The sequence below is a fragment of the Stegostoma tigrinum genome, chromosome 39 (genome assembly GCF_030684315.1).
Source record: "Stegostoma tigrinum isolate sSteTig4 chromosome 39, sSteTig4.hap1, whole genome shotgun sequence".
Taxonomy (NCBI): domain Eukaryota; kingdom Metazoa; phylum Chordata; class Chondrichthyes; order Orectolobiformes; family Stegostomatidae; genus Stegostoma; species Stegostoma tigrinum.
The window spans coordinates 11,660,760-11,918,612 of NC_081392.1; the positions used below are offsets into that span (position 1 = coordinate 11,660,760).

General features: G+C 41.8%; 2 protein-coding genes across 3 annotated transcripts; one reads left to right on the forward strand and one right to left on the reverse strand.

The window, feature by feature from the left end:
* Positions 1–13,687: 13,687 nt before the first annotated feature.
* arhgap35a (Rho GTPase activating protein 35a) lies at positions 13,688–152,244 on the reverse strand. 2 transcript variants are annotated; one of them, XM_048522458.2, is made up of 8 exons: positions 151,642–152,244; positions 108,256–108,334; positions 101,360–105,128; positions 74,424–74,568; positions 24,741–24,818; positions 23,686–23,817; positions 21,760–21,865; positions 13,688–17,956 (listed from the first exon to the last, which is right to left on the reverse strand). In XM_048522458.2, exons 3-8 carry the CDS (start codon positions 105,068–105,070, stop codon positions 17,662–17,664), a joined length of 4,467 nt encoding a protein of 1,488 aa, XP_048378415.1. In that variant the 5' UTR covers positions 105,071–105,128; positions 108,256–108,334; positions 151,642–152,244; the 3' UTR covers positions 13,688–17,661. The 2 variants fall into 2 exon arrangements, with proteins under 2 accessions (XP_048378415.1, XP_048378414.1); XM_048522457.2 differs by having other exon boundaries at positions 101,360–105,254.
* A 603-nt stretch (positions 152,245–152,847) lies between these two features.
* On the forward strand, positions 152,848–195,494 carry ap2s1 (adaptor related protein complex 2 subunit sigma 1). The gene is made up of 5 exons (XM_048522621.2): positions 152,848–153,032; positions 168,481–168,630; positions 186,723–186,836; positions 192,169–192,228; positions 193,965–195,494. Exons 1-5 carry the CDS (start codon positions 153,030–153,032, stop codon positions 194,064–194,066), a joined length of 429 nt encoding a protein of 142 aa, XP_048378578.1. The 5' UTR covers positions 152,848–153,029; the 3' UTR covers positions 194,067–195,494.
* Positions 195,495–257,853: the final 62,359 nt, after the last annotated feature.

A 257,853-nucleotide genomic window follows, 5' to 3' on the forward strand; every position in this document is an offset into this window, starting at 1 on the left:
TCCAGCCTTATCCCATGTTCTTCTGACCTGACTTGACTTAAGCGGTACATCTTCCCACTCACCTATTCACTCCATCCTTCCAACATACCAAATCACAATTACCCCTTCTTTTATGACCATCTCACCTACCTTTCCCCAGACACATCTCAAACCCTTTATTTACTTCTGGCTCCCCTCCCCTTCCCCAGTCCTGACAATGGATTGTATCCCAAAATATTGACTTACCTGCTCCTTGGATGCTGTCTGACTGACTATGCTTTTTCAGCCTCACAGCTCTTCTAGAGGGGTGTACAGGGCAAATGACCTCCATCTGTGTTGCGACCACACTAAACAGAGACATCATCTGTCCACACCATGGGTTTGAAATACAGCCCTGATGCTTTCAATGGGTTAAAGAATATCCATGATACCAGGGATATAGGTACATCCTGAAGCAACATTAACAAACATTCTGATCATTATCATGTTAGGGCTTTATGGGAAGCAAACACATGAAAATGCTGGAAGCACCACAGCGGAACTGGCAGAATCTGGGGAGAAAAAGAGTTAAAGTTCAGAGCAGAATGATTCTTCTTTAACAGCTTTAATTGGAGCTTGCTGTGTACAGATTTGATGCCTTTATGTTCTACAATAGTATTTAATTGTCTATAAAACATTTTGTTGTATAACTCCTTTTGTAATCACAGGCTACAACTACAACGTAATGCTTTGTTTGTTTGTTTTGTTTGGAGGGGAGACGAACAGGAACGGGTGTTGCACAAGGCAATGCTTTTAACAAGGTTTCTCACCTCAAATACTAATGTGCCAAGGTCACCAAGGAATGGCCAGTCACAGGAACTCACGCTGCCCTTCCCACCTTAAAACATTATCCTTAAAACTGGGTTAAGTGGGAACTTCCATCTAAACAAACATCAGCAAATTATAGCTGGGACAGAAATGAGGAAGCTCCCTGATATGGTTTCACTTCAACAAAAAAAAGCACAGCAACTGGGAAAAGTGTCTACTCTTAAAATGACAATTTTAAATACAATGTAAAAGCAAAATCACTGTTGGTAAGAAACAAAATGTGTTAACAGCAGTTGCTGTTTTCCTGTAGGCAGTTATAAAGCAACATAAAGCAGAGAGATAGCTGAATGAGTTAATCTGTGTGCCTTCACTGTGACTGCAACAGGAGATACTGAGCAAAGGTTAGCAACTGGGAAAGCCATACACATCAGCATTCCCCAAGAAGAATATGCCCCATGAGTGGTTACAAAGCAGCATTGGCAAGGCTGTTTGATACAAGCTTAACTTGGAATGTTCAGGAAATGGCTTGATGAATGGCTAAGTTGGTGTACATTGCAAGTTGGAGATTTATGGAGATTTACCATCCTTCCTATGGTTTGGGGATGATTAATGATAGTGAGGAGAGAAGCAGTGCATGGGAAGAGGGAACACAGGCTCTTGGGACTTAAGAGCAAACCCTTCAGTCCTCAAACCTGCTTCCCCATTAAATTGGTAGAATAAACTCAATGGGCTGAAGGTCCTCTTCTCCACTGTGAGATTATATGAATGAGATCATTGACTTATCCTGTTGTGTTCTCAGCTCCACTCTCTTATCTACTCCCACAGACCTCAACTCTCTGGTAAGTCAAATACCTAAATCTGCCTTGAATAAATTCGATGACCCAGGCTCTATTACCTTCTGGAAAAGATAATTCTACTGATATTCAGAAATAAAACTTCCATCTCAATCTTGAGACGTCGTATTTTTAAAATGTCCCTTAGTCCTCGTCTCCACCACAAAAGGAAAGATCATCTGGTAGCCATCTTATCAAGTCCCCTCAGGTCTTGAATGCTCTTCAGTCAACAGGAGGCTCTAACATGCACTGAACATTTACTTATCATAATTATGGACAGTGATGGAGTGGCAGCCCAAAATTGGGGAAAAAAGGACACCTAATGCCGAGAGACAGATAGCCAGGAGCCTATTGTACCTTGTCTGAAGAAGTACTTTCTGAACAGCCAATCATTAATTTCAAAAGACTGTACGCTCATGCTTGATTCTTTAAAGAAAAATTTCTTAAAGGTATTAATAAGGATTTGATAAGATAAACACATCAATTAGATCATCCTTCAATCTCCTTTATAGAAGAGAGTACAAGGTACATTTTTGGAAAGGGATAAAAGTAGCATAGCAGTAATTTAAATAAACAATAAATCCAAAAGACTGGACAAGTGATTCAGTCATGAATTCAAATTCCACCGTAGCAGCTGGGGAATTTAAATACTGCTTTATTAAACATGCCTGGAATAAAACATTAATCGTGACCAGAAGGCAACTGGATTGCTGCTAAAACACTCAGTGGATTGACTAATGCCCCTTAGTGAAGGAAATGTCTTCTTATTGCATCTGGCCTGAACATGACTCTAGACCAACAACAGTGTAGTTGAGTCACATCAGCTCTTGGTCATAAATGACAATGCAAGCCAGTGTTATTGAAGGAGGTGATTCACCATCACCTTCTCAAGGGCAACAAACACTGGCCTGATGAGAAACACCTACATCCCTATATAATAGGCACACTTGCCCTCTTAACCAAATCCATTAAACACTGGCACCCTTCTGGTAACACGAGACTTCACCTCATATCTTTCCTGAATTGTACGCAGCACAAGGAAACCAGAAGGCCAGATTGCGTTCTAAACAGCAACTACACGTGAAAAGAAAAAAGGTACTGTATTGGATATGAAATACTTAGTGATATTTGTTCTTAGTTGCAGTGCTGGAGCCAGTGAGCAGATTACATGTCCGAGAGCAAGCTGCAGTAACAGGTACCTCAGAATCCAAACTAACCACTTTTAGTGACTTACATTTCAGGCTTTGAATAGAGATTAATTTGTGTAGGAAAGGAGGGGAATGAAAGAGCGTCCGACGCTGACTAAATTGCCTTATAAAGTACAGGGGACATGTGGGTGTTCTTAATCAGTTAAAATGCCAACTGTAAACAAGATGCAGAGTCTCCATAAAGCACAAAAATGAACAAGCAACAGGTGGGAAAATATCATTATAATAACTACTTCAATCTTGAGGATTGAAATTTAACAAAGCTCAAGAGACATCTCGAGTTGTGCACTAATCACAGACCAAATTACAAACCCTGTTGCTTGTTTACCACACTTGAATGAAGATGCTGCTCCAACAGACACATTGTTCTGGGAGGGACAGAATCAAGATAGCAGGAAGAGCCGAGATAACAAGGTGTTAATTTTCTGAAGGGTCTAGGCCTGAAACATCAGCTTTCCTGCTCAGCCTGTTGTGTTCATCCAGCTCCACACCCTGTTATATAGAATAAGGCTCCTACCTTTGGCACATAGCTTGTGACCCAGGTTGATAACAATAGAGATCAAAATCCCAGTCAGATGCCAAGGTGAGCAGAATTCTGTATGCCAATCTACAACAGTCTTAGGTGTACATAAAGGGTAAAAACTGAGCATGTGAACCAAAATTAATCACTTGTGGATGAGAATAACAGCAGGTCTTGCTCCAGAAAGTTTTCATGTCAAGAATTCCAAAAAGAGAGTATTGCAGGAAAAAAATCCCTGTAGGAAAAGAAAGATAAAGTCACCATAGCCCTGCAGGACCATAGGGGCTGCTCCTTTACTTGAAAGAGATGCCTGGTGGTGACTTAACTAAATAGAGGAGGTGGCGCCTCACAGTAACTTCAGACAGTGCAGGAATCAAACCCACACTCCAGTCACATGACTCTCTACTGCAAACCAGCCATCTAGCAAATTGAACTAATCAACCACCTTAAACCACCTAAGAAGCAACTGGATCTTGTAATAGTTCAAGTTTACTCCCTGAATAAATTAACTGAAATGATCTGAATGTCAAATCTGGATTGAGGGTCAATTATTTTAACACCATGTCCACTTGATTCTGCAAAAACATCCTGCTGTACATTTAGGGCTGCCCTTCTGAAATTGAGTTATGCCTACAGAATTTTGAGCTTCACAACAACAGGTGCATACGGATGGTAGATAGAAGCCTGCCATTGTATAACAATATGGGTGGTAAGTTGCATTTACAAAAACTGCTGTGTAATCTCAGGAAGTCCTGCTCTCTCAAACAGCATATGAACAGATTACATGTTTTTGTGATGGTACATGATAAATACTGGCTAGGACACTGTGAATAATACCCTTGCTTTTCTTCAAAATAGTATCAAGACACCTTTACAGGTCCCTTTAAAAATACAGGTTGATTCAAAACAATATGAAAGACTGCATCTTTGACAGTACTTTCAGTAATTGATAGAATATTTGTGCTGAAGGCTTTAGATAACTGAACCCTTAAGCTTCTGCCTCAGAGGCCGGTGCCTTTACAACTGACCCAAACCCAACAGATCTTGCTGAAATAAGGAATGGCCCATTTTGGACAGATATGCAGAGGAATTCCTTCATTTGGAGGGAAATTAATCTTTTGGAATTCTCTGCTCTAGAGGGCTATGGAATCTCAGTCATGCAGTATATTCAAGACAGAATTCTAGATATTGAAGTGATTGGGAATAGTTCAGAAAAATGTTGAGGTAGAACACCTACCATTAGCACATTGAATGAGACAGGAGCTCAGAGAATAGCCTATCCTGTGTCACTGCATTAATATGAAGTTACAAGTTTAACAAAGCAATAAAGTAGTGTTGGTGCAGAAATGTTGATGAATCCCAGGTAGGGCAATGCAAGGTGTGTGTCAGGTATAACGTTAGGCTTAGCGTAATTAGGTACAGGCATTAAAGCAGAGGCACAATGGAATAACATTTTCCTTCATTTGACGTTTCAATCTGTTGACCTTTGCTATACTATTTGAATCATTTTATCCCGGTCACTTCTTCTGAGTAGAAGTAACACCTGGCTAATGAAAATGCATTGTTCATTTGCACTGAAAACCATTCACTTCTCTACATTAACTTTTTCTTACTACTGTCAAGATTAAAGCATGCTTTCCCTGTTCTCAACTCATTTGCTCCTCTAGATCACAAATCTGTAATGTGAACCACTTCTTTCAGGACTTAAGCTGCAAATAACTTTTAGAACTCGAATCTCACTCCACTTAGCTTACAGCTGTTAGGCCTCCACATTCTTGCAGGCAGGCCGGCAATGCTCATTCAAGAATGAATAAACTTCCACTTTTCCCGCTTTTAACTTCTGCCACACCCTGCTCTATAGAACCTAGACCTACCAAAAGTTTCTTAAAAAAGGACAAAAGTGCACAAAAGGAATAATTTCAAACCATTTTTCTTTAAAAGAATGATTTATTAACTATGATACATAGCACATGGCTGTAAGGTGTCTTTTTACAACATTCCCATTAAGACAAATTACTTCAGCAAATACATGGTTCACGCAGGAGGGGAAATGTAAGCTCACCCTCAGCTTAATCACATGCACTCTGGGTTGAATTGGTCCAGATCACCATTCACAAACTGCTTTGTAAAAGAAAAAAAACTTTAGTTTTACAAGTATTTGTTCAATTTTACCTAAAAAGGAATTTTAGCCCATTCTAAGTTTTGGGTCTCCATTAGAAAGGAGAAGACATTTCTCTGAATCAATGCGCATGATCTTTCATTTTTTGTTTATGTGAAGTGACCTCCACTTCATGGCTTCGCAGAGACTGGAAAAAAAAAGTTCAGCAGCAATGGTGCAGGTGGAGGGAGCGAGATGTTCAAAGCAAAAGCTCCCCCTCAACAACCCCTGAAGTCCACCAACTTGCCTTTTGAAATGGTGCACAATCCAATTGCCAAAGTCACCACCAGACCACACAAAACATCAATTCAATTAAACAGATTTCAGCCTCTTTCAGATCATGATTGACATTCACACGTGCATAGCTGAAGTGCTCACAAATTTCCAAATCTGCAGCAGTCAGAAGTGGGGAGGGGAAAAAAAAGGGTCAGGTGAGGTCAGTGATTTAAGAACTGCCAATGTTGAATCACAAACTTCTATTTCTCTCTTCAGTAATTAGCCATGAGCAGTCGCGTTTTGAATGAAGTACCAGTCTCCTAGTCAACCCTGATGAAGCCCTAAAATGCTGGGAACATTTGATACTTGGTGCATCTGCATTTATGGACAAGGCCTAAAGATAGCAATGTTCACATGGTCTCTTCATTTCATCCATCGACACAGTTGGAGCTTCCATATGTAGGGCACGTAGTGCTGTAGGTCTGAAGCAGTCAAAAAGCTGCCAGGGCAGCAGAAAGCTGAAGAAATACCATGAGGCAGAGAAGAAAGACAGTGTACGCTGCCAGTTTCCAAAAAGGACCCAAAGCTTTCTGGCACAGGACTCAACATTTAAAACAACCATTTTACTTTTAATAAAATGAGAACTTGTAGTACAATTCGCTCCAAAATGAGAACTATTTGAATAAATGCAACAAAAAAAATGTTCTAGACACCAGTAATAAAGGATGTGAGCTGTTAGCCTCTTAGGTACATAACCAACCATTCTTTACATACACAGTTAATATTTGTGTAAAGAGTAACACCTACCCAAATTGTCAGACCAATATCACATTACATATTCAAAACACGGTTTATTTTTAAATTCACATAAGTGTTAATTATCATAATGAAAACATTTTACAAGTGTAGCGTACCAAATAAGATGTCGGGTGCAGCTCCATCCCCATTTATCCCCCCCCAGCTTCCTCAGTACAATCACTGAGGAGTAATTCATTGGTGTTTGACAGAGATTGGGGATACGCCTTGAACAAATTCCTTTCAAATTTAAAATTCACCAACAAGCTCTTTGCTTTAGAGTTCTAGGTTACACATTTAAACAGGTTAAAAAGATACACAGAGCAGTGATACAGATGAAACCAGGATAAACTTATGGCGAGTTCACTGCAATAAAACTCATAGTCATAAAGCAGTCTGTTTGACAACATCACTAGATACACATCATTACAGCATTTTAATGCAAATAAGCCCACATCTTTTATAAATTAATATAATTGACCTTTTCAGCATATAATTTATAAACTGAATGTAAAATACATTTGAGAGTTTGGAGCACAAGTATGTAAATTATTAAAATTCAGTGAATTGAGTCAATTTGATTATCAGTTTGAAGTTTTAAAGAACTACTGTGGCGCTTGTGAGACAGCCATTTTTCTCCACCTTCACCCTGTTCACTTGTACACCCACTACTGTTTGCATTCTGGAAACAGTTTTGTCAAATCTAGTGAAAGTTCATGAGACATCTGGGCACAGTTTATCACTTACGTATCAAGAGATAGTATACGTATTGACAAATCACTTCACTTAGTACCTCTACAGATGCAGAAGGTGGAAATCAGCATTACAGAGAACTGATGTATCCACCATCAGTACTTTTGGACAGACAATAAAACTACGTGAAGTCAAAACAGAATTTACCGCAGAAACTCAGCAAGTGGACACAGTTAATGTTGAGTCCAATATGACCCTCATTTGGAAAGAAGTCACATTGCATCCGACACACTGTTTCTTTCTCCACAGGTGTTGCCAGACCAGCTGAGTTTCTCCAGCACTTAGTTGTTAAATTTCAGATGTCTAGCAACCACCATACTTTGTTTTTATTGTAGTACCACTTGAGTTGTAAGGTTGTAAAATTAATTGTCGTGTAAGTGGTAGGAGAACAGAAAAGATACATATTTACATTATAGGGGAGGGCAATAATCTCAAGCACAGTGATGGGTCATCCGCATTTTTCAATTTCTTCTTGTGCTCCATTTTAGAAAAATGTGAAAAAAATCCTGGCAGTCAGAAGATTCAAGATGGCCTTCTCCATTCAAATCCAATTAACGCACAGCCCAATTACCCAGATATACATTCAACAGTCCACTGTTCCAGTTCAAATTACAATCAAAAGATGAGAGGAGGGGAGAATTATCTGCATAAAAACCTAGCAGACTAAAGGAAAAAAAAAATTTACATTGGGCAGGGAGTGAGCATCTTATTAAAAAAAATGGAAAGTACTGAACCGTAACTATGTTTAAAAGAACACGCACAAACCTTTTGAGTATTCTTCTGTGGAAGTGCTATGCCTTGCTAACAAAAAGATTTGGGTAGTTAACTTCCATCAGCACATAGAGTTTATTGAATGTTTCCCTATAATCATTGATAGGGAGCAATGAAACATGGAGCAGCTTACAGATAGTACGTTAGGTGGAGTAAAGGCATTGATTTCATCTGAAATGATCTGTTCAGCAAACAGAGGATGGATTACAGAAAGAATGAGACACAGATGGAACAGAGTAACTTAGGTGGAAATTAAGAAGGAACATTAACTAACTGCAGAGAAATACAATAAATGGCAATTAACCACATGCATTAAATTCAAAACTACACCTGATTTATTTGGGGCCAATGCATTGTGATCGGTGTGTCCACTTTGTATTTTTATACAGCCTTGATGAAAAACCAAATATCCCAGCCCTGTTCTATTTTCTTCCACAAAACATCTCAGTATAGCCTGTTAATGTCATTGATCATGATAGTTTAAGATTTATTTTAGATCATTTGTCAACTTGGGAAGATATTCATTTCACCCCCAACCACATCTACCTTGATTACTAAAGATAGGGTACATGATGGTGGACACAGTAATTGGGTATGCACACACCTCACTTGGGAAAGTTTCAAATAAATTAAAAACAGAAACAGTTTAGACACTTCTGGAATCATTTGCAAGCTCTGCAAATGTCTAATTTGGGAATTAGTTAACTTTCTCTTTAAATATATATTTTCCTTTGATCAATGAAGTAATTAAATTTTTTTATTCCCTCACCTCTGCAGATTTTTACTGCGTGGCAGTTCAAAGGCATTAGCTGGCCCTTCATACTTCAAATGTTAATTTTTCATCAGTGAGGATAGACAAATGGATGCTGATGGGTTCCATGTCATGGGTGGCACCACAGCTAAGCCTATTTCTACCACTGTGCCAACAGCCACACATGTAGCCTACAAGTGGAGAAAAGCAGGAACAGTGGCAAAGATGTCCTATCCTTCAGGATGGTCAATTGGCCTTATCTATTGTTTCATCTTGATTGAATCGGTTCCGATCTTGGTCTACATTTCTCAGGACTTCACACTTGATAATCAAGTGATCAACTGAGCCATTTGATAAAGGTTCCATTCAATTTCATTTCTAACAAAGGAACACTCTGAGTCTGCACTTAGCATTAATGACCCACTCCTTTCATTCATAATGCAACACCATTACTCCAGTTATTCTATGCACATTTATTTTGTAATCATTAAAATTACAGCAAATTAACAGCCATAGAAAGAATTGTTTTGGACAACGCCTGGACTTTAAATCTGTCTCAAGTATATGAAAAACCACATAAGGGTGGACAAATCCCTGAACAAACTGGCTTAAATAAATCCTCTAGTCACCCAGATCAAGATGTGAAACTGATCTTTCTTCCATGCATGGCCTGCTTTCAAAGAGAGTCACAATGAAGAAATGAAAATTGGACTGTTGTCGGAGTTGAAATGAAGGAACTAAAGGCACCACACAGGACATGAAGAGTCCCCACTGGCCTTCCTAACGTAGCTTTCTACCATTGTGGGATCACTGGCTGAGTGCTTTGGCACAAGAAATATGTAGTCCTAGGTAAGTAACAAGAAAAGAAATAGAGAGTTTCAACTCAAAGTCAAAGTCAGACAGTGCAGAATAAGAACTATATTTTTTATATGTAATCCTTCCGAATCAACAAAAGTTAGACTACCAATTCCAGGGAACAGTTCTGTATAGTAAGCTTGTGAAACCAGAAACTAGCTCAATGCTGTCCTAAGCTGAGATTTATAGGGCTTGCAGAGACACATTCATCAATGTAGCCTGGAAAAGCTGAGAGAGTGAGCAGTGTGCAAACCAGCTCGCATAATGCACATTTGTACAAACTTTCCTACTGACACCAAACAGAATATACCTCAGACTGGAGGCAAAGTGTGGTGAATGCTGCAAGATATTTTGTGGAACCCACATTATCTTTTCAGTTGAAGAGTTGGAGATGGAGGATTTGGTTATTAGTATACTACGCCTGATACTTAGACAGATGTACATAACATATAAAGGGACAAAATTATTTTATGGGAGGATGTGAACACAAATCTTGGGAGAAGAAATGAGGAAGAGGCATCTTTTAGGTTTCTCAGGAGCTAATGTGAAAATGGTACATATTTTATAATGATTTGTATTGAGTTTCAATCTCATGTTGACACAAGAGTCAGCAAGCTATAGGAACACTCAGTTATCCAGTGCATGGAGGTATTTTTTAAAATTCAATGGTCTGCATTTAAATAGGTAGAGATTTCTTCTGCTATTTTTATCCCAAAATTACAACTTTACTTCCTACACTCAGTTTCATTATCTTGGATATCATCTGTCTTGAAGCTACACATGATTATGGTGTTAGCATGCTTGTGAAATTTCTCTGCTTGCACTTATTTCCTAATATCAATCCAGTAAAAATAAAAGTTTGAAGCCTCAGTGTAAAGTGCAAAGGCATCCTGGATGAATGCATTGAGCATCTATACACAAGAGGAATAGTTTTAAGAGTGTTAAATGCTTACTTTTGAAGGGGAGGGAACAACGAAAACCACTGAATTATTTCAGGAATTGACCACATTTGGTTATCAGTTTGAAGAACAACCTCCAGGTGGGGCTAATACCACTAAAAAAAGTTAAAGTGCAAATTGATCAATAGACAATTGTGCAAAAATCCCCAAACTAGTAAAGTTTCAAACAGCTCAGATATGGTTTATTTTGACAACAATTACTGCAGAAAGCTGAATGCACTGATATACAAGGTATTGGGTACATCCTTCTTAACTGCAAACCAACTGCATTTAGTTCAGGAAGGTTTTCTTAAATCTAAGGATTATCATTACTGCTCAAATCTAGGATCATCTTGCATTTCAATTTATGTGCTTCCTCAAAACTGAGTGTATTAAAACATCTAAGACTGACTTGGTTTGGCTTGTCCTCGCTGCTGACAAACATTTCAAGCTGTGCACCCATGTCCCATCTTCTCATTCATCTGAATAGGGTTATCAGGTAATATCAAAAAACTCACTATGTTGTAAAGCCCTGATTAATTCCTTAATTCAGGACACAAGACCATGAGCTATCTCAAGACAGACAGAGGGGGGGGAGGGGGTGGGGGAGGGGGGGGGGGAGGGGGTGGGGGAGGGGGTGGGGGAGGGGGGGGAGGGGGTGGGGGAGGGGGGGGGAGGGGGTGGGGGAGGGGGGGGGAGGGGGTGGGGGAGGGGGGGGAGGGAGAGGGGGGGGAGAGGGGGGGGAGAGAGGGGGGGGAGAGGGGGGAGAGAGGGGGGGGGAGAGGGGGGAGAGAGGGGGGGGGAGAGGGGGGAGGGAGGGAGGGGGAGAGGGGGGAGGGAGGGAGGGGGGAGGGAGGGAGGGGGGAGGGAGGGAGGGGGGAGGGAGGGGGGGGGGAAGAGGGGGGAGGGAGAGGGGGGAGGGAGGGGGGGGAGAGGGGGGAGGGAGGGGGGGGGAAGAGGGGGGAGGGAGAGGGGGGAGGGGGGGGAGAGGGGGGAGGGAGGGGGGGGAGAGGGGGGAGGGAGGGGGGGGGGAGAGGGGGGAGGGAGGGGGGGGGAGAGGGGGGAGGGGGGGGGAGAGGGGGGAGGGAGGGGGGGGGGGAGAGGGGGGGGGAGGGGGTGGGGAGAGGGGGGAGGGAGGGGGGGGAGGGAGGGGGGGGGAGAGGGGGGAGGGAGAGGGGGGAGGGAGGGGAGGGGGGGGGGGAGGGGAGGGGGGGGGAGGGGGGGGAGGGGGAGGAGGGGGGGGAGAGGAGGGGGGGGAGAGGAGGGGGGGGAGAGGAGGGGGGGGAGAGGGGGGGGGGGAGGGAGGGGGGAGGAGGGGGGGGAGGGGGGGGAGAGGAGGGGGGGGAAGAAGGCGGTGGGGGGGGGAAGAAGGCGGTGGGGGGGGCGGAAGAAGGCGGGGGAGCGGAAGGAGGCGGGGGGAAGGAAGGAGGCGGGGGGAAGGAAGGAGGCGGGGGGAAGGAAGGAGGCGGGGGGAAGGAAGGAGGCGGGGGGAAGGAAGGAGGCGGGGGGAAGGAAGGAGGCGGGGGGGAAGGAGGCAGGGGGGGGAAGGAGGCGCGGGGTGGGGAGAGAAGGCGCGGGGTGGGGAGAGAAGGCGCGGGGTGGGGAGAGAAGGCGCGGGGTGGGGAGAGAAGGCGCGGGGTGGGGAGAGAAGGCGCGGGGTGGGGAGAGAAGGCGCGGGGGGGGGGAAGAGAAGGCGCGGGGGGGGGAAGAGAAGGCGCGGGGGGGGGAAGAGAAGGCGCGGGGGGGGAAGAGAAGGCGCGGGGGGGGGAAGAGAAGGCGCGGGGGGGGGAAGAGAAGGCGCGGGGGGGGAAGAGAAGGCGCGGGGGGGGAAGAGAAGGCGCGGGGGGGGAAGAGAAGGCGCGGGGGGGGAAGAGAAGGCGCGGGGGGGGGAAGAGAAGGCGCGGGGGAAGGAAGGAGGCGGGGGGAAGGAAGGAGGCGGGGGGAAGGAAGGAGGCGGGGGGAAGGAAGGAGGCGGGGGGAAGGAAGGAGGCGGGGGGAAGGAAGGAGGCGGGGGAGGAAGGAGGCGGGGGGGAAGGAGGCGGGGGGGGAAGGAGGCGGGGGGGGAAGGAGGCGGGGGGAAGGAGGCGGGGGGGGGAAGGAGGCGGGGGGGGAAGGAGGCGGGGGGGGAAAGGAGGCGGGGGGGGAAGGAGGCGGGGGGGGAAGGAGGCGCGGGGTGGGGAGAGAAGGGGTGGGGAGAGAAGGCGCGGGGGGGAAGGAGGCGCGGGGTGGGGAGAGAAGGGGTGGGGAGAGAAGGCGCGGGGGGGGAGAGAAGGCGCGGGGGGGGAGAGAAGGCGCGGGGGGGGGAGAGAAGGCGCGGGGGGGGAGAGAAGGCGCGGGGGGGGAGAGAAGGCGCGGGGGGGGGAGAGAAGGCGCGGGGGGGGGAGAGAAGGCGCGGGGGGGGGAAGAGAAGGCGCGGGGGGGGGAAGAGAAGGCGCGGGGGGGGGAAGAGAAGGCGCGGGGGGGGGGAAGAGAAGGCGCGGGGGGGGAAGAGAAGGCGCGGGGGGGGAAGAGAAGGCGCGGGGGGGGAAGAGAAGGCGCGGGGGGGGAAGAGAAGGCGCGGGGGGGGAAGAGAAGGCGCGGGGGGGGAAGAGAAGGCGCGGGGGGGGAAGAGAAGGCGCGGGGGGGGAAGAGAAGGCGCGGGGGGGGAAGAGAAGGCGCGGGGGGGGAAGAGAAGGCGCGGGGGGGGAAGAGAAGGCGCGGGGGGGGAAGAGAAGGCGCGGGGGGGGGAAGAGAAGGCGCGGGGGGGGGAAGAGAAGGCGCGGGGGGGGGAAGAGAAGGCGCGGGGGGGGGAAGAGAAGGCGCGGGGGGGGGGAAGAGAAGGCGCGGGGGGGGGGAAGAGAAGGCGCGGGGGGGGGAAGAGAAGGCGCGGGGGGGGAAGAGAAGGCGCGGGGGGGGAAGAGAAGGCGCGGGGGGGGAAGAGAAGGCGCGGGGGGGGAAGAGAAGGCGCGGGGGGGGGAGAGAAGGCGCGGGGGGGGGAAGAGAAGGCGCGGGGGGGGGAAGAGAAGGCGCGGGGGGGGGGAAGAGAAGGCGCGGGGGGGGAAGAGAAGGCGCGGGGGGGGAAGAGAAGGCGCGGGGGGGGAAGAGAAGGCGCGGGGGGGGAAGAGAAGGCGCGGGGGGGGGGGGGGGAGTGAGAGGAGGAGAAGGAGCGCGAGGGGAGGGGAGGGGAGGCTGAGACAAGAGAAGGGGAAGAGGACCGAGGAGTATGAGAAGAAACTTCTGTAGTGTTACTACCTTAGGAAGAAAAACAGACATGATGGTAATCACAACGTTTAACAGAATCTCAGAATACTGGTACCGTCACAAAGCAATTTCACCACATCTCGGTACCACAAGTTAGTAAGATGCAGTTTACTGGACAAGCAGTGCTCCATACATATGGATGTCTACAGGGTATTGGCAAGATGTGAAAAACAAAACGATAGCAACTATCCTCTGTGCATGAGTCTGCTCAGAAGCTGAGACTTTCCTTTTCTAACAGACTCTTTCCCCATAATGATCCAGTTCTGAAGTTACAGCAAGGCAAGATGTGGCAGGGTCATATTCAGGCTCAGCTTCTAGGTCAATTTCCATTCCCACCTAAAGATTGATCTGCAAAACATCACCACAGGCCAGCTATATTTGGGTTCAAACTGATTTAAACCTAAATTATTTTCAATGGCACTTTTTGCATAATGAAGCTGAATTTATAAAACCCAACATGCCAATGTATCTGTTCTTTTACTTTGATGTTTACAGCTGTTATCTAGTGCTTTGCACACCCACCCAATATCATTCCTCCAATAGTAAAGAGGGAGAAAAAATTGAAAAATAATCAATGGTTTAGTAAATCATTGGCCTCTTTCATCACTGATGCACTGGGGAATGACTTGCCATGTGTGGTGTGGTGGTGGGGTCTTGAAGAGGCATAGAACCTAAGCTATTGCTACACACCAACTCCTTTCAGTATCATCTGAATTGTGAAGACAGTTACAAAAGTTCACTGAAATATTTTATTTTCACTCATTTATTTGGATATTAATGTTTTCAGATAACAACATCGAACACAAAAAACTCAATTTTGCTTGGAGCCAATTTCATTCAATTTTTGATCCAAATTCTGCAGGAGATAAACAGAAAATTAGACAGCCTGTTAATCCTCAAAAGGATAACTTAGCTTCCTTTCCCTTGTACGGAAGCGCCACTCAATTTGAAAGGAATTAATTCCCAAATGCTGCAGACAAGACACAGTGCAAGACTAGCCACTTATTCAACATCAAATCAGATCTGTCAAATCAATCTATTTTCTGGAGGTACTTCTCCGTCTGACCATGTACATAGTGGCATGGCTTCTGCTGCTGGAAGATTTGCTGGCTATCAGTTGTCAGAAGAATTCCAATTTCAGATAAGACCACACCAATCAATTTCAGAAGTAGTCTATAATCTAAGAAAAATTTAGACTGCAGCTCCTTTTACTCATCTGCCACACCAGCTTGTAATTCAGAAATGGATGAGTTAGGGATAGAGACTCAGGCAGACAATTTGCCAGGTTTTTAAAAACATCGCTTCAAAACTAAGCCAGGCCTTCCTAATGAAGTAGAACTTTGTGAACTTTGAAAATCTGGAATCATTAATCAATCAGTAATTGCTGATGGCTATGTATGAATTATCTTTTCCCAATATCTACCAGTCATTAGGATCATTACTGGGAGGCAAGGCCAGTGTGAACCCAAAACTTTTGACATAGAATCAGAACAATCTATTATTAAAACATTCAGAAATATACATTTGCAAAAAAAAAAGTTGAATAATTGGTCAGCATATTATATGGAAACAATGGATCACTGGGATGTCCACTTCACATTTTGCCCAGTCAATACGCACAACATTGACTAGATACCAAAAAAAAATCACACACACAAACACATAACATTTTAGTGTTTGTTCTATTATCGGAGAGGCCATAACTGTACGTACCATACCCAAATTGGCAGAGCTGGATACTTAGATTAACTAAGTGTTTTAAAATTGATTTGCTGGCACAGCCCTATTGGGGTGGGGGGTGGGGGGGTGGGGAAATGCTAAGAACACACTAGCCAGGTATTGATAAATTTGCCTCCTGACCTGAAACACGATTTGTTACAAACTCTAGGTAGGAGCTTAGTAGTTCAAAGAACAAACTGCTAAAAATAATGGTAGTGTTAACGAACAATGGCATGTTTCATAGCAACTGCTGCTCAGCTCATTAAACAATTAATTCTCGCATTTACAGTGGCATGTGTAATGTAAGTTCTCAGACTTGGGGCTGTGGAATTTGAACTTTAGGATTATAAAACCTCAATATATGTATTTTAAGAGGACCCCTCATGCAGCCTTCACACCAACTTTTGACAGTGAACTGGTTCAGGACTGGCGTTGCTCAGGCATTTAGTTGTACATGTTTATATTTTTGATTCTCCTCCAGCCCCCATTCCATCTCCTTTAGGCACTGATTGGTGCTGAGGTATGATTTAGTGGGCAGTGGCCACCCTACAACATCTTGCCCATTTGGCCATTCTTCAAGCTTCAGCGGAGTGAGGCTATTCAAACACAGGATCTATCACAGCATTGCTCAATACAGTCCACGCGTATTTGCTTTTCCAGCAGACATCAGTGGGCAGAAAGGTCTTTGTAATACACATCAAAAGTGAAACACCTCAGGATGGTTATAAAACATTATGAGATAGATCATGCATGTGCTAACATGCCATTCAAGCATTATAATTATTTAATCTTTCAACAAAACAAAAAAATGCCATTTTAGAGGAAGCCACATCTAAACCACCTTAACTACTGCCTGGACTGATGCAAGGCACCAGCCAAGATACGTTTAATTTTTACGCAATTAAAAAAGGCATGGAGAACTCACAAACCATTGAAAGTGATGGGAGAGTTTGACATGAAGTTGGCTGACACTTTTAGTTGGCAACAAGTTGTCCTTTTGCGTCAAGACGCTCCTAGCTGACACTACAAAGAAGCAGGTCTGGCTAGTTAGCAAAACAGGGTAAAGATAGGGCAGCAGTAGGGCAGACAACAAATGTGGTCCTGAAGATAGGGCAAGCATGGAAGGAGGAGGAAATTCTGCCCATAAGTAATGATCCAGGACAATTTCAATCAGACTCTGGCAGAGACCAAATTAGGAATTTGCTAACCAGAACAGATCTAGCTAGTGAGAACGAGACAAAAGAGGTTCTAAAGTTCCACAGTCATCAGCCACTGAAGCTGTATTGCTAATGGGAAAACCAGCATTAAATCTCCTTTTGCACAAAGCACTTTCATGCAGCTGCTCACATCATTGTTATACAGACAAACCTCTTTACTACAAGCTCTACAGAATCTTAGGACACAGATTTTATCATAACATTAATTTAGTGTGTTTTTTCCTTAAAACAAATGTCCCAAGGTTAGAATGGCTTCCCAAATGAACCATCTTTACAGACGTACATCTACATGCTGGGCTTGGTCATTCTACCTAGGATAACTGCTCATGTTCACACCTTACTTTCACAAATATTGCCACGAGGCTGTGTCCACTGGGCACGTCTGCTGTGAATTAACACAGTCCGCTTGAAATTTGCGTTTATTTTTAATAAAAGGTTAAAATAGCAGCACGTGATCTCAAAAACAATTCTCTAAGCAAGAGTTGGCACTAACCAAAAGTAAATAAAGCAACTTTCTATATTGGCTTAGAAGAGAACAAATTTAAATTAAATAAGCAGTAGAGTTTGTCTGTATAATTAACTGTTTAAACATTGTGCATTTTGAGAAATCACTCTGTTGTGGAATCTGTGCTATTTGCGTTTCACAAAACCCACTGTGAAGTTATGGACTGTTTCTTTTTGCAGTCACTGCAGTATTTGGGTATTTAATCAATTTCCTTAGTGCCATGTCATTTGTTACAACTATGATTACACTGCTCTGTACAACAGAAAAGGGTTCCATAACCCAAGGCAGTTTTGAAAAAGAACCCAGTTATGATACCTGGCATATTTATAACCCAATTCACAGTTTACTTGGCCGTTCCGTCTGCAGTTGTGTTCACAGATGTTGCTGAAGTGGCCTCTAAGGTGTTGGGGGAGGTGACTGTGGTGGTGAAGGAATCATTGTTACAGGTGACGGGCACTGAAAGGCAGTGTTCGAGGTGGGGGAACTAGGAACAGCACTGATTAGGTCCATGATTGGCTTGTCGTAAAAGAAGAAAGGGCACTGCTGGATGAAGAGCTCGATGATAGTCTGGTATGTCCTGGTAGCTGTCAGAGCATCCATGGTCTGAAAGTCAGGCCTCATGAGCGTGGGCCAGAAACAGATGGAGAGATTCTCACTGTTCATCAGATTCAACTTGCAGTTCTGACTGACCCTGAAATGAAACAGAACCCAGTAGTCTATACAATACTTTGAATAAAGACAGCATAAACAAAACATTTGGCTGCACCCTGCTGAAAGCAGCCTCCCTACTCCTTGTGTTATCACCTACTCAAGAGTACATTTCCCTCTTTTCCTGCACCTACAAATACCCCTCTCATCTCCCAAGACCATTTGGAACAGAAATGAATCCATCAGCATCACAAGAAAAATCATTTGGTTAACAAAAAAAGTACTTTTCTCCCCCTTCCCACTGAAAACTGCCAATTAAAATAAATATTGCTGTGATTAGAAGTAACAGTTCAACCTACAGTTTTTAAGAATATAGCCAATTGTTATTTCAATGCAAAACAATGGTTATGTTCCTTCCTAACAGCACAATGGGTGTCCCTGCAGCTATTCAAGGAGGAAGCTCACTGCCACCAACTCCAGGAGCACAAAAGCTGACGTTTCGGGCCGAGACCCTTCATCAGAGAGGGGATGGGGAGAGGGCTCTGGAATAAATAGGGAGAGAGTGGGAGGCGGACCGAAGATGGAGAGAAAAGAAGATAGGTGGAGAGGAGAGTATAGGTGGGGAGGTAGGGAGGGGATAGGTCAGTCCAGGGAAGACGGACAGGTCAAGGAGGCGGGATGAGGTTAGTAGGTAGGAAATGGAGGTGCGGCTTGAGGTGGGAGATGGGGATAGGTGAGAGGAAGAACAGGTTAGGGAGGCGGGGACAAGCTGGGCTGGTTTTGGGATGCAGTGGGGGGAGGGGAGATTTTGAAGCTTGTGAAATCCACATTGATACCATTGGGCTGCAGGATTCCCAAGCGGAATATGAGTTGCTGTTCCTGCAACCTTCGGGTGGCATCATTTGTGGCACTGCAGGAGGCCCATGATGGACATGTCATCTGAGGAATGGGAGGGGGAGTTAAAATGGTTTGCGACTGGAAGGTATAGTTGTTTATTGCGAACCGAGCGGAGCTGTTCTACAAAGCGGTTCCCAAGCCTCCGCTTGGTTTCCCCAATGTAGAGGAGGCCACACCGGGTACAGTGGACACAGTATACAACATTGGCAGATGTGCAGGTGAACATTTGCTTGATGTGGAAAGTCATCTTGGGGCCTGGGACGGGGGTGAGGGAGGTGGTGTGGGGCAAGTACCGCATTTCCTGCGGTTGCAGGGGAAGGTGTTGGGTGTGGTGTGGTTGGAGGGGTGTGTGGAGCGGACAAGGGAGTCATGGAGAGAGTGGTCTCTCCAGAAGGCATGGAAAATGTCTTGGGTGGTGGAGTCGGATTGTAGATGGCGGAAGTGTCGGAGGATGATGCGTTGTATCTGGAGGTTGGCGGGGTGGTCTGTGATTCCCCTACATTGGGGACAACATGTCCACCATGGGCCTCCTGCAGTGCCACAATATTGCCACCCAAAGGTTGCAGGAACAGCAACTCATATTCTGCTTGGGAACCCTGCAGCCCAATGGTATCAATGTGGACTTCACAAGCTTCAAAATCTCCTCTTCCCCCACTGCATCCCAAAACCAGCCCAGCTCGTCCCCCCCTCCCACTGCATCTCAAAACCAGCCCAGCTTGTCCCCGCCTCCCTAACCTGTTCTTCCTCACACCTATCCCTTCCTCCTACCTCAAGCCGCACCTCCATTTCCTACCTACTAACCTCATCCCGCCTGCTTGACCTGTCTGTCTTCCCTGGACTGACCTATCTGGTCCCTACCTATACTCTCCTCTCCACCTATCTTCTTTTCCCTCCATCTTCGGTCCGCCTCCTCCTCTCTCCCTATTTATTCCAGAGCCCTCTCCTCATCCCCCTCTCTGAAGGAGGGTCTAGGCCCAAAATGTCAGCTTTTGTGCTCCCGAGATGCTGCTTCATCCAGCTTCGCAATTGGTTATCTTGGATTCTCCAGCATCTGCAGTTCCCATTATCTCCAAAGCAATTCGGGATGGGCAATAAAAAGTGGCCCAGCCACCAACATAAGCAAATTTTAAAAGAAAAACCCTGAAAGTGGGTGAGGGAGAGGAGAAAGAGTGGATGATAGTATTAAAGCCTGACTGAATCAGACTTTTTATTTGTTCCTCAGTTAGGCTGGTGCAAAGTGGTACAAGTGAGCAAAAATACAAGTAGCTGAATGAAGGATCCTAAACAGGAAACAGAATGTATTAGGGACTTGTAAAAATACTTGCAGAAGTGACACTACAGATAGTATTGCTAGAGAAGTAACAGCCAGAGAAATTTCCCAGCTCTTTAATCAGCTTAAATGACCATTAAAATGAAATAATGGAAGAGAAAATGGTGTACAAACATGGTTTACTGATCTAATAATATCAATAGGAAAAAAAAACACAGTGGTAGTAAAATCTCCATTCTGAAGGATGTGGTTGCCTAGTACTTTTGGTCCTTCCAGATTGAGTGTGGCAGGCATGTAACGGCAGGTCATCAAAAGTGAACTCAACAAATCTAGTAGCTAAAGAAGTGGCAACTAAAGCTGTCAGATTGACCTAACTGTTTATCAGCATCCTCAAAAATAGGAAACCTGCCAGACCTACCCAGTCCAGCCTTGGCTTGGTGTTCTCCGAAACAGTATAGCCAAGGAAGTACAGCGAACTTGGTCTTAACTGGTACCTTATGAACCGTCAATCTCAACAAACTGGCAAAAACTATACATCTCAAATATTGGAAGTTCACTATATTATTGCTATCTCTGATGTCAGAATAGTCAGTTGAGGGCATGAGTGAGAACGCTCTCCGCTGGTAAATTTTATTTAAGGCAAAGTCAATTATTTAAGTGATTTATGCTGTGGATAAGTTGTAACAGTGATGCATATACCCTCACATCTCTATTACTGTGTGTATTTTTTAAAAAGCATTGAGGGGTCCACAATCAAAATGAATATAAGATTGGTGAAATATTGGATCAGCTGGCACACTCCTGGTCCCATAGGTGCCGGTTAATAAGAAGTTTGCTGTATCTGATTCCTTCAACTAGAGCAAAAGAAGCAGTATCCCCACACCTGCTTCCATCCTAAAAGAAACAGTGACTTCAGATTTTTGGTCTACACCTTGGCTAGAAATGAAGAGAAAGAAGATACAAAATACTACAGCAGAGTTGACTTTCTTTAGACCATAGTGTCAATTTATATCCCTTGTGAGAATCTACCGCTTTATCCCATGAAAATTCTGGGATATAATCAAGTGCATACTTACTTGAAGTACCGATAATGAAGATTCCACAGAGTTTAAGTGAAAGATGTGGAACGAAGCTTTGGCAAAAGTCTGACCTCTTTGGACAACTCTCATTACAACACAGTAGCACGGGAATTTCAGAACATACATTGTTTCTGCACTCGGGTTTAATTAAATAAATTCCTGTGCTCACTTTCAATATAGGAATTAATACTTATTTTTAAACAGGTTAATGCCTGGATTGAAGTGCACACAAGAATTTAGTCTGACCTTGCTATAACGAGTAGAGGAAAACAAGGTCAGGAAACAATATGATAACTCCAAAAGGATTTCATCTCTATGGTGCTTTAGCTGAGAAAAACTGGAGTTGTAGCATGGACAAGCCAATGCATTTAGTAATTTTAAAATCACACAGACATGTAAGGGCAAGCATTTTAAACTTCTAAACAGATTTACTATGTTCTTTGCTTTAAATTGATCTGTATTATTAGAAGAAAAAAAAGGACAGGTCTCAGTTATTTGAAATATTGGTTTATGATATCCTCTGCACCATTAATTAGCCAGTTCAATTAAGCAAACTTTTAATGCTGATAACCTTACTGCTTGAAACAAGCAATTACTTACTTGTTTAAGTGGGTGATGACATATTTGAAGACCTCATAATTCTCTTTAGGAAACTTCTTCAACACTTCCTTAAGTGCATTCAACTTTAGCTCCTTATCAGGCTGCTCTGAGGGAAGAAAAATGAGTAGTTTAATGCAGACAGCATGTAGATCATCACAGTGATTCTGACATGAGTGCATTCGAGTGGCAGTAGCTGAATCCACATGCACTGCAACACAACGCACACCTAACAGTGGAGGGTGGTAGATGGACCTCAGTTCATTTTCCACATTTGGGGATTTGGAAGTGGCAGGGAGGGGAGCGGACTTGAAAAAGTGAGGAGAATCTCGTCGCCCTTCACTGTTCATGGGTAAAGTTGATAATCTAGTATAGTACAAAAACCACAGAAAACAGAGGAGCATGCATTAGATTCCTGGTCTGAGTTGAATTGATGGAAAAAAGCAAGCTTTATCATGGTAAAGGTTTCTTCACAAATACTGAAGTTCGCATCATCCAGACATACTGATAATTAGCTGATTACATTGCCTCAGGTAATTGTTTCTGATTTAACCATCAAACATTGTACTTATAAAATTGTAACCACAGCAAAAACAGCAAACATAACTAGTATTAGCAGGTTTCAAAACTTCAGGATTATCATAACTGAGAACCTTCCTTAACTTCTACACCTCTTCTATAAACTCTAGACAAAGCATCAGCAATTACAGTTTTCATCAGCCACATGATTAACTTTTAGTTGAGCAGTTGAAGCATCAAATTCCAGAAAAGTAGGCCAAGATTGCTCAAGCAGAACTTGTCTAAAAGCACTAGTAGATTATGATCAGTGTAAAGTTGTGGCTCTCCTTGATTATTTAAAACATATTCGTCAATTTGTTGGAGCTCTAAGTCAGGATCTAACAGTTTGTTGACAACTATGGGCTATTTGTTTGTGAGGACAGCAGAGGTAGGGGAACCGAAATGAACTATGCAGCAACAGTACAGAAGAGTGGTAGGAAATTCCGTCAGTAGCACCTCTGCTGCATTCTCCAGATTCAATAGGAGGACCAAACAAATGCTAGTGTCCTTTTTGAAGACAGCTCTACAAGAATTCAGACACATCTCATGCCGAACTAATTTCAACGCAGTGAACACTGCTTGAATGGCCAACATGTATTGAGAAAAGCATTACATATATTGCCAACATTTCAGGGGAGGTAAAAGAAAATGTGAAGAAACTCAAACTTCCCTTTAAGCATAGCTGCACTGACATTAACGAGTGGAGGACTTTGCTACCAGCCAAAGTGGCAATTGTTTGATCATCAAGCTACATCATACCTCTCAAGGAAAAATGATACAAAAGAAGGAAAGATTAAAAGAAAACAAATACTGGATCAGTTGGCTAGACAGTTGGTTTGTCAACAGTGTGGGTTCAATTCCTGTCACTAGCTGCTGTTACCACGAAGGAATCTCCTTCTCAACTCCTCCTCTTGCCCAAGGTAATACAGTTCACAGGTTAAAACACCAACACTCGTCTCCCTCTAATGAGCGAGCAGCCCTATAGTCTGGTAAAACTATGGCGAAATGACCTTGACTTCCCCCTAGACCCCATTATTACATGGGACATTCTACCTCACATACTAAAAATTTGTGGGACAAAGATAAGCACGTTCAATCACATGAAGACTCAAAAGAAACTTATGATTGGCTAAACATTATCCCCAGAGGTACAGCAAATGATAACAATGGAGGATTGCCAATGGCTGCAGATCATCTAGTTTGCCGTTTGTGAAGTGCTGTAAGGAAAGAGTGGCTAACATTCTTACCTAATTAACAAACATGCCTGTCCTTTGAAATAGACCCCTTAGCCACATCTTTGGAATATTCCGAAGGATGCTATACAAAGGCATTTTCTTTCTACCACAGACTGTGTGTCGGTTCAGTACTTACTGCTGACATCTACCAGTTCGACCTGTGCACTATATGGGACTAGTGGCTCCGGAAGCTCTGAGAAGAAACTTTTCATCGCTCCAGCTATAGTATTCACTGCAAAATCCTTCTCCTGCAGGACAATGTTGTGGTCTATAAATAGAAACAACATATTACAATCAGAAATGAGGATGATATACTTAACAATACAGCCCTAATACATTCAAATAAAGTCTTGGCCTCTTCAATCTGAATCAATATTTCAAGAGCTGATGATGCTGACCTCTTCATTTTCGATAAACATCGCCTAAGAGAGGTTTTCAAGTTGGGTTACACCATGCATTTCAATTAAAAAGACTAAGGTACTCCTGTAGTTGAAACTTGCTCATTGTTGAGCAAACTGTGAAGCCACAGAAATAACTGGGAAAGTACAATCAAGTACAATATAAAAGAAAGTGATCTTTCAGATTTGTACAGGATTGGGCTCGTTTCTGCATCCTACTTCACCAAGCTCAGGTAGCATGCCATCCATGAGACTCAAATGTCTTTGTTAACGCATAGATAGCCACAAGGAATGTATTTTCAAGAGCAAGCAGTATTCATGATTCCGTAAATTGCCAGAAGAGTGTGAAGTGGGATGGGACTACAGGAAAAATGCAAGCACAGACTTAGAATATGGCACATGAAAATCAACTTCCCTTATCCATCACAAGACAGAAAATATACATTTGTGCTCCCTCTTTTTGGAAACACACATCAGCACCCCCACGATTCAAAGCAGTCCATTGTTTATCAAAGATAAGTGATAAGTGATAAGTGATAATGGGAACTGCAGATGCTGGAGAATCCAAGATAACAAAGTGTGGAGCTGGATGAACACAGCAGGCCAAGCAGCATCTCAGGAGCACAAAAGCTGACATTTCGGGCCTAGACCCTTCATCAGAGACTCTGATGAAGGGTCTAGGCCCGAAATGTCAGCTTTTGTGCTCCTGAGATGCTGCTTGGCCTGCTGTGTTCATCCAGCTCTACACTTTGTTATCATTGTTTATCAAAGACTTCTTTCCCCTTACACTTACCTTGATCAAACTGCCTCTGGAGACTTTCCATCTCTGACTTGTTCCCACTAACACGGTAAATTCCCTCTGTGCCCAGACCTTAAAGGAGAGAGAACAATTTACTCTTTTTCATGAAGTCTGCTTGGCTCCACGTACAAAACTTACTGCACACATTTAACAACCTCCTCAACAGATATTAAAGACATCCGAGTGAACTCTGAAATCTGGCATCGCTGCAAAGATTTAAATAGAAACACTGAATAATCACAGGTTGAGGACAATTACTCATCTGAGTGTTTCTGCTTCTTTTCATTGGTTCAGAAATTTTGCTGATGGGGGCAAAAATGTGAAAAATGGAGCACAATGGATTGAGAAATTTTCATGTTGTCCACTTTGGAAGGAAGAATAGAAGCACAGAATATTACTTAAATGAAGAGATTAGATTAGATTCCCTACAGTGTGGAAAAAGGCCCTTCAGCCCAACAAGTCCACACCGCCGCTTGGAGCATCCCACCCAGACCCATCCTCCATAACCCACACACCCCTGAACACTACGGGCAATTTAGCACGGCCAATCCACCTAGCCTGCACATCTTTGGACTGTGGGAGGAAACCGGAGCACCTAGAGAAAACCCACGCAGACACGGGGAGAATGTGCAAACTCCGCACAGACAGCTACCCAAGGCTGGAATCGAATCCGGGTCCCTGGCGCTGTGAGGCAGCAGTGCTAACCACTGAGCCACCGTGCCATCCTTTTTCTGGGGACCAAAGACTGGATACTGCTGAATGCTGTGGCACAGATGTATCTGGGTGACTTTGTAAGCAAATCATGAAAAGTTGGCATGCAGATTAAGCAAGTAATTAGAAAAACAAATACAATGTTAGCCTTGGTTTTAGGGTAAATGGCATATAAAAGTAGGGAAATCTTGCCACCAAAATGCAGGGCATACGAGACAATAAGTGCAAAGTGTTTTGGTCACATGAGGAGATATGCTTACATTCAGTTTAGAGAAGATCGATTTTAAAATGAAGAAGCTACCTTATGAGGACATGTTGAGCAAATTGGGTCTATACTTAGAGATAATAGGAACTGCAGATGCTGGAGAATCCAAGATAATAAAATGTGAGGCTGGATGAACACAGCAGGCCAAGCAGCATCTCAGGAGCACAAAAGCTGACGTTTCGGGCCTTGGGTCTATACTTATTGGAGTTTTGAAACGAGGGGAGTCTGATGAAACAGAAAATTCTGAAGGAACATGACAGAATGGATGTTGAGAGTATAGCTCTCCTTGTTAAAAAATCTAAAATGAAGGGGCACTTTAAAAAATAACAGGTCTGCTATTTAATATGGAGACAAGGAAGCACATGTTAGCTCAGAGAATCAATGACTGCAATTCAAGAGCAGTGGAGGCTGGGTCATGGAATACACGCATGGCCAAACTGGGCAGACGAACCTAAGTGGTACCATTATCAAAAGATGAACCACTGAACTACAGGTCAGATAATCAAACATCTGTTGTAGGGAAACTACTGGAAAACTTCTGAGGGACAAACTAATTTCCACTCGGAGAAGTAGGAATTTATCAAGGATGATCAGCATGGCTCTGTACAGGGGAAGATCATGCCTAACAAATTTGCCTGAATTTTCAGAGGTGACAGCCAGGTGTGTAGGTTACAGCAGTTGACATACTCTTCAGGGGCTACAGTAACATTTCTGCAGTTCTTGACTAGCCTGCAAGACGTCAATGGATCCCATCTGATGTTTGTGGCGTGGGGGGGGGGGGCGGGGAAAGAGAAGAGAGCTGCACCTCGAACCTGTGTCACCTAGTAACTGACCCCTTCACCCTGGGATTAAAGCCTCATACCTCCCACTTTATCCATCCCATTTACAATCTTATAAACTTCTTTGAGATCAACAATTAACAATCTGTGTCTATCCAACCTTTCTTCAGAGCTAAAATCCTCCATACCAGGCAACATTTTGGTAAAGCTTTTTGTACTCTCTCCGAAGCTTCCATATCCTTCTGGTAGGTGTGGTGACTAGAACCATACACAACATTCCAAATATGGCCTAACTAAAGTTTTATAAAACTGCAGCATAACTTGTCTATCCTGTGACTCAAAGCTCCTTTGAATCAAGGCAAGCATGTCATAAGCCTTTTTATACTAACTTATCTACCTGCGCTGTCACCTTTAGTGATCTGTGGACCTCCACACTCAGCTCCCTCTGCGTATCAATACACCCAAAGTGTTCTGCCATTCACTGTATAATTTCCATTTGCACTTGAGCTTCCAAAATGCTTCACCTTACATTTGTCTGGATTAAACTCCGTCTGTCATTTTTCTGCCCATGCCTCCAACTAATCTATATTCTGCTGAACCCTCTGACAATCCTCCTGAGTATCCACAACATCAATTGTTATCATTTGCAAACATACAAATTAGACCAGACAAGCTTTCCTTCAAATCATTTATGTTGGCTATGAACAGCAGAAGTACCAGTACTGATCCCTGTGGATTAGCACTAGTCACAGGCCTTCATTCTGAAAAGCATTCTTCCATCAGTATCCTGTCTCTGACTAAGCCAGCTCTGTATCTATCTTGCCAGCTCACCCCTGATACCACATGACTTCATCTTTTGTACCAGTCTACCATGAGGTCCTTCTCAGGATCCACGCCTCTGGAATCCCATCCATACAGTAGTGGGACTGAATGAGATGCAAACTCATTATGTGTAGAATCATTAACACAAAAAAAATTTTAAAACATTAAAACCAAAATAGCTACGAATGCTGTGAATCAGAAACAAAAACAAATTGCTGGAAAAGCTCAGAAGGTCTGGTAGCATCTATGGAGAGAAAGCAGAGTTAATGTTTCAGGTTGAGTAGTCTGCCTCAGAATTGCTTTTTTAGAAGCCTGCAAAGTGTAAATTCTGAAACTGACAAAGCAAAGAAATCACAGGTGTATGTGGGCATGGACTGGACCAGGGGTGAGAAGACCCAGTGACAATAGGAAGAGATAGGTTCTGTGGGACAGGGGCAGGCAGAAATAATGTGTCTGCGTGCATATATGTATAAAAGGTGACAGCACCAGATAAAATGAAGTTGGTGACCATGGTTGACATAATGGACTGAAGTTCCATAGTGCATGTTTTAGTGGGCGTAGGAGGAGGTATCTGACAGCTGGGGTTCATCCTCTGCAAAGCTGAGGTCAGTCTGCCAGACAACAACAGCACCACCCTTATCAACAGGCCTAACTACAAATTCAGGGTCAGATCTGAGAGCATGAAGTGCAGTTGGTTCCTGGTAGAATAGGTTGGAATGGATAAAGGGCAGAGAATGAATGTTACATTAAGTGCACTCAATGATCAGGTCAATTGCAGGTAATAGGCCAAAGGGAAGGGTCCAAACAGGAAAGAATGTTGAAAGTCGGCAAAGTGGTCTGCAAGGAGGGGACTCTTACCTGAAGAAATGGGCATGGAGATGAAGGTGAGAAGAAGACTTCAATGACATGTTGTGTCTGGAATTTATTAAGGTGGGGATTTTGTATACAACATTCAATATCAGAGAGTGGATGGTCAGGTGTAATGGTGAATACAGGGTGGGAAATAAGGCTGGGGTGAGCGGATAGAGTCAGAGGGAAGAGATGGGAAGAAAATTTCCTGAGGGTAGTGGGTATTGCTGCATCTTGTATGCCTTGATGCCCGAGAGGGAAAGGAAAAGTTTCTCGTTGACACATCAAATGAGCTGGAGGATGAAGTGGAACTGGGGAGAGGGGCAGCCCTGGGCCAGCATAATGCAATGCTTTTGGAGAGGGAGTTTGACAGTGTGCATATGATAGTAAAACCCAGTGCCATGCACTAAAAAAAAAACTTCTGCAATTACTGCTGTGATAAGGCATGCATTAGGCTAGTCTTCGTTATTTTGGAAATCAGGTCAGATTTTCGTTCATCTGAGTCCACTCGCCAAGTGCAATTCCTAGCCCTGATAATCTTACAACTTTGTGTCATTCTGATCTGTTATTTCTAACAATTTGCACATTTGAGGTGGAGTTACATGCAAAGGCCAAGCATAATAGTGTTCCTTTCAGAAGAACTGCACTGAATAGCAACCTCAAGAACATACTTCATTAAACAAAAGCAATTTGTATTTCTTCAGAACAAATAATTTCACTTGGTGGCTTTTTGAGGAGTAAATTACAGTAGTTTAAGATTGTTGTACTGTCATCCAGAGCACAAGTTTGCAGTAAATTTAGAAGTAAATGCACCTTTTATTTCTTTGTGTTTTAAATCATGCTCTTTGAAACTGACCTCTTAGCAATACAGAACAGCACTGGCAATTGACAAATAAGTAATGAAAAAGCATCGAAAAATAGTAAAATCCAGGATGTAAACTTGGGACTGCAAACATGGGACTCTTATATGCAGCGCTGGAAGTGCAAAAGGTGATTTGTTGACCACAGATGTGTGCACTCACTATGACACCTTTACTTTAGCTTTCCAACAAAGTCTTCTGTTGTGTACAATGCATTCCCTGGTAACCCTATTTTGGCCTAAGTCAAGGTGGAAAACAGAAGAGGCTCAACAATTCACCCCAGTGACCCATACAAAAATAACAGAAAAGTCAGCTCTAACTCCTTTCCCTAATCATTTTTCAGAGTGCTTTTGGAGTTTGGTAGATTTTGCAGAAGTGGGTCAAATTTTTCCTATATTCAAATAACCTGCAAGGCTCACAGCAAAAGTGACCACCAAGCTATGATGTTAATAGGCTACTGACATAATTTAACCTCATAAATCATTACCTTTAGAACAGAAGTGCAGATAATTAGAGGTGCAATTTCTTCCAATAAGCACATACCAAAAATATTTAAAGCCTTAGCAACAGGTTACCTGAACTACACTGAAATGAGGAGAATTCAAGCTGCAACACAATATAAGGCTTTACACCAGGCAGGTCATAAATAGAGAAATGCTTGAGCCATGAAGGTACTGTTACAGCCCCCAAATGCTGTCCAAACCAGCTACAATTTTCCTAATGATGCAAATGAACAAACTTCTTGGGCTTGTTTCTTTTAGTGCAGCTGCCAAGTTGAGCAGTTGGTCTGCAGGGGCTGTCACATAAACACCCTCAGTGGGGCGGCATCACATGACACAAGGAAACTGGACCTTGCCCCATCCAGACTCTACCCCTCACCCCTTCCACTCCTAATTATCTGCAAATTATGTTCCCAGGATACTTCATCAAAATCAGCTTGCAGCAGGATTAAAAACAGAAATCCAACTGTATGACAGATTTGCTTTTCTGTTTAGATTGCAACAGAACCAGAAATGTTTCTGTGACCCACATCTCCCACTTTGTATAAGTGAAAACATACTTTTTACTTGGCTTCAGGCCACAACAGGAAGAGATGGGAAAAAAAGACTCAACCACAATTTGGCCGGTTGGATTTTACATAACAAAGTACAAGCCTGTATAATACAAACCTCAAGACATTTCAAATTTTAATAAGAATATATCTGTGCAGCATAGACAATTTACTAAAACCATCATGTAATTAAGATACTTGTGATTCAGAAACAAAAAAACTGAAACAAAGACATTTTCTCTACATTTTTATTCTGCAAGTTACTCTGGGAATTCTTACTGAACATTTCTCACTCGCCTTCAGGCCACCGAGAAAGAGAAACTATTTTTTGTTTTTAATATCACATTCGGAACAAACCAATGCACCTACTCTACACTTCTGCGCTTGATCTTAGCATTCAGGTTTCCATTTTCACCCTAAAACTGTCCCAATCAAAGCCACAAATTGATTCCTGTTACACAATACCACCGTTAAAAGTGTCCTTTCTTCCAGCTCAAAAGGAATTGTCTTCACTTACTTCTGTTATTAACTATGCAATTGTATCTAGAGAATATCCTCAGCAATAATTCTGCTCCCAGCCTTGCAGCTTTACTTTCAGAAATAAAGGATCTGCCAAGACTCATCTTCCTTATCTACAGTGAAAATTTGAAGACAAGGATCAGCTTTGACACTATGCTGTGAACACAGAGCAGCTGCACACATTGCTTCTTACAATGGAGCTAAAGACAGTGGAGCGAAGTGGGAGAGAAGGACGAGGGCAAATGCAAGAGAACTTGCAAATGAGAACTAAAATTAGAAATGGTTATGGATGTACAGTGCATTTCAACACCAAAGGGATTTATCTGTAGGAACAAGCATTGTAAATTCAAAGTCAGTGTGGCTCAAATTGAATTTTGTGTGTTTCTGCATGCAGGAAGCAGAAATAGAGATGACTTTTGTATACAAAAGGATATTATTCATAAATGCGACAAAGAAGATGCTTTTAAAGTCAAATCTGAGGTGATATCAATAACAGGTCCAGTCACAGAAAGAGTAGGTAATGTCCCTATGGTTGGAGAAAATATGAAATTTGAAGCTTTACTCTGTATCAAACGGAATATTGAGCCTAGTGCTGTCACACAAGAAGCTAATGATGGAATCAGTGGTAGGACTGGAGATTTCTGGCTGGGGTGAAAGACAATGGCCTTGGTCTTTCTGAAGGAAATTCTGACTCATTCAAAAATACGGCAGTCTGTAAGGGAAGAAATCTGGTGGTATGAAGTGCAAGCAAAAGCCAGATTCAGTTCTCACCAGCATACAAATGCAAACTAGCCCCATGCATGCATGTTTTATCACTAGGGGGCAAAGTGTAGAGAGTCACTCTCATCCCAGAGGACCATAAAGCTGCTCTCTCATTAGAGAAAGACAACTGGTGGTGAGTTGAAACTAGGGGTCACCATAGCTCAGGAAAGGCGGAGAAGGCAGGACTTTCAATGGTAACCTCAGCAGGTATGGGAACTGAACTAATACAACTAGCATGACTCCAATATCATCACAAATCAACCATCTAGTCAACTGAGCTAATAGATACCCAATAACAGCAGGAGGTGGTAAAAGATGGATATTTGGGGAATTTCAGACATAATCACATGGAGAAGTAGCCATGGAAGTTACTGGGAAAGGATGGAGCACAAGTACAAAAAGAAAGGTGCTGGCTATGTCAAACTCCAAAAAAAAAAAGAAGCAAGTATAGCAACTCAGTTACGGAAATTATTATTTGGGTATCTTGTTTTCCTTAACAGGTGTTTGGATAATCATCTGAATGGAGTCTTTCAGAATTAGGAATCCCAGACAGCGTAGAAATATGAATTGAGGTTGAAGCCTTGATATAGTAATCACACCATTAACAGCTGCCCCATCCAATATCCAATGAATGTCACCGAAGCACAACGCAATGCCCATCCCAACTCTCATGACCAACCACAATTGTCATCAAGCCAGCAGACAAAAGGAATGCCATTGTCATACAGAATAGAACAGACTACTGTAAAACAAGTATACCATCAAGTGAACAACTAGGAACACTACAGACAACTACCTGCCAAATAACACACCCGTCAACTGAGCAGACTGATCCTGACTTTTGATCCAGACCAGAGTATCCTATGCACTCTCATCCCGCATACTTCACGAATAGAAGACTTCTTCTGCCTTCTGAAGAAGCACCTGGACGTACCATTGTATCAGACAATGGTACGCTGTAAGAGAAGCTCTTCGGCTATGTTGAGGTCATCTTGAAATCCACCGTACAAGGAACCTTGAGCTTCTGTCTCGACACTACAGATTTCTTACTGAAATCCAACACCCACAGACCAGTCAAACCAGATACATTTCCCACCACAATGTACGTTTCAGCACTCTACACCAGCACCCGCATGACTACAGCATCGCTGCAACAGCCCAAGTACTCAATACCAACAACTGCCAACTTCCAGACACCATCTTACAACTCATCTGCTTCATCCTCGACCACAACGTCCTCACCTTTGACAATGAGCTCTTCATCCAGACACACAGAACAGCCATACGGACCAAATTCACACCCAAATATGCCAACATTTTCATGCACAAGTTTGAACAAGATTTCTTTGCTGTACAGGATGTCTGACCTATGCTATATACCAGCTACTTTGACAACATTCTCTTCCTTTGGGCTCATGGTGAGGAATCACTGAAACAACTACCTAACGATATCAACAAATTTCATCCCGCCATCAGTCTAACAATGGACTACTCTTCAGAATCAATCTCATTCTTTGACACATGCATCTCCAAGGACAGACACCTCTGCACCTCACTCTACTGCAAGCCCACAGATAACTGCATAATGCTGCGCTTCTCTAGCTTCCACCCTAGACATATTAGAGAAGCCACCCCCAAGGACAAGCCCTGTGCATACACAGGATCTGCTCAATGAAGAGGAATGCAATGGATGCCTACAGTTTTTGAAGGACGCCCTCCTAAGAATGGGATACGATGGGTGAATCATTGATCGCCAGTTCCAACGTCACAGGGAAAAACCGCAACAACCTTCTCAGAAGACAGACCAATAGAGAATGACCAATAGAGTATTCATTGTTGTCCAGTACTTCACCAGAAAAGAGAAACTATGCCATGTTCTTCGCAGCCCTCAACATGTCATCAATGATAACGAGCATCTTGGCAAGATTTTCCCTGTGCCTTCATTTCTCACTTTCAAACAACTGCCAAACCTTAATTATTCGTAGCAAATTACCCAGCTTTTAGGACAACATTGACCACAACACCAATGGCAACCTCTGAAGGCATGTTGGGTCATCAATATGGATACCATTACACATGGGAACACTACCCAGCACACAAACATGGCAGATACTCATGTGACTCAGCCAATGCTGTCCCTCTCATACAATGCAGGCAAGGATGCCCTAAGGCATGGAATATTGGTGAGATCATGCAGATGCAACAACAACAGTTGAATGAACATCGTGCAACAATCGCCAGACAGGAATGCTCCCTCCAAGTTGGGAAACACTTCAGTGTTCAAGGGCATTCAGCATCTAATCTTTGAGTGAGCGTCCTCCAAGGAAGACTTCGAGATGCACAGAATCACGAAGCAGAGACAGATAACCAAGTCCTGTACTCAAGAAGGTGGCCTCAACCGTAATCTTGGGTTGGTGTCGTTCTACATGTGACCCCACCACATTGTTCTGTATCTGCAAAATCTTCCTCACTGACCTGTTTTGACACCATTACCTTGATAAATTGTTATGACCTCTCTACCTTAATTAATTTGTACAGTTTTGGACTACTTATTACTTCGGTTAGATACTCAGCATGTGACTCCTGTACCTATTTAGTTTGTGTCTAACACCATCTTATTTTTAATTTTCTGTAATGATCTGTCTCCTTCAATTGAATTATAGGTCAGCCCTTCACTGGTTATTGAGCTGTTGGCACTTTACTCACTGTCTAACATTCTGGTCACCTGAAGAGACTTATTACCTGACATACTCATGCCAGTTCTATGATCTTTTGATCTCTGCCCTTGATGTCTCTGCCTATAACCTCTCCATTTGTTTGCTCTTCTCTGCATCCAATGAAGGAGATGTGCTCCGAAAGCTTGTGATTTCAAATAACATGTTGGACTATTGTGTGACTTCTGACTTTGTCCACTCCAGTCCAACGCCAACACCTCCACATCTATATCTTTATAGTTACCCGAATAGATTAATTGCTTAATAAGGGACATCTCTTACATCTAATTAACACACTGAAATAATTGAAAATGGGGAAAAAACAACAGGCATTAGTTAATGATCACAATCCAACAGAAAATACTACTTTGGACCCACTTCAACACACCTCCTTGTTCCCTGGCCAAGATCTCTGTCTGAGGCTTGCTACAGTGCTCCAGCAAAGCTCAGGGCAGGCTGGAATAACAGTACCTCATTTTCTGCTTTGTGACGCAACCTGCTGGGCTCAATATTGAGTTCAATAACTTTAGGATTTGAGCTCTCCCAAGTCCTTACCCTCACACCAGGCCTTGTTATCACATTCTGCTGTTACACGCAAGCTACTGTTAGCCACTAATGGTCCCCATTACTAGCTATTCACCCTCCTAACCAGATCGTTATCCATTCCTTTGTCTGTCCAACTGTTCTTCTCTCTCTAAAAGTTTTTGAGTAGATTTGTAGCTCGGGTTGTGGATGTTGTGACTGGTTTGCGCGCCAAGCTGGTTCATTGTTCCACAGATGTTTCATTACCCTACTGGGTAACATCAGTACAGTGTCCAATGAACAGCTGTTGTGTTTTTCCACCTGGTATTTAAACGCTGGTGTCCGTTAAGCTGGGTTAGCTCAATTCTGGTTTTCCTTCACAGTGGAGTGTATATGGGGTTGAGCTCTGTGTTTATTGATAGCCTTCTTAGTGGAGTACCAGGCCTTAGGAATTCCTGAGCTCATCTCTGCTTGGTCTGTCCCAAGATCGTGGTGTTGTCCCAATCAAACATGTGGATGGAGATGAGATGAGTGAGTATCGGTCATGTCTTTTTGTCGCTAGTTGATGTTCATGTACTCTTATGGCTTATTTTCTTCCTGTCTGTCCAATGTAATGTTTGCAGCAGTCTTCGCAAGGAATCTTATGTATGATGCTGGTCCTGTCCATAGTGGGTAATGGGTCTTTGGTTCAGGTTAGCAACTAGTGTAGGGTTGATGTGGGTTTGTGTGCTACTATAATGCCCAATGGTCGTAGGAGTCTTGCTGTCAGTTCAGAGGTGTTTTTGATATAAGGTAGTGTGATGCGTGTGTCGGGGCGTGCAGTATATTCCCGTTGTTGTTCGCGTAACAGGCATCTTCTGACCCAGCTGTTCAGGTATCCGTTGTCCTTGAATACTTGGAAGAGCTACTCTTCTTTTTGGCACAGTTCTGTGTTGCTGCAGGGTGTTGTTGCCCATTTAATTAGTTGGATGAAAACACTGTTTGTCGGTGTTAGGATGGTTGCTGTTGATATTCAGTACTTGGTCAGTGTGTGGCTTCCCTGTGTACCTTTGTTAGGAATTCCCCATTGGTCCTGCATTCCACCTGCATCAAGGAATGGGACCTGCTTGTTCTTTTCCACTTCCTTGGTGAATTTGATCCTGGTAAGAGAATGTTGCTTATTAGTTGGTGTGCTTCCTCTAGCTTGATCCATTTAATAATGATGAAGGTGTTGTCCACGTATCATATCCATAGTTTCGGTTGGATTAGCAGAACGGCTATGCTTGCGAGTCTCTGCATCACCGCTTCAGCTATTAGTCCAGAGACAGGTGATCCCATGGGTGTCCTGTTGATTTGTTCATATATTTGGCTGTTAAAGGTAAAGTGGGTCATGAGGCATAGGTCCAGTAACTTCAGCAAGTTGTCCGTTGAGATGGTGTCACTTGGGTCTTGTTCTTGTTTTAGCAATGTTGCCAGTGTTTCTCTTGCTAGCAGTATGTCTGATGTGACTAGGACAGTAACATTCTTCTCTCTCTCTCTTAGGGCTTTATCCCCAGCTATTGTTTATTCCTTACCCCTGCCCCAAACCTAACTTCTGCATATAAACCCATATTTTCCTGGCTACCAATGGTTCCGAGGAAGGGTCACTGGACCTGAAACATTAACTCTGTTTTCTCTCCACAGAGACCTGCTGAGCTTTTTCAGCAATTTCGGTTTTTGTTAACTTTGGAGGGCTGGATTCAATGAATTAAGTTGACAGGTTAAGTTTTTAAACAAATTTGAAACATGTAGGGATTCTATGACTCTAGGCCTGGATCAAAGCGTAGAATGTTGCAGTACTGAATATCCTGGATAAAACAAGTTGGTTTCAGTGCAACCCCTGTCTGGGCGGATCTAACACAAAATCGACGATAGCGCACAAACCATCAAGGCTACTTGAGAGTTCGCAAAGTGGAGGATATAGATGCAGACTGTTTGGGCAAAGAAAGTGAAGCTCAATTCTGGATCTGATCCCACTGTTCCTGACATTGTTAGGAGCTCACATATAAATAAGAGGTATAAATAAATAAAGAAATAAGTACATGGGAATCATCCAGCACTGATATTTCTCACTTCAAATTTGTGTGATTTGAATTCAAAATGTCAAGCACTATGTTGAAGGCTAATCGATAAAAGGTTTAGGCTATTCCAAGTGAAATCTTGCAAAATAACATTTCCTTTGTTACAGTTTTTGAGGTACAAGAGAATTCTGATAAATACACCTATTACTTAAAGGTAAGGATACATTTAACAACGTGTCCAAAAGTGAGGCTTCAAAAAATTGTTTAGGCTGTTCCAACAGAAGGATATTCAAATAAAATCAGTGGGCCACAGGTACTCCAGCAATCTAGCCTTCAAGGCTGATTTAACTCAGTCCTATTTATAACAATAATTTTGATCATGTTACCTAGTATAATGATAAAACACCTGTAAACAAAATTAACAACTCGGTGAGCATGTCAATAACTAATGATTCTTATTTTGTTCACCGTGAATGTTAAGAGTCCTGATATTTGAAAAGAACAGTTCTTCTGCTGACTCTGGTGGATAATTCCTCAAATCAGAACAGAAGATCTGAGCAAATCAGGATCATTAGACATAGGGAAATGCATAAGAACAGGCCTTTAAATTGACACTCCATTGATGGTGTAGTTATGGGCTGACTCAAGGTAAAACAAGAAAAGAGTCGGATAAACCAGTTCTATTATATGTCCAAGAGACAGTAGGAACTGCCGATGCTGGAGAATCTGAGATAACACGGTGCGAGGTTGGACGAACACAGCAGGCCAAGCAGCATCAGAGGAGCAGGAAAGTTTGACGTTTCGGGTCGAGATCCTTGAATCTGAAGGTATCAGCTGGAGCAGGACAACAGATACATTAGTGCAAGCAACAATTCTAGGAAGTGCTGCCTACATGGTTACAAAGGTACATAAATGGGTGCAGGAGGCAGCCATTCAGCCCTTTGAGCCTGCTCTTTCATTAACTAGGTCATGGCTTGTTTTCTACCTCAGTAATATTGCCCTGCATTAACTCCATGTCTTTGATCGCTTTTATTTTTGTTACCTGGGCAGCTGAATAAAAGCTTCTTTCATATTACCCTCAGTGTCCCAGAGGTACCAGGTCTTAGCTTTGGATCTAAAGCATCTCGTCAAAACTAAAGTAAGCACCTGAGATTCTTTAAAAGCCAATTCAGCTTTTCTAAATAAAACGGTCTTCACTGTGGTTGGCAAATGCGTCTAGTTGACAACATCATCAAGAAATGGCAGCATTTAGACCCCATGTACAAAAGAGTTGAAAGATATTGCATCTATGAAACCCGCAATTTCCAGCTTCAATAGTCTTGAAAATGCAGAGCAAAGCATAGAGTAACATCCAACACATTACTAGCATTCGAGTTGTCTGTGCTTTTATTGGTGGAATCTTAGCAGCAAACTCAATGCCAGTTTTACCTTATCTGAAAATACTTAATTGTTTAAGCACAAGTTATCTACAAAAGGCATCAAGGGATATTACAGGGAAAAGCAATATTCACTAAACCTTAATTGCTTACATGCTGTGGTGGAAACCACAACCTTGAAAACATTTACCAGAGCAACCTCCTTAAGTAATTCAAAGTGCTATTAAGAGTAATTTTTAAAAAAATGTCATGCACTAAATAATCAGTCAGCCATTAAAATTAACTCCTTGAGCAGAGTCACAGTCAAAGTGTTTAAAAATCAAACCACGTGTTTTCTTGACTGAGGTTGCTGAATCATGCTGGGATATTGCAGTAAAAGCACCAACAGAACACTGCAACCTCAACCAAGTGATCGTCCTTCATCAAAACACTAAAGGATGTTACTTAACACAGATGCACTTTGCAAAGGGGTCACCGGACATGAAGAGTGGAAGAACTGATTGACTCCTCTCACTCAATTGATTCACACAGCATAACTCCGGTCAGCCCACATAATCACCAAACCTATAGCAACTCAACTGTTGCCCCAACAGACATCAGCTATATCAGTACAGAAGTACCACCAAACCTGGAATATTCTGTTTGGCACAAATGAACAGAATGCATTGCTGTTAATAATTTGATTGTGGAAGCAGAGGATTAGTCTGATTAAAAAAAAACCACCCTCTCTCCATTCCTCTCCAATCACCTTCCCATTTTCCAATTGTGCAAAGTTTCCATATCCTGCCAATACCTGAAGTACAAAGCATTCCTCTGTGTTACAAGACTCCTCTAAGGAAGGAATCCTAAATTGATCAAGACGGAATTGTTTTGAAGAATTAACTTAGCCTATTCATGCGACAGCTGGACTGATATCAGTAGAAAGATACAGAACAAGGAGTATGGGTTGGGTGGATTTAGAGTTTGACAGTGTCACGAGCCTGGATTAATCAGCAGTATTTTGGTTACTTTCTGTTCTGCAGTGCAACCGATCTCATTTGCACTGTCAAGATTAATTACTTTTTGATCCAGTTCTTTCTTCCCATACAATTCAAATAAATGAACCAAGAAACAAAAAGAATGCAGCTAGTCTTGAGTAAATACACTTGGACAGTCAATGTAACCGTCACCGCCCCCCCGCCTTCCTGAGCAGGCGTTTTACATGAAAGTGGGTAACCCAGAAGCTGCACAAACTTGAGATTCTTCGCCCAAAAATTCAAAGGAATAAACATTTCCCTGAGAAATGGCAAGACGGAATCCAATCAGGTTAAAGAAGTTGGAATCACGTTCAAGTTCAGAATTTGAACTTGCAAACTGTGGCTGAGAGTTCACCCCTCAACCACTAGCTACTTGGCTACCTTACAAGAGTTGCAATCATCCCTCAAACCTTCTTCTCCACTACAAGAACAAATGGTTCAGACAAAACACGACGGGATGCTTATTTCACAATAGCAATTGTTGAACGTGGAAAAGCTATTGGAGACCTGACATATGTACTGTGGCTTCGATGGAGCACGCAGGAAATTAAACTCAACTATATCTGCCAACCTAATCATTTCTGCACTAGTGCTTTTCAAAAAGTCTTTTTTCATGGTCTGACTGCATATTTATTTAAGTACTGCAGTCCATCTCTGAAGCTAAGAGCTGTGTAAACAGCAACGTTTATAGATGGACGAATGATTACATTCTGCCAAAAGCCTGGGTTTCCTGTAGGACTGTCTCAAAAAAAAAGCTGCTGGGATGCACAATTTTTACATTCCAAAAAATTGCAAAAGAAAATCAAAGCTGGGATTTAAAGAAAAAAGCTTTATCGATCAGGTTTTTTGCTCCAAAATTCACTTCCGAAAGGAAGCTAAATTGGAAATATTCTTATGGTTCTTCTTGTGACAAGCTCGCTGGATTATTCAGAAGAATGAAAAGCATAATGAAAACTTGATGTCTTCACAGAATATAAAGACTCAAATTGAGCAGAGGATCAGGGATGGATCAAAAGGTTGCTTGTCTCATTTGCATTTTGTTCAATATATGCATACATAAATTTGCACAGAAATCTTCTGCAACCCCATTGTGCATTTCACACAGCATTTTTTTAAACCATCCCTTTACTTTGAATATTGGAAATCAAAAGGCTTGATCTGAGGAAAGAAGGCTTGATCTCAGTGCAGAGATGCAGAAATGCTATTTCAGAAGGCATTACTCAGCAAAGCTGTACTTAGCAAACGTCTATTTCAAATTGATATATATAAATAATACCTTTCCAACAGAAAAGTGCTTGTAGTAGAAGCATGTAAGGCACAGTAAAACAAAATCTATAAATAATTATCAATGTAATGATGTTTAGAGGGGCGTGTAACAGCAGAAAAAGAGGCACAACTCAGATGCTTAATTGTATTTTTTAAAATTATGGCATCTTAGATTGGACATTTAAGATGGTCGACCTTTCACTCGGGACTTTTACAGCATGCGAACCCTAAGTGGGCATTTCAAAGGCACTTGCTGTGGACTCTGAATGTAGTTTCCTCTTACTCTGGCACACTCTATCAACAAGGGCTCAAGGACAAGCGGGAAGTAAACCTACCAACCTCCGGATACAACGCATTATCCTCCGACACTTCCGCCATTTACAATCCGACCCCACCACCCAAGACATTTTTCCATCCCCTCCCCTGTCAGCTTTCCGGAGAGACCACTCTCTCCGTGACTCCCTTGTTCGCTCCACACTGCCCTCCAACCCCACCACACCCGGCACCTTCCCCTGCAACCGCAGGAAATGCTACACCTGTCCCCACACCTCCTCCCTCACCCCCATCCCAGGCCCCAAGATGACATTCCACATTAAGCAGAGGTTCACCTGCACATCTGCCAATGTGGTATACTGCATCCACTGTACCCGGTGCGGCTTCCTCTACATTGGGGAAACCAAGCGGAGGCTTGGGGACCGCTTTGCAGAACACCTCCGCTCAGTTCGCAACAAACAACTGCACCTCCCAGTCGCAAACCATTTCCACTCCCCCTCCCATTCTCTAGATGACATGTCCATCATGGGCCTCCTGCACTGCCACAATGATGCCACCCGAAGGTTGCAGGAACAGCAACACATATTCCGCCTGGGAACCCTGCAGCCATATGGTATCAATGTGGACTTCACCAGTTTCAAAATCTCCCCTTCCCCTACTGCATCCCAAAACCAGCCCAGTTCGTCCCCTCCCCCCATTGCACCACACAACCAGCCCAGCTCTTCCCCCCCACCCACTGCATCCCAAAACCAGTCCAACCTGTCTCTGCCTCCCCAACCGGTTCTTCCTCTCACCCATCCCTTCCTCCCACCCCAAGCCGCACCCCCAGCTACCTACTAACCTCATCCCACCTCCTTGACCTGTCCGTCTTCCCTGGACTGACCTATCCCCTCCCTACCTCCCCATCTACACTCTCTCCACTTATCTTCTTTTCTCTCCATCTTCGGTCCGCTTCCCCCTCTCTCCCTATTTATTCCAGTTCCCTCTCCCCATCCCCCTCTCTGATGAAGGGTCTAGGCCCGAAACGTCAGCTTTTGTGCTCCTGAGATGCTGCTTGGCCTGCTGTGTTCATCCAGCCTCACATTTTATTATCTTGGAATTCTCCAGCATCTGCAGTTCCCATTATCTCTCTCTCTACCAACAGGAGACTCTCTTTTGTAAATGCTGTCAGAGGATAAGTAGATACATCCGTGTATCTCATAGTCAATACAGTCTGAACCCTGCCAGGAAAAGACATATACAGGTACCAAAAATGGAAACAATCCCTCATCACTATTGAATGATTTATTATTTCAATATCTGGTCAGCTGGTGGGGCTCTCATCATCTTCAAATCACAAGATTATAAATTCATGAAAAACTTAGCTCCTTATCCAAATATAATACCAAAGGAGTACATCTATCAGACATCTCAAAACTGCATGTTACAGTCTCACGATTGCACTACTGTAGAGCAGCCTCTTTCAGTGTTCCTCACTTTCTGGCAGGTCCTTCCTTTTCCATCCTTATCTATCAGAAATGCTTTCCCCAAATACCCTTGCCTCGTAATTCCCGACATTTTAGCAACCTAATGCCCACTTCTGACTGCCTTTGAAAAAGAACACAATAAGATCCAGAGTCAGCTTCTTGGCTGAGTATGCTCCAACATAACACATAGGAGGGAAGTGGAGTTAAAGATGATCAGATCAGGCATGATCTCATTGAATGGCAGAACAGACTGGGCGGGTTAAATGTCTTTCTGCTCTCACACCACATGGCTTAACTGGGCATCTAAAGTTAAGTATCTAAAACCTCTCATGTTTGGTGCTTCAGTCTCATGAGAAGCATCTCAACGTATTTTATTATATTTAAGACAATATATGTAAATTCAATGTTTTGTGGGAAATGCTGGAATAGCAATTAAATATGGTTACACAATTGTTCATATAAAGCTTGCCTTTTTATGAGATTGAGCGAAGTATGTTTGAATTATTCAAACAGGTTTTTGCTCCAGTAAACTGCATTCAGTGTCAATCCATTTAAGACAGTGGTCTCCAACTTTAAGCACAAGATTATTTTTGATTTAAGTGCAACTCAGGATCTAACTCAAAGAAAATATAGAATAAATTTTATTTTTAATACTATATAAATCTAAAACCAAGTACACTATTCATTTTGTCCTCTACTCACTAAGTTTCAGTGCATCATCCGAGACTGCACATTATCTGCCGGGGCCTTGAAGTCTGGGTTGTAGTTTGAAACTGCTACTCGTACACAGTCTGCTGAACGGATTTCTAAGAGGCTGGTGAATTATTTGGACTTGATTATCTTCATTTGGCAGAATGCTGTCTCAGGGATGTATGGAATCAAGGTAAACTTTCACCTTCAAAAGATAGGATGACAGAAGTGGTTTTTGTATTCATTTGCATCCCCAAAAATTGCTATCCCTTGATCATTTGGCTCAGTTACATTCAAATGATATTATCTCCATATCAATATCGCTGCTTTGCAAATCAAACGCCTGATGGAATTTGGTAGCCAAACAATGTCTACCTGAAGGAATGGATGAGTTAAACATGACAATTTGTTCCATTATGTCCAATGCCTGAAATTGCCTGTTAATTCCTCCAATTTCAAGAGTTCAGAGGTTGCCTAGGAGAAAGCATTTTTGTCTGATTTTTTCTAGTATTTTCTCCACACTCAAAGTACTTGTGTTTTGTTTCATAATTGGGAAGACTGCAGACAGCATTTTGATTTGAGTGCATTCACAGCACTGATTATAAATTTTTGTCTTTTCCATGAAGTTCTCAGTTCAGCTTGTTCAGTTTTGATATATCTGTGTGGAACCGGAAATTGAATAACTGCTGCATGCTTCATTCCTTGTTTTAAGTAAAGTGACAATTTCAGGCATGGAGGATTTGTCCACTGTCGGCAGCACTGAGTTCATTAAGAGACAGTGGGAACTACTGACTCTAGGTGTGGAGCTGGATGAACACAGCAGGCCAGGCAGCCTCAAAGGAGCAGGAAAGCTGACATTTCAAGTCTGGACCCTTCTTCAGAAATTTCAAAAACTGAGGTACAACTCAGATGCTTAATTGTATTTTCTTTAAATTATGACATCGTAGATTGGACAGTTAACATGGCCTATCTTTCACTCAGGATTTTTACAGCATATGAACCCTAAGTGGGCATTTCAAAGCCACTTGCTGATGAATGTAGTTTTCTCTTACTCTGGCACACTTGATCCACAAGGTCTCAGTGACAGATGGGAAGTAAAGCTACCAGTAGGGGACTCTCTTTAGTAAACAGTATCAAAGGATAAGTAAATACATCTACGATGCAGACACATCATACCCAATACAGACATCCAGCTCCACATTGAGTTTATTGAGCAAGGATTTAACAAGTGGTGCTGTAAGAGCTCTTGTTCAGATTCCGTTTACAATTTTTACAACAGCAAGTCCATGACATTACTCGATAATACTTGCTGCTGGATCTTATAGTGTCAATCACCAAAAGAAAAAAAATCAGAATAACTTTTGCAAAATTCAACAAAGTCTACATTTGCGCAGAATATGGCTGCTGCATCCTTAGGAGTGATGGAGGCCTATATCTTGATCGGAATTCTTTTCCAAGCATGTATGTTTTGAATTTGTTGTAAAGATCCTCACCACTTGTTGTCTCTTTAAGGGGCAAAAGTATGAGAATGTCTTTACCAGATTATGCGCTTAAAAACCATGTGCGTAAAAATAATCAGCTGGGCTGTGCGGGTTACATTGACAGATTCATCGAACTGTAGTGAGAAACATTCATAGTCTTTCATATCCTGCTGTAATTGCTGAATGATATCAAACAAATATTTTACTTGTCTTACTACTGTGAAGGCCTGAGACATGCTCTGATATTGTTTTTGCTTCTTCTTTGTCCTGAAAGAGTCAGCAACCACGTCATTGCTTCCTTAAATGCTTCACCAACTTTGAATGATTTCTGGTCAAAACAGAGCCAGGTAGGGAGACCAAGCATCAGAGACTTTGCAACCTACACGTTAGAGATCACTGAATTAAGAAAACTCAATTCTGAAATAAACTTCGGCTTCTGACCATCTACATTGCACTTGGAAGCTGAACTGCACAAAGTGCTCTTTCAACCCCAGAAACTCAATGCTGGATTTGTCAGAAAACTGTCAGCACAAACAATAGAAAGAAAATCTTTCCTTGTCCCCTCTGAGTAAAATTCTTGTTTTGGAGACACAGGAACAGTTCAGAGAAGCATAACTAAGTCTTAAATAGAAGTTTCAAAGATAGCAGCTAAGCAAAGTGCCGTTTTGGACAAGGAATGCAGGAATTTATGCATGACACACTACCCATAGTACACTAAATATGTGCCATTGGTAACAGGCTTTCAGTCAAACTAAACATGCTCAAGTAATTAGGATTTAATTTTTCAACAACTTGAATGTTTTATTAGGTTTAAAACATTTGTATTATCAAAAGTAGAGAAGTATTCTTCTGGGAAAAAAAAGCACAAATCATACGTTTATACATTATGCCAAAACATTTTGGGCACGATATTGTTAAATTGCCATTTCAAATTAATCCCATTGCCATCATCAGTGACAAAGGTGTAACCATGAGAATGTGGCTGGTCTGAGAAAGTTCTTTGAAAACAAAAACAAATTTATTTGAACAGAGATAAAGACAGAAAATTACCAATGTTGAAAACATACTGTTCAATATCTACAAAATGACAAGCTAACACTTCAGGTATCCTGTAATTCAATCCATGATTGTACAGCCAGCCAGAAGCTCAAACTGAAAAAAAAATTAAAGGAACAGAACTAAAATCTTCGAAACATTGTGATTTTCATATAGCGTGAGGCAATAAGACATTTCACGAGTTTGAGAATCTCAAAGCATAATGCAGACATAGGATGCCTCTGGGGAATGTGGTGAGTTCTGGAGCCTGTTAGAAAGGGAGCACAGCTGGGGTAACTTGGTTGGAGCTCTATGATGGCTATTGTTGCCTCAGGACTCAATCCTAAAATTTCAGCTGGTCACCCCACTGCAGTCCCCAAGCCCACTTTGAGAAGCCCTGTATTAAACAAAGCTAGCACTTCAAGTGTGACACATCTGAATTACCAGTGTATCGATGTAAAAAAAATGATTTTTTTTTGTTACGGGCATGTCAGCTGTGCATCCTTGTAGTTCAAATTCCCAGTATTCACGATCTCTTTTGCTTCTCTTTCAAAGTCAAAATAAGCATGTCAAATTATTTTGTAATGAAGTAATCAACAAGAGCAAAGGGTAAGGGGCAGAAAGAAAACTCCTTAACATGTTCTTTCTAACTATTTGGACTTTCACAATTATTTAATATTCAGCTAAAAATAACTACATCCTGGAGGTAATTGGGGTTCTAGATCTCAAATTTTAGAAGGGAAAGAACGATCCAATATTGAGCACAGTACATGGATATTAAAAAAAGTGCTATTTAACCTCATCAGGAATTTCCAACTGTTTTTAGCTCATCTGAGTAACAAATATTGTTAAACATGCATCAGAATTTGATGACAGCTACAATCCAAGATTCTTAAGCAACAAAACAGAAGAACAACAACATGAGTAACCAACAATAGATGGCTTAATAAACAATGACACCTGCCCCATAAATGCAAGGAAAGTAGATACTCCAAAAGAAAACTGTGCAAGTTCTATTCCTTCCTTATCAAGGTGTTTCTCAATACTTGCAGCTCTCTAGTTTCTCACCTAGCGGCAGTTTTCCACGTGGTGTCAAGTCTACTTAAGACCTCTAAGAGGGACATGTGGTTTCACAGCTAGGAGTAATCCAGTCTTCACTACATTTGTGGCAGACTTCCCAGTACAGGATATGGACAACGATTAGATAAATAAACACTGACTGATTTTCTCTCTTAGCTAGCCTAGAAGGCAACAATACCATCCCACATGCTGCCTCCACAGCTTGGAGATGTTCAACATGGACCAATCTTCACGACTGCTGTATGGCAGGGGAATTTCTGCCTTAGCCATTAGGGGGTTAGAAGAATCACTTTTGAACATGTTTTTCAAACAGGTCTGTATATTCACTCGTATATCACTGCTGAAAAGGATCATTTCTAGAAGATTTCTGCACTTCCATTTCACAGTTATTCAGGTTGTAGGTCAACAATTGACAGCAAGAAGAACTGGTTTATTTCACATCAAACAAGAAATTATTAAACCATGAAGAAAATTTAAGCACAAGCCCTAATCTGATTAAAGTTGATTTTAGAACAGATCATGTACTCATGCACACTACTGTTCACATAACATGCCTCAGGTACAGACTCTAAGTTACAATACATTCAAACTATAATGAAAGTTTCAAATAACTCTTTAGAATCTCATGCAAGCTGGGAGTAAATAGATAATTCGATACTGTCCACTACATATGCAATTAGACAGTGCAGAAATTAATGGTGCAATTATGTTTAAGAAATTAGCTAGCCTGTTTTGAGGAACTGGCAGTGTACCAGATACAAGAGGGGGCAGTTGGGCACCATGCAATTGAAAATTCCAAGGACAACTGAGAAGACATGTTTAGTTTCAAGAGAACAGGTTTAATAGTTTAAAAAATAGCTGGAAAAATGAGACGTTAACTGTTCTTGTTGCAATAGGATGAAAACTGGGTGGTCAGAAGCAGTGAGTGATTATAAAAACAGTATTTAAAAATATTAAATTATTTAGAATTAATTTTAAAAAGCAGAGACAGTGGCCAAGTGGTTACGTCACTGGTGTAGTAGTCCAGAGCCTCAGGCTAATGTTCTGACGGACTTGCATTTAAATCCCACCATGGCAAATGGTGAAATTTTAATTCATTGATAAGAAGTTGAGTGATTAAAAAAAAACTAGCCTAATGGCAACCATGTAACCACTTTCAATTGAGAAAACCTCTCTAGTTTGTTAATGTCCTTTTGGGAAGGAAATTTGCTATCCTTACCTGATTTGGTCTAGATGTGACTGTAGATTGACAGCAATGTGGTTGGATCTTGGGATGGGCAATATATACTGGCCCAGCCAGTAAGACCACATCCAAGTATTAAAAATATATTTTCCAAATTTTAAAAATCAAGCTCACAGCAAACCAGTACCTGCAACAATTTAGTGTGACAAAGTTGCATTCAGTTCATGTAGGATTGACTTATTTTACAAGAATTCCTTGAATACCTTTTTCCCTTCCTTTATACTCACTTAGCTCCCTATGATTTATCATTCTTTTTCCACAGCCCCATGACAGCCGATATTCGTTCAAAGGATGCTAAAGGCATCCAGCACCCTAGTTTAAGTATCATGACTCACAATAACATTCTCTGATTTATTGAGCATCATCTCTGCTCTCCCACATCATGTCTTTTCTCATGTTAGATTGGCTGAGTTAATTATGCACTCACTTCCAAATCAGAGGAATTGAGCCCCATTCCAGGTCTTGAGCACATTATCTGAAGTGACAGAATTACGTGGCATTGAAGAAATGCTACTGGGGTATTACATGTTATTGGGGTAGATAACATCTGATATGACATTGCAGGTGCAATATCACCAACTGTGGACCTAACAGGAAATATGATATTGGAACATTTCACAGAGTCACTATCATGTCATTGTAATAATCAAAAGCACACATTACTTTATTCAGGACAACTAAACACTGGCGATGAAGCTATTGCTTCCTCAATTACTGAGTGTTGGTTTATCTCACCCTCCAGAGCTAATAAGGCCATACAACTCCTAATCACTTTAGGGCACCATTTTGAGAAGGCATAAAATTACACTTTCAATTCTAGGTTGCTGACTGTGAATTTAAGATGACATGCAACATAAATGTAGCCGGACCGCTAGTTCAATTAATTGGAAGCCATTTTGGATCTAAAGTGTAGATAGGTCACTTGGGCGGCAACACACAAAAGGGTGATGATGTGTGCAATTGCGGTTCACGCAGCCTCTTCATGGGAATGATCAACAGAGCAAAGCATCGTGCAGAGCGCTTAGGATTACAAAGACGACCCTGGTGTCCCTAACTCAAACGCAAGCCAACTTTTCCTTAATTCCCACCCACATCCCACTGACAGAACGCCGTTTCACTGGACTGCTGCCAGTCACAAGTGTCATGTTTTGCCTCTGCTTTAATCATAGAAGAGGGAGGAAACAATAGTTTGTTCAATACAAAACAAAGGGCTGGAATACAGCAGTTTAATTTTGCTGTTTATAGACCTTCAGGAGTAAAGTTTCCTAATAACCAAAGGAAATCCGATTATTTCTTGCAGCAATAGGACTTTATAAAAGAGGTAAATGTTCAGGAATGCACACCTTCCAATCGAAGTTTACATCAGCATTGCTGTATAATTGGAATGTAAAGCAAGTCTACATTCCTTGAATTTCATAACAGTATCTTGCACAAGCAGAACAAAGTTCAATGTTTCTTGGACTCCTGCTCTATAGTCTGCAATTCTCTTACAAAAAAAATTAAAATGTAGTCACAGCCAATAAATTCTGAGGTAGTCTTAACAGGGTTCAAAGTTACATTTACCCATCATAAATGCATTTTGCAGAACTGTTCTAACTGTACAATTATACAACTGGGTGTTTCCCTAATGTTCAAGTGGACATAGTACAAAATTATACACCCAACGCTGCTGAAACACTTGTGGTCCATTGCAATATTGTTAAAGAGCTAATCTTAGGGGTTGAGGAATCTCCATTTTGATGGGGTGGGGAATAGAAAAGCAACAAAGATAAAAGGCACAGTAGAAAAATGATCAGACCGACCGTTACAAATCAAAACCTCAGGAGAAAGTCTCTTTTGCAATATTATTAAAATTGTAGAATAAGGAAGAAAAGTCAATACCTGAAACTAATTCTGCAATGTTCAAAATATTACAGCTTCAATTGCTGGTGGGCTGAAACAGTTGCGTGAACATGTTTTACAGGCAAATGCTTGTCCAAGATCGAAATCAATCACAAAAAGGCAGCAAAGTTAGCATACTGAACACACTTGCTTATGCAGGAGAGAGTGGGTGGGTGGAGGGGAGTGAATAGAAAAAAACAAGAACTCATTTGTGCTGGTTCAAGTCTAAGACAAGTACAAGTACAGGGAGCAGAGGGAGGTCATTCAATCAACTTTTTACTGCTGCACATCAAGCTGTTCACTTCCTGTCAGCCATCAAAAATGACCAGTGCATCTAAGTTGAAGGGAAAGAACATTTTGAGGCACAGATTAGAGATAAATATGTATATTATGTGTTTATCTGTTAGTTACAAAGCAGATCCTTGGACTGGAGAGTCTGCATTTGCTGCTAACAAATTGTCTAAATCTTTAATTTGTGCAAAACCTAATTCAGATTGTAATTTGTAGATGGCGTTAAGAGTGAAATCGTAGTTTAAAATTCTGTAGTTGAGAGCTTTGAACAGGTTTATGTTCAAAGAGTGCATTGAGAAATCAGCCTAATTAAAAAGCAGCTGAAACTGGATCCTCATTACCAGACGCCCTTTACAATGGGAGCGTATACAATTAGGCCAATGCCAGAATGTGACCAACAATCAAGTGCTGGAGGACTCGTGACAGTAACCCTACTTCTGCACCAGAAGGCCTGGATTCAAGGCCAACTCCAGAGGTGTCTAATAACATTTCTGAACAGGATGTTCAGAAAATATTTAGAATAAAGAATATGAGAAGTAAGTGTCTCAAGAAAAGAAAGAGTTGTTTGGTTTCTTTTGCCTAAACAAAAGGACTAACTGCTAAGTAGGTATGGCGAATATTTAAAGTCTTCAAAATAGAAGGTATTCAAATTTGTGTTCAAGTTTCCAGTATGTTCTTCAATATAGTTTGTTTGGTATGAAATTGATATTAAATGTGCATTTAAAAAACAAACAAAAACACAGCAATAAAATCTTAAGAGTGGGAATTTTTCAAGTGCAAAAAGCAGGCATTCTAGACCTATCTAATTAACAACTTGAATAAAATACAATGGAGTTGGCAGGTCAGGCAATATGTTGCCGCTGCGACATGTCTGAGCTGCCAGATACTGAGGTGATTCTCAGTGAACACATCAAGTGTGTGCAGCTCAAGAAACCGGAGATCAAAGTTGAGGAGTTGGAGCCCAAGCTGCAGACATTGCACAAAATCAGAGAAGTGGAAAATTACCCGGACACTTTGCTCCAGGAGGCGGTCACACCTGAGATTAGGTAATTCAAACTCTGATCAAGGTCTCAAATCACAAACAGGAGGATGTGAACACAGGTGAGGCAGGTACGGAAACACAAGGGGTAGCTCTTGAGCAGTGTCTGAAATGTCCAACAGTAACAAGAGTCTTCTAAGCTGTGCAGACAAGAGTGAGGGCTGCAGGATTATTGAACTGACGGTGATGTTACGGTCCAGGGAGCCATTCAAGAGGGGGAAAGAAATAAGAATGTTGTAGTAACGGTAGTAGGGAACAGTATAATTAAGGAGTAAACATTATGGGAGAGTTCCGAAGGTTGTATTGCCTGATTGGTGCCAGGGTTAAATATATAAACTCAGGGATTAAGAAGAAGTGGAGGGATCCAATGTTATCATCCACATTGGAACCAACATTTATAATACTATAAAGATTTTTTAAAACAGCTAGAAGCTAAACTAAAGAGTAGAATTTCCAAGGAAATAACCTTAAGCTTACTGCCAGAGTCAAAGGCAGACTGGTATAGGGTAAATAAAATCAAGGAGTTAAATGCGTGACTTACCAATAGCAGTGGGAGGAACGGATTTTAGTTCATGTGGCACTGGCACTAAGGTAAAAGGGAATTGTTCCAGTCACATGAGCTTCACTTGAACTCTGCTGGGACCAGTATCCTTCCCATTCCAAAGACAATGGTTACAAGGTGGTTAAATCGCAGGGCTAAATGGGTCCCATAACAGCAACTTTATCTCTTGATATATTCTTTGTCCTACAGTATTGAGGAATGTTAAAAAAAGGGCAGTACATTCATCATGGGTGACTGGAATCTTCATGTAGATAGGAAAAAATTAAATTGCTATATGGATAATGATGGGATAGTGTAGGGGGAGGGGCTTAGATTAGTTCATAGGTCGGTGGAACATCGAGGGCCGAAGGGCCTGTTCTGCGCTGTATTGTTCTATGTTCTATGTTCTACCAGTAGCCACGAAGAAGAATTCAAAGCGTGTATTCAAACAGTTTCCCAAAATAACATTCGTGGACCCAACCAGTGATCAGTTTATTTTGCATCTAATAATGTGTGATTAAGCAGGTTCAATAAATTATCACAGAATAACCCCTAAGAAATAGTGACCATAACATGGTAGAATACAGCAGTTTAATAAGGTGCATGAGAGCGACAGAGAGCGTGCGTGAGAGCGAGCCTTAGCTTAGAGACAACTGTTGTAATCTTAAAAAGGGTAGTCACAAAAGAAGTACAGATTTGACTGAAAGGTGTTTTACCAAAAAGATGCTTATTGAACAGTAGCAGATGCTCAGGAAAATAGTTCATGACTCACAAGACACAGATCCCAGCTGGGGAAAAAGGATTTTATCAATCACAGTTAACCGAAGTAGTTAAGGGTAGAAACAAACAGAAAAAGCATATAATGTGGCAAAGTTTCGCTGTAAGCCAGAGGAATGGGAAAGTTCTAAAAAGTAAGAAGGTGATAAGAATAAAGGGGGAACATAAACTTAGAGGGCAAACTATCAGGTAATATAAAAACAGACAGTAACAGTCTCTTTAAATCATAGAAGCATCTCTCTTCATATAAAATAGGCCTCTTAGACAATGAGACTGGGGAATTAATAATGGGGAACAAAGAAAAGGCAGAGAAGTTGCATCAGTTTTCACAGTAGAGAACAGGAACAGCATTCCAAGAGCACTAAATAAATCAAGGGATGGGGAGGTGGAGAGAACAAATGATAATTATCACTACAGAAAAAGCAGAAGGGAACCTATGGGGCTAAAGATTGATTGGTTCACTGGGCCTAAATGAATTGCATCCTAGGATATCAAGGGAAATAGATACAGAAAGTGGATGCAATGGTAGAATTCTTCCAAGAATCTTTAGATTCTGGACAAGTCTCAGAGGATTGAGAAAAAAGGGATGGAGTCAATAAAACAAACAACTATCAGCCAGGTAGCTTAAAGTCAGTCATTGGGAAAATGCCTATTATAGCAGGGCATTTAGAAATACGTAATATTACTGCGCAGAGTTAGCATAGTTTCATGAAACGCAAGTCATACCTGATAAATTTATTACAATCCTGAGATAACAGGTAGGACAAATAAAAGGGAATGAGCAGACTAATATATTTGATTTTGCTTATTAAAGTACCACTCATAACGCTACCCAAATAAAATCCAATGGTTTTGGGTAGTATATTAGCACATATACTGGAATGGCTAACAAAGAAGACAGAGCTCAGATAAATGAGACATTTTCAAATTAACAACCTGAAGTTCGTAGAATGGTACACAGATCAGTGCTGGAGCCACAGTTATTTACAAAGTATATTCCTGACTTGGATGGCAGATTAAATTCAAGGATATTGGGACGAGTGCAGGAAATTGAGATCAGTGCACCTTTAGTTTATTGTTGGTGAAGATTTGGTGGGCTAAAGGACTTTTTCTGTACCTTATGAACCTATGACTCTAAGTGAATGTACGAATATATGAAGTTTGCAGATGATAAAAAATAGGTGAGAAGGCAAGTAATGAGGATGACAAGGATTCAGAAGAGGGATACAGACAGATTAAATGACTGGGCAAAATCTTGGCACATGGAATGTAGTGTTGGAAAATGTGAAGTTATGCAGAGTGGTGAATATTATTGAAATGCAGGAAGAGATTTAGGGGGCCCTCATGTATATGCCACAAAATGCTACAATCCAAGTTCAGCAAGTAATAGGGAAAGCAAATGGAATGTTGGACTTGGTTCCAAAGGGAATGGAGCTTAAAAATAAGGAGGTCTTGTCAAAATATGCAAAGGTACTTTTTAGACCACAGTTAGAATACTGTGAACAGCTTTGGTTCCCTTACAGAAGGAAATGTATGCTGCCATTGGAGGCAAACCAGAGAAAGTTCACTAGATTGATCCGAGATGTACGGGAATTTTATGAGAACAGGTTGAGTGGGATGGGCGTGTATTCGGAGTTTAGAGGGATGAGAGAAGACCTAAATGCAGAGATGCCCTTTCTCCTTGTGAGACAGTACAGAACTGAGGGCATAATCTCAGTCTAGAGTCACCCATTTGAGATAGATGAGGAAGAATTTTTTGAGGGTGGTGAAGAATTCTAACAAATTCACTGCAATTGAAGCTGGGTCATGAAGTATATTCAAGGCTGAGACTGAGAGATATTTAAGCAGTAAGTGAATCAAGGATTACGGGGTAAGGGAAGAAAGTGGAGTTTAGGATTATCAGATCAACCATGATCTCATTAAACACAAATAGAGACTTGATAAGCCAAAAAGCCTACTTCTGCTCCTACATCTTGTAGTTAAATAAGAAACCACTTTGCTTCATGAAGACACTATAAAAAGCAATTTAACATAATAAATTACCCAAAAGATGCTTCAGAAGAACAAATAAAAGTTGACATTGAGTCACATAAAGAAACATCACAAAATGTAGGAAATGGCAGGAATTTCTTGAAAACGAAAAATAATTGTTTTTAAGGCAACAGTATCAGCTGGGTCTGTAAGCTTGAATTAAATTTGGAATGCAAGTATATGGTGCTTGACCATGACATGAAACACAGGATAACACAGCATCAAACATATGTAAGGGTATTATGGGGGCGTGGGGTGTGTAGGGGGTGTTGGGATAGCGAGAAAACAGAAATGAGCATCATTGTCCCACGCTAATTTTAACAAGCCAGTGTTGGAATGATGGGCCAAATGGCCTCACTCTGTGCCACAACATACCTGTGACCCTGAACCTAAAATGACAGTAGATTAAGAGGAGGCAGCTCAACAAACAGATCAAATATACATAAAACAGAATAACAACAAACGAAAGCACACACGGACATTGAAAATACACACAGGGACAGAAAATGGACAAACATATACCTCACAAATGGTGCTGAAATAGCAATGCAATGCAATATACTGAACAGATTTAGTATCTAATACATCAGAATATGTTGGGACAGATAGAGAAAGTAAACAGGTCACTTCATCAAGCCTCTCTCAGACTGTGACTTTGTCACACAGTGGCTCCATCCATCTCTCCAGTCCCAGTCTGCTGACAGAGAAAGGAAACTCTGTGGCTAATCTAGGAGGCACAAAGTTCAGAAACCACAAAAGTTCCAGGACAGTACGGTTGCAGTACTCAATATAATCGTGGTTGATCATTCAATTCAACAGTCTGTTCCCATTTTCACCCCATGCCCTTCAACCCCTTTAAAAAGTTAAACATAGCTGTTGAGACAAAGAATCACAGAACCATACAGCACAGACTCAGACCCCCTGCCCAACTTGTCAGTACCAAGTAGACATCCCAATCTGACTTAGTCCCATTTGCCACCCTCTGGCCCATATCTCTCTAAACCCTTCCTATTCATATATCCATCCAGGTGCCTTTTAAATGTTGTAATTGTACCCACCGCCACCACTTCCTCCAGAAGCTCATGCCATACCCTGTGCATGAGAAAGTTAGCTCTTGGGTCTTTGTAAATCTTTCTCCTCTCACCTTAAACCTATGGCCTTTAGTTTTGGACTCCCTAAACCTAGGAAAAAAACCTTCACTATTCACCCTATCCATTCCCCTCATGATTTCATAAACCTCTATAAAGGTCATCCCTCAGCCTCGATGTTCTAATGAAAACCACCCCAGCCTATTTAGCCTATCACCATAACTTAAACTACCCAGTCCTTGCAACATCTTTGTAAATCTTTTTCGCACACTCTCAAGTTTAAAAACATCCTTCCTACAGAAGGGCAACTAGAATTGTACACAGTATTTCTTTTGAAAAGATTTCACTTTTTGGCCTCAACTGCTTTCTGTTGTAGCAAATTCCACAGGCTCACCACTCTCTGGCTGAAGAAATTTCTCATCTTAGTCCCAACTGCTCCAATCCCATATCCTTAAGCTGTGACCCCAGTAGTGGACTCGCTGGTCATCTGGAACATCATTTGTGTTTACCTAGCCTAATCCTGTTTGTATTTTATATATTTCTACCAGATTCAACCTCCTTTCCGTTCTTCTAAACTTCAATGGAATATAGCTGTAAGTGATCCATTCTCTTGTCATACATCGGTTCTGCTATCCAAAGAATCAGGCTGATAAACGTTTGTTGCACTCCCTCTATAGTCAGATCATCTTTCCTTCAATAAGGATGCAAATACTCCAGGCGAGGTCTCACCAAGGTTCTGCACAAGTCAAATCCTCTCACTATGAAGAAGGCCATCCTACCATTTGCTTTCCGCACCACATGCTGCACCTGCACGCATGCTTACTTTCAGCAAGCGCTGTTCAAGGATAGCCAGGTCTCACTGCACCTCCCACTTCCCAATCCATTGGGAATTAAGATAATTATCTGCCTTCCCGTTTCTGCTAATAATTATTCATATTATACTTGATCTACCATGAGTCAACTTGTCAACAGACATGACACAATAAATGCTTTGTTTTCCTTATTTGGTACTCACAAACAACCCCGATTAATCATCCTAGTGGTCCTGAAAACAGGAACTCAAACTACTCACGAGTCACTTCTTCAGCACCAGTTCTTAAAGTGTTGCATTGTATCTTACATCAACTTAGACTCGGAATCCTAATGATCAATGTTTTGCTTTTATCATTGAATGTCTCCCCTTTGAAGCAGATTGACTGGACAGCCTATGCTCTCTGTGATTACAGAAGAGATATACTGGCATTGGAGGCAGTCTGGAGATGATTCACTAAACTGATTCTGGGTTTAGGGGAAGTTGCTTACAAAAGGAGAGGTTGGGCTTGTATTCATTGGAATTTAGATGATGGAGCAGAGATCTTAGAATATTTGTAGCGGACTTGACAGGTAGCTGTGGAGAGGTTGTTTTCCCTTGTGGGACAGTCTAGGGCCAGAGAGGACATCCACTTCAGTCCAAGATGAGGAGGACATTTTATTCTGAGAGTAGTCAGATCTGTGGAATTCATTACAACAGTGTTGTCAAGGCTGTCATTTTATATATTCTAGTCTGAGACAGGTTAAAAACCTATCACCAAGGGAATTAGGAGTCATGGAAATAAGGCAGGAATGTGGAGTTAATGATCAACAGATCAGATTGAATGGTCCAGCAGACTCAATAATTCAAATTGCCTACCTCTGCTCCTCCGTCATTTGGTCTACCCATCACCCTTCTTGCCAAAGTAAAGGTAACAGGACATCCACCAGTACTTGGCATGTAATAATGTACCCAAAACACAAAGCAGCCAAACTGAAGTGCTCATTGGGAGGGGAACTTTTGCTGGTAACAATTTTTTTTTATTCATTCACGGGATGAGGGCATTGCTAACTATGTAGCATTTACTGCCCATCCCTAATTGCCCAGAGGGCAGTTAAGAGTCAACCACATTGCTGTGGGTCTGGAGTCCCATGTAGGCCAGACCACGGAAGGATGGCAGTTTCCTTCCCTAAAGGACATTTGTGAACCAGATGGGGTTGTCAGACAATCAACAATGATACATAGTTATTAGAATCTTAATTCCATCTATTTTTTGAATCGAAATTTCACCATCTGCTGTGATGGGGTTCGAACCCAGGTCTCCAGAATGCTGTCTAGATCTCTGGATTAGCAGTCCAGCAATAATACCACTAGACCATCATGTTCCCTAATTATAACGATTGACATTAGATAATTAAATAATGCCTAGATAGAAAACTCTTCAATCTCAGCCATCTCCTTACCAAAACTAAAACAGATTGCCAGAGACATACCTGATTTGCACTTTGTAAAGGACTACGGCATCATTACCCAATCTGCACCAGATTTAAAACCGATTCAGTTTACAATTCTGCACAGTAGAAACTTTACCATAAATGCTATTAGTTCAGCATAAAACCTATATGCCGCCAAGAAGCACAGAATCAATAATTATAGCACTTTCTTTCAGATTTGCCTTCATATAAAGAAGGTAGCTGTCGGCAAAAATGATGGAAAAGTTTAAGCTTATGAACCATGTTACTGCTCTGAGATCGATGCGTATTGCAGAAGACTATGCAATCTCATGGGTTCACAGAGTGCAGCATAAATCTTGTTGCAGGCCTAACACAAGGGACACAATACTGCTTTGTCAGTTAGTTATATATGCATGTATGCAAATTTTCTCTTTTGGGCATTTGGAATACTAATATTTCCAATCCACAAGTACCTACTGATTCTGCTTGCATTTGTTGCTCTCCAACATCTCCATCCTTGTTCCCAACACAAAACAGAAAATGTGTTACGCCCCAGGCCTTGCTTACAGGCAGGTCTGACACATTAGATTAAACATGTACCAACAATTATCTCACTGGTGATGGGAAAACCTTAATTCATTGTGACGAGAGATCAGGAATTTACCATGTGGACGACTGTCTAAATGTGAACCACTTATGAATTCTAACGTATCAACATACGAGGTTTAATTCAACACCTACCTGTGTATCAAATATAGAGTCCAAAATTAGTGAGTGTGAGGAAGCAGTTATAATGTAAACAATACAATATGCACAAATGTATAAACTTGGCCAACTTATCAGATGTGGAAAGGTATTTGCAGGTCAACAAGGGCAAACTAATAGGCTGTCCTTGACATTTTTAAATGACTGGTGAGGAAACTGCCTGGATAGATACAGACGAATAACTTGTTTGGCTGGTTTTTCTGTTAGAGGTAGAGGAATAAATGAAAAATAGAGCTGTATGCTTTGACCAACCATAATTTCATGGATGGTTCTTCATGATATTGGAAGTTTTCCCAAGAAAAATTAGTGCCGGTTGTAATACAAAAACAAGTATATGAACAGACCTTTCAGCTCAACATCAATTAGTGCCACTTCACCGTATGCCTCACTCTGACAGAGACCTATTGTAAAAGTCACAGGACAGGCAAGCAATTTCCCACAGAGCTAACACGTGCAGTTTGGGGGGGCAGATTATGAAGCATTTGAATTTTTCTTTACAATACAATTTTTTGATATCATAAGATATTGGAACAAGATTAATTTTTAAAAAAGATCTTTATGGGGAATCAAATTATAGCAGAAAAGTAGATGATGAACAGAAACCTCTTGTTCCAAGATTTAGTTTCAGAATTTGACAGTTTACAGAGCAGTTGAGAATTGTTGCTCAAATAGTATAAATAGATATATTCCAAAGCAATGAATTGTGACTGACTAAATTGGTGAGGCTGGGGGAGGTGGTGAGGGGTATGGATTGGACACTGCAGTGCAGAACAGTGTGTACATCAGAAACATCTCCAATCTGTCTCTCAATAGGCTGGGTAGGCTGAATAACATAGGTTAACACTTCAGAATGGAGTTTTTGTTTACTAAAAGCTTTCCTTATTCAACAACATCAAACTGGTGGAATATCAGGTTTGAATGGGAAAATCAATTCCTGCAGTGAAGTCACTCCTCATTAACAGTTTGTTATATTTTGTATTTGAGTCTTGTTAAAATTAGTCTCACCACAATACTTGTGCTCAGAAATCAAATGACAATCAATCATTAATTACGATAATCAGCTATCTTCTGCATAAAGCCTCTTGCACCCCCACTTCCAATGAATGGTATCCTCTCGCATCACCATGAATGGTGGGTGGAAAGAAGAGATTAAAAGGCACCTTTCAAATCAAGCCATCGTGGCAAATGCACAGATTAATTATACAGTTCAAAGATTAAAACTGTTTGCCATCTCTATCTCTCATTCAAAATTCAAAAATAACATTGCAATTCAAGTTTACATCTACCCAGATGGATAGTAAAGTATACCTGCACAAGTGTAAATAATCATTGTTTTTAATTGCTGCAGTCACAAATACAACACTGGAAGCAACTAAAACAACCCAGATTACAAACAGAATAAAGTGTAGAGTCCCTTTCACTTCATGTTTGTCAAGTTTGTCACATCTTCCAATACATGCCCACCGACAGCACATGTATCTTAGGTAGGCATAAATAAGTAGAGGCAGTCAAAGTTCAGATGTGTCTCCTTGTTGGGAGGCCAATGCTCCCAGAGAGTCAACACGTTGTTTCTCCCTTTATCTATTTCATCTATACAGAACCCTTCAGACAAACTATACCAATAACACAGAGAGTGATGTTTTCCAGTGCCTGAGTCAGCAGCTGTCATGAACTTCACAGAGGAAGGATCATGAATGGCTCAAGGCAATTCACTCTTTACATAAAGAAATGGTCAGCAGTGTTACTACCACATATGTTGAGTAATGTTTAGTCATCTGAGCCTCAGGCCCAAGTTTACCCCTCTGATCTGGCAAAGCTCCATGCTAGAATGCAGTCTCCTTCTTGCTGCATCTACACAGCAAATTTGTTAGAACAGATAAGCCTAACCAAAGATCTTCAAACACTTCACGATGTCCTACTACTGCAAAAACACATTCTTCACTTTATCAGGAAATTCTAAGACATAGAAAGCAACAGTTCAAATTCCAGACTTTTGATGAATTATTGGCCTGCCACAGGAACAGGAGTAAACCTTTTGGCCCTTTGACCTGATTCCACAATTCAAAGCTATCATGACTGACTTGCAACCCAACTCAAGCTACCCACCTTTGCCGGATATTCCTCAACATGCCTGGAGTATAAAAATTCATCAAAATTAAAACTGACCATTGGCATTGTCTTCAATGTGCATTGATGCTGTTGCGATCTTCCATCATTTTTGTATGGAGGTATTTCTTAATTTAATTCCCAGAAATTTGGATTTATTTTTGCCTAGTAATGCCTAGACTCCTCAACAAGCAAACAATTTCTGTCAATCGATCCAAACTTTTCCTCTTAATAACCCTGATCAAATCACAACGGCCCCAACCTTCTAAACCCCAGGGACTGCAGTCCTAATTTGTGTAATTTTGCTTTGTAATTTAATATGATGGGTGTTCGACTAGCATATAACAATTACATCTACTCATATCTCATGATTAAAACACTGAAGTAGGATTACCCTTTCTCTTTATTCTTTGAACTTTGCTTTATGAGAGGGAGCAAGACAATCTAATTAGTTTCCCCAGTCTCACTGCTTTCCTGCATGATCTTTGCCTTTCAATGTCCTGCCATGTTTGGCAAAATTCCACACTACCTGCAAGTGAATCTTCCTTTTCATTATTTGCTTCAAAAACTTACATTAACATAGCTTTGAGTGATATCAAGCCACCACAAGTAATACACTGTACGAGTAGGTCAATAGGAGTGTTAAGGATATGCAACAGAGCATGTAGATTTAAGAGACACCAAGGACCAGTAAATGCAATTCCAAAAACATGACCCTCAATAATTGATATGATTCAGATGCTGAACACATACTCCAAGATAGGATTCAGTTTCATATGCAGCAAATCTCCAGCATCTCTCAACCTCGTTGTGAGTGTGTCAACCATGGTGGTGATGACCTTATTCTTAACTGAATTAAACACAGGGAGATACAGAGTTAGGGATCATGGGTGTCATACAGAAGGAGGAACTGGTTCTTAATCTGCCTATTTAGCCTGAGAACATCGATGCAACCATTAAAAGGGAGGACAATTTGGCCCATCAAGTCATGGTGGCTCCGTGTTAGCAGTGTTGCCTCACAGCGTCAGGGACCAGAGTTAGATTCCACCCTCAGGTGACTGTCTGTGTGGAGTTTGCACATTCTCCTTGTATCTGCACGGGTTTCCTCTGGGCGGTCTGGTTTCCTCCCACACTCCAAAAATATATAGGCTAGGTGGATTGGCTATGCTGAATTGCCTGTAGTATTCAGGGATGTGTAGATTAAGTGGGTTACAGGAGGATGGGTCTGGGTGGGATGCTCTGAGGGTCAGTGTGGACTTGTTGGGCTGAACAGCCTGTTCCCACACTAAGGATTCTATGAATGAAAGTCTATTCCACCAGTGAGGATGTGGAGGTGCTGGTGTTGGACTGGAGTGGACAAAGTCAGAGGTCATATGACATCAGGTTATAGTCCAACAGATTTATTTGAAACGACAAGCTTTCAGAACATAACCCCTTTGTCAGGGAAGCACACAGAATTTTAGGCAGCTGGATCAAAAAACCATACAAATAATGTGAATGGAGTGTTGAATAATAAGTCTCTGCAGGTGTCAGGCAGTGTGCTAAAGTTAAACAGTTGAGCAACAAGTGAAGGGATAACCCATAATCCAATTCAATGAGGCAGAGAGTTAATTACCAAAAATTAAAAAGTGACGTTGAAGACAAATCAAATGACCAAAATAGCATGATAGGTCTAAGTGTCGCATGCAAGGGTCTAACCAAAGTAATAAGTAACCCAAAACTGTACAAACAAATGAAGGTAGAGCGATTTATTAAGGTTTTTACTGAAGGACATGAGGAGGATGAAAATGGGGCACAAGATAGCTTTGGCTGAGAAGATTAGGGTGAATCGCAAGAGATTCTTTAAGTTTACTAAAGGAAAAAGAATAACTAAAAAAAAAAAGGACCCCTCCAGGACCAAAGCGGACATGTATATGTGGAACTACAGGAGATGGGCAAGGTCTTCAATGAATATTTCTCCTCTGTATTTACTGTGGAGAAAGACAAGACGACTTGGGAAAGTTAGTGGCAATACCTTAGGAACAGTACGTATCACAGTAGAAGGTGTTGGAAGCGTTAGAATGTATGAAGGTGGATAAATCTCCTGGTCCTGATCAGATATATCCAAGAACCCTGCAAGAGGCTAAAGAAGAATTTTTTTTTGGGGGGGGTGGGGGTTGCGGGTACAGCTGACATGTTTGCATTATCCTTAGCCACGCGGGAGGTCCCGGAAGTCTGGAGGATATTGAATGTTGTGCCCTTATTCAAGAAAGAAGAACCTGGGAATTGTAGACCAGCAAGCTTAAGATTTTGAGGGCTAAGATATACAAGCATTTAGAAACACAGGGTTTGATTAGGAGTAGTCGACATGGGGTCATGTATAGGAGATCATGTCTGACAAATTTATTTGAGTTCTTTGGCAAAATGACCATGAAGTTTGATGAGCGCAGGCCACTAGATGTACTCTGTACATATTTTAGTAAGGTCTTTGACAAGGTTCCACATGGTAGGCTACTGTGGAAGTTGAGATTGCATAAAATTCAGGGAAAGTTGGCAAATTGGTTACACAATTGACTTGACGCTACAAAGCAAAGGATAATAGTGGAAGGATGCTTTTCAGACTGAAGACCTGTGACCAGTGGTGTACCTTAGGGGTCAGTGCTGGGCCCATTGCTGTTAGTCATCGATATCAACAATTTCGATGAGTATGTACAAGTCATGATTAGTACGTTTTCAGAAGACACTAAAATAGGCGGTATTATAGACAGAGAGAAAGGTTATTGGAAATTGCAGCAGGATCTTGATGGCCTGGGGAAGTAGGCCGAGAAATGGGAAATGGAGTTTAATATAGATACGTGAGGTGTTGCATTTTGGAAAGTCAAATCAAGGTTGGAGATTCATAGTGAACGGTTGGACCTTAAGGAGTGTAGGGGAACAGAGGGACCTTGGAGCTCAGGTGCATAGTTCTCTGAAAGTGGAGTCACAGCCAGATAGGGTAGTGAAGGCAGCTTTTATCACACTGGCATTCACTAGTCACAGCATTGAATATAGAAGTTGAGAAGTTAGTTGCAGTTGTACAGGACATTGGTGAGGCCACACTTGGGGTATTGTGTTCAGTCCTGGTCACCTTGCTATAGAAAGGATGTTATTAAACTGGAAAGTGTGCAGACGAAATTTACAAGGATGTTGCCAGGGTTCAGGGGACTGAGTTGTAGGGTGAGGTGGACAAGCTAGAACTTTTTTCAGCACAGGAGACTGAAGGGGTATCTTATAGAAGTGTATAAGATCATGAGAGGCATGGATAGGGTGAATGCAATTAGTCTTTTTCTCAGGGATGGGGAAGTGAGGACCACAGGACATCAGTTTAAACTAGGAGGGGAAAGAATACATGGGAACTTGAGGGGCAACTTTTTGTTTTACACAGCAGGTGATATACATATGAAATGAGCTGCCAGCAGAAGTGGTTAAGGCTGGTACATTAACAATATTTAAAAGGCAGTTGGACAAATACATGGATAGGAGTGAAGGATATGGGCTAAGTGCAGGGAAATGGGGTTAGCAGGGATGACATTTTGGTTGGCATGGACCAGTTTGGGCTGAAGGGCCTGTCTCAGTGCTGCAGGACTCTATGATTCTATGACTGTTGATGTCGTCACCTTGATAAATTTATGATCTCTCTACCTTAATTAGTTTGTACAGTTTTGGATTACTCATCACTTTGGTTAGACCCTTGGGATGCGACTCTTATATCTATCATGTTATTTCAGTCATTTGGTTTATCTCCAGCACCACCTGGTTTTTAATTTTTGGTAATTAACTCTCTACCTCATTGAATTGGATTACAGGTTATCCCTTCACTTGTTGCTCAGCTGTTTAACTTTAGCACACCGCCTGACACCTGCAGAGACTTATTATTCGATTATCCATTCACACTATTTGTATGATGTTTTGATCTATCTGCCTAAAATTCTGTGTCTGTGTACTTCTCTCTCACATCAACTGACAAAGGGGCTATGTTCTGAAAGCTTGTGATCTCAAATAAGCCTGTTGCGACTATGGTGTGATTTCTGACATTGGCCATTTAGTGAGATCACAGCTGCTCTGATGATCCTCAGCTCCACTTTCTTGCCTTTTCCCCATAATCCTTGATTCCCTTACTGATCAACCCTGAATATACTTAACCTAGGCTTGACAATCCTCTGCTGCAAAGAAATCCACAGACTGACCATCCCCAAAATGACCCTCCTCATCTGATTTAAATGGCTGACCTCTTACTCTGACATTATGTCATCCGGTCCTAAACTCTCCCACAATCTCTCCTCATCTACCCTAACAAGCCCCCCGAGAAAGTGATGTTTCACGAATGCCTCCCACAAATCTCTCAAACTCAAAATGAGTACAAACCTAGCCTATTCAGCTTGTTCACATAAGACAGCCCTTCCATATCCAGGATCAACCTGGTGAACTTGCTCTGGACTGCCTTCAATGCCAGTGTATCTTTCCTTAGATTAAGGGACCAAACTGTTCACAGTTTTCCACATACGGCCTGACTGCTGCCTATATAATTCTTTTCAGGTAGGCCTCCCTATGTCAAAGAGAATAGTGTGAAAAAAAAGGGTAACAGTCCATTTGCCTACCTAATTGCCCTTGGAACTCGAATGGTAGCCTTTTCAGATTGATGCACCAGGATCACCAAATCTCAATTATGCTGTAGTTTTCTGCGGTATTTCCTATTTAAGTAATGTTCAGTTCTTCCATTTCTCCTGCCAAAGCGCATAATCTCATATTTTCCTACATTGTATTCCAGGTGCCAAGTTTTTGAAACTCTAACAAAAACCCAAGAAGAGATGACCAAGGTTTGAATTTGAGACTCATTTGGCTCATTCTATTCAAGTGAAAACATGCAGAGATTTTCCCAATGATCGCTGCCTTTGACTAATACAAAATAGAATATTAACCACTTAACAAGATGATTTAACTTGACAACAGGCAACATCAATAACCATATACAAATTTCTCAGATGTGTGGACTATTATCCCTAGCTGACAGGTAGAGTGAGGTGGCACAGGAAAATAAATGGTTCCAAGTTGGTAATGACATCTTTTGCTCCACATGGCTCTAGAAAAATAAACTTTGGATCTGTGGCTTGTATACCATCATGTGAGGCAATCAAAACAAAATGATCTAGGAATGCAGTAGACTTGCTTAAATGGAGGACACCTAGACTAATCTGCGAGAAACAAAGTTAGAAATCATACAAGAAATAATTATCTCCGACTGTCTTTCACTTTATGCTGGTCTGAGAGCTTTTCAATCATAGGCAGCAACTGCAAATTAGATCTGAGAGATAAATAGTTTAGAGAGAAACAAAGGTCTATGGGGAACGTAAACAGAAATTGCTTGATCTGTGCAGAGAAAGCAGGGTTTAGAACTCTAGTTCAGAATTAGAGTTTCGAAGGAGGGTCAGTGAACCTGAAATATTAACTCTGCTTTGTTTCCACATATGCCTGTCAGACTTGCTGAATTTTTCCAGCAAGTTCTGTTTTGTTTCGGATCTCCGACATCCACAGTTCCTTTGGTTTTTTGTAAATGTCTACAGGGAGCATGTTTTATTTCAGGAACTTTAATATACATTAAAGCAAATCGTCCTTCTTTAAAATGCAATTTATTCCTCCAAAAAAACTTAGCTTTCAATTTGCATTAGGAGTATTTAGGGTCTCCCATTCGAAGGAAACATGATCCCTAAATAGTACTGTCAACAATATTGCGTGTTAAATATCACAGCCTTTTTTAAAAAAAATGCCTTTCTACACTTTACCATCCTTTTCACTGTCCTCATGTTTGGGTAAATATTGATCCTGGAGTTAACCTTTCAATGTCTCATCTAAGTGAATGCTTCAAATATTATCAATCTTGACAGCTCTTGATAAATATTTCATGTATAGAATCACAATAAGACCTGGTGAAGATCAGACTGGATCACCATATACAAGTTCACATTTGATAAATGTTTATTGGACCATGATCAAAATCAACATACTGGCTGATTTACCCCTTCCTCAACTTAGTCAGGCCAACTGCCGCACAACCTTCAGACTGAAACTTCGTGCAAGAGGTGGCTCAGTTACTCCCTAAAACAAATGGACAGAGCCAAAAAGAGAGCCTTGATAAACAAGGTAGTGATTTTAGTGTGACATGGAAAAAATTGCTCCTTCTAGACTTCCTATACTCCAACTTCAAATATTTTGTTCAAAATTGTAAATTTATCGACAAGGATTTGAATTTAATTCACAAACAAGCATGGGAATGCAAAATCAACAGACTGGTTAAGAGACGCATAAATTACAGGGGCAAGTGGCTTGCATTGCTTGCACAAGTAAGAGAACCCTCATGACTAGTTTTTACAAAATTATACTGAATCTGTCAATATTACTGAAATATTCTCTAGTCACTAGTGATAAGTGCAAGCAGTTAGATGTCAATTTTTATTTTAAAAAAAGCAAAAGAACTGGGATGCTGCAACCAGTTCTGAGGAAGGGTCACTGGACTCGAAATGTTAACTGTTTTTTCCTTCACAGATACTGCCAGACCTGTTGAGATTTTCCAGCAACTTTATTTGCGATCATTTTTTATTATTGCTATTATGCAATTCTTAGATATTGGAGTGGAACTGTGGGAGTCAATGCCTTGTTAAATTGCAAAAAATAAAGAACATAAGACTAGGCTATTTGACCCTCGCAAACCTGCCTCACCTGTCAGCAAGATCATAGCCGATCTGAATATGATCTTCAACTTCATTTTCCTGCCTACTCCTGATAATCTTCCTTAAAGATCAAAAATCTGTCTGACTCAGCCCTAAATCTATTCAGTGACCCAGCCTGCAATGTTGGATAAGCAAAAGAATTCCAAAGACAGGCAGGAGAAATTTCTCTTCATTGCTTTCCTAAATTGGAGAGACTTATTTTTAAACTTCACCCTACTCTATAAATCTCCATGAGGAAAACTTAGCAGAAAGATTCCAAATGGCAGTCACTACAGGATTTCAAAATGTTTTATTGACAGGAACTGAAACAAAGAAATGAAAAGGAAAATATCAATCTGATTCCCTTTCCAATTGCTTGCCATTCTGCGTAAAAAAAAGTTTAGTTACGCTTTCTCAGCCTAATGCAGTCAATAATCTAAATAACAAACTCAATATAAATTAAAAATAAATGGAATATGGACTAACATAGGTAATGCGCAATATTTTACTTAGTTGAGATGCCTGTTCACAGAATATTTCAATGATGTACTAGAATCACTTCTAATACAATGCTTGACAGTTCATAGAGATAATTTCAGAAAATGTTTAATATGGGGCAGATGTGCTAACACCAAAACAATTACAGGTTTGCAACACTTTTACAATGAAGGTATCTTGTTATATTAATTTGTTAGCCATTCGTTTACTGAACTAGTGAAGACTATTCAGGGATAACAATCCAATTGGGCTAAACAGTTGGCTGAACACTTAATTAAGAATTTAATGCTAAGAAAATACTCAAATCAAATACCTGACTGTCAGTTTCAGTGGAACGTACTGAGCACTTTGAACAAAACGATGATTAATGATACCATCTGAATATACGGCCCAGCAGTTGAAAAACATGATGCTTCCAAACACTACCACTCCCACTGATGTGGTTCATAGTTCATAATGTGGAGAGTAGCAGATGCGATGCTAATTCTACTGCAGTACATTAAGATTTCAAATTAAAGGTGAAACATTGTATAAAGTTTAGCAATCGAAAACTAATTATAATACTGTCTAAACTAGTCCTTTCTCAGACACATCCTGATGAATGTGTAGATTGCTGTCAAAAATAATAACACTTAATATTTGATGCCCAATTCAAAATGCCTAAGTGGGAGAAACGAAAGCTAGCTTGTTTCAACTCATTTTTTTTCTACTTTTCCTTGGTAGCATAACAAAATTGGAGGATGAGGAGGAAAATCAACCAAAGAATTGTAGATAGAGTCAAAGGATCTACTTAAGCGAAGGTTTTAGGTTACTCAGGTTAAGCAAACTGTAAACAGAGATTTCCTTTCTAATCCATCACTTCCTGCATTAAGCAAGAACTGGATCACATTTCGTTCATGTTTTTCAATAGTGTTTAGTACCAACTGATTTTGAGCCTTAAGAAACAAACAAATTTTGGAGGGAATAATGTCAAAACAGTCCAACAGACAAACGGAACAGGGGGAGAGCTTACACACTGTGATCCAATTGAAGGACTTCAAATGAAGCTGGAAATATATTGACTGAGGGATGGGAAGTATTATGCCAAAATGGAAGATTTTAGAATGAGACTTTCCAGAAAGATGGAACACAATGTAGCCTGGAGGCAACCTTTCCTGTGATATTAGATCAATAAATATCACACAGCTTTACAGAAAATGCCAGAGCAAAGTCCACCGTCAAGCATTTTATTTCTGGCTGACTGGTCTTGTAGAGAACCAGAAGCAAATGTTTTTGTACAGTACAAACTGTCAAAGCTAATTTGAAAAAGTAGAAACAGGAACTACAATAATTTGCAACATATACAGTAATGACTTGGATGAGAAAAGTGAATGTACTATAGCCAGGTTTGCAAATGATACTAAAATAGGGAAGTTGAGTACAAGGATGACAGAGTCTGCAGAGAGATAACAGACAAGTGAGTAGGCAAAAACTTGACATATGGCATGTACAATGTGGAAAAATGGGAGGTAATGCACTTTGGCAGGAAGAGGAGAGAAGCTTAATATTATTTAAATTGAGAAACGTTACAGAAACAGAGATTTGGCAGTCTTTGTCCATGAATCACAAAAGGTTAACATTCAAGTTCAATGGGATAGGGAATGGAAATGGAATGTCGATCTTTGTTTCAGAAGAAATGAAATAGAGATAGGGGAGGTTTTACTAAAACTTTACAAGGTACTAATGAAATCATAGCTAGAATACCAAGAGATATTTTGTGCCCCTTATCTAAGGATAGATACATTGGGCAGTAGAAGCAGTCAGAGAAGGTTCAACAGGCTGATACCTGGTATGAGGGACTGTCTTCTGAGAAACTGGAGTAGATTGGGCCTCCACTCATTAGAATATTGAAAAATGAGAAAAGAACTTACTTAAAAATACAATATTCTTAGGGGGCTTGACAGGGTAGATGTAGAAAACTAAGTTCCCCTTACAGTCTAGGACTGGAGGGTATAAATCACAAAATAAGGGACAGATGAGCAGGAATCTCTTTTCTCAGGGACTTATTAAATACATTCACATAGGAAAGTGGGGTTGAGCAACATCAGATCAGCTATGATCTGAGTCTACATTACAAATCAATCAGCTGAATAGCCTACATTCGCCCCTACGTCTTAATGGGGGGAGAAAAATGGTGGAAAGCCTAAACAGTGTCAAAATAAGATTGATAAACAAAACAGCAAAGCACTGCTTTGAATGGCTCAACTGATAGCAGCAAGGAACTGTTATTGGGTATTAGTTCATTATAAACATGGCATCATTCTGATTTACCATGATTAACTGGCACCACAGGAGTCCAATGATCACAGACCTAAATGCCAGGTGACTAAACTGCAAGATTGTGTTCTGTAATTTATGAAGGCATTCAACTCCCTTGAGGGGATTACCAGGCTTTAAATTGCTTCCCAATATTCATTATTTTCTATGCTCTAGGTTTCAATCAATGCATTGCAATGGTCTTAGAATTTCAGTTCAGCATTTGGGCAAATAAATAGTGATGTCTTGAAGAGAATCCACTTTACAGAAGCAGGATCTGGAAGTCTTAAAACACATTATGGTAGATAAAATCTCTGGTACCAGATGAAGTGTATCTCATGTTTTTGTGGGAGGCTAAGAAGGAAATTACAGGGGCCCCAGAACAGAAAGGTTTGTATCGTTGACAACCATGGGTGAAGTGCTCGATGACTGGAACGTAGTTAATGTTGAGCCATTATTTAAGAAAGGCCACAGGGAAATGCCTGTGAACTGTTGACTGGTGAGCCTTACGTGTATGGTGGGTCTGTTGTTAGAAGGGATTCTGATAGAGAGGATCTATCAGCATTGGGAGAGGCAAGGTTTCATTTTGGATAATCAGTAAGGTTTGGTGCATGAGACATTGTGTTTCACAAATTTGATTGAGTCTTTTTTAAAAAGAGGTGACCAAGAAAGTAGGCAAGACAGTGTGGTAGATGTTGTTTACATCGACCTTGGCAAGATGCTGCATGGTGGGTTGCTGAGTAAGGTTAAATCTCATGGGATTCAGGGGAGTACTAGCCAATTGGTTACAAAATTGATTTGAAAATCGAAGACAGAGGGTGGTGGTAGAGGGTTGTTTTTCAAACTGGAGGCCTGTGACCAGCGACGTGCCACAGGGATTGGTGCTGGGTCCACTTATGCATTATTTATGTAAATGATTTAGTTGAGAATTTAGGAGGTATGGTTACTAAGTTTGTGGATGACACAAAGATTGGTAAGATCTTGATCAACTGGGCTGAGGAATGGAAGGTGGAGTTTAATTTACATAAATGCAAGACATGGCATTTTGTAGGTCAAACCAGAGCAGGACTTGCAGCGAATTGAAGGCCCTGGGCCACGTTACAGAACAAAGTGATCGAGAGTACAGATTCATAGCTCTTGGAAAGTGGAGTCACAGGTAGACAGGGTGGTGAAGGCGGCTCTTAGCATGCTTGACACCAATCACAGAGATAGGAGTTAGAACATCTTGTTGCAGATAGGCAAGATATTGGTATTGCCACACTTGGAGTACTGCAAGCAGTTCTGGTCCCTAATGGTATCCTTTCTACAGGAGGGATAAACTAGAAAAAGTACAAAGGCTTACTCAGATGCTACCCAGAAGGTTTGAATTATGGACGAGGTTGGGTATGCTGGGACTTCTGTTCCTCGGAGCATAGGAGACTGAGGAGTGACCTTATAAAAGTTTATAAGGTCAAGAGAGGTGTGGATAAGATAGATAGCCAACAGCATTTCCCCATGGTAGGTGAGTCTAAAACTCAAGGATACAGGTTTAAGGCGAGAGGAGAAAGATACAAAAGGGTCCAGAGGGGCAACATTTTTTCCACACAGAGGTTCATCAGCGTCTCGGACGGACTACCAGCAACAGTAGCAGCAGATACAATTTTGTCATTTAAAAAGCTTCAGACAAGTATTATGGATGGGATAGGTTTGGAGGGATATGGAACAAATGTAGGCAAATGGGACTAGTTAAATAGTGGTATGGATACATTGGGCCGAAGGGTCTGTTTCCATCCTATAAACTTCTATCACTCTAGTGTGTATGTCTTTCACTAAATAATTACACTGGATTTAACTAAATTGTGGGCAACTTGAAGACAATCTGGTCATATCATTTAAACCAGGCAACAGCACAGCACAGCTGGTTATAGATCTATGGCTAAGCTAGCAGAAAGTGGTGAAGAGTTAAGATCACAAAAAGCACTTCCTAAAGGGTTAACCTCACCACCAGCAGAAACTGATTAGATTTTAAAACAAATTCACTATGCCATATATCTGTTTACACTGCTACTTTAATCCTTTGAAGAGTGAAACAAGCCACAAATCAGGCAGCATTCTGAGAAATGAATGGATACTTTCCAATAAGAATACTAGCTGAAGAAAAATATTCTCTATCAGCATCCCTGATGGCTTGGTTGGCAGTGTGCAAAGACACTATATAAGAAGCAAGGTGCCAGGTTCAATATGCGATCTGTTTTGGTCTAATACAGTTGGAATGTTGGAACTGGCCTCAGCGCCCTGGAGGCTGTCTCCATTGAATTGTGACTTGGACAAGAAACAAGAGGCAACTTGTACAGTTGTAATCCAAGCAAAAGTCAAAATATTTGGGGGAGTACAAAACACGGGAAGATAAGGAACACAAATCCAAACTATTAGCAGACAATATGAACGTCAGAGCTTATGCTCTGCTAGGAGCATTCAAGTGATCACTGATCAGTGAAACTTGCCAATCGCAATCACAGCTTGTATTTTCCAACAGCTTCTACGGCTGGTCTGGACACGTACAGGCAATATGCAGAAAGACTGAAAGCAATACTGTAGTGTTGTTTCTACCATAATTAATTATCCTAACAGGTCCTCCACTAAAAAGATCTAACAATAACACCAATTCTTCAACTGGCAGGAAATTTGAAAAAAGGTCTTTTCTCCAAAGACAAGAGCATGCAAATGAAGCAGGCTGGTTAAAAGGCTGTGGCAAGTGGAGCCACAGCAGCATATCTAACATCCAGCATACTGGATTCTAGTTATTTGCACTGCAATAACATGCATGCAAGTTTCAAGAATAGGTCAAGTGTGAAAGGCTTCTTGGATGAATGAGATGGCTAGCTATGCAACCATTCACCTTTTGCTCATTTGCCCTCGATACTAATATTATTTCCACTCCAATTTGTTACACTGCAGCAACTTTGAGTATCTAAGTTTCAAACTCAGTCGTCAATTCAAACAAACATTTTTAAAAACAGTTGACAGAATTCATGGAATGACACCTAATTTTTATTTATCCAAAGCTAATAGCAAGTGTGAAATGACAGTTGTTGAATTTCATAATTATGTAGCATACAGCAAGATAAAATAATTCACAAACTGACATTTTACAATTTTGTATCCCTTTTCCTGCATCTGGCAGTGTAATTAAGGGCATACTGGAGACATTGCTCACGTAGGAGATGCAGGCATTCAGATACAGAAGTGAAACCAGAGCTACATGGAAGACACACACTTACTAGCTTCCCCCCTCAAATATCATTACACCTAGCATTTCTGATAATATTTAGCTCTTAAAATAGATAAATAAGCATCAAATGAAAGCTCAAAACTACAGAAGTAAACTTTGTACTACCTGCCTCATATTTGGTGGTTTCTTTCCGGTTCACAGAACAAGAAAAGCTGTACCTGCTTAAATCGTGCTTTCACTGATCAATTTTGAATGTTCCATTTAAGATCCTGTAAACAGTTACACAGTTGGGCACTTGGCTGTTTTCAATCCAACGCATTCTATTGTGGATACTCTAATTACAAACTTCATTGTGTAGACTCATTAAGTAAATAACTACTGGTCTGTTATTTATTTCCAAAGCCCTTAGTTCAGTGCTGTTTGCACAGAACAGAGCACTTACAGGCTAAATGCAGGGATGGTTTTAAAAACTTCAAAGTCTTTCATCCTCTATCACGCAAATGCCCCATATACTTCCACACTTTCAAGTCCTTGGGTTTCTTTCTCTTCCACTGGCCCACTCCATGTTTAATACCTTACTGTTTGAGAATGAAAATGGCACCTGGCATCTTAAGGCTTTGCCAATGTTACTCAGGATCCAGCATTTTGTGCTAATGGGGATGAGACAAGTGCAAAAGAAATCAGCCTTCAAATCTTTATTCAATCTAAGTCTCTGTGTGAAGTTCGTGTTTTCTGTTACAGCAGCACAGCCATGATGGTTCATATGACCCTCACTGCTACAGTCGCGCATTAGACCAGCAGTCTCATAAGAAGCAAATAATATAAATTAACAACAGCATAAAAAGGTCAAGACTTCACACAAATACATTTATGCCACAAATACTTCGACAGCAGTCAGACCCCAAACGGTATTGGAGTCAACAGACATGGTATGACCAAGATGAAAAAAAAACCTCTTCACAACCAATGCTCTGAAAAGAATTAGCTAACAAAACTAAAACTTGCATTGCATCAAGTGAGCTACCTATACATTTGATTCATAACTAATCCTATTAATCCTCTAGACAAAAATGGAAACTGTTATTTTATCCTAGATACTTAATGTAAACCTTTTATCATTCTTCAAAACAGCCTGCATTTGCTTTTTTCAAAATGCTTCTTTCGTATTACCTGAGAATCAACACAAAATTTGCTCAAGAATCAGAAGAATGTCTTCAATAATGCTGTGCAAATCCAGTTAGTTCCTGATTCACGAGCAAAACCTGTTTCAGACAAGTTGATCAAATACACGATTGGTGCATGTGCAGACACACAAGTTGTGTTATCTGAAGAGATCAGAGACGAGATATTATCTGAACGGTGGTCTTACCATTAGAATCAATAAATTCTACGCATTTCTCGATGAAGACAGGAATAGGCTTTTCCACTGTTACTACAGAAGCCAGAGGCACTCCAAAATAATTGCTTTCCCAAGTACTCTTTGAAATAGAAGGTCGAGGTTTGGGTTTGGGTTTCTGTGAATGAATGAAACATGCAGAAGGATTAGTTACTGAAATCTATATTCATAGCAAACTTACCAGAACAGACAAGGTAGAGGACTGGTAAATTTGTAGATTATTAAACTTCAGGGATGACAATAGAACAGGACATCATCATATTTGCTTTCACACAATTTTTCCTAACAAAATCATATATACACACATCTGTATTACTACATGAAAATGAATTACGCACACACTTTGGGTTTCAGTTCATAATGTCAGTATTAGAACACTGGGTATGGTTTTAAAAGTTTTGCTTTAGCTGTAAAACGATTTCAGACAATCCCAGATTGTGAAAAACATACCAAAAATGCAAGTCTTAATTTTCTATTTAGTTTTAAAAAAAAAGAATCATTCCAATGCAGCAACATTTTCTTTCCACAGATCCACTTTGCCTACCAACGGTAAAGGTTACCCTTCCACAAAATGACTCCAACCACTACCTTACTGCAGATTAAGCATGTCTCATGTACAATTAGATGGGTGGTAGCAATCAGCAAGTGCAAACAAAAAGGACAAGCCCCTCGGGGATAGTAAGAACTGCAGATGCTGGAGTCAGAGATACACAATGTAGGAGCTGGAGGAACACAGCAGACCAGGCAGCATCAGAGGAGCAGGAAAGTTGGTGTGACCGAAAACTTCAACTTTCCTGCTCCTCTGATGCTGTCTGGCCTGCTGTGTTCCTCCAGCTCCACACTGTGTTGTTTAAGTGCAGGTCCCACCCAGAGGTAGCATGGTGTGGCGTGGTGATGCCCACCAACACACTAAAACAGCAGCTAATGAACTTAAAAGACCCTATACAGACAACAAATAAAACGAACGTCATCTACAAAATACCTTGCAAGAACTGTGACAAACACTACATTGGACAAACTGGCAGGAAGCTAGCCACCAGAATACATGAACATCAACTAGCCACAAAACGACATGACCCACTATCACTCGTATCCTTACATACAGATAAGGAAAGACACCACTTTGATTGGGAGAACACATCCATCCTAGAACAAGCCAAACAGAGACATGCACGAGAATTTCTAGAAGCATGGCATTCCAACCGGAATTCCATCAACACACACATTGACTTGGAGCCAATCTACCATCCCCTGAGAAAAAGAACTGGAAATGACATCACCAACCCAAGGAAACCTAACCAGATAAATAGAAAGCGGGACATAACACCAGCGCTTTGTCAGAGGCTCACTGATGATGTTACCTAGAATGGTGACGAAACGTCTGAAAACTAACCTTCCAGCTCAGCGAGCAAACTCACATCCAGAACCTCAACCTGAGCTACAAATCTTCTCAAAACTCGCTATCATGTGAATGGTATCTATGTACAGCAACTGTACACACTTTTCACTGTATTTCTATATTGAATACTTGTGACAATAAAGGATATTTTAAAAAAAACCAAAAGAACTGTGGATGCTGTAAATCAGGAACAAAAACAGAAATTGCTGGAAAAGCTCAGCAGGCCTTGGCAGCATGCGTGAAGAAAAAAAAATCAGTGTTAACATTTTGGGTCTGACGACACTTCTTCAGGAAGGATCTTCTGAGGAAAGAACTGAAACGTTAACTCTGATTTTGTTTCTTCACACATGCTAGCCAGACCTGCTAAGGTTTTCCAGTAACTTCTGTTTTTTAAAGGATATTTAAATACGGACAAGGTTTACAAATTATAGTCTGACCAAAGCTTTAAAGGGCTACACTTATTCTAGTGGTATTAAGGATGACAGAGTCCTTGAAGGGGTGCAGAGGAAATCGATCAGAGTGCTTCCAGGGCCCAGGACTGCGGACCCTTAGCTACGCCAGTAGGTTAGGTTCTGTTACGGACCAGACCAGGCCCCATCAAAAGAAATTAAGGTAGCCTGGACCCCTTTCCTCCCTTATTTTAAAAAGGTAAATAAAATAAGGTGAGATGCTGCATTCCGGATACAATTTGATTGGTCAAACTACTCAATGTTAAACAAAACACAATTTATTCAAACACAATAGATAAAATACAACAAAAGAGAGAGGAACTTCGAATAACAATAGATACAATAACTAATTAACTGTTCCAATATAGTAATATCCCATGAACACACCTTTGGCAAAAGGCAAATTCAGAAAACACTGTCTCACATTCAGTTCTCTAATACAGGAGGAAAGAACATCAAAAGACAATTGAGAGATAGAACTCCATCTTTCAGCTGTAACCAAGAGGTGGAAAATGCAGCTTTCACTTCAAGACCCCACAGCAACTGCTGAAAGATAACTGAAGGGTCCTGGTACTGTAAGAGCTCAACCACACCTATTCAGGCTAGTTCTATTATTCCAATTTAAAATATAAACCAAAGCCTCACAAGTTATTTATCTTCTGTGTGGAGTTTGCACACTTTCCCAGTGTCTGTGTGGGTTTCTGTTGGGTGCTCTGGTTTCCTCCCACAGTACAAAGATGCGCAGGTTAGGTGGCTGGCCATGCTAAATAGCCCTAGTATTCAGGGATGTTCAAAGTTAGATGCGAGAGCTATGGGAAATATAGGAATAGGGTTAGGGGACGGGTCTTGGTGGGATGTCTTCTGACGATCTGAGAGAACTTATTGGGCTGAATAGCCTGTTTCCACACTGTGGGGATTCTTTGATTCTCCAACAGCTCACCAGCTGTCCCCTAATCTCTCTCTAAAAGAAACCAGGACAAAATACACTTCTTCAACCCACAGCACTGTCAATAGTTGAACAAACTGGATTTTATTTTTGGAGCAAGGGAAGCTAATGGAATCAAAGAGGTGTGCAAGGTTGACATGTCCATACAGAAAAGGTAGACAAAAGAAAATTGTTTCCATATATTACAACGATCAAGGAATATAGATTTAAGGTTTCGGGTAGGAAATGAAGTCGAGGGGCAAAGGGTGAGGGAGAAGAAACTTTTTAAAAAATAATTGGCAAGCATTAATAACCTGTAACTTGCTACCTATGACAGTGGTGAAGATGTAGACAATGAAATGATTTTAAAAAAGGAAAGAAACAGACAATTGAACAAATAAACTTGCATGTTACAAGGATAGAGAGTAGGGAGAAATTGGACTGAAAGATTATGCTAGACAGAGTTGATGAGGATTCGATAAAGTAGTCACTTCCTATACTGAAATCACTCTAGGATTCTACAGTATTCAAATTAGACAGTGACAATGTGCTTCAGAACAGCACAAGTTTACAAACAGGTTTCTCAAACGTGGCCCATAGATAGGTTTTTCCTTCCATTCTGACAATGTACAATTTCAGAAGAAAATAAAAACTCTGATTAAAACAGTTAGCTTTAAGATTGAAAATGGGATTGCTGTTCCTACACAAAACTTTGAAGAAATCAAAATGAAATGAAAGATTTGAATAAGGAAAGTTGCTCCAACAATATAGTGTTCGGAAATGCTTTTCTTATAATTATAAGCTCGTATTGGCTATCATGGTATTATTCAACTTTTCCAATTCATACATCTTAATAAAGGGTGTAAGTTGTATGAGTAACCAATGCTGACTGGATTATTACATATGCACTTCAAATAAAGTTTTACACTTGAAGCAAATAACAGACAGCATTGTCATAACCTGACCAGCAGCACAAACAGCTCAATTTTCCAGACTAAAAGAATGTTTAACTTATTAAAGATTTTAAGTGCCAAAAGCAGTTTGTGCAAATATCAACTCAAGATTCTATTGAAAAATGTAATCCATTGGTTCCATAATTTAACAGATCCACCAGAACCACCAAGTAAAAAAAGCAGTCATTGATCAGGTCAGTAACTTGGCTGTTAGCTGTTCAACAGTTCAGAACTCTTAGTCTGTATCAGAGAAGCGCTGAGATATCTGTTTGTAAAAGTGTAACTATAGTTTGATTTTAGGACCATGTTCCATATGATCACAGTCAATCCATGTGATACTAAATATTTTCACAGTGGCCTGGAGACTAATGCCAGAATTCTATTACTGGTTAAAATCTGTACATTGCTTTGATTATTCATTTAGGGGGCATTACTCCAAGACTGGTCAACATCAATCTTATTAATCATCAAATGTCTGGCATTAAACCAGTACTGAAATTAGAAAAAAAAATTGAAAATTGAATTTTTCCACTCCAACAGTTCATATGTGAACCAGCCTCCTGGATTGTTCAATTAAATTGCAAATTAGATTTTAATTATAAAAAAACCTAAGCATTTCTGCCATAGAGCTAAAATAACGCATAAAAGACAAAATCTTACAGCATACCAGTAAACATCAAACTTTAAACAGTGAAGCCAATCACTCGAGGAACAAATGACAAATCATGATCACACAACAATGAAGGTCAGGAAAGAGAGATGAATCTGCTTATTTTTCAAGGAAAACAGCAAACTGGCCGATAGTTTTCTTGATGATGATCATGGGGCAAGTCTTATGAAAGTTAAAGAGATCATGGCTAGGCACTTGGAAAAAAGGCACTGGCATTTGGGAATAGTTAACGTGACTGTGTCAGAAGGAGATCATTTTTAAACCAATTTATTAGACTTCTTTGAAGGAGTAATTTGCTGTGGATAAAGGTAAGCCTGTTGACATACTCTACATGGATTTAAAGGAAGCATTTGATAGCAATGCTATAGAAGTTATCACTGAAAATAAAAGCTCAGAAGTGTAGAGGGGAACACAACAGAGATGGAAGACTGGCTGCTTAGCAGACAATAAAATATCCATGAGTCTTTCACAACTGGCAGGATTGATGAGTGCAGTCCCATAGGGATTTGTGCTGGAGCCTCAATCTTTTATGACTCGGATGAGGGAAGCAAAGGCATGATAGCTAAATTTCCATAGGACAGCAAGACGGACAGGCTAGTATGTTCTAACAATGACAAAATAAAAAAGAGAGATTTGCGGACAGGTAGACAGGTCAACTATGTTGGGAAGAATGAAATCGGAGATGAATGCAGAGCGGGTAAGCTTTTCACTTTGGAAGGGCAGATGAATTTAGGTGTTCTAGTTCACGAGACCCAAAACATCAATAAGCAGGTATGGCACAAGCATGAAGGCTAATGACTTATTACAAGATTAAATTACCAGAGAAGTTAGGATGCCATGCTTCAGACTATATCTCCAAAACTGCGTGTAGCTTCGGTCTCATTATTGAACGTAAATGTCTGAGACAGTTTAAGGAAGATTTACTACTGACAGCTGGAATGACTGTGTAATCTTATAAAGATAGTTTGTACAGACTGGACATGTTTCCACTGCAGTTCAGAAAAATGACGGAGGATTTAATTGAAGTGTACAAGATCCTAAAAGGGTGAAAATGGTACGATGACCCCAGTTGATGTTACTACTGGACAAGTCATACCCTTGTCTGAAAAAATGGTTTGACAGGTCATATTTTGTTCTGATTTCATTTGTGTGTTGGTCTCTCACTGAAACAAAGCACGCCATGTTGCAGATTTTGTTCCCAATAAAGCAGAAGTGTATTAACCACAATAAAAGATGATAAAATAGAATCAACCGAAATATTTACTTGTAACACAAACTGAAAGACTTAAGTATAATCCCAAAATGCCTAGACAGAGTTAAAGGTATCTGTGACTTTAGCTCCTAGACTGGAAATGCTGGTATGTCCAGGAAGAAGCTACCAGACACAGGAGTTCAATGTCAGTTTCAAGTAACCTTTTCAGGGGTCTGTCCTAACACTTCTGGTTACAGACTAACTCCTTATTCTAAAGTAATCCAGTTTCCCTGTATTCGCCCCTTCTCAGGAGTACTGCTTTATACAACAATTGCCATCGAAAGGCTTCATAGAACTTTCCAAAACAATGTAAGAAGTCTTTCCCTTTAAGCTGTGTGCACTCCCTCTAAGGACTTTAAAAAAAATCCAAGTCGAGAAGTTTCTAACAGACCTTGAAACATAATGGTTTACCTTGCTAAGTTGTAAACTATGCCAGGGTTAACAAAAAGCCATTTGTGCTGCCAGTGTAGCTCTCTCAAACTGTTGCAAAAGAAATCACCATGATTACAGAAATATTTACAAGTTAATTACAAATTTGACACAGAAAAGCCAAACTTAAAATTAACTATATGAAACCAAAAATCAGACAGTTTAATGTAATAACAGAAAAGTATGCTTCCTCTTGTGGGTAGGTTCAGAGCTTTGAAAGTGGGGGTGTATTTCAGGGTTGAGATGAAGTGATTTTTTTTTTCCTCTATGGTTTGTGCCTCAGAAGGTGATGGAATGGGTCACTGAATATTAAGGCATAGGTAGATAGATATTTTCTTATTAGGCAAGGCAATCAAAAAGGTTAGATTCAATTAAAAGGACAGTAGATAAGTATGTGGAATTCTAAATACAAACTGATCAGCCACGAGCTTGTGATATGATGGTGTAGGAATAAGAGGCCTAATGGCCTATTTCTACCTTGAGTTCATGCTTTTACTTAGATGAAATAGTTGGGATAAAATAAGTATAGGCTGTACATTGCATGTGGAAGGATTAAGATCCACAAGCAAAAGGTTTCTCATTCTATGCTTAAGATTATTTTTCTTAAGTCACATGGACAAATACTAATGGAAAGGGAGGCAATGCCAATACAGACAAGAGTTGGACAAAATTAAAATTTCAAACAGTTTCACGATCTACACATCTTAAAAGAGCTGAAAACATTAACTAAAACTCTAATACAAATTAATTATCTCTGCACAATTGCATTAGTGGTATGATCATAGCTCAAATAGCTATTGAATTAAACCACAACGTTCCAAGGGAACAATCAAGTTACAACTGTGCGCATAGAATTATATTCATCTCCCTTGCATAATCATGAATAAGAACTCTTACAGTCAATTTGTAATGATGTCACTATTTACTAGAAGAATACTTAATAACCTTGACTGAAGTGGACATAAATGAATTTTAAATCTGAAATAAACATCACCACCATAATGGAATACTGCCACTCAACGTTTGAAATGTGCAAAGTGATCTCTTGTTAACGTGTTTAGATAAGCTCATTGAGATTGTAGACTTGCACACCAAGACAGGTGTTTGGTTGCAGATGTTTTGTCACTCTGCTGGGTCAGATCATCATTTCGCCTCCGGTGAAGTGCTGGTGTTCTGTCCCGCTTGTTATTTATAAGCCTCAGTTTGCTGGTTGGTTGGCCTTGCCTCTGGTTCTGGTTTTCAGTGGTTTGTATATTGGGTCCAGTTCAATGTGTTTGTTGATGGAGCTCCAGTTGGAATGCCAGGCCTCCAGAAATTCCCTCGCAAGTCTCTGTTTGGCTTCTGTTATTATGGACGGGTTATCCCAGTCGAATTCACATCCTTTTTTGTGCGTGTATTGAGAACATTGAGAATTAGCCGTGTCTCTTGGTGGCTAGTTGGTGTTCGTGTATCCTTATTGTCAGTTTTCTTCCAGTTTGGCCTATGTAATTTTTTTTCATAGTTCTTTCATGGTATTATGTATATTAATGTCAGTTTTATTGGTTATGGGTATGGGATCCTTTAGGTTAAATCAGTAGCTGTCGGAGCATGGTTATTGGTTTGTGGGCTACCCTGATACCTAGGGGTCTGAGTGGTCTTGTGGTCATCTCTACTATGTCTCTGATTACGGTAGGGTGACGAGTGTGTCTGACCGTGTTGTTTTCTCGTTGTGGTCTGTCACAGAGGTAATGTCAGGTTATGCTTTTTGGCTATCCATTCCTTTTAAAAACTCTATATAACTGTTCTTGTTTTGCTTTGCCGAACTCTAGATTACTGCAGTGTGCTGTGGCCCATTTAAATAATGTCCTGTTGCATGCAGCTCCAGTAATGGATGTTGGAATGGTTGGAGTAATTAAGTATCTGGTCCACATATGTGGTCTTTTCTGTATATGCTAGTCTGGAGATCCCCATTGTTCTTATGTTCTACCACTGTGTCTGGAAAGGTTAGTTGGTTATTGTTCTCTTCTTCTTTTGTGAATTTTATTCTGGTGAGGATGTTGTTTACGTGTCGGTGGGTTTCTTCTAGTTTTGTGCATTTGATAATCACGAAGCTGTCATCTACATAGCGGACCCAGAGTTTGGTTTGTATAGTGTGGAGTGCTTCTGTTCTAACCTTTGCATTACTGCTTCTGTAATCAGTCCTGATGGTGGGGATCCACTGGTGTGCCATTTATTTGTTTGAACATACAATCGAAGACAAAGTAGGTTGAGGGCCACAGATCCAGCAGTTTCACGGTACTGTCCTTTTTGATGTTGTTAGCATCAGGGGTGGCTGCCTTCCTGATTCGTCTAGCGGTGTGGCGATGATCTCTTTGGCTAGGTCGATGTTTATGGACGTAAATAGTGCTGTTACGTTGAAGGAGGTCATTATCTCGTCTTCATCGATTTTGATGTCCTTGGTGATTTTGAGGAATTCTTGGGAGGAACGGATGGAGTGGGTAGTGTTATCAACTAAGTATATTAGTTTCTGTTGTAGTCCTTTGGCTAGTCTATATGTTGGCATGGTAGTGACACAATGAGTCTGACGGGGACCCTGGCTTGCGTACCTTGTGGAGTCCACAGAAGTGGGGTGTGTTGGACCCCTCTGGCTTCATTTTTTGGTAGTCTGACTTGCTGATATCTCCCGAATTGTGTAATTTCTTCAGGGTTGTTTTGATCTGGTTCTCAGGAGACATCCACAACCCAAGCTATAAATCTTCTCAACAAATAGAAACTCACTATGAAGCCCCACCTCACTCAAATATACCAGTGTTCTAGAAATTTAAAATACAGTAACATTTAAAAGTTTTCATTTCTCAGAATTTGTACTCACTATCAATATCCACTCTCACCTTGGGCAAAGTAAAAATTGAATATTTCCTAGTCTCCAATAACAAATAACCTGGGCTACTTATGAAATTCCATTCATACGAATTTAAAAAGAGGGAAAGCAGAACAGATATCAGTGGGAGCAGTAGACACAATTATCTGCCTACCAATTGACCTGCAACCAAATAAAGATAAATATAAAATTCAAGTCTGCATTCCATTAAAGCAGACAATGCCATGAAATTTACTGAACCTTTTACTTCCGAACTTCTTGAATGTTACTCAGTTCAAAAACACCTTTCCAAATTATTTGAGATCATACATGTAAAGATTTACTTCCAACGGCGAAATTTCTAGTTGCCATCCACCTTTCAAAAGCCCAAGTAAGGTAAATAAGATCACTTTCCTCTAAAGTTAGCTTTTTAGTTTGCGGTGCCAAGTCACTCATTTCAGGACCGAGTTTTATTCCAAATAGTAGAATGGTCATGTAAGCAGCCTTTAATTTCTAAAACTCAATTATGACAATATTCAATAAAAATAAAGTGTTCTGTAATTGCTGAAGGTGTAAATGATTTTCAGCACACTGCAATTTCATCAAGGTACTAAATACACATCACAAAAGAAAGTACAACCCTTATTCATTGGCATTTAATCATTCTATGTACGGTATACAGAGGTAGTCAGTTTGCTTGGTATACCAGACAGATCAGCAACAGGACCAATAACAGCACACTGAAGAGTTTGATTATTCAAAGCAGATCACAAAATATCACATGGAATCCCTCAAAGGTCTCAAAGCCTGTACACCACTGTGACATTGATCAGAGTATTTGTCCAATAGCATAAATTCACAGTTGTTAAAAATAATTTTATTAAAATGAGATCTAAAATTATTGACACCTACTGGATAGGCAAGCAGAAGATAGCATTAGAAATGGAATCTACATGAGAAAGACAAAAAGAATGAATGTGGGGGAAAATGAGCTTCGGTTATCTTTTGGGGAAAAAAAAGATGAAACAGGCTATATCTTGTACGTGAGAAGTTGGGCAACATTTCTTTGGCACAGGAAGGTTTGGGCCTGAAAAAAACCTAAACATATTTCATTTCTTCCACTACACTTTATTATTATATACACTATTCCTCTAAAGGCAAAAGCTAACCCAAATTATTGACAGCTTAACTTTAACAAAGTATTCTCCAGAAGGAAGATTGGATTCTAACTACTTGAATGAATGCTGACAACGGAAAGAAGCAGGAGTCAAAAGTTACACTGGGTCTTTGAAATTGTCTACCCTACAGGGTTATGAATGTTCAGCCGTTGAGTAGCCAAGATCAATTAATTTCAACATTGAAAGAAATTTAGAGGTAGGGGGATAGGATAGGGAAGTGATGAGGTTAATCATCAGACACAATGTATTAAGTGGTACAGCTAGTTCAAGGGGGCATATTGGCCACTCCGACTCCTATTCTTTTTATCATAGTCATTGCATATGAAAGCAATAATTATGCAGCCAAAATGAAGATAACTGTCCCACAAGTATGTACAAAGCATAACATGCTAGCATATTGGAAAACTGAAGACATGTCACTGGATGAAAGGGGCTTCTCCCTCATGCCCCCACCCCCCACCAACCTCCTGACAGCACAATTCATTGTTTGTACGTTCTTTACTTGAGTCATAATTTTTGGGGGAAGGTGTCCACAGATGTTGTGCGATCTCCACTAGGTTAAGAAGGGTAGTCATTTTTCACATGAATCCTTTTTTTTTAAAAAACTAAGAAAAAACTTGATAAAATTACAAAACTTTGACTTGAAATTTACAAGATTTGCAATAATATTTAAATTGCCTACATATAGAACGTTCTTCTCAATACATTTGTCATTTCCTTAATATTTACAAAATGCATTCTATATCAGGCATATAGCCCAAGGACAAACATTTCAAATCACAAAAAAAAGATACTTTTTTCTCTCCACTCAACACGTTCCATTTTAAAATGGCTCAATATATTTTCAATACTCTTGATTTACACTATACTTTCTTTCGGAGGTGAACAGCCAGTAGGGTTCTACACTTTCCAACCCCTTAGCACATGTCAGCTGAAAGGCAGAAAAGACAACAATCTTGCCCAACTGCCCTAAGCTTTAGTGTGTCTCAAGGCTCTCACTTCAAGACCTCGGAAAGTGCCAGTCTGTGCATTTAATCCCAACTGTGAAAAGGTGCAAACACCCAAGGCCCGCCCCAACATTCACCCACATGTAGCCTTTGGCATGTCACTCAATATTCCTGCTACTACTCTGGGTAGCCAGAGAAAACATATTTTGAATTTAAACTATTATTGCAAACAGGGAGGAAGACAAGTTCCTACAAAAAGCTGACAAAAAAAAATTCATAACTCACTCCACTGCACAAATATCAATTTCTATCCCGGATGTCCAATCTGAAGTTATTTTGATATAGTTGCAGAAAAGTTAAAGTACTATCAGAAATGCAATAAAAGTAATGGAATTCAACTTTGTATCCTGATTGTTAATTATACTTATTTTTAGGATGCATTTGGTTTTCTACTCCTGGGCCCACAATCTGTCCCACAAATATCTGAATTATCAATGGGTGTAATGTGTAACAACGACAGATATTATGACTGATGACTAAAAAGTCCAGAACCAGGGATCACAATCGAAGGATGCAAGATAGGCCATTTAGGACCAAGATAAGGAGAACCGTCTTCGCCCAGAGAGTGATGAGCCTCTGGAGTTCTCTGTGACATAAAGTAGTTGATGTCAAAACAGTGAATGTTTTCAAGAGGGAGAAACAGTTCTTGGGGCAAAAGGATCAAAGGTTGTGGGGAGAAATTGGGAAATGGGTACAGAGTTGGATAATCATAGAGTAATACAGCAAGGAAATAGACCCTTCAGTCCAACCAGTCCATTCCAACCTAATCCCAAACGAAACTAGTCTCAGCCACGACTGTAACGAACTATGGAGCAGGCTTGAAGGGCCGAAAGGCCTCCTTGTGCTCCCAGTTTTTCCACATTTCTATGTTTTTTATAATTGTAACGGAAGGGAGTGAAGATCATGCAGTAGATTTCAAATTGCATCTTTTCCACAAGATCTAAAGAGAAGTCCTGATTAGCAATGTATAGCACTCCTGTGATCTCATCTTTTAATGAAATGGTCTCTAATTTTTCTACTACTGCTTTAAAAGCATTCACTAATGGTGAGGTGGAGTTTCTCAAGCACTAGTCATCTTCCAATACTGGCTACAAGTGGCCACTTGCTCCACATTGTTCAGGGGTTAACATACTCAAGTTCGATACTTCACCACCCAAAGCAAGAGCTGACCAATTCTTCTATTTACACTGAATCCTTAGATAAGTCAGTGAACCAAGACCAACAACAACAACAATCTGCTAATGCCAGAATCAACATAGGCCAAGATTTAAAGTTGGGAAATTGCAAGTAAAAACACCTCTGCCAGAAGTGGGCTCCTAATCTGCAGAAAGTTATTGTTATTTAAATTATACATTGAGCATACAGTAATGTGTACCAGTCCAAAGATGTAAAAAAAAGGTGAATAATAATTAGGGTACTCAGTGAGAATGGCATACAATAAAGATGTTGAAAACTAGCATTTCAGTATTAAAGCTTGCAAAATCAAAACAAGACAAAGGAAATTTTTTTTTCCAAATTTGCCTGATTTTTTTAAAAGTCAAATTAAAACAGCTTTTCTGCAATTAGGGAGTGATGACATCAGGGAGAATGGAGGGGAATTAGTTTAGTTAGAATAAACGAAACTGCCTCAATAACTATTATTGATTTGGTTCAGCTGCATTTAGGAATCCTTCCTAGTCAGTTCATCACCCTTGATTAGCACTTCAACCACCTCATCGCCACAGGGGATTCCTATATTGATGACTTTAAAAACATTCACAGAAAACCATTCATGAGTGTCTGGCAACACACTGGCCATAGAGATGTGTCATAACATGCTCAAACAAGTTAATAAAAACTGTTCACATCAATCAGCAGAAACAGGCCAAAAAAGCTAAACCACTGTAGTCTGAAGCAATTTGCTTTTTTATAAGAGTAACAATAGTCAGATGTGTTCACTTCTTTTAGAGAGGCGTATGTGGGCAATAGTCCGGACCATAGACAGAGGGAACAACAGCTTGAGAATCCTCAGCAATTGCCATCATGTTTGAGAGTGGACAAAGCTCCACATGATAAAATCTGAAAGTACCTAGCTAATCCCAACAACAGAGTGCAATACTGATCTCAATACGGTTTTCCTATTCTCTACACACATGTTGCATAGGGTCTACATTGATTGCACACTTAAGACATTATATTGTGCCAAGACGCACCTCTCTAAAACACACAAATTTATTACACAAAAGTGGACCTTCTATGGTTTAGCATTAGCAGTGCAGAAAGCAACAAATCGTCTTAAAAGCTCAAAAAAAGTTACCAAATGCCATATCATACAATTACCTTCCTTGCTTTGCATCTGTAATTCAGTTTCCTTTTAAGGCTGAAAAACGCAATTGTTCTATCTTTCTAGATCAGCTAGAGAGCGATTATTTTGAAACATTTAAAATGGCAAAACATATAGAAACACATCATTGAGAGACTTCACTTACAATAAGCATATAAAGTCTTACTCCATGCAACATAACAGTAATACAGACTTATGGTAACTGAATTGGGAGTTTAAGAAAATTTGGAGGGAGTGCCAGGCACAAACTAGGAGTATAAACAATTGCGTATTATGTATTTAATCTTACCCAAGAAGCATACAAACAAACAAACAATCTCGGTTGAAGGACTGATAAAGAAATGGCTGTGCCATCTTTCCAATCACTGACTAAACTGTCCCAAAGAAATTCAGGGCTTTTTTGAAGAACAGGAGTTCTCTCCTCTAGTACTGAACTGCAATTATTCCAGAATAAACATCACTTATATCAGTAGACTTGTCTCATTGTTGATCATAGGAACTTGCGCAAAGTAACTGCCACATTTTCTACATTACATCAGTGCCTATACTTCAAAAAATACTTCACTTGCTGTGAAGTACATTGCAAAGTCATAATGTGACTTTTTGTCTCTTAAAATCAGAGTTGGTGTCATTGAAAATATGTGAAAGGTATTGGCAGGAATGAAACAATTGCTGGCTAAAAATAAATTTGGAGACGTGATGACTGAAACTAGCACTCCAAACCAAGTAGCCTGAAAACAGATGAGAACAGCAATGAAGGGCAGGCTTTAAAAGAAAATATGGAATGAACGGAAGAAATGCAATATCAGTACAGGATAGACATAGCACAATATTGAATGAGAAGCAGAATGAGGTCATTTAGAATTAACCAATAAATTTACATAATTTACACCAGTTATGGCTGCATGGGTGATGTGTGGCTACTGCAGCATACAGGAGCTGCTGGACACCAAGGTGATCCAGAGCAAGCGCATCTGTACTAAGTGTTTATTTCCTAGAGAACTTCAGGCCCAAATTTGAGGAGCTGCAGTCCAAGCTGCAGACACTACTATATCAGGGAAGGGAAAGTTATGAGGACAATTTGCTCCATGAAGTGGTCACATCCTTCACCTTGCATAATTCATACTTGGTCTGTGATTAGACACAGAAGGGTGTAATCACAGGTGAGACACACATGGGAACTTATGGCACTTTAGCAGCATTAACCCCTGCATTTGTTTAGCTATGCGATTCTTGCAAGATGTGAGGACAGGAGTGAGGACTGCAGGAAGGATAACAAAATTGACTACAGCACAATGGTACAGGGAGCCATTAAAGTAGAAGGAGGAAATGTTGTATAGGGGTTCCCAATTTATGAACACTGGAACTTATGAATGGGATCCCATGATACCATCCATTTTAAGAATTTAACATGCAAGAGTTCGCTTGTACTTATACTGGATATTTAATACCATTGTTTATTTTGTTTCAACTTATATGCAAATCAGTGCCAGGGTTAAGGACATCTTACGGTTAGAGAGGAACTCAGGAGTGGAAAGGAGGGATCCAGTTATTGTTGCCCTTGTTGATACCAACATTTACAGGGCTAGAACGGAGTTTCTGCCAAAAGATTCTGAACAGCTTGGAAACAAATTAAAATGCAGAACCTCCAAAATATAATCTGAGGATTACTAATTGAGCCACAGACAAACTTGTACAGTGCAAGTGATAGAAAGAGCTAAATGCGTGGTCCAAAGACAAGAACTAGGTTTCAGCGGTACCAGTACTGGAGTAGAAGGGAGCTGCTCCAGTGGGATAGACTTCACTAGAAATGTGCTGGGACCAGAATCCTGGCAATCAAATGACGAGACGGGATTTTAGCCTAAATAGGGGTTGGAGATTCTACAGAGTGCATGTAAAACATAAAAACATAGAAAATAAGTGCAGGAATAGGCTAATCAGCCCTTCGAGCCTGCAGTACCATTCACTGGACCATGGCTGATAATCCAAGTTCAGTATCCCTTTCCTATTTTGTCTCCATACTCCTTGATGCCTTTAGCAACAAGGGCCATGCCCAGCTCCCTCTTGAATATTATCTAACGAACTGGCCCCAACAGTTTTCTGTGGGAAAGAATTCTACAGGTGCACAACTGAGTGAAAAAAATTCTTCCTTATCTCAGTCCTGAATGGCTTAGACTATGATCCCTAGTTCTGGACTGCTGCTAAAAAGTATGGGTATTGCAGGGCAGTAATTTAGGTAACGATACCCAAAAAGGGGTAGGAAGAGACAGAGTGCAGAAACATCAAAAACTAGCAGCAAATAAGGTGAAAGGAGGATTAAATAGCAAAGTAGTAAAATTAATCATTCATTATTAAAATGCACACAGCCTTTGGAACAAACTAAATGAATTAGTGACACAAATGTCACATGGCTGAGAGAGACACGGCTGCAAGGAAACCAAAGCTGGGATCTGAATATTCAGAGGTATGTGACTTTTCAAAAGGACAGGCATGAAGGAAAGGTTGGTGGGATACTGTTGTTATTACAAAATGGAACAGATATAATAGAAAGAAATGTACAGCTGGATGAACACAGCAGCCAAGCAGCAGAGGAGCAGGAAGGCTGACGTTTGGGCCCGAAACATCAGCCTTCCTGCTCAGCCTGCCATGTTCATCCAGCTTGACACCTTGGTATCTCAAATTTTCCAGCATCTGCAGTTCCTACTATCTCTAATAGAAAGAAGTAATGGATTGGAGAATGCAGAATTCAATAAGTGGAGTTAAGAAATAAAAGATGACACAGATGGGATTGCAGGACCGAATAATCAGGAAATAATGAAGGCATATCAAAAAGATAGTAAGTCAATCATTAAATGTTAATGTAGATTGGAAAAACAAAATTGCAAGAGGTAGTGACAAAGAAGAATTCATGAAGTTTATTTGGGATATTCTCCCAGAAAGGTACATAGTCTGGTCCGTGGTTGGATTGCCAATTTGATTTGATAATGTACAATATGACAGGTTTATTGAATGATCTCACAGAAGAAGACCTCCTCAGAAACAGTGTCAAGAACACGAAAGAATGAATTACAAAGGAATGAATATAAATTTGGCTGCAGTGGACTGGGAAAGGTACTTAGCAGCGAAGACCATTGACTAACATTGGCAGGTACTTAAAACAAAGTAGCCCATGACTCACAACAAAGAAATATCCCTGAGGAAGGAGGTGCAAGGTATAAGCCAAATATGGTTAAATTCAAATTGGTAAAATATGCAATTGCATGCTGTATACCACAAAAATTTGTGGTTAAGACAACGGATTCGGAAAGTTTTAAAAACTAAAGGTTGACCAACAAAAATACACAGAGGGAGAAAACGGAATTTAGAGATAAACTAAAATAATATTATAAAAGGATAGCAAGAGTTTCTTTAAATATATCAAAAAAAAATGCATCTGTGAACATAAGTCGAGATAACAAGGTGTGGAGTTGGATGAACACAGCAAGCTAAGCAGCATCTTAGGAGTAGGAAAGCTGACGTTTCGGGGCTAGACCATTCTTCAGAAATGGGGGAGGGGAAGAGGGTTCTGAAATAAAGTAGGGAGAGAGGGGGAGGCGTATTGAAGATGGATAGAGGAGAAGATAGGTGGAGAGGAGACAGACAAGTCAAAGAGGCAAGGATGGAGCCAGTAAAGGTGAGTGTAGGTGGGGAGGAGAGAAGTTAGTCCAGGGAGAGCGGACAGGTCAAGGGGCCGGGATGAGACTAGTAGGTAGGAAATGGGTGTGCAGCTTGAGGTGGGAAGAGGGGATCGGTGAGAGGAGGAACAGGTTAGGGAAGTGGGGATGTGCTGGGCTGGTTTTGGGATGCATCTGGGGGAGGGGAGATTTTGAAGCTTGTGAAATCAAAATTGATAGCATTGGGCTGCAGGGTTCCCAAGCATAATATGAGCTGCTGTTCCTGCAACCTTTGGGTGGCATCATTGTGGCACTGCAGGAGGCCCAGGATGACATGTCATCTGAGGAAAGGGAGGGGGAGTTGAAATGGTTCACGACTGGGAGGTGCAGTTGTTTATTGCGAACCGAGAAGAGGTGTTCTGCAAAGCGGTCCCCAAGCCTCCGCTTGGTTTCCCCAATGTAGAGGAGGCCACAATGGAAACAGCGGATGCAGTATACCATATTAGCAGATGTGCAGGTGAACATCTGCTTGATGTGGAAAGTCTTCTCGGGGCCTGGGGTTGGGGTGAGGGAGGTGGTGTGGGGGCAGGTGTAGCACTTCCTGCAGTTGCAGGGAGAAGTGCTGGGGGTGGTGGAGTTGGAGCGGACAAGGGAGTCACAGAGAGCGGTCTCTCCGGAAAGCAGTCAAGGGTGGGGAGGGAAAAATGACTTTGGTGGTGGGGTCGGATTGCAGATGGCGGAAATGTTGGAGAATGATGCGTTGGATCCAGAGGTTGTTGGGGTGCTGTGTGAGGACGAGGGGGTTTCTTTTTTGGTTGTTATTGTGGGGGGGAGGGGGGGTGGAGAAACAGATGTGAGGGATGAGTTGCAGGAAATGCAGGAGACACGATCGAGGGCGTTCTCAACCACTGCAGGGCGGGGGGGGAGTTGCGGTCCTTGAAGAACGAGGACATCCGAGATCTACGGGAGTGGAATGCCTCATCCTGGGAGCAGATGTGGCGGAGGCTAAGGAATTGGGAATAGGGGATGGCATTTTTCCAGGAAGGAAGGTGGGAAGTGTAGTATTCTCGGTAGCTGTGGGAGTCGGTGGACTTGAATTGGATTTCGGTGTCAAGTGGTTGCCTGAGATGGAAACAGAGGGGTCCGGGAAGGTGAGGTGTTAGAGATAGTCCAGGTGAACTTAAGGTTGGGGTGGAAGGTGTTGGTGAAGTGGATGAACTGTTCGAGCTCCTCGTGGGAGCACGAGGTGGCGCCGATAGAGTCATCAAGGTAACGGTGGAGATGGTGGTGTTTAGGGCCACTGTAGGTATGGAAGAGGGATTGTTCCACATAACCTACAAAGAAGCAGGCATAGCTTGAGCCCACGTGGGTGCCCATGGCCACCCTCTTTGTCTGTCGCAAGTGGGAGGAATTAAAAGAGAAGTTGAGGTGTTGTGGTATACTGCATCCGCTGTAACTGTTGTGGCCTCCTCTACATCGAGGAAACCAAGCGGAGGCTTGGAGACCGCTTTGCAGAACACCTATGCTCGGCTAAGCAGACGAGGGTGTCAGTGGAGGGGGACTGGTCAGGACTGCGGGACATGAAGAAATGGAGTGCCTTTCGGCCATTTGCATGGGGAATGCAGGTGTATAGGGACTGGACATCCATAGTAAAAAGGAGATGTTGGGGACGGGGAATTGGAAGTTGTAGAGAAGTTGGAGGGTGTGGTGTTATCACGGACATAGGGGGAGAAAATGGAGTCCAGACAGGTGGAGATGAGTTCGGTAGGGCAGAAGCAGGCGGAGACAATGGGTTGACCATGCCAGGCAGGTTTGTGGATTTTGGGAAGGGGATAGAAGTGGCCGGTGCGGGGTTGGGGAACGATGAGGTTGGAGGTCACCTGAGGTGATGAGGTTGTGGATGGTTTGGGAGATGACGGTTGGTGGTCAGGGGTGAGGTCATGATCCAGCGGATGGTAGGTGGTGGTGGTGGTGTCGGAGAGTTGGCATCTGGCCTTAGCGACGTAGGGGTCAGTGCGCCAGACTACAACTGTGCCTCCCTTGAACACAAGCCCCTTAGAGAATGGGGCTGGGAAATAAATGGGGAACAGGGAAATTGCAGGAGGAGTTGGATATATATTTTACAGTCATGATAGAAGATACGAAGAACACTCCAAATAAGGTAAAAAATAATTAATGAGCAAAGGGGAAGGGAGGAAATAAATATAACTATTACTAAAGAGAGGACGAGGGAAACTAACAGAGGGGGTGGGAGAAGGATTTTCAGGGTACAACCTGCATCTCCTACTGAAATGCCACAGGGATCAGGTGCTGGTGCTACAATTATTTACAATACACATACGACTTAGATGAGAGAAAAAAAAGAGACTTATCACCCTACTGAAGTTTGCAGGTAACACTAAAATGGGTGGTAAGACGAGTGGCGAGGATACCACAAAGACCTGCAGAGGGAGATAAACAGGATACATGACTGGGGGATAAAAAATCTCACTTGGAATGTTATTCGGGAAAATGTTAAGTTATGCACTTTGGCAGAAAGAATAGACCCAAATAACAGTCACAAAATGCTATCACACAAGTCTAGCAAGTAACAGGAAAGGCAAATGGACTATTGGTCTTTACTTCAAAAAGGAATGGAAAAAACTAAACTAAGTGTTTGTCAGACAACACCTAGGATATGGTGAACAATTTTAGATTCCTTATCTAAGGAATGATATACTGGAATTGGGGCACGTCAATAAAGGTTGATCCAGATTATGGAGGGATTTTCTTACAAGGAGAAGTTACTTGGGTTGGGCCTGTAATCGTTGGCCTTTAGAATAAGAGGAGACTTTACTGGATGTTAAAAAAAAATTTGAAGAGGGCTTAAGAGGGTAGATGATGGGTTTATTTCCCCTTGTGGTAGAATCGTGGACCAGAGGGCATAATGTATTGCCCACTTAAGGCAGAGACAAAGAGAAATTTCTTCTCAGAGGGTAGTCAATCTTTGGCATTCTTTACCATATCGAGGGCCGTCAAGTAAATTTACGGCCGATGTACATATTTTTCATTAGTATGGTAATCAATTGCTCTGGGAGAAAACAGAGGAAAGTGAAGTTGAGGACCATCAAATTAGCCATGATCTCATTCAATGTGGAGCAGGCACGATGAACTAAATCGTTTACTTCTGCTGTTACATCTTATCGCCAGCAATTCACTAAGATCACGGCTCATCTGTTTGTAGACCACACTCCCACCTATCATTGGTAATATCTCATTACCTTTCTTAACAACAATCTATTCCTACCATTAAAATATTCAATGACCATGCTTCCACCACCTTCTAAGGCAGAACGTTTCAAAGTTGCACAGGAATCAGAGAAAACAGTGCCACCCATCTGTCCTAAAAAGGGTAAACCAACAAAAAGAAATATTGTTTCCACAGCCACCTTGTCAAGACCATTCAGGACCTTATACGCTTCAATCAAGTCACCTCTCTGTCTCCTATACGGTGATGAAAATGACTTTTTGGGGGGAAGGGGGTTGTGTGGTGGTTGGGGAAGCATTTGATCAATCTAACATTGCTGTGGTAAGGAATCACAGGACTTATATATTTTGAAATTCCCATGACTAGTATCATTTGTGAGCGTTGAAACTTCCTTGCAGGTCTTGAGTGTATCAGAAATGTAGTTCAAGTTATTTACCACTTCCATTTCTCAATATTCAGGCCCATATCTGATGCTTCCAATTTGAACAGAATATTACTAGTACTTGATTTCACAATTTTAGAACAAGACCCAAAGTTGAATGCTAATAATTAGTGTCCATTGTGCCAGATTTTACAGTAGTGCACAACGTTGTCCAATTGACAGACATGCGAGAAAGCAATAGTACTTACACCATCTGGATCTGACTGGCTGGGCTACTGGACCAGTTGTGCCAAAGTATACCAGGCACTGCACAATAGTAAGCAATACAAAACAGAATCCTAAATGGAACATTTTATTATTCCCTGCAATGTGGAGCCTTGTAACTTGATAGCTATTGCATCATACACAGATTTAATCATTACCCACTAGAGCACTGGGACACAGTTGTTGACAACATTGGCCTTCAACCTCTGGGACCTAAGTTTAAAACAAGCCCAGACTAATTGAATCAAAGTCTCATCTTAACACAGCTGCAGTGTCCTAACTAGAATGATTTTCAGCTACTTCAATCCAATAGTCAGTCAATGGATGCGTGTCCGCCCAAAATTACTAGCTTTACACTATTTTAATGTTCAAACACGAGTATGTGCACAAATCAGTATTGATGGGATATGAACATGAAATTCATGTTTAGAATAAGCAAAACAGACCAAAAACTCGATGTTCTTCATTTAGCCTCTCTTACACTGGCACTAGGAGTGTTCAATTGCCATGGAAGATAAAAATAATTCACTTTTCAAATGTCTTTCACAAGAGGGCATAAAACAAAATTACATAAAAACAGATCTCACCATTTCATAGCACGTGCCCATTCTCTAACATTTAAAATTTTGAATAATGCACTGCTTATTTCTCTTGAAGTAACAAAGAACAAGTTTCAACTGATTAGAAAAAGAAAGTCCTAAGTGCCAACCAGATTTTTGTTTTACAATCCCCAGTGTGGAAACAGGCCATTTGGCCCAATGAGTCTTCACGAACCCTCCGAAGAGCAGCCCACCCAGACCTAACCCCGTAACCACACATTTCCCATGGCTAATACACCTAACACACACATCTTTGGACACTATGGGCAATTAAGCATGGCCAATCCACCTAACTTGCATATCTTTGGGACTGTGGAAGGAAACTGGAGCACTGGGCACAAGAGTTTGCACTGTCGTCTGAGGCTGCAACTGAACTGGGGTCCTTGATCCTGCGAGGCAGCAGTGCTAACTACTGAGCCACTGTGCTGTGCTTAGATTAGTCCTATTGTCTCAGCACTGGCATGAATTTATCCTTATTTTCAGCACTTGAGTATTGTTATTTCCTTTTTTTTAAAAAATAGCATTTGTGAAAACATTTTGTCTTGTAGTCATAGGGACATTTACAAAAAATATCAAAGCAAAATGGATCAACATTTTATACTGTATAAACAGTGCTGGTTGGTTGGCATGTGGACTTTAATTGGTACAGGCATCTTTTTAATCCAGTCATATTCAAGTTCTGTGTAGTCAAACAAATATTTTGGACATTTCTGATTCTACATCGAGATTCACAAAATAGACTCCTATCATGTGAAGTGTGTAGAGGTCCCAGATGCTGGCACTACTGGACAAGAGAGATCCAAAGTGTGGCTCAATTACATTTATTTTAAAGTGTATAAAGTGGTTAGTCACAGCCACACGCAAAACCAGATTTTTTTGAACAAAAGAAAACAATGAAACAAATTAAGTTTTAAACACAAGCTGACTAAGTTATAATTATCTCAAAGTATGCAGCAAACCAAAAAGTTACAGCCCGTTTCCCAACACCATCCACTGCAGCAACTCAACTCCAGATAAATTGTGTATTATCTCAACTCCAGGATTCAATTTAACTGACTCCCAGCAGTCTCCTTGCCACAGACTATGAAGATTATTCAATGAGTCCTTTCCAAATCTGCTGGTTTGAACTATTCAAAAATCCGAGAACCTAAACCTTCTCCATTCTGATAACCCGCAGATTTAAGTATATCCTGCTGGTTAGGACATTTCACAAATTAAACCCTTCTAAAAGGGGCTTAATGTCCTCAATCATTCTTTTAGGGAAGATACGCAACTACTTCTAAACTCAACGCTGGTGTGTCTTCTGAACTGATCACAAATCCAAAAAGTATAAACATCTTCCCATCAATACTACGGGGTTTACAGTCACCTGCTCTCTGGCACAACGTTGGAGTTAAACACTATTCTGGAAGGACAATCTTTTTTAAAAAAAGCCGCACACAAGTAACCAATTCTTGCCTCCCTCTCCAATGAGATCTAAATTCCAAAAATATTAAGATATAAATTATACACCTTTGTTACAAAGTTATATAGAGTAATTGTGAATTAGAAGGGAGAAAGCTAGAATTTGTTTGGAAAAAATGATAAAGGGAGAAGAATGCGAAATTCCTTTAAGAGGCAAAAATGCTTTCTTAAGCTTAAGAGATTTGTACAGAAGGAAAAAAAAGGCTGTATGTAGCTGAAGATGTACAGCCAGTTCTGAAATTGAAACATGTATCAATTGGCTGTGTGAATGGAAACTTCAGGCTTGTTTTCATGTTTTAGTAATGACCTGGAATCAATTAGTTTAAACCAAGTGCTTAGCGGTTGAAAGTCAATTGAATTTAAATTTGATAGTTTTGACAATCATGGACCAATGCTATTGCACGAAATTTGATATGTCAAATATATACAAGGAGAGAGTTTTTGAGCACAAGTGAGAGATGCCATCCGAGAAGTAAGAATCTACCTCTCAAGAAATCTCTAAGCACTAAGAAAGCACCATCTATGTATAAAAAGGTACCATTGCACTTTTAGCTAAGAGTCCTCACAGAAGACTTCACAGAGAAAACATCCCTGACAGCCAGATCAATGGAAGAAAGGCGTTTATGACTTGAGAACAGACGAATGATGTGTAGACTTTGAGATCCTAAAGTTTTAATTTATTTTCTTATCACTTGGGTTTATATAAATGGGACTTGTGTCTACTGGAACAGCATACCAGTAGAATTTAGTTCAGTTAGGAATAGTTAGTAGTTAAAGGGGTTTGTTAGTAATTGTTTATTTATTTAACCCTAACAGTGAACAAATTAATTGTTACTTTTTACTTGTAAAGCGAATATTAGGGATTTTCTTTCACTTAACCACTTTTTTTTAAAACAAAAGAGATTATAAAGGGGAGGCGAGCTTCTCTGGGTTTTTCGGGTTTAATTATTAGAAGGGATCCTCTACTTCCACCATAACAAAATTGGGGGTGTGTGTTTCGGTTTAATTATCAGAGTTTCAAACTCCTCCATGTAACATGTTTAATTTTTTAAAAATTGCTCGATATTTGTTTACTTAGCTTCTTACCTCAACCTCAACTTCGAGTCTCATCCAGAAACATGATAGCTGTTAACCCAGAAATCACCCTGTAGAAGATGACCCATGGGTACCATTAGATGAGTGTTTTAGGCTCAGACAGCAATAACCACCATAAGCACTACCTTGATTTTATAAATGCAGAATGATTAGTTAAGTCTATTTCTACAAGCAATCACCAAGGCATCATCTTCAGGGGAAAGAAGAAGGACAACAGAAGTTGCAGACAAGAGGAGAAAATCTCCTTATACTTTTGATCCTCTGTAGAATCTCAGTACCTCAGTACTTTGCCCAATCAATAAAGTAATCAATGACTGCATTCAAAGTACCTGCATGTCCTGCCTGTAACAAAGTAGAAAAGCTAGCTTGCCTTCCAGTATAAAATTTTCTCCCTCCAATGCCAGTGTCCACCATCATTAGTCATGTCCAGACAGTGGTACAATTGAGAAAACAAATTGTGTGAAAATCCCTACGCTGCAATCAGCAAGGAGTACGGTCACCAAAAATCACAGGAAATTTTTTTAGTAGAACATGGGGTGGTGGTTTAGAACCTATGAGTCATAACAATTAAAATCAATACTTTACAACTTAAATAATGCATTTAAAAACATTAGAAACTTGAGTTGCGTTCCCAAATTGGAGCTCATTTCCCTTTTATACAATTCCTGTACATGCAATCACAAATTGCAATCCACTACTAATGGAATCTAGTAACTGACTGCCATCTAAATTAAAGATAGCGCTCATTAAATCCAAGAAAACAGAAGTGTGAAGCTGGATGAACACAGCAGGCCAAGCAGCATCTCTCAGGAGCACAAAAGCTGACGTTTCGGGCCTAGACCCTTCATCAGAGAGGGAGAGGGGGATGGGGAGGGGGTTCTCTCTCTCCATCTATCTTCTTCTCTCTCCAGAAATCACTGAAGTCTCCTCTTCCCCCACTGCATCCCAAAACCAGCCAAGCTTGTCCCCGCCTCCCTAACCTGTTCTTCCTCTCACCTATCCCCTCCTCCCACCTCAAACCGCACATCCATTTCCTACCTACTAACCTCATCCCACCTCCTTGACCTGTCCGTCCTCCCTGGACTGACCTATCCCCTCCCTACTTCCCCACCTATACTCTGCTCTCCACCTATCTTCTTTTCTCTCCATCTTCGGTCTGCCTCCCTCTCTCTCCCTATTTATTCCAGAACCCTCACCCCATCCCCCTCTCTGATGAAGGGTCTAGGCCTGAAATGTCAGCTTTTGTGCTCCTGAGATGCTGCTTGGCCTGCTGTGTTCATCCAGCTTCACACTTGGTTATCTTGAATATTTTTTAAAAATTATTTAAATAGGTTCAAGTGCTAAAACTAGAAATTCACTCAATGATTTTATAAAACTACTCGCACACATGGGCTGAATTAAAACATTTTCTGAAGCAGTCCTTTTTACCTTCAAGGCAGACTATAATTCTATTTCTGAAGTATCTTTCCAAAATTGAATCTTAAAGCAGTCAGTAATCACAGGAGAGCTTTCAAATTTTCTTTCAACAACAGTAGTTGTTACTAAACACTTGAGATGCTGATGAGCACAACAAGTCTTCAATGGTACAGCACATAGATATAGCTGAGTAAGCTTGACTTGATTCTCAACACTGACTCCAAGTTAAGAAGTTAAGAGCTTCACCATCACATTAGCACTTGAACATAAAAATCTAACTGTGTAACAGAAGCATTAGATGTCAACCTAAAAGTTCTATCAGCCTATTCCCTCCAACCCAAAGTCTTAAAACTTTTTCAACCTCGCAGAGATTCTATTCTTTTGACACAAGGCTTTTGGGCATCCCTTACTCCTTTTCTTTGACCCATTCAAAGCAGTTTATTCAGCCATAATCAGTCCCCAAACCATTAAAATGACTCGTTTCAACCAAGCTGTTTGTTAGCCATTCCAATACTCTGTTATCTATGCCCGAGGCTCATCGTCAATGACTGTCCGATGGTCAGCTTTTCCTAAGAGTGGCACTAATCAGTGCAAATTGTCGAGTGACTGTATCTATTTGTTACAAGAGATACAGTGCTAAATCTAATAAACTTTATCCTTCCAGATCTCGTCTTGGTCGATGCTCAACTAATCACTATAAAATATCTCTGCCAACAGCAAGACTTTACGCCATCAGTATTTGAGCGAGTTGTACAGTGCAAAATATGCCTCTACATGTATATAGTTCATGTGCAAAGTTTTCTTTTTTGAAGTTCTTTGAAAACACAAAAGCAACAGTACACTTTGATGTTCCTTCATGCAAGTGGACAATGCTAGAAAGCCCATCCCTAATTCGCACAAGAGTGTGCTGGCGGTTTCCTTGATAGGGAGAGCTGTTGGGCCATTTGGAAGGGAAGTTAAGAGTCAACTACGTTGCTGATGAATCTGAAGGCAGATTTAGGCCAGACAAGGGAAAGGAGGCAGAATTCCTTCCCTAAAAGAGCACTAGTGAAGCGGATGGGATTTTTAGGGCAACTTGTTAGTTGGATGGTCATGATTACTAGTCCAGTGCGAACATTAAACTCCAGATTAATATAATTAAGCTAAATTCTCACAAATCAAAACTGGATTGAAACTACTGCTTCCAAATCATTGATCCAGGTGTGTGAAATAGTAGCCATATTAGATAACCACAACAATGCCATCCATGTGTGGCAGTTCTTAGAAAATACAATTAACTAATTATTAGAAGATGTCACATTTTATTTCTACCGTACAATTTAAAGTATGGACGGTGATGATTTGAGTACATGTCAGGACTCTTACCCTTGATGTTGGCCTTCTCAAGCTACGAAGGAGCTTCCCTCGCTTTGATTCATCTCCATCTGTCTCATACGTATTAGTTGTATTATCTCCCTTAGGAAGTGATGAATCAGCTTCGGCTTTTTTCTGCGATGACAAAGACCCATGTTCATCATCACTGCCAACACTGAAACTTGTTCGATAACTTGCAAACCTGCCTAATCTTTTGGATCGGTCTCTGTACAACAATGGTTTGCTCACAGAGGAAAGTTTTCTCTGGCGCTCCAAAGAACTGATATCCATCTCACTGTCTGACCCATTACCACTTCCATTCGATTGTAATTTTGCAGAAATGGAATTCCGAATTGTAATAATTTTGCCCTGGGTGCTGTCATGCGGTACTGAATAGATATTTTCTTCATCTCCTCTTGGTCTCACCAAAGTGTCAATCGGTTCTGCATAATCAGAGGTGTATGACCCATCGTCAGAAGGTGCCCAACTTACAGTTGAAGGCTTTCTCGGCATTTCTTTGCTGGCTGGTTCTTTTCCCTCAGAGGAATCCATTTTCTTCATCAGTTTGTCAAAATGTACCATTGGCTTTGGTTTTACAGGAGGAGGTACTTTGTTATTTAGCCTCTCAAAAGAGCTGAGAGCGCTAGATAGAGAATAGTTGTCATTCCCTTCAAGGTCCATTAAGAGCTTAGGTTGCTCTTTTGCCAATAGAGACCCAGACGTTTCATCTTGAGGTGCAACGTAGGGTGGTGGGCCTTCATTATCCTCATCATAGTCAAAGCAGTTCGAATTATTGAGTGGTGAGCCTGGCCTGGGAGAAAAACTAAACACTTCTTCTGGGTTGCTGCATGCTTCTGCTGCGTTGTCATACATGTGTGAAGCTTCAACAAAGATTTTCTTTTCAGTCGCATCTCTGAAAAATTTAGCAAAAATCTCAGCATTATGCTGGAATGGCTGTCCACTAGATATTGCGGTAAACCTACCACTGATTTCATGAGCAATTTCCTGGCCTTCCTCAAGCTGGTCCCGTGAGACATCACTCTCTGACACCTCAGTTCCTTCAGTGATAGCTACTAGTTGAATAGGTATGATGTCTTGCACATCTGATAGAAACGCACGGAGCATCGCTAAAGAAGCCTTGCGCCTAGCTAAATAAAACACAATGTATCCATGGACTAACTGGTTTTTCCTTATGTTGAAAGAGGAATGATAGGAAAGAATTGATACTTCAACACTTTTGCGTACTGCTCCAATTGTTAATTCAAGCATTACAGAATTGCTGTTCCCAGGTTGCAATGAGCTACAAAAATGAGGTTGAATGATGGAGAGAAGGACTTCGTCCACATTAAATAAATCACCACACATCAAACACATGACTACTCGAAGTTCTGCATCAGTTAAGTCTTTAATGCTGGGGGATGCACTAACTAGATTCAAATTGCGTTTCATCGTATCCAACAAGCCTTTCAAAGCCTGATTGATTTGCAATTCACTAAAGTTTCGCCCAGAACCAACACTGTGAGAAGTCACATCAACAAAAAGGCATTGCAATTTATTGGCAAGTTGTTGGCCATGGTTCCTCAAAGTTTGTAGCGTTTCTCCACCACTCTCCCTTTTGTTTGCTAGAACTAGAGTTAGAGGCAGCTGTGCTAAGTGATTGTCCCTTCGGTCTAACGTTGACTCTTTCAGTTTCTCTAAGCTCTCCTTTATGTAATACAGTGATTCTTTGGAGTTGTAGAGGCAAAGGCAACCATGAGGTTGAAAGGTCGATGTCTGAAAAGAATTAACCCGATGTTTCACATTTCCTTCTATTGGTCGTAACGTTAATTCATACATTTTACCCTCAAGCACATATTTATCATCAGTACACAGGACTCGAATCTCATTAGCCAGTTCATGTGCAAGGCCATCCTTGCCGAGAAGTACAAGATTGAGTTTGTCAGCACTAGAGTGCGAATGGGAGTTCACAAGACTTCGATCAGAAAATCGGTAAAATCGGGCAGCCAACAACTGTTCAACTTTACTGTCCATACATTTCTGGCTGTTCGGACAAGTCTCTTTTGTTGGATGGTATACAAAGTGAATGTGTTTCAAGACAAGGGCATCCCGTTCAGCTTGCAGCTTTTGAAGAGCCTTAAATCGTTGTTCTTCGCCCAAAACATCCTGAATGAGACCCATTTTCTCCTTGCTGGGCTTTGCATCCAATTCCAATTCATAAAACAACTCAGAATACTCTAAGAGCAATTCCTGAAACTGATCCTTGGCTTTATCAATGATCTCACGTTGATATCTACTGTAAATATCTTGATATTCAGGCTCCTGAAGCCACTGATAAAATTCTTCATTCATAACAAAACTTCGAGCCTCTTCCCATGGTTTTCCAGGGGTTATGAAAGGAGACGATCCCAGATTTTCCTTGAAAGCTTTCCTCATCTCAGCTCTCTTCCTTTCATTCTTCAGTTTCTCCAAATGCTTTCTGAATTGATCTTCTGCACATTTTCCAGCCAGCAAGTCAAATGGAATTCGGTCGTCATCTACTTTGTCAATGTGATCTGTTTTATCCCATGGTGTTTCATTAAGGACAACAAACCAGGTTGAGAAGTCCTGTTTGGTCTTCAATCTCTGTTGTGCTATGGACCAGTTCAAATTTTCAATCTCATTCAGATCTGGAAACAGGGCATCAAGAGCAAGCACAAGTCTATTAAGGTACCTGCTCTTTAAGTGTTCAATGTGCTTGTCCTTGAGCATCAGGACATGTTGGGCAAACAGCTTTTTGGCCTTCAAAGTTCCTTCTAGATCCACATACTCCTGGAATTCAGGTTTCATTTGCATTTTCCTAATGGCATTCATCCAACTTTCATTATGATGGGTGACACAGTGGCTAATGATAAATTCATACTTGTCTTTTCCATGAGCTATTAGCTGACTTTGTTGTTTCAAAGCTTCATAATATGGAGTTATTTTGGGCCTTGCCCTGCTTTTATCGATTAGCTGTGCTAAAGTACTAAAGGCCAATTCCACATTGACATTCGATCGAGCTGATGTCTCCACTACTTGGAGATTCTTTCTTGCCATGGCAAATGAATGTGCCTCACGAATATACCTTTCCACACCTTCGTCACATTTTGTCAGCACCACCACAATGGGCTTTTTTGTTTTTATTATTTGGTTATACAGGTTTGTGACAAACTTAAGTTGGTCCTCAAAATTCCTGTTCATACCCCGGCTGACATCTACACAAAGAAGGAAACCATCAATCAGTAGTTTACCTTCTGGCATCTGCTTCTGTTCAAAGTCTTGTTCCAGACCCAACTGGTCAGTGCAAATGTACATCAGCTTTTCAGCAGATGCCAATTTGGTGGCTGCAGCACGTTTAATGTAGGGCTGTAGGGCAGTGCTCCTATGCGGTTGAAAAGTCTGATCATCAATGAATTCTGTTTGTTCCACCACATGAATTCGACATTCAACTCCCTCCTCCACCGTTCTACCAACCTCACCCCAATATAAAAAATGGTCATTGTTAACAACACGGCCCCCAAAGTCACTGGTGCTGAGGACAGAAGTGTGATCAAGATGAAATTCGTCAGCTTTAGGGCGGACAAATCGATTGCAGAAACACGACTTCCCAACCCCACACTGGCCCTTCTCTTTCTCCGTTCCAGATAATCCCACGACACTGATGCTGTAGCTTGGGATCCGTACATCCTGTTTTTTTGCCATCATAATTATCCAATCATTCTGACAAGGTCAACAGCAGTACCACCATAGAACTTCTAGCAATCTGAAAAGGAGCAGAGTTATAAATTGACACTTTTTGCAAAACAAGCTTCTGATCCCATGGTTTTCTGGTCCTCAGTATAATTCTTCCTGCCCTAGGAAGCTAAAAAAACTTGGTCCCAGTAACTCCCTGTAAAAGAAAAACAAGAGAAGAAAATGTCAATATAAGCAAAATACTATAGATACTAGAAATCTGAAACCAAAAAAACAGAAGTGGAGAAACTAAGTCTGGCAGCATCTGTGAAGAGAGAAACAAAGTTCACATTTCAAATTATTTGTGACACCTTCAGGGCTGAAAAAAAATGGTTACAAGGAAGAGTAATTTGGACTTGAAACATTAAATGTTTCATTTGAAAAATTCTGCCAGGCTTGTTGAATTTCTCCAGCACTGTTGTTGAAGAAACAGGTATGCGGGATTGGAAATTAAAAACTGCATTGGTGACAAGATATATGCTTATTCATCTGAATTTCTTTTTGGGAATATTTTGTGTTTACAAACTTGCATTGCTCTCTAAGGTGAAGTACTCACACCTGTAGAGCTGTTATCAGTGATCTAAGTTACGCACGGTGATGAACTAATTCACAAGATTGAAGTGTAATGCTAACAGTGAATATTTCCAATAGGGTATTTGATCAATATTTCAAACAAGCAAAGACAATAACTATCATTTAATCTCAAAACAACTGCACGCAACAAAACTCAAGTCAAGCAAGATAATTGGTCTCCAGAAATTATAGCAATGATTTTATCTGTTCAGTGATGTTGCCATGCAATTAGGAGATATAGGCATGGAACCAACTGAAGCATGTCTCCCACTCACTTGTTATCACCAAAAGATCTCAAGAGTTAAACAGAATGGAAACAAATCTTCAGTTCAACCAGTCCACACCAACCATGCTCCCAAACTAAACTACTCCCACCTGCCTGTGCTTGGCTCATATTCCTCCATACCTTTCGTATTCAAGTACCTATCCAAATATCTTTTACATGCTGCAACTGTACACGCATCCACCACTTTCTCCAGCAGTTCATTCCACAAAACATTCTGTCACGGTGACCCTCATATCGTTATTAAATCTCTTTCCTCTCATCCTAAAAAATATACCTGCTCGTCTTGAACTCCCACACCCTAGGCAAAGGGCCCTTGTCATTCACCTTATCTTTGCCCCTCATGATTTTATAAACCTCAATAAGGTCATCCTTCAGCCTATGACACTCCAGCCTCTCCCAATAACTCAAACCCTCCACTCCCAGCAACATCCTGGAAAATTTTTTCTGAACCCTCTCCAGCTCGATAACATCTTTCCTTTAACAGGATGATCAGAACTGTACACAGTACTCCAGAAGAGACCTCACTAACATCCTGTACAGCCTTAACATAACATCCCAATTCCTGTACTCAAAGGTCTGAGCAATGAAGGCATGTATGCCAAACACCTTCTTAACCACCCTGTCTACCAGTGATGTTGATTTCAAAGACGTATGTACCTGAACCCTAGGTGTCTCTATTCTACAACACTACCCAGAGCCCTACCATTAATTGTACAAGTCTGGTCCTGTTTATATTACAAAAATCCAATACCTCACATTTATCCAAATTAAACTCCATCTGCCACTCCTCAGTCCACCGACCCAAATGATCAAGATCTCGAAATCTCAGATAACCTTCTTCATTGATTACTATACCACCAATTTTGTCGTCATCTGCAAACTTACTAACCATGCCTCCTGTAATCTCATCCAAATCATCTAAATTACAAACAGAAGTGAACCCAGCACCGATCCAAGGAACACTGCTGGTCAAGGTCTCCAGTCTGAAAAACAACTCTTCGCCATCAACCTGGCTCTTACCATAAAGCCAATTTTATATCCAATTGGCAAGCTTATCCTGAAGCCAATGTGATCTAACTTTACTATTAGTTTACCACATGGAACCTTGTCAAAGGCTTTAGTGAAGTCCAGGTAAACAATGTCCACCACTCTGCCCTCAACCTTTTTGGTTACTTCAGTAAAAAACTCAAATCAATCTTGAGAGGCATGATTTTGCTCTCAAAGAAGATTTTTAAAATTCTTTTTTTTCCACCTCTCATGCCTAGGTTTGTTGCATGTCCCACATTCAAGTTTCAAATTTAGCAGTTTTCCTTCACAATCAATGGCATTGCTATCACTAAATCCTCTATCAACATCCCAGGGATTACCATTGACTAGAGACTGAAGTGAATCTACCATGTAAATACTGTGCTAACAACAGTAGGTCAGGAGCTGAGAATTCTGCAGTAGCTAACTCTCCTCCCGAATCCTCAGAGCATGTCCACAATCTTCCAGGAATAAATCAGGAGTGGTACAGAATACTCCCTACTTGCCTAGACAAATGCAGTTTCAATGACACAATGGAAGTTCAACATCATTCAAGACAAATTAACCTGCATTGTTAGCACCCATTCAACACCACAGTGGCAGCAGTGTATTTGATCTACAGGGTGCACTGCAGCAACTCCCCAAGCCTCCTTTGAAAGCACCTTCTGTGACCTATACTACTAAGGAGGACAATGGCACCAGATATATGGGAACATCACCACTTCAAGTTCCCATCCAAGGTATACACTACCCCAACTTGGAAATATATTGCTGCTTCTTCACTGTCACTAGTATAGCCAAGCCTAATGCACAAATCACAGTAAATTTCAGAATTTCCTGATCTGTTTGGTTTTATGACTCATGGATAAATCAGAAAAATAGCAATATCTAAAACCTTCATTAAAATTCAATAATTTCTTATTGCTGACTAAATTAAGTTTTGTGCTGATACAAACTATTAGTTTTCTTTAATCTATGACCACTGTTGCTATGTTTTTGTTACATTTATACAGGCAAGGGGTAAAATCCACAGTGCAGTGACATTGAAAATCCTTACTAACACTAAGGCTAAAAGGAGTAAGTAAAATTAGGTAAGTTAAAATAAGTTTAAATGATTGCTATAACTTCTGGCATTGTGGCAGTATCTACTACACATGTAATCCTTTCAGTGATTATATCATCACTGAGAACTTCAGCATGATGTCATGATCAATCAACACCTGTCAATGAAGTTTCAATTATTCCACAGTCAAGACATTCTTTTGTTACTTACCTCCTCCGGTCTGAATTTGCAGATGAGATTTTGTCTCAATACCACCTGTCATCCTCTAGTCCTTCCAGGGAATTTTTTGCTGAGGAGAAAAAAGAAAGAATACTTAGGAGGAAAAAAAATGAGACAAGATGGCTTGCTGTATCATTAAAAAAAACTTTTAATGTACAGAATCAAGATTTTAGTAACATTAATTTCATTCAAAAGTTCAAAAGATTCCTGGGCATGATCTAAATCCTAAGATATAAAATTGTTTTCTTTTATTAAATCTCATCCTCTTCCCAGGACCCTAAGAAGCTATGGAGTTGTGAACACAGTCCAGTCCATCACACATGCTAACCTTCCTTTCACTGACTCCATCTATACTTCTCACTACCTCAGAAAAGCAGCCAACATGATTAAAAGATCACGTCAACCAGTCAAATCCTTCCCAATAGTTGAACTGTGTCAGTTCTGGTATCATCCTTGTCAAATCATTTTTGCAACTTCTCCAAACCATTGTTAAAAATACAGCGGAGAACACTTTAGGTTGAACCAAGCTTGGATTCAAGTTCAACAGAACCTCTATCTTTGAATGGCATTTGTCTAGAAATGAATCCAGCTTTTTGCTAACCTAGATTATTCTTTGAATTAGTTATGCATCCATACCCTTACACAACTACCTCATTTAACCCCTTATTACCCATCTCCTACAGGAAGAGTGCCACTAGGCTCCTCTATATGCAAGCCCAGTTGAAAACGTGCAGATAGGCAGTTCAGCTTATAGAATTTTGATTTGCTGCTACTGCCGTACGCAAAAAAAATGGACTAGTATCAATATTATTTGCTACTTAAATCTATTAGTGAGCTATCACTTTGCCAAACACACTCAACCAACAGATCGCAAAGCTCAGCAATCTTGCTACATCCAAACATGAACAATGATGGACAATTGTACGACCAAACTGAGAAGGCAGTTCCATAGACGTCTCATTCTCAAATGATGGGAATCCAGCACAAATACCTCTACCAACAGGGGGAACAAAGACATCAAACGCATCAGAGCATGGGTGCTCCAAACCACTCTGTTCCCTCACTTAAAACTATATTTTCCTTCCTTCACTATTATGGATTTACCATATGGATTACAGTGTTTAAGGGGACAGAACAAAAACCCTTCACAAGGTAATTAGGAATAAGAAACAAATGCTGGCCAGACCACTAACATGCTATAAAATATTTTCTTAAATTCTCTGAACTTTTCCATTTTAAAGCATTGTGATCTTGGTTAACTATCAACACAAGATATTATTGAGTCCTATGGCTCAGGCCAGTGAAATTGCTGTCATGAAAATCTTATCAAATCAGTCCCAAATATCAAACAAAAATTTCTGTGACCAGACATGGCAAAATTTTAAACTGTGTACATTGAGGATCATGGCTCTGTTCTGACATAACTGCATCTGGAATCAGTATTTTCCTCTGTACTTTTGTTTTTAATTATGTCATGTGGTATAATCCATGTAAATGCTTATTGGACAAGTCAGATCTCAAATTGAGACCTGATCACAAAGTTTATTTTTCATTTTGTTCATTAGGTCACTCATTTAAAATATTCACAACAGGCTGCCATTGTACTTTTAACAAAACATTTCTCCATAAGAAAAACTATATTGAAGAACAGTTGGAGTGATTACATTGCAAATGTCCAGAAGGAAAAAAGTCATCCCTTTTACCTTAAAGGCATTCAAACCTTTGAAGCATCGCAACTATCCCATGCTTCTTGTTCAGCTGGCACATCTATTACTGGTTTCCTTTTGGCAAATTTCTGCTGAGCATTCATTCAAAGCTATTTTCTTCAGCTAATGGCACATAGACCCCTAAAACAAACTTCTCATGTGTCACTTGACAATGACTCCCTAAACTCACATCTCAAATGGGCCTTGTAGAATGTCTTCCTCTGACTATTCCAAAGCCTTCTACTTGTGGAGTTCCCTTCTAAAACAACAAAACTTCTCCCCAGCCCAGACTATTTGGACACTGCTACTATCAGCGATTTTGCTGTTCTGAATAAAGTCTCTTGGAATGATTCTGCTTGTGGTCTTCTCTCGCGTTCAAGCAATCATAAAACTCAAAATCAACAAACAGCTTAACAATCCCTTCCCAGGTGAATAGATGGTAATTTAGCTTACATCACATGATTTCTTGTAAATATTTGAATTCACCTGTTCAAGTTTGTTTCAAAAAAAAGTCAAAACTTCACAGAACTGAAAAGACTCATTTTCCTCCACTTTAGAATGCAAGTTTCCAAATTACAATATTTTACGTAATTTCATTGCACACAGAACATGGGCAATCACAAGTTTGTTGCCTGCCTCAACTGACCTTAAACTCAGTGGTCAGCAACGCAGTTATGAGTCAACCGCAATGCTACGGGGACCTAGAGTCACACCACAGGGTACAGCAGATAAGGAGAACAGATTTCCTTTTGTAACGGGCATTAGTGAGTCAGGTAGGTTTTTAATGATAATTTATGGTAGCTTCATGGTCACCATTAGTGAGGCTTACTTGGAATTCCAGAATTTATTAAACTGGTGAGATTCACAACGGAAATGCTGACAGTAGAACTGGTAATTTGTATTCGGTTGCAAGTTCTCCCTATCCTGCTCCATTCCTTCCTTTTACCAATGCACTTGCAAAGAGGCAGACACAGTAGATCTAGTGCTCATGTCTTGAATACGCATTTTTTAAAAAAACGAAACAAAAAAAAACTTATGCATGAAACATTAATGCATTACATCAAGGGCAGTATTTATTACCCAACATCAACTCTTGAGAATACTAACAAATCAACCATTGTACTTGGTACTGTGGAGCCAAATTCACACAGCGACCAGACAAGGCAAGGACACAGATTTACTTCATTAAGGATATTAATGAACCAGATGGGTGTTTACAGTAGCGAGCAACTTTAGTCAGCTTCAGTATCCATTGCCAATTTTTTTTTGTTAAATCAGTCGAATTAAAATCCTCTATCATGCTTGGATATGAACCAATGAACATTAGTCTGGTCAACTGGATTGTTAGTCCAGACATATCATCATTGAGTTAGCTACTCCATACCCTAATATAGATCTGATGTTAATTGCAGCACCACCACAAACTACAAGGCAGAGGCCAGCTTTCTCAATATGCAATAGAAATTCAGTAAGGATCTCCTTCCGTTTATGGTTTATTATACAGGGCAATGACTTTGGTCACTACCCGATTAAAGGATAAGGGAATTAAATTTAATATTAGTATTTTCAGGAAGTTGATGTAAGAGACCAGCATTCAAGTAGAATCTACAAAGTTCAACTAATGTAACTATTAAACATTGCAGTAACGTCAATTATGGTCAGACTAATCCTGTGGGTCTTGTTGTATTTATAAGACAAAACGCCACTGTTAAGAATAGAGGCTACTTTCTAGAAGAAACTAATGCACCATCAAGGCCATCACCTATCATCACAGCAGAAAAATTACATCAGAGTAGCATTAATTCTTTCAGGGATCAATATAAAGAACTCAATTACACCGTACAATTGTTCAAACAGCCTACATACATGATAAATTACTACTAGCCTATGCAGTATCACAACTGACAGGGGAATTGCACATACTCTAATTCCAGGAATGAAATAACTGCTTTGCAAACAGTAGCTCATGGACAAACAGAAACATTTACAGACAATGTTAAAAAGCAAAAGAATAAATAAGATAACACATTTAGAATTAATGACGTTTATTGAGCACTACCTTAATAAGCATGTAATGCTGCTTCCATTGGATTTTTTTTTTAAATACAAAAATGGGACAAAATGGAAAATTGCTTTTATACAGTTCTCAACGACTGGGAGAATGACAGATCAAAATATTTTTATTTAATACACTTATGGTTTCGGCTATGAATGGTAGGGAAAGAAAATATGGCAAATTGAAAGGATCAGAGCTCCCATTAGTAATGCACACTAAAGGGCAGAGGTCCTGCATAAAAGCATTCCACTACTTTGGAGGATGATCATAATTCTATAAAATAGAACATTACTAGTGAGCATGCTCCACAGCAAAGGAGAAAACCTTTTAGAACCAGGTTACAGGAGTTGCTAGCCAGTCTTCTCACTGGGTGTATTTTGCCCATGAAAAATTGCACTTCCAGCCAACTTCCTTCTCCTATCATATTCTTAATTCATCATCCTAAATTGCTACTGCCACAACCACCAACAATGACAAAGATGTAACCACCAATGCTTCATTATGTACCACAAACCTTTCTCTACTGTAATAAGGCACTATATGTATAGCCGTACTGCATGAGAAACAGAAGAAAACCACAAAAAGGAAACTAATGTCCTATTGAGACAAGAAACTGGAAAACAGTGTGCCATTCTGAGCAGGCTTCACAAAAACATTCAGCCATCTTTTCAGATACTAATTAATTGATGTGCGTTTCATTATTGTTTTCCTTTCCGAATTGTATTTCTCAATAGGCACAAGAGCAAAATATAAATCATCTGTATCTTACAGAATCATGCAATGCAAAAAAAAAACTTCCCTGCACGGAATGGATAAACAAATTAGAATTAACTCATTTTCACAGATTTAAGGCAAACTGCAAATTTTAAGTTTTAAAATTTTCATTCCTTAAAATAGAAGAGCTTTGTAGCAACTGCAAAACTTACAGTTCTTGTTTAAAGTTAATAACTAAGACACGTTAAGCAGAAAGTCTCAATTTCAGACAGCTATGCAGTGTTTCAATAGAAACAGAATTTTTAAAAAGTATTTGATTATGTTAAAAGTTCAGTTTAATTAAGTAATGCTTTTTACTTGCGTGAATAGATCACCTGATCATGTAGCTAATACAACTGTAGTTCCATTTAAATATTTTGTAATCATTGTAACAAGTTAAAATCTAACTTTAGGCATTTAAAACTATAGGTATCCACAAAACTATATACAAGAAATAAATTCTGGTCATTTAGTTTTAATTTTGGTAATTTATACAGAGGGAATTGGAAGGACATAGTGCTATCTTTTTACAATTTTAGAGACACATCCACAAACGAGGAAGCAACACTTCCCTCCAGTTTGAAATAGTGGTAGCAATTGACAAGCAAGATTATGTCACACAATGCCTCAGAAATAAAGGTCAGTTGCAGAGGGCAAAAACAATTGGAAAAGATGTGTCCAAGAAAAGAAAGAACAAAACAGAAATATCCTTTTCAGACAAAGCTCAATACTATAATGCTTTCTCCATGTAAACTTCCAGCTCCACTTTGACCAACCTGACCCAAGAACAAAAAATGCTTAAAGTAGTCAAATGCCAGGCAGCATCTGTGAGGACGAAGTGTGGGTGTTGCATGTCAATGACCTTCTACCAGAACCAAACAAAATAATTATTAATCAAATAGGAATTTCAGAAGGAACTTCTTTGATCAGCTGATCAGAAATATGAAGCTCACCAACACGGAGTGGCTGAAATAGAAAAGTAGAATTGAAATGATGCTGGACAAACATAAGCAAGGAGAAAACAGATTCTAACACTGACAAGAATTGGATGAGTGACAAAAAGGAGGCTCACGTAATGCATAAACACTAACAAAATTGGTACAGCAGTCTGGCCTGTTTCTGTGTTGTATATCCTTTGTCAATTAACCCTTCATTGATTTCTATTTTTACTCTCTGGTCCTATTTCTAGCCACATGGACAAATCATTGGACATCGGGGGTCTTCAGTAATGAGTAAGTTAAGATTAGGTAGTACTGAGCCAAATGACTAAACATACTCTCTGATGAAGGGTCTAGGCCTGAAACGTCAGCTTTTGTGCTCCTGAGATGCTGCTTGGCCTGCTGTGTTCATCCAGCTCCACACTTGATTATCTTGACTAAACATGCCCTTAGTTTGACCCTGTCCTGTGACTGGCCGGGAAACTTAGTTGGGAAAAATAGTGAGACAACTGACTTTAGACTTTCTGGAATGGGTGAAGAGGCAATATATCAGCCAAACCATACTATTTTCTGAAATCTACTGCACCCTTCTGGAAAGAGTTAATCTAATTATAGGTATTTGATCCTTAAGCCAGAGGTTGGAAGTTGAAATACTACAAAAGTTAATAGACCATGTTCAATAAACCTAATAATTTGCAGGCGTTCACCATAAAAACTACTGGATTGTCATTAGAAAGCTTACTACTTCTTAGTGCCCTCTAAAGTGGCTTGGCAGGTTACTCAGCTGTAAAACAACTGCTACATAAGGATAACCAAGGAAGAGCAATAAGTGAGACCCCACACCTCAGGAAGGACGTACTAGCCCTGGAGCGTGTCCAGCGGAGATTCACACGGATGATCCCTGGAATGGTAGTTTTAACGTATGATGAATGGCTAAGGATCCTGGGATTGTATTCATTAGAGTTTAGAAGGTTGAAGGGAGATCTAATAGAAACTTACAAGATAATGTATGGTTTAGAAGGGGCGGATGCTAGGAAGTTGTTTTCATTAGGCGGGGAGACTAGGACCCGTGGGCACAGCCTTAAAATTAGAGGGGGTAAATTTAAAACTAAAATGAGACGACATTTCTTCAGCCAGAGAGTGGTGGGCCTGTGGAATTCATTGCCACGGAGTGCAGTGGAGGCTGGGCCGTTAGATGCCTTCAAGGCAGATATCGACAAATTCTTGATCTCAAAAAAAATCAAGGGCTACGGGGAGAGTGCAGGGAAGTGGTGTTGAAATGCCCATCAGCCATGATTTAAATGGTGGAGTGGACTTGATGGGCTGAATGGCCTTACTTCCACTCCTATGTCTTATGGTCTGACGAGACCTTACCAGCATCGCCTACATATCAAGAACCAGAACAAAAATGGATCAGACTCAAAAAAACCAAAAATGGGGAATTGTTCAGAATTCTGATGGCGTTTTAGGTTTCATTGGTAGAGGGATTGAGTTCCGGAGACGTGATGTCATGCTGCAACTCTACAAAACGCTAGTGCGGCCTCACTTTGAATATTGCGTGGTCGCTCCATTACAGGAAGGATGTGGAATTGTTGGAACAGGTACAGAGGAGATTTACCAGGATGTTGCCTGGTCTGGAGCGAAGGTCTTATGAGGAAAGGCTGAGGGACTTGAGTATGTTCTCATTGGAGAGAAGGAGGCTAAGAGGGGATTTAATAGAGACGTACAAGATGATCAGTGGATTAGATAAGGTGGATAGTGAGAGTCTTTTTCTGAGGATGATGACTTCAGCTTGTACAAGGGGGCGCAGCTACACATTGATGGATTTAAGACAGATGTCAGAGGCAGTTTCTTTACTCAGTGGTAACGGCGTGGAATGCCCTGCCTGCCAAAGTAGTTAACTCAGCCACATGAGGGGCATTTAAACAGCCCTTGGATAAGCATGTGGTTGACGATGGGATAGTGTAGGGGAATGGGCTTAGATTAGTTCACAGGTCAGCGCAACATCGAGGGCCAAAGGGCCTGTTCTGCGCTGTGTTGTTCTATGTTCTATTTCTTTGTTTTCACAACAAAATGCCTGTCTCAAACAGAAGCCAGTAAGGTTCAGTATACTAAAATAACCTGAGACTTTGTCAAACTTCCCATTCGGTAAAGCCACCTTTCGACAAACTGGCAGCACTTTTTTTTTATTTGGAGGGAAACACAAGTCATATGCACTCTAAAGTCAAGTCCAAAAGTCACACAATTTAAACATACTAGCATTAAACAGTCACATTCATGCCTACAATTCCTCGCATGGCATGTGTATCGTAACATAAACAGATGAAAGGTTTAAAAAGGTGCCACATCAATCCCACTAACCAATTCAGTTATAGCGGGAAGCAAGCTGTAATTGTGACTTTCAATCAAGGACAAAAAAGTGACATGACAAAGAATGGCACGTAAACCATGAACTGATTTAAAAAATAGGCAATGCAAAACACGAAATACATTTTTTTAGTCGCTTTTTAAGTCAAAGGAATTAGACTGCTGACTTGCAAGTTTGCAGGTTTCTCAGACGATCAATCACCAGGCACTCAGGTAGTAAGACAACCCAGAGAGGCACAATCCATGACATGAAAGTGCTGGCCTGACGGTAGTGATACATTTTGCTGTTGAAATCTAACAGCCTTTCTTGCATGTGCTCCAGATTATTTTCTTGATGTCTTCATTAAGGTTGTTAAATACTGCTAGAGGCAATGAAATTGTCCCAATGCAGAAGAAGCACACATTAAGGGGCCACATTTCAGCTTGGTTCATGTTCAATATAAAAGGTTTATTACAGGCCTTTGTCCTATTCAGTATGACGTTAGAAAAAAAATAGGTTCTGAAGGTTTTAATCAGCAAATCCACAGATGAGCACATGATCTCTTTGGAAAGGAGTAGGGGTAACATAATACTTACAAATATTACCACATACACCTTCTGCCAGTTAATACTGCAATGGATCAATTCTACTTAACCCACTAACCTTTAGCAGACTGTACCAATGGTAATGGGAACTGCAGATGCTGGAGAATCCAAGATAATAAAATGTGAGGCTGGATGAACACAGCAGGCCCAGCAGCATCTCGGGAGCACAAAAGCTGAGGTTTCGGGCCTAGACCCTTCAGAGAGGGAGATGGGGTGACGGTTCTGGAATAAATAGGGAAAGAGAGGGAGGTGGACCGAAGATGGAGAGAAAAGAAGATAGGTGGAGAGGAGAGTATAGGTAGGGAAGTAGGGAGGGGATAGGTCAGTCCAGGGAAGCTCCCTGGACTGACCAATCCCCTCCCTACTTCCCCACCTATCTTCTTTTCTCTCCATCTTCGGTCCGCCTCCCCCTCTCTCCCTATTTATTCCAGAACCCTCACCCCATCCCCTTCTCTGATGAAGGGTCTAGGCCCGAAACGTCAGCTTTTGTGCTCCCAAGATGCTGCTGGGCCTGCTGTGTTCATCCAGCCTCACATTTTATTATCGCAGATTGTACCAAGCTGGGTTTGTTGAAAACACTCTAGCTATGAGAGATTATAGGTTTAGGCATCACACTGTACAGTCATTCGGACAAAATGTTGAAACCTTGAGAAGTGTTCCCAAGATTCAGATGTATGTTAAAGACATACTGAAACACTTCCTTGTTATAATCTTCAAATTCCATGGTTACTACACCTTGCACAACACTGGACTGCAAAACTTTTCAACAATTCCAATTAAACAATAATTTCATTATTAGGTGGGGTAGGAAGTGGCAAAGCAGCACTCTGATAATGTCCAATGCTGTAACTTTATACATCATTCCATATTTTACCAAAAGTTGCAAAGACAAAGTCAGCAAACACATGGGATCCCCACTGCTGCAAGCCCCTCAAATTTCACATCATCCTGTGAGTGCACTGACTTCAATATCACTGCCAACATTCTGGAATTCCCTCTCTAACACAAAAAAAAGTGTGGTGTATCTAGACCTCATGAATTCAGAAGTAATTAAAGCAATAAAGCCTGGTTTTGCCAGCAACATGCTCACATCCCATCAACAAATAAAACAGTTCCACCTATCCTGTTTCATTTTTATCTCCAGAGGGGCTATCTGCACCCATTTCCTGTTGTTTCTCAATATCAATGAACATTTTTCATCAACTATTGAATTGCCACCAATGAATGAGTTTATTGTAACTTGCATACTCGAATAACTTTGTACAGAAAAAACTTCTACATCGCCAGGTAATATTTTTATTATAAATCCTGAAGTTATTCCTTTTTGCTTCTGACCAAGTTAAATCAACAATTTCAAACTTTCACAAACTTAATAATTTTGAAGTATTTTAATATCAGCCCCTCATTCTCTGCTGAACACCATCTTTGTAATTCCAACAGATTCAAATCACAACCGTCCCTTCATTTCAGCTATCATCCAAATTTGTCTAGGTTGCCTATTTTCTATTTTTAAGTAGACCTCAAAACTGCAAATATCATATCCAAGTTGATGCAATTTTATCGATGTAATACTATTCATGCTCTTTTATATTTGCTGCCATGGTAGATCATATGCAGGTTTCCACGTTTTAAAAATTCAACCTAGAATTCTGCTCAAGATCAGTACAACCATACATTCATTAGACAGCTTTCAAATGTTATCCTTATTGGTGTTCCAAAAATGCCAATTTAAGGCTAAATAACTACAGTTAACTGAATTATCACTTTCCTTTATTAAAACAAGGGTAGGACCCTCTTGCGGTGCAGTAGTAGTATCCCTTCCCCGAAACAGGAGGCCTGGGTTCAAGTTCCACCTGATTCAGAAGTGTCTCATAACATCTGAGTAAGAGGTTTAGAAAATGCCTCAATAAATTTAATGGAGGGTTCTTCTGGTATGGTGATAACATCCCTACCACTAGACCAGGAAGCCCAGGTTCATGTCCCACCTGCTCGAGAAGTATGTGCTGCCTTCTGTGATTGATTGTCAACCTACAAATGGAATTATGTCCCTACTTCTAAACCAGGAGGCCTGGCTTCGAGTCGCACCTGCTCCAAAAATGTGTATGAGCATATCTGAACAGACTGACTAGAAAGCATTTATGAATGGATTGTTTTTGTGGCACACTGGTAAATCCCCATTTCTGGGCCAGAAGATCCAGGTTCAAGTCCCACCTTCACCAGCAAGGAGCACAGCATGTCTGAACTGGATGGTTAAAATAACTGTAGCTGGGAGGAATGACAGATCTCCTCATCGTTATACGGAGGTCTTGCAAAGCTGTGGTGGTGTTCCTAACTCTGAACCAGAAGGCCTGAGTTTAAGTACCACCTTGTTCACAGGTATGTAGTAAGATCTGAACAGGATGGTTATAAAAAAACCTCTGAATGAATGGACTTATAAAGCACCATTAAAACAAAGAAAATTCCAAAGTGCTGAGTTACAGAAGCATGGGGAAAGCAATGCCGAATCATGGCAGAACTAAGGGGAAACATTCAACAACTTGTTGAACAAGTAACTATTAAGCGGAGGTTAAAAACAGTCAAAAGGACATTGCAAGGCAGATCCAGAGTGTATGACCAAGGCAACCAAAGGCTGTGCATCCAAAAGGAAGAACTTTATTCAGAGACAAAACTTTCAAGTGCCTGTGTGCGGTCGTAAATGCTAAGAACATGAGTCCCAATATTATGCAGATCACAACCTAAATTTCCTGTACAGAGCACACACCCTAACCTGGAGCACCTTTTAGCAGTAGTTTCTTACTAAAAAAACAAGTCACTTGAGCTGCAACTTGAAGTTCTCACTTTCAAAACTGCTAGTGTTTTGAAAGACTTACGATAAACTGTACACTCGTTACAACCTCAACTTATTGCTCACATTGAGAGGACTTGGTGAATCAGAAAATTGGATAGGTTTGTTTGAACTCTTTCGACAGTTGTCAATCTAGTGGAGTTCAAAAAGTGAGTTCATCAATCTAAATTTAGCACCTTCCTGAGCTCTAAAAAGAAGAAATTTTGCCCACACCTTGTGTGCCCTCAAGAAGACATACTACAGGGCCAAGAGCAGCAGCAAGGCTTTGCTCTTCATAATTCAGGGCCACCTTTGCCCAACAGCAGTTGCTTAAAAGTTACCTGGCAATTTCTTTCCAAATCTCGGTCAATGAAATTTGCAGTACATAAAAACATTTCCAAACAAAAGCCAAAAAGCCACACTTTCTTCGACAGTGTTTTAAATTACACAATTCCTCTAAAATTATGAGAGATTATTTATCAGGGTTACACAATTGTTCCCAGCAAAACTCCATCATGCTGCTCAATTTAACTTCTTGTAATCAAGGAAATGAGTCCTTAAGAATATTTATAGCTGTATTTCCAAATCATCAGCTAAAAACAGGGCAGGAAGCAGTAGAGTCATAAGTACGGAAACAGACCTTTCATTCTGATTCATCAGTGCCAACCAAACACCCCAATCTGACCTAGTCCCACTTGCCAGCATTTGACCCATATCCCTCTAAACCTTTTCTCTTCATGTACCCATCCATATATCTTTTAAATGTTGGAATTCTACATCCTCTAACAGCTCATTCCATACAGGCATCACCCTCTGATCCTTTTCAAATCTTTCCTCTCTCTCCTTGAACCTATGCCCTCTAGTTTTGGACTTCCCTACCTGGAGTAGAGGACCCATAACTATTTAGCCTATCCATGCTCATGATTTTCATAAACCTTTATAAGGTTACCTCTCAGCCTTTGACACTCCAGGGATTTAAAAAAAAACGCCAGACTATTCAGCCTCTTCCTATAGCTCAAACTCTCCAGTCCCAGCAACACCCTTGTAATTCTTTTCTGCACCCCCTCAAGTTTAACAACATCTTTCTATAGGACGGCAACCAGAAGCATACATAGTATTCAAAAAGTGGTCTCACCAATATCCTGTACAGTCACAACATGGCATGCCAACTCTTATCTATATTCAATGCACTTTCCAATGAATGCAAGCATGCCAGATGCCGCCTTCACCACCTGTCTTTCTGTGACTCACTTTCAAGGAACTATGCACCAGCGTCGGTAGATATCTTTGTTCAGCAATACTCCCCAAGGTCCTACTATTAAAGAGTTTAAGTACTACCCTGGTTTGCCTGACCAAAATGCCATACCCACCATTTATCTAAATTAAACTCCATCTGCCACTCCTTGGCTCATTGGCCCATCTGATCAAAGTCATATTGTACTTGAAGATAATCATCGTCACCAGCCGCTACACCACCAATTTTGGTGTCATCTGCAAACTTACTAACCATACAATCTATACTCACACGCAAATCATTTATATAAGTGACAAAAAGCAGGGGAGCCAGTACCAATCCTTGCAGTAAACTGCTGGTCACAGCCTCCAGTCCAAAAAGACAACCCTCTCTATCACCACCTTCTGTCTCCTACCTTCAAACCAATTTTATATCCATTTGGTTGGCTTCACCTGGATCCCATGTGAGCTCACTTTAGAAACCAGTCTATCATGTGGAATCATGTCAAATGCTTTGCCGAAATCCATCTAAATAAGATCTACCACTCTGTCTTCAATCTTATTTGTCACCTCTTCAAGAAACTCAATCACATTAGTGAGGCATGAGTTCCCATGCACAAAGCCATGTTGATTATCCTTAATCAGTCCATGCTTTTCCAAATATATGCAAATCCTATCCTTCAGAAGCCACTCCAACTTACCCACCACTGATGCAAGGCTCACCCATATATAGTTCTAGCTTTTCCTTGCAGCGCCTCAAATAATTGCACCACATTAGCCAACCTCCAGTCTTCCAGCATCTCACTGTAGCTATCAAGGATAAAAATATCTCTGCAAGAGGCTCAGCAATCTCTTCCTTTGCTTCCCACAAAGTTCAGGAAATACCTGCTCAGATCCTGTGCACTTGTCTACATTTTGTGTTTTAAGACCTCTCGCATTTTTTTTTGAAAAATATGAACTCTTTTCAAGATATCACTATGTATTTCCCCTGGTTCCCTGGCTACCCATGTCCTTTTCCATAGTAAATACTGATGCAAAATAATCGTTTATCATCTCACCCATTTCCAGTGGCTCCACACAATCGGCCATGCTGATCTGTAAGTGGCTCTATTCTTGCCCTAGTTACTCTTTCTGCCTTAATGTATTTATAACATCTCTTAGCTTTGGCAAATAATGTTAAGGAGAATCCTGTCTCATGCCCCCTTCTTAACCTCCTGATTTCCTCAAGTATAGTCTTAATGCCTTTAAAATCTTCTAGGGATCCAAGCTATCTATACCTTCTATAATATAAACCTTTTTTGTTTTCTCGACCAGAGCCTCAATTTCTGTAGTCATCTAGCATTCCCTACATGTACTAGTCCAACCTTCACACTAACAGGAACATACTGAATCTGAACTCCCCGATTTCATTTTTAAAAGCCTCCCCACTTCCCAACTGTAACTTTACCCGTGTATAGCCTCACCCAACCAACTTTTGAAAGCTCCTGTCTAGTACTGTGCAGATGCTGGAAATCTGAAACAAAAGCAGAAATTGCTGAAAAATCTTAACAGGTCTGATACCACCTACACAGAAAAATAATCCGGATGCCAGAAATCTTAAATGGTGGATCAGTGACCTGAAATGATACTTTAAAAAAAATTATTCAGGTAATGTGTGAGAGCTTCACTGACTTGGTCAGCATTTACTGTCCATCCTTTAGTTGTCCTTCAAAATGTGGTGTTGAGTTCCTTAATCACTGTAATCCACTGGTGTAGGTATGCCCGCAATTCTGTCAACAAGGGAATTCCAGGATTTTGATTTAGCAACACTGAAGCAATGGTGATAAAAGTCTGGGTGATAAGTGACTTTGAGAGGAACTGCTGTGCACCCTAAGTTCCAAGGCCTGTGCATTTGATGCCTTTGACCTTTTTTAGGTGGTAGTGATTATTAAGGTGCTGTTTAAGTTGTCTCAGTGAATTTGGGGGAGGCAATGCCTCATGGTATCATCACTGGACTATTAATCCAGAGACTAAAGTAATGTTTCGGGGACCTAGGTTAAAATCCCACCACGGCAGATGGTAGAATTTGAACTCAATAAATATCTGGAATTAAGAGTCTAGTGATTTACCATGAATCCATTGCCAATGTCAGAAAAAACCCATCTGGCTCACTAGTAGAGTAATACAGCATGGAAATAGGCCTTTTAGCTTAAACTGGTCCACGCTGACCTTGGTGTCTACTCAGTTGGTTCCAATTGCCTTCTTTTGATCCACATCCCTCTCAACCTTTCCCATCCATACACCTTTCCAGATGTTTTTGAAATGTTGGTAGTGTACCAGCCTCAATCAACCACTTTGGCAGCCAATTTCATATACACACACCACTCTCTGCATGAAGAAGTTGCCCCTCAGGTCCTTCTTAAATCTTTCCCCTCGCACCTTAAACCTACGTCCTCTAGTTTTCAATTTCCCCCACCCTGGGAAACAGATTATATGCTTTCATTCAATCTATACCGCTCGTAATTTTATATGCCTCAATAAGGTCAGCACTCATTCTCCTAAGTTCCACTGAATAAAGTCCTATCCTGTCCAACTTCTCCCTATGACTCAGGCCAACTAGTCCCGGCAACATCCTCGTAAATCATCTTTGCACATTTTCCAGTTTAACTATGTCTTTCCTACATAACAGGGTGACCAAGACTGTACACAACACTCCCAAGTGCGGCCTCACCAATGACTTATACAACTGTAACATAATGCTCCAACTCCTATACTCAGTACCTTGCCCGATTTGAAGGTCCGCATGCTTAAATACTTTCTTCACCATCCGGTGCACCAGTTGTGCTGCTTTCAATGAACTAGATCCCTCTGTTCCACAACACTCCTCAGGACATTGCCATTTACTGTTTAAGTCCTCCTTTAGTTTGACTTTGCGAAGTGCAACACTTCACGCTTATCTGTATCGATTTGCATTCGCCAGTCCTTGGCCCACTTCCCTATCTGATCAAGATTCCTCTAATTTTTGATAGCCGTCCTTGGTATCAATGATACTTCCTAATTTTGTGTCATCCACAAACGTACTAATCATGCTTTGTACATTCACATCCAGATAACACAAAGGTCGCAACACCGACCCCTGTGGCACACCACTAGTCACAGGCCTCCAGTCAGAGAAACAACCTTTTAACCACCATCCCCTGCTTCCTACCAACTGAGCTAGTTTTGAATCCACTTAGCTAGATTTCCCTGATCCCATGCAACCTGACCTTCATGACCAGCCTGCCGTGCAGGACCTTGTCAAAGACCTTACTGAAGTCCATATCAACATCATCCACTGCCTTGCCCTCATCTATCCTCTTGGTTACCTCTTTGAAAAACTCTCAAAGATTCCTGCACATAAATCCAGGTTGATTATCCCTAATCAGACCTTGACTATCCAAATGTTGGTTGATCCTGTTGTCGATATCTTCTCCAATAACTTGCCTGCCACTGATGTTAGGCTCACCGGCCTGTGATTTCCTGGCTTGTCTTTGCTACCTCTCTTAAATAGTGGAACAACATTAGCCACCCTCCAGGCTTCTGGAACTACTCCAGTGGCTAAACATGAAGGAAAAATCTCTGCAAGGACCTCTGCAATTTCTTGCCTAGCCTCCCACAATGTCTGCAGATAGGCCTGATCAGGCCTAGGGGATTTATCCAACTTAACGCAATCTAAGGCTGCAAGCACCTCCAATCTGGTAATATGTATGCGATCTGAAACATCCCTACTTGTGTCCCTCATTTCCTTAGCATCCAGAATTCTCTCCTCAGTAAACACCAAAAAGAAATAATCATTAGAAATCTCCCTATCTCCTGTGGCTCCATACAGAGATGGCCATGCTGATATTTAAGGGGTCCTGTTCTCTCCTTAGCCACCATTTTATCCTTAATCTGGCTATAGAAGTTCTTGGAATTATCTTTTAATCTTATCTGCCAGATCCTTCTCTCACCCTCTTTTTGCTCTTCTGAGTTCCCTCTATTGCATACAGTTCTGGTCGCCGCATTACAGGAAAGATGTAGAAGCATTGGAAAGTGTGCAGAGGAGATTTACCAGGATGTTGCCTGTATGGAGGGAAGTTCTTATGAGGAAAGGCTGAGGGACTTGAGGCTGTTTTCGTTGGAAAGAAGGTTAACAGGTGACCTAATAGAGACATACGAGATGACCAGAGGATTAGATAGGGTGGACAGTGAGAGCCTTTTTCCTTTGACGCAGATGGCTAGCAGTAGGGGACATAGCTTTAAATTGAGGGGTGATAGATATAGGACAGATGTCAGAGGTTAAGGTTCTTTACTCAGAGAGCAGTAAGGGCATGGAATGCCCTGCCTGCAACAGCAGTAGACCCGCCAAGTTTAAGGGCATTTAAAAGGATATTGGATAAACGCATGGATCATAATGGAATAGTATAGGCTAGGTGGGCTTTCACAGGTTGGCGCAACATCGAGGGCCGAAGGGCCTGTACTGCGCTGTAGTGTTCTGTATTCTATGTACTGTCAAAATTGGTCTTGTTCCAATTTTGAACTTTAACTTTTTGGTCAGTTCTGTCCTTTTCCATAACTATTTAAAAACTAACAGAATTCTGATCACTTGTCCCAAAGTGCTCCCCAACTGACACCTTAGTCACTTGCCCTGCCTTAGTTCCCAATAGAAGGTAAAGTACTGTTCCTTCTGCAGTAGTTACATCCACATATTAAATAAGAATTTTTCTTGTGCACACTTAAATTCCTCCCCATCCAAACTGTAGAGAAAGAATTAGAGGTTGTTCCAATGCAGTTCCAAAACACATGCAATAAACTAGGATTTCCTCAAGCTGCCACCCCCTCCATTAATGCCAAAATTCACAAAAGTTTGACTATGTTCGCTGCACAGGAAAGAAAATATTGCGCCACTTTACATGAACAGCTGACAATACAGTGTCGAGGAACACAGCAGACCAGGCAGCAGACAGCCGAAAAGTTGACATTGAATCGGGACCCTTCTTCAGAAATGGGGAGAGACAAGACAGCTGGGAAATAGACAGAGTGAGGACGGGTGGGGCTGGAGAAGGCAGGTGGGATGGTGATAGGTGAACACAGGGAGGGAGTGGTGGGAAGGCAGAGAGAAACACAGTAGTGTTATAGCACACTGACCATCACACTGCCAAGGCCAGGGGCCAACTCTCTGACACCTCCTCCTACCAGCCTCTCAAACATGACCCCACCTTTGACCACCAAATCATCATCTCAGACCACAGACCACCTTATCACTTCAGGTGACTTCCCACACACTCACCACCCATTTCTACCTGCTTCCCAAAATCCACAAACCTGACTGCCCCTGTTGACCCAATGTCTCTGTCTGCTCCTGCCCCACTGAACACATCTCCACTTACCTTGACTCTGTTTTTTACCCCGCTCAGTCTAGGAACTCCCACCTACATCCGGAACACCAGTCCCCCTCCACAGACACCCTCATCCACTTAACAGAACTTGTCCTTTCCCTGAACAATTTCTCCTTTAACTCCTCCCACTTCCTAAAGACCAAGGGGGTGACCATAGGCACTTGCATGGGCCCAAGCTAGCCTGCCTCTTTGTTGGATACATGGAACAGTCCCATTTCTGCTGTTACACTGGCACTATCCCATCTCTTCCTCCACTACATGATGACTGTATCGGCGCTGCCTCATGCTCCCACAAGCGGCTTGATCAGTTCATCAACCTTACTAACACCTTTCACCCCAACCTCAAATTCACCTGGACCATCTCTGATACCTACCTCCCCTTCCTGGACCTCTCCGTCTCCATCTATGGTAAATGCCTCAACACTGCCATCAATTTCAAGCTCACCGCTCCCAGAGCTACCTGGGCTCACCCACCCTCCTGCAAGAATGTGATTTCATACTCCCAAATCCTCTGCCTCCACCGCATCTGTTTCCAAGATGGACATTTCCAGACATCCCAGATGTCCTCCTATTTCAAAGGGCCACAACTTCCCCTTCCAGTGATGAAAAACGCCCTCAACTCTTGCGTCCCCACACTTCTGCCCTCAAACTCCTTTCCCTCAACAAAAATAAAGACAGAATCCCCCAGGTCCTCACATATCACCCCACCAACCTCCACATCCAGTGTATCATTCTCCACCACCTACAATCTGATGCTACAACCAAAGAGATATTTTCCTCCCCACCCCTAGCTGTCTTTTGTATGGAATGCTCACGCAGTGAACCCTTCATCTGCTCCACACCCTAACCCCAACAAACAGAGGAGATGATGGCTTAGTGGTATTATCTCTGGACTCTAATCCAGGAGACCCAGATAACGTTCTGGGGACCTGGGTTCAAATCCTGCCATGGCAGATGGTGGAATTTGAGTTCAATAAAATGTCCGGAATTAAGAATCTAAACGATGACCATGAATCCATGCCGATTGTTAGAAAAACCCATCTAGTTCACTCATGTCCTTTAGGGAAGGAAAGTGCCATCCTTACCTGGTCTGGCCTATACGTGACTCCAGACCCAGAGCTATGTGGCTGACTCTTAACTGCCCTCTGAGCAATTAGGGATGGGCAATAAATACAGCCTAGCCAGTGATGCCCTCATCCTGTTAATGAATTAAAATAAAAACCCAGCAACTTTCCCTGCCACTGCAGTAAGTGCTACAGCTGCCCCTACACACCCCCACTCACCTCCATTTGAGGCCCAAATTAAACTTTTCACATCAGACAGGGGTCCAGCTGTAAATCTACCAGCTTGGTCTACTGTATCCATTGCTCCCAATGTGGCCTCCTCAACATCGGCGAGACCAAACCGATGGTTGGAGACTGTTTCATGGAGCATCAGCGCTCCGTATGTAACAAACGACAACACCTTCTGGTCTCCAACTGTTTTAACACCGCCCCCCACTCCCTGGGTGACATGTCCATCCTGAGCCTCTCCCAGTGCCACAATGACACCACACAAACTGGAGGAGCAACACCTCAAATTGCACTTCAGGAGCCTATGGCCCAATGGTCTAAATCTAGACTTTACCAGTTTCAAACTCTCCCCACCTCCTGGACTCACCCCATGTCTAACCCTCCCTCTCATCCCTGCCCCCTTAAACTGACACAACCTGCCCATCATCTCTGCCATCTATAACACCCCACCCATCCCACTGACCAATTCCCACCACTCCCTACCTGCATTCACCTATCACCACCCCCCAGCCTCTCCCTCCTCTCTATTTCCCAGCTCCCTTCCCCCTCCCCATTCCCGAAGAAGGGTCCCAACCTGAAACTTTCCTGCTTGTCTGATGTTGCCTGGCCCGCTGTGTTCCTCAGCTCCACCCTGTACCATCTCTGACTCCAGCATCAGCAGTTCTTGCTGTCCCTTAGAAAAGCAACTTCATGTTTATTTTCTCTTTTGTTCTTTACCCCCGTTTTGAAGGGCTGATTTTTGCTGAAGTTTAATGGCATGATGTGTGGCACAGAATCGTACTCATACTAGCACAATTTTACTTGTAATTCTAGATAACAGCTGTCGATAATTTAGCAGGGACAATAAAAATGATATTCTCTACTATTCCCAAAATATAATAGGTGAATGGTTAAAATGATCAAAACTACAAAAGCATAGAACATAGAACATTACAGCACAGTACAGGCCCTTCGGCCCTCGATGTTGTGCCGACCTCTCATACAGATCTCAAGCCCATCTAACCTGCACTATTCCATGTACGTCCATATGCTTATCCAATGACGACTTAAATGTACCTAAAGTTGGCGAATCTGCTACCGTTGCAGGCAAAGCGTTCCATTCCCTTACTACTCTCTGAGTAAAGAAACTACTTCTGACATCTGTCCTATATCTTTCACCCCTCAATTTAAAGCTATGCCCCCTCGTGCTCGCTGTCACCATCCTAGGAAAAAGGGTCTCCCTATCCACCCTATCTAACCCTCTGATTATTTTATATGTTTCAATTAAGTCACCTCTCAACCTTCCTCTCTCTAATGAAAACAACCTCAAGTCCCTCAGCCTTTCCTCGTAAGACCTTCCCTCCATACCAGGCAACATCCTAGTAAATCTCCTCTGCACCCTTTCCAAAGCTTCCACATCCTTCTTATAATGCGGTGACCAGAACTGTACACAATACTCCAAGTGCGGCCGCACCGGAGTTTTGTACAGCTTCACCATAACCTCTTGGTTCCGGAACTTGATCCCTCTATTAATAAAAGCTAAAACACTGTATGCCTTCTTAACAGCCCTGTCAACCTGGGTGGCAACTTTCAAGGATGTGTGTACACGGACACCGAGATCTCTCTGCTCATCTACACTACTAAGAACCTTACCATTAGCCCAGTACTTTGCCTTCCGGTTACTCCTACCAAAGTGCATCACCTCACACTTGTCTGCATTAAACTCCATTTGCCACCTCTCAGCCCAGCTCTGCAGTTTATCTGTGTCTCTCTGCAACCTACAGCATCCTTCGTCACTATCCACAACTCCACCGACCTTAGTGTCGTCTGCAAATTTACTAACCCATCCTTCTACGCCCTCATCCAGGTCATTTATAAAAATGACAAACAGCAGTGGACCCAACACCGACCCTTGCGGTACACCACTAGTAACTGGTCTCCAGGATGAACATTTCCCATCAACTACCACCCTCTGTCTTCTTTCAGCAAGCCAATTTCCGATCCAAACTGCTATATCTCCCACAATTCCATTCCTCTGCATTTTGTGCAATAGCCTATTGTGGGGAACCTTATCGAACGCCTTGCTGAAATCCATATACACCACATCAACCGGTTTACTCTCATCTACCTGTTTGATCACCTTCTCAAAGAACTAGTCACCTTCTCAAGAGTTCTCTAGAGTTAATATTTTGGGTCCAGTGACCCTTCCTCAGAGGGTTGAGGAAGGGTCACCAGACCCATAACGTTAACTCTTGTTTTCTCCTCCACCGATGCTGCCAGACCTGCTGACCTTTTCCAGCAATTTTGTTTTTGTTCCTGATTTATAGCAGCCACAGTTCTTTTGGTTTTTATCTCAGTTAAGGGATTGAAAGTGACCCTGTGCTTATGCCACAACATAAAAATTTGACATGTATGAAATTACATTCACAGCTGTACAAAAAGGGAATTTTTAAATTATAATCTGTCTTTAACGTTTAAATATAAAACCAATAAAGGTTGCTGTTGAAAAGAAACCCCTTGTATGATCTGTGGAAATACACCAACCTAGGAGACTGGCTGCTCATTAAAAAAAAATACAAATTTAAGTCAAGGGATAGAACAGGTTCTATAAAGCCAGGTATGGAGAGTATGAAAGAAATGGACTTGTGCTAACCTCTCAAATTTACTTGCTAGATCTCAGCTCGAGTGCAGTACTATGCCTAGTTCTGGCCGCAGCATTTTGGAAAATGTCAAAACCGTTAGAGAAGTTTCAAAGAAAGATTCACGAGAACCATATCAAAGTGAGTTACTTGAAGAGATGAGAAGCACAGGTTGCTCATAAAGCAAAAAAGGTCAAAAAGGGATTTATCATAGTTATCAAAAAAAATTATGAATGGTTTTGATGGAATAAAGAAAAGCTGTTATCACCAGTAGGAAGGTTGGCGGAGAGAACAGGAATTTAAGATAACTGTTGAGGGGGAAAATAAAGAGTGCAGAGAATGAAGCAAGGATATTTTTGTGGAAAAACATACAATATTACGAGTATTTGCAGTGCATCTGTAAAACTGGTGGATGCATATTCAGTGACTTTACAAGGGAATTATAAATGTATGGGATTTGCAGGGTAATGAACAGCGCAGGACAATGGAGCTAATTGAACAGCTCTGCTCAATATAGGCCAGATGACTTCCTTTTCTGCTATATGATTCTGCAAATATGTTCAAATCCATAACATTTCATGGAAATTAAATGTCTAGGCTCCAATCAGTTCAACCGCCTGCTGACCTCTCCAAATTCAAGTCTTCTGTAATTTTAAAAGCAAGAATTCTCTAAATTTAGTTTGATTACAAACTGGAGAAGTGATTTAGAATGCCCATCAAGTCAGTTCATCTACTACTCAACTTTAGATGTTATCATGAAACTTTACTGAATTTAGTTACCAGTCTCAAATTATTGCTCAGTGCATGGTTTGGGCCATGAATTTAATCATGTTAGTTCCATTCAAAATATAGTATTGTACAAAATTAGAGTCAAAGCCAGTGCTTCAATAAACCCTGGGTGACATTGCTCTTATTCACAATGTTGGATGTCGTCCTGAGTTGCGCAAATCACAAGGTGCAAATTCCTTAGCCTGAACTTAAGACTGTTCTTCTCTCTGCAACAGAAGCAAAAAACTGCCTTCAAGAGGTTTTGGTAAATTGCAGCTGAAAAGTGTTTCTGTGGACATCCAATAAAGTCAGGTCTCCACTGTTTTAATTTTCACGTTGAATGAGGAGCACTCAGTCTATTGTGTGGCAAACAGTTGGCACCAGTTTAAGGAGTCTCTCAACAAAGTCATAAGTTGACGCAGAGTAGCAGATGACTGTCAAATTTTAAACAAACAGCACTGTTATTAATAAAAACCAGAAATGCATAACTTCAACCAAGATATCTGCATAATTTTGTTTCTCCATTAAAAAAGTCCCAAGTTCCTAGGATTTTACAACCATCCAGGTTGCTTCTCACAGCTTGCATTGAAAACTTCCATGTTTTCAGGTCTGCTAATATACTTTGACTGATAAACACAGACAGAAGAAATAAGAAGATAACGAAGTGTGGGGCTGGATGAACACAGCAGGCCAAACAGCATCTCAGGAGCACCAAAGCTGACGTTTCGGGCCTAGGCACAACGTGCTTAGGTTTCTCTGTTATCTCAAGGCTTCTTTGAGAGATGTTTCTGGCACAATAACTTGCAAATTGCCCTCTGACCACCACCAGTGAGAGTCACAGCCAGCAGCAAAATTATTTTGGAATTACAGCTCAAAATGCTTTCACCAGATACACTGCAAATGAGATTAACACTTTACTGTAGGTTTATGGTGCAGTTTCTAAAGATTTTTTTAAAAATGGACTTTAAAAAGTTGCACTAAGTCAATATACATATCGAAATCCTGCTTCGATCACACAACTAAGATATTAAATCAGTGTTTTCAGCAGCATAAATATTCCACGTCAAAGCATTATTTCATAATTACAGGAAAAAAGTAAGTAAACAATTGTTAGATACAAACTTTACATCACAAGTAACTTTATCTGTTCAGCCATATAGTACTCCATCTTAAAGCTGCACTACAGCAGAAACCCTAACCACTGAGCATGCCAAGAGAAGACTGAATTATAAAGCTGTTAAATGAACCACCTCCCACAACCAAAAGAAAGCCAAATTACATCTTGCAAATATGCCTCAGATTTGCAAGTTCAAGTTCATGGACAATACTCACATTCTCAAATATGTTGCTAATTGCTATTCTCAATAAGTAAGCCCAAAAGTATGTTTTTTTTCAAAACGATGTACAAGCCAAACTTGTCCCTCAACTGTTCCTGCTATTAACAATCATCTAACATTCCATGGAAAAGCATCTGCATTGATACCAAACAAGGATAATATTATATCCCAAGGGAATGCACCACTGTTGAACACTTGTTATTTAGATGGATATATGAATATAAACACATGGTCACTTGAAAAAGGTTCAATACAATATCCAATTTCTCAAAATCTTGCCCCAGCAAGAGATGAACATTTTGTATTTAAATGTGGACTGCAATAAAATATAGAACGACACCAGAATGTTGGCTAGCACAATTTTCAATATCACATTAAATATGGCTTAAATTTACCTTTCCCATCGCTGAAGGTACCAGCAAGCATCAGCCCCATTTTCTCATTCAAAAATACCCGGTGATACCAACAGTTTAAAAATCGCTGAACAATCAAATTATTCTTGTTCTCATATTCGTTGTACTGGTACTCCGAAACCAGTATATACATTTAAAAATACACTATTTACTAGGTTGCCAACAAGGGCAATCTTTTCATGCCTGGTCGCCTAGGGCCCCCGAGCCTTAAGCTGACTAGTGAAGGTAGACTGACTTGAAGATAGAGAATACCCTGGCAAACTGCCTAACTATGATGTCAAGGAAGGGAGCTCATTCAACAGCTTCATTTCAAAAAAAACGTAAATTTGAATGCTGGATGGACCCATTAATATATGGGGGAATTCCTACATGTAACCACATATTCAAATAAAACAGATTGGAAATATGAAAGGGTTCGGATGCCAAGTGCCATACCATCAAAAACACAGAACTCAATGAATATGCTTCTGAGATGTGGGCCGAGCTGTGATTCTATTGCTACACCATCTGTTTGAACCTACAAAAGGCGCTGTTAAAATGGAGTCCAAATGTACAAATTGCTGAGTTCATAAGTTCAACGAGCATTTATACCTACAATGATAGCTGGTCTAGACCACCATAAGTGCTGTAGCACAGACACTTTTGGCTTCTTGGAGCGGTCCTTTTGTCACTAGATTAGCATATGGACACTGCATTGTTATTGATATGCAAAAATGGAACTTTTTTTTCCTAAATGTGAAGGAATCCTTCGTTGCGAATGTGGTGTATTGCACAAAACTGGTTGTAGCAATTCACCCAACCATTTGGCCAGTCCTTGTAGTACAGAAGCAGCATAAAGGGACTTTTATTAATGTAAAATTTAAACAACGCTTAGCAGTTAACTGTTAGTTTTCAGTTATCTGGTGGAGTCTCCTGAGCCATGCCTCTACCAATTGCAGCCCACTGACCAACTACATACTGTATAATTGTTTTGCACTTGTGCTGCTATTTCTTAGAAACTGTGTCGAGTGAAAATCAGAAAGCTTTGACAAGAATTCAACTTTTGCAAAATACTCAAATCTGCTGCAAAAATCAAATATTTAAAAATGTTACTTTCAACATAATCACACCCTTACAAGAGTAACAAAACTATATCAAACTGCTGCTTAGAAGCAGGATGCTCTGTCTTTACAAGAGCACAGTCATTCTAGGATAATAGGAAAGTGAATAGGTTTATATTCAACGTGTTCCACATAAAAGGATCATTAAATAGTCATTAATGCTACAATTTCTTCAACGAACATTCATTTCTGCATACATGATCAAACAGAACTTGCATGAAGTGCATAATCATACTACAAACACGAAGGCAAATGCAAGTTGATTGGAGCTCACCTTTCCATTTCCAATTTAGTCTTTCCAATCAAGACTGTCTGTTATTGCACAGGCTGTGCCTAATCTTAAAAATGCACTTCAAGTTGAGAATTACTGCAATAAGCCCTGCAATAAGTCTGACCAAATCAACAGGAAGGGATTCTGCAGTACTCAATATTTAGATCTAAAAACATAAGCCTCAAGTCAGATCACTTGCTGCATTAACAGAAAGATTGTAAGAAAACAGCAAGCAGCGTAGATATAAGACGGATAAAACAGAAAATGTATAAAACAAATCAATCAATATCTGATTCAGAGCAAAGACAACTCTGATGTCTCAGATATATAGTCTGAACACTGCAAAACTAAGGCTGCAAAGCAAAATACATGAACTCAACTTGCCATCTACTTAAACTCATTGACACAAATATTTCCTAAAAGGCAATTAATAAAGGACAGTACAAGAAACTTCCAGGACAGGCACCAGTAATATATGAATATACTCACTGATCCATTCCAATATGTTGTCAATAAAGACGCTGGTGTTAGTTCAGCCATTTAAACTTTATTTTGATCAAGTGACTCATGAAAATAGGGACTGGCTTTAAAACAATTTCTTGACTAAAATGGTTTAGGAAGTGAATACATCTATATTGTGGTATTGTGTCCAAAACTCAAAAATTCCATTCCAAGTCTGCATTAAGCTAGCTTTTCTCAGTCTGTTTGACATTTGGAATATGATAATTCATCAACTGCCCAAGGAAAGGAATCATTCATTCTTTGCTTTTCTTGGGGTGGTTGGGGGGAGGAGTAGAAAAGAGGACAAATGGGCCACACACAAATAATTAGAAATGGATGAGAAACCTGCTAAACTGGATTGCAATTGGTCACACGTGTCCTGGAATACACCATGGCTGTCAGTGCAGCACAACTTCAGAAGTGATTAGTAAACTAGGGAAGAAAGAAATTCAACATCAAAATCAGTCTCCTTAAACCATAAGATATGCAATGTCTATTTTTATGCTTTTTTAAAACTGCACTTTGCTTACAATAAGCCACAATCTTGAAACATCTTTGCTGCTCATCTCCAAGTACAACATGCGTGCACATGAGGGGGGATCCAGGAAGAGGAGAACAAATGTCCGATGTTATGACTGGTCACATCTAAATAGACCTCACCCTCAGAAATGAAATTATGCCTCTTTCAATGATCAGCTCCACACCTACCTGTGTACTGAATTAAAGCCTCAAAGTAATAGAACTAAACTGCATTAGTTTAAATTAATAATGGTTCCTATACAATATTTGTATTCAAGTACAATTCAGACAAAAGGGATCCAACATTCTCTTCTCCAATTATTCCATTTTCAACTTTTAAAAACGTGATCAGTGCTGGGATTATAATAATTCCGCCAAATAATCCTCATGTAAACGTATGAAGTAAATGAAAGCAGGAACACAAAACACAGAACCCCTTCCATTGCCCAGTAAGCGGGAATCCAGTCTGGTATTTATTCATCCTGGTCTGTCTGCTATGTCGCACCAGCCTCTGAAACACCAGTTCCTAAAATTAGTGTCTGCATATGTAAAAAGTTAAGGCAAGGTCACCAGAGTCCGACCTGACCAAAGACTGTTCTCTCAAGAGAGAGAGAGAGATTGGTTGTGGTTTAACTGAAAAGTCATCATGCCTCAGGCGAGGGGAGATGTTGAGAGTCCTTCATGGTAATCTCAGCTGGTACAGGAATTGAACCCACACTGTTGGTGTCACTCTGCATCACAAGCTAGCCATCCAGCTAACTGAGCTGACCAACCCCTTTCCTTTCACAAAGGACATCAGTAAACCCATATTGTTGGCATCTCTCTGCAACATAATTAGGCTGTCCAAAAACCAAAATTGAGACTTATCTTCAACTTCCATAAAGTAACATTCCAAATTCAAACAGATGAATTGATAAGGGTTAGTTTAAGAAACACAACCTACTTATCTCACACACAAGTAACAGGGGGAGAGAGAGAGAAAGAATGCCTACGTTTTAATTCATTGCTTATTATCCAAACAGTAAGGTACTGTTGCAGCTAAGCAATTTACTACACATGGTGAAACTTACAAGGATAAGTCTTCCATTCATTTACCAATAAACATCCAAGACACATACCTAGCAGATCAATGAAAATGTGGTCTCCCTCATAAAACATGTACTCAAATCTATCTATTCTCAAATGAACCACAATTACTCATGGTGCTGATTTTAAACAAGGGAAAGGCAAGAAGAGAACAGGTTTTAAATTTTTAAAAAAATCTGCACATTGCTAAGCCTAAAGATGTGAAATTTGCAAGTATTGTACCTAAGTATTAAAAATAACCCATTGTAGGTAAAACAAACTAAATCACTCACTATGCAGACCATTTTGCCCTTCATAAAATAGCAGCTATCCAATTAGCATCCTACTGCCTTATCCACTTAACTGACTCATCACTAATTCATTTATATGAACACAATGAAAAACTCGAGTTCAATTAAACCCAAATTACCGGAATACATAACTAGCGTTGTTTTAAAAAAAAAACAGCCAGTTGTATGTGGTTTCTCTGCTCTGCTACTGACATGAATTATCGCACCACGTCAAATAGGAAACATCCTCCAAAAGGAAGATTACACACCCCCCAAAAAAAATGAGAGAAAAGACAAGGGGGTACTTTCTTGTCTGAAGGTGGTCAGATAGAAGATCTCTGATGCAGAATTAGAAGACCTGGACCATTGCTTTCATCATTCTGGTTTTCAGATACATCATCCAAGATTCTTTGATCTTGCTATATACCTTCCCTTCCCCATTACAACCCTAAAAAGCCTAATTCAAGAGAAAGTCTTCAAATTAAATAGAGGCACAGAAAGGTGGTCTATACATTAACATTTTATACACGTTGTTTTTATCAAATTGAAATTTCAATAAGGCTATTACTACAAGTATACCCTCTGCAGAAACACCGTGACCTTTCAGCGCACATTCGTCAATTCAAAGGAAAAAACATTGAACTGATCTAAAATACTTTCAGAAACTGGAGTCCCAACTGCTTTCCTGCCAATAAATGCTCTGAAAGCCTAATATTGTTGAAATATTGCAAGGATTGACTTAATGACAAGATTTGATCAGCTTGGGTTTTGCAATTATTATCGAAAAGTTTGAGGAGAATGGGGTGGGTACAAAAGGTGAGAGATTATCCACAATAATGAGGTGACAGTCAACAAGGAGCAGCAATCCTTTTATGAAGAGCATGGTCTGGTTGACATCATGTGACTTTTCACATCTGGAACACTCTGAACACAAGCTTGCGTCAAAGAGAATGTTCAAATGACAAGAATGAAGAGTGTTATTCATAAATGGTTCATCAACAGTTCAGAGGGAATCTCACACAACGTAGAGGCTATTGGCATGCAGGACTAGATCCACAGCATGGAAGTGAAGAAAATAAAACTATAAAAATCAGTCCTCCCAGTACAGCTTCATTGTGAATTTCAGCTTTCTATGGATTTCAGTGTAAAAGGAAAAAAATATCTTCAACATCCCTCACACCAATAACAAACTGCAATTCATACAGGGACCAATTTAGAGACAATACATTTAAATCTGTCAGGAAAATTCACTACCTGAATTTAGAAAGATTTTATGCGGTACATTCAAAGGGTAGGGAAGGAACAAAAAGCATCACGGGGGAAAAAAAAAGCAGCTGCAAGCAGAGCCAGTAGGGGACAAAATTCTCCAGGGAAAAAAAATTTCAACAAATTCAAGCCATCACTTTGAACATGTCCCAAAAAGCTAAAGAAAGACATAAATGTTTTTTGAACATGAACAGTCACAAAACAGATTCCTCTTAATTGAACATCAATGTTTTGGTAAAACAGGCTTCCCAGTCTGGTGAATAATGAAAATAAGATGTTGAATCTAAGATTGACTATAAAGGCTTCTTTTAAAAAAAAATTATTCAAATGGCTTAGCAAGCAGTTATACACTGATGTCCAGGTTAACACCATTCAACTACTTCAATAAACAGTGTAAATGAATATGATACCATGAGAAATGGATCTTGAAGAAGAAGTTCAATAAGAGGAGTTGGTCAGACATGTTACAATTAGAGCTGTCCCTCATGGAGAAAAAAGTCACATCACACAAAAAACAATGTGCATACACTTTTGGTGGGAACCACAAAACCACCAACTCAACCATAAAAACCAAAAGAGCTGTGGATGCTGTAAATCAGGAACAAAAACAAAGTTGCTGGAAAAGCTCAGCAGGTCTGGCTGTATCTGTGAAGGAGAAAACAGAGTTAACGTTTCAGGTCCGGTGGCCCTTCCTCAGAACTCATCTTACCAACTCAACCATAATCATTTGGGTGTTAACAAACAATCATTTTTTTATTTGGAAAAATGTTGTTACCTCCATTTAGAAACATAATTTTTTAAAAAGGTACTCAAGTTTCCAATCAGTAACAGAGAATCACCGACAAGATTTCAGGTGAAAATGTTTATTGTTACAAGCAAACTAAAATAAACAAACACTATCCAAATATTAACTTGTCAGGCAACAACTACATTGAACTGCACAAAAACAAACTTCCCAAGTTCACATATAACACAATCAATCCTAAAAGGCCACCTCTCTCCCAAGTGCTGCCTTGGGACCTTGCAGTAAACTTAAGCTGACTGCATTAACTGCATTCTTTTTCCTCTCTCTTTTCTCTGCTTCTCAAAAGCTAGAAGACAAAGCCCATACACTTTTAGCACACTGCTGTTCTTGCTTTTGTCTGTAGGAAACGAAACCTTCATATATGGTCAACAAATTTCTTTACTAGGCCCTTTCTTGCCCCCTTACAAACCAAGATAGGTTGTTGCCAGTCAGAATTCAGAACAGGCCATATAACCCCTTCTATTCCTGTCGTTAGTCAGAAGTGTATCCTGCAAGTTATCTAAGAACTCCAGGAGATTTGACTTGCGCAGCTATCAGCAAGCAGCTGCAGTGCAGGCTTTACGACAGTGAATTTGAAAAATTCTGAAAACTGACTGTGTCTGAAGATGGTCAATGTAACTACTCTTGGAAATGGGAGCTCATTGGAGGCTGGAATGATTAAAACCTCAAACTTAATTGTAAGATTTGGAACTAAAGAATAAAAAAACTCACATTTGAAAAAAGCATAGTTGTTCTAAACATAGAAAATAAGGTGTAGAGCTGGATGAACACAGCAGGCCAAGCAGCACCAGAGGAGCAGGAAAGCTGACGTTTTGGGCCTAGACTGAAACTCATTTCTGAAGAAGGGTCTAGGCCCAAAACATCAGCTTTCCTGCTCCTCTGGTGCTGCTTGGCCTGCTGTGTTCATCCAGCTCTACACCTTGTTATCTCAGATTCTCCAACATCTGCAGTTCCTACTACCTCTGAAACAAGTTATTTTACACAACCGAGTGAGGGAGCTCATCAACAACTTATTTTCTGTGCTATATAATTACAAGTCCTCATACAAGTCAATAATCTTTTGGAGTCTTGACAATAGGTACAATTGTGTTTGAGGGTTTTTAAAAAAAAAAGTTTGGATTAGTCTAGGCAATCTATATGTGAGGAAGTGAATGAACAGAAGAAGGTCGATGGATGTTATTTACGTGGATTTCAGAAGACGTACATTAGAAAAAAAAGTACACAGAATCAGAGCTAATATGACACGAGTTCAGACTGATACCACACTCCCCAAGAATCTGTACTGGAGACTCTGCTTTTCACTATTCAAAACAATGGCTGAGATGAAGAAGACAGTTGTACTTTCAAGTTTGCAAAAGAAACCAGGTTAGGAGGCAGAGTAAATTGAAACTTATGCCCCCTCATGCACGAAGTGCCGAACAAATTAAGGGAACATAACTGTGACAGAGGAGTTTAAATGTGCAAAGTACAAAGCGAGCCACTGTGGACCCAAAAGAGGCAAACTTGACCAATAGGAAAAAATTAGGAAATGCAAAGGGTGAAACTAAGTCAAAGTGTTCACATACAGTTATATTTTAATTACATAGCCTTTGGTCACATCCCATTTGAGCTTTGCATTTAGATTGAAATACAGTGCACAATACCGATATAACAAATTGGGATAGGTTTAGCAGATTCAGAGTGACACTGCACCTAACAGGGTTAAAAATTACAAGTATTGGTGAGGTAGTTTTCATTTCAGAATTTAAAAGGGGTTCTAAAAAGGGCAGGAGTAGAAAAATTATTTATTCATCTAGTAGAATTCAGCACAAAAGAATCAGAAAGGATAGTATCAATCTGAAACCTCTCCCTACAAAAGCCAGCATTTTAACCAGATCAATTGAAATAGTCAAAATTGCATGTGACAGTTTTTTTTAAGGCAAGAGAACAATGAATATGGAATAAAAGCAAGCAAATGGAACTGGCACACAGGTCAGCCATTAAATAGTGCAACAGCCCATTTCAGATTTATTATTTTAAAATCAAAATGGAGGTTCAGTTCAACCAGCCCCAGTATTTAACTGAGAAGTGGACGTATCAATTGTTGAAGATAAGATTATATATGATTTTATGAAACATTATTTAGCCTTTAAACAAGGCATAATTTAAATTTCAGTGGGTTACATTTCAGGCTGTAATAGTAGGGCCCACGACTGCATCAAATGGGCATTGGAGTTGAACAAAGTGAAAGTACAAAAACGGGATCATTTAACAACAGACAAGTGGATCAACATCTACTGTGGAATTGTTATCTTCAAGTTTCATGCATGAAAAATTGCTAACTGGGCCAACTTGCCACTACCTACAGGGCCATGCCCAAGCAAATATAAGGGAATGGGCAGAAGAAAAAAAGTTGTCACCACATTCAAAATTCTGATTCAAATTTAGTTTTGAGGATCACTGTTTTGGTGATTTCCTCATTCACAGAAAAGGACATGTCGTCCTGCTGCAAACTCATGTACAAATCAATGGCTACAACTCCTACTATATTTATTTGTGAATAAATGTGATCCCTGAAAGGAAATTCATAACTCTTGACATTCCAGGCAAATCCATTAAACAGCTGAAAAGTGCGCCAATTCCAACAATACAATTGTCAACTGTCACCCAATATCAAAAATGAAACTGAAGTAATACAACCGCTTCAATCTAACCTGCCTGGCATATTTGAAATAACTTTTAAAAGCAGAGCAATTATAATAATTCTTTCTGGAAATCAGAATATTTAAGACTTTCTACTTTTAAAAACAGTATGCTGCTGTTCAGCAACAACAGTACTATACATCCATTTAATACCTACACCAGCAAGCTCATTTTTGAACACGTACACTCCTTGATGCTTCAAGCCATTTTAAAACTGTGAATTATTTTAACACCACTCAATTGACTGCTGCTGCAAGACAAGATAGGCCATCCCTTGGCAGTCTTCAATCTGTCTACAAGTAAAGGGACCTGGCTCAGGAGCAAGGAGTGGAGAATTTATAAATCCAGAGTTTGGGAACACACGCAGTAAAAACAAAACCTCTGTTCTTGTTACCACCTTTTAAAAAATTTGATCATGGGTCTAAGGTATGGGTATTGCTGGCAAACCCCAGAATCTACTGCCCCATTGCCCACAAGGCATAGTGGACAGGTGCCTTCTTAAACTACTGCATTCAAGAAGATACACTTACTAGGCTTTTAATATAGGACTCACCCATCACAGCAAGCAAACCACTTGGGAAGGAAAGGGAATACCTCCAAAGAGGATGGTGGGTAACTCTGAAAGGATTTTGAAATCATTTCCACAAGCAAGAGATCACAGGTTTGGACGGTGCTGTCAAAGGAGCTTTGGGAGTTGCTGCAACGCATCCTGTGGACGGTACACTCTTGCTGCCATTGTGCATGATGTCAAGGAAATGAATATTTAAGTTAATGGATGGATGCCAATCAAGCTGGTAGTCTCGCCCTGGATTGTGTTGAGGTTCGAGTGCACTTGCAGCTGCATTCAAAGGAAGTTTGAAAGTTACCAAGTTAGTTCCAAGTGGAGACCGTCAGCAGAATTAGCTTAATTTTGTGAATAATGGTGGCCTTTCTAAGAGGAGCTGTAATAATTGTATTGTTGATCAGTTGTGTATCTGTTAAAAAAGGAGCTGCACTCCTTCAACCAAATGGGCAGAATCCCATTCAACACATTCACTCAGACACCAGCCCGAATTTTGGGAGTCAAGAGGCAAGTTACTTGTAACAGGATTCTAACCTGTGCCTGTAACCACATTTGTTTTTTTTATTTGATGTGTACCAAGATACAAAAAGTATTGTTTTGTGTGCTACACAGGCAAATCATGCCTTACGAAAGTACATCAGGGTTAACAGAACAGAACGTAGAATACAGTCTTGTGCAGAAAAAGATCAATTCTAAAATAGGAGAGATCCATTCAAAATTCTAATAACAGGCAGGAAGAAGCTGTTCTTGAATCTGTTAATACATGTTTTTAAACTTCTGTATCTTTCATGTGGTTAGTCGAGTTAAGTTTCTGACCATGATGGCCCTCCAGGAAGCTGACATACATAGCAGATACACACTATTATACATACTAATTCTTAAAACATTATTTTGCTGGTGGTAGTCACTCCAGGTACCTATGGGGCACAAATATAACTCATCAGCTCAAGTCTAAATATCATGTAGATCCCTCTCCATTAAGAGATGGGCTACTTCATTATCGAGGGACACGATTGTAACGTTAGACTTAGTACTCATAGTCTGAACAACCGTAGGATTAAAGACAACAAATTTCTAAAATTGTTCTTGGGACTGTCTCCTCGAATAGCATATTTTAGAGTTGACAAGGAGACAAACAAAATTGATTTGATGTGCAACAGACAACATTGTTGGGATGGATGCCTCACTGCATGGACTGCAGCAGTTCAAGATGTTGGTTCAATGCCACCTTAAGGGGCAATAAATGCTTGCCTAGCCTGCAACACCCACATGCTTCAAATTACGGAAAAAAAAAGTTAATTAACAAGTTGATGGTAAAGAAACATCTCACAACTAGTGACTTTCATACTCAAAAACTTCTCATGAGCAGACAGATGTAGATTTAAGATTTACTCCAGGGACAAAAGCACAAAAATCTAGCTTGACTGTAGGTTACAAATTGATTCTAGTACTGATAGGGGGCTACACTATCAATGTTGGCTTCTTTCAAACCAAAGATTAGCCCCACCTCTGAAGTGGCTGCCAAACAACTCAAACTATTTAAAGAAAGGGTGTTCTGCCGATGCCCTCAGCAACATTTATCCCTCAAATAACATCATTAAACATGAGGATCTGGCTACCATCACATTGTTAGAATCTTGCAGCGTGTAGCCAACTTTTGAATTACCTACAATATACAACAGTGATAACACTTCAAAAAAGTACTGTGTGAATACTCCAGGCGTACCCAGAGGTAGGAGCAGCATGATGGCTGTGGTTCGCACTGCTGCCTCACAGCACCAGGGACCTGGGTTCGATCCCAGCCTCGGACAACTGTGGAGTTTTCACATTCTCCCCACGTCTGTGTGGGTTTCCTCTGGGTGCTCCGGTTTCTTTCACAGTCCAAAGATGTGCAGATTAGGTGGACTGACCACGTTAAATTGCCCACAGTGTCCGGGGATGTGCAAGCTAGGCGGATTAGCCATGGTAAATGTAAGGTTACAGGCACTGGGGGAAGGGTTGTTGGGACTAGGTGGGATGCTCTTCAGAGGGTCGGTGTGGACTTTATGGGCTGAAAGGCCTGCTTCCACACTGCAGGGATTTTATGGTAGTATATGGAAACAAACTCTTAATAAGTGACAACTCTCCAGTTTTCTAGTTTCTCCACTCTTCAAACCTGGAGAGACAATTCTCTAGCGTCTTTGGAAAATAATGACTCATGTCCCTCCTATTTCTTAACCAATTTATTTCAATACATTTGGATGGAAGCCATTAGTTACTGAAGATTTGTCTATCTTTAATCCATTATTTTCTTCATTACCCTTTCCTTACTTTAGAGCACAGTAAATTACTCCTGTTAACTATTTGTATGCTCCCTCATCCACATGGCATTTTGTCTTCCTTGATTGAAGATAAACAAGACAAATTACTAATTTAACAAGCCTCCCATTTCCTTATTTGCTATCATCTCAGCTCCATTTGCCTTTAATGGACCGATGCTCCCCGCATCAACACTTTTTCAATATATTATGAACTTGGAAACCTTAGATTTTATACATTCCGCACAAATGTCAAGGAGTAACGGAAACATTACTTGGGAAGTGTGCGGGTGAGTACTGCAAAGTCTGAACTGATGATTAGGAGACGAACCAGAAAATAAGGGGAATTCATGTGTAACAAGCTATTTAACAAACATTGTCAATATGATCACCCAGGAGTCAGTAAATTCTATTCATAAAGTCTAGATATCCCAAACTGATCTAGTCCCATTTGCCAGCATTTGGCCAATATCAGCTAAATACTTCCAATCCAGATGCCTTTTAAAATGTTACTACTGTGACCACCTCCACCACTTTTTTGGGAAGCTCATTTCATACAAAAAGTTTTGATCTCTCTGGGGAAAAGGCCTTGGCTATTGACCCTGTGACCCTCATGTTTCTGCAAACCTTTACTGGATCACCCCTCAGCCTCTGACATTCTAGGGGGAAAATGGTTCAGATTATTCAGCTTTGCCATGGAGCTACATCTGACCCCAGCAACTTCCTTGTAAATCTTTTCTGAATCCTTTCAAGTTTCACAACATCTTTCCTATAGCAGGGAGACCAGAACTGCACGTAGTATTCAAGAAGTGGGCTCACCAACGTTCCATACAACCACAACATGACGTCCCAACTCCTATACTCAATGCACTAACCAACGAAAGCAAGCATGCTAAATGCTTTCTTTAACACCCTGTCTACCAGCAGTTCCACTTTGAAGGCACAATGCACCTGCACCTCCAGGACTCTGTTTGGTAACATTCCCCAGGGCACTACCGTGCAAGTCCTGCCCTAACGTGCCTTACCAAAATGCAACACCGCATATGTATCTGAATTAAACAAAATCTGCCATTTTTCGATCCATTGGACATTGAGATAACCTTCTTCACCATGCACTGAAGCAATTTTAGTGTCATGTGCAAACTTACTAACCACATCTCCTATGTTCACATCCAAATCATTTTTAGAAGTGACAGAAAACAATGGACCCAGCAACAATCCTTGTGGCACACTGCTGGTCACAGGCTTCCAGACCAAAAAAACAACCGTCCTCCACCACCCTCAGATTAGCAAAAATTATGGATTGAAACTGCAAATAGCTTCATTTATTGTTGATCACTAGTTGCAAAATAAGAAACACAGCAGTGATTATGGGAATGCATTTTAGTTGGCATGTGACAAGTAGTGGCCTCAAAGCCTCTGGCTGAAGCCTCACCTTTCATTAGGGGATAGAGCGTCATTTCTAAACTTCAATAGGCAATTAAGTTTGATTAATAGTATCTTGCATAACTAGGGGATGGAAGCTGCGTGTGAATCGGAACACAGTAATCAATAACACTCATGGAATACTGAACTTAAACTCAAGGAGTGTAAAAAGGAAGGAAGTGCCTTCCTCAGATCCTGACTGCAGCATTGTATTCAGTTTGTGGACACTACATGCCAAATAAGGTGGACATCAGAATGAATAGAACAAGATTAAACCAAGGTTTAAAGGTTTACAGATTGAAAATACTTGCTAAATGTATAATACAAATCCAGATATGATAAATAAATCTGTTAGAGTTGACAACTGGGAGGGCAGTAGTAGTTCAGAACCAAGGAATATCAATATAAAATTGGATCATGATCACCTAGCAGTGAATTCAATAAACAATGAGTACTGAATCTCAAACTCTGCCCTAGAAGACAGTAGCTGATACAATCAAAGAATCCCTACAGTGTGTAAGTAGGCCATTCAGCCCATCAAGTCCACATCAACCCTTCAAAAAGCATCCCACCTACAACAAAACCCCCTACCTTATCCTTGCAACTCTGAATTTCCTATGGCTATTCCAACTAACCTATACTTCCCTGAACACTCTGGGCCATTTAGCATGGCCAATCCATCTAGCCTGTACATCTTTGGACTGCGGAAGGAAACCAGAGCACCCGCAGGAAACCGACACAGACATGGGGAGAATGTGCAAACTGCACCCAGTATCCCAAGGGTAGAACCGAACAAGGGACCCGGGCATTGTTAGAGCAGTGCTAATCCCTGAGCCACCATGCTCTGCCCATAGGTTAGGGAATATGAATCAACAACAAGTAAATGAAGTCAAAATACAGATTAAATCACAATAATGCTTAAATGGCCAAATGAGACAGTGAGCACAAAAGGCCGATGTCGTCTCCTATATCTGGAAGGAAAAAGTCACTCATTACATTTTTGGGAGAGGGGAAGGTAGAATAAACCTTAAGGATGCATGACCATACCGCAGATGGATTCTAACAATAGCTCATATACGGAAACATTAGCTCTGATTCTTTCTCCACAAATATTGCCAGATCTGCTGCATATTTCCAGAAATTTCTTTCCTTACTGCACAGCAAGTCCAAGACTGAAGAGGTTGAGAGCCAAGACAAATAAATCAATGAATCAGTATGTTCAGTGAGCTCACATTCTGAAAACAGGGAACACTGAAGTAAATAAGCAATGTGTTACACAGTCTAACACAACACGAGCACGCAAACTTCATTGCAATTCCTTCGTCTGAACTGATCTACGGAAATAACAGGAGATGATCTGAACAAAACCCTTGAAGGTAGGAGATGCAATGACCTGGTGGCTTTTTTTCCAGATTGTTAAACCAGGGACTCGGTTAAAGCTCTGGGGGCCCATGTTTGATTCCCCTCATGGCAGAGGGAGGAATGTGAATTCAATATATCAAAACAATCTGGAATTAACAGCCTAATGATAACCACGAATCCATTGCTGATTATTGGGAAAACCTACCTGGCTCACTTACGTCCCTTCGGAAAGTAAACTGCCATCCCTACCTGATCTGGACTCCATGCAAGTCCAGACACTTAAGTGCCCTCTGGGATGGGCAACAAATGCTGGGCTTGCCAGCAATGTCCTCAACCCATGAACAAATAACAAAAGCAAAACCTAATTTTCACTTGCCTTTTTAAATAACTGTTTGAAAAAAATTCCAATTAAAGGAGCAACCTGAAGTAAAGCTGTGTATTGCCGCTGGTTTACATGTGCACTAGTCACCAACTAGCACAAAAAGCATCAAGAGTTGGCAGGACAGCACATCAAAAACCAGTCCCTGCTCCTATGCTGCTGCTTGGCCTGCTGTGTTCATCCAGCCCTATACCTTGTTATCTCAGATTCTCCAGCATCTGCAGTTCCTACTATCTCTGAAACAAAGTAAGTGCAGTTTATATTAATATTAAATTATATTTAAGCTATATTAACTGATACATTCAACTCCCAATTTTATTTCTATTAACTCAATGTCTCAAGGTGACCATTGCTACCAAAGGACTACTGAGGCTTCATTAGGCCCATTGTGTCCTGGTCAGCAAAAAAAAGCCATCCAGCCTCATACTCTCCAGCTCCTGATGCATAATGCTGTAACTTAACAACATTTTAAAAATGGACCCAAAGATGGTTAAATTTGGAGATTTCTGCCTGTATCACGCTTTTAGCGCAAATCCCACCACCATCTTGGTGAAAAAAAATCCCTAAACTATTACTTTTAAAATTTCTTCCCCCTGCTCAAACTCTTATAAAATAACAAACATTTTTCCTATCAACCCTGTCTAGAATCCTTAAATTTTGTAATTTCAATTAAATCATCCCATTCGCATCCTCCGTTCCAGTGAAAACAGCCGCAGCTTTCCAATCTCAATTCATAACTTAAAAACTCTAGCTCTGACGAAATTTTTGTAAACTTTCTCTGTACCTTCATTTCTACAATGTGGTGACGAGAATAGCAAGTGCTACCCTAGTGAATAATCTAGAATTGATGTGTTAATTTCCAGATGAAATACTCTGCTTTCATCTTGTGCCACCACCCTGCAATATTTAAAATCAATTCTCACGTGGAAACACCAGTCCACAGACAACTGGATATCACATTCTTATCTCCAGGTGAGATGCTTACAGATCATGTTCTTGTGTTCTGAATAGCTATTCCCTACTTTTCAACTTTACAGACCTGAAACAGGAAAGGCAATGCGCCAGACACCTAAACAAAAACAAGCAATTTTGTCTCAGTCTTGCCCCCAAGATTATAAAATCACCTCACAATTGGTTGATTATTTCCTTTTCCAACACTTACTGTCCTCCTTCCTGTTTTTCTACTTCAGAGCCACATTATGTACCCCAATTGGAGTCTGGAATCACATTACCAGCAAAAAGAAAATTACGGCTGTGCATCAATCAGAGCAGATATTCTCCAGTACTGTCTACATTTTTTGCTTTTCATTCACAGGCTGAGGACACCACTGGCTAGGCCAGCATTTATTGCCCATCTCTAATTGCCTAAAGGGCAGTTGCGAGTCAGCCACATTGCTGTGGGCCTGGACTCACATGTAGGCCTGGTAATCAGCAGGCACAATTCCAGATTTTTACTGAACTTAAACTTGACCATTGCTCTGCTGGGTCTCTGGATTACCAGTCCAGTGATAATACCACTAGGCCGTCACCTCCCCTGCATGATGGCGTGGAAATATTACATGCATCTGAAATACAGTGCTCAAAAATTCATATGGTTCAACAATACATTTAAAATGGCATCATGTTAAGTGATATTACATGGGAATGATGGAGTCCTTCAAAAAAAATTTAGTTTCAAGTATTAAACTCCAGAATAAAAAACTACTAGCTCACTTTTCAGTTCACTAGCTGGAGTTCTAACCTATAATATATGCAGATTTAATTCTGTTCTTTTACACAGTCTCCAAACTTGAACATGAACACACATTGTGAGTAGTCCACAGACAAGGACTTGCGCTGTGACATTCTACATCAATTATTTGTGAAGAGTACTGAAGATCAGGATTAAGCTGTTGATTTGAGGACTTTGGGCTCAGCAGGAGACAGATGAAATTTGAGGTAGGAGGTATAGATTAGGTGATTTAGCAGCAATGCATGGGAGGTGAGTGGGTGGTAACAATGTGGTAGTGGGAAATAGAGATGGATACATTCAATTTTTGGAAATACAAGAAAGTAGTTTTATTAATAGGATGTGCGACAGTAGCAAACTGCAGTGTTATCATCATGGCAAAGTTCAGTCACAGTCACCACAAACCTCGAAGGCAAGAAGGCGACCTGTCCACCCCTGGGAATCCATTCTTAGCAGGTGAAACAGCAGAAGAGACAACACTGATTTCTGCACCTAAACCCTCTTCCAAGTCCCTTGGTAATGCCGTATTTGTCAGGTAGCAATCCCTCCTGGCTAAAAAGGTGATAATCAAGAAATCATATAGGAGAAAATTCTGCAGGCTGTAATGCGGAGTGTCTTCATGCAACCCATCAGAAACAACTACCATTAATTCTTTGTTTTAAATTCAAATAGTGATTAAAATTCTGATCTGTGAATGATTTTTTAAAGCAATTCATTGGCCTTCATATTAATTTATTGCAGTATTTTCAAAAATTATATACACTGCTGCAAGGTTATTTGGTCTAATTGATTTTTCACATTCTAACTTCCAAGAATTTAAAAATATGAAGATCAAGATAAAATCATTACAGAAATCAACATGAGAAAATGCCAAGATTGATCTTTGAAGATTACAAATGATTTATAGTTCAGAATGGAACAGAGCCTCTTGCAATTGGAAGATGGCTCATGTCTGCAATTCCTGCTGCATAAACATTCGTCAGTGTAATTTTTCAGAGGCAGGAGGAAGAAAAAGTGAGAGAGAGAGACACATTCTAAGTTAAAAGCGACAAAAATAAAAAGGGATCCAGAGGTTAACGGCAAACAGAATAGAAAAACATCAATAAATGAAATCTAATTCATTAAATATACAGTTCCAATTCTTACAGGGCACGGTTCTACGGCTGCTAACAAGGTCATTCCAGATGCATGAAACTCGCCAGGGAACTTCTGCAGCCTATCCATTCACAGCAATCATCACAACTGAACCTTGAAGCTTTCCTCGCTCACGTCTGTGCACACCCATGTTTCATTGAAAAGCAGCAGTGAAACTACCTGAATATACCTCTGCCCCCTAGAAGGGCAGCTACTATCATGACTAAGGATGGCTTACTCACCACAAGCCACGAATCCTGGGCCTAACTGGTTACATTAAGTTTACAGCTTTCATACTGGCACCTTACACGCACAGGATTTTCCATTTTGTCATGTTAAGATCAATGGAACAGCTCAAAAATCGTGAGGGGGTTTTGATACAGTTACTTAGGTTATTGGCACTGATGGCGAATTGGTAACTGATAAGCATAAGTTGGTCAGCTCAAGAAAAATTATAATTAAATTTGGAGGGGGCTAAATTACACTCACTCCATTAGATCTTACTGGCAACACTGTCTAAAAATAATGCAGTAGATGGGTGGATTAAAGAAACCTTTGTAAAAGGACAGAAGAACTCAGTTTATAATATCACTCCAATTCTGATCTCTTAATGCCTTGTAATACAATCTGGAGAATCCCTCCACCATAGTTCACTGAATCATGAACATAAACAATTCCCCTCACCCCAGCCCATAAAAGTATACTTCGATATAATAAACCAGAAGTCACTCTTTTGGATGCATACCACAAACATGTGCTTAACGCAATGGATACCAACATGTCAAGGCATATTCCACATATATTCAAAAAGGGGGAGGAGGGTTCAGACAGAGTTTGTAGACTTGAAGTCACTGCTTAAACACAGAGTGCACCATGCTCATTAAAAGCAGAAATCACTACATCCGTGAACGTACTATGTTTTATGTCAGCACATACATGCTCTTTAACTGAAAAAAAAACAGAAAGAGAAAGAAACAAGCCCATTCACTTTTTTTTAAAAAAAGCCAAAACAATTTTTTCCTTCTATTTCAGCATCTAACCCTTCTCAACTTTTAGGAATGGAATAAATAGAATGAGAACTTAATATTCAAAATTAATCAATAATCCATTATCCGGACACAGTTATATCTTTATCACTTGTATACGTATTGAGTTTTAAGTCTTTCTTAAAACTAGATTGCCTTGAAGCTGCTCAAACATTTTTTTCTGCAAAAAGCATTTTAAATTATTCTAGGTGCTGCATGTTAGAGGTGACAGCAATATGCCCAAGCAATTAAAAACTAACACCGTAAAATGCAAACAAAAGTCTGAAACAGATACATTTTCTAAACTTTCCTTACATAATCCTACTAATTGTTAAAATTCATTCATTCAGGGAAGAGAAAGGTGTCATTCATTTTTATATGTTTTAACAATGAAAAAATGAAATTAGTTCTTCAACACGTATTGACACATGGATTACTCAACCACATCAAGTAGTCTAAAAAATTTTATTCCATTGACTGCTCTCAAAATACATGTACAAACCAAAAGACACCAGCAAAAATTCCCCCGAAATATTTCCAACGAAATAAATGCTGGGAGGCCAAAATCAGAGAGAAAGAGCAGGTTTAGAATACAAATTAAAGATCCACTCAATGGGAAGAAAAAGAGATTGTAGATGGAAACGTGAGAGATGAGAAAGAAAATAAAACATCTCCCTACCTTTGCTTTCTTTCCACAAGATGAGGCAAATAATAGACACAGGTTTGTTCCTGGGTCTATCTTAAAATTTATGGTCAGCAGACATCTTGTTTTCCTAAGGAATCACAGGACAGATTTGGAGGATAGGGAATGTATGTGGATTAAAGTAATGTGGTTTTTTTCCCCAAACCCTCTCTTTTGCTTTCTCTTTGCTCTCGTTCCTCTTGCAAATCTATGACCGGACAGAAATGGCGGATATTTCTTCCGTACTCGTTCCCTTCAACAACTTTTTCTCTTTGCTGCTGCTAGATTCCCCCCAGGAGTAGACATCGCCCATGATGCTTCTCAGGCCGCCATGGAGGCGCAGTGATTCGATGGGTCAGGTGATCTCTCCTCCTCCAAGAGACAAATATATTTTTCTTTCCTCCTCCTTCCCGATCGTCAAACAATTAGTCAAACATCAACAAAAATCCACCTCCGCACACACCATTCGATAGGCCCCGCCCGATTTTCACTCAAAATTGCCGCCTCAACTATCCCCCTCAAAATAATACTTTAAAAAACTGGCCTCACGACAATGAGTACATTTTTTCACCCCCTTCCCCCTCGCTCCTCCACCATCGTCGTTTGTTTTCCCAACCAAGCTTGATGATTTCATTTTTTTAAATCCCCGCCTACCCTCTCTAGGCTTCCATTGGGCAATCTCCAAGGAGACTCGGATTCCATTGGACATTGATCACGTCAATCAGGTTCGGCGTCCATCCAGCACGTTAGGTTGTAGGCCTCCGGCGGCTCTGAGGGTGGTGGTGGAGCTGAGGGATGTGGAAGGCGACAGCGCCGGATCGGAAGTTGGGTGTGACCGAGGGTGCCGGGAATTGTAGTCTCATCTCCCTAGCTGTATACAGCTTTTGCATTATTTAATTCACTCAGCATTACAATGAATTGTAATGCAATCGTATTCCTCGATTAGTGAGACATCTAAATGTCGATGAGTCACTGCTAGGCTTGATTAACATGGCTAGAATCAAGAGACAAACTTGAGAGTCATTTTCGTGACCTGGGACTTCGTTTGTGTTTTTATAGTAACATCTCCCGGTGAAAAATATTTCCTTAGCATTCCAAAAGGGACGCATTGTGATAGATTTGAATTGTGGTGTTATTGGGAAAGAGAGGAGGAAACGGCCGGGCGCGGATGGAAAGAACTACATTCCCCAGCGTGCCTTGGGTGAGGCTAGCGCATGTGCGGTGGTGGGCTGCGGGTTCTGACAGTCAGCGGTGACTGAAAGGGAGAAAAAAAAGTGTCCCCTCTGAAATAAAATATCATATGTCCCGGCAAAGGGAAAGAAATAAACTCCCATAAAACACAGCTTTTTATAAAAAGAAAACCACACCCAAAAAGCAGAGTCGTAATGGTAAGTAGTGATCTTTTTTTAATTTCCCCATTTCGAAATAGATTGAATGTAGGATGAGGCCTAACGTAAGCCCAGCGATGAAGGGTTTTCTGTAAATTATAAAAATAACGCAAATGAATTAACAAAAGGTGGGTAATTCTTCAAAAAGGCAAACCTTAGGATTGAAATGTTTGCTTTGGTATCTTACAGCCACAGAGTGAATACTTATCGTGAAATAGAGGCCTTGTCGCTTTTCCCTTGCTTAAAGCATCCACTGAGTGTTTTTATGTCGTAAAAGTCAAAAATGGTACAGGTATAATTGAGCTTTTGCATTTTCAAAGGAGCAGTTTTTTGAAGGTGGTAGCCATAATTGACAGGTTTCAACTATCAGGAAAAACTGAACAGGTTTGGGGCTGCTTTCTCCAGAGAAGAAAAAAAGCTTTGGACGACCTGGTAAGGTTCTTCATAAATGTGAAAGGTTTTGTCAGGGCAGATTTCGAGAAGATGGTTCTACATATTGCTCAGACCAGGTCACGTGGGCCATATGTAGATAAGGTGGTCACTGATAAATCCAACAGGAAAATGACTTGGCCCAGAGAGTGGTGAAAACGTTAAACTCACGTTTCTAAGGGTCACTGGACACAATTCAGATTTCTCTCCAGGGATGTTGCCAGACTTGCTGAGTTTTGCCAGCAGTTTCTGTTTGTGTCACTTTCATAAGGCATAGCTGAGAATAATTTAACTGAAGTTCATAAAAATGCGAGGACAAAAGGAATAGGACAATCTTTTGAGGGGGTTAGAGAAGAAAGGATTGAAGGAACCTTGGATGGAGTGTAAACCCGGGTATGGTCCTGTTAGGGTGAAAATGTTTTGATTTTACATTTGCTTTGTAAATCCGAAATGCATACCAAATGCTAGAAATGTGCATTAGGTTTTGTTTTTAGGGAACAAATTTATCTAACAGGTCCATGATAAAATTGATTTATTCTGAGTTTTTTTATTTTGGTTCTGATACTTTAGTTATGCTTCCATAAAATAAGGGAGGACATGCAAATTTGTTTCTTTCCCTCTCAATTTTATGGATCATCTTGAGAGAGCATCTGAAGAAGACCAGTTAGTGTTTTGGAACTGGACCATACCTCTAAATTTTAGGACCAAGAACTTGACTTCCTTTGGATCTGCATATGTTCAGGGTATCTCGCAAGAAATAAACTAAATTTAATGTTTCGGTAGGAAAAACTAATGATATTACGTGAAAAGTTCTAGTGTTTGCTATTTTCACAAAGAAGCAAGTAATTGAATTAACAACCAGTTAATAGATTTAGAAACAGTACAAAGATGTGTAAATTACTTTAAAGCATAGGCAAGGATACCTCAATTTAGGAGACAGATGCATAGAATTTGAAAGGTCAAAGGAATGACAGCAGCCACAGCAATTTATATTTCAAGAGAAAAGGGTGTTGATTGGATAGAAAGTGGATTCTGACAGTCAGGTGTTGCCATGAAGAAAGCAATGAAGATATGACAGGTTCCCTGATCTTACAGATAATTCAAAGGCGACACAAGCATTGAGCATATTCTTTTTGTTTGCAGAGGATGGGCCCCTGTATATATGAGAGTGTGCATTTGAGCTTCAAACTGATGAAGCATGTTGGCAACCTACATCTTCCTTGCTCTGTGACCAAATGTAGGAATTGTGTAGTTTTGCATTTCAGTAAAATATTTGATTTTCCTCTATCCCTAAGGAAAACATCCCCTCTGAGGAATTACCAGAGATCAACAAGCTACATCTGGGGAATTGTCAGACCTCTTACCTTCACAATTCCTTTGCATTCCTTGAAATGGCAAAGTAATCATGATTATAATCTTAAATTCTCTGTCAATGTGATGGGACCTAGGCAAAGGGTTTTTGTTATGTGGCTTACAGTTGATCTGTATGCATTGCGTCTTCTGTCCCATACCATATGTGCACTCAGTTGGAATATCTACATTGCTTTCAAATTATTGCCCTTGGATTTCTTCTCATTTCTGGGGCAATTCTGCATTTTCTTCCATCCAGTTACAAAAATTAAGAATAAATTGGGCTATGTCCTATTCCCAAGTTTTTTTCAAGTGGATGTGGTCAATCACTGTTTGATATATCTGGTACCTGGGATGAAGAAGTTGTCCTATAAGGAAAAATTGAGGTATGGGTGTTACTGGTTGAGCATTGCACATCACCAGTTGCCCTTTAGATGGTGGTGCGCTGCCCCATTGAACTACTGAAATCCATTTAGTGTAGATACAACCACATGCTGTTTAAGAGGCATTCGACCTTGCAACATTTTCTATAGTGTTAAATCTGCTATGGGGTTGCATTTGATAATAGATTGTAAATTTTTTCAGAATGGAGTATGAATTTTATTTGTATAGCTGAAGACATTTTGAATAAAATCATTCATTTTACCTGGATTTATTTTGAATTTACACTGGGGACATATATTTCATAAATGGAGGCCATTTTCGCAATATACTTCAGCAGCTTGGGTAACTATATTCCAGAATATTTTGGGATTGTCGTTAAAGTAATACCACTTTATCTTTTATCTCCAGATACAAGTACAAGTCTTGCTCAGTCTAATATAATTTAAGTATTCTCATTACAGGTTAGAATGGTGAGTTTTAACCTTGTTCCCAAAGACTAAGAGCGCAAAGCTGACTGTCAGTCAATAGGGAGTCATAGAATGGGAATGCTTTAGAAGTGTCCTGCTACAGTCACAGCTGATGCAGGCTGGGTCAGTTGGTGCTAATGCTAGGTTTCAAAAATGAAAAAGTTTTATTTTCTCATCTCTTATCCTGATGATTAAAAAAGCTCACTAAATTAAATATTGCTAAGTCACATTTTTTGCAATTCAGAATTGACCTGTTCATTGTTAATTTATTCCATCGGTGGGTACAAATTATTTAAAAGTTTAACTGAAGTGGGGTCTGTTTCCAGGGCTATTTTTTAAGGATGTTGTTTCTTTTCCTGAGGATTTCCTAGTTTTAAACAGTATTCTCCCACCCTACATTACCAACCACCAGTCTAATTAGAGACTTCATCAGCATTGTGTCCTGAGCCGCTGAGTTAGCAGACAGGACTTCCTGATTAGTGCCAACACTTAATAGAAATACTTGAATGGAAAGAAGAGCTAGCTAATGCTTTTACTTAAAAAATAAAGGACCTAATATTCAATTTTAGCAATGCTAATGTGTACATGTTTATTTTTGCAGCATAGCTAAAACCCAATGTCCAGTCATGTCGAATTAACCAATGCAGAATAATCAAATACTGTAGTTGTTGACAGCAGCATATTAAATGAATGCCATTGATGTTAGTGTGCTTTTAATATTGGCCAAAGTGAAGAATTGTGCCAGATAATGACAATTTTCAAATTCCATCATCTATGGACTTGAATGGGTTTGAGAAGGGCAGTAAACATAGACATAAAATGACTGCAGTAATTACCTGATCCCAGATTGATTTCCTAGACTTCTTTCAATGGGGAGTAAACAAAATAACCCCAAACTTGAAATTATCATTTATCTGAAGACATTCAAACCAGTAAACTGCGTTTGACCATGAAAAACTTTGCATTTTCTGTTTTGTTTTTATTGTATACATATTTGACATGAAAATGTTGCTTGCACCTATATAAACTTAGACAGCCAAATTCAGGAATACACAAATGAACCATAACACCAGCGCTTCATTGGAGGCTCACTGATGATGTTACCTAGGATGGTGACGAAACGTCTGAAAACTAACCTTCCAGCTCACATCCACAAATGAACCATATTTCAGTAGTTGATTGGTAGAGCAACAGACAAAGAAAATAAAATTGATTTGTAACAGCACAGACCAAAGGCTGTCAGTTTCCCTCTTCCTGCCCCTGTCTGTCTCTTGATATCGAAAACCATTAATAAAGCAAAGCAGAAAAACATCCGCTCACCAAGAACTTGGGATTCTAGAAATGTTGCTGCTGCTGAACGTTACGTGTCACCAACCAAACCACCATGGTTTCAGATTTGATGCTTTCCGATTCAAGAACCCTTTTAAACTATGTTTGCTTTTCTCTACGTTTTAGTACGAGCCACACTCCCCTTTTTAAGTTTTATACCCATTTGTATGTGTTTGCTGTTTTTCTCAGGGTTGTTGGGTAATAAAATTCATCTTCACTGAAGAAAATCTTGAAACTTACTGCTAACTCAGATCCAGTTACTGTTTTAATTACGATGTGATATAGCTGTATGTGAAAGGAATTTAAAAATGTTGTGGCTGACCACAGGGGTTGAAAAGAGGGGAATCAATTCATCTCTCCTCACTGTTTTGTTGCAGTTCTAAGTTTGGTAAGAGCAGTATATTTAGTGGAAAACAAACAGTCAGTATAAGAAATCAAGTGGGAACACAGAACAGGCTGATTACAATCTGGAGTTAAAGGGTGATTTACCAAGTGGGACTTTGTGATAAGTGTATAAAATTTGTAGTACTTGAATATTGTTAAACAATGAAACATTGCAAAAACTTTTCAGCTTGTGCCTTGCCGGGGCAAATACAGTGAGCCTAACATCGGTAGTGGGGAAAATTCTCGAATCCAATTGTCAAAGATTTTATAGCAGAACATTTAGAAATCAGTGGCAAGATCAGACAGAGTCAGCATGGATTTATGAAGGGGAAGTCATGCTTAATAAATCCGGTGGAATTCTACGAAGATGTAACTAGTAGAGTTGACAAGGGGGACCCAGTCGACATAGCATATTTGTACTTTCAGAAAGCGTTTGACAAAGTCCCATATAAGAGATTAACGTGCAAGATTAAAGTGCATGGGGTTCAGGAAATGTATCAAGAAGAACAGGAAACTGGTTGGTAGAGAGAAAACAATGGGTCCTTTTCAAATTGGCAGGCAGTAACTAGTGGGGTGCCACAGGGATCAGTGCTAGGACCCTAGCGACTCTCAATATATGTTAATGATTTGGATAAGGAACAAAATATAACATCTCCAAGTTTGCAGATGATACCAAGTTGGGTGGGAGGGTGAACTGTGACAAGAATGCAGACACCCTTAACAGATTGGGTGAGTGGGCAAATCAATGGCAGATACGGTATAATTTGGATAAATGTGACGTTATTCACTTCAGAAGCAAAAGCAAGAAACACAGATTAATACCTGAATGGCTGTAAATTGAGAGAGGGGAGTGTGCAGTGGGACCTGAGTGTCCTTGTGTACCAGTTGCTGAAGGTAAGCATCCAGGTGCAGCAGGCAATAAAGAAGGCAAATGGGATGTTGGCCTTCATTGTGAGAGGTTTTGAGTACAGGAACAGGGATGTGTTGTTGCAGTTGTTCAGGGCCTTGGTGACACCACACCTGGAGTATTATGTGCAGTTTTGGTACCCTTTTCTGAGGAAGGATGCTTTTGCTCTTGAGGGTTTACCAGGCTGATTCTGGGGATAGTGGGTCTGAAATACGAGGAGGGATTGTTTTTGCAAGAGTTCAGATGAATGAGAGGAGATCTCATACAATCTTATAAAATTCTAACAGGACTGGACAGGGTAGATGCAGGGAGGATGTTCCTGATGGCAGGTGTATCCAGAACCAGGGGTCACAGTATGAGGATTCAGGGTAGATGATTTAGGATGGAGATTAGGAGACATTTCTACACCCAAAGAGTGATGCGCCTGTGGAATTCATTACCACAGAAAGTAATTGATGCCAAAAGAGGCACCTAGATATAGCACTGGAGACAAATGGGATCAAAGGTTATGGCGTGAAAGCAGGATTATTTGGACAATCAGCCACGATCATGAAGAATGGCGGAGCAGGCTTGAAGGGCTGAATGGCCTCATCCTGCTCCAGTCTTCTATGTTTCAATGTTGCTTAACAAGTTGTTCAAATAATTACTCATCTAAGAGTGAAACCCAGTGATCAAAATTGAGGATCAGTCAGGATGTCGAGGTGCTTAATCCAAAAACTTCCACTTCAAACTAAACAATTACTGTCGAGCCCAACCAGAAAGCTGTATACAATTTATATGGATAGACGGTGGAAGCTTCAGGTAGAAATAATTAAAGAAAATGTTAACAGCATATTGCCTTCATTCCTTGAGAATGAAAATATGAGGAGGTAGAAGTAATGTTTCAGCTACACAAAGCACCTACTTAGGTCACACCTTACAGTACTATGTGGTTCTGGGCACCAAACCCCGGAAGGATATTAAGCTTTAAAGAGCATAGGTGGATCAGAATGACATTTGCACTCTGAGGTAAATTACAAGAAGTCTCAACTGGTGCTGTTTTCCCAAGGATTTAGAATAGTAAAGGAGTGTTTTGATCATTGTTGTAAAGATATTCGGACAAAACACATGGTTCTCTGCTGGTTAGGGAATTGAAAACGAGGAAGCATAGTTTAAAAATCAGAGTCGGGCCTTTCAGGATTCAAATTAGGAAGCACTCCTGAAAATAGCAGGCAGTAGAAATTTGGAACTCTTTCATCAAATTGATCTGAGGTCTGTTGTTAATTTTGAAAACAGTGTTCATCAAAGGTATTAAAGGATTTTGGCAAAGGCATAACGATAGAGTTCAGTCACAGATCGGCCATGACCTTTATTGAATGATAGATCAGGTTTGTGGGGCTAAAAGGCTGACTCATATTTGTATATTTTGTGGAAGATGTTTTAGTTTTTTTATATCATCAACATTGTGACAATTTTTTTACACTGTGAATAAACCGCCCAATCACTTATTATAATTAAAGGTAAGCAAATTAGGTGCATTTGGGCTAAGACAAAGTGACGTCTTAAATGATGAACTAAAATCTAATCCATTGAAAATGTTTAAGTAATGACAGTGTTCAGGCATGTATTATCTTAATCTGTAGAATGTTGCACTTAATTAGATACTAAAGTCTGAACACCCACAAAGTATTTTGCCTCAGGGATTTGAAGCAATAGGGTGTGTGTATGTGCAGTTATTTTGTTTAGGGAGAAGGGTGGGGCTTGTGTCATGTTCAATTAAATATTTCTTTTGAACATGTGGTATTTTTTCCTCAATCTTGTTACAAATGATTAATAGCATTTCTCAGAGGATTAGCCAGCAGGTCCAAGCGATACAACATGTAAATGTTCATGATAAAAGGAACAGATGTTGAAATTTTAAAACATTTTTTTGGTTGGATATGGGTATGAAGAGAAATGGACCAAAGGTGGAAAAATGGAGATACGTGTGTTATTGATCTGCAGAACCCAAGAGCCTGAGTGGTCCTGTTCATTTCCGATATTCCCCAAAACGTGACCCTTTCTTATGTGCACTTTGGAGAGTCATTCTCAACAATCTGTTCCTTCACAGTTGATTTCACAGTCAAACTCAATTCTGTCACTTTTACTCGTCACAAGTATACAATTTGCAAAAGTTTCAAAACGATTGATGTCAAAAGTAGGAATCTTGGCTGATTTCTTCCCACTTCCCTGGTCAATCTTGGTGCTGTAGCCAGTTATTGTAATATTACCTGCTGACCAGGCACCAGCAATCAAACGTGAAATCTAGGACATTGCATGCAAATGACTGGATTGGAATGGAACTCGCTGTAGTACAATCTCAGCCTGAAGGGATGACATTCAAAGCTTGAATAGGGAGAATATTGAAGTCCCAACAACATACTGCTTAATGAATTGCATGGCCAAAGTGTTGTAAGAGTAGGTATGATGTTGAAAGTGATTGTTGCAAGCTAAAAACATTGTCTACAGTCCATATCCCAAGAATGTGTTTGCCTTCAGACATCCCAAAACCAGAGATGAGCAACAAAAGCAGCAGACAGCATCTAGAACTAGCCTTTTACAATTCAGAACTTTGAGCAGGAGGGGAAACTGGGTGAAAATGCTCTCCCTCATAAGTTTATCTCGCTTTCTGATATTTATTTTAAAATTTCACTTGGAAACAATGGATAGCAAGCAGTGGATTGAAGCCCACATTCTAATATTAGGGTTCAGTCAAAGGTTATAAATGATTTGCAGGCCTCTGTGCTGTTTAATCCCTCAGTATGATTAAAGCCCTGATCTCACTCTGTTATTGAACATCCTTGGCTTATAATTATTTCCTGATATCCATTAGTTTCTATATAACCAGCCCAACTTGTTCTTCATGATTACAAGGGTGGAGTGCAGTAAATGCGACAGACATAAATAGTTTGCTGATATAACCCATTCTCTAGCAACAGATGGACTTTGGGTGAGGAAGTAAGCATAAGCAATTGTGAAACGCATTAGAACAGTGCCTCTCTATTTTTCTTTCCATTGTGTCTCTTTCTTGAGGCTTGAAAATTACCATGATCCCAGAACGGCTGGCATTTGGTTGTTGATATTTAGACTGCAGGGTTTTTAAGGGAAAAGTACCTGTCTTTTCACTGGAGTTTTTGGAATGGGGTAGGCCTCAAAGATTGACCATTTAGGCACACGCATGGCAGCCATTGCTGGCATGGAGCCTGCAGCTCCACAATTCTGGCTTATGACCCTGTTGAGGTTGCAGTGCCACTTTGGGAAACTCTCTGTTAGAACAAATCTTCATGTGTCTTGGTAACAATAAAGATTTTCATTTTGAGTTGCATAGTTATTGTTCCATCTCTGAGGTGATAAGATGCAACAAATTCACTGGGGATGATACTTTCTTATGGTGCATTTACTGTATAGTATCCTCCACTTTATTAATAAGGGCATAGAGTATCAGAGCAAAGAGGTGACGTTGGACCTGTATAAAACATGTCATATTGTAGGCAGGATGTGAACACATTGGAGAGAGTGTCGAGGTGATTTACAAGAATGCTCTCAGGGATGAGGAACTTTATGATAAGTTGAACAATTTGGGACTGTTGTTGGAGAGAAGACTGAGAGGAGATCAGAATATTAAGTGGGCTGTCTGGAGCATCTGGAGAGAAACTGTTACCACTTGTAAAAGGAACAAGAACAAGAGGACATTGATTTAAAATGCTGTGCAAAAGGATCAAGTTTGAAAGAGGAAAGACATTTTCACTCAGTGAGTAGATAAGGTACGGAATCCACTGCCTCGAAGCATGTTGGAGGCAGGTTGAGTTGAGGCAGTGAAGAGGCCATTGGATGATTATTTGGATAAAAGGTAATGTGCAAGGATATAGGAGAAAGCAGGAGATTGGCACAAGGTCACAATGCCCATTTCATTTAATCCTGTGAAGGCATGATGAGCTGAAATGGCCACCTTCTGCACCATAACACTACTGTGATTCTATTAAGTGTCACCACCTTCTCTCCAGTTCCTCACAATCATTCCAATTCTGCTATTGTGTCCATCTCCTACCAAGGCTCATGCTTTACCACTCTCACTATTGCTTATAACATCATCCTCACTCACTTACATCCTCAATCCCTGTCAACACTTAATCTGCATGTCCTCTGCACCATCTACTCACTTGCTTGGATACTTCCCCTGACTTTCGTCTCCCTTAATACCTACCTCACTGTCATTCCAGGAGGAAACCAGCTGACAGTAGAACAGGAAGACTCAAGATGGGTGGTCACCATTTAGTTACTCACTCCCTCATGCCTACGAGCACCTCTGGCTGCCTGTTATCAAGCCTCTGAACTAGTATCAGATGCTGCCATTGACTTACTGTGCCAGCACCCATACTAAGACTATAAGATAATAAAATGTGAGGCTGGATGAACACAGCAGGCAGGATACTCACAATATTTGCATATTTAAATTGAACTCTGCACCATCTTTAGGAGGTGTCCTTGCTCCCCGCAATTGCAGTCAACCAGGGCAGGGCAGGGTAAGACTGGTTAAGTCTCCTTTGCTGCAAGTTGAAATTAAACATGTTTTCTTACCTTCTCAAAATAATGAATAATCAGTTATGCCTCGAAAGATCTGCTGTTTCAATGGAATTTTCTGGATTACAGTTATATCTGATCAAAAATGTCTACCTTCCAGTTGAAACATTCCTTTACCTTTGACTTTCTGGGGCTATCTAATTTCCTGCCAAGAATTCTGAGAGTGGAATGAATATAGACTTCAAACTTTCTGGTCTTGTATGAATGTAAAAATCTGTTTTAGGAGTGTTAGTCTACTTCACTGGTGGCCTCTGTCAATTTCACCTTGAACTCTATGTCTACTTGCATCTGCAGTTCCCATTATCTCCCATACTAAGACTATCTTTTTTGACTTAAAAGAGTTGCTAGCTCTGCTGCACAAGGTTTCAGGGCTATTCTTTCTCAGAATATTAAAAACTGGGGGAGGTCCTCACCTGTCATACCGTTCTTTCCTGCTGCAAGCAAAACAAAAACTTGCACAAAATCTCTACTCACTGATTTCTATCCTTAATGAGACCCTACTGTGTGGGCCTTTACTAATCACTTAACTTGGTTATTAAACAACATACAATCAGAAGTCCCTGAATTAGAAAACATTTACTTGTATCCTTGGGTGCCAAGTACATATAGAATTCAAGGTGGAATTGACAAGATGCCAACAGTGAAGTAGACTAACACGCCTTAACTATATTCATTCCACTGTCAGAATTCTGAACAGGAAATTAGATAGCACCAGAAAGTCAAAGGTAAAGGAATGTTTCAGCTGGAAGGTAGACATTTTTGATCAGATATAGATGTATTCCACAAAAATTCCATTGAAACAGCAGGTCTTTGAAAGCATAATTGCTTATTCATTGTTTTATGAAAGCACATGTTTAATTTCAACTTGCAGTAAAGGAGACTTAACCAGTCTTACCCTGCCCTGCCCTGATCTGGTTGACTGCAGTTGCAGGCAGCAAGGACACCTCCCACAAATGGTGTGGAGTTCAATTTAAATATGTAAATTCATACCTGATGACATCTTTGGGAGCTTGATAAGTCATTCTAACTTGAAGCCAGGAGTTAAAAATCAAGCCCATGCTCCTCTGATTCTGGCGGACTGCCGACAACCTTGTCAAGCTTCCTGCCTTTATGTCTGCACTAAATAGCTAGAAAATATGAGTCATTTATATCTGGCAAACCACAAAAGGGCAAGATGAGGCATAAGTGACATGTATGCTGTGATCGTCCAGGTAGACTGAGTGAACAAGCGCTGTGATAGCAAGCAAATGGGCCTGATACTTGTGTAGTCCATGAACTTGTTGCATGTCCCCAAGTGCAGACTGTGCCTGTGGCAGCATCACAATAATAGTTATTGGTGCAGCATTGAAGTGCAGAAATGCAGTGTCACTTGAATTGTAAATGTGCCACAAAGATTCTTGGAGGTTAGTAAGTCCCTAATCTGATTCCGTGTTGAATTCTTGACATTTACCTTGTTTGACACATTCAGTAAAGTAAAAAGCTAAATATAAATGAGGTGAGTTGTGGCAATAAAAAAGCATTTAAAATAAACCATACCCCCTTGAATTGGTGGCAACAGCTACCTAGTGAGAGACTTGCCTCACCATTCAGTGAAAGCATAAAAGATGCGGCAAGATGCATCTTACATTGAGATCAGCCCCACTGAGCGTCTCATCTGATTCTGTCACAAATCTCACCATAGCACACGTCGCTCAGACCCATGTAAGGATCCAGCCAATAAAACAATCCAAACGGCTTCGTCGGTATTAATTAGAGTTGGCACTAAGCCCATCTGGACAGACTTGAACAAGCAATTAGGTTTTAAGGAATATGTTAAGAAGAAAAGAGGAAAAAAGGTTTCGAGAATAAATTCCAGAGTTTTGTGCTTTGGTAGCTAAAGTGTAGGTTCCAATGACAAAGCATTTACGCTCAGGGATACTCACAATATTTGCATATTTAAATTGAACTCTGCACCATCTTTAGGAGGTGTCCTTGCTCCCCGCAATTGCAGTCAACCAGGGCAGGGCAGGGTAAGACTGGTTAAGTCTCCTTTGCTGCAAGTTGAAATTAAACATGTTTTCTTACCTTCTCAAAATAATGAATAATCAGTTATGCCTCGAAAGATCTGCTGTTTCAATGGAATTTTCTGGATTACAGTTATATCTGATCAAAAATGTCTACCTTCCAGTTGAAACATTCCTTTACCTTTGACTTTCTGGGGCTATCTAATTTCCTGCCAAGAATTCTGAGAGTGGAATGAACATAGACTTCAAACTTTCTGGTCTTGTATGAATGTAAAAATCTGTTTTAGGAGTGTTAGTCTACTTCACTGGTGGCCTCTGTCAATTTCACCTTGAACTCTATGTCTACTTGGCACCCAAGGATGCAAGTAAACATTTTCTAATGTAGTGACTTCTGATTGTATGTTGTCTAATAACCAAATCACGTGATCAGTAAAGGCTGATACAGTAGGGTCTCATTAAGGGCAGAAGTCAATGAGTAGAGTAAAATGGTCAATGGGTTTGTGCAAGTTTTTGTTTTGCTTGCAGCAGGGAAGAACAACACAGTGAGTGTTTCTCGGGGAAATATCTTCAGCCCAAGCATCTTAAGTTGCTTCATTGATGACTTTCCCTCTATCAAAAACAATGGAAGGAGGAGGGTTACTTGTGAACAATTCCATAATATTCACTTCAATCAACAGTCTCTTATATCAGCCTAAATAAAACCGGGATAATCTGAAAATTAGAGAGTTACATTCTGTATGTTCCAGGTTAATACGACCTCAAATAAGAGAACTCAGCCACCTCTTCGTGATTGTTAATTGCATTGCCATCACTGAATTTTCAACCATCAATATGCTTAGAGTTACTTACCATTGATCTAGAGCTAGACCAGACCTGGCATCTAAACACCACTGTTGAAGAGTAGAGCAGAAGTTAGTTACGCTGTGATGAGAGGATCATGTCTTAATCCCTGAACCCATGTCAGATTTTTTAAAAATTAGCTTGAATTGGAAACAGGGCAATAGGTCTTGACACCAACATAGTATACATTCAGACAGAACGCGATGCACATAGGCTGTTTGCTTAGGGATGCTCAAAGGTTCAAAGATGTTGCTGTATTTTGGAAAGGCAAATCAGGGCGGGACTTGTACACTTAATGGGAAGGTCCTGGGGAGTGTTGCTGAGCAAAGAGACCTTGGAGTGCAGGTTCATAGTTCCGTGAAAATAGAGTCACTAGTAGACAGGATAGTGAAGGCGGCGTTTGCTACCCTTGCCTTTATTGGTCAGTACATTGAGTATAGGAATTGGGAGGTCATGTTGTGGCTGTGTGGGACATTGGTTTGGCCAGTTTTGGAATGCTGAATTTGACTCTTGCCTCACTGCTATAAGAAGGATGTTGCAAAACTTGGAAGGGTTCAGAAAAGATTTACAAGGATTTTGCCAGGATTAGAGGCTTTGAGCTGTAAGCAGAGACGAAATAGACTGGTGAGTGATAATGGGAACTCAAATCAATGTGGACTTCACCATCTTCAAAATCTCCTCTTCCCCCACCGCATCCCAAAACTAGCCCAGTTCGTCCCCTCCCCCCACTGCACCACACAACCAGCCCAGCTCTTCCCCTCCACCCAGTGCATCCCAAAACCAGTCCAGCCTGTCTCTGCCTCCCTAACCTCTGTTCTTCCTCCCACCCCAAGCCGCACCTCCATCTCCTACCTACTAACCTCATCCCACCTCCTTGACCTGTCCGTCTTCCCTGGACTGACCTACCCCCTCCCTACCTCCCCACCTATACTCTCCTGTCCACCTATCTTCTTTTCTCTCCATCTTCGGTCCGCCTCCCCCTCTCTCCCTATTTATTCCAGAACCCTCACCCCATCCCCCTCTCTGATGAAGGGTCTAGGCCCGAAACGTCAGCTTTTGTGCTCCTGAGATGCTGCTTGGCCTGCTGTGTTCATCCAGCCTCACATTTTATTATACTGAATAGACTGGAGCTATTTTCCCTGGAGCGTTGGAGGCTGGGGGGTATAGAGGTTTATAAAATCATGAGGGGCATGGATAGAGTGAATGGCCAAGGTCTTTTCCCTGGGGTGGGTGCGTCCACATCTAGAGGCCATAGATTTAAGGTGAGAGGGAAAAGAGTTAAAAGGATCATGGGGAGGCAATTATTTCACGTAGGGGGTTGTGCACGTATGAAATGAGATATCAGAGGAAGTGATGGAGACTGGTAGAATTATAACATTTAAAGGCATCTGAATAGGATGTGTGAATAGGAAGGGTTTAGAAGGATATGGGTCAAATGCTGGCAAATGGAACTAGATTAATTTAGGATATCTGCTTGGCATGGACGAATTGGACCAAAGGGTCTGTTTCCATGCTGTTCAGCTCCTTGATTCTGTGTTGATTGTGTATTGACAAAAAAGGGAAGAATTAAGCCAAAGATTATTCTTTTTGTTGTATCCTGTCCAGTTGTGAAGAATTGCTATAAACATTTTGTTATTGTGTACATGTGTATGTGATATGTTCATTTGATGCTTGAGCCATAAACTTCCTTTCAATGTGAGAAGCCCTGTCAATTTTCCTTACTCATATAAATCCAAGCCACCTTGAAATTCAATTCTGACACAACTCCAAAGGCCAGCTTGAAAGAATTATGTGGACCAATTGTCAAGGCTGTTACCTCCATATCAGTTTTTGAAAGCCAATTTATCACATATATTGCTAATTTATAAAAGAAAATTGGACAGCTGCTTACGTTTCCCAAACAATTATCAGAAATGTTGTGCTTGACTAGATTCAGCACAACGTCCAACTGTTGGAATATATTAAACCCAGTTCAATGGAACAGTGCTATTCTTGTTCATTTAATGAAAACACACTCGGCGTGGTTTGGAAATATTAGTTGGCGGGATATTTACTACTTGCAATTTATGTACCTAATTTCTTACTGCTTTCCTTCAACACCTATAAAGATTCTGCTGGACCCTAAAGGCTGAGAATGTTCCACATTTGATCCCTAGTCTGCTATTATGGTTGATTCCAAGCAGTGCATGCCGCTTCATTTCAGTGAGGTACTCCTGGATGAGGAATGGAAGTTGTTTTTTTGCTTCACCATGCTCAATTACTATCCAGTGATATCAGGTACAGACATTACCATTCTCCATTGCAGAGCACTTCTAGATTGAATAGCCCATTACACACACTATTTAATGACTCTCATAGGGTTATTGACACCCAAGGAATAAGACCACAGAATGTGTTGGCAGCTGCCTGAGAGGCGAAAGGAGAAAGAAAAAGAACAAACAGGGCTGATCAAGCAGTGAGGTGTGATTTCTGTTTCCCCAACTCTGTTGAGTTGCCAACACAACTAATCTTCTGTGAGGCAGGAATAGCAGAACACTAGTACACACCGGGGGGGGGTGGAGTTTGTTCACTGGGTACTGCAGCCAGATATGTTGCATAGAAGAAATGGAGGGGGGCATACTTTACAAAGTAATAAAGGACGAAAAGGTTTCATTGCTATTTCTCATGTAAAGTTGTTGCATAATTTTCCCATTGTCAGTAATTGAATCAAAAAAAATCACCACTTCAGTTCAGCAGTTTTGCTTTTCTCTCTTTAGATCCGTTTCATCCTTATTCAGAACCGTGCTGGGAAAACCCGCTTGGCAAAGTGGTATATGCAGTTTGATGATGATGAGAAACAGAAGCTCATTGAAGAGGTTCATGCAGTGGTGACCGTACGTGATGCCAAACACACCAACTTTGTAGAGGTACAGTATGGCTTTGGGATTTTCGAGGCTGCTGTGGTCAAGTTATTGGAGTGAGTGTGGTTCTTCATCTCTAACTGAATTTGGTACTTGGTTTCTGTGCATGATTTCATTTCCTCCTGGTCATATTGGTAGTCAAGTATCCTGCACCTGCCATTAGTACATCTGGACTAAGAACAGGATAAATTAGCTCAAGGGCTTTCCTCCTGATTTCTGGCCATGTTGCTGGGAAACGTCAATGAATATGGGCTCATTTGTGATGCTCTCTCAGTTGAATAGCGTATTGATACTTAAATTCTGTGCTCTCACATAAAGTATGGCCACTTGGTTGTGTGATTAATTTTGTTTCTACCTTTCCGACAGTGGGTATTTGCTACAAAGTGGTATCCATTATAATAACATGCTTTGGAAGGGGTGGATGATTACAAAAGAATCCACATTGTAAAAATATGCATCATGTAGTTGAATTGGGGTGCGGGGATATCGTGGTAATTGTTGCTTTTTCTTGTACAAAAAGCAGAGTTCATTGTTTCAGCTCTAACTGGACGCTGAATTTCCAACGGTAAAAGATATAAGAATGTTCTTCAAAGATTGTTCGCAAATGCATCAGCCCTGTGGGTTAGCAAGACGTTTTTAACAATCACTTTTCAAACGTCATGATATTCCAAAGCCCTTTACAACCACTGAAATAGTTTTGAAGTGCAGTCACCATAGGAAATGTGGCAGTCAGCTTGATAGAAAAGATAATCTGACCACCCTATTGGTATTGGATGATGTGTCATGACATAAGGAGTGATAAAGCAGATGAATTCTAATCTCTAAAAAAATTTGAGTAACTAGTATATTGAAAGGAAAGTGCAAACTGAGTCTTTTTGCTGAAAGATTGATTAAGGCTTCTTTGGGAGCTCCTTCTAAACCTGTAATCCCTACAATTTAGTGCAGTATTTCCCAAACTTTTTCTCACTGTGATCCTATTGTGATAACCCCAATCTGAGCCTGGGAACTTGTTAAAGAAGGAATACACTTATTATGACTCTTGTCAGAGTTCCACAGGAATCACTACTGCTTCAATTTATAACTCCAAAATTCCAGCTTGCTACCCCACTTGTGGCCCTGAACTCCACTTTGGGAAGCCGTCAGCTAGAAGGTCATGGGTGGCAAGCACATGAGAACACAAGCACCTGCAAGTTCCCATCCAAACCTCATACCAACCTGACATGGAAATATATTGCCATTTCTTCACTATCATTGGATCAAAGTCCTAGAACTCCCTTCATCACTGTGGTTGTAATTACACTAAGAATGTGACTCCACCACCACCTTCTCAAGGGACAATTAGAGTGTTCATGACATATTGGCCTGGCCAGTGATATCCACATTCAATGAATGAATAAACTAAAAGGTGCATAGCTGCCGTTTGTGTAGGTTCCACCCAAAAAAAATTTACATTTTGGCTATGTCTCACCAGAGTCAAATCAGCATTGTTCATATGTCAATGCCACTGTTTTGTAATGTACAAAGGCTACATTTGTATGTGTTGCTGTTTAAGGGAAGTTTCTCATGTTAGCACTGCCAGATGTTAGTCCCAATTTAAAATGTGAAACTTTCAGCTGTGACTGGGTGTTCAGACACAGATGTCTGTTAGGAATGTGCAAAGGCATCAGCTTTGAGAATTCTTAAAGGAAGCTGAAATTAAAATTCCTTAATGTCATGCATGTTGAACCAGAATGCAGGTCAATTTTCACTGTCTAGAACCTCTTCCCTATTGTGAATGATACTGTGGCTTTAAGAAGTTATCTTGGATTCACATAGCCATAGAGCTGAACAGCATAGAAACAGACCCTTCAGTCCGACTCATCCATACCAACCAGATATCCTGAATTAATCTAGCTTGATTTGCCAGTAGTTGGCCCATATCCCTCCAAACATTTCCTATTCATGTACACATCCAGATGTTGTTCTTTTTTTAAAAAGAAAATTTTTAAATTGGAGGTGCTGAGATGTCTATTGAAAACTCGTAAGCAGTTTGTGAGGCCTTGGGGATTTTTAAAAGTTGGAACAATAGAAGCAGCCTGAGTGTGTGTGGCCAAGCTCTCTCAGAACCAAGATTTTTAATTTCTTAGTTTTTCAGTTGCAGTTGTTGCTGGAGTCACAGCAAGGTTTGTTAGCTGCAGTACCTCTTGCCCTGCTAAGCGCTCTCCTCTTGTTTACAGCTAAAAGCTTGAGGCTCTCTCCCTACAGCTAGAGTTTCATAAGAGACAATTTGTTTTTTGAATTTCTCTTTTGTCAAGGGTGTGTTTATGGAATCTTACTCTGTTGGAGCAGTCACTGTTTAGTAACTAACTAATCTATTACTCTGTTAAGTTTTCCAATAGAGCTATAGATAAACCAGTTTTTTTTCTTTTATTCTGTTTTAACTAGTGTGTGTGAATGGAATGCAACATCTCATACTTGCCTCTAAAATAAGAAAAGGTTAGGGTCTAGGCTACCTTTAATATACTTTTGAGGGGGTCTGCTCTGATCCATAACACTATAACGGAAATAATGTTCTTGCACTGGATGTTGACTTCAGCCTTGAACCGTTTATTTTTTTTGTCAATTTGCTATACTCCTCTTCTGCAGGTAACACCTTGGGTAGCTTGATCCACCAGTTATTATTTGCATGCGAGCCATGGCCGTTTGGCAATAGACAATTAGTCCATTTAGGTAGCTGAGTCCGATTCATCCAATATTCCCATGCACCCTTTCCAATGGGTTCTGTGCGGGTGCTGGGCTATTGCTGATAGCAGTTTGGGGCCAGATGTCCTTCTGCCTGACTCTGCTTTCTCAAATAAATTGCAACAGCCCACACTGCCCTGGCTGAGATCCAACAATCCACGATACGCTGAAAATTTAACCTTCTGCTGTTTTTCTTTAAACTTACTTTGTATTAGATAATGAGTTCACCACTGAAAGGGGGAAGAATCTGGCTGCTCTGTTGGCAAACAGCACTGAGCCTTTAACCAGAAGATCACTGATTTAGTTCCTGATTTGTAATGAATTAATTCATCTCCACTGAGCCAACAATTGGAGATGTTGCAATTAACATATCAGGTTTTATTTTGGAATTCTCAAAGCTGACGCCTTTAACAGATTTATAAAAGAAATAGCTGTCCAAACACTACAGCTAGTTCTGGTCATTTGTCACTAACATCTGGCAGAATCAACAGAAGGATGACCCCACAGACAGTAACATCTGCTTGCATGTAACCTTAGTGGGTAGTGTTTCAAGACAGTGACACTCATGTATTCACAATGCTGCTACAGCTCTAGTGGGACATATCTAATATGTAACTTGATTGCCTTTGAGTCATTAGTTTCACATACTGCTCCAATTAGCCCTGTGCTGCCTTGCTGTTTGTTCACTGTTTTGTTTACTTCTTTGGTGTTATGAGAGTCATATTAGTCCTCTGAGTACAGACTTTTTTTTTAAATCTTACAGCTCCTACTGCACAAAGTCAGTTTACCATGGCACCAATGAGCAGTGGGACTCATTCTTTCTGAAAAATACTCCTATTTTCCCTTCTCTTTAGACAGCACTGATTTGTACTGTGGCAGTAGCAATTCACTGATATCTGGCCCATGTGGCTATTCCTTGTTGATACACAGCATGCATATCACAGGCAGAAATAAATAATCTTTCTGTTCTCTAGCAATAAGTACCACTCCAGGTGGTACACTAACCAATCAAGCCAAGATTCCCCAAGAGTTTTGTCGTCAGGAGCCTCCCATGTTGCATATCATGGGGCCTCTGATTCTGAAAACAATTAAAATGTGCTCCCATTTTCATACACATATCTCCAAATGCTGATAATAGGTTTCAGGGTTCTGATTTAGTTCACGTCCATCAAAAATGTATCATGCTAATAACACTCTTCAGCAAACCTCCAGACCCATAAGTTCGAACAGCTTTACAATCGGGGTCATGCACAGGCTGGCAACATCACTGTATCAATGAGCATATTTTACAACAGACAAAAGCTGCAGAACAGTAACATTGAATGTTATTTCAGCAAAACACAGAAATGCACAAAGCCTCAATTCTTACTCACTTCCTTCTCAATTTTGGCCATTCCAACGTCAAGGCCCTGTATGCTGAAATCATGGAGTACCAACCTGCACAACAGTTGGCAAATCGTTCGTCCCCTCCCCCCACTGCATCACACAACCAGCCCAGCCTGTCTCTGCCTCCCTAACCTGTTCTTCCTCTCACCCATCCCTTCCTCTCACCCCAAGCCGCACCTCCATTTCCTACCTACCAACCTCATCCCACCTTCTTGACCTGTCCGTCTTCCCTGGACTGACCTATCCCCTCCCTACCTCCCCACCTATACTCTCCTCTCCACCTATCTTCTTTTCTCTCCATCTTTGGTCCACCTCCCCCTCTCTTCCTATTAATTGCAGAACCCTCACCCCATCCCCCTCTCTGATGAAGGGTCTAGGCCCAAAACGTCAGCTTTTGTGCTCCTGAGATGCTGCTTGGCCTGCTGTGTTCATCCAGCTTCACACTTTATTATCTTGGATTCTCCAGCATCTGCAGTTCCCATTATCTCAAATCTAAGTAGATGTTGTGATTAAGCTGTCACTTATGCCAACTTCAAGATTTTGATGAACTGAAAACAATGTATTCTGATTTTTTAAAAAATCTATCAGCCCTTACCAGTATAATGCATTTAGCATGAAACCAGTGAGCAGTGGAATTCGAGTTCTTTCTGAAAAACATTTCTATTTCCTTTGTTCTTCATGAGCCACTGATTTATGCTGAGGCATTAACAGCTCACTAATATTGGCCCGTACGGCTATTCCTCAGTATTTGGACATGGCATGCTTATCAGATTACAAATAAGTATCCTTTCAATAACACAGTTAACAGTGCCATGGACTCTGAGGTTGAACAATAATTTATCAGGAAAAGACTGTAAGCCTCAAAGTCAGGCAAAATGAGAACTGTGCCTGGCATGTTAAAAACAGCATAGATTGACTTCTCATCATTGCACCTCTGTTAAACTTGGTTTCAAAAATGTTTTGAATTGGTTAATGAAAATTATTCGCAAATGTTAAAAACATTTTTATACACATTTCAGCACTGAAGATCAGAGGAACCTTTAAGCATGCCTGTGGATCCAGACAGTCGTAAGACACATAAATAAGGTGGTTTAGAATGCAAATGGGACTATTGCCTTTATTGCCCCAAGGTATAGAATACAAGAGCAAGAAGGCTAAATTAATGGAAAGGCAAGTTGGGGAGGGGATACAAACAGTTTATGTGGAGATATTGAGAGGTTCCGTAAGCGGGCAAAAAGTTGGCACATGGACTGTGATGTGGGAAAATGTGTAGTTGTTAATTTTGGAAGGGAGAACTTTAAAAAAAAATTTACTTAAATGGAGAGAAACTTCTGAAAGCTGTAGCACAAAGGGATACTTGTGCACAAAACAGAAAGCTACTGAATGGGCAGCAGGTAATCAGGAAGGCTAAAGGAATGTTGGCCTTTATTTCAAATGGGTAGGAGTTATAAGAGTAGGGAAGTTTTACTGCAACTGTACAAGACGCTGGTGAGACCCTATCTGGAGTACTGTGAGCAGTTTTAGTCCCCTTATTTAAGAAGTTATATTATTTCATTGGAGGCAGTTCAGAGAAAGTTCACTCGGGTGATCCCAGTATGGAAGGGTTACCTTGTGAACAAAGATTAAACGGTTTGGAACTGTACTCATTAGAATTTAGAAGAATGAGAGGTGATCTCATTGAAACATTTAGGATTCTTAAGGGGCTTGACAGGGTAATTGATGAGAGAATGTTTCCCCTCAATGGACAGTCTAGGACCAGAGTGCATGGTCTCAGAATAAAAATGCAGCAATCTGAGATTGAGATGAGGAGGACTTTCTCCTCTCAGTGCGTTGTGTTTCTTTGGAATTCCTTGCCGCAGAGAGCTGTGAGGGCAGAGTCCTTGCCTATATTGAAGACTGAGATAGATTCTTGATCAGTAGGGGAGTCGAGAATGATGGGGAAAAGGCAGGAAGGTGAACATGAGAAATGTGCTCTTGACCATGATCTTGTTAAATGGCAGAGCAGGCTCTAGGGGCCGAAAGATCTTCTCTGTTCCTATTTCTTATCATCGTATAGGATACGCTAGAACTACGTAAAAGGCTAGTTAGATCACAACTTAAAGTATTATATGCAGTTTAAGTCACCTCTTTATGGAAACAGTGTGATTACACTATAAAGGGTCGGAGGAGGTTTACTGGGATGCTACTAAAACAGAAATTGCTGGAAAAGCTCAGCAGGTATGGCAGTATCTTTGAAGGAAAGTCAGTTAACGTTTCGGGTCCAGTGATGGCCCACCGTCAGTTCTGAGGAAGGATCAATGGACCCAAAACGCTAACTTTGATTTTTCATCACATGCTGTCAAACCTACTGCGCTTTTCCAACAACAACTTCTGTTTTTGTTCTTGATTCACAGCAGTTCTTTTGGTTTTTGTTTACTGGGATGTTACCTAACTTAGAGGATGTAAGCAATGCGGAAAGATTGGATAGGCTGATGTTTTCCTTGGCGCAGTGAAAATAGGTTGGGTTGGATTGGAAGGCACTTTCTTCTATGAAGAGAGGGATCAATAACCAGGGGGCATAGAATTAAGATGTTAAGAGGAGAATTTATTTCATTCAGAGAATGATGGGAATCTGGAATTCACTGCCAAAAAGGTATTTGAGTCAGAAACTCTTTTATGCAGTTGGAAAGTGGGAGGCTTCCAAAAGTGAGATAATGAGTTTGGGGGCATTATGTTCCTGTTAGTGTGAGAGTAAGGCTAGTATGATTAGGGAACAATGGATGAATAAAGACATTGAGGCTCTGGTCAAGAAGAAGGAGGAGTCCTCGATTAGGTATAGGTACTCGGAACAGGTGAGTCTCTTGGAGAGTAGAGATATTCTTAAGAGAGAAATCAGGAAGGCAATGAGGGAATATGAGATAATCTTGGCAGATAAGGTTAAGATAATCCAAAGAGATTCCACAATTACATTAAGAGCAAAAGAGTAGAGAGTAGGACCTGCTAAAGATCGACGTCAATTTTGTGTTGCACCTCAAGATGGGAGAGTTATTAAATGAATATTTCACATTAGTTTTTACTGTGGAGAAAGAAAGGGAGGCTAGAGGACTCAAAGAAATAAATATTGTGCTTTGAAAACAATTCATATTACCAAAGAGAAAGTGCTGGAGCTCTTAGAAAACATAAAAATTGATAAATCTCTGCGACTTAATCAAGTGTATCCCAGCACATTGTGGGAAGTTATGGAGGAAATTACGGAACCCCTAGCAGAAATATTTGCATCATCTATAACCATGGGTGAGGTGCCTGAGGACTGGAGGGTTGCTGAAGTGCCTTTATTTAAGGCAGACTATAATGAGAAGACTGGGACTATAGACCTGAGAGTCTGACATCAGTGGTGTGTACGTTGTCGAAGGTGATCCTAAAAGATAGGATTTATGTGCATTTGGAGAGGCAAGAACTGATTAGGTATAGTCAGCACGGATTATGTGTGGGAAATCATGTCTCTCAAACAGGAATGTTTTTTTTTAAGATGTACCAAAAAGATTGTTAAGGACAGTACGAAGATATTGTCTGTGTGGACTTCAGTAAGGTTCTGCTTGGTAGACTAATTAGTAAAGTTCAATCACATTGGATTCAGGGGGAGCTTGTCAATTGGATACAAAATTGGTTTGATGGTAGGAGACAGAGCGTGGTAGTTTTTCAGACTGGAGGCCTATGACCAGCGGTGTTCTGCGATGATCGGTGCTGGGTCCACTTCTGTTTGTCATTTATTTAAATGATTTGGATGAGAATGTAGGAGGCATCATTAGTAAGTTTGCAGGTGATACTAAAATTAATGGTATTGTCAATAGCAAAGAAGGTTTTCTAAAGATTATAAAGGAATCTTAATCAATTGGGCAAATGGGCTAAGAAGTGTCTGATCGAGTTTAATTTGGATAAACACATGGTATTGCATTTTGGTAAAATGAACAAGGGCAGGACTTATACAGTTAATAGCGAGTTTTGAGAAGATTTGTAGCTCAGGTTGCGTTTCTGGATGTGTTTGCTCGCTGAGCTGGAAGGTTAGTTTTCAGACGTTTCGTCACCATTCTAGGTAACATCATCAGTGAGCCTCCGATGAAGCGCTGGTGTTATGTTCCTGTTCGTCGCCACCACAGGTAATGACATCACCAACCCAAGGAAACCTAAACAGATAAATAGAAAGCGGGACATAACACCAGCGCTTCATTGGAGGCTCACCGATGATGTTACCTACATTGGTGACGAAACGTCTGAAAACTAACCTTATACAGTTAATGGTAGGGCCCAAGGTAGTGTTGCTGAACAGAGAGACCTAGGTGTTCAGGTACACATTTCTTTCAAAGTTGCATCACAGGTAGACGATGGTTAAGAAGATGTATTTAGCATGCTTGCCTCCGTTGCTCAGTCCGTTGATGAAAGGAGTTGGGACGTCATGCTGAGGTAGTACAGGATGCTGGCAAGGACATTTTTGGCGTACTGTGTACAGTTCTGGTTGCTCTGCTACAAGAATGATTTTATTAAATTGGAAAGAGTTCAGAAAAGATGTGCCAGGATGTTGCTGGGACTGGAGGGTTTAAGTTATATGGGTAGGCTGGGACTTTTTTCACTGGAGTGTAGGATTTTGAGAGGTGACGTTATAGAGTTTTATAAAATCGTGAGGGGCATAGATAGGGTGAATGGGGGAAAAAGCTTTTCCCCAGGATGGGTGACTTCAAGACAAGGGGGAATATTTTTAAGGTGAGAGTAGAAAGATTTGAAAGGGACCTGAGGGGCACTTTTTCACACAGAGGGTGTTTCAGATGTTAGATGAACTGCCAGAGGGAGTGTGGGTGCGGATACAATTACAACATTTAAAAGACACTTAGATAGGTATATGAATAGGAAAGGTTTAGAGGAATATGGGTAAGTGGGATTACTTTAGTTTGGGAAACTTTGTTGGCATGGACGAGTTGGACTAAGGGTCAGTTCCCGTGCCGTATGACTCTATAAGTAATAGTAGGATATTAACTTACGTTGCCATAGCCCTCATAGACATGGGCCCAAGCTAAGAAATGCTATTAGTGAAGCCAGATTTTTGTTGGCCAGCAGAGCTGACCACCTCCTGTGCTATCTATGAGTCTGCTGTTGCAGTAACCACAAGACCAGAAGACATAGGGGCAGAAGTAAACCATTCAATGAAATTATTGGTGATCTGATAATCCTCAGTACTTTCCTGTCTTTTCCCTATCATCTTTGATTCCTTTATTGATTAAATATCTGTCTATCCAAGCCTTGAATATCGTTAACAGCGTTCCCTCTAATTTTTTTTTCCCAGCCATGCAGGACTCTGCGGTCCATGTGTGGTAGCAACTTCTGGAAGCAGAAGTCAATTGTTTGATAAGTGTGTTGACGCCAGTTGACATGCGCAGAACCTTGGAGAAACTGCACATGCACAGCAACAGAGCTTAGAGGGAATGTTGTTAATGACTCCGCCTTGACAGTCCACTGTGGCGAACGATTCCATAAATTCACTACCCTCTGACAGAAGAAATTGCTTCTCGTCACTATCCTAAATGGGCAACACTTTATTCTGAGATTTTTTCCGTTCGTCCTAGACCCTCCCACAAGGGGAAACAACCTTGCTGCAGCAACCCTGTCAAAGTACCTTAAGGGTTTTGTATGTCTTACTTTTGTATGTCTCAGTAAGCTTCTAATTCTTCTAAATTCCACTGATTACAAACCCAACCTACTGAGCCTTTCCAGTAAGACCATCCTGCCATACCTGGTATCAGCCTAATGGATGTTTTCTGGGATGCCCCCATTGCTGGTACGTTTTTCATTCAATAAAGGGCCCAAAACAGCTCACAGTATTCCAACGTGGTTTGACTAGAGCCTTGGATGTTTAGCAAAACATCCCTAGTTTTATACTCCATTCCCTTTGAAATAAAGGCCAACATTCCATTTGCCTTCCCTATTACCTACTGAATTTGAATGCCAGCTTCTTATGATTCATGCATGTGAACTCCCAAATCCTTCTGTTCTGCTTTTTTTGTGAAGTCTTTCTCCATTTAAATATTATTCAACTTACATATGCTTCCTACCAAAGTGCATAACTGTACAGTTTCCCATATTATGTTCCACCTGCCACATTTTTGCCCACTTGCTTAAGCTGTCCATACCCCACTGTAGACTCTCTGTGCTCATCCTCACCATTTGGCCTTCATACCTCTGCAAACTTGGCTGTAGTACATTTGCTTCCTTCGTCTCAGTCGTGACTATACATTGTAAATAACTGTGGCCTTAGCTGTGATCACTGTGGCACTCCACTAGCTACAGGTTGCATCCTGAAAATGCTCCCTTATCTGATTTCCCTGTCTTCTTAGTTAGCCAATTCTCTATCCACGCTTGTATAGTAGCTCCAAATCCATGGGCTCTTATTAAGTAGTTTAGCATGTAGTATCTTATCAAACACCTTTCAAAATCCAGATACTGTACATCCACAGCTTCCCCTTTATTTAGCCTGCTTGTTACCTTGTCAGAAAATTCTGAAAGATTTGTTCGGCGTAATTCCTCTTTATGAAAGCATGCTGATTCTGCTTAATTATGTGTGCTTGTAAATGCTCTGCCATTGAATTTTCCCAGTGTCAGACCAACATCTAATTTACCTTGTTATACAAAATAATTTTAATCTTAAAAGAAAAAAAACTCAATGAATGATTTGTGGTGATAAAATGGATTAAGATCACATTGATAGATGCACCCAAGAGACAGTTGTTTCTGTGTAAACCTTAACAGCGAATGCCATCTGTCTATGTAAATAGAACGGTGTCAAAATTGAGCCCCGCCATGTCCTCATCTGGCTACCACGCACACTTTCAGTGTTGTTTTTAGGATTGGAGGCCCTGGCTTAATTCCTCTTCACTGGCCCAGACATATCCACACTGCAGGTGCTCTGGTTAGTTATTGCATGCCTAATGCTACTTGGCTAAGATTCCATGTACATCACAGATCAAAACCTAACCTCTAGCAGCCGCGAAAATAAAATGTGAGGCTGGATGAACACAGCAGGCCCAGCAGCATCTCAGGAGCACAAAAGCTGACGTTTCGGGCCTAGACACTTCATCAGAGAGGGGGATGGGGTGAGGGTTCTGGAATAAATAGGGAGAGAGGGGGAGGCGGACTGAAGATGGAGAGAAAAGAAGATAGGTGGAGAGGAGAGTATCGGTAGGGAGGGGATAGGTCAGTCCAGGGAAGACGGACAGGTCAAGGAGGTGGGATGAGGTTAGTAGGTAGGAGATGGAGGTGCGGCTTTGGGGTGGGAGGAAGGGATGGGTGAGGAAGAACAGGTTAGGGAGGCAGAGACAGGTTGGACTGGTTTTGGGATGCAGTGGGGGAAGGGGAGATTTTGAAGCTGGTGAAGTCCACATTGATACCATTGGGCTGCAGGGTTCCCAAGCGGAATATGAGCTGCTGTTCCTGCAACCTTCGGGTGGCATCATTGTGGCACTGCAGGAGGCCCATGATGGACATTCCCCCTCCCATTCTTTAGATGACATGTCCATCATGGGCCTCCTGCAGTGCCACAAGGATGCCACCTGAAGGTTGCAGGAACAGCAACTCATATTCCGCTTGGGAACCCTGCAGCCCAATGGTATCAATGTGGACTTCACCAGCTTCAAAATCTCCCCTTCCCCCACCGCATCCCAAAACCAGCCTAGTTCATCCCCTCCCCCCCCCCCCCCCCCACTGCACAACACAACCAGCCCAGCTCTTCCCCTCCACCCAGTGCATCCCAAAACCAGTCCAACCTGTCTCTGCTTCCCTAACCTGTTCTTCCTCACCCATCGCTTCCTCCCACCCCAAAGCCGCACCTCCATCTCCTACCTACTAACCTCATCCCACCTCCTTGACCTGTCCGTCTTCCCTGGACTGACCTATCCCCTCCCTACCTCCCCACCTATACTGTTCTCTCCACCGATCTTCTTTTCTCTCCATCTTCGGTCCGCCTCCCCCTCTCTCCCTATTTATTCCAGAGCCCTCACCCCATCCCCCTCTCTGATGAAGGGTCTAGGCCCGAAACGTCAGCTTTTGTGCTCCTGAGATGCTGCTGGGCCTGCTGTGTTCATCCAGCCTCACATTTTATTATCTTGGATTCTCCAGCATCTGCAGTTCCCATTACCTCTCCAGCAGCCGTCTTGACTTTACAGCTTGGAGCCTCCAATTTTAATCTGTCAAGACAATTGCAGCACGTTTTAATATCAATATTGTTGGGGTTGTTGCTGAGTACAGGAACAAGAATGTCAAGCTGCAATTATACAGGGCATTGTTGAGGCCATATCTGGAATATTGTTTGCGGTTTGGGACTCATTATCTGAGGCTTATGTTCCTGCTTTAGAGGGGGTGCAGCAGCAGTTTATCAGATTGATTCCTGGGGTGGCAGGACTTGTGTATGAGGAGACATTGAATTAAGATTGCGTACACTAGAGTTTAGAAGAATACAAGAGGAGTTCTCGTATAAACCTATAAAATTCTAACTGGACTAGACAGGTGAGATACAGAAAGGGTGCCCTTGATGGTGAGAAAATCTAGATATTGATGAGAGCAGCACATTCAATGTGGTTTATATGAAGTTCAGTCAGACCTTTAACATGGTACCACATAGAAGGTTGGTGCAGAAGAGCCCATGGGATACAAGGCTTGGCAAACTGGGTCCAAAATTAGCTTGCAAATAAGAGGCAAACAGTGACAGTGGAGGAATGATTTTGTAATTGGAAGCCGATGACAAGCTATGTGCCACAAGGTTCAGTGCTAGAACTCTTGCTGTTTGGGTATACTTGGCCGACTTGGATATAAATATAGAAGGTATAATTAGTAAGTTTGTAGATGACATTAAAATTAGTGGTAGTGTTGACAGTGAGGAGGGATGGTCATAGAATCTTAATCCCAAACTAAACTAATCCCAGAGATAGTAGGAACTGCAGATGCTGGAGAATCTGAGATAACAAGGTGTAGAGCTGGATGAACACAGCAGCCAAGCAACAGCAGAGGAGCAGGAAGGCTGACTTTTCGGGCCTAGACCCTTCTTCAGAAATAGGGGAGGAGATTGGGGATCTGAAATAAATAGGGAGAGAGGGGGAGGCGGATAGAAGATGGATAGAGGAGAAGATAGGCAGAGAGGAGACAGACCGGTCAAAGAGGCGGGGATGGAGCCAGTAAAGGTGAGTCTAGTTGGGGAGTTTGGGAAGATATAGGTCAGTCCAGGGAGGACGGATAGGTCATGGGGGCGGGATGAGGTTAGTATGTAAGAAATGGGGGTGGGATTTGAGGTGGGGTGGGAGGATTGGATAGGTGGGAGGAAGAACAGGTTAGGGAGGCAGGAACAAGCTGGGCTGGTTTTGGTATGCGGTAGTGGGAGGGGAGATTTTGAAGCTTGTGAAGTCAGTGTTGATACCATTGGGCTGCAGGGTTCCCAAGCAGAATATGAGTTGCTGTTCCTGCAACCTTCGGGTAGCATCGTTGTGGCACTGCAGGAGGCCCGGGATGGACATGGTCGTCTGCGGAATGGGAGGGGGAGTTGAAATGGTTCACGACTGGGAGGTGCAGTTGTTTAGTGTGAACTGAGCGTAGGTGTTCTGCAGAGTGGTCCCCGAGCCTCCGCTTGGTTCCCCCGATGTAGAGGAGGCCACAACGGGAACAGTCCCACCTGCCTGTGCTTGGCCCATATCTTTCCAAACATTTCTTATTTGTGTACTTATCAAAATGCCTTTTAAACATTGTAACTGTACCTGCATTCTTCACTTCCCAACTTCATTCCACATATAAATCACTCTGTTTTTTAAAAAAAGGATTCATTCATGTCTTTTGTTTTAATTTTTCACCTCACCTTAAAAAAAAAAATGCCCCCTAGTCTTGAAGTCCCCAACCCTAGGGAAAAGACACATGCCATTCATCTTAGCTATAGCTCTCATTGTTTTCTAAACTTTGATAAGGTCACCCCTCAACCACCTACACTCCAGTGAAAGTCCCAGCCTTTCCTGATACTCAAACCCTCCATTTCTGGCTACATCCTGGTAAATCTTTTCTGAACCCTCTTTAGCTTTAATATCCTTCCTACTACAGGGTGATCAGAACCAGATACGGTACTGATCAGCTGAAATTCGGCAGAGCAACGGCAGATGGAATTTAATTCCAATAAGTGCAGGGTGATGGGACATCTCATAAGGGAAGGATATACACAATGAATGGTGGGTCCATTGGGAGAACTGCTGGGGGGTTCAAAACTAGACAGCATAATTTTAAGGTGACAGGAGAGAGATTTAATAGGGACCTGAGAGGCAATTTTTTCCACATGGAGGGATGTTTGTATGGGGAATGAACTGCTAGTGAAAGTGGTAGATGCAGGTACAGTTACGGCATTTAAAAGACATTTGGACAAGTACATGAATAGGAAAGCTTTAGAGGACTATGGGACAAACACCGGCAAATGGGTTGAGTTAGTTTGGGAAACTTGGTCAGCATGGACAAGTTAGAAGGCTCTGTTTCTGTGCTGTAATGACTCTGACTATAATAAGGGGTCATAGCTTAAGGATAAGGGGTAAACCCTTTAGGATTGAGATGAGGAGAAATTTCTTCATCCAGAGAATGTTGAGCCTGTGGAATTCACTACCATGGAAATTAATTGAAACCAAAGCATTTTGTGTTTTTCAAGAAGGAGGCAGATCAGAGAATCCCTACAGTGTGGAAGCAGGCCATTTGGTCTATTGAGAAAATACTGATCCCCCTGAAGAGTATCCCGCCCACCCTATCCCTGTAACCCTGCATTTCCCATGACTAACCCACCTAGCCTGCACATCCTTGAACACTACAGACAACTGAACATGGCCAATCCATCTTACCTGTGTATTTTGGACTGTGGGGGGAAACTAGAGCTCCTGGGGGAAACCCATGCTGACACAGGGATAATGTGCAAACTCGACATAGACAGTTATCCTAGGGTGGAATCAAACCCGTGTCCCTGTTGCTGTGAGGCAAGATGCTGTGAGACCTGCTGAACTTTTCCAACAATTTCTGTTTTTGTTTCAGTCTTCGCTTTCTCCCTGTCTCAGCTATTTTTCAGCTATAAATTTGTCAACTTCATATGTTCTCACCTCTCCACAGTTTGATCTATACTGTGCCTTCCCAGACCACCTCATCACTTCACCTCCAGTCTCTACCTCCCCACTTAGATCTTTTTCATTCTCACCCCATCACCCTTCGTGACAGAGCTTTGGCAACCTTTTCCCATGTTTTGGAATTTCCTCCCTAAGATATCTTCAAAAGACATCTTTTAATATCTGCATGTTTAATCATGGAGTGCTGCAAACAGTTGTGACAGTCTGAAGGTGCCTCTTGTAAGTTTGAATTACTGTTTAATGTTGAGTAATTTTACAGAGATGGCTTTGCATCTTTCAGTTGGTATGGTGATTTTTTTATAGACAGATTTGTCTTATTGTCACTCCCTGTTACTACCACTGCCTTCAACTCTTGACATGGGCGGGGTTTTTCTTCTGTCCTTTTCCACATGCATGATCATTTAGCCAATCAACGTAGAGCTTTGACAGACTCTGTAATCTGTCATTAACATATGACCGAGCGAAGAGAATAGAGTGAGGGATGGAGCGTGGTTAATGCCAAGACAGGGACTTGGAACTGACAGACTCTCAATGAGTCGTGGAAGAAATATTAATGCCATTTAGACCCCAGAAACTGATTCAGCAAAAAGAAATGCTCCAGATGGGAATGAATGCCAGGGATGATGGACATGACCTGCTTTGTCTGTCACGTACTGTGACCTGTTAAACAAGGATCAAATTTAAGAGAGCACAACTCCTCCTTTGGTTCAGTGGGAAAATGCACTGTCTTTTCTGACACTGAGCTGTGCTGACCTCTGGAGTCCAATCCCCCTCTGGCAGATCATTTCCGTGACTGGAATTGAGACACTTCAGTTCAACCCAGCATTTCCCAGCTAGCGCGGATAAAAGAAAATCTACCTAGCTTTGGGTTCTCAAATATTGCTGAAGACAATGTGTGTTTAGTAAGCACAGGAACATTGTGATTCTGTCCATAATCTGTTCTATTGACATGTTCTACACTGAATCATTTCATTCCCCACCTTCATTTGAGCATGGAAGCAAGCATACTTATTTAATAGTTACATGTTTTTCTTCCCTCCCCTTCTTTGCAAACGCTGCTGCGAGTCACTTCTTTTCCAAGTGTTTGGAATCCTGAATAGTAGATTAAATTGCAAGGATGAGATTAATGCAAATTACACCTGGGCAAGGTTACATCAGTTCTCTGCCACATTGCCCTGCCAACCACTTCATACCAGTTCAAATGTTTTTCTACTATACATTTTATCACTAAGGAAAGAGAAACTGAAACCACATCTGCTTGTGTTGGCGTCTAGAAAACCATTCTTGTGTTGACATTTTTTAAATGCATTTGTACAGAGGAAACAAGATAGGATACATTTAAATTTTCAACTTACAGTATTTGATAAAATGTGTTATACAGTTCCTTTTAAACAAATTGCCTGCTTTCTTACAGCTGCTGGACACAGCTTTGTGATATTTGGTGTTGACCATCGACTCAAAGCAATCAAACACATTTTTCTCTATCTCTTATCTGGTTGTGGATCAAATGGCAGCCAAAACACCTGGGGAAATCTCCCCGTTTGCTTTCAAATAGAGTTAAGGGGTAGAGTCACACAGCACAGAAACAGACCCCTTCAGTCTAACCAGTTTATGCTGACTATAATCCCAAACGAAACCAGTCCTACCTGCCTGCACTTGGCCCATATCTCTCCAAACATTTCTTCTTCGTGTTATTCTTTTGCATTCACCTGACAAGGCTGTAGTTTAGTGTTTGATCTGAAAAACAGGCCCTCCAGCTGTGCAGCACTCACTCACTACTGCGCTGAACTGTTGGACTAGATTTTGTGCCCAAGACTCTTAAGTAGTACTTGAATCAAAAATGTTCCCATTGATCCAATGTCTTTGGTTCCATAGTAACCATGTGTCTTCCAGTACTTTTTGCCTAAATACTCATATTTGTGTAAGATGGGAAAATGGGTGTCAACATACGAACCGATGGTAAAGGGATCATTGATGTGGAAGAAGTATTTGTAATGCATCAGGATCACATCTAACCTGAACTTGCACGCTATGCACATTTAGGTGATAAGTAAATTGAGAAAAGTAGTAGTCTTGTACCAGATGAGGTGACTTGTGGAATTAAAGCATAGAATATGCTTCGCTAGAGGCTAGAACCAGTATTAAATAGAACACTTGCAGGATCCTGGGCAAATTGGGAGAGGAAATGGGGGACAATAGAGGTGGGAAGGTGAAGTGCCACAGGACACTACTGTAGAAGGAAATATTCATGTCTCGGGTGCAGGAAAAGGCTGTTATTTGCTGAATGAGTAAGTGAATGATAATAGGCATGGAAGAAAGGACAGCAACTTTTGTCTACTATCCAGTGCTTACGCAGTTCGTTAGGGAGCAGAACCTGCCATCTCTTTAACTGGAACAAAACAAAGAACAGTGGATGCTGGAGATCTGAAACAAAAATCAATTGCTGGAGAAACTCAGCAGGTCTGGCAGGATCTGGGGGTGAAAGCAGAGTTAGTGTTGAGGCCAGTGATTCTTCATCAGATTTTTGACAATGAAGAGTTATTGGACCTGAAATGTTAACTCTGCTTTCACCCCACAGATGCTGCCAGACCTGCTGAGTTTCTGCAACAATTTATATCTTTGTTTCACTCCTCTGACTGGTCTGGTCTATCTTTGCCCTGAGAATTTGAACTCTCAAGCTCTGCTTTTTGATTTAGGGTTAAAACAAGTGAAGAGAAAAGTATTATCAGAAATAAAATACACAAGTCAGCAAATATACAGAGCTTGAATGTATCTGCTGCCAATGGAGTTGTTTTATCAGTGGTCACAATTGTTTCATAAGCTGTTGCATTCCTCTTGCAGTTTCGAAACTTCAAGATAATTTATCGGCGTTATGCTGGACTCTACTTCTGTATTTGCGTAGATGTCAATGACAACAATCTGGTCTACCTGGAAGCTATCCACAATTTTGTAGAGGTAAGAAGCAACTGAAGCCTGAAATACTGACGTAACCTCTGTTTTTAATTTTGACTCGATCATATAGAAAAATCTTTCCTAAAACCTTTGTAGTCCAAGTTATTTGCTGGCCCACACACCAAAAGACTACCTATTTTAAAAAGAAATAAAGTATTGTTATGATCCCAGCTGATAGTTATACAGAACAAGTCATATCCCACAGTGAAACTTGCGTTGTTGGGTCATAAGTTTAATATTTGCTGTTGGGCTGAAGGGTTATGGAGAGCTGGCAGGGAAGTGGACCAAGGTGAGATCAGCCATGATCGTGTCAAATGGTGGAGTAGGTTCAAGGGCTGAATTAACAACTCCTGTGCCTAGTTCTTATGTTCTCCTGTTACCATGGTGGTTAGTCACTGAACAGTTACACAAGGCTGTGCATGTTTCTTAATGCAAGGTTAATCAGAGAAACAAGCAAAGCTATATCTTTAAAGACTTTTGCTGTTTATGTTAAGAATTTTCTGAACTAATGTTCAACTTATTTCTCTGCAGTATTCTTAACAGATATTAATTGCCAGGGAAAGAATATTTCTACAAGCTAAGGTCCTTCTGCTACAGTGACTGTTCTCCTGAACTGAAAATTTGATTCTTCTGCTGGGAGGGAGCAGTTCTTCTGAACTGAACTCCTGATGCTTCTCAACTGAAGTCAAACTGAAGTAGTGATAATGGGAACTGCAGATGCTGGAGAATCCAAGATAATGAAATGTGAGGCTGGATGAACACAGCAGGCGAAGCAGCATCTCAGGAGCACAAAAGCTGACGTTTCAGGCCTAGACCCTTCAGCAGAGAGGGGGATGGGGTGAGGGTTCTGGAATAAATAGGGAGAGAGGGGGAGGCGGACCAAAGATGGAGAGAAAAGAAGATAGGTTAGAGAGGTAGGGAGGGGATAGGTCAGTCCAGGGAAGACTGACAGGTCAAGGAGGTGGGATGAGGTTAGTAGGTAGGAGATGGAGGTGTGGCTTGGGGTGGGAGGAAGGGATGGGTGAGAGGAAGAACAGGTTAGGGAGGCAGAGACAGGCTGGACTGGTTTTGGGATGCAGTGGGTGGAGGGGAAGAGCTGGGCTGGTTGTGTGGTGCAGTGGGGGGAGGGGACGAACTAGGCTGGTTTTGAGATGCGGTGGGGGAAGGGGAGATTTTGAAGCTGGTGAAGTCCACATTGATACCATTGGGCTGCAGGGTTCCCAAGCGGAATATGAGTTGCTGTTCCTGCAACCTTCGGGTGGCATCATTGTGGCACTGCAGAAGGCACAGATGCCACAATGATGCCATCCGAAGGTTGCAGGAACAGCAACTCCTATTCCGCTTGGGAACCCTGCAGCCCAATGGTATCAATGTGGACTTCACCAGCTTCAAAATCTCCCCTTCCCCCACCGCATCCCAAAACCAGCCCAGTTCGTCCCCTCCCCCCACTGCACCACACAACCAGCCCGGCTCTTCCCCTCCACCCACTGCATCCCAAAACCAGTCCAACCTGTCTCTGCCTCCCTAACCTGTTCTTCCTCTCACCCATCCCTTCCTCCCACCCCCAAGCCGCACCTCCATCTCCTACCTACTAACCTCATCCCACCTCCTTGACCTGTCCATCTTCCCTGGACTGACCTATCCCCTACCTCCCCACCTATACTCTCCTCTCCACCGATCTTCTTTTCTCTCCATCTTCGGTCCGCCTCCCCATCTCTCCCTATTTATTCCAGAACCCTAACCCCATCCCCCTCTCTGATGAAGTGTCTAGGCCCGAAACATCAGCTTTTGTGCTCCTGAGATGCTGCTGGGCCTGCTGTGTTCATCCAGCCTCACATTTCATTATCTCAAACTAAAGTAGTATTCTGTTTTCTCTGTGTGTTGCAAACTCAGTCGTGTAAATATTTTGTTATTAACTCCACAGCTATCCCGCTATGCGCTGAACTGAATTATACGCTTCCATGGAGATGATGTATTTAGATCACTGTTTCAAATGTCTTCCCTATCTCTTTAGTTTCAAAAGAAACTTCACAGGACTGAACTAATCCCATCTGCATAAAAAGCCCAAATTCCAAAATTTTAATGTATATTGAAAACCTTTATCATAGTACTTTGCTGAGCCATCAAGAACAAGAAGATCCCTTAGGATGGGTGTGCTGGGGAAATCCATGAATCTGTTTGGAAGATACCTGCCTGTATCCTAGCCTTAGCCATGTCTACTGCCTTCCACTTTGCTGCTCTGTGTCTTGCTACACTTCCACTTCAATCATATCCCAATTTTGTTCCGAGTGATACAATTCCAGCATGTAGTGTGAAGACCTGTGAATCTGAGCTGGAACACCATCAGGAATCCTACCCCTGGATGTGTGAAAAGCAAAGAATAATAGATTGTGCGGAGATCTAATTTCCTGTTGCTGGGTGCCTGTTTTAAATTGTGCGTGTACAACATATGGACCTTTTGTGATGCCTTCCATGAATGAACAGCCCACATATTTTCATTGTCGGGTTTATTACTTTAAGAATGGACACTTGCATAAGGTACCAAAGGGCTACAGCTGTGGCAGGAAATATGTGCAAACTGAATTTGTGTGCAGGCATGTTTTAATTTATCAGGAAGTTTATAACTGCTTCCTCCCTTTTAGTGCGGCTTGTTAATCGTGATTGCTTTGTCTCTTCAGTAAGGGAAAGGGATGTTACCAAGGCTGGGCTTTAGAAAGGAGTTGGAAGACATCACTTATGTAAATGGACCACTACGAAGTGACCAGAGAGTGTTTGAATCTGAAAGGCAGTAACCTTTCTGATCGAAAAGATCCCCACCACCTCCCCCAATGGAGGTATGGTAGTTCTCTCAAATACACCAGTGCTTAACACAAGTGTCTATTCATTGTGTTATGTCCTGAGAGTCAGTAGACAATTCAACCATCAGAGGCCCCATTGGTGATAATGGCCCTGCTCTTACCTGAAGTTCACATTGTTTGTAGTGTGGTTTCTGTTGACCAGCAATTAGGAGCAGTAGCCCTATTGTTTTCTTCTTCCCCAGCCCAGGGAGTATCAATTGTATTGCCAAATAATTATCACAATCTGGCCTGGCTGAGATCAACAGTAAACACAGGATTGAAACTGGGATGTGTGGTGCTGCGCTGCATGATTGTATGATGGATGAGGCTCTTACCTATCAAGTCTCTATCCATGAACCAGTGCGCAGACAGTAAGCCGAATAGCCTGTTGCCGGGTTGGTTCATTCAATATATCTAAATCCTTAAGTTAGTTACATGTAAGATTTAGTGAAAGAGTTTACATTGCCTTATAACTTCAGAACACAAAAGCCATTTATAAAGTATTGCAGCTGGATATAAATCTTCACCCCCATCCTCTGGCTTGGCTGTGTATTGGGGACATGAAACTTGTTCTCTGAAAATAATTGAGGTGAAAGCTCTGAAAATGGCCTCACAAAGTTTATACTGTTTATATTTGCCCATTAATTTGCAGTTATTACAAAATCAAATCTAGTTTCACAATGAGGGGCCAGAGAATAATTGTATCACAGTGTACAGATGAAGTTCAGTCTACATTTAAATTTTATATACTTTATAGTTATTATGAAGTTCTCGATATGCACTTTAAACTGTCCATGTAAATTTGACTTTATAATTACAAATCTGGGCATAGAGTACAACAGCAAGGAGGATGTGATGAATCTGTTCAAACATTGTGTAGGCCTCAACTGGACAAAAGTAATTCAATTCTGGACACATCACTTTCGGAAGGATGTGATGCTTTAGTGTGGATAACTACTTAGTTTGGAGAAGATTTAAGGATGATTTTCAAAATCATGAGGCATTTGTACAAAGTAGAGAGAAACTTTACCTGTGGGCAGAAGGTCAAGACCAGAAGACACCAATTTAAGGTAATTCGCAAAAGAAGTAACGATACCATGAGAAATTTGTTTACGCATTAAGTGGTTAGAATCTGGGATGTGCTGTCTGAGAGTGTGGTCGAGTTGCAAACAACTGAGGCTTTCAAAAGAGAGATGTCTGATTTGAACAGGATTACGGGAAATAGGGGGCGGAGTAAGACTAAGTGAGCTCATCTTACAGAGAGCCAGAATGGGCTAAATGGTCTCCCTCTGTGCTGTAATCAGTGCACAGTTCTGTAATTTCACCCTCCTGCCAACTGTGAAAATCTAGCACCTCCCACCTGTAGAGGTGTGCAACTACATCTTGGCCATTTAACCTCAACAAGTTTCCATTGTAACTGGGAATGTTAGAGGAAGCTCCCGATGGAAATTATGTGCAGGTGTAAATTTCTTATTGTACTAGGGCCTCTACTTAGGAACGTGATCCCATTACAAGGGTGTAATTTTAAAGATCCAACATATGAACATTTCCTGTAATACAAACAGCTATTTTTATATTGCCCTGCACTGTTTCCGATCTTTCGTACAACTCCGCATGCGCATAAACTTGAGAACAGACTCCATTTGCCGACTGGGGAATGTCTGTAAATATTGAGAATCCAAGGTGAGGAATCAGGATTATGGTAGACAAGTGAGTGAAAGATGAATTTCTTTCATTTCTAATAGGTAATGTTGGAAATATCAAACAGATCTGGCAGCCTCTCTGGAGAGACAAACAATTGGTACTTCGGGATAGTGACCTTTTATCAGTGTTAAATTCCTAAATTCTTCATTTATTTCAGCCATGCTTAGTTGATATCCAGCGTGGAATTTAAAATCTTGTAGACTGTAAGTGGAGGAGAAGGTTGGGGAAGCCAGGCTTGTGTTCAGAAGAAGCAACAGTGTGCCAGGTCCTGATTGCATATTTGAAGGCAGAGATGTCTGAAAAGTAAGCATATTTGAAGTATTTGTGTAATGGAAGAAAATGTGCATGGGGTGACCAAGAAACTTTCATGGAATATAGATGGGTCATCTGATCAGACAAACTGTTGATTGAATTTTACATGGAAGCATGAAATGATCTCTGACACACACAGATATTGAACCAGTCTTCAAAGCCTGAACTTCAGATGTTGAATGCATAATGATGTTTGCTAAATTGGCTATTAAAATGAGATAATATGCCACAAGTATTTATGGTCTCCAGGAGCTAGTTGTGCCATTCATAGGAAAACAAACCATCACAGAATCATTACCTTCTGAGTGTCCTACTTCCTTGTCCTGTTCTTTTGACCTTTTCTTTTTAAGAGTAACCACTGTTTGTTTCCTGGTCCGCTAAAAATTTGAAATGTCAAAGGTCAAGCAGAATCCCACATTTAAATAAAAAGGTATGAATAAAGATTTAGTGACATTGTTTCACTTGTCTGCATTTTATTGCAGGTTTTGAATGAATATTTCCATAACGTCTGTGAACTAGATCTTGTCTTCAACTTCTACAAGGTAAGCCATTTTGCTGCTTTGTTTCTCCCCAACCCTCTTTTTATGTTTCCCCCTATTAGCAATCCACCAAGAACCTAGCCACTCAGAGTGGGCAGGAGGTCTAGGATGACTTGATCTGTAATGTTTTAATTAAGCATTGCCCTGCTGTGGTGGGGATTGAATTTGCAACTTTTGATTTGTCCAGGGTTTTGGACTGCTAGTTGAGTAATATGACCACTATGCTACTGTGTACCATATCAGCTAACATAGCAAAATTGGCAAATGTTGAGGATGTTAACAGAAAAGCAAGGTTGAAGACTGTGATGACAAGTGGTAAAATTTCTGTACAGGAAACACATGCGATTTTTAATACATAAATATAGCTCAACTGAATAAACCTGGTTAACCTGTTTGTAATGCCCCTTTTAAGAATATGTTGGATGCATTTTGATTGTGATTAGTCGATGATGAGGCTCATTTGTCGAGCATATTTGCCAACATGTTCATTCAGTTCAGTCCCTAAAGTTATTCTCATTGCTACCAGCATTTTATGCCAAAGTTACATCTCCTTCAAATCCAACACCAGTCTGGCAGGGCATAATCTATAATTTAGATCCGATTTTTACCTTTTAAGTAAATTTCATTCACTCACCTTTATCCTTTCCTTAAATTCTCCATGAATCTTGAATTGGCATTAGTTTGACAAGCAACGCAATTGTCTCCCAAAGGTTCAATTTGCCACTTGTTGTACCTATGTCTCAGCCTTGCCACTTATTCAACCCTTGTAAATACTATCCTACTCTTTGTTTGAGCAAGCTTCAGCAATTTCCTTGTACCATGCATATTCATTGTGTTTGGTGTAGTGGGGGCAAGCGAAGGGGAATATTACCTGAAAATTGATCTCTCTTGCCTGTATTAATAAGTATTCTGTCTTGCTTGAAATCCTTTTTAGCTAAAGATGAAGAACTGTGTTGTGCAGAGCTTTAACAATACAATATTTTGATGAAAATTGTTGCTTTCAATTAGTAGTCTCACCAGATATCTTGAGGGCAGTTAGGCAACGTTAATAAATGCTTGCCTTTCTAGCAATGTTTGCATCCCAAAAACAAATATTTTAAAAAGCCTAAATTTGATATTAAATTTCTGAAACACAAAGATGTCAGGTTAGCTGATCCAGTCTTCAGTGAACTGATGTAAGGACAGAAGTCAGGATACAGCAATAAGTTTGCTTCAGCATATCTTTAAAATTGACCCCAAATTACATAACCATGTAGATAGACAAGATATTTCTGCTTGTGGCAAAGATCAGTAATGGGTGCCACAAAAATAAAGTAGTCACTAATATATTCAATAAGGAATTCAGGAGAAACTTCTTTTCCTAGACGTGGTTACAATATGGAACTCACTATTGCATTGTATTTTGGGCAAATACATATTTGAGGGGAAAATGGATGAGCGCACGAATAAGAAAGGATGGAAGTCGTGTTGCTGGGTTTAGGTAAAGACAGGTGGGAAAAGGCTCATGAAGCACGCAAGCTCTGGCCTGGAATTGTTGGAATCTGCAAATCTAATGATTAATACAAAGAACTGAATATGCATGACAAGTCAATAATCATCCAGTGAATAAACTGAGGTGCACAATGACATTTTGATTTATAAATTTTAAAAGTAGTGACATGATGAATGTGTGCTTGTGATGTGAATATTCTGGATTTCTAGGGAATAACATACCTAATACCTTTTCCTCATGTTTGCAGGTATATACAGTGGTGGATGAAATGTTTCTTGCAGGCGAGATCAGGGAAACGAGCCAGACAAAGGTGCTAAAACAGCTCCTCATGCTGCAGTCCTTGGAATGAAAGTTTTGATCCAAAACTGAAAGAACATTAGGCAGCAGCGCTCTCCCTTCATGTTCCATTGGTGTGTGTGTGTGCGCGCGTGTATGTGTGTGGGAGTGAGTAAAAAGAGATGAATGAAACATACAGGGAACAGTGAACGTTAACCCAATTACTACAGGAGAATGACCATTTAACCTGTCAAATCCCACTGAAATATTATGTAATGCTTTCAACATCTCTGAAATGAGTTAATCTGATTGTAAAGGGACTCTGTGCCTCTGGTTATCTGGCTGTTGATTCATTGCTATCCACACAAAACTCTGAATTTTGGAGGCTGCACTGTCAAATTAACCTCAGCTCTAGGCAAATAATTGTTTTGTGCAGGTCAATTCAACTTTGTTCAAGGAGAGAGGACAAGTACAAGCACACTGCAGGACCATTAATGTAATCTGAACACAAGACTAAGCTTTCAGCAGTGTTATCAATAGAAGTTCAAATGAAAGCAGCAGTGGGCGAGTGAAATTTTCAAATTGTGTCCATTGTCTTAGTTGCACATTTTACTGTTCCTGCAGAGAGTTATGCCCAGTAACATAAGAAACATTAGTGGTGGGACCAAATTTGAGAGATTATCGTGCTAGAAACACTTCTAACACATTTTTCTCCTTTGGTATAATATGTGAGTGATGGTGTGCTGGATACAATTAACACTGCAAGGTTGGTGTGTTTTTGTCACCGTAATTTACAAATTGTTCTGCCAATTTAACTGCCTCCGGTTTAGTTTTAAAGAAGCCAAGATATTTGGCCTCAAGGTCACTGTTACTTTGGGTTAGGGCCCATTTAAACTTATACCAAGTACTGTGACTGGGAGCATTGTTTTGATTAGATTTGTTGGAGCTAAATAATGGAGCTCTATTCGACATGTATCATGCATTTTTCAATGCTCCTTCCACCCAGAGACCAAAATGTAACATTTCCTTCATCCAAAGGAAGAGGGAACAATCTGGAATTATTGATTCAGGACTTTGAGGTTGAGATTCCCACAGACTGCATTGGGTGCCATTATTCTTCCAATAGGAAGGCTTGATGGAAGCCATCAGGAAAGTCGCCAGTCAAATAACCAGAATTCAGTAACCTGTGTTTGTAGTTTACAGAGAACAGTATTTTCTTTATAATTTTTTTTACCATTTTATTCCAAGTAAGACATAGAATTTGTGATAATTGAAGCTCGTAATTGAATTGTCTGTAGAAATGTGCAGAAAACATTGTAGATACATTTAATTTTTTTCCATTTACCAATTCACTGAATGATGCTGGCACTACTAGCTGTGACCTTGTTCTGTGTAACTGTTAGTTAATGACAAAACTTCTGGATTTATAGTTATCCAAAGCTCTGGAAAGCCACCAGTCAAAATTATCTGATTGAAAGAATAAATGTAAATGCTGACTGAACACAGAGTGACTAGTCACTGTTCACTTTGTACTGATGCAGGGTTATAGTTCTGTGGTTGACACAGACCTAGATTTGGGATAAACCAAAATGCTCTTTGGATGCTATTTTCTTTTAGATAAGACATTTGCCTCGCCCTCTTTTTATGGCTCATGTTTGAATAAAATACATGTGTACGGAAAATCTCAGTTTTCAACTAACATCTACAAACCGTACTGGTCAGGACATATGTTGGGTTTCCAACAATCCCACAAGCTGCAAGGTCAGTCTTACTGGCAATGTTGTGAATAGGATCCTAGCCATTTCCACACCTGTCTGTCTCCTCTCCACCTATCTTCTCTATCCATCTTCTATCCGCCTTCCCCCATCTCCCTTTTTTTCCAGAACCCCCTTCCCCTTCCCCATTTCTGAAGAAGGGTCTAGGCCCGAAACATTAGCCTTCCTGCTCCTCTGATGCTGCTTGGCCTGCTGTGTTCATCCAGCTCTACACTGCGTTATCTCGTTACCATGTAAGCTTGATGCTGAGAGAAGGCATATCAAAACTACTTTACATGATAACGGATACACTCATTAAATTATCATGTATATTGCAACAATCTATTATCCACAGCTTTGGTCCTTGAATGACACCCAGTTTACCTCTAAATACTCTGGAAGGGGGAGATATCGCAAAAATTTGAACAATAGTTGAAGTCTCTCACTGCTACCGCGCAGTAAATCATCAATAGAGATATTTTTCTGACCATATGTCTGAGGAATGCGGTATGAGTTTCAGCAGTGTGCTGCCTGGTGTGTCCCAATGACTGGGGGATTGTATCCATCAACATGTCCCGTTGACCAGTTGCAATGGACAGCCTGCTGATAATAATGAACCTTTGCAAAACTCAGAAGTATATCCACCATCAGATACGTTTCAGTTATTGGAAATCATTTAATAAATAATCTGGTTACACTGGGACCCAACTTAAGATCACTCAGGCTCACAGTGTGATGCATTTGCACATGCTAGAAGCCACAAACTGTATTTTTACACATGTAGATTCACAGAGATGTACAGCATGAAAACACACCCTTCAGTCCAACTCATCCATGCTGACCAGATTTCCTAAATTAATATAGCCCCATTTGCCAGCAATTTGGCCCATATCCCTCTAAACCCTTCCTATTCATGTACCCATCCTGATGCCTTTTAAATGTTTGTAATTGCACTGACCTCCACCACTTCCTCTGGCATCTCATTCCATACATGCACCAGGTCTTTCCCCTCTCACTTTAAACCTATGCTCCTCTAGTTTTGGACTTCCTTACCTTGGGGAAAAGACCTTGACTATTCAGCCTATCCATGTCCCTTATGATTTTATAAACTTCCATAAGGTCAACCCTCAGCCTCCTGCACTCCAGGGAAAATAGCCCCAGCCGATCCAGCCTCTCCCTATAACAAGAACCCTCCAGCCCTGGTGAAATTCTTGTAAATCCTCTCTGACCCCTTTCACATTTAACAACATCTTTCCAATAGGAAGGAGACCAGAACTGAATGTAGTATTCCAGTAAGTTCCCTAACCAGTCCTGTCACTGTGTCCTTTATTTTTAAAAAAGGAGACAGTCAATCACTGCTGCATCCCCATGGCAACACTCTGACCAATCAGAATTTACCTGCTTGGTCTGAGAATTAAGATTGACCTAAATGTTCTTACAGTGTCTCTGTCCATGACAACCCAACCAATCGGCACCCTTTCCCATGTTGCATAAAATAAAGTTTTCTGTAGAAGGGTCTCGACCCGAAACGTCAGCTTTCCTGCTCTTCTGATGCTGCTTGGCCTGCTGTGTTCATCCAGCTCTACACCTTGTTTAAAATGCTGTTTTTTAAAAACAAAACTTGTGTCCTAGTTCTGATGAGTGCAAGGCTGAAAGCTTTAATATTTGTCTCCTGATAACAATGTTTAAAATCTTAGTTTCGCCTTGTGAGACAGCACTTTGGAATGGTTGATTGATTTAAGCTGTTGTGTTGAGGCAACATTCTATTGTGATAAATGCTAGAAATGTTACTTCTGTGTTTCCATAAGCAGGCAGATGGGCAAAGGTTGGGAACATGTATTTGGAGCTCTTCCTGCCTGCGAAGAGTCAATGCTGGCACTCCTAAAGTGATTCAACAACAATTTGTATTCATATATAATCTTTAACATCATAAAAAGTATGAAGGTTATTCACATGAGCAATATATTTTTTAAAAAAAACTTGTCATTGGCTTTGCCAGGAGGTATTAAAGCAGATTATCAAAAGTTCTGTCAGACTTGGGTTTTAAAGAAGTATTAAGAGGCAGGCAGTTTTAAGGACAGCATTCAGCATTGGGAGCTGAAGGCAGGGCCACCAAGCAGAAATACTCAGGTTAGAGGAGTATAGATGTCACAAGAACATTTCAGCACTGGAGGAGATGACAGATTTGGTAATAGTGTTGCCGTGGAAGGATTAGTAATTGAAGATGATAATTCTAAAGTAGAGGCATTGCTTAACCAGGAGCCTATTTGGAGCAATCGTCTTTCAGTTAAGACATTAAACGGCAGCTTTGTCGTCATACTTTTGGTCAACAAAAAAGAATTGATATAATGGACGAAAACAATTTTGGTTTTTCCCCCTCAATTATTCCAAATATTCCTTTCTCCCATATGTTCTCATCTCCCACCACCTTCGCCTGTCTCACTCTCTCTCCCATACTTGCAGTCTGTTACTGAGCCACACAGGGTGGAATGATGGGCCGGGAAGAACAGTCAGCCTCCCTGCTCTGATCAGAAAGGTCCCCGCTCAGTTTTTTTTGTATTACCACAGCAAGATGATGTATGGATAGAAATTCAATGAGGACTGAAGCTGTTGTGGTTGGTTTGCTGGCCAAGCTGGTTCATTGTTTCCCCCAGACTTTCCATTACCCTGCTGAGTAACATCATCAGCACAGCCTCTGATGAAGCGCTGTTGTGTTTTCCCGCCTGGTATTTAATCTCTGGGATCCATTGAGTTTAATTATCTCACTTGCAGTTTTCCTTCGCAGTTGAGTGTATTTGGGGTCTGGCTCTGTGGTTGTTGATGGTCTTCTTAGTGGAGAGCCAGGCCTCTAGGAATTCTCGTGCTTGTCTCTGTTTGGCCTGTCCTGGGATCCTGATGTTGTCCTAATCAAACTGGTAGTTTTTCTCCCTTGTTCGCTCCACACTGCCCTCCAACCCCACCACACCCGGCACCTTCCCCTGCATCCGCAGGAAATGCTACACTTGCCCCCACACCTCCTCCCTCACCCCCATCCCAGGCCCCAAGATGACTTTCCACATTAAGCAGAGGTTCACCTGCACATCTGCCAATGTGGTATACTGCATCCACTGTACCCGGTGTGGCTTCCTCTACATTGGGGGAACCAAGCGGAGGCTTGGGGACCGCTTTGCAGAACGTCTCCACTCGGTTCGCAATAAACAACTGCACCTCCCAGTCACGAACCATTTCAACTCCTGCTCCCATTCTTTGGATGACATGTCCATCATGGGCCTCCTGCAGTGCCACAATGATGCCACTCGAAGGTTGCAAGAACAGCAAGTCATATTCCGCTTGGGGACCCTGCAGCCCAATGGTATCAATGTGGACTTCACCAGCTTCAAAATCTCCCCTTCCCCCACCGCATCCCAAAACCAGCCCAGCTCTTCTCCTCCCCCCACTGCACCACACAACCAGCCCAGCCTGTCTCTGCCTCCCTAACCTGTTCTTCCTCTCACCCATCCCTTCCTCCCACCCCAAGCCACACCTCCATCTCCTACCTACTAACCTCATCCCACCTCCTTGACCTGTCCGTCTTCCCTGGACTGACCTATCCCCTCCCTACCTCTCCACCTATCTTCTTTTCTCTCCATCTTCAGTCCGCCTCCCCCTCTCTCCCTATTTATTCCAGTTCTCTCACCCCATCCCCCTCTCTGATGAAGGGTCTAGGCCCGAAACGTCAGCTTTTGTGCTCCTGAGATGCTGCTTGTCCTGCTGTGTTCATCCAGCCTCACACTTTATTATCTCTGATTCTCCAGCGTCTGCAGTTCCCTTTATCTCTGGCAGTTTTTCTTATCCGTGCAGATATGAGTGAGTATTGGTCATGTCTTTTTGTTGCTAGTTGGTGTTTGTGTACTCTTGTGGCCAGTTTGCTTCCGATGTAATGTCTGTAGCAATCTTTGCAGGGAATCTTGTATACAACCTTGGCCCTGTCCACAGTGGGTAATGGGTCTTTGGTTTGGGTTAGCAGTTGCCGTAGGGTTGATGTGGGCTCATTGTGCTATATGATGCCCAGTGGTCGTGGGAGTTTTGTAGTTAGTTCAGATATGTTTTGAGATATAGTGGCGTGATGAGTGTGCCATATTTTCCTGTTGTTGTCTGTGTAATAGGCATCCTTTAAATACCAAGTGGGAAAACCCAACAGCGCTTCATCGGAGACTGCACTAATGATGTTACCCAGCAGGGTAATGAAACGTCTGTGGAACAACAAACCAGGTCAGCGAGCCAGCCAACCAACTGCAACATCCACGAGCTATAAATTTGCTCAAACCTTAGTGAAGCTGTTCAGCACCACTGTGCAAGATTTGTTTTTGGGCAGTTAAGAATGAGCAATAAGTGCTCGCCTAGGCAGTGATGCCCTCATTCTGTGAATGAATAATAATATTTGTTCTTCAGATAACACGTGCTGTCATGCCAAAGACTGGGTACGAAGGGAACAAAACCAAAACAACCTGCCAACCTTGATAACAAAGTGTGAAGCTGGATGAACACAGCAGGCCAAGCAGCACCTCAGGAGCACAAAAGCTGACGTTTCGGGCCTAGACCCTTCATCAGAAAAGGAATGGGGAGAGGGTTCTGGGTGCTTTTAAGTTGTCCCCTGTCTCATGAAGCATGATTAGAATGTAGAGGAAAGAGTTTGAAGAGCGGGGCTGGCAACCCAGGTCTTAGATCTCCACTTTCATTCAAGCATTTCGGTCCGATGTAAGCATTGCGCTAAGCTGGAAGGTCCCAGATGTGGCATGGCCGTATGTGTAAACAGCTGAAAGATGAAGATCCCAGCTGTTTGCTGACCACCTGGGTCCGCACTGGATAAATAGGGAGGTTGGTCATTTTGGGTTTGAAGCAATGGAGAAGAGGGGAGATGGGAGAGGTGGATTTACAATGTTGGAGGAAGTCAAAAAGGAAAATAAAACGTGATTTTTAAAGGATGCTGGGCTTGAAATGGATCATGCTGCTCCATGCTACTAAGTCACCAGCCCCCTCATCAGCAATTCTATTATTTCAGAGATAGTAGGAACTGCAGCTGCTGAAGAAGGGTCTATGCCCGAAACGTCAGCCTTCCTGCTCCTCTGATGTTGCTTGGCCTGCTGTGTTCATCCAGCTCTACACCTTGTTATATCAGCAGTTCTATTGTCCCCGCTACACTCATAGAGTTGTACAGCACAGAAACAAATTCTTTGGTCCAGAATTAATCAAGTGCCATTTGCCCATATCCCTCGAAACACTTCCTCTTCACTTTAAGCTACAACAGATAGTGAGAGTGAATTTTTTGATTTTTTTTTGCCAAAATTCAATCTTTTCGTCTCTGTGCAGTCTCCCACCCAGCATACCACTTTCACCCCCAACAGCGATGCATTTTCCAAAGACATTAATATTACTGACAGAGCTGGTAGCTTCTCAGCAAGAGGCACACTGCTGCAATCCGTTATCACCATGGAAACCAGGTCCCCTAACTGCAAAGCAGCTGCTTTGATTGTATGACTTCCACTCAAGCAGTAAGTGTCAATGATTCTTAGTTGTAGCATGAGCTCTGCAGAAGCTATTTGTTTGGGTGGTGGTACTGGACAAACGTACTGTATAACTAACACCATTCTCCAACGTGGCTTAATGCATCTTGATACAGCTGTGCCATAGATTCATAGAATCCCTGCAGTGTCAAAAGAGGTCATTTTGGCCACTGAGTCTGCACTGACCTGCTGAAGAGCATCCCACCCAGAGCCAGCCCCAACCCCACCCCCCCCCCCCAACCAACCCTATTCCCATAAGCCTGCATTTTGTATTGATAATCCACCCTGCCCACACATCCCTGGATGCAACGGGCAATTTAACATGGCTAATCCACCCTAACCTACACATCTTTTGGACTGTGGGAGGAAACCGGAGCACCCGGAGGAAACCCACACAGACACGGGGATAATGTGCAAACTCCACACAGACAGTCACCCGAGGCTGGAATCAAATCCAGGTCCCTGGCGCTGCGAGGCTGCAGTGCTAACTGCTGGGCTGCTGTGCCACCCTAGAAAAAACATCACTTGAGCACTTGATCGCAGGATTTTAAATCCCACTCGAGAGACCTGAACATATAATTGAGGATGGCGTTTCAGGGAAGTGCTGTGGGAGCCTTGCAGTATGAGAGGTTCTGCCTTTCTAATGAGTAATTAACAGCAATGAAAATTCATATGGTGCTTGTTGAAAAAGCTAGCATTCATCTCTCAACTGGCATTGATTGTTCACTCAGCCTTTGGACCAGAAGGTTGTCGGTTTGAGTCCCATACCAGAGAGCTGAGCACATAATTGAGCCTGCCACACCCAATGCAGCACTGAAGGGGGACTGCTTTCAAGGCTATTCCATCTCTTACGTTAACTTGGATGGCAGGTTTAGGATGCAGAGTGCCAGCAACAGCACTAGTTTCAACTCCTGCACCACCTGGGGTTACCATCGGAAGTCCCACTTTTTCTCAACCTTCCCCCTTGTCAGGTTAGTCTCCCCGCCAGCTGTCTCTCCCTAATGAGAGAGCAGATTTATGATCCACTGGGATCCCTGTGACTACTGCATTGCTGTTTGTGGAAATTTGCTATGTGTTTGCAGTGATCTGCAAACAAAGATGTGGGGAGAAAACATTTTCACATAGTGAGTTATTCTGGAATGAAATGCACTGCCTGGAAATGTGATGGTGGCAGTCTCAATTGTTTTATCCCAAGCATAACTTGTATAGAAATGATGTGTAGGTACATGGGTAAAAGGCATGAGAACAGCACTAGCTAACAGATCTAGTACAATGGGCCAAACGGCCTCCTGCACTGGAACAATTCTGTAAATTAGTGTCAGTTGAAAGTTCTCTCTCTTATGTTACAGCTAATGAGGCCTGTCAGTGTTGTAAACTGCTTGGGCATATCCTGAGGCTACAAAAGGCCCTATATAAATGCAGATTATAGCATTGTACAGCATGGGAACAGATGCTTTAGTCCAACTTGTCTGCACTGACCAGCTATTTTAAATTAATCTGGTCCCATTTGCCAGCATTTGGATCAATCCTTCTAAACCCTTCCTATTCATGTACCCATCCAGATGCCTTTAAATGTTGTAACTGTACCAGCCTCCACCACTTCCTCTGGCAGCTCATTCCATACATGCACCACCCTCTGTGTGAAAATGTTGCCCCTTAGGTCCCTTCTAAATCTTTCCCCTCTCATCTTAAATGTATGCCCCTCTAGTTTTGGATTCCTCTACCCAGGAAAAAAGACATTGACTATTCACCCTATCCATGCCCCTCATGAGTTTATAAACCTCTATAAGGTCACCCCTCAGCCACTGACGCTCCAGGGAAAATAGCCCCAGTCTATTCAGCCTCTCCCTTCAGCCTCCAACCCTGGCAACATCTTGTAAATCTTTTCTGCACCGTCTCAAGTTTAGCAGTATCTTTCCTATAGCAGGGAGGCCCTCAAACCATTGGCATCTGTGGTGGAGAAAAAAAAGCTTGAACTTGTAGTGCATGTTAGGAACATAGAGTATCTTAAATCCTTATGAGAAGTTCCTGCATTTTCAGTTCACATTTCAGATTTCCAGTATCCGCAATACTTTTCCCTTGTACTATCTACTCTGAAGTGAAGAGAGGACTAAAATGCATTCCCAAGTGCAGGCACCAGTACATGGAGTCTCAGCAGCAGCACATAATTGGACACTATTAGTTGTCGTTCTACAGTAGAAAGGGCTTCAGCAAGTCCGTTCATTTGTGCCTGGTCCTGGAAAGGAAAATCAGCTGAGACCCCTGCTGGAAAGCATGAGGAATTCAAGCGAGGGCTCAACAGAATTAACCCAAACCTGCCTGGGCACGTCCTTTCGAAGTGGTTCTGGGACATCACACCCTTTTGGGGGTCGGGTGGCTGGGTTGGAGAGTGCAGGGCAGCGAACGAGAGAGGCCAAAGTCAGAAAGTTAATGCAATCTCCATGGCTGGGTTGAAGTGAAAATGCCCAATTCTTTAGTTATGTTTAATTATGAGCCTTGTGCTAAACTCTCATGAGACAAAGGTCCTTTACTAACCTGCCCCCCCTCCCCACCCCCTCCATGTTCAGATCTTGGACACAATGTGGACCATTTTCCCTACTGCCAATAGGGGGCAGATATCGATCAGGTTTGTCACTGCCTACACTGAGCCAGCGCATCGTTCCACTGCCGAGGGAAGAGAGTTTTTTCAGTTTGTAGATCTCAAAGCTGGTACCAAGCTCATGGTCTACAGTGCGATAATGATACCTGCCATCCTATATGGCTACAGAGGTGGGTTATGTACAGCGGGCACCTCAAATCCCAGGAGAGTTACCACCAATAATGTCTGTGTAGGTTCTTACAAATCTATTGGCAGGGTCAGTGCCACTAACTACATTGTTCTCATTTGGGCGAACATCCCCAATACCAAAGCATTGCCCACACTTGATCAACTTCACTGTGGAGTTGGGGAGGGGGCCATGTCGTCAAAGTGTCTGACTCAAGGCTCCAGAAACAAACACTTCATTTGGCATTTTGGCATAGCAAGTGAACCCCAGGTGTCTGAAAGCAAAACTTCTGCAGGGCTGTAGGAGAGTGGTGCTAGGCATCTAGACAAGCTAGTACAGACAAGATGGGCTGAATGTCTCCTCCTGTGCTGAGAGGGAGGTTTACACATATTGCCCGGTTCCTGCTTTGAGACATTCCACAATGGGCCACCACTAGGGAAAGGAACAGTGAGTCAATTTGTATGAGCAGCAATTAGAGCACAGAGAGTGACAATCATGGGGAAATGTTGATATAACATCTGTAGAGCCTTGGATGGCACTTATGGCATAGCAGTAGTGACCCCATCTCTAGACCAGAAGACCCAAGTTCAAGTCCCAACTGCCCAGAGATGTGTCATAACAATTCTGAACAAGTTTGTTGGAAACAACTGCAGCCTGGGAGATCAATACACCCTACATTGACTGCCTGGTCAGTCTTTTTCTCAATGTGATTATTCTCTCACTGTGATCACCTCAAAATCCAATGTAGAGTGACTTACTCTGGCTGTAGGTCCAGCAATGGATCAAATTTATTATTTTCATCTTTGCATTCAAATCTCTGCACAGGCTCAACTCTTCCCAATGACAGTACTTTGTTCAGACCTGGAATTCTCTACCCTTGAGTTCTTTCAGTACCTCTTCCTAGTGAATTTCCCACATCCTACATCCCGACATTGGTGACTGTAGCTTCAGTTGCCTTGGCACTAAGCTCTGGAATGTTGTCCCCAAAATTCTCTGCCTCTTTCTGGATCATCCTGTAAGTCATTAATAACTTCTATTGATAAGTAGTAAATGACATTTATGACAAATATTCAAAAAGAGAGAATTTACAACATAAGAACCAGGAGCGAGAATAGGCCATTCAAGCTTGCTTCCAGTATTTATCATAAAATCCTTACAGTGTGGGAACAGGCCCTTCAGCCCAACAAGTCCACACTGACCCTCAGAGCATCCCACCCGGGCCCATTCCCCTGTAACCCACCTAATCTACAGATCCCTGAACACTGTGGGCAATTTAACATGGCTAATCCACCTTGCCTGCATATCTTTGGACTGTGGGAGGAATCCCATGCAGACACTTGGAGAACGTGCAAACTCCACACAGTCAGTTGCTGAAGGGTGGAATCGAACCTGGGTCCCTGGTGCTGTGAGGCTGCAGTGCTAATCACTGAGCCACCTGCAAACTTAATGCCATCAAAACAGATTTCATCTTAGTCTCAAATCCACTTTCTGGCCTGCTGTCCATAATGTTTCAAACCATTACAAATTAAAAATCTGTTTACCTCTTAAATGCATTCAATTTGTGGAGCGAATTCCATAGATTCACAACCCTTTGAGAGAAGTAATTTCTTGTCATCTGTTTTAAATCTGCCGGCTCTTATCCAAAAATTGTGACGTCTCATTCTAGATAGTTCCACATGATTGTGACCGGAATTTTGTCAGAGGTCAGGGAAGTGATTGCTGAGCCCCTTATTTGTATTATCAATAGGCACGGGTGAGGGACTGAAAGACTGGAGTTGGGCTAATGGGTGCCAATATTTAATGGGGTGATTGGCCAAGGTCTTTTCCCCAGGGTAAGGAAGTCCAAAACTGAAAGGAGATAGGTTTAAGGTCAGAGAGGAAGGACTTAAAAAGGGACCTGAGGGGCAACTATTCCACACAGAGTGTGGCATGCATATGGAATGAGCTGCCAGAGGAAGTGGTGGAGGCTGGTACAGTTACAACATTTAAAAGGCACCTGGATGGGTACATGAGTAGGAAGGGTTTAGGGGGATATGGGCCAAATGCTGACAAATGGGACACGATTAATTGAGGATATTTGGTTGGCTTGTACTAGTTGAACCGAAGTGTCAGTTTCCATACTGTACATCTTTATGACTCTATGAGGAAACATCCTCTCCACATCCACTTTGTCAATCCCTGTTAGCATCTTACATATATCTTAATTAGATCTCCAGATCTTAACTAACTCCTTAACATTCAACTGTGTTGTTGTTGCCGAATCCCCACTGTTAACATCCCTTTCGATAACATTGGTCAGAAACTGACCTAGACTGGTTATATAAATATAGTCTGAGCAGCTCAAACCTTGGGATTCAGTGACGTATAACTCACTTGCTGACTCCCCAGAGCATGTCTATCTACCAGGCACAAGTTAGGAGTGTGATGGAATACTCCCCACTTGCCTGGATGAGTGCAACTCCAATACTCAAGAAGCTCGACACCATCCAGGGCTAAGCATCCCACTGGATTGAAACACCATTAACCCACTTCAGTATTTACTCTCTCCAATCAGTAGTAGTAGTCTGTATCATCTGCAAGATGAACTGCAGCAACTGTCCAAGGATCCTCAGCCAACACCTTCCACACCCATGATCTCAATCATCTAGAAGGAGAAGGGCAGCAGATACATGGGAACACTGTCATCAGCAAGTCCCCCTCCAGCCATTTACCATCCTGACCTGGAAATATATCGCTATTCCTTCAGTATCACCAGGATAAAATCCTGACACTCCTCCCTAACAGCATTGTGAGTGTCCCCTACACCTTGTGGATAATTAAAGGGCAATTAAGGATGGGCAATATATTCTGGCAGTGCCGAGAAACTCTCATCTCATGTAATCATAACTATTAAAGGCTTTTTAAGAACCTACATCACCTGCCCTGTTATGTGGCTCAGTATCTAATCTCTCCTGATCATGGTCCACTTCAGGGCGTTTTATTACGCAAAAGGCGCTATATAAATGCAAGGTGGTTATTGTAGCAATCCTAGCTGAGAGGTGAGGACTTCCTGTGACAAAAATCTGAGAAAACAACACAGGATTTCGAACATGGACTCGGAGAGCGAGGGTTGTGTTTTCAGCAAGGCTGAGAGTTGACAAAGATGCAGGGTTTGCTTGACATAAGGCAGTAAACGGTGACCCTTGCTCCCTGCACCAGCCATTAGTGCCACACAGGTTGCAGATCGCATTTGTGTCCAATTAGCTAATTACTGCGGAGTCAAAGAGGAGCTGCCTGCTCTCAGGCTTTATTTCCTGTCATCTGACTGGGCTTCTTGCAGACAACCAGCTGATTTCAATCACAATGTTCTTGGCCCAACTGCTCCAAAAGTATTTTTGCCCTTTCTCCATTCACTTAAAGCAGCATTGAGTGATTTTGTTCTCCGGAGATCTGTTCAAATCATCCCTGTTTGTGGTCGTGAAACTGCTTTCACGCACCTCTGCCTTGCGCGTCACCCCAATTTTCTTTGACCCAGCATGAGACGACCCCTGAGCTAGATTGCCATTGCCTCATTCAACTTCACTGCCCGTCAGCCCAGTTTCAAAATGTTCTTTTACAACCTCTGAGCTAATGGAATTCTTTACTATTGAGGGCTGTTAAGGCTGGGTTGTTAATATTCAAGGTTGGGATAGACAGATCAGTAAGGGAAACGACTTTTAATCAGATAGGAATCAAGGGTTGGAGGGGGAAAAGGCAGGAAAGTGGAGTTGAGGATTATCAACTCTCATTGAACAGCAGATCAGATTCGACGGGTTGAATGGTCTAGTTCTGTTCATACATCTTATTGTCATATACCCCTTCAGCCAAGCTTTTGGCCTCCTCCCCTAAAACATAATGTGGTTTTTATTGAGTGATAAAGTCATGCTGCACAGAATCAGACCCTTCGATCCAACCAGTCCATGCTGACCATGAGATAACCAGGTGTAGAGCTGGATGAACACAGCAGGCCAAGCAGCATCGTAGGAGCATGAAAGCTGACGTTTCAGGCCTAGACCCTTCTTCAGAATGTTCCCAAAACAGTCCCACCTGCCTGCTCCTGGTCCATATCCCTCCAAACCTTCCCTATTCATGTACTTATCCAAATGCCTTTTAAACGTTGTAACTGTAGCTGCATCCCACCGCTTTCTCTGGAAGTTCATTCCACATTTTGACTGATGTTGTTCCTGGCAAACACCTTGCAATGTTTACCACATCAAAGGCGTGATATAAATGCAAATTGTTATTGTTTGGCACCATGCAAAGTGAAGGAGAATGCAGGGCTAGTGAAATGTCAGTAACGCACCCCCACACCATCCCACAAATGCCTAACCCCTGACAGAGCCAGGCTACTTCATTTGAATTCAGGATTCCATTTGTGAATTACAGACATTAACCGTGCACTGATAACAAAGTGTGGGGCTGGTTGAACGCAGCGGGCCAAGCAGCATCTTAGGAGCCTAAAAGCTGACATTTCAGGCCGAGACCCAAACCTGGGGCTGAATCTGCAGCATCTGCAGTTCCCATTACCATTAACCGTGCACTGCTGCCTTGTCCAAGCTGACTCAGGATCTCCCCTTCCAGAAGTTTCACACCTATCCAGTATCGAGGTCAATATATGTCCTTCCAATAACTTTGAAAGAGTATCTGACCTATACCTCTATGCTGCTTGTGCCTGTTATGAGGTTGTTTTAATCAGCCCAAGCTCTTCTTCTGAGCTTGAGGAAGGGCCAAAGCCAGCCACTTGCCCATTGCTGTGCAACGACTCCAATCCATTTGATGTTGGGTGTGGAAGTCTGAGTCAGGTCAGGTCAGTTTGGATGCACTTTTAGATCGATGCCAATGATCGCACAGCACTATATTGAAGAACAGCAGGAGGGTGAAGTCCAGCATATTCTGGCTAATTCGTATCCCTCAACCAATGTTACAAAATCTAATTTTTCAGGTATTATCCCATTGCTGTTTATGGCAACTTCCTGCAGACAAATTGTCTCTTGTGTTTGCTGCATTATAACAGCGATGGTACTTTGAGATACCTCATTGGCTGTAAAGGGTATTGAGACATTCATTGGCTCTGAAAGACATCACATAAATAATTCCTTCCTTCCTTCCTTCCATCTTTTTTCTTTTCCACATTCCTTCTTTTGTTTCATCCTTCACTCTTTCTTTTCTTCATTCCTTCCTTTTTTCTTCCTTCCTTCCTTCTGTTTTCTTCTTTTTTTCTTTTCTTTCTTTTATCTCTTTCTCTTTTCATTTTTCTTTCTTTATTTTCTTCCATTTTCTTTCCTTTGTTTTCCTTCCTTCTTTCTCTTCTCCCTTTCTTCTTTTCTTCCTTCCTTTCTTCTTTCTTTTCTTTCTTCCTTTCCTCTTTCTTTTCTTTCTTTCTTTCCTCTTTCCTTCCTTCTCTCTTTCCTTCTCTCCTTTGGAGGGTGGCTATGATGGTGCCACCAGTGAGGAAAGGTGATAAGGAAAAGCCTGGGAACTATAGAAAAACTTACTGGCTGCTGGAAATACTTTGGACAGACAGCTTCAAGTTAAACGTGGGCAAAGAAGCCTCCTGCTGATTACCGCGTACAGTCCTCCCTTAACTGATGAATCAGTACTCCAGTATGTTGAACAGCACTTGGAGGAAGCACTGAGAGTGGCAAGGGTGCAGAATGTACCTGGGTAGAGGATTTCAATGCCCATCACCAAAAGTGACTCGGCAGTAGCACTACTGAATCAAGCTGGTTCGGTCCTACAGGATGTTGCCACTAGACTGGGTCTGTGACGTGTGGTGAGGAAGCTAACGAGAAGGAAAGACAAACTCGACCTCACCCCTACCAATCTGCTGCATGCAGATGCATCTGTCTATGACCATATCAATAGGAGTGACCGTCACACTGTCCTTATGGAGACGTAGTCCCACTGTTACATTGAGAATACCTTCCATTGTGTTGTGTAGATCACAACACCATGGTAAATGGGGCAGACATCGAGTAAATCATGCAAGTGAAGACTGGACATCCAGGAAGCACTGTGAGCCATCAGCAGCAGCACAGTTGTACCCCAGCATAATGTGTACCCCATGGTCTGGCATATCCCCCACTCAATCATTACCATCCCAGGGAGTAAACCCTGGTTCAGTAAAGTGTGCGGGAGGATCGCCAGGCAGACAAAAAGTGTCGTGTCAACCCAGTGAAGCTACCAAACAAGACCATGTGTATTTCAATCAGCATAAGCAGTAAGTGAACCACCCTTCCACAACCACCACTGGATCAGATCTAGGCTCGGCTGTTCTGCTTCATCCAGTTGAGGATGAACTTCTTACTCGTGGAGGTGACACCACAGATATCCCCACCCTCAATTACAGAAGAGCACAACACACCAGTGCAAAAGGTAAAACTGAAGTGTTTGTATCTTCAGCTAAAAGTGCTTATCCATGTCAGCCTCCTCCCGGCATCAGATACCAGTCTTCAGCCAATTCAGTTTACTCAACTTGATGTCAAGATACATTTGGAGGCACTGGATAGTGTAAAGACTGTGGGCACTGACAAATTCTGGAAATAGTACTGAACACCTGTGCTTCAGAACTTGCGCCTCCTATAGACAAGCTCTTCCAGTACAGTTACAATACTGGCATTTGACCAACAATATGGAAAATTGCCCAGGTATGTCCTGTGCATAAAAAGGCAGACAAATCCAACCTGACCAAATACTCCTATGAAGAAAGGCTGAGGGACTTGGGTCTGTTCTCATTGGAGAGAAAGAGGTTAAGAAGGGATTTAATAGAGACGTACAAGAGGATTAGATAGGGTGGACAGCGAGAGTCTTTTTCCGAGGATGATGACTTCAGCTTGTACAAGAGGGCATGGCTACAAATTGAGGGGTGATAGATTTAAGACAGATGTCACAGGCAGGTTCTTTACTCGGAGAGTGGTAAGGCCGTGGAACGCCCTGCCTCCCAATGTAGCTAACTCAGTCACATCAGGGGCATTGAAACAGTTCTTCAATAAGCATACGGATAATGATGGGATAGTGTAGGGGGAGGGGCTTAGATTAGTTCACAGGTCGGCGCAGCATCGAGGGCCGTAGGGCCTGTTCTGCGCTGTATTGTTCTAAGTTCTATGTTCTATGTTCTATAGACTGGTGAGCCTGACATCAGCGGTGGGCATTTTGTTGGAGTGGATCCTGAGGGACAGGATTTGGAAAGGCAAGGACTGATCAGGGATAGTCAATGTAGCTTGGTGTGCGGCAAATCGTGTCTCACAGTTTTTTTGAAGTTTTTGAAGATCTAATAAAGTGGATTGATGAGGGCAGAGCAGTGGATGTGACCTATATGGACTCCAGTACAGCATTCAACAAGGTTCCTCATGGTAGATTGGTTAGCAAGGTTAGATTACACAGAATACAGGGAGACTAAGCATTTGGATACAGAACTGGCTCAACAGTAGGAGACAGAGGCTGGTGGTGGAGGATCACTCTTCAGATTGGAGGCTTGCAACCAGTGGTGTGCCACAAGGATCGGTGCTGGGTCCGCTGCTTTTCGTCATTTATATAAATGATGTGGATGTAAATATAGGAGGAATGGTTAGTAAGTTTGCAGATGACACCAAGATTGGAAGTTGTAGTGGACAGCAAAGGAGGTTACCTCAGAGTACAGTGGGACTTATATCAGATGCACCAATGGGCCGAGGAGTGGCAGATGGAGTTCAATTTAGATAAATGTGAGGTATTGCATTTTAGAAAGGCCAATCAGGGCAGGACTTATACACTTGATGGTAGGGTCATGGGGAATGTTGCTGAACAAGAGACCTTGGAGTGCAAGTTCATAGTTCCTTGAAAGTGGAATCGCAAGTAGACAGGGTAGTGAAGAAGGTGTTTGGTATGCTTACCTTTATTGGTTAGAGCACTGAGTACAGAAGATGGGACATCGTGTTGCAGCTGTACGGGACATTAATGGAATACTGCTCTTAATTCTGGTCTCCCTCCTATAATAAAGATGTTGTGAAACTTAAAAGGGTTCAGAAATGATTTACAAGCATGTTGCCAGGGTTGGAGGGTTTGAGCTGTAGGGGGAGGCTGAATAGGCTGGGGATATTTTCCCTGGAGCATCGGAGGCTGAGGGGTGACCTTATAGACGTTTATAAAATCATGAGGTGGGTATGGATAGGGTGAATAGCCAAGGTCTTTTCCCTAGGGTGCGGGAGTTTAAAACTAGGGGGGCATAGGTTTAAGGTGAGACGGGAAAGATTTAAAAGGGGCCTAAGGGGCAACATTTTCACACAGAGGGTGGTGTATGTGTGGAATGAGCTGCCAGAGGAAGTGGTGGATGTGGTTAAAATTACAACATTTAAAAGGCATCTGGATGGGGACATGAATAGGAAGGGTTTAGAGGAATATAGGCTCGGTAAATGGGACTCGATTAATTTAGCATATTCGTCGGCATGGACAAGTTAGACCGAAGGGTCTGTTTCCATGCTGTCCAGCTTTATGACTCTATGACTCTTTCTTTTCTTCTTGACTTTCTTTCCTTTCTGCTTTGCTTTCCTTCCTTCCTTCTTTTTTCTCCTTCCTTCCTTGTTTCTTTCCTTCCTTCCTTTATCCTTTCTTCTTTCTTTTCTTTCCTTCCTTCTTCCCCTTATCCTTTCTTCTTTCTTTTCTTTCCTTCCTTCTTTCTTTCCTTTTTCCCTTTCCTTTTCTCCCTTGTTCACATATAAGCAATGGCCACTGGGACCTGACACCGAGGATTGTGCTTCAAGCCATAGCCCTGCAAGATTCAGGGCCTTTAGGAGGAGAGGAGTAAATTTGTTCAATGAGGGCCCTGTCACTTTAAGACCAAGACTTCCCCACCCACCTCCTTGTTTTGAACATAAGATTGTTTGGCATCTGATTCCCTTTTGCGCAACAGCATGGGAGCTTTATTTCCTTCTCCTGCATAAACACGATCTAAGAGCTCAACCACAAACATTCCTCGGCCTCCTCAATGCCTTTGTGAGAGTGGCAGGCAGCCAGGATCTTAACTCAAACCAGAGCAAGGCTTGCAGACTCACACAGCGAGCAGCACTGCAATAAACACCTGAGGAGAAGGACAAGCCCAGATTGTTGGCACTTTCTCCCCTTCTCTCTCTCGTTTAAGCATGTGTGGGTCTAAGGGCTCCCTCTCACATCCAGAGTCAAAGTCCGACCTTCATGGAGTGAATGGAAAACTGTGATTGAACGGGAAGCTTTATAGTCAAACGCAAGTCTGTCTCCACCTCCTTGCAAGCATTCATAACCAGCACACGCATGTTCACATACTCACAGAAACACCCATGGACACTGACTTTTACAAGTTCAAAGGTACTAGCGTAGTGATAATGTTCCTTCAGTGTGACAATACTATGGATTTAAGAGGCGTATTTGTCCTGCTTGTTTTAAACGAGGCTTCAAGACAGATGTGACAAGCTATCTATTCCAAGGCAATAAAGTAAAACAGCTTGTGAGGCCTTGGGTTTGTTTTTCAAGTTGGAACAATAGAAGCAGCATGAATGGGTGGAGTCAGGCTCCCACAGAACTAGGTTTTCTGTTTTAGCTTTCAATAGTTGTTGGGGTTTTGAAGCTGCCACACTTTGCTCCCTGTTGCAGCGAAACAATCAAGTTCTTGCTCTGTGCCAGAATTTTCTCCTCCTGAACTGGAGAAACATTGCATGTGAGGCAATCTAGTTTACTGAATTTGCCTTTGCCAAGGGTATGTTTTTGGGATGTTACTATTTTGTAAAGTTGCTGTTTAGTACTTAAATAATCAATTCTTCTGTTAAGTATTCTAATAGAGTTAAAGTTGTGATGGTGACGTAACTTTAAGAGATTACTTTGTCCTGGTTTCTTTTAAGAGAGCGGTTGTAATGCAGAGATATCAAGCTGGCTAGTTTAAACAACTTAAGTAAACAGCTTGGGAGGCCTTGGGTTTTGTTTTAAATAGCCTGAATGGGCGGGACCAGCTTTCACCAGTTAGGATTACTGGGTTTTGGCTTTTCCAGTAGCATCAGAAGCAATTGGGGTCTCAACAGATTTGGAAGCCTCAGTGAATATCTCCCAGCTGCTACTGTCTTTGAATTTTCACTTGATGTTTCTTTCCTCCTGGATTGGAGAACTGCATGTGAGAATCTGTGTCTGAATTTTCCATTTTGCCAAGGGGTGTGTTAATGGGATGTTACTATATTAGAACAGTTAATTAGTAACAGTGACTGTATCTCTTATTCCATTAAGTTTTCCAATTGGGTTAAGACATTCTAAATTCCTCTTTCTTTCTTTGTAATTTAACTGCAGTGTTTTTGTTTTTTGCTTGATGTTGAGTGGTTTGACAAGTCGCATTATATCTGGGACAGGCATGTCATATTTGTCTTTAAAAAGAAGAAAGCATTAGGGTCTCTGCTAGCTTCTTAAAGTATTTTGAGGGGATCTGGTCTGGTCCCTAACAAAGTTAATCAATTTTTCTTCCTTTTGTTTGTATTTTAACTGTAGCATAAGAGTGAAGCATGTGTTGCTTAAAGCTGAGAAGTGTAACCAATGGAATTGTATCTGGAACACAGCACCTTACGCTTGCCTTTAAATAAGATAGAAGTTAGGATCTAGGCTATTTCCTTGATATATTTAAAGGGCGTTTGGTCTGGTCCATAATGTTGGCTTTTGTATTTGTCATCAAAAACCCTCTATTAACAACTGGAGACATCGATTGAAATACCATCAGAGCAGAGAGTGAAATTTGAAATCATTTTTCATGCAAGATGCAGAATTAAAAGGGATGCCTAATGGGACCATATTACTTTGTTCAGTTCTTCTAAAAAAAACCCATCTGGTTTACTGATTTCCTTCAGGAAGGGAAATCTACGCCCTTACCCGATCTATATATGACTCCAGACCCACAGCACTGTGGTTGATTCTTAACAGCACTCTGGGCCACTAGGGATGGGAATAAATGCCAGTTCAGGCAGGATGCCCACATCCCCTGTATATTTAGTAAAATAAGTAAATATTTAATAAGTAAAAGTCAGAAATCGACGTACTCTCAAATATTCTTGTAGAGCGTCAAAGGCACACACACACACACATCAGCATATCTCATATGTATTGTACACACTGTCAAATACACATAATATATGTATTTGATATTTTTACTTAGAACTGACAAGGTTAAGGAGTGATTGTTATCAAAGTTTTCAAAATATAATGGTGAACAGATTTTCACCGGTTGGCGTGGACAAGGGCATTGTCTAAAAATTTGAACCAGACCTTTCAAGAGTGAAATTGGGAAACATTTAACTCACAAAGAGTGATGGAAGTTTGAAAATCTCTCACAACAATGAGGCTGAATCATCATTCAAGCTGAATCTAAGATTGATTTGTTAACTAGAGGGATTGATTTATACGTCCACTCACATCAGGAAGCCACATTTTTGTTTTGTCATCTCGTCTAAAGGACAGGGCCTCCAGCAATACCAGCCTGGAATGTGATGTGCAGATTACCACAGTGGTATTTAGATTCATGTATGACTGACCCAGAGGCAGGCGTGATATCCATCCAGCACCAGCTGACATCAATTGGGGTGGAAAATTCAACACAGCAACCCTACAGCAGGGCAGGTCGGGTTGTGGTGCGGTGCTAATGCCCCTGCCTCTCGCTTAGGAGGCCTGGGTCAGGTCCCCATTTCTTCAGAGATGAGTCATAACATGTCTGGGCAGGGTGGTTTCAAGATTAAAATCTATGTCAGGGCAAGGTGCAATCATGCAAGGCTCCCTCTTCTCAGAACAGTGTAGAGGATGCCTTACTTTTAGTTTGAAAGAGTAGAGGAATCTTTATTTTGTATCAAACCCTGTGCCGTCCCTGGCCTAGGTTTGGTGGGGAAATGTTGGGGATGCTTTACTTGCAATTAATTTTCATTCTAAAAGAATAGAAAGAGCTTTACTTTTATTTTAAAAGAGTAGAGGAAGCTTCACTCTGTGTCTAACCTTGTGCTGTACCATCCTGGAATGATTGATAGGGACAGTGTTGAGGAAGCTTTACTTCTGATCTAAAAGAAGTAGAGGTACATTCACTTTCAGTTTAAAAGGCGCAGATGGAGCTTCATTCTGTAACTAACCCCCTGTTGTAAACCTGTCCCGTGGATAGTGTCGAAAGAGCTTTACTCTGTATCTAACTCTGTGTTGTCCATCCTGGGAACATTTGATAGGGACAGTGTAGGGGGAGCTTTACTCTGTATCTAACCGCATACTATTCCTGTCCTGGGAGTGTTTGATGGTGAGAGTGTGGGGAGAGCTTTACCCTGTATCTAACCCCGTGCTGTCCCTGTCCTGGGGAGTGTTTGATGGGGTCAGTGTAGGGGAAGCTTTACTCTGTATCTAACCCTGTGCTGTCCCTGTCCCTGTACAGCACAGGGGGAGCTTTGCTTTCAGTTTAAAAGAGTACAGTATACACATAAGGTGGTATGACCTGGTGTGTTGTTGAGTATTGCTTCCACACTCACTGTTTGTGATCACGCGGGTGGGAGGTTGTGTAAAGTGATTGCTGAGCAGAGAGAAGCCAGTGGGAACCTGGAGCTTCTACATGAAGGCAGTGCAGTCAAGCATGGCCGGGAGGAACGGCAGAGAGAAACACAAGCCCATGCACACTGCCAAAGTGGCTCACTTCCCAGCTGGTACACACAAGATGAGTTGAAGTTCCAGTCGATCCTCTGACATTCTATCATTGATAACACTTAATATCTACAAGATAATGCATGGCTTAGAAAGGGTGGATGCTGGGAGGTTGTTACTGTTAGGTGGGAGACTAGGACCCGTGGGCACAGCCTTAGAATTAGAGGGGGTCAATTTAGAATGGAAATGAGGAGACATTCCTTCAGCCAGAGAGTGGTGGGCCTGTGGAATTCATTGCCATGGAGCGCAGTGGAGGCCGGGACGTTAAATGTCTTCAAGGCAGAGATTGATAATTTCTTGATCTCGCAAGGAATTAAGGGCAACGAGGAGAGTGCAGGGAAGTGGAGTTGAAATGCCCGTCAGCCATGATTAAATGGCAGAGTGGGCTCGATGGGCCGCGTGGCCTTACTTCCACTCCTATGTCTTATGGCCTTATGCCTTAATACGCTGCAAGTTCTGTCCTCTATTACCCCCACCTAGTGTTCATAGACCTAGTTTTGCCCTTGGTTGGGCAACAGCTGGATTTTAAAATTTTGGTCCTTGTTTTCAAATCCCTTCATGGCCTCACTTCGTCCCTATCTCTGGAAGTGCCTCCAGTCCCCTAACCCTTGGGGAAATCTATTCGCCTCCAAATTCTGGCCCCTTGAGCATTTCCAATTCGAGTCCGCCCACCTTTGGAGACCTCACATACAGCTGCCTAATGACTAAGGTCTGGAATGCCCTCCCTAAACGTCTCCTTTGAAAGATTGAGTTGCCAAAGCTGTACTAGCCCATGCCATAAGACCATAAGAAATAGGGACAGGAGTAGCCACTCAGACCCTTGAGCTGCTCTGCTGTTCAAAAGGGTCGTGTCTGATTGATATTCCTCATGTCTGCTTTCCTGCATTTTCATAATTCTTGATTCCCTGACTGAATAAGAATCTATCTATCTCAGCCTTAAACATACACAATGACTCTGCCCCCCATAGCTCTCTGTGGTAAGGAGTTCCAAAGACTCTTGACCATCTGAGAGAAGAAATTCCTCCTCACTTCAGTCTTAAATTAGCCCCCTTTATTTTCTGAGACCAGGCCTTCTGGCCCTAAAGGCTCCCATGAGTCATAGAGTTATGGAGATGTACAGCACAGAAACAGACCCTTCAGTCCAACTTGCCCATTCCAACGAGATATCCGAAAGAGTCCTAGTCCCATTTGGAGCATTTGGCCCATATCCCTCCAAACCCCTCCAATTCATGTCCCCATCCAGATGCCTTTTAAATGCTGTAACTGTACCAGCCTCCACCACTTCCTCTGGCAGCTCATTCCATACACGCACCATCCTCTGTGTGAAAAAGTTACCCTTTAGGTCCCTTTTAAATCTTTTCCCTCCCACCTTAAACCTATGTCCTCTAGTTTTGTATTCCTCTATCCAGCGGAAAAGACCTTGGCTATTCACATTATACATGCTCTTCATGATTTTATAAACCTCTATAAGGTCACCCCTCAGCCTCCGATGCCTCAGGGAAAATAGCCCCAGCCTATTCAGCCTCTCCCTGTCGCTCAAACCCTCCAACCCTGGCGACAGCCTTGTAAATCATTTCTGAATCCTTCCAAGTTTTATATCTGTCCTAAAGCAGGCAGACCAGAATTAAATGTAGTGTTCTATAAGTGGCCTAACCAATGTCCTGTACAGTCACAACATGATGTCCCAACTCCTATACTCAATTGTCTGACCAATGAAAACAAGCATGCTAAACACTTTCTCCACTATCCTGTCTACATGCGAATCCACTTTCAAGGAACAATGATCCTGCACTCCAAGGTCCCTTTGTTCAGCAATGCTCCCCAGGGCCCTACTATTAATATATTAATCCTGCCTTTGTTTACCTGACCAAAATGCAGCATCTCACATTTATCTAAATTAAACTCCATCTGCCACTTCTTGACCCATTGGCCCATCTAATGAGGGGAAACATCCTCTCAGCTTTTACCCTGTCTAATCCCTTAAGAATCTTGTATGTTTCTAAACTCCAGTAAATCCCAACCTGTTTAACCTTTGCTCATAAAATAATCCCTCCAATCCAGGGATCATCCTAGTGAATCTTCTCTGACGTCCCTCTAATAAAATAATATTTTTCCTAAATTATAGGGAAAGAAACTGCTCACAATACTCCAGATGTGGTCTCACCAGCACCTTGCACAGTTGAAGTAAGACTTCCCTACTCTTACCCCTTATACTCCAACCCCTTTGAAATAAGGACCAACAGTCTATTAGCCTTCCTGATTACCTGTTACCCCTGTGTGCTAGCTTTCTGAGTTTCACGCACAAGTAACCACAAGGATACTATTAAGCGCATTATATTATCTTATTAAGTTGGACAGGTTCAGAAGAGATTTACCAGGATGTTGCTAAGATCAAAGGGTTTGAGTTAGAGGGAGAAGCTGGATAGGCTGGGAGTTTTATCACTGGAGTGTAGGAGGTTGAGGGGTGAACTTATAGAGGTTTATAAAATCATTGGAGTAGTGATAAGATGAATAGCAGAGATAACAAAAGAGTGGAGCTGGATGAACACAGCAGGCCAAGCAGCATCTTAGGAGCACAAAAGCTGACGTTTCAGGCCCAGACCCTTCATTCGGTGTCTTTTCCCCAAGCTGGGGGATTTCAAGACTAGAGGGGCATATTTTTAAAGTGAGAGGAGAAAGATTTCAAAAAGGCATGCGGAACAACTTTTTTTACACAGAGAGTGATTCTTGTGTGGAATGAACTTCCAGAGGAAGTGGTAGATGTGGGTATAATTATAACATTGAAAAGACATTTGGATAAGTACATGAACAGGAAATGTTTTGAGGGATATGGGCCAAGTACAGACAGGCGGGACTAGTTTATGGTTGAACCAAAGGGTCTGTTTTTGTGCTGTATAACTCTATGAATATACGCCTCTCTCACTCAAGAGAGACCACTGTGCAGTTAAACCTGAGGGATATTGCAGCTCAGTTGAGTGTCTTTCATGGCGACCTCAGCCAGTGTGGGAAGTTGAACCCTTCAGTTGGAGTCACTGCATGGCAAACCAGCCATCTGAGCTAAGCAAGGTACCTTTGGTAACACACTTCCTTGGCCAAACTTTTTGTCATCTAACCCTACATCCCTTCATGGGGCTTAGTGTCGTACTTCACAATGTTCTTGGTGCTACATGTTAACGGTGCTACATTAATTCGACAATACTGTGGGTGCTGGGGATCTGAAACTGAAACTAAAACATAAAGAGATGGAAAAGAGTCTGTGGAGAAAGAAACAAGAGTTAACGTTTCGAGTCCACTACAGCTGCTCCTCAGAACTTGAGTTCCATCGGTCATCAAATATATTTCAATTATTGTTGCAAAATTTTCAGCAGGCTTCCTGGTGATGTAATCTCGCTTTTGCCCAGTGGGTGGCAGTAAAGGCTGCCAGAAGAAGCAAGCAGACTGGGTTTTCTATGAGATGGTAAGAACTGCCGATGTTAGAGACAGAGGTAACACAGTGTGGGGCTGGAGGAACACAGCAGGCCAGGCAGCATCAGAGGAGCAGGAAAGTTGATGTTTCGAGTCAGGACCCTTCTTCAGAAAAGGGGGCGGGGGAAGGGAGCTCAGAAATAAATACAGAGAGGAGGGGTGAGGCTGGGGAAGGCAAGTGGGATGGTGATAGGCGAGTGCAGGTGGGCAGTGGTAGGGATTGGTCAGTGAGGTGGGAGGGATGGATAGGTGGGAGAGAAGATGGACAGGTTGTGTCAGATGAAGGAGGCGGCGATGAGAGGGAGGGTTGGTCATGGGATGAGGCCGGTGGGGGGGGGGGGTGGGGAGATTTTAAAACTATTAAAGCCCACATTGAGACCATTGGGCTGTAAGCTCCCAAGATGGAATATGAGGTTCTGCAGTTTACAGGTAGCGTCATTGTGACACCGGAGGAGGCCCAGGATGGACGTGTCACCCAGGGAGTGGGAGGGGGAATTAAAATGATTTGCAACAGGAAAGTGTTGTCATTTGTCATCAGCAGAGCGCAGGTGCTCTACAAAGTGGTCTCTGAGTCTCCGCTTGGTCTCAATGATGGAGAGGCCACATCGGGATCAGCGGATGCAGTAGGGTGACTGATTTGCAGGTGAAACTCTGCCTGATGTGGAAGGTTAGTTTGGTGCCTTGGATGGAGGTGAGGGGGGAGGTGTAGGGGCAGGTGTAGCACTCCCTCTCCCTTCCCCCAACAAAACTAAAGACAGAATCCTCCTCATCGACCTGCAATCCAATCTCACAATCAAAGATATATTTCCCTCCCCACCCCTATCTGCCTTCCTCTCTCTGCAACTCCCTCACCCGTTCCACTCTCCCCACTAGCCCGACCACCCCTGACACTTTTCCCTGCGACCGCAGGAAGTGCTACATTTGCCCCTACACCTCCCCCCTCACCTCCATCCAAGGAACCAAAGAAACCTTTCACATTAGACAGAGATACACCTGCACATCTGCTAATGTGGTCTACTGCATCCACTGTTCCCAATGTGACCTCCTTTACATCAGTGACACTGAGCGGAGACTCAGAGACTGCTTTGTACAGCACCTGCATTCTGCACACAATAAATGACAACATCTTCCAGTCATAAATCGTTTTAAAACCCCCTCCCACTCCCTGGACGATATGTCCATCCTGGGCCTCCTCCAGCATGACAATGATGCCACCTGGAAACTGAAGGAACAGCACCTGATATTCTGCCTTGGGAGCCAATCGCCCACTGGCCTATACATGGAATTCACCAGTTTTAGAATCTCCCCACCCCCGGTCTCATCCCATGACTAACCTTCCCTCTTATCCCCACTTCCTTGACCTGACACAACCTGTCCACCTTCTCTCCGCCTATCCACTCCTCCCACCTCACTGACCAACCCCCACCACTCCTTACTTGCCCTCACCTATCACCATCCCACCCACTTTCCCCAGCCTCACCTGTTCTCTCTCTGCTTATTTCAGAGCTCCCTTCCCCTCTCCATTTCTGAAGAAGGGTCCTGAGCCAAAACGTCAACTTTCCTGCTCCTCTTACTGCTGCCTGGCCTGCTGCGTTCGTCCAGCCCCATGCTGAGTTATCTCTTTATTTTCTATACTATTTTTCCCTAATGAGCCATGATTTTAGGTATTGACATTGAAGGTCAATGGTGACCCATGCTAACACCAGTTAAAGCTACTCACAAAGATCTAGTGAGACTTAAAGCAGGGATCTCCCTCTTCCCAACGACAGATTAATATCCATTGTCATGTCAAAGGCATTCCTGGAGTGCAGTATCAGTGAGAAGATTTACAAGGATAGTGCCACATTGGAGGGTTTCAGCTACAGGGAGAGGCTACATAGGCTGGGGCTATTTTCCCTGGAGCGTCAGAGACTGAAGGGGTGACCTTATACAGGTTTATAAAACCATGAGGGACTATGGATGGGGTGATTACCCCAGGGTGGGGGACTCTAAAACGAGAGGGGCGTAGATATAAGGTGGGAGGGGAAAGATTTAAAAGGGCCCTAAGGGGCAACTTTTTCACACAGAGGGTGGTGCACGTATGGAATGAGCTGCCAGAGGAAGTGGTGGAGGCTGGTACAATTACAACATCTAAAAGGGCATCTGGATGGGGACATGAATAGGACGGGTTTAGAGGGATATAGGCCGAATGCTGGCAAATGGGACTGGATTAATTTAGGATATCAGGTTGGCGTGAACGGGTTAGACCGAAGGGAGTGTCTCTGAGCTATACAATATATCTAATTAGACACATTGAAGCTCTCACGCATATAGCAAACCAGGAAGTTAAAAGTGCTCAAAGTCCTTGGCTTCTCAGTTTTCAGATGAAGAAGTAATTAATTGTGGCTGTACTAAGTTGCCAGTAAAGGGAAGCCTTTCAAAATAAAAAAAAACTAAAACTTTTGCTTTGACTTTGGATAAAATTGGCATTCCACAAATTTAAGTTAGATTTTCAGAGTCAGTGCGGACAGTTAGCACGTGGTTAAAAATTCAGTTACATGTCATTCAATAGGTAAAGCTCAGGGCAGCACAGTGGCTCAGTGGTTAGCTGCCTCACAGTGCCAGGGACCTGGGTTTGGTTGCAGTGTGCCCTGTGTCTGTGTGGGGTTTCATCCCACAGTCCAAAGATGTGTTGATTGGGTGGATTGGCCACGCTAATTGCAGGGTTACGGGATGGGATGGGGTAGGTCTGTGTGGGATGCCAGAGTTTATGCTGGCTGAATGGCCTGCATCCACACCGTAGGGATTCTGAGTTGTCATTGTCCCATTTTCTCATCAGACAGCGATGACTGGTGGTGATTTAACCTGAGGGTCATCACACCTCAGATGAGGAGAGATTGAGGGAGGAGAGCCCTGCCATGATAACCTCACCTTGTGCAGAAATTGAACCCATGCTGTTGACATCGCAAACTATCCAGCTAACTGACCCATACTGCAAAGTCTCTTCTAAGGATGTCCACCTTGAAGTAGCTTTCCTCCTCCGTCCAAAGAGAGCTCAGTGAATCTCCCTTCCACTGCAATCCCCAGGTTATCGCCTCTGCCCCGAAGTTCTCCGATCACATTCTGCAGCAATTCCACTCCTACAGAAACAACTCGTTCCTTAGTGCCTGTCTACGCAGCTGGCTTATCTCCAAAGGGCTCCAAATAATGTTCAGACCATCACAATTTGGACCCTCCACCCCATCCCCTCTCCATTTATTTCAGGACTCCCTACCCCTTCCCCAGTCCTGACAAAGGGTTTCAGCCTGAAATGCAGACTCCCCTGCTCCTCAGGTGCTGTCTGACCCTGCTGTGCCTTTCCAGCTCCACATCTATTGACTCTAGCTTCCAGCATCTGTAGTCCTTACCATCTCCCTGTAACTGACACCCTGCTTCATTCTGGAAACTGTGACTTTCCTGGAGTCCTCACAACATAACGAGCACTGGTAGAGTGGAATATCACAGTAATTCCTGATTGCACCCGTAATTGGGATGTCTTGTGTTGCAGCATATAGTGTTGCTAGCTCTGAGATACAAATTGAGTCCCATTCTAGGATTTGGTGGTCAGGGAAGGAGTAATCATAAGGGAATTGGGCTGTTTTCGAAAACTGAAGAATGGCTGGAATTACACAGAGAATGACCAGAAATGAACAGCTAATTTGGTGTAGGCCTGACAGGCTGAATGGCCACCTTCTGCACTCAAATGGGCTTGGGGTTCTGTAATGTGTCAGACCCATCCATTTGGCCAATAAGGCTGTCATGGCTGATTAGCGTACAATAAGGCTGCAGCACAGCAATGCTAAGTGTATGTGGTTGAGGAAGTAATACAGGAGTTAGGTATGAGTCCTCATGGTCAGAGACTGTCAACAGCTCTTTTTTATTCATTCACAGGATGTGGGTATCACTGACCAGAACAACATTTGTTGCCCATCCCTAATTGCCCAGAGGACAGGTTACTAGTCAACTACATTGCTAAGGGTCAGGAATCTACATGTAGGCCAGACTAGGTAAGGATGGCAGTTTCCTTCCCTATAAGATTTTTGTGAACCAGATGTGTTTTCCCCCAAGCCACCATTAGACTCTTAATTCCAGATTTCTTGTTTTAATATACATAGTGAACTCAAATTGCACCATCAGATGTGTCAGGGTTCGAATCCAGGTCCCCAGAACATTACCTGGGACTCTGGAATAACAGTCCAGCAACGATACTACTAGGCCATCACCTCCCTCTGTTATGAGTTACAATGCAGGGAGGTTAGATGTTCCGTTGGTACAGCTGATGAACTTGTGTGAGATTGTGTTGATTTTTTTTGCATGCTGAAGTCAGAGCCTTGGGTCTTGACTGCTGACTTAGACCTCCAGGACACAACATCCCCTCCCATGTCGCATTATTCTTTTACCTTGACCCAGGTGAGATTCAGTGTCCTGTATGACTCCCACCGTAACAGACCTGCCCTTTTCAGAAATCCTAAACGCGGTTAGGATTTTGAACCTCCCATTGAAGCATGCAGCCGGTGAATGTGTCAAGTTGAAATGTGGGCTTTGTCATGTTGGAATTAAGCTGAGCCACTCAATTGTGAGTGGTTGAGGAATGGAAGTAGACAGAAAGTTCACAATTGTTTTGCGATTCTTCGATTCTGCCTTACTCCCAAATTAGAAAGCAACAACGAGAGGAGAGAAGTGGTATAAGTAGCAGTGAAAAAGTTATGGAGGAGAACTGATTTGAAAGAAATTGTCTGGTGGATCTAGGGGACCCAGGCCCAAATGTTGGAGACAGGCCTTTCCATGTAAAGCCAGGACGAGCTGAGGGTGCTTGAGATGTGAACCACAGTTCCACAAACACAGTTGTTGCTTCAGCAATTTACATTTTCACAACAGTGATTGATAGACTTCTGTTGAAGAAAGATATTGAGGCAAGTTGGGCAAAAGCAGGAATTAGGATTCAGATCTGTCATGACCTCACTGTGAGACAGATAAGGCTGAAGAGGCTAAACACTTCTATGTTCATCCAAACTGAAGGCTTCTATTTTGTATGTCACCATTCACAGAATGTCCAAAAGCGTTTCATAGAATCCCAACAGTGCAGGTACAGGCCATTCAGCCCATCAGCTCTGCACTGCCAAAGAGCACCCCATCCCTATATTTGCCATGGTTAATATACCCAGTCTACACATCCCTGGAGAGTACAGGGCAAATTAGAATTATAGATTCCCTACAATGCAGAAGCAGGCCAGTCAACCCCTTACATTTACACTGACACTCCCGCCCAGCACTGGCCCCCTACCCTATATTTACCATGGCTTATCCGCCCAGCCTACACACTTATGGGCAACATATCACAGCCAATCCACCCTAACCTGCACATCTTTGGACTGTGGGAGGAAACCCACACAGACATGGGGAGAATGCCCAGACTCCACACAGACAGTCACCCCCCGAGGGTGGAATTGAACCTGGGTCCCTGGTGCTGTGAGGCTGCAGTGTTAACCACTGAGCCACTGTGTCGCCAGCAGCATTTATGCTGTAGTCACAGTTGTAATGCAGCTGCTGATTTACTCACAGCAGGCACCCAGAAACAGCAATGTGATACAGACCAAATCAACAGCATTAGTAATAGGAGCTAAAGATTAAACATGTGATTGCTGGCTATCTCTGCAGTATCTTTGTGCATGGCTTCCATTTGATGAATAACCGTAGCAGCAGCTTAACCTCCAAGCTATCATTTACGTCAATTCTTTTTTCTAAGAATGAAAGTGTAGACTCCTTTCAGAAGCAAAATTCAGGAACGATGCTCAAAAAACTGAACAAAGGATTGATGGGTCTCAAAGGTAGCTCAGTGGGCAAATATCAAGATAAATTTAGTCTTTAGGACTAATTCCTAAATTTAGGAATGAAATTTTAAATACAGATAAATGTGTGAAAATATATATGTAGGCAGAAAGAGACACAAAGCAAGGTAGAAATCAAAACATAACAAGAGTCAGAGACTGCAGCCTCAGGAATCTCTCTGAGTCTGTTGTAAAGCAACACCAGCATTGCATCATGCACATCATGCATTGTCCTTGACTTAATTCCCTTTGCTAATCTCAGCCACTGATATTTTCCCTTTCTTCCTACAAACCCAGTTTATTCCTATGTTTGCAAACTACCTCCTACTTTCTGCATCATCATCCCACAGGGTTTCCATGGACTCCGGGTGGGAATGCTGCCCCAATATGGGTGGCACAGTGCCTTGCAGAGCCCGGGCCCTGCGTTTGATCCCACCCTAAGGACACTGTCTGTCACTCTGTGTGGAGTTTATACGCTCTCCCTGGTCTGCATGGATTTGCTCCAGTGTCATCCCACAGCCCAAAGATGTGCCAGGCTAAGTGGATTAGCCGTGGGAAATGCAGGATTACAGGGATAGGTTGTGGGTCTGGGCGGGATGATCTCCAGATGGGTGGTGTGATTCGATGGGCCGAATGGACTGTTCCCGCGCCAAAGGCATTCTATGATCTCAGCCCCACTCCTCATCTCTTCTTCTAGCGTTGGAGCGGGCAGGTTCAGACAATTGCATTTAGTTGGCGCCGGGGAGGAAGCTCCCAAGCCACAGCCAAAAGAGGAAAGGGATGGACCAATGCATTGAGAGATGGCCTTAAGGAAGTGAGAGTGACAGAATGGAGGGAATGCCTACCTGGAAGGCCTAGACAGTTCTAGGCAGAGCTGCCAAAGCTGGTAGACGCTGATGCAGTAATGGCATTGCAGGGCTAGTAATCTAACGGTCTGGGATAATGTTCCAGGAATGTGAGTTCGAATCTCATGACAGCAGCTGAAGAAATTCCAATCGATAGATCTGGAATTGTAAAGCTGGTTCCAGGAATGACAGCACTGATTGTTGTAGAAAAAGTGGTGGCTCACTAGTGTCCTTGCGGGAGGGAAATTCGCCAAGTCTACGACAGCCTGGCCTGCAGAGGGCTGCAGCCCCACACAATGTGGTTGATACTTAACTGCCACTTGCTGTAGTCCAGCAAGCCACTCGGGCCAAGGATAATGAGGGATGGGTTACTTACGGCCAATCCCATGGGGGTAAGCTAATGATAGCAGGACAATCAGAGAGGTCAGATGGAGGCCAAGGAGAGACTGGGACTGGTGGAGGTTATAAGGTCAGGCAGGGCAATAACAGTGAAGGGACAACATGAAGGTGAGTTGACAACTTATTTGTTTGAGGCGTTTTCTGAAACCATCATTAAATTTATGCACTTTCTAGCTGGGGTTGCAGTCCTGATCCATCACGGCAACCATGAACCTTCCTTCTCTTTCTTTCCCGTCACACTACTGTGGGATGCTGTAGCTTTAAGAGGTGTGCTTTGTCCTGGTTTCTTTTAGAGACTAGGGGACAGGAGCCAAGCAGTCTATGAGAAGATAAACAACTTGTGAGGTTTAAAGTTGAAACAGTAGAAGCAGCCCATATGGGGGTGGCCAAGTTCTCGCAGATCCAGGATTTTTAGTTAGTTTTCGTCAGTTGTCGCTGGGGTCTCAGCAGGGTTGGAAGGAATTGACTCTCTCCTGGCTGCTGCACTGTCTGCGTTTTCTCGCAGAAGTATCTTTTGATGTTCTTTCCTCCTAGATTGGAGAACTACATGTGAAACAATCCATTCTTCTGAATTTGCCCTTTTTTGTAGAGGTCCGTTTATGAGTTGTTACTATATTGGAACAGTTACTGCTTAGTACTAAAATAATCTATTATTCTGATAAGTTTTCCAATAGAGTTAACTTATTCCAAGTTCCACTTTTATCATATTTTATTTGTAGTATTTGAATAAATTGCGTTTTGCTTAACATTGTGAAGTTTAACCAATGGAACTGCATCTGGAACATAGCACCTCACATTTACTTTTATAATAAGAAAAGGTTAGCATTTAGGCTGCCTTCGTAATATATTTTCAGGCCTGGTCCATAACACAATGATCAAACTGCCCCATCACCTCCAAAACAGCTCCTGAAGGATTGATGCTTGCAGAGGCTCAGTGAGTGCAAGGTAGCCTCTGCTGCATCAATTGGATGGCCCAGTGGCTCAGTGGTTAGCACTGCTGCGTCACAGTACCATGGACCCGTGCTCAGTTCCACCCTCAGGTGCCTGTCTGTGTGGATTTTTCACATTCTCCTCGTGCCTGTGTGGGTTTCCTCCCACAGCCCAAAGATGTGCAGGCAAGGGTGGATTGGCTGTGCTAAATTTCCCCAGGCTAGGTAGGTTATAGACAGATGTGCCTGCATGGGATGCTCTGAGGTTTGGTGTGGACTTGATGGGCCGAAGGGCCTGTTTCCACACTGTAGGGATTCCATAATTCTAACTGATTGATTGTACTTCACCCTTCAGCCTGGATACATTGTCCCCAAAGAAATATAATCAAAATAGGCATCAGAACTCAACCTAATTTTGCGCGCTACGTTTTCAGACACACGCAGGTGCGTGTAAAGGGGAGGAAGGATGAAAACAGACTCGGTTGTGATGCTTTCCTTAGTCAAATAGCTTGCAACCCTGCCTGCCTAGGCTTGCACCTGGCAGATGACTGGCAGCTTGGGTGCTCTCTGAAAGATAACCCTGGCTATGAGCCCAGCATCAGCCTGGAAGGGGTTTGTCATGGTTTTGGGTGGGGGTGGGGGGCTGCCTTGCAAAACCCCTCTTTTTAATAGGAATGCTGTCTCCTTTAAGTGGCAGAGATGCACAATCTAATGAGCTTGTCCTGATTGATCCTGTGGTAACTATGGGAACAAGCTGATGATGCTGTGCAACTTTGTGTGTATTGAATGCTGAAGGGAATGTTGATTTTACCTGGGCCCACCCCGTGTAAGTGTAAAGAATTCTTCGAGAAAGACACAGGACTTTAGTGGCAGGCGTGAAATATTCATTAATGAGGCCATCAATCTATAGGTCAGCTTGTCAGCCTTGGAGACTGAGGGGGTGGGGTATCAGTCATCTGCTCGACTACATGAGGCGTCACAAGATGGTGATACTGAACATGTCACCACTTTCCACTGTTATGTCCCTCATCATCTCCTCCTCGCCACCGTCCCGCCTCCTGATTGCTTCGCCTCTCCTGACACACCCTGCTGAAATCTTGATGTGGCCCCAAAGGGGATAAGCAAGATGTCAATCTCTCACTTCACACTCTCCCCCCTCCAACCGCCCACAGAGATGAAGTGGATTTCTTCTGGAGCTATTGCCCACTGTTTGAATGTGGCTAACGGCATTGCTTCCCAGACCAATTTGCCATGGCTTAAATCAGAGCACCTGCAGCGTGTTGCAAGCAGCATGTCACATGTTGCATGTGGTGTGTCACAAGTAACTGGTCTCATGTAGCGTGATGCGTGAAGCACAGCATTTTGCATGCAGCATTGCATGCGCTGTGTCACATCAGTGTGTCATCGTGTGTAACGTGCATGAAGAACATCACATGCAGCATGTCACATTGTTACATGTTGCATGCAGTGTGTCACATGTCGTGTGTGCATGAAGAACATGGCATACAGCATGTCACATGTTGCATGCAGTGTGACGCATGTAGTGTGTGCTGAAGAACACCGCATGCAGCATATCACATATAACATGTTGCATGCAGTGCGTCGCATATAGTGTGTGCATGAAGAACATCGCATACAGCATATCACATGTAACGTGTTGCATGCAGTGTGTCGCATGTAGTGTGTGCCTGGAGAACGTCACATGCAGCATGTTACATGTAGCATGCCTCATGTAGTATTTTTCATGAAAAATGTTGTATGTAGCTTATCACATGAAATATGTCACATGTAACATGTAGTGTGCTGCATGTGGCTTATTGCATATGGCATGTCACATACTGGATGTTGCATGTTACATGAAGCACTTTATAGAGCGCCATATGTAACATATGCAAGCAGCATGTCACTTACAGATGTGGCACATAGATGTTTGTATTTAGCACATTGCATGCAGCGTGTTGCATCAGCGTGACACACCCAGATTTTTGCATGCAGTATGTTGTGTGCAACCACGTTGCATCAGCTTGACATATGTAGCATATTGAATCACATCTCGATTTGATAGTAATCCAGAATCTAAACCTTGAACTCTCCATATATGGTCACAGCAAAGCCTGACCCTGATCTCGATTTGTCAGCTGCTCACCCACAATTGCCTAGCAACCAGATTGTCGTCAATGAACAGGAAAACTTTAACCAAGCTGGTCCCTGTGGGTCTAGCCATGACAACCAGCATCAAATCAAATGGCTCTTCTTAATCATGATAAGCTGTTGGCTTCTTCACTGTCTCAATTTTATTTTCCTTTGTCTCTATCCCACCAACCCCTGGTACTCCCCCCGTAAGTTAGTTGTAGGTATTTCTTATGAAGCTGTCTAATACAGTGAGCCTTGTAGCTACCAGAGTTTAGAGGAATGAAGGATGACTTAATTAAAGTACAAAAGCCCAAGTGTTACCTGTAATGATGCAGAGGTAACGTCACTACCCGTGGGCCAGGAGCCCTCGGTTCAAATTCTCTCTGCTCCAGAGGTGTGTCTCAATGCATCTGAGCAAGTTGATTAAGAATATCTGTAAGATCCTGAAGAGGTTTGTTTTTTAATGCATGGGATGTGGGTGTCACTGGGCATTCCTAATCTCCCTGAAGACATTTCAATGACAACCCCCTTGCCCATGTGCCTGGAGTCACGTGTAGGCCAGACCAGGGAAAGACCTCATAAGAATCCCTACAGTGTGGAAACAGGCCCTTCAGCCCAACAAGTCCACACTGATTCTCAGAGCATCTGACCCAGACCTACCCCCACGATAACCCACCTAATCTACACATTCCTGGGCACTATGGGTAACTTAGCATGGCCAATCTGCCTAGCCTGCACATCTTTGGACTATTCTATTTATAATTCAATCTAATGCCGTGGTCTTGTCAGGGGCCCTGTTATAGGCCCAGCCTGAATGGCCACTGTCTGTGCCACAACAATTCATTATGTAAAAGGAAAATTGTGCTTTATGTCTCTTCTGCTTATCATAGCATCTCTATAGTGTGGAAGTAGGCTATTTGGCCCATCGAGTTTGCACCAACCCTCCAAAAAGGGTCCCACCCAGACCCAACCCATCCCTGTAACCCTGCATTCCCCACAGCTAACCCTGGACACTTTGGGGTAATTTAACATGGCTAATCCACTGTAACCTGCACATCTTTGGACTAAGGAAGGGCAGGAAACCGGAGCACCCGGAGGAAACCTGCAGACACAGGGAGAATGTGCGAAGTCCACACAGACAGTCACCCGAGGGTGGAATTGAACCTGGGTCCCTGGTGCTGTGAGGCAGCAGTGCTAACCAGTGAGCCACCCTTATTTTGCTAAAGATTTGGTGGGTGACAGCTGCTATAACCAGGGAGTGTGATCCCATGTGTTATCAGGGCTTGACAGTATTCCATCTTACATTCCACTGTCCAATTCTATGCTACAGACCTGTATTACTCTGATATTGCCCTGCAGTGGGCGTTGAATATTGTACCAAAGAAAGAAAGATGTTTTGCTTTGACTCAGGGAAAAAAAATTTAACAAAATGCAAAGTACAACAGATGCAGCAGACTTGAAATGAAAACAGAAAATGCCATTTGATGGATCTGAATTCTTATTCTGTCAGCATCTGTCAAGAAATCCATCAATGTAGCTGGCTGATAACTAAAAACTAGCTTCTGTCTGAGCAGAATCTGGGGTTCTGTTTTCGGGTATCATTATCTGATACATCACCTTGTTTGCTGCACTTTGCCATCTTTCAGGGGAAGAATTAAAACTGACATTTTACCCACTCTCTCAGAGAACGAGCACTGGGCACGCGCTTTGTATGTCCCGTAAACAATGTCACTAAAGACTAGATAACTTATCATCATCACACAGGCTGTTACCACACACCAGCCAGTATTAACCACTAATTGTCCCCATTAGCAGCTCTTCATAGAATCCCTACTGCATGGAAGCAGGCCATTCAGCCCATCGAGTCTACAATAACTCTCTGAAGAGCACCCTACCCAACACCAACCTCCTACCCTCTATTTCCCACAAGTAATCCACCTAGTCTGCAAATCCCTGGACACTATGGGCAATTTAGCATGGCCAATGCACCTAAGTTGCTATACCTTGGGCTATGGGAGGAGCTGTAGCTCTCAGAGGAGATACACAGAGAACATGCAAACAGTCAACCAAGAGTGGAGTTGAACCTGGCTCCCAGGCGCTGTGAGGCAGCAGTGCTAACCACTATGCCACTGTACTATTCCTTACTCAAACAGTGCTTTAATCACTCCTTTGTCCAACTGTTGTTCTCTCTTTGGGAACAAAAACAGAATTTGCTGGAAAAGTTCACCAGGACTGACAGCATCTGTGAAGAGAAAATCAGAATTAACTGAGAAAGGGCCACCCTACCAGAAATGTTCACTCTGATTTTCTCTTCACAGATGCTGCCAGACCTGCTGAGCTTTTCCAGCAACTTTTGTTTTTGTTCCTGTTCTACAGAATCTGCAGTTCTTTTGGGTGTTTTTCCTCTCTCTTTTGGCTCTATCTCTAACTATCTGTTACTCTCCCCCATCCCATCTTCTGTGTAAAAAGAAAACTCAATTTCCTTGTTACCATCAGTCTTGAGGAAGGGTCACCGGACCCAGAACATTAACTCTGATTTCTCTCCACAGATGCTGCCAGGTCAGTTGAGCTTTTTCAGCAATTTCTATTTTTATTTCGAATTTCCAGCATCCGCAATTCTTTCAGTTTTCTTGTCTGCTATTAGGGGAGTCTGGCCGTACAGAATTTCACAACTGAGTCTCCTACACTTGCAACAGTGACAATGCTTCCAAGGTACTTGTTTATGAAGATCTTGCATGATATGCACATGAGATAATGGGAACTGCAGATGCTGGAGAATTCCAAGATAATAAAATGTGAGGCTGGATGAACACAGCAGGCCGAGCAGCATCTCAGGAGCCCAGGTGCTCCTGAGATGCTGCTTGGCCTGCTGTGTTCATCCAGCCTCACATTTTATTATCATGATATGCACATGAGGCTGGTTAACCCAGCAATCAATGCCTACCCCTCATTGTCCTTTGTGAAGACGGTGCCTTGTTGAACCACTGCTGACTCTGTCCTGTAGAGACACCCAAAGTACTTTTAGGGATTTTGACCCAGTGACCTGAGGCAACAGCGATACATTTCCAGGTCAGGATGATGAGTGATTTGGAGGGAAACTCGCAGAGCCTGGGGTTCCAGTGTGCCTGCTGCACTTGCCCTTCTAGGAGGCAGAAGTCTTGGGTTTGGAAGACGCTGTCTCAGCAGCCTGGGTGAGTTGTCGCAGTGCATCTATACACTACTGCTACTGAGCATCGGTGGTTGGAGGCAATGGATGTTGAAGATCATGAATGGGGTGCTGGACATCAGGCTACTTCTTTCATGCACAGTGTTGCATTTCTTCGGGCATTAAAAAACATCCTCAGGTTGTGTCACATCAAAAATATTTCACAGGCCACCTGAGGAGAGCTTAGAAATAATGAAGGGGTGATCACCTTGCCAAGATGGTACTAACGGCATCCCAACAGTCAGAGGGAGATAGAAGACAGGCACAGAATCATTGAGGTCTACCACATGGAAACAAATCCTTCAGGCTAACTTACTCATGCTGCTCCATCTTTACCATTAGACTAGCCCCATTTGCCTGCATGTGCAAACAAATTTAAGGAAGATGTGAGAAACACAGGATTATAGTTGTACGGGACTGCAACTTTCCTAACAGCAACAGGGATAATCTTACTGTGAAAGGATCAGACAGGGTAGAATTTTTGAAGTGCATCCAGGAGAGTTTTTTGTGCCAGTAATTAAATAGTCTGACTGGAGTTGGGCTAGTGTTAGATTTGGTGTTTATTGGTTTGCACAGACACGGTGGGCTGACGGGCCGGTTTTTAACTATGGCTGTATTAATGTTCTGGTTTAAAGTCATCAGCATGAAATATTAAATCTGTTTTCCTCTCTACAGCTGCTAGCACACCTATTCAGTGGCATTTGCCATTTTCATTTCAAGTCGGCTGCATTTCATCTTTGTTTAATTTTTTTGAATCAAGCAGAAATCTTTCTTTCTTTGGTACAATATTCCACACCCAGTGCAGAGCTTTGTCAGAATCATAGAGGTCTACAGCACAGAGAAAGGCCATTCGGCCCATTAGTGTTTTTGTCTGTCAACAACAAAGACGTAAATATTCCAGTCCTATTCTCCAGCAGTGCTGAGAAATGCTCTCTTGTGTATGTTGTTATTCTTGTTATGACATTTTAAGCTGATAAATCCAGATGTATTAAGTCAGATTTTATCTGAAAGATCCCAAAGCCAATGGGCTTGATGGAGACAAGTGAGACATTTTCCCCCGGATCATTGGAGGCTGAAGGGTGACCTTATAGAAGTTTATAAAATCATGAGGGGTGTGGATAGGGTGAATAGTCAAGGTGTTTTTCCTAGGGCAGGGGAATCTAAAACTAGAGGGCACGGGCTTAAGATGAGAGGGGAAATATTTAAAAGGGACCTAAGGGGCAACATCCTCATGTAGAGGATGGTGCGTGTATGAAAGAAACTGCCAGAGGAAGTGGTGGAGGCTGATACAATTACAACATTTAAAAGGTATCTGGATGGGTACATGGATAGGAAGGGTTTAGAGGGACATGCTGGCAAATTGAACTAGGTTAATGTAGAATATCTGGTTGGCATGGATGAGACGGACTGAAGGGTCTGTTTCTATGCTGTACAGCTCTATGGCTTTAAAGGTAGGTGACATAGACCCTTTGTTATTTGTTCTGATTCTATTTCAGCTTCAGGGGTGGGGAAGATACAATATGCTGGAAGTAGCTATGCTGCATTGAGGGTGACTGTAAACTAGAACATCAGATCTTGATATTAAAAAAGAGGAACAAAGTTGGTCTGTTTGCCATGAGTTTGAATAAATCACAAGAGAATGCCTTAGGCCAGATAGGGAGGAATCAAGTTTTGCCTTGCTTTCTTGGAATAAGGCAAACAAATTATGTTAAAATTGGAAAATTAATACTCACATGGACTGCTTCTCTTCTGAGTAGAACCCATTCAGAGCTTTCAAACATACTCACACCTTCTACGTGGTCTGTAAAACAAATCCAAATTTCTTCTGCCCATGTCCTGAAAATCACCAACTTCCATGCACCCAATAGACCTGTGATCCATGAACCACCTGTCTCCAGAACCAGGAACACTTCACTATTGAAAATTCTTTGCCTCAAATTGTTTTTAAACTCACTCCACAGTCTTGTTACTTCGCACCTCTGTAACTACCCCCAGCCTGACAACCCTGCAGTTGTTCAGTTCTAATCTTTCGACCTCGCCCAATTTTAATGCCCTGCGATTAGCCACCTGGGTCCTTAGTTCTGGAATTTTCCCCTCATCACTTCTGTCTCTTCTTTCAGGATGTTCCTAAGGGCCTGCTTCTTCAACCAAATGTTAAGTTACCTCTCCTGATCTTTTGCTATTTCAAAAATATACTTTGATCATAAAATTTCAATAAGTAAATACAGTGAGAAAACAGTTCTGTGCAGTCTTTGCAGAAAATACAGTGGAATTTTGACAGTCCTCATTAGAGCTTCAATCCGGTTGCGATAAAAATAGCATTTCTAAACATGAAAGGAAAATACTTGCATTGCTGTTAAGGATACAAGGAGATCTCAGAATGTAACAGACCCTCATTACATTTTGGCAGAAAGACCTTCGTCAGTAGTCTTTCCCCACTGCACTGTGGCAGGAACTACCCTAGATTTTTGCATGCCCCTCAGGACCTTGGACTGTGCCAGTCTGCAACATTTGGTCAAGGTTCACTCTTCGACATGGAAGACCAACAAGTTTCAGGCAGACCAAAGGGCTTCTGTCACTGAGTTAATGGTCCTCTAGTCTTAGGCTTAAAGCAAAACCATGAAACAGACCCTTTGGTGCAACTCATCCATGCTGACCAGATATCCTAAACTGACCCAGTTCCATTTGGCCCATATCCCAATAAATGCTTTCTACTCATGTACCCGTCAGATAGCAATTGTATTGCTTTTCTTTCAGTGTGAAAATCATGGAACGGATAGGATAGAATCCCCACAGTGTGGAAGCAGGCCATTCAGCCCATCAATTCCACATTGGCCCTTCAAAAAGCATTGCACTCAGACCCACCCTCTCCCTGCAACAGTCATGGCTAACCTACCTAGCCTGTATATCCCAGGACACTATGGACAATTTAGCATGGCCAATCCACCACATCTTTGCACTGTGGAAGGAAATTGGAGCACCTGGCAGAAGTCCCAGACAGACGCAGGGAGAATGTGCAAACTCCACACAGGCAGTCACCAATAGGTGGAACTGAAGGAAATTGGAGCACCTGGCAGAAGTCTCAGACAGACGCAGGGAGAATGTGCAAACTCCACACAGACAGTCACCAATAGCTGGATCCCCGGTATTGTGAGGCAGCAGTGCTAACCACTGACCCACCATGCCACACTCCCAAACAGCACAGTGGGTCAACCTCCAGCACATGGACTGCAGTAGCTCACTGTGGCATCTCACCACCACTTTTTTGAGGACAGTGAAGAACAGGGAATAAACATTGCTCCAGACAGTGTTACCTACATCCCAGCTTATCCACACGTTCCATTATAGCTTTAAGATCTAGAAACCTCTCTGTCTGTATCTTGAATGTTCTCAATACTTGAGTTTCACTTGAGTAGAGAATTCCAAACTTTCACCCCCTCCTCTCAGTGAAGAAATTCCTCCTCATCTCAGCACTGAACAGCTGCGACAAGCAACTCACAGAATGCTGGAGAAACTCAGCAGGTCTGGCAACACCCATAGAGACAGAAACAGAGTTAATGTTTCAAGTCTGTTATGACTTCTTCTGAACCAATGTCTAGACCTGACACTGTGTCCCTTGTTCTTGTCCACCACTTCCCACCCCATTCTAATACCAGAACTCGGAAACATCCTGCTCGTCGCAGCCCAGTCAAGATTTGCTACGATGAGAGGTGATCGAACTGAAACTTTAGCCTCTGTTTCCCTCTCCCCACTAAGGTTTCCTGGCTACTGAGTATCTCTTGAATTTTCTGCTGTGCTTCCGGATTCCCAGAATCATTCCCCATCTCACACTTTAAGTCTGGGTGAATTAGCGAGTAAACCAACTGCATCTAGCCTGGCGCTGGGAATTTCTCATAGACTGTGGGAAAACAAGGGTGGGAGTCCCACCATAAACTCACTCTGTATGAGTTGACTGTGATAAGAGACTGAGTGCTGGGCTGATTAGGCACTAGACTGTGACACCCTATTAAAATGACTTTCAGGCTCATTTGCAGCGGACTGTGAGAGGTGATTAGTGCAGAGTACAGTCTGAACTCCCTTAATCACACATTAATAGTGCATCACTAATTTGACCTTTCTAAAGTAAGAACTCTTTTGAGTGTAGAATTAACTGCCTCTAATTCCATTTGGGGAAGAGATTAGTACAGTGTAAGAGTGGTTGGCACATGTCATGTCTAATTAATCATCCAATCTGAAAGCAAGTCATCTTAAACAAACTCCTTTGTTTCAAACAATAAAGCCAAAGAGATCAAGGGCAGAGACAGGGTGGAGGGTCTATGCAAATTTGAAAGGATTATCTGAGCACAAGCATAAGGCTATAGCAAGAACTGCAGATGCTGGAATCGGAGACAACACCGTGTGGAGCTGGAGGAACACAGCAGGTCTGGCAGCATCAGAGGAGAAGGATAGTTGACGTTTCGGGTCAGGGCCCTTCTCCAGAAATGATTTCTGGAGAAGGGTCCTGACCCAAAATGTCAACTTTCCTGCTCCTCTGCTGCCTGGCCTACTGTGTTCCTCCAGCTCCACACGGTATTGTTACGTGGGTAAGACGATGCTGGTTTTGTATAAGACGCTAGTTAGTTCTCGGCTGGAGGATTATGCACGGTAGTGGAAGACACATTATGATTGATCGAATGATTGAATCATTTATTGTTACATGTATTCAATTTAAAATATAGTGAAAGGTTTAGACCGTCACCATGAACCAGTGCCATTCCCATTAACTTACAGTTAAATATAAAATAAGAAGATAATTTAGAGGGAATCCAACATTTCCTGCTCTGCTGCTGGAGTCCTGCTCTGGAATACACCAGCCCACACCATACTGCCCCTAGTGGGCTGTTCTGGGATACACCGTCCCAAGCCATATTGCCCCCAGAGGGTTTCTCTGGGATAGACCAGCCCACACCATACTGCCTCCAGAGGGCTTCTGTGGGATACACCAGCCCATGCCATACTGCCTCCAGAGGGCTTCTCTGGGATACACCAGCCCACGCCATACTGCCCCCAGGGGGTTTCTCTGGGATACACCAACTCACACCAAACTGACCCCAGAGTCCTACTGTGGGATACACCAGCCCACACCATACTACCCCAGAGGGTTTCTCTAGGATACACCAGCCCACGCCATACTGCTCCCAGAGGGCTTCTCTGGGATGCACCAGCCCACACTGTACTACTTCTCTGGAATACACCAGCCCACACCATACTGCCCCCAGGGGGTTTCTCTGGAATACACCAGCCCACACCATACTGCCCCCAGTGGATTGCTCTGGGATACCCAGATTCTGTCGTTGCGCAGCATCTGAAGACACCGCTGCAGTTTGAACTAAAGGGGGTGAAATTCTTTCTCGCACAAAGTATGCCAAGCATAAATCAAGTTCCTTGACTCTGACACTTAGGGAAAGATGTGAACGCATTGCAGAGAGTGCAAATGCGGTTTATAAGGTTGGCTCCAGGAATTAGAAGCTTGTGTTATTAAGAACGTTCTCCCTGGAGAGAGGAAGGCAGAGAGGAGATTTGATAGAGGTTTTCAATATCATCAGCGAGCTGGACTGAGAAGGCTGGAAGAAACTGTCTCTACTTGTAAAAGGAACAAGAACCAGAGGGGGTAGATATAAAGCGATGAGCTAAGGGTGATGTGAGAACTTTCTCACTCAGCTAATAGGATCTAGAATGAGACAACAAGGTGTGGAGCTGGAGGAACACAGCAGGCCAAGCAGCATCAGAGGAGCAGGAAAGCTGACATTTCTGGACCGAAGGGTCCAGACCCAAAATGTCAGCTTTTCTGCTCCTCTGATGCTGCTTGGCCTGCTTTGTTCATCCAGCTCTACACCTTGTTGTCTCAGATTCTCCAGCATCGGCCATTCCCATAATCTCAGGATCCGGAATGAAATGCCTGGAAGTGTGATGCGACATTCAAGAGAAGATTAGACAATTACTTGATTTGATTTGATTTATCGTGGTCGCATGTACCTAGGCACAGTGAAAATGTTTGTTTTGCATGCAGCACAGGCAGATCATAACATACAAATATCATAGAACAGAGTGAGGAATATAATGTTATAGCTGCAGAGAAGCTGCACAAAAGCGAGATCAGCTATACATTTGAAATTTGAGAGGTCCATTCAGAAATCCAATAACAATGGGGAAGAAGCTGTTCTTAAACCTGTTGGTCTGTGAGGTTAAGCTTTAGTATCTTCTGCATGACGGAAGAGGTTGGAAGAAATTGTATCTTGAGCAAGAAGGATCTTTGTTGATGTTAGCTGCTTTCCCGAGGCAGTGAGGACTGTAGATGGAGTCAATGGATGGGAGGTTGACTTGTCTCTGCTGGGCTGTGTTCTCAACTCTTTGTGATTATTTGGATAGAAATAATGTGCAACAGTGTTGGGATAAAGCAGGAGATTAGCACTAGATAATGATACTGCACAAATTTGCCCAGAAGGCACAGACACAGTGAGCTGAATAGCCTTCTTCTGCACTGTCACAGTTCTGTGATTCTGTCATTTTCCTAATCCTAGCAGCTTCCAGCCTCTAGAACTTGGTTTGATATCTTCCCAAAGTCAATTCACAGCCAAGGATTTATCCAAGCTTGACAAAGAAAGAGATGATGATTCAAGTTGAGATGTCTCATTGTCAGATTGAACGCTCAGCATTAACTCTCCTCAGATCGGCTTGCTGAGTATTTCCAATATCTTTTGGCTTGTATCTCAGATTTCCAACATTCTTAGCATTTTGACTCTGTCAAATGTTGCCTTCATCGCTCAGAGCTTTGAGTACGGGAGTTGGGACACCATGTTGAGGTTGTATAGGACATTAGAAGGCCTCTTCTGGAATACTGTGTCCAAATCTGGTCATCCTGTTATATAGAACATAGAACAGTACAGTACAGAACAGGCCCTTCATCCCACGATGTTGTGCCAAATGTTTACCCTAATCCTAAGGTCTATCTAAACTCCACCCCTACATTATACTATCATCCATATGCCTATCTAATAGCCACTTAAATGCCCCTAATGAGGCCGACTCCACTATCCTCTCTGGCAATGCATTCCACACCCCTACTGCTCTCTGAGTAAAGAACCTACCTCTGACGTCTCCCCTATATCTACCTCCACCCACTTTAAAACTATGCCCCCTCATAATAGCTACCTCCACCCGAGGAAAAGTCTCTGGCTGTCCACTCTATCTATACCTCTGATCATTTTGTACACCTCTTTCAACTCACCTCTCATCCTTCATCGTTCTAAAGAGAAAAGCCCTAGCTCTCTCAACCTTTCCTCGTAAAAAGAAGGATATCATTAAACTGGAGAAGGCTCAGGAAAGATTCACCAGCATGTTCCCAGAATGGGTGTCTTGAGTTGTAAGGAGATGCTGGATCAGCTGGGGCATTTTTCACTGGAGCAGAGGAGGTTGAGGGGTAACTTTATAAGCAGTTTTTAAAATCACGAGGGGTATAGATAAGATGAATGGCAGCTGTCTTGTCCCTCGGGTGAGGGATTTCAAGACCAGGAGCATATTTTTAAGGTGATAGGAGAAATATTTAAAAAGACATGAAGGGAAACTTCTATTTTTACAGAGAGTGTGTATGCGGGAAATGAACATCCAGAGGAAATGGTGGTTGTATGTACAGTTACAACATTTAAAAGACATTTGGATAAGTACATGAATAAGAAAAGTTTGGAGGGATATGGGCCAAGCGTAGACAGGTGGGACTAGTTTAGTTTGAGATTATGGTCAGCAAGGACTGGTTAAACTGAAGAGTCTGTTTCCATGCTGTATGACTCTATGACCCGAAGTACTGCTGAAGTGGATCACTTCTGAAATGTAAGGGTTAGAAACCAATTTGCACACAGCGAACTCCCACCGACAGCACAGATCATGTGTTTTGATGCATCGTGTCACAGTGACACAGGAGGAAGCCATTCGACCCATTGAAGTCATGCTATAGAAGATTCAGGATTTACTATTGACTGGGACACATGGGAGAAATGCGCTGCTCTTCCTAGTGGAGCAGTTCAAGGGGAGATATGGTGTAGGGGAATGTCACTGAACAATAATCCCTAGACCAGGGAGTTTCAAAGGTATATATTTTAAGTTGCATTGTAGTAAAGATTGTGATCAGAGGTAATGGGAACTGCAGATGCTGGAGAATCCAGATAACAAAGTGTGGAGCTGGATGAACACAGCAGGCCAAGCAGCATCTCAGGAGCACAAAAGCTGACGTTTCAGGCCTAGACCCTTCATCAGAGAGGGTCTAGGCCCGAAACATCAGCTTTTGTACTTCTAAGATGCTGCTTGGCCTGCTGTGTTCATCCAGCTCCACACTTTGTTATCTTAGTAGTAAAGATTCTTCCTTTTCACTGCCTTTGTTAAAGGTAAGTGTGTGTTACATTAAATAAATACTGATGAGAACTGGTAGCAATTGCAGTCACTCAGGAAAATCTTGGTGATTTTTTTGAGGTTTTAAACATTTTGTGATGACTTGTGCGATAGTAGAGCATAACTATCAGTGCACTCTTCCCAATGAGGTCATGAGGCAGCGTTGCAGCAACACCTGGCAATTACATAGCACCCTTCATGTCACAGGACATCTCATGACCCTTGACTAGAAACATATAAAACAAATTTTGACATCAAACTGCTTAAGCTTGCTCAAACAATGTAGTTTTTAAGGAGCAATTTAAAGATTTGAGCTCTCGTCTTGAAAGCATTAAAGTAAAAGCAAAATACTGCAGGTGCTGGAAATCTGAAATAAAAACCAGAAGTGTCATAGAATCACGTAGCACAGAAACAGATGCTTTGGTCCCATTTTGTGCATATTGCCGAGGTTTCCGAAACTGAACTACTCCCATTTGTCAGCATTTGGCCAATATCCCTCTAAACCCTTCCTATTCATGTCCCCATCCAAATGTCTTCTAAACACTGTAATTGTACCAGCTTCTACCACTTCCTCTGGCAGCTCATTCCATACACATGCCACCTTCTGCTTGAAAAAGTTGACCCTTAGGTCCCTCTTAAATCCTTCCCCTCTCACCTTAAACCCATGCCTTATAGTTGTGGACACCCGAACCTGGGGAAAAGACCTTGATTATTCACCCTATCTATGCCCTTCATGATTTTATAAACCTCTATAAGGTCACACCTCAACCTACTCCTTCCAGGGAAAATAGCCCCAGTCTATTCAGCCTCTCCCTGTAGCTCAAACCCTCCCAACCCAGCAACATGCTTGTAAATCTTTGCTGCACCCTTTCAAGTGTAACAACATCTTTCCTGTAGCAGGGAGACCAGAACTGAACGCAGCATTCCAAAAGCAGCCTGACCAATGTCTTGTAGAGCCACAACACAACCTCCCAACTCCTTTCAGTAAGAACCGAGAAGATGGTAAAAGGGGCCGAGGTGTGGCATTGTTGTTCAAGGACAGTATTACAGTTGCAGAAAGGATGTTTGGGGACTCATCAACTGAGGTAGTATGGGCTGAGGTTAGAAACAGGAAAGAAGAGGTCACCCTGTTGGGAGTTTTCTATATAGGCCTCTGAATAGTTCCAGAGATGTAGAGGAAAGGATAGCAAAGATGATTCTCGATAGGAGAGAGAGACAGGGTAGTTGTCATGGGGGACTTCAACTTTCCAAATATTGACTGGGAACACTATATATAGTTCGAGTACTACAGATGGGTCAGTTTTTGTCCAGAGTGTGCAGGAGGGCTTCCTGACACGGTGTGTAGATCGGCCAACAAGGGGCGAAGCCACATTAGATTTGGTACTGGGTAATGAGCCCGGCCAGGTGTTAGATTTGGAAGTAGGTGAGCACTTTGGTGATAGCGATCACAATTCTGTTATGTTTACTTTAGTGATGGAAAGGGATAGGTGTATACCACTGGGCAAGAGTTATAGCTGGGGGAAAGGCAATTACGATGAGATTAGGCAAGATTTAGGGAGCATAGGATGGGGAAAGAAACTGCAGGGTATGGGCACATTAGAAATGTGGAGCTTATTCAAGGAAAAGCTCCTGTGTGTCCGAGATAAGTATGTACCTGTCAGGCAGGGAGGAAGCTGTAAAGCACGGGAACCGTGGTTTACGAAGGAGGTGGAATCTCTGGTCAAGAGGAAGAAGAAGGCTTATGTTAGGATGAGATGTGAAGGCTCAGTTAGGGCACTTGAGGGCTATGAGGTAGCCAGGAAAGACCTAAAGAGAGAGCTCAGAAGAGCCAGGAGGAGACATGAGAATTTGTTGGCGGATAGGATCAGGGTAAACCCTAAGGCTTTCTATAGGTATTTAAGGAATAAAAGAATGACAAAAGTAAGATTAGGCCAATCAAGGATAGTAGTGGTAAGTTGTGTGTGGAGTCAGATGAGATAGGGGAAGCGCTAAATGAATATTTTTCAACAGTATTCACTCTAGAAAACGACAATGTTGTCAAGGAGAATACTGAGATACAGGCTACTAGCCTAGGTGGGATTGAGGTTCACACGGAAGAGGTATTAGAAATCCTTCAGAAGGTGAAGATAGATAAGTCCCCTGGGCCGGATGGGATTTATCCTCGGATCCTCTGGGAAGCCAGGGAGGAGATTGCCGAGCCTTTGACATTGATCTTTAACTCGTCATTGTCTACAGGAATAGTGCCAGATGACTGGAGGATAGCAAATGTGGTTCCCCTGTTCAAGAAGGGGAGTAGAGACAACCCTGGTAATTATAGACCAGTGAGCCTTACCTCAGTTGTCGGTAAAGTGTTGGAAAAGGTTATAAGGGATAGGATTTATAATCATCTAAAAAAGAATAAATTGATTAGGGATAGTCAGCACGGTTTTGTGAAGGGAAGGTTGTGCCTCACAAACCTTATTGAGTTCTTTGAAAAGGTGACCAAACAGGTAGACGAGAGTAAACCAGTTGATGTGGTGTATATGGATTTCAGCAAGGCGTTCGATAAGGTTCCCCACAATAGGCTATTGTACAAAATGCAGAGGAATGGAATGTGGGAGTTATAGCAGTTTGGATGGGAAATTGGCTTGCTGAAAGAAGACAGAAGGTGGTAGTTGATGGGAAATGTTCATCCTGGAGACCAGTTACTAGTGGTGTACCGCAAGGGTCGGTGTTGGGTCCACTGCTGTTTGTCATTTTTATAAATGACCTGGATGAGGGCGTAGAAGGATGGGTTAGTAAATTTGCAGACGATGCTATGGTTGGTGGAGTTGTGGATAGTGACGAAGGATGCTGTAGGTTGCAGAGAGACATAGATAAGATGCAGAGCTAGGCTGAGAGGTGGCAAATGGAGTTTAATGCAGACAAGGGTGAGGTGATGCACTTTGGTAGGAGTAACCGGAAGGCAAAGTACAGGGCAAATGGTAACATTCTTAGCAGTGTAGATGAGCAGAGAGATCTCGGTGTCCATGTACACAGATCCTTGAAAGTTGCCACCCAGGTGGGCTGTTAAGAAGGCATACAGTGTTTTAGCTTTTATTAATAGAGGGATCGAGTTCCGGAACCAAGAGGTTATGGTGAAGCTGTACAAAACTCTGGTGTGGCCGCACTTGGAGTATTGCGTACAGTTCTGGTCACCGCATTATAAGAAGGATGTGGAAGCTTTGGAAAGGGTGCAGAGGAGATTTACTAGGATGATCCTTGGTATGGAGAGAAGGTCTTACGAGGAAAGGCTGAGGGACTTGAGGCTGTTTTCATTCGAGAGAAGAAGGTTGAGAGGTGACTTAATTGAAACATATAAAATAATCAGAGGGTTAGATAGGGTGGATAGGGAGAGCCTTTTTCCTAGGATGGTGACGGCAAGCACGAGGGGGCATAGCTTTAAATTGAGGGGTGAAAGATATAGGACAGATGTCAGAGGTAGATTCTTTACTCAGAGAGTAGTAAGGGAATGGAACGCTTTGCCTGCAATAGTCGTAGATTCGCCAACTTTAGGTACATTTAAGTCGTCATTGGATAAGCATATGGACGTACATGGAATAGCATAGGTTAGATGGGCTTCAGATCGGTATGACAGGTCGGCACAACATCGAGGGCCGAAGGGCCTGTACTGTGCTGTAATGTTCTGTGTTCTATGTTCCTATATTCAATGCACTGACCAGGAAAGGCAAGTGTATGATGAATGCCGAAGGACCTGTTATTGCCTTCAGAATCAAATTGTTTTTCTACCTCATTTTATCCTGATTGAAACCAGCTGTCTTCACTCTGTGCTGAGAGCCAGGCCTCACCCACTCCTCTGGCTTTGATGTCTCAATCAACCTCCGCCCTCTTGGGACGCGGCATGGGACAAACCAGCCAGTGTTACCTGCCCCAACCACGGTCCCCAGAATCCGGTGAAAAATGAGTGAGAATTGTGTGAGGGTCAGCTCTGTACAATTTTCACAGTCAAATCATCTGTGAGTTCTCACATTGTAAATGAGAGAGGCTTCTTCCAGCTTCACCTTGGTGCTAAACTATAACCTCATATCTCTCCATTACCTTGTTAAAAGGAGGAGAGTGTGCAGTTATCTAATGATGAAACCACAGAACCAGTTTGCACACTGAAATCTCATAAACAGCAACACAACTGTGACCTGCTTCAGATTAATTTTTATTTATTAACAGGATGAGGGCATCGCTGGTTAGGCCGCATTTATTGCCTGTCCTTAATTGCCCCAGAGGACAATTAAGAGTCAACCACATTCTGTGGGTCTGGAGACACATGTAGGCCAGACCAGGTAAGGATGGTAGTTTCCTTCCCTAAAGGGCATTAGTGAACCAGATGGGTTTTTCCCGACAATTGATTCATGGTCCTCATTAGATTCTTAATTCCAGATTTTCTTTTAACTTCAAATTCCACCATCTGCCTTGGCAGAATTTGAACCCGGGACCACAGTATGTTATCTGGGTCTCTGCATTAATGGCACAGCAATAATACCACTAGACCATCGTCTCCAGTGTGATGCTGTGTTTGACTATGTGGGATATTAAAGGGCGCATGGAGTGAGAGGGATAGTGGGATCAGACTGGGTGGGATATTAAATGGCACGGGGAGTGAGAGGGATAGTGGGATGAGACTGGGTGGGATATTTAAGGGTGCGGGGAGTGAGAGGGATAGTGGGATGAGACTGAGTGGGATATTTAAGGGTGTGGAGAGTGAGAGGGATAGTGGGATCAGACTGGGTGGGATATTAAATGGCACGGGGAGTGAGCGGGATAGTGGGATGAGGCTGGGTGAGATATTTAAGGGTGCGGGGAGTGAGAGGGATAGTGGGATGAGACTGAGTGGGATATTTAAGGGTGTGGAGAGTGAGAGGGATAGTGGGATCAGACTGGGTGGGATATTAAATGGCACGGGGAGTGAGAGGGATAGTGTGATGAGACTGAGTTGGATATTTAAGGGTGTGGAGAGTGAGAGGGATAATGGGATCAGACTGGGTGGGATATTTAATGGCACAGAGACAGAGTCCAGTATCCCAACGCCAAATCACCCTTTATTTACTTGTGCACAGGACACTGCCTGTGACTAACCAGCTCGGAGTCAATTGTCAACTGAGGAGATTCTCATCTCCTGGTTGTATTGTTTTTTTTCTGTCAAGTGTGATTTATTAATAAGTTAATAAAGTTTTAAATAGATGTTCTCTGAAAACCACACTTTTTTTGAGCAAGAGTCCTTTCATCTCCAAACTCAAGTTTCTGTTAGTCCTTTGTCTCTGATTCCTCTTCATCTCAGCTGCTTTGTAAATAGTTGACCTCGTAACTGAATCAGAAGCGATAGCCCTCAACTAATCTCACGGTTTGTTCTCGTGCAGATACTTTTTGCGCAGGTACTTCAGATATCATTTCAAGCACATTTTGGCCGAAGTGACAGTGATCCTGTTTGCCACGTTGTCAATCTGGACAATGTTTCCAGTTTTTCCCACTGACCTTCACCTCTCGCCTGGTTGAAATTTTTTTTCTTTCTTTAATTTTATTTTGCCAGCACCATTGTTGTGTGTGTGCAGGCGTGGGACATAGTCAAAAAAACATCAGATGTACAAATAATTTCTCCTGGTTATATTGGTCAGCCAAGGTTTTCCTGATTGGCCCAGGTTAACAGCTCCAATCAAGAGCCTCATAGTTAATGAGGTCCACCCTGATCCAATCACTACACTTGTGGTTTCAAATCAACCTGGTGTTGTGTGACATCTGATCTGACTGTCTTTATTCAGATTATAGCCAACCTCAAGGTCCTTACAAATGCTGCCATCTCCTTGCCTATGCTTTGGGTATGGTCATGTAGTAACCCACAGCCCCAGACCAATGATCTGAATATTGCTTTGGCTGTACAGATCTTCAATATAGCTGAAAAAGTTCCATTTTTTTTCAAAATTTCTCCTCCTGCACTCGCGAGTACAATTGGTGAAAAATATTATCATAAAGGGGATTTACAGTGTTTGGGAAGATTGGTGAGTAGTTGGCATGTGGGCTCTGATTGGTGGAGATGCTACTATGGGAAATGCACCAGCTAGACAATGACTGACAGATAATGGCCAAGTTTTGTTTAAATTTAAACCAGGACACTGATTCGCCAATGTTCTGAGGGACGGTCAGTCTCAATCTTCCTGACTGATGGAACCGACTCAGGTCATTTGATAAATTTTGCATACATTCAAAAGATCAACCTGACCATTTGCTGACTACCAATTAAGCAATGTGTTGATTTTTAAAGTTCTTCCAGTTTTTTTTAATCAAAGTCCTCAGCTCTAATTTAAATTTCTGGTGACTATGCCTTTAACTGCATAGGCCCTAACCTCTCGAATGACCCACCTAAAAACATCTCTGTTTTTCTCTCTTCTCATTTGAACTCTACTTAAATCAACCGAGCTTCAGTTTGTCTTGGGCTGTTATATCACTGAATGGCTCAGTGTCAGCTTTTATTTGGCTTATGAAACGCACCATAAAAGTGCAAATTTTTGTTGTTTTGGTGTCAGACTCTCTTCAAGTATCTCCTTCAGCAGCAAAACACCATATTTGAAGGGTTATGGGGGAAAAGGTAGGAAAGTGGAGTCATGGATGACCAATGGACCATAATCTCTTTTAATGGCAGAGCGGGCTTGATGGGCTGAATGGCCTACTGCTGGTCTATTGTCGTATAAGCATACTCAAAGCTGACAGAGACATTTTTAATCAGTAAGGGAATCAAGGGTTATGGCAGAGAGGCAGGGGAGTGGTGCTGAGTATAATCAGATCAGCCACACTCTCATTGGATGGTAGAGCAGACCCAATGGGATGAATGGTCTACTTTTGCCCTTACATCTTTGAGAGGTGAGGACCAGCATCTAACACTACTGTCAATTCAGCCAGAGTGGACTGATTGTAGAAATCATTCAGATGAGCAGGAGGCAAAAAAGCTAGCCAACCATGGGCAGTATCATCAACTATGTGGGTTAACTGCATAGGGCACACTGCCTATGCCTGTCCCTGGCTAACTATCTGAGTTAGCACTGTCCACCTCTAGGCTAAGCAGGAGTTTGGATGCAGAGTCCACAGAGCTGTCAGATTACCACTCAGTATGAGTCATTGTCTAGCCAGTGGATTTGCCATAGCAGCACCTCCACCAATCAGAGTCCACTTGCCAACTAATCACCAATCTTCCCAAACACTGTAAATGCCCTTTATGTTAATATTTTTCACGATTTGTACTCATGAGTGCAAGAGGAGAAGTTTTGAAAAAAATTGAACTTTTTCAGCCTTATTGAAGATCTGTACAACCAAACCAATATTCAGGTCATTGGTCTAGGGCTATGGGTTACTACATGACCACACACAAGGCATTTCTTCTGTCCTGGATTTGGGATTACAGGAAGTGTTGCTGTATACCATATCAAACATCTACAAACATCCTGTGTACACGACATGCAAGGTGAAATGTTGATTAGATTTCATAAACAATTCTCCTTGCAACGAGGTCATTGTTCAGTGTGTTCACACCAGTCCTGTGTTTCCTGACTGATGTTAAACATTGACAGATCAAACCTATGCACTGATTACAGAAACTGTAAATAATGTTGCTGCTACGATACCCAGGCTGGGAAAGCAGAGCTGCAACATTTACAGGCATGTGGGCAAATCAGAATGTGAAAACAGGAAACTCGTCCCCGCAAATCCGCTCTGCTGTCAAATTGATCCCAGTTCATGAATATCAGATAGTGGGAACTGCAGATGCTGGAGAATCCGAGATAACAAAGTGTGGAGCTAGATGAACACAGCAGGCTAAGCAGTATCTCAGGAGCACAAAAGCTGGCATTTTGGGCCTGGACCCTTCATGGTCTAGGGCCGAAACGTCAGCTTTTGTGCTCCTAAGATGCTGCTTAGCCTGCTGTGTTCACCCAGCTCCACACTTTGTTATCCCAGTTCATGAACATCTCAGCTTCACTCTCCTGTCTTTGCGCCATGTCCCTTGACACCTTTATCTCACAAAATTTTCTATCAAGGCCTGTAAATCTTCAAGTTGGCAACCATTGCTCTTTGGGGGAGTGTTCCGATGTCCTCCGCACTTGTGTGATTGAAGCTTTCTTGATTTTACTCTGAGGTCATGCCTGATGCACTTGCCAGAGGATAGATCACCCCACAATCCCTTAAACTCATGGGAAAACAAGCCTAGTTTATGCAACCCATCTTTGTAACATACACCGCTGTAACCCCTCTCATCTGCATTTCTCCACAAAGGATACAAACAGTATAAATGCCACTTCTGACCCAAAGAAGACACATGGTCCCATGCCCGCCTGTCAGTCCTTGGCATGCTGCAATGTTCCAATGAATCACAATGCAAACTGCAGGAACAACATCTCATCTTCAGACTAGGCATTTTACAACCTTCTGGATCTAGTATTAAGTTCAACACCCTCAGATTGTGAAGCCATTCCCATTCATTCCCTTTCCTCTAGTTTTAAATGATACATTCTCCATCACCATGTCCTCTCTCCCCTCGCCCCACTCCAATGGGACTATCTGTTCTTCCCAGTCTGGCAGTTAGACGCACCATTGTTTTTCCACTCAATTTCCAAGCATTTAATCTGCGCCATTAGCAACCTTTCTCCCACAGCACCCCACCACCCAGCCCCCCAAAACCATTGCATAAATACTGTGCCCCAGACACTTCACATCAGCTCTGCTGAAGAGCCAATTAGACCCAAAACATTAGTCAAACGGATGCTGCCTGGCCTGCTGTAATCTCCAGCTTGTCTTGTTTCCAAGGCACAATGAGGTGAAGTGGATTATCTAGCAGGTACCTTAACTATGAAATTGACAAATGTTGAATTCAAGTGAAAATTACAAATGTTAATGTCAAGTGAAATTCAATATTTACAGTATTTAGCTGTTGCATTAATTTGAAATGACAATTAGTACGAGATATTCTCTGTTGAGAATGATACTGGCCATAACACGGAGAATGTCTGCTCATGGGCTCAGGTCTGTTCAGGAAGATGTCACGGTTCTGAAAAGATTCAGATGTTTACACTTGCAACTTGTTATTTCTTGGCTGTGGGTTCCTTTGCTAACCGTTAATTTCCTCACCTCCTTTACCATGTTTTTCCTGAGCTTCCTTCTTTGCAATTTGAACGCCCCCCCAACATCGAACCTTCCTCATGTTAACACTGTCGTCATCCTTATCCCAGGGAGGGATGGCCCCTGGTGATCACTGAGCCCCTATTTCTGATTCTCAGCCCGAAGGAATAGGCCAATAATCATTGGTGCCACCTGCGTAGACATAAACGGTGGGTATTTTTGATGGCCATCTTGGCATTTACAGCACACAGTCTGTTTTACAACAGAAGGAGGGCATTTGGGCCATCTCGCCTGTGCTGGTGTTTAATCACAATCTGATACTGTTCACTCCAACCCTATGTGATCTAGGGAATAGCACCAAAGCGGTCATGTTTCCAATAATTTCTTCTGTCCTGGATTTGGGCAAGGCCAGAAATTGTTAACCATCCTCAACAACCAGAGCTCATTAAGTGCCAGGCACATCTGGAGTCACAGAGAGGCCAGGACGGGTAAGAATGCCAACTCAGAATTCCTTTCCCAAAGGGCATCAGTGGTCCAGGCAGGCTTTCACAGTCAGTTACTGCTTTGAGACTAACTTTCAATTCCTCATTGGATTTATAGGCCAGCAGCATGCAGGGGCTCCAAAGGGCATCCCACCCAGACCCACCCCTCTACCCTCTCCCTGTAACCCTGCACTTCCCGTGGCTACTCCACCCTAGCCTGCATATCCCTGGACTGTGGGAGGAAAACGGTGCACCTGGAGGAAACCAGCACGGACACAGAGAGAACATACAAACTCCACACAGACAGACGTCTGAGGGTGGAATCAAACCCAGGTCCATGATACCATAAGGCAGCAGTGCTAACCACTGAGCCACTAACCACATGCTGCCCTAAACCTCTGGATTACTAATCCAGTGATACTACCTTATGCCATCCAGGAACTGAGACAAATATTCCTATGATATGAGTTCAAATCTCACCATAGCTTTCAGGAGAAATTCAATTTAATTAAATAAATCTTGAATTTAAATAAAAGCTAGCATCCATGCCCTGAAGCCACTAAATTGTAAAAATGCAGTGTGGTTCATGAATATGTTTCAGTGAAGAAATCTGCTGTCATCATCTATTTAGGATGCTAATAATGCTGTTGATTCCTAACTGCCTCTGAAATGGCTTCATAAGATGCTCAGTTTGTTAGGATCCCTGTAGAAATTGATCATTTGCAAAAAACAAATCTGAATTCCCAGTATCCTACTTAAAGAAATTATGCAAAATTAGATTTCAAGTTTTCAGGCTTTTACTCTAATAAATGATCAAGAATCAACGTCAACTAAACACTATTCAGTAGGTAACCAAATTCACTAAACTACAGAAAAGATAGTCCCTCTTTTAACATGACTGAAAACCCCACTGCACAGATTTATTTTTTTTCACTTTCTTCACAAGATTGTGTTTTTTTTGCACGAATCAATCAAATATCTCTCACAATTTCCAATGCAGTAACTTCCTCTGCTTCCTCTGAGTCATGTCAACTGACAATCAATTTCCAGAGAATTTCCAAACTGCATACCATCATATTGTTAAAAAAGAGAGACGTGCTGCGAGAGCGTTTTGTCTTGCATACTTCAGGACACATGGAAGAATACCAAATTTCAAATGATCATTACAATTTATATCACAGGAGAAAAGAGTGCCAATTGTTTGAAATTTGGCATTCTTGTGTTTGTCCTGATGAGTGCAAGATGAAAACTTCTGGTAAACTTTTCGAAAATATTCAATTTATGCAGTAACAAGTGTTTTTTAAAAAACAATCATTCATCTCTGACAATTCTTTCCCCTGGTGGTCATGCTAGAATGAATCTTCTGATTTTTTAATAAAACCCAAAAGAACTGTGGATGCTGTAAATCAGAAACAAAAACAAAGTTGCTGGAATTCCTCAGAATGGTCACTGGACCCGAAACATTTAACTCTGATTTCTCTTTGCAGATGCTGCCAGACCTGCTGAGCTTTTCCAACAATTTCTGTCCTTACTTCTGATTCCTCAGATTGCTTTGGGATATCACTCATCAGCCAGATATCTTCCTTCCTCTCACACTCTGTCTGGTAGCCCACTGATGGATAAGCTCTCCTCACTGCAGCCCACACTAGGCAGAAACCTTTATTTCTGTCAGTCTCTCTCTCTCTCTCTCTCCCTCTCTCTCTGTCTCTCTCTCAGTGAGACCTCTGTTTTACCATCCAAAATTTTGGACGCAGTTCTGCTCACAGTTTGCGCCATTTGAACTGTTGCCGGGCAGACCTCATGGCTCTCTTCACTGCCTTGTTTTACTTCAAATTAACGAGACGGTTTAAAATTGAACAATATTATAGACTTTGCATTTGTAACAAGTTAAATTCAAGGAAGTGGCTCACCCACCACCTTCACAAAGACTATTAGAATGAGCAATAAGCCATGGTCTCACCAGCAATGAACACATTCTGTTTATTTCACACAGAGGGTGGTGTGTGTATGGAATGAGCTGCCAGAGGAAGTGGTGGAGGCTGGTACAGTTACAACATTTAAAAGGCATCTGGATGGGTTCATGTCTGGGAGGCTTTAGAAGGATATGGGCCAAATGCTGGTAAATGGGGCTAAAATAATTTGGGATGTCTGGTTGGCATGGACGAGTTAGTCTGTTTTCATGCTGCACATCTCTATGACTCTATTTTTACTTGTTTACGGGACATGGATATTGTTGGCTAGTCACACATTTGTTATGCTTGTTTCATTGCCCTGGAGAAGCTGCTGCTGAATTGCTTTATTCAATAGCTACAGTCCTTGGGTGCAGAGCACCAACAACGCTGTTTGAAAGAGAATTTCAGGATTTGATTCAATATCACTCATAGTTGTTGGCTTGTTCCCCGAGCTGGCTGGCATTTTGTAATTAACAAACATATGGAATTAGACCCCATATACAAACCCACGCAGAGCAGAACCCTAAATGACACAACCCAACTTAACAGACCTGATCATATAAGTACCAAGTGGAGTAGAGCAACATCGCTTCATCGGAGGCCTCACTGATGATGTTACCTAACACGATGACAAAGTGTCTGTGTAGCAGTCAGGCAGATCAGTGAGTAACTCAACAACCTCATTCACAACTCGAGCTACAAATCTTCGCTAGAGCCACAATTGGCTGATAGTTCCAAGTCAGTGGTGTGTCACTTGGAGGGGAACTTTGGTTAATGGCGCTCCCATCCATCTGCTGCCCTTGTCCTTTTGAGTGATAAAACTTGTGGGTTTGCTACGGTGCTTCTAGCGGATGGCACATATTGCTGCCCCTGTGGTAGAGAGTGAGTGTGGTCCCAATCGGCTGGGCTAGTTTGCCTTGGTCAGTGCGGCCAGAACTGTACCCATCCAGGAGAGTTGGAGAGAACTGGATTCAGAATTGGTTGGCTGACAGGAGGCAGAGAGTGGTTGTGGATGGTAAGTATTCTGCCTGGAGGTCAGTGCTGAGTGGTGTCCCGCAGGGCTCTGTTCTTGGGCCTCTGCTCTTTGTAGTTTTTATAAATGACTTGGATGAGGAGGTTGAGGGATTTGCTGATGACACAAAGGTTGGAGGTGCCGTTGATAGTATCGAGGGCTATTGCAGGCTTCAGCAAGACATTGACAGTATGCTGAGCTGGGCTGAGAAATGGCAGATGGAGTTCAACCTGGATAAGTGCGAAGTGATGCATGTTGGAAGGTCGAACTTAAATGCTGAATATAGGATTAAAGGCAGGATTCTTGGCAGTGTGGAGGAACAGCGAGATCTTGGTGTTCAAATGCATAGCTCCCTCAAAGTTGCCACCCAGGTGGATAAGCTTGTTAAGAAAGCATATGGTGTTTTGGCTTTCATTAACAGGGGGATCAAGTTTAAGAGCCGCGAGGTTATGCTGCAGCTCTACAAAACCCTGGTGAGACCACACTTGGAATATTGTGTCCAGTTCTGGTCACACTATTATAGGAAAGATGTGGATGCTTTGGAGAGGGTGCAAAGGAGGTTTACCAGGATGCTGCCTGGACTGGAGGGCTTTTCTTACGAGGAGAGGTTGACTGAGCTCGGACTTTTCTCTCTGGAGAGAAGGAGGAAGAGAGGTGACCTGATGGAGGTGTACAGGGTAATGAGAGGCATGGACAGAGTCAATAGCCAGAGACTTTTCCCCAGGGCAGGATTGACTGCCACAAGCGGTCATAGTTTTAAGGTGTTAGGAGGAAGGTATAGAGGAGACGTCAGAGGGAGGTTCTTCACCCTGAGAGTTGTGAGCGCATGGAATAGTTTACCAGAGGAAGTCGTGGAAGGGGAGTCATTAGTGACATTTAAGCGACTGCTGGACATGCACATGGACAGCAGTGAATTTGGGGAATGTAGGTTAGGTTACTTTATTTTTGGATTAGGATTATTCCACGGCACAACATCGAGGGCCGAAGGGCCTGTACTGTGCTGTACTTTTCTATGTTCTATGTTCTAACTCCATCATTCTGCCTCATGGACAGGCACTGGGGAACCAGGAGGTGACTTACTCACCACAGAATTCCTAATCTCTGACCAGTTCATGCTGCCACTGTATTTATATGGCTGGCCTGGTTCACTTTCTGGTCAAGGGTGACAGTGAAAAATTCAGTGACAGTAATGCCATTGAAGGTATAGGGTGACAGATTCTCTGTTGTCTAATGTAAGTACTTCAAAGCATTTATCAACTTGGTTGCTGTCCAGATCTTGTTACATTTGATCGTGAAATGCTTCAGTATCCGAAGAGTCACAAATGGTGCTGAACATTGTGCAATCATTGATGAACATCCCCGATTCTGAGCTTATGATGGAGGTGAGGTCATTGGTGAAGATGCATAATTTTAATAAAATCTGGGGAAGGTCTTTTGAATGGGCCCTTTCTACACTAGACATACATATGTATACACTCACCTGAGCATGCACATGAACATACTCTTGTATTTATCCATATATATGCCTATAATGCTTGGTATGACAATTGCTCTGCACTGGACCATAAGTAACAACAGAGAGTTCTGAACAGAGCTCAGTCCATCACACAAGCCAACCTCCCATCCATTGACTCCATCTACACTTCCCTCTGCCTCAGGAAGGCAGCTAACATCAACAAACACCCCTCCCCACCCTCGTTATACTCTCTTCCACCCTTCTCCATCTGGCAGAAAATACAAAAGCACATGTACAACAGATTCAAGAACAGCTTCTTCCCCACTGTTATTAGACTGCTGAAGGCACTTCACAAATTTTAATTTTTATGTTAATCTGACTCTTTGTGCACCATCTCTGCAGCTGTAACATTGTATTTCTCACTCTGTACTATTATCCTAATACAGTTTGTATGGCATGATCTGCCTGTACTGTACACGAGATAAAACTTTTCACTGTACCGAGGTACATGTGATACCAATAAATCAAATCAAAAGAAATCAAAGCAAAATATTAACATCGAGATAGTAAGAACTGCCAATGCTGGAGTCAGAGATAACACAGTATGGAGCTAGATGAACACAGCAGGCCAGGCAGCATCAGAGGAGCAGGAAAGCTGACGTTTCAGGTTGGGATCCTTCAAAATATTAACATGCATGCTCAGAGATGCATGGATACTCAGACACATGTGCACCAACAGGAAGTCACACACACAAACATACACACACACAAACATACACAACACACACACACGAACATATACACACACACAGAGACACAGACACACACACACACACACACAGACACAGACACACGCACAGACACACACAGACACAGGCACACACACACAGAGGCACACACACACAGACACACACACACACACACACACACACACACAGACACACACACAGACACACACACACACACACACAGACACAGACACACGCACACACACACACACAGACACAGACACACGCACAGACACACACAGACACAGGCACACACACACAGAGGCACACACACACAGACACACACACACACACACAGACACAGACACACACACAGACACACACACACACACACACACACAGACACAGACACACGCACAGACACACACAGACACAGACACACGCACAGACACACACAGACACAGGCACACACACACAGAGGCACACACACACAGACACACACACACACACACACACACACAGACACACACACACACACACACGCATAGAAGATTTGGAGGGTTTTTGCTTAGTGCTGGTTAGTGACCCCTTCAGGCTGTGCTATTCTCCACTTGTCAGAGAGGAGTCAGGACACAGCCTGTGGTCAACGTGACTACTTTCACATCAATGATGCAAAATGTAAACCACACTCCAGGAGCATGTAACCTGATCTCCGCAATTAAAATGGAATTGGAGTTGGCTTACATTTTGGCTTGACTCAGCTGCCTTGGGTATTAAAAGAAAACATCACCCTCAAAGACACTTGCTTCTGTCTTCGCAACCTTATCAGTAAATGTCACTACTTCGTCTCGAATTGAAATCACAGCAAGAGGTGAGAACGCTACCTCTGCTTGCTGTCCAGGTGAGAAAAGGCTGGTTCCTCCCACCAATACCAGCCTTACCAATGCACTCATTGGTAAGCATCATGAGTGGTGCCAAGCTTTTCAACTATGACGCACACATACTCATACACACACTCTCATACACAATCCCTCACAGACACACACACACACACACACACACACACACACACACTCTCATACACAATCCCTCATAGACACGCACACACACACACTCTCATACACAAT

Coding starts and splice junctions, on each gene's coding strand:
- arhgap35a (XM_048522458.2), bottom strand. CDS start 105,070: ATGATGGCAAAAAAACAGGATGTACGGATCCCAAGCTACAGCATCAGT. Junction 24,819..74,423: donor AGAATTTATTGATTCTAATG/GTAAGACCACCG, acceptor CTCTCCTTTAAG/GTCTGGGCACAGAGGGAATT. Junction 17,957..21,759: donor GTCATCACCCACTTAAACAA/GTAAGTAATTGC, acceptor GTTTCATTTCAG/GGTCAGTCAGAACTGCAAGT.
- ap2s1 (XM_048522621.2), top strand. Junction 168,631..186,722: donor AACACACCAACTTTGTAGAG/GTACAGTATGGC, acceptor TTCCTCTTGCAG/TTTCGAAACTTCAAGATAAT. Junction 192,229..193,964: donor TTGTCTTCAACTTCTACAAG/GTAAGCCATTTT, acceptor TCATGTTTGCAG/GTATATACAGTGGTGGATGA.